The 287412-nt window shown below is 42.2% G+C and overlaps 9 protein-coding genes, 1 long non-coding RNA gene, 2 other non-coding genes and 1 pseudogene across 17 annotated transcripts; 5 read left to right on the top strand and 8 right to left on the bottom strand.

The window, feature by feature from the left end:
* The first annotated feature begins 6710 nt into the window (after nucleotides 1-6710).
* LOC136377211 (uncharacterized) lies at nucleotides 6711-19711 on the top strand. The gene is made up of 12 exons (XM_066343698.1): nucleotides 6711-6840; nucleotides 7020-7105; nucleotides 7379-7498; nucleotides 8487-8564; nucleotides 8825-8907; nucleotides 9420-9506; nucleotides 14050-14183; nucleotides 15110-15318; nucleotides 15391-15579; nucleotides 17450-17647; nucleotides 19211-19357; nucleotides 19436-19711. The coding sequence occupies exons 1-12, from the start codon at nucleotides 6711-6713 to the stop codon at nucleotides 19631-19633; spliced, it is 1659 nt and encodes a 552-aa protein (XP_066199795.1). The 3' UTR covers nucleotides 19634-19711.
* Nucleotides 19712-22325: 2614 nt separating this feature from the next.
* SLC35A4 (solute carrier family 35 member A4) lies at nucleotides 22326-24217 on the bottom strand. The gene has a single exon (XM_066388030.1). The coding sequence runs from the start codon at nucleotides 24208-24210 to the stop codon at nucleotides 23236-23238; it is 975 nt and encodes a 324-aa protein (XP_066244127.1). The 5' UTR covers nucleotides 24211-24217; the 3' UTR covers nucleotides 22326-23235.
* A 403-nt stretch (nucleotides 24218-24620) lies between these two features.
* LOC136407697 (SLC35A4 upstream open reading frame protein) lies at nucleotides 24621-26846 on the bottom strand. The gene is made up of 3 exons (XM_066388034.1): nucleotides 26760-26846; nucleotides 25424-25522; nucleotides 24621-24818 (listed from the first exon to the last, which is right to left on the bottom strand). Exons 1-3 carry the CDS (start codon nucleotides 26841-26843, stop codon nucleotides 24621-24623), a joined length of 381 nt encoding a protein of 126 aa, XP_066244131.1. The 5' UTR covers nucleotides 26844-26846.
* A 119-nt stretch (nucleotides 26847-26965) lies between these two features.
* Nucleotides 26966-33216, top strand: APBB3 (amyloid beta precursor protein binding family B member 3). The gene is made up of 12 exons (XM_066388029.1): nucleotides 26966-27423; nucleotides 27695-27858; nucleotides 27940-28016; nucleotides 28765-28825; nucleotides 29039-29185; nucleotides 29310-29437; nucleotides 29855-29969; nucleotides 30108-30192; nucleotides 30442-30525; nucleotides 30794-30909; nucleotides 31040-31231; nucleotides 32843-33216. Exons 1-12 carry the CDS (start codon nucleotides 27375-27377, stop codon nucleotides 33077-33079), a joined length of 1455 nt encoding a protein of 484 aa, XP_066244126.1. The 5' UTR covers nucleotides 26966-27374; the 3' UTR covers nucleotides 33080-33216.
* A 309-nt stretch (nucleotides 33217-33525) lies between these two features.
* Nucleotides 33526-41023, top strand: SRA1 (steroid receptor RNA activator 1). 2 transcript variants are annotated; one of them, XM_066388032.1, is made up of 6 exons: nucleotides 33526-34104; nucleotides 34230-34355; nucleotides 34647-34670; nucleotides 39439-39644; nucleotides 40373-40481; nucleotides 40612-41023. In XM_066388032.1, the coding sequence occupies exons 1-6, from the start codon at nucleotides 34080-34082 to the stop codon at nucleotides 40812-40814; spliced, it is 693 nt and encodes a 230-aa protein (XP_066244129.1). In that variant the 5' UTR covers nucleotides 33526-34079; the 3' UTR covers nucleotides 40815-41023. The 2 variants fall into 2 exon arrangements, with proteins under 2 accessions (XP_066244129.1, XP_066244130.1); XM_066388033.1 differs by lacking the exon at nucleotides 34647-34670.
* A 917-nt stretch (nucleotides 41024-41940) lies between these two features.
* EIF4EBP3 (eukaryotic translation initiation factor 4E binding protein 3) lies at nucleotides 41941-43831 on the bottom strand. Its single transcript, XM_066388035.1, has 3 exons — nucleotides 43619-43831; nucleotides 42441-42614; nucleotides 41941-42280 (listed from the first exon to the last, which is right to left on the bottom strand). The coding sequence occupies exons 1-3, from the start codon at nucleotides 43719-43721 to the stop codon at nucleotides 42252-42254; spliced, it is 306 nt and encodes a 101-aa protein (XP_066244132.1). The 5' UTR covers nucleotides 43722-43831; the 3' UTR covers nucleotides 41941-42251.
* Nucleotides 43832-49191: 5360 nt separating this feature from the next.
* On the bottom strand, nucleotides 49192-49314 carry LOC136377978 (small nucleolar RNA SNORA79; annotated as a pseudogene).
* Nucleotides 49315-50120: 806 nt separating this feature from the next.
* Nucleotides 50121-190139, bottom strand: ANKHD1 (ankyrin repeat and KH domain containing 1). 3 transcript variants are annotated; one of them, XM_066388026.1, is made up of 35 exons: nucleotides 189680-190139; nucleotides 160101-160254; nucleotides 154205-154361; nucleotides 152383-152530; nucleotides 151316-151463; nucleotides 149642-149875; nucleotides 146910-147004; nucleotides 137462-137699; nucleotides 137077-137268; nucleotides 130460-130569; nucleotides 118355-118411; nucleotides 107375-107462; nucleotides 104364-104491; nucleotides 103685-103828; nucleotides 102693-102795; nucleotides 92275-93030; nucleotides 86564-86709; nucleotides 86293-86404; nucleotides 85370-85515; nucleotides 84936-85078; nucleotides 83900-84113; nucleotides 81699-81874; nucleotides 81329-81491; nucleotides 72313-72408; nucleotides 71407-71523; nucleotides 68165-68339; nucleotides 65941-66397; nucleotides 65324-65470; nucleotides 62411-62560; nucleotides 60665-62268; nucleotides 54178-54354; nucleotides 52476-52727; nucleotides 51733-51908; nucleotides 50899-51063; nucleotides 50122-50632 (listed from the first exon to the last, which is right to left on the bottom strand). In XM_066388026.1, exons 1-35 carry the CDS (start codon nucleotides 189968-189970, stop codon nucleotides 50573-50575), a joined length of 7719 nt encoding a protein of 2572 aa, XP_066244123.1. In that variant the 5' UTR covers nucleotides 189971-190139; the 3' UTR covers nucleotides 50122-50572. The 3 variants fall into 3 exon arrangements, with proteins under 3 accessions (XP_066244124.1, XP_066244123.1, XP_066244125.1); XM_066388027.1 differs by lacking the exon at nucleotides 118355-118411 and having other exon boundaries at nucleotides 50121-50632; nucleotides 52476-52676; XM_066388028.1 differs by lacking the exons at nucleotides 50122-50632; nucleotides 50899-51063; nucleotides 51733-51908; ... (20 more) ...; nucleotides 107375-107462; nucleotides 130460-130569 and having other exon boundaries at nucleotides 118127-118411; nucleotides 189680-190133.
* LOC136377866 (U7 small nuclear RNA) lies at nucleotides 88313-88375 on the bottom strand. Its single transcript, XR_010746482.1, has one exon. It is a non-coding gene; the product is annotated as a U7 small nuclear RNA (small nuclear RNA).
* A 299-nt stretch (nucleotides 190140-190438) lies between the features above and the next one.
* Nucleotides 190439-206221, top strand: LOC136376731 (uncharacterized). 2 transcript variants are annotated; one of them, XR_010746239.1, is made up of 3 exons: nucleotides 190439-190814; nucleotides 191847-191979; nucleotides 206102-206221. It is a non-coding gene; the product is annotated as an uncharacterized lncRNA (long non-coding RNA). The 2 variants fall into 2 exon arrangements; XR_010746238.1 differs by lacking the exon at nucleotides 206102-206221 and adding an exon at nucleotides 196621-197434.
* Nucleotides 206222-219815: 13594 nt separating this feature from the next.
* SLC4A9 (solute carrier family 4 member 9) lies at nucleotides 219816-234419 on the bottom strand. The gene is made up of 22 exons (XM_066342982.1): nucleotides 234117-234419; nucleotides 233615-233775; nucleotides 233216-233329; nucleotides 232729-232784; nucleotides 232424-232581; nucleotides 232078-232165; nucleotides 231607-231761; nucleotides 230523-230639; nucleotides 230195-230369; nucleotides 229892-230025; nucleotides 229489-229751; nucleotides 228270-228328; nucleotides 227856-228044; nucleotides 227612-227725; nucleotides 226277-226438; nucleotides 226007-226233; nucleotides 225257-225329; nucleotides 223814-223882; nucleotides 223370-223543; nucleotides 222595-222750; nucleotides 222108-222207; nucleotides 219816-220718 (listed from the first exon to the last, which is right to left on the bottom strand). Exons 1-21 carry the CDS (start codon nucleotides 234332-234334, stop codon nucleotides 222154-222156), a joined length of 2916 nt encoding a protein of 971 aa, XP_066199079.1. The 5' UTR covers nucleotides 234335-234419; the 3' UTR covers nucleotides 219816-220718; nucleotides 222108-222153.
* Nucleotides 234420-236119: 1700 nt separating this feature from the next.
* Nucleotides 236120-236283, bottom strand: LOC136377666 (U1 spliceosomal RNA). The gene has a single exon (XR_010746345.1). It is a non-coding gene; the product is annotated as a U1 spliceosomal RNA (small nuclear RNA).
* Nucleotides 236284-249347: 13064 nt separating this feature from the next.
* On the top strand, nucleotides 249348-262010 carry HBEGF (heparin binding EGF like growth factor). 2 transcript variants are annotated; one of them, XM_066343374.1, is made up of 6 exons: nucleotides 249348-249684; nucleotides 249884-250057; nucleotides 253064-253241; nucleotides 259157-259312; nucleotides 260135-260225; nucleotides 260580-262010. In XM_066343374.1, the coding sequence occupies exons 1-5, from the start codon at nucleotides 249570-249572 to the stop codon at nucleotides 260205-260207; spliced, it is 696 nt and encodes a 231-aa protein (XP_066199471.1). In that variant the 5' UTR covers nucleotides 249348-249569; the 3' UTR covers nucleotides 260208-260225; nucleotides 260580-262010. The 2 variants fall into 2 exon arrangements, with proteins under 2 accessions (XP_066199471.1, XP_066199469.1); XM_066343372.1 differs by lacking the exon at nucleotides 260135-260225.
* Nucleotides 262011-287412: the final 25402 nt, after the last annotated feature.

Below are 287412 nucleotides of genomic sequence, written 5' to 3'. Positions count from 1 at the left end.
CATTACTATTAAGAAACCCCAAGACCCAAGTTGAAATACAAGGAAAACATGGGGCCTAAGATTATATGTCACGGGCTCAGATCCAGGAACCTTCCTCACCATCAAGAAGTTACCCCCCGAGACTCACAAGCCTCTCTTGAGGGGATTAACTCATACCTTACCTAAAGCCTTTAAGCCCCCTAAGGCCAACTCACCTAAAGTAGAATTAAATCCCAATTTTACTGTTTCACATAGTCCGGAAACTTATCACCCACTAAAGCTACCCCTATAGCTAACACCTTAGCACCTCCTGACCCCACATTAGAACAGAGTTCTTCTATCTTCACACATCTAGACTCTGTTTTTCCAGTCCTAAATAGCTCCCAACCCGAAGTTACTAAGAGTTGTTGGCTCTGCCTAGATCCTAAACCTCCCTACTATATTAGATTAGGAGCTAATGTTTCTTTTCAGGATGTCACTGTTAATTATTCAGACTCCCTTGTTGAGTGCGAACAGGAAGGACGCATCTCTCTGGCCGGATTCCAAGGAAAAGGACATTGCTTCACCTTAGGAGAACTGACGAACCCCATCACCGTTAGATATCAGAACTCTTGTCTCTCCATGACTCACATCAGTCCACCGGCAGCCGGAAGACTGTGAGTACTAAAAGCACCAGAAGGAACTTAGGTTTCTTGTTTATCTCGAGTCAGCAAATGTATCTTACCTAGCACCTCTGATGATTTTTGTATATCTACCTATATTGTACCTCAGGTTTACCTATACGGGGAAACTCTGAATTCCTTCTCCAACCTGACATCAGGTACAGAGCTAAAAGAGCTGTACCCCTACTTTTACCTATCATAGCAACCTTAGGGATCACTGGAGCCATAGCTACAGGAGCATCTGCTCACATCACCCTAGAAACTAGAATTAAACAATTATCTTCGACCTTTTCAAAGGATATAGCTATTTTACAAACTCAGATGTCATACCTTGAACATGCTGTAGATTCTTTAGCAGAGGTAGCTCTTCAAAACAGGAGAGGGCTAAATTTATTCTTCTTAAAACAAGGAGGATTATGTACTGCTCTAGGAGAAGCTTGTTGCTTTTATACTAACCATTCAGGAATAATTAGAGAAAGTATCCAAGTTTTAAGCAAAAGGCTCCAAAATAGGGAAAAGGAATTACAACAAGACAATAACTGGTATCAAAATCTTTTTAATTGGTCCCCTTGGTTAACAACCTTACTTACTTCATTAGCTGTGCCAGTCTTAATACTGCTACTCGTCCTCACCTGTAGACCAATCATTGTCAATTGTTTAGTAGCATTTGTTCGAGAAAGAATAGATACTATAAGACTTATGGTCTTAGCTCAGCCCTACCAGATTATACCCGGTTCGGATGAGCAATACCAAAGTTCAATGATTTGAACTAGTAAGAAGAAAACAGGAGAATGTGACATCTTAGGACAAGCGGTGCAGGCCACCAGCCATGAAAACTGAGTACATCCAGTACATGGCTGGAGGAAAAAAAGATAAACAACCATTAGAAATGTAGCAATATTTTTCACTGAACTCTATGTACCCAGCAGCAAGGAAGCCCTACCTTAGAGACTTAGCCAAGAACAAGGTCAGCTAATCTCACCTCTCCCGCCCTTGTAAACGTTGCTTGCTTGCTCAGCCTAGATAACCACCCTATAAAAAGGAGCCATTTTAGAGGCTCGGGGCTGCAGTGTTCCCTTGCGTGGGTTGCCTGCAGTCCCTGCACAGGTTTGCAATAAAACTTATAAAATTCACTTTAGGTTTGCTGTAGTCTGTCTCCTGAGATGTAACACACACAACTGGTAAATGGACTGCATTGACCCAATGCCAGTTGTCCTGAGGGCTATAAATGAGTCCTGACAACACCTAGAATTTTTATACCTGGTTGTAGTTGCCATTGTTCAAGATACTATTAGATGATCAGAACAAAAAATACTGTACCAATGTGGGCCACCAAGTTACCTTTCTTCGGATCAACAACCACTTGTTACAGCCCATTGTGTCCAACAGTGGGCCAAAAGATACCACATCGAAGGGACGTATTGTGTTGCATATCATCCTCAGAGTAATGGTTTAACAGAGAATTGGAATGAACAATTGAAACTTTTTTGTCTAAAATGTGCAAGAGGGGCTTCATTAAATGTTTTATTGGGAATATGCTTACACTCAACATGAGGGGGACAAGAGAGTCCTCACTGGATAAATCTGTCCACTTTTATGGGGGATCTGGGGAGTAGGGGATGAAGGAAAATGCTGGTATAGCTATAATATTCATCCCTTATCACCTCAACTTTTGTTTTTCCCATCTGATGCAGAAGTCTCTGGACCAGAAATGCATCTGCAGGTACCAGAAGCAGAATGATGCCTAAGCAAGAAACTGGAACCATGCTTTTAAACCTTTACGTCAGAATTCTTAAGGTAAACTGTACTTTCAACCCATCTGGCAAATTGGAGTTGACAGTGAATGCTGCTGTGTTGCCTAGTGGTCTAGATGGCCCATTGTTCTGTATTTCTGTAACCCTATTCTTTACAAGGGGAAATGACTGAGGGAGAAGCACTTACTAGACTAGTAATGTTGCCAGCAATCTGGACCAGCACAGTAGCCAAACCTTACATCCCTTCCAAAGGTGGAAACATTTGAGTGTAAATGGAGAAAAGGAAGAGTAGCTGAGGGCAAAGGGATGAAGTAGTGGGTTACACAATGAGGGAAATCCAATATTACATTAACATTTTGAAAGAGGCTCAGAACAAAAGATGACGTTGTTTCCTAGCTCAGTTATGCCAGACGTCTGAGATCTTGCAGCCATATATTGTTGAGAACACTCTTGCTTTTGGAACCTGACAAAATTGAACAGAAGACGTTTTGATCATAAAATATAATGATGGGGTGGGGGTAGGGTGTAAAGAGTGACAAATATGGGTATACAACCTAATCAACAGTTCAAGTGTTATAGAAATGTTTACATGAAACCTATGTACTCTTATTGATCAATGTTAAATTTAATTTTCTAAATAAAATTTAAAAAATAATTATGAACTGGACTAATTAATCTAATTTTTGCATTACATCTACACAATAAGATATACTATAACATTGGCATTTTGGTAAGATTATAATAGCAATATTGATGGTCACATGTATGGGGAAATTGAGCTAAACCCCTCCTATACCTACCTCACACTGATTCCTCCAAATGTTAGAAATATTTATGCTGTTACTATTGTTCTATTTCTTATATAGATGCTGTACCAAATGTAGGTGCTCAGATAGGTGTGATCCTTTCGCTATCAGAGATCCTGGTGAAAAGCCAGGGAGTAGCTTGTGATATATGTAATAAAGACTATATCTGGTCTTGGAATCCAGTTACTGGCATAGAGCTTCAGAAAACTTTGGAACTTCCTGAGTGACAGGAGTCTCTCTGTTCTGCTGGCAAGGGCCCTGGGTAGCTTCAGGATGAAGGAGGCTGCTGGCCAAAAAAATCAGCCGTGTTGGCCCTAGCTGGTTGGCTCAGTGATAGACCGTCGGCCTGGCATGCAGGAGTCCCGAGTTTGATTCCCGGCCAGGGCACACAGGAGAAGCACCTATCTGCTTCTCCACCCCTCCCCCTCTCCTTCCTCTCTGTCTCTCTTTTCCCCTCCCACAGCCAAGGCTCCTTTGGAGCAAAGTTGGCCCCGGGCGCTGAGGATGGCTCCATGGCCTCTGCCTCAGGCGCTAGAATGGCTCTGGTTGCAACAGAGCGATGCCCCAGATGGGCAGAGCATCACCCCCTGGTAGGCATGCCGGGTGGATCCCGGTTGGGCGCATGCGGGATTCTGTCTGACTGCCTCCCCGTTTCCAACTTCAGAAAAAAAAAAAAAAATCAGCCGTGTGATTACAGGAGCTGAGTTGAGCTCAATCATGTAGTCCTTGATTTAGTTAACCGTGCCTACATAATGAGATCTTAATTAGAAAAACTCTGGACAATAAGGCTCAGAGAGCTTTCTGGTTGGTGAACACATTGATGTATCAAAAAAGTGTCACATCCCCACCTATAGGGACAGGAGCTCCTGCGCTCAAGATAATTCTAGACCATGCTGTATGTACCTCTTCATCAGATTACTCATTTGTATCCTTCATAATAAAGAGGTAATAGTAGCCTGATCTGTGGTGGTGCTGTGGGTCAAGTGTTGACCTGGAATGCTGAGATCATTGGTTCAAAACTCCGGGCTTGCCCTGTCAAGGCACATACAAGAAGCAACTACGCGTTGATGCTTCCCACCCCTCTCCCTCCCCCTCGCACTCTCTCTCGCAAATCAATAAATAATAAAATCTTCTTTAAAAAATCTGTTTTTAGAAAAAGGTAATCATAAATAGAACACTTTCCTGAATTCTGTGAAACATTCTAGTGAAACTGAGGGGCCATCATGGGAACCCCAAATCTGTAGCTAAGTCAGACAATACTACAGGTAGCCAGGGACCCCACTCATAGCTGGCATTTAAAATAAGGGCAGTCTTGTTGAGGACCTTGCATTATAACCTGTGGGATCTGGCACTAACTCCAGGTAGTTAGTGTCAGAATTGGAGTGAAATGTAGGGCCTCCTATTGGTGTCAGACACAGTAAGCAGAGTGCTCTGCTGAGTTCTGTAAGTTGTTCTAGAATTATGGAAGCTGTAGGAGTAATAGGAATACCTGGAAGTGTATATAACTGGTCAAAGTGAGGGAGAACTGAGGGCCCCTGAGCTTGAGACCAATGTCTTGTGGAGGAGCACGCTGCAGAGGTGGCCAAACACTGAGTAGTTAGTGACAGAAGTCACATCATCCTTACATGGAGCATTACTCACCCATAGAAAGGAAAAAAAGCACAGACCATGATATAACATGGAGGAAACTCGAAAACCTTATGTCAAGTGGAAGAAGTCAGTCACAGAAAAATCACATACAGTGTGTCCGTAAAGTCATGGTGCACTTTTGACTGGTCACAGGAAAGCAACAAAAGATGATAGAAATGTGAAATCCGCACCAAATAAAAGGAAAACCCTCCCAGTTTCTGTAGGATGATGTGGTAGCATGTGTGCTTGTGCAGATGATGACGTAACACCATGTATACAGTGGAGCAGCCCACGGCCATGCCAGTGGAGATGTGGATGGTACAGAGGAAAGTTCAGTGTGTTCTGTGGCTCGCTAAATTCGAATCTGTGACCAAAGTGCAACGTGAATATTGGCGCGTTTATAACGAAGCGCCACCACATAGGAATAGCATTACTCGGTGGGATAAGCAGTTGAAGGAAACCGGCAGTTTGGTGGAGAAACCCCGTTCTGGTAGGCCATCAGTCAGTGACGAGTCTGTAGAGGCAATACGGGATAGCTACCTAAGGAGCCCTAAAAATCTGTGCGTGAGCCCACATCGAAATGCACTGAATAGGTATGAAAATGGGAGAGTTTTCCTTTTATTTGATGCAGATTTCACATTTCTATCATCTTTTGTTGCTTTCCTGTGACCGGTCAAAAGTGCACCATGACTTTACAGACACATTGTATTGTGTAATTCCATTTACATGAAATGTTCAGAATAGTCAAATCTATAGACAGAAGGATTAGTGATTGGGGGGGCAGAAGGGAGACTAAGGAGGTGATAGGAAAAGGAACCAAGTTTTTAAATAAAATGATGGAAATGTTCTAAAATTAACTGTGATAATAATTACATCTATCTGCAAACACTAAAAACCACTAAGCCCTGGCCAGGTTGCTCAGTTGGTTAGAGCATCATTCTGATTGCAGGATTGATTCCTGGTCAGGGCACATACAAGAATCAACCTGGAAGGTTGAGGTCATGAGTTCAAAACCCTAGGCTTGCCTGGTCAAGGCACATATGGGAGTTGATGCTTTCTGTTCCTCCCCCTTCTCTCTCTCTTTCTTTCTCTCTCTCTAAAAATGAATAAATAAATTTTAAAAATGAATCAATCAATGAAGCCCTGGCCAGGTAGCTCAATGGATGAGCACTGGCTGGCTACATGAGTTTGATCCCTGGTTAGGGCACATATGAGAAGCAATCAATGAGTGCACAACTAAATGGAACAATTAAGTGGAACAACGAGCTGATGTTTCTCTCTCTCTCTCTTTTTCTCTCTCTCTTCCCCTATCCTTCTTCCCTTCAAATCAATGGAATTTTTTTTAAAAAGAATCAACCAATAAATGAGTGGAAAAACAGATCGATGTTTCTTTTTCTCTCTCCCTTCCTCTCTCTAAGAAATCAATCAATAAATAAAATTTTCAAAAAGCCATTGAAACATACTTTAAATGGGTAAGTTGTATGATATATGAATTATGTCTCAATAAAGCTATTATATTTTTAAAGGAGTGGTTAACTTTTATAAATACATATTGGAATGCCTGTGGATAAGATATCTGAGATTTGCTTCAAAAGAATCCTTTGGGGTCAGGGAGGGGAATTAAAGGACTGAAAGTGGCCATAAGTTGATAATTGCTGAAGCTGAGGACTGGGAGTTTCATTTCATTATTCTCTGAACAGTTATATACATTGAATATTTTTTGTAAGAGGGAAAAAAGAAGAATCCTATGCAATGTTCTGACTAACTGAGAAAAGAGGGAACTATCACATCCTTTGAGAAGTTATTAGTTGGAGGCCCCGCCCAGAGATCCTGATATCAGGGAGATGAATTATTGAGGGGAATCTGAGAGGCATGAAGCCATGGAGGGTGGAGAGGTGGTGAGCGCAGGGGCTGGCTTGGGCCAGGTCGGTTCAGCCTTGGCGACCCTCACTGAGAACCCGCAGGCGATGCTCACTGTGGTGGTGGAAGTGGAGCAGGGCAGAGAATCGGGTAAGAAAGCCCACACACTCGTGATCGGAGGTAGTGCAGCATGGGAGAGCCTCTCGGGAGATGGAGAGGGCTCGGCCACCTCAGGGTAGGAAACTGAGGCCAAGGTTGAGGACCGGGCTCAGAAGTCCTGGGAGCTCAGTTTTCCTCATGAGAGTTGATACGAAGTCCACCTTTCTTAGGCCCTGGGGAAACCTGTCACCCCACACTCCTTCTGGAAGGGCCCAACAGCATCCGCTTGCTCCAGCCAGGGACTCTGGAGCCTCAGGTGGGGATGGGATGAAGTGTGGGTGGGGCAGGGGAAGATGGGACTGGCACTGCTGACCCCAGCCCTACCCACAGGAACAATGCATTGTCTTTGACAGAGTCCTGGGCTCTGATGCTGCTCAGGTAGGAAGGTCTGATGGAGTGATGGGAGGAGGATGGGAGCCCTCAGGCCTCTGGGGCCTGGGGTGCTAAGTGCTTCCAAGAGCCCTTTGGTCAGGCCAGGCTGGGTCAGGACACCTGAGTCAGGGGGCGGTTGGTCCGTGTCTTTCCACAGGAAGCAGAGCAGGAGCTGCTGGCACAAGTCCAGCCCAAACTGGGCTCTGTGGGCCGAGGATACAATGTGGCCTTGCTGCTTCAGGGTCGGGAAACAGAGGCACCCCGACTCGTGCCTCAGGTGAGTCCCAGAGAAGCCACCAGGTATAGGTGTCATGAGGTCAGGTGTTGCCTCCTCTAGGGGACCTTTGAGAATCTTCCTTTCCCCACTGTAGCTGGACTATGTACCCCTCCTTGGGGCCACTAGAGAGCCCTGTGATCCATACATGATGTTTGGTCAGAGTCAACTTATTTAGCTATTGACAAGTCAGAGAAAGTAGGAGGCTGGGGCTGATGAGGTGAGGGTCAGAGATAGGTAGTGTGCAAAGATCAAATGTCCAAGGAATTCTAACTTCCACAGTTCTTGATAATACTAATAATGATAATAAACTTGAAAGTTTTGTTTATTTGGACTTCCCTCCAGATGCCCCCAAATTAAAATAGCTGTCTCAGAGCCTTGTCGTGAGCCCCTGCCCCAGCAAACAACAGCTCCCATTGAAAACATCTGCCCGCAGCCTGACCAGGCGGTCGCTCAGTGGATAGAGCGTCGGACTGGGATGCTGAGGACCCAGGTTTGAGACTCCGAGGTTACCAGCTTGAGCGTGGGCTCATCTGGTTTGAGCAAAAAGCTCACCAGCTTGGACCCAAGGTCCCAAGGTTGCTGGCTTGAGCAAGGGGTTACTCGGTCTGCTGAAGGCCAGCGGTCAAGGCACATATGAGAAAGCAACCAATGAACAACTAAGGTGTTGCAATGCACAATGAAAAACTAATGATTGATGCTTCTCATCTCTTCGTTTCTGTCCATCTGTCCCTGTCTATCCCTCTCTCTGACTCTCTCTCTGTCTCTGTAAAAAAAAAAAAGAAAAAAGAAAAAGAAAACATCTGCCCACTTGTCGAGCTTGCTATGAACTGTGTGGCTTGGGATTATTCCTGTCCCGAACATCATGTCTCCAACACCAAACAGAGCACAGCAAAGCCTTCACCCTCGGGAAATGCTGAAAGATATTTCTTTGTCAGTCCCTTCTTCAATTCATTTCTCATCCATACTGAACCCCCTCTTTCCACTTTAGCTGCTGCAGGTGCTGTTTGAGGAAGCTCTGCCTCTTGGGGGCTCTGATCCCGTGCTTAGTACTCTCAGCCTGGTGCAGGTGAGATCCGGGAGGAGAGGGAGACCTGGAAGCCACCACCATGGTCACTGCAGAAAGAGCCTGAGGCTGGGGGGCAGCCGGAACAGCTAGGGTCTAGCTCCATTCTCCTGCTCACTAGTGCAGGCTTGCCTTTCTGGGGTCTCCTTTTTCCTGCCTGAAGTGCCTTGCTTGGCCCAGAGGGCTCCAGCATGAGGATCATGTGAACTACAGGCTGAGGAAAGGCTTGGTTTGTAACGGGTTTTGGGTTTCTGTCATTGCAGCTCAGCCACAGTGGGAGGACCCGGGACCTGCTCTCTCCAAGGGCAGAAAATCTGTCGGTGCTGGATGTGGCCCCTCTGGGCTTGTGAGTATCCAGGGCCCAACGGGGTGAAAGGATGCCTGTTTTAAGGCAGAGCTGACACTGCCGACCAGGCCCTTGGAGGTTTCTCCTCACTGCCACCCTAGAGGAGGGAAGCTTGGGGTCATGCCTACAGGGCTCAGGTTTGCTCCCGGACTCCTCACCCTCTTCCCTTCATCCCATATACCCCTTCCTCTCACTCTTCTCACCCATTCACTTATACCTCTTCAACTCAATCGTTATCATCCTGGGTGATTCAAGCATCTCATTGAGCAGAGCTTCAATTTCTCCACCTGAAAAATGGGACCAAGCCCAACTACCCTGTCTGCCTCACTAGGCAGCTGACCAGACAAAAAATAAGGTCATGAAGATGGGAGGCTTTTGGGGGGTATACTGAGCTTGGAGTGTTGGACATGATTCTTATAGCCTCTTGGGAGTCCAGTCTCATGGGCTCTCTAGGCAGAGGTTCTGGGGAACTCGGGTGCTTAAGAGCTGAACTCAACCTCCCCTTCCTCCAGGGTGGTGGAAGGTGCCAGTGAAGTGGAGGTGTCTGACTCAAGAGCTGCCTCAGAACTGTACTTGCGGGCCACAGCGGGTGAAGGCCGGTGAGGACAGGAGGGTACTGGTCACCTCCCACCTCTTAGGCCTTTGGCCTGATCATAGCGTCTCCTCCACAGGGCCTGCTCTCTGCTTACTGTCACTATGTCTCGCCCAGGCCCTGACCCTCCTCAGGGTCCTGGAACTCAGAGTGTATGGCGGGGGGCCTTGAGGATCCTGCAGCTCCCAGGAGCACTGTAAGTCTGACAGCTTTGAGGATGGGGTGGGGGGTGACAGAAATTTGGTTGTTGAGGTCCAGGGCAGCATCTGAGTCTTCTGCTTCCCTCACTTCATTCGGGCCAAAGGAATGGGGCGTCGCTCTGTTGCATCCAGAGCCATTCCAGCACCTGAGGCAGAGGCCACAGAGCCATCCTCAGCACCCGGGCCATCGTTGCTCCAATGGAGCCTCGGCGGCAGGAGGGGAAGAGGGAGACAGAGAGAAAGGAGAGGGGGAGGGGTGGAGAAGCAGATGGGCGCTTGTCCTGTGTGCCCTGGCTGGGAATCGAACCCAGGACTCTTGCATGCCATGCCAGGCCGACGCTCTACCACTGAGCAAACCAGCCAGGGCCAATCATTAGTTTTTCGTTTCATGTTGCGACTCCTTAGTTGTTCATTGATTGCTTTCTCATATGTGCCTTGACCGCAGGCCTTCAGCAGACTGAGTAACCCCTTGCTCGAGCCAGCGACCTTGGGTCCAAGCTGGTGAGCTTTTGCTCAAACCAGATCAGGCGTAAGATGACATATTTAAAGTGCTGATCCCGAGGTCGCCAGCTTGAGCGTGGGCTCATCTGGTTTGAGCAAAAGCTCACCAGCTTGGACCCAAGGTTGCTGGCTCCAGCAAGGGGTTACTCGGTCTGCTGAAGGCCCGCGGTCAAGGCACATATGAGAAAGCAATCAATGAACAACTAAGGAGTCGCAACGTGAAACGAAAAACTAATGATTGATGCTTCTCATCTCTCTCCATTCCTGTCTGTCTATCCCTCTCTCTGACTCTCTCTCTGTCTCTGTAAATAAAAATAAAAAAAAGCTTTAAAACAAACAAACAAACAAAAATGTCATCTTACTGCTGGCTCCATAGTTTTTTGTTGTTGTTTGTTTTTAATTGATTTATTGATTTTAGTAAGAAAGGAAGGGAAAGAGAGAGAGAGGAACATTGAGCTGTTCTTGTATGTGCCCTGACCGGCGATCAAACCGGCAACCTCTGCGCTTCCTGACCATGCTCTAACCAACAGAGCTATCCAGCCAGGGATCCATAGTTTTTGATGAGAAACTTGTTTTTAATCTTATTGAGGATCCCTTGTATATAAGTTACTTCTCTCTTGCTGTTTTTAAGACTCTTTTTCTGAAGAAAAAAGAAAAGAACTCTCTTGACTTTGATTTTGACAGTTTTATTATTAAGTGTCTTGGTGTGGATCTCTTGGAGTTTATCCTTCTAGGAACTTTTTTAGCTTTTTGAGTGTATAGATTCATCATGCCTTTCATAAAATTTGGGGAATTTTTGAGCAGTATTCTTTCAATATCCTTTCTGTCCCGCTCTCTCTTCTCCCTCTGGACTCCCATTATCCATGTTTGTATACTGATGGCAGCCCACAGGTCTCTTAAACTCAGTTTCCTTTATTCTTTTTTCTTTCTGTTTCTCAGCCTGGATAATTTTGTGTGACCTATCTTTAAGTTGGATGTGATTCTTTCTTGTGCTTGCTCAAATCTGTCCTCTGCTGGATTTTTTTTTTTTTTGTATTTTTCCGGAGCTGGAAACGGGGAGAGACAGTCAGACAGACTCCCGCATGCGCCCAACCGGGATCCACCCCGCACACCCACCAGGGGCGACGCTCTGCCCACCAGGGGGTGATGCTCTGCCCCTCCGGGGCCACTCTAGCGCCTGGGGCAGAGGCCAAGGAGCCATCCCCAGCGCCTGGGCCATCCTTGCTCCAATGGAGCCTTGGCTGCGGGAGGGGAAGAGAGAGACAGAGAGGAAGGAGGGGGGGGTGGAGAAGCAAATGGGCGCTTCTCCTATGTGCCCTGGCCGGGAATCGAACCCGGGTCCCCCACACGCCAGGCCGATGCTCTACCGCTGAGCCAACCGGCCAGGGTGGATTTTAAATTTCTGTTATCTTACTTTTCAGCTCTAGAATTTCTACTTTTCGCTTTTAAAAAATTTTTACTTTAAAAAATAATTTCTGTCCTTTTATTGATACTACCTATTCACTGAGACATCATTTTCTTTTGTTTCCTGAGCATATTTAAGATAGTTGAATTAAAGTTTTTGTCTAATGAATTCAATGTCTGTGCTTCCTCAGGACAATTCCTGTTTATTCTATTTTTTCTCAATGAATGAGTCATACTTTTTTGTTTCTTTGTACGTCTCATACCTTTTCTTTGTTGTTGGAAACTAGCCAGTCTGAGTATTGATTGTAAAGACTATTGTTCATAGTGTTGGTCTTTTGTATCTCCATCCTTTTCCCTTAGTGCTAACATTTTGAATATGGTGATGTGATAACTCTGAAAAACAGATTCATCCCCCTCTCCAGAATTTGTATTGTTATCTGTTGTGGGATGGAGTCATCTGTTTGCTTATTTCCCCAAACAACTTTGTGGTCACTGAATTCTATGATTTTAGTGGTTAGCCAGTGACCTGACATAGAATTTCTCAAACTCCTGGGATCAAAACAAAACAAACAAAAACTTAATAAAATTAGAAGAGATGGCCCTGGCCAGTTGGCTCAGTGGTAGAGTGTTGGCCTGGCGTGCAGGAGTCCTGGGTTCAATTCCCGGCCAGGGCACACAGGAGAAGCGCCCATCTGCTTCTCCACCCCTCCCCCTCTCCTTCCTCTCTGTCTCTCTCTTTCCCTCCCACAGCCAAGGCTCCATTGGAGCAAAGTTGGCCCAGGCGCTGAGGCACTAGAATGGCTCTGGTTGCAACAGAGCGACGCCCCAGATGGGCAGAGCATCGCCCCCTGGTGGGCGTGCCGGGTGAATCCCAGTTGGGCGCATGCGGGAGTCTGTCTGACTGCTTCCCTGTTTCCAACTTCAGAAAAATACACACACACAAAAAAAATTGGAAGAGATAAAGAAAAGAGAAAAAGAAGGAGGAAGTGGGGAGAAGGGTGGGAAGGAGAACAAGGAAAAGAAAAATATTTTTTCCAGGTTTCTACAGATTAGCTGTGGTTACTCCTTCTATGCTTAGCCAGGCCATTTATAACTCTGCCTTAGCCTCGCTTCCTGCTTTTTTTTTTTTTTTCCTGCATTTTTCTGAAGCTGGAAACAGGGAGAGACAGTCAGACAGACTCCCGCATGCGCCCGACCGGGATCCACCCGGCACGCCCACCATGGCGCGACGCTCTGCCCACCAGAGAGCGATGCTCTGCCCATCCTGGGCGTCGCCATGTTGCGACCAGAGCCACTCTAGCGCCTGAGGCAGAGGCCACAGAGCCATCCCCAGCGCCCGGGCCATCTTTGCTCCAACGGAGCCTTGGCTGCGGGAGGGGAAGAGAGAGACAGAGAGGAAGGCGCGGCGGAGGGGTGGAGAAGCAAATGGGCGCTTCTCCTGTGTGCCCTGGCCGGGAATCGAACCCGGGTCCTCCGCATGCTGGGCCGACGCTCTACCGCACTTCCTGCTTTTATTGAGCCTAAAAATTAGACAGAGGTGAGAGCTTATGTTCCTCTCAGGGCTTTTCTGAGGATGCACTCTGCCCTGGGCGTGCACATGGCTTTGTAGGTTCCCCAGTACATGTGAGAACTTTTCAAAGTTCTTATTTCTCCCAAATCTCACTCCCCAATGTTCATTTGAATTGTTCCATGTATCTATCACTTACCCTGTTATTTTTTCTTGTTCTTTCATCTTTCAATGTTTTGGAGGTTTATGTGTTTAAAACAATATTTGCAGTGTTTTATGTCCTCTGGCATAGCTGCTCTGCCCTGAAAGAGTTTCAAGAGAAGTGAAACAAAGGGAAGCCCCTATTTGTTGGTCCTTTGGGAATACCCAAACCAGTCAAAGCAGACAAACACAATTCCTTAGGAACAAGGTTTGCTGTTCTCCCTCCAGAACCAGGCCCCCTCACCAAAAATGTGGGCTGTTGGCTATAAGACCAAATCTATGCTGGGGAGTAGGTTGGGGATAGGGTAAATTGAAAGGTCACAAAGATCTCTTACCATAATTAGGTTGCTACAAACCTTTGACTATGTCCCAGAGGTCTAGTAAGGTTGATTCTGGCCATTTTTTGCCAGATGTTTCTGGGGAGAGACAGACCCCTGGAGTTCCTTACTCTGAGTTATTTGTCTTTTTCTTATTCTTATTGAGGTATAAAAACTCTTTACATATTTTGGATTCAAGTGCAGAGTCAGATAGACAATTGAAATTTTTTTACTATGAGAATATATCATTTGTGTAATTAAATACATAGTGTGATTTTAAAAATCTACACAAGGTTGCAGATTTGTCTGATGATGCACAGAAGTTACTGGAAATAGACGAACTCCCATCATAGTGTGATTTGGGAGAGTTTCCTGTTCAATCCACCAATGGACATCTTTCTTCCGTCTTCCCTCTGGCAGAGACTGCCCCCTGCTGCAGGTGTTGGCTGGTAAGGTTATTGGTGAGAAGGTGGAGGGCTCTCTGCCCTGGATCGTCTCATGGCTTCTGGAAGGAAACAACTACAGTGGCCTTCTTCTTCGCTTGGACCCTCAAGGTGGCTTTGGGGAGAGTGTGAGGTTCTTTGGGAAGCTCTGAGATCTGGCTTAGGCCTGCCCCCACCCTCTCACCCAACCAGCCAAAGCCCCAATCTCAGCCCAGAGAGAGCCTGACTCTCTTGGAGGGCTAGGTTCCAGGGTGACCAGCCTGCAGAATTCTGGAGAGGCAGGACCAATAGTAAAAGCAACCAACCCCTCACCCTCAGAGGTTTTCAACAGTTTACTAAGCATTTTTACATTGACCAATACACTGGTTCTTACTAAAATCCCATGAGGCAGAGCTAATTTACAGATGAGGAAAGAGAGGACCAGAGAAGAAAAGGTACTTGCCTATACTCATTCACCCACTAAAAAAAACAAACAACAAACGAAAAAAACACCCCAAAACAAATAAAGAACCCTTTGACCCTTTGACTGTCTTTAAAATCAACAGACACACATTCATGCGGCCAACACACTCCCAGACCTCTCCCTGTGCCAGGCCCCATGGAATGTGGAAGACAAGTTGGAGCAGTTCACACACTCAAGGATAAAGCAGTTAGGGACAAACACGTTTGCAGGCCAGTTTGGTCTCATGATTAAGGACATAGACTTCAGTGTCAGACAGACTTGGGCTTGGCTTTCAGCTCTGCCAGTCACCAGGAAGTTGCTTGACTCTTTGAACCTTAGTTGCCTCATCTGGAAACTGTAAGGGGAGGCAGGATAAACATTTTAGAGTTGTTGCCTCATTGGAATGTTATGTGGATAAAAGAGGTACCTTCAGAAAGCCTTAGCACAGGGACATCAAACATATGTCAAAAAGCCTGGTAGGTGTTAACTGTTTTTTTGAATAGCATAATTAATAAAAATTAAAAGTATTGTAGGCAGTAGGCTTTTGAGTCTGGAGGAAGGAGGGAGTGGTTCACTCTGAGTCTCCTCTTAATAGATAGCTCCCTAAACTTGCTGCGGGCTGCTCTTTTGGGGGCCACGAGGAGAAGGATGCAGGTAAAACAAGTGAAGCCCACCCTGTGGGATGCAGCAGAAGAGGCCCGAGCCCGCCGGGCTGGCCTGAAGAGCCTCCGTTCAGACCTCCTTCAGGATCCCCTGTCAGATGATGGGCTCAGCCAGCTGGGCAAGGAACTGCGACAGTTGCAGGTGAGCAAGGTGAGTTCTCAAGGTGCCTGGGCCAGCAGCAACCAGAGCCCACCTTGAACCACCTCTCCATAGGTGATAAAAGCCTGGATCCAGCGCCCAGAAAGCCGCATGTTCAAAGGGGTCAAAGCTGAGGCTGTGGTGCTCCCAGAACCACAGGTATGTCTTTTCATCCAACCTCTTGGGAGCCCCACTGATGTCTGCCTTCTTCTCCTCTGTTTACAGAGCACTGTGAGGGGGCCCTTCCTTTACTCATTAATTTACTGATTCCCAAACATTTACTGACCACTCACTATGTGTTGGGCACAGTGCCGTGTAGCCCCTGGGAAATCCTTGCCCTCTTGGAGTTTACAATCTGCTAGAGAGAAACATTTACTTCGTATCTAAATGGCTTATCAGCACAGGGTTCTATGGGGCTTCTAAGTAAGTCTTGGCAAGAAAGGGAAGGGAGACTTCATGGGAAGTTGAATCCTAGCGGAGGCGGCAAGCAGTGAGTGATGAACATTCTAGGCAGAGAAAATAACTAGAAAAGTCTCAGAGGTAAGCAAGTGCTTGATATATTTGGGGGACTGCAAGCAGCTCAATTTGTTGGAAAACAGAGTTTGAGGAAGACAGTCAGGCGAGTAGGATTGGAGAGGAAAGTAGGGGCCAGATCATGCAGGGCTTTGTAAATCTATTGAGATGTTTGGACTTTATCTTGAAAGTCAAAAAGAAGCCACAGAAGTATTTCAAGCAGGGAGGACATTCCACTGTACTTCCACTTTTCAGGTGAGCAAACGAAGGCTCATAAAAGGGAAGTGAGTGTCCCAGGGTCAGCAGCATAGGTGCAAAATACGCAAGTCCTTAAACTCAATATGGTACTTTCATCCTCTCAGGATGCATGCCCACTCTTGTGCAGAAGGGGGCGCTATTTTCCATGATTTGCACAAGGTGGCTGGAACACTGCCTTGGTTTTTACCATTTCATAATTATTTACAACTGCCTAATATTTATTTATTTGTTTGTTTGTTTATTTATTTATTTAAGACAGAGAAAGGGAGAAAGATGAGAAGCATCAACTCATAGTTGCAGCACTTTAGCTGTTCACTGATTGCTTCTCATACCTGCCTTGATAGGGAGGGCCTCAAGCCAGCGACCCTGGGCTTCAAGCCACGGGCCTTTTGGGCTCAAACCATTGGCCAGGGGATCATGTGGATCAGCGCTGGTGACCCCACGCTCAAGCTGGTGAGCCTGAGCTCAAGCTGGAGATCTTGGGGTTTTGAACCTGGGACCTCAGTATCCTACGTCAATGTTCTATCCACTGCGCCACCACCAGTCAGGTTACTTACAACTTCTTACTACAGCCCTGGGCCTTGGGAATGGATGAGGAAATATGGAGACTCAAAAATCTAAGGTCATACAGCTAAGAAAAGGAGGAGTTGGGACCCTGATCTGTTAACTGTCCTGGGAGGAAGCATGTGGACTTCCCACTCTTACCATCTTTCAGCAGGCGATGAATTCAGAAGCAAGCCACAGCCCAGGCCTCCAGAAAGAAGCCCAAGGTGTGTCTGAGGCTTGGGGGTGGAGCTGGGGGTCTCCAATTTTAATGTACTTAATTGCATTTTCATTAGCGGAAGGAAGAGCATCTCTAGGACCTAAGCTCCACCAAAAGCATCCTCTCAGGGACTCTGAAGAACAGGTAACCTCGTGTACCCCAGAAAGATGGGAAGCTGTGGGGGAATGAAGAGGTGCAGAGTTATAGAGAAAACTAATTGTCTCTGGCTTACCCTGCCGCAATATCAGGGAGAAATAGGGAACTACTGGCAAATCAAGGACCTGAAGGTTTACTGGACCCATATATATGTATTTTCCGATGGCTTTAGGCGACCCCTGTGTTTTGGTCGTTCGACCCCTGCCGGGGTTGCGACCCACAGGTTGAGAACCGCTGGATTAGGAGTATGTGATCCTTAGAGCCTCAAGGCACCTATTGGCAGAGCCAATACTTTTACTCTCTCCTCAGTGGCCTCTGAGTCTCTGCCTAGGCCAGTTAGGTCCAGGATGTAGTTCTGGGAATATCCCTGGTAATGGAATTCTGCCAGAAATGTTGTGCCCTCTGTCCAAAGCTTTTGGCTGAACCTAGATTGATGACACCTAGGCCCAGCAGGCCCCAGATGTGGCTCTGCAGTTCTTCCTGGCCCAGGCCCGGAGGCAGAGACTGCGAGAACAATACCAAATAGGGATCCAAGAGGAACTGAAGCATTTGGAACAGAAGGAGGTAGAGGAGGAGGAAGAGGAAGAGGAGGAGATAGGTGACCAGGTTAAAGGCCTAGTGGCTGGAGAAAAGGTAAGGAGGGTCATGTAAGACATCTGTGCTCCTTCTCATTGGGCCAGGCACTGTGCCGGGCCGCTGAGATCCAGTGCCAATCAAAACAGATTGGCCCTCTCAGTGTCTTGGGGATGGATGAGGCAATTCTTGGTGCTGAGTGCTGTCATGAGGGGAGCTAGGAGCTTGTGGGAACAAAGAGGTGTACCTGACCCAGGCTGGAGTGGATCAGAGAAGATGGCATCCAAGCTGAGAATTCAAGGACAAATAAATCAGCCAGAGAGATTCACTAGACTTGAGCTCCACAGGGGCACTCTGTGCTCATCACAAAGGCACTCAGTATATATAACTTGTTTGAACAGATTAAGAAACTAAACTTATATAAATGGGTTTTGGGAGATGGGGTGGAGAAACACATGTTCTAAAAGACGACAATACTGTGTGAACAAAGGTCAAGAGGGAAGCAATGGCAAAATGGGTTCTGGATATTGCAAATTATCTGTCTAGCTGGAGCCCAGCAGGTGCACGGTCAGAGGCAAGACTAAAGAGATCAGTGTGTACCAAGCCTCTGGATTTGGGCTTTCCCCTGATGATGGTGAACCGTTGAAAGCCATGTCATCTCAAACTCTATACCTTACTAGCCATGTGAATTTGGGCACATTAACTCACTCCTCTGACCCAGTTTCCAAATCTGTAAAATGACAACTACCTCATAGTGTTGTTGTTGGATAAAATGAAATCATACACATTTTTTTAAAAAATTCAGTTCCAGGAGGGGAGGCAGAGAGACAGACTCCTGCATGCCCCCCAACTGGGATCCACCCGGCAAGCCCACTAGGGAGCAATGCTCTTTTCATCCTGGAGTGTCACTCCGTTGCTCAGCAACTGAGCTCTTCTTAGTACTTGTGGTGGGAACCATGGAGCCATCCTCAGCATCCTGGTCCAACTCGCTCCAGTCAAGCCATGGCTGCAGGAGGGGAGAAGTAAGAGAGGAAAAGAGAGAGAGAGAGAGAAGTGAGAGGGGGAGGGGTGCAGCAGATGGGCGCTTCTCTTGTGTACCCTGATCAGGAATCGAACCCAGAACATCCACACGCAGGGCTGATGCTCTACCACTGAGATAACCGGCCAGGGCTGAAGTCATACACATTTAGTATGCAGAACAGAGTGAGCACAGATGGCATTCAAGAAAGAGTAAGTCGTTCTTTGGTATCCAGGGAAGACTGGTCCTAGGAGCCCCGTCGATACCAAAATTCAAAATTCATGAATGTTCAAGTCCCTTATATAAAATGGCAAACTATTTGCATATAATTTACATACATCCTCTTGTATATTTTGAATCATCTTTAGATGATTTATAATACCTAATACAATTAAATGTTATTTAAGTGGTTGTTATAATGTATTATAGGGCATAGTGACAAGGAAAAACGTTTGTGTATGTTCTGTTCAGACAGGCAGCCAGGGTGAGCTGAACTACATAGTACACATCAGCAGTACCATCAAAAAATATTTTCAGTCTGCAGTTGGTTGAATCTGCAAATGTGTTGTGGTTACGAAGAGCTGACTGTGTTATCACTTAAGGCCTTCAAGAAGAGACAGCGACGGGACCGGGAGCAGGCAGTGCTGAGACTCCAGCTGGAGGCTCTTCAGGCAGAACGGGACACTGTGGAGCAGGACCTGATAGCCCTCTATGACCTTCATGTGCAGGCCACGCGAGCTCAGACACGCCATGTGTTACAGGTCAGTAGGGACAGAGGACAGGCCCTGAGCTGGTTACAAGGCTGGCTACTTGACAGCCGTCTCTGAATCTGGGCACAGGTATTCCGAGCCTGGCAGGGGCAGTGGGAGGAACAGACCATGATCACAGAGCATCGCCACCGCAGCCTGCTGGCCGGCATCCTGCAAGACACCATCAACCTGGCTGGACGGAACCAGGAGCTCCAAGCCCAGAACCAGCAGCTTCAGCAGGCTGCAAAAGAGGCGGGATGCAGTTATGCTGGATCCCTGCCCTGGTGAGAAAGCTAATGATAGAGAATCTTTCAGAGGCAGTGTCCGCTCTCCTTATTCTTAAGGGTCTTAGAAGGAAGAGGAAGTTGGGACACAATAACCAAGCTAACCTTTATTATGGGCAATGAATACCATCACTAACCAGCTTATTGTACCAGTCCCTGCTAAGCAACTAATGTCCATGATTTCATTTAACTTCTTCTACTAATCAATATATACTGCTCACAAAAATTAGGGGATATCTCAAAAGGAATATGAAGCAATAAAATATCCCCTAATTCAGGGGTCGGGAAACTTTTTGTCTTTTTTTTTTTTTTTTTTTAATTTTTATTTTATTTATTCATTTTAGAGAGGAGAGAGAGGGAGAGAGAGAGAAAGAGAGAGAGAGACAGGGGGAGGAGCAGGAAGCATCAACTCCCATATGTGCCTTGACCAGGCAAGCCCAGGGTTTCGAACCGGCAACCTCAGCATTTCCAGGTCGACGCTTTATCCACTGTGCCACCACAGGTCAAATATGTAGCTTTTCTTTCTTTTTTTTAATTTTTATTTTATTTATTCATTTTAGAGAGGAGAGAGAGGGAGAGAGAGAGAAAGTCAGGAAACTTTTTGGCTGAGAGAGCCATGAACGTCACATACTTTAAAATGTAATTCCATGAGAGCCATACAACGACCCGTGTACATTACACATTATCCAATAAAAATTTGGTGTTGTCCCAGAGGACAGCTGTGATTGGCTCCAGCCACCCACAACCATGAACATGAGCGGTAGAAAATGGATTGTAATACATGAGAATGTTTTATATTTTTAACGTTATTTTTTTAATTTTTTTTTAAATTTATTTATTCTTTTTTTTTTTTTTAGAGAAGAGAGGGAGAGTCAGAGAGAGAGAGAGGAGAGACAGAGAGAGAGAAGGGGGGGAGGAACTAGAGGCATCAACTCCCATATGTGCCTTGACCAGGTAAGCCCAGGGTTTCGAACCGGCGACCTCAGCATTTCCAGGTTGACGCTTTGTCCACTGCGCCACCACAGGTCAGGCTATTTTTTAATTTTTTAAAAAATTTATTGATATAAGAGAGAGAGGAACATCAATCTGTCCTATATGTGCCCTGACTTTGGATTGAACCAGCAACCTCTGCATTTCAGGATGATGTAGTCAACTGAGCTATCCAGCTAGGGCCCCGTTATTATTATTTTTTTATTAAAGATTTGTCTGTGAGCCAGATGCAGCCACCAAAAGAGTCACATCTGGCTCGCGAGCCATAGGTTCCCAACCCCTGCCCTAATTTTTGTGAGCAGTGTAGTTGTAGGTACCACTGACTGCCATTTCAGAGCTAAAGCAACTAAAGCTAGGAGAGAGAGGTTAAGTATGTGCCTAAGGAGAGTCAGCTAATAAACAAGAGGTAGAATTCTAATTGAAGTCTAGTCGGCTACAGCTCTACATAACAAGTAGTAGCAGGTCACAATCTGCAGTGTGCATCAAAAACACATAGGGCCTGACCTGTGGTGGCGCAGTGGATAAAGTGTTGACCTGGAATGCTGAGGTCGCTGGTTCGAAATCTGCACTTGTCTGGTCATGGCACATATGGGAGTTGATGCTTCCTGCTCCTCCCTTCTCTCTCTCTCTAAAATGAATCAATAAAAAAAAAAAAAAAAAAAAAACCAAAACAAAACAAACAAACAAACAAAAAAAAAAACACATAGGGAGGCCCTGGCCGGTTGGCTCAGCGGTAGAGTGTCGGCCTGGCGTGCGGGGGACCTAGGTTTGATTACCGGCCAGGGCACATAGGAGAAGCGCCCATTTGCTTCTCCACCCCCACCCCTCCTTCCTCTCTGTCTCTCTCTTCCCCTCCTGCAGCCAAGGCTCCATTGGAGCAAAGATGGCCCGGGCGCTGGGGATGGCTCCTTGGCCTCTGCTCCAGGCGCTAGAGTGGCTCTGGTCGCGGCAAAGTGACGCCCCGGAGGGGCAGAGCGTCACCCCTGGTGGGCGTGCCGGGTGGATCCCGGTTGGGCGCATGCGGGAGTCTGTCTGTCTCTCCCCGTTTCCAGCTTCAGAAAACAAACAGACAAAAAACACATAGGGAGCTGCTTTAAAAAGAGATTCCCAAACCCCACTCCCTAAGATTCTGCTTCAGTAGGTCTGGGACTTTTAAGATTTATTGACTATTTTAGAGAGGGAAACATGGATTTGTTGTTCCACTTATGAATTCATTGCTGATTCTTGTGTGCGCCCTGACTGCGGGATAGAACCCGCAACCTCGGTATGTCGGGATGACATGGTAACCAACTGAGCTATCTGGCTAGGGCTCTGGGACTTTAAAAATTTTCTATTACCAGGTATTCTACCATGGGAGCAAGGCTTGACACTCCTCCAGCCATGACATCCAATGACAGGCAGCAATATCAGTGAGGAATCCAGAGCAAATGAGAATCTTTGGCCTCGTCTAGATGCCTCCAAATTCCCCAGGACCCAAGTTTTGTACTTCAGGAAAATTTCAAAAGCCCCATGACAGAGAACAGCCTTGGTCTCAAGGAGCCCTCAAAGGAAATTCTGCTGCTGGCACAGTGGGGAGAAAACAGCCTTTTCTCCTAGTCTACAAGTTAGCCCAGGATTAAGATACTAAGGGCGCCAAGGGAATGAAATTGGTCGAAAGAAGCTATGCAATACCGAAGACAGGACAATCAAGGCTGATTGTAGGAATCGCCTATACTTCAGAATGCTTTATTAAGATCTTATTGCTTATGTAGCTAGACACTGATTGAGCTATACAAGTTTCCCTGTGCCTGGTCCCAGGTCACTCTGTGTAGAGCTTCCGTGGCTGCTGGAAGCTGGGACACCCCTAGGCAGGGGCAGGACCTAGAGTGGGAAGGACAGTAACTTCTAGGAGTTGTAGAGGGGGCAGTGGGCTTCAAGAGGGTCTCTGGGTAAGAGGTCAGGAGTATAGGCTTAAGCCAGGTCCCAGGGGCAACATTTCCTGAGATGAGTCCAGTCCCAGCCCCTCTGGGGTTTCCAGAACTAAGGCTGGGTGTGGAGAGCAGTACTGTGGAGGGAGCAGGGAGCACTGTCTCCAGGCGCTGATGGAGCTAGGGTGAGCTTGCCAAAATGGTCAAGGTGATGGGTATGAAATCTGTGGCAACTAGGCTTTCCTGCAGGACAGTGGTGGCGGTGGGGCATCCTTTATTTGGGGAATCATGCACCACAGCTGGGCTGGGTAGCCAGCACCAGGCAGGTAGGCAGTGGGCCTGCTGGGGTGGCCACAGCAGGCAAAGAAAGCCAACTGTTGCCCACACCCCACTTTAAGCAACTGCATTCATGCAGGATGAGGCAGAGAACCTGCTGCATCAGGAATGGAGTCTTTTCTCAGGCTTAAGTATCGATGCTCCCTTAATTCCTTAGTCTGGAATAATTCGGGGATGCAGTTATTTAAGTGTCGTTTCCTTAACCAAACCAATTCTACAAGTCTCAGGTATTCCTTCACCCACTCATCTGGCTGGTCTCACTTCCTTAGCTTTTCTCACAAGGCACTTGTTACAGGTTACTAAGGGAGACAGGGACTGGGAGGTGGCTCTGGGCAATCTCTGGGGTCAGGAGTCATGGTGCAGGTGGCCATGGCTAGTGGCTGCCATAGTATAGGTGCACAGCCAGACCAATGAGAAGTGTGGCCAGGAAGAAGGCAGCTGTGAGCTGCAGCCGCAGCAGGGCTGCTGAGAGCACGGCGTTGACCACCAGGGAGCAGGACACCACAAAGAGACGCGTGATGCTGCTGCCGTGCTTCATGATGGCCGACATGAGCAGTCCGTTCACTGCCTGGCTCAGTACCACAAGCGCTGCCCAGCCTGAGAAGCCCTCCAAGAGGCCTGGGCCAGGGCCGCCACCTGCATGCAGACCTAGGTTCAGGAGCACACCAAAAGCGTAGAGGAAGAGGTTCTGAAGTGCCAGGGGCAGCCGCTGTCGCTTCATGAGCAGCTCTGTATATACAGACGACAAGCCTGAGATGAGGCAGTACAGGATGAGAAGCAGCAGTCCTAATGGAGTGATATGTAGGGGCATGGGGCCAGCCGCAGCTGCTGCAGGGGACCCAGGAAGAGTGTTCCTAGGGTCCTGGAGGCCCCCAGTTGCATAACAGGCCCCCGCTGCCATAAGCAGCAGCAGTGCTAAGCCCTGGCGTGCAGACAGGCGGTGCCGGAGGCAGACGCAGTAGAACAGGGCCGTGCTTCCAATCTTGAGATTGCTCAGCACCTGGTAGGTACTGGGGTCCATGTAACGTTGAAGATAAATCACCAGGTTATTGTTAGCACTGTAGAGCAAGGCTGATAATGCGAAGGGCGCAGCCTGGCGCCAGGGTGGGGCCCCCAGGGGCCATGCTTGCCAGCCCACCAGGAGAGAAAAGGCGCACAACAGCAGCTTGGTCAGCTCAGTCAGCAGCACAGCTGAAGAGGGTCGGAAGGGTACTTGGCCATCCACATGGCACAGTGCCAACAATGGGGCATGGGCACCATACATGGCAGTGGACAGGAGTAACATCAGGGTCCAGCGGGCCTTCCTGGGACGGCCTAGGCCTGGCACACCCCCGTTCTCTACACTCATGCCCACACCAGTAACTACCAACAAGCAGTGAGGATTGTAATATGTTTGGGAAGAATCAAGATATGGAGCCAGCTCCCAAGAGGGAAGAGCTGCGCAGTACCTCACCAGAAAAAATACTGAGGACTATAGTTAGCTGCAAATTCCATAGTCGGGGCGGAAAAGGGTCTGGTGGCCTTAGAAGCCATGGTCTTGGGATCAGTCCCCATGGGGTTAGGGAGGGAAGGAGTCCAGGGTGCTGGCTGATGAGCCACTGTACACCCTCTGCAGGAAGGGAAGCAAGGATGAAGGTGGCAGGAAAGTTGGAGATGGCAAATGGGTGACAGCCGGGGAAGCCAGAGTTGGTGTCTGTGGTCGAAAGGCCTCCACCTGCAGGCTCCAGCTGCTCATCCTGCTCCCCATGGCATCCAGAGCTAGCCAGGTCCCTTGCGCAGTGACCGCAAATAGTCCCTCAGTGTCTTCTCCACATTGGGCAAGGCATATACCTGAGCTGCGTAGATGCCAGTGCAGGTGCCCACGGCAAAGCCCAATACTGCTGATGCCCTCAGTTTGGCCACCACATAGCCAGCCAGGAAGCCCTTGAGGAATGGGGAGGACAAAAATGAACCATCCTGTGGAGGAAGATGCAGGAAGAAACTCAGTAGGTTCTCCTCTTCTATAACCAGGAATTACTCAAGCAGGGCTCACAGTGTCCCACCACCTGCTCCTCCTTACTCTGGAAAGCTGTAGTATTCTCTCCAAAGATTTTCTCAAGCAAGGTTCTGGAGGCAGAAACAGGACCTAGGAGTCCTCGTCACATAGTCTCAGAGCCCTGGGGTTAGAAGGCTCCAAACACAGAGCCCCTACTGCCACAAGGCCACAGAGATGTTCCTGAGCAATCCGACCCCTGCTTGCTTCTCATTTCCTAGCATGCTCTCCCACTACTGTAGCCAAACTGAACTGCTTTCACCCTCATGTTCACCTTACCACTTCCCACCACATTTGGGTGGAAGCTCTGCATACATTGTCCCATCTGCCTGGAACGTTCCCTCTTCCCCTTGTTAGTTAACTCCTATTTAAGAGCCCAGTTCAAGTGCTATTTGCTCAAAGAAACTTTCCTTTAAGTCACAGGGAATAGGCCCTCAATAACTATTTGCTGAATAAATCTCTATCGCCCATTCAAAAGCATATATTGGGCAATGAAGCCTAAGGGGGGCTGGGACAGATGCAGCCTTACCTGGCCCACACCACTGTTGACTTCGTCTTCCACACGCTGCTGCAGGCGCTCCAGCTGGTTCTTGAGAAACGCCAGGTCCTTAAGCTTGGGCAGGGAATCCTAGGACAAGGAAGAGACCGGCTCCAGCAGACTGACCTAGTTTTATCCCCTGCTCAAGTCTATCAGAGGCTGGGGAGGAAGTGGGGATGGCATGAGCCTGAGAAACCTCTTCATATAATACATTCCTGAGATGACAGTAATAAAAAAAAAAAAAGGCATTGAAAAAGACAAGAATTCACATTGGGGCGAGGGAGGGGGTGACAGATGGGGTATGCATCAGTTACCTACAGGAACTTTATATATACTGCTCACAAAAATTAGGGGATATTTCAAAATGAATATGAAGCAATAAAAAAAGCATTTGATTCTTTTTATTAAACAAGAACATCAAAAAAGCAAACAAGTCAAAGAAAGTTGTTCAGTTATGCAAATGAGATGCAAAACCAACTTTTATTTCATTGGCGAAAATACACTATACAAAAGGCTGATAGTACCGCGAGTATGTGCATGTTCCCCTAATTTTTGTGAGCAGTGTAGTAAGCAGTGTGTAGGGAAGGCGGGAGGGACAGCTAAGGGACCTTCAATTAGACCCACCGAGAAAGCACTAATGACTTAACTATAAACTACCTGGAGGTGTAGACCAATCTATCTTGTCTATGGAGTCCCAAGGCCTAATGTAGGGAACTAGCAAGTACTTAGTAAATGTGTGAGTGGCGCCGAACTTCAGACCAAAGATGAGTAATGGTCCCAAGAAGTTCCCTAGACAATTTGGGGGTAACTCTGGATTCTGCCGGCTTCTCCCCCTTCCCTCATCAAGGCCATCCCAAACTGAATGTGACTATGCACACGCGTGGGGCGGGGGATAAAAGCTGTCTGTAGGAGTATTAGTAAATGAACTGATTCTGATCGCATGTAAGTATGAAATTCAGTGTATGCTCAAGTGACTGAATGAGTGTGTGTTCGTGTGAACTGAAAACATGTCTTTGGGAGGGGAAATTTCGAAGGCTAGGAATGGAGCAAAGTGAGGAGTGCATCAGAGTGAAAGGGTTTGCGTGCGTGCAAGTAACCAGGGATCCTGATGGTCCCCCAGATGGGACAAATGGGGGATCCCCAATCCCGTTTGGCTCGCGTAGTGCTTCGCTATTCTGCCCGCCACTGTTGAGATCCTCCACAGGAACAAAAGTCCACTCCCAGGGAAAACAAAGGGTACTCCCACCCATGGACCTCTTCAGTCCCATCTTCCCCCAGGACTAAAAAGATATGAAGACCATCCCGACTGCACCACACGGTCACTCACCTTGTCATCCGCCATCTTCCCCCCTGTCGAACTTGTTGCGCAGGCGCAATCCCGCCTCCCACAGGCCAATGTTACGGCCATCATTGTTGAGGGCGGAGGCACTTCCGGGGCGTTTTTGGAAAGGGTGGAGGCGCTTTCTTTGCTACGGAGCCCAAACGGTCCCCTGCCCACAAACACTTCCACGTGACTCTGTCAATTCCCAGGCAGGGCGCGCGCATAGAATCTGGGCGTGATGATCTCACTCGTGCGCGTGTTAGCGTGGCGCACGTTCGCCTGGCCGGTCCTCCACCTCTTGATGCTTTCGTAGTTGCGCGGTGTTGTCGGTGGGTGTGCTGGCGACGGTGTGCTTCCCCAGACCCACGCACGGGAACGCGCACCCACACGGGGATCCTGACGCCTGCTTACTGCGCCACCCCTCGGCCGGCGGCGCTGGTCAGGCTCGTCTTATTTCAACACCGGGACCTGGTCTTTGCCCCGCCCCGTATTTGTGCGGCGTCCGCTGGCTCGGCGGACTCCGGCGCAGAGAGGCTGGACTTGTCGGCGCAGCAGCTCCGGAGGTCGAGCTGGGCTGAGAGTGCAGGCCAGGCGGAGGCCGGCGGGGACGCGGCCGGTGCCATGCTGGGCAAGGATTACATGCTGGCCATAATTCTGGTCAACTGCGATGGTGTGCACAGAGGGGCCCAATGGGAGTACCGGGAGTTAAAAGGGGACGGACGAGGGAGCTCGAAGGGCTCTCCCAAGGCTCAAAGATAGGGAGGGGATTATGTCCTGGGGTGAGAAGCAGGGAACAAGTGACCCTGATATTTTCACTGTAACAATATCCAAGGTTGGGAGCTTGGACCCTATTATAAGGGTTGACAAGGTGTTATTCTGAACCCACAAACATACTGTCCTCCAGTCCTGTGGTTCCGTTTCTGAATTCCGTGTTTCTGTAGATGACTTGTGGGGGGACCAGACTCTGGAGGGAGAGCCAGGCCTGCCCGCTGGCTGGAGGAAGATCCACGATGCTGCAGGTACTTACTATTGGCACGTACCCAGCGGTAGTACCCAGTGGCAGCGCCCAACCTGGGAGCCTGGAGATGCAGAGGACCCAAGCACGGTAGGTAGAGTGTGAGAAGGAGGCCTGAACCCTTTTGTGGACCTAGCCTGCTGCTACACTGACCTAGTCCCCTCTCTGCAGAGGACGGAAAGGATTTGGGGACTCCGGCCCCCCAAAGGGAGATCCTTCTCCAGCCTGGAGAGCTCACTGGACCGGAGGTAACAGAGATAGGCCAGGCCAAATGAAAGGCTTGGGGTTCCATGGCAGTCAGAGATGCAGCTGGATCCAGTCTGTTTTTCAGCCCAGGTTCTAGACTCTGGCCCATGTTTTGGGCTCTATCCATGTTCTTTAAATGAGTAATTTTTTTAAGTTTTTATTCATTTTAGAGAGGAGAGGGAGAGAGAGATACAGAGAGAGAGAGAGGAGAGAGAGACGGGGGAGGAGCTGGAAGCATCAACTCCCATATGTGCCTTGACCAGGCAAGCCCAGGGTTTCGAACCGGCGACCTTGGCATTTCCAGGTCGATGCTTTATCCACTGCGCCACCACAGGTCAGGCTATCCATGTTCTTGACTGTCAGTATTTTGAGTTTTGTCCTTGTTTCTAGCTCTGTCTTTCACCACATGTTCTTTTTCATATTCTGGACCCTGACATACCATGGTCTAGAACCTTGGCCAGTGTCCTGGGCTCTGTCCATGGGGGCTCCCATTCTGTGTTCTAGGGTCTCGTCCTGATTCGGGCTCTTGTCCACATTTTGAATTCTGTATCCTGTGTTCTGAATTTTTCCTCAGATTCTAAGTCACACACTTTATTTAATATGTCCTGGGTTTTGTCCTACACTGGTTTATATTTGGAACACTATATTCTGGGTCTTATCTCACATCTTTTGCCTATCCAGTAGCCTGTACCTCACCAGTTGTCCCTTCTGTAGGAAGTGTGGTCCCTTAACAGCTCTACTCTGTTTCAGTAACTCTCTGTTTTGGTATGGTGAGGAATCCTACATCCAGAGCATGGAACCAGGAGCTAAGGTAGTGACTTGGGCCTGAGGGTCAGCCCACAGCTTTGGGAGGGTCCGAAGGGAAAGGTCAGGGGTGGGATTGGGCTGAGCAGAGATGATCGGGGATTCAGGGATGAAGTGAGGGGTTATCAGAGGTTTTATATGTGTGGAGCCTGTGGCATCCCCTATCCTACTCCACCTGTACTCACTTGGGGCCCTTTTGTCCTTTCTCCCAACCTGTCAGTGCTTTGCAGTCCGCTCTCTGGGCTGGGTAGAGGTACCAGAAGAGGACCTGGTTCCAGGCAAGAGCAGTATTGCAGTTAATAACTGCATCCAGCAGCTGGCCCAGACCCGCAGCCAGAGCCAGCACCAAGATGGTGCCTGGGGCGAGGTGAGCTGGCCAGCCCTTCAAGGAGTTCATCCCAGGATCCAGCAGAAGTAGCTGTATCTGAATTGCCTGTTCTCCATGGCAACCACCTTCATCTGAGCTCTGGGCTGCCCTCTGTCCTTGGCAGGGCCAGAACATGCTAATGATCCTGAAGAAGGATGCCATGAGCTTGGTGAATCCCTTGGATCATAGTTTGATCCACTGCCAGCCTCTGGTGCACATCCGTGTATGGGGTGTGGGCAGCTCCAAGGGCCGGTGAGGACCCCAACATCCCCCCAAGTGAAAGTTGCTCCTCCCACCCCCCCACTCCCCTTTGCAGGCTGTGCTCCCCAGTGATGCTGATCCCTTGTACTTGAACCCTCTGGACACAGATCCTCTGACATGGACCCCAGCTCTGCCTCCCCTGCCTGGTGCAGCCCTGGTTGGGGAGGGTGGGCCCAGCTCAGCAGGGACAGATGGGGGAGAGCCTGAGAGGCTGAGCTGATTCTCTCCTGTGCTCCCACATGCTTCCGGAACAGTGACAGGTGAGTGACTGCCAGGTGCCTTGAGCCCAGCCCTGACTTCCCTGTCCCTCCTTTCCATTTCCCTCACCTGACTTTCTAGCCTCCTGTAGGCACTACAGGCTCCTGCCCCTACCCAGGCTCTGCCCAAGCCCCATCTCTGACCTGCTAGGGACTTCGCCTTTGTGGCGGGTGACAAAGACAGCTGTATGCTCAAGTGTCATGTGTTTTGCTGTGACGTCCCTGCCAAGGTCATTGCCAGTGCCCTGCATGGACTCTGTGCCCAGGTAAGGACCAGGAGTGGAGTGGAGAATGTGAGTGGGGCTGGGTCTGAAGATGCCAGGGTGGTTGGGGTGGGGTGGTGTTGCCTCCTTTTCCTCAGTTTCCCTCTCTCTGGGCCTCAAGCTAGCTGCATTGTGTTTCAGATCTTGTCAGAGCGAGTAGGGGTCAGTGGCGATTCCTCCTGCTGTTCCCTAGACCCCATCTCCCCCGAAGATCTGCCAAGGCAAGGTATGGGGAGGGAGGTCCTGCATTGCAGCAACAGGCTATTTTAGTGAAGGATGGGGAGGGGGTCCTGGTTACTTAGTACTTCCCTAGAGATCTGGGACTTCTGAGGAGTCCTAGTTTTAGGACTCCCAAGTCCTGAATTAGAGGCATGTCCATGGTCTTTTCTTCTGTCTTCTGCTAGCTCCAGCTCAGAAGGGTGGGGAAAGGGGTTGTGTTGAGAGTACTCAGGCCAACGTGCTATGTACATTTCAGCGGAACTGCTGGATGCAGTGAGCCAGGCTGCTCAGAAGTACGAGGCACTGTACGTGGGGACCCTGCCAGTCACCAAAGCCATGGGTGAGGACTGAGTGGGCTGGAGTGGGTGGTGGGCTGTATAAGGCCGGGGAAGAGGTTAAGGTAGGACCTACCTCTATCCTCAGCATGCTTTCATGTCCCTGTGCAGCCTAGGATGTACCATCCTTCCCAGCTCTGAATTCTAAGCCCAACCCCAGGTATTCTTTTCTCATCTCTCTGAATTCCAAGTCAGTGAGAGGGGCCTAGACACTCCCTGCAGATTCTTTCCTTCTTTATGTCCGAGAGACATCATGGTGGGCATTTCCCCCAGGAATGGATGTGCTGAACGAAGCCATTGGTATCCTCACCACCCGGGGAAACCGGGATGCCTGGATCCCCGCCATGCTTAGTGTGTCTGACTCTCTCATGACTGCATGTCCCATTCAGGTACCAGAAGGTGAAGTTGGGAGCTGTGGAGGGGGTGGACAGGGGTGCTAGGGTCATTACTTGCTGCCGGAAGAACTCAGTGGGTCCAGCCTGTGCCTGACCCTCTAGTGACGAGGCCTGGTGTGGGCAGGCAGAGGCTGATGCAGAGGAGGAGCCACTGTGGCAGTGCCCTGTGCGCCTTGTGACGTTTATTGGTGTTGGCCGCGACCCACACACCTTTGGCCTCATTGCTGACCTGGGCCGTCAGAGCTTCCAGTGTGCGGCCTTTTGGTGCCAGCCCCATGCAGGGGGACTCTCCGAAGCTGTGCAGGCTGCTTGTATGGTGAGTTAGGGGTGGGATAGTGGGTGGGCTTGCCTTATAGCTGCTTTGTACAGTGACTGGGGCTCAGGATTGGCAGTCTCTCTAGAAATCAAAAACCGGTGTTACCAGGGCTGACTATGATTCATAGTGTTTTATTTGACCCTCATGCTGTTTTTAGTAAGTTTTTTTTTTAATTTTATTTATTTTTTACAGAGACAGTGAGTCAGAGAGAGGGATAGACAGACAGGAACGGAGAGAGATGAGAAGCATCAATCATTAGTTTTTCATTGCGCGTTGCAACACCTTAGTTGTTCATTGATTGCTTTCTCATATGTGCCTTGACCGCGGGCCTTCAGCAGATCGAGTAACCCTTTGCTGGAGCCAGCGATCTTGGGTTCAAGCTGGTGGGCTTTTTGCTCAAACCAGATGAGCCCGCGCTCAAGCTGGCGACCTCGGGGTCTCGAACCCGGGTCCTCTGCATCCCAGTTCGACGCTTTATCCACTGTGCCACCACCTGGTCAGGCTGTTTTTAGTAAGTTTTAATGAGTTGCCAATATTTAAAGGCCAGGACACTTCACACAATAATTGTTACTCCTGCTTTTCTTAAAATATCAAAAGCTCTGACTCTGGGTCCACATGCATAAGTTTCAATATTCAGCTGCAATTGTGGAGGGACTGTGCCCTGTAGAGTGAGCATTGTCTTTCCTTTTTGTCTCATTTAGGTTATTTCCTGGTATCTGTGGGCATCTGAATGTGGAATGCTGTCATTCTTCAGTTTATTCATTCACTCAACAAATATCAGTGCCTGAGGGATACCCAGCAGGCTACTTGACACTGGGAATTCAGAAAGATGTTAGTGGGTTACTGAAAGAGTCTAGTGTATCTGGAGTGCTGGGGGGGTGGAGTGAGAGACGGGGGCAGAAAGAATGGCAGAAATCAGGTCATTATAGGTCAGGGTGATGAATTTATTTTATCTTGAGGCACTCTGAGTCATTAAAATGTTTTGAGCAGGACAATGAAGTCTGGTTTGTGGATTAGGAAGACCACTCAAGCTATAGTGTAGGTAAAAGATATGTAAAACACAAGAAGTAGGAAGCCCATGTAGGACCCTGCTGAGTTCAAATGAGAGAAGATTGGGGCAACTGCATTGGGTATGGAGTTTGAGTTGAAGACCCTCTCCTTGACTAGGGAATCCACTTTGCTAGGGGCCAGTCCACTCCAGTAAGAGATGGAGGAGAGTCAGTGCAGTGGTAAGGTATGGTTAAGAGCTCAGACTCTGCTGTCAGAACTAGGTTTGAATCCCAATTGTACCATTTTCTAGCAAGTTGACCCTGGGCAAGTCATATATTTTCTCTAAATCTCAACTTCATTTGTTAAATGGGGATAGTAACACCTGAAAAATAACTGGATTGTCACATGATACAAAGCATTTAGCACAGTGTCCTTAATTTAAATGCTTAATAAGTGTCAGGATTTACGTTTTTGTTCTTGAGCTACCTGGGAATGCTTCTGGGGTTCCAGATGTGCTGGACTACAAGCCTCACATGAGACTTGGTTGGTCCCCTGTCCTGCAGAAGCTCAGGGAGTATGAGGCAGAAGGGAGCTGGATCCTCACATACCCCTTCTCCCTAGGTTCAGTACCAGAAGTGTCTTGTGGCCTCTGCAGCTCGAGGCAAGGCCTGGGGTGCCCAGGCCCGTGCCCGCCTGCGGCTCAAGCGGACCAGCTCCATGGACTCCCCAGGAGGTTCCCTCCCTCTCCCCCTGCTCAAAGGAGGGGTTGGGGGTGCAGGGGCAGCTCCTCGAAAGCGGGGCATCTTCTCTTTTCTTGATGCCTTCAGGCTGAAACCCTCTCTGCTCCATATGCCCTAGATTGGTCTGGGAGGACTGGGGAAGGAGGCTCTGAGTCCATGCCCTACTCTGTATCCTTTAATTCCCCAGGGGCCTGCCTCTCACCCTTTGCAGCCTTCTCTGCCTGTCTCTCTGACCTTGCACACCCTCTATTTATTGCCAATTTATGAATTGTTTATATGGATGACTGAGAAGCCCTGCACCACAACCTAGGACCCTGGCTCTGCTTTCCCTGGGTCCCTATGTTCCTTGTCCCTGTCCGGCCCTGGACAATTGGCTCTACCTCAGCAACACTTTATAGCAAAATCACTATGAATAAAAATCCCTCAGTGACCTCACTGGATGTGAGTATATTGGCCCTGGGACAGGGTTGGGGGTGTTAACCTGTGTGATGTGAATGGCTGTGTCTGTGCTGGTGTTAGTGGCTGCCTGCAGTCACATGAGAGCATGGGTGTGATGGAAATCTGACTTCATTCATTCAATAAATATATTTTCTAAGGTCTTCCCTGTGGCGGGCACTAAGCTAGGCGTCGGGGACGTAATAAAATAGGGTTTCTACTTTCTGAGACCGTCAAAAAAGGAGAGGAGCAAGAGTCAAGATAGGAAATAGTACATAGTACAACTAAGAAATCTTAGAGGGTTTTTGTACTAGTAATCAAGCCTAGAGAGTAGACATGAAGAGGCAGTGGTCAGAGGTGAGGTTCTAGAATTCTACCAGGCTAGGGCACAAAGGTGCACGTGCGTGCAGGAGAGGCGCTTCTGGTGGTTTCAGCTTGCTCCTGGGCGCAACAGAGACGAGGAGAGATTGAGGGTACTAGGGCTGCTAGGCTGCGGCCTCCTGGAATCCTGGAAGACAGCTCCATTTGATGCCTTGTGATCAGGGCCCGCCCCTTAGAGAGGGTGCCGGGTCCCCGCAGCAGCCCCCGAGGGTTTCTGACCCGCAGTTAAACAAGGACCACGGCTAGAGCGTGCGGCCGCCCCGGAAGTGACGTGTCGCCGCGTTGGCTGTGCGGAAGTGGCGATGGCGGAGCTGTACGTTAAGCCGGGTGAGCTTGATGGCGGGCTGGGGTCGCTGGTCCCTCCTCTCTGCCCAGGGCGGGGCAGTGACGGCGCGGGCTGCGGACCCTCCGGCTCCCATGGGCTCGCGTCACACTTGCACTATCCTCCGCAGGCAACAAGGAGCGCGGCTGGAACGACCCGCCGCAGTTCTCCTACGGGCTGCAGACCCAGGCCGGCGGATCCAAGCGCACCCCGCTGACCAAGAGGGTCGCCGCTCCCCAGGATGGAGCCCTCAGAGGTGCGTGGGGACTCTGGGCGCGGAGACCAGCCGAGAACGGGCGGTGCCAGGGATGAACCTGTCCCGAGGGTCCTTTGTGCTATTCTGCCTATTCCTTGAGAGGTTGGAGCCCTAGAAAGGGCCTCAGGGCAGGTCCTTTTCTGAGCCCCTTCTCCACTTCCCAGGTCAATAAATGGTACGTTGGTTTCAAAGCAATCTCTCTATGCTTTCATCCAAGGTGATCTCATCCAGACTTAATGGTTTGAATTTCGTTTTTACTCTCAAATTGTTCTCATTTTATTTCCAACCTAGATCTCTTCCCAGAACTCCATAGTGGTATATCCATTTGTCTGTTCTACATCTCCACTTGACTGTATAATAAGCATCTCAGACTTAACGTGCTACTCCTTCATTCAGTTATTATCATCGACTGAAGAGCCAGACACTGGAGCTTTGGAAATACACAAATGACATAGTAATAAGGGCTCTGCAGAGAAATGAAACAGTGATGTGAGAATGACCACATAACTAAGGTGTGTGAGGGGCTGACATTCACACTGAAATCTGAATGATAATTAAAAGCTATTTACACAAAGATCAGGTGCCAGAGCATTCCAGGCATTGGAAACAGCTAGGGCAAAAGCCTGGGAAACAAGTTTGACAAATTCAGAAGACTGAAGGAATACCTAGTGGCTAGAGCACAAGCAAGCAGGGATCAGATCATGTAAGTTTTGTAAGCCAGGATAAGAAGTTTGTACTTTAATTTGTGTAAAGTTGGAAGCCATTGGAAAGTTTAAAGTGGAGGGCTGTCTTTCTTTTCCCGTGCCAATAGGTAGGGCTGTGGCCTGGGAAAGAAGCTCAGAATCAGCTCTTTCAACCTCTGTTCTCCACACCATAGCACTGCAGAGGAACAATGGAAGCGAGGATTTCTTAACCTTGTGACTGACATTTTGGGCCATATAATATTTTCTGGTGAGGGAATGTCCTGAACAGTGCAGGATGTTTGCAGCATCCCTGGCCTGGACCCACTAGATGCCAGTAGTGCTGATCTATATGAGATAACTAAAGTTGTCTTAAGACATTTGCCCTGGGGGTAAAATCTTCCCAGACTGAGAAACATTGGATGATTCACATTTTTTTTAAAATTGCTGTATCTGATGTAAGATTTAGGAAAGAAGTGGAAAATTGAGAGGCTGTTATGGGCCCAGGCCACTTTGCTCAGTGGGTAGAGCATCCATTGAGCCCAGCATGCGCGCAGCATGCAGACATCCCAGTTCAATCCCCAGTCAGAGCACATGAGAAGCAAGAAGCAACCATCTACTCTTCCCCTCGCCCTCCGGAAGCCATTGAGTGGATTGATTGGTTTGAGCATCAGCCCCGGCCATTGGGCATGAGGATAGCTCAGTTGATTTGAGCATCGGCCCCAGATGGGGGTTGCTGGGTAGATCCCGGTAAGGGCAAATGTGGGAGTCTATCTCCCCTCCTCTCACTTAAAAAAAAAAAAAAAAAAAAAAGTTTATTGTAACAGACAAGACTTAATGATGATGGTTTGGACAAGAGTGGGAGTATGAGGTGGTAGGAACTAGATGGATATGGGACATGTTATGGAGAAAGTCAGTAGGAATGAGTACATGAGGGAAAGAAGAATCAATGTAATTTGCATTTCAGGGTTCAGTTGAGAAGGAATTAGCAAAGGAGATTGAGGAATAATGAAAGAAGCAAGTATAAGTTTACTCTGGGAAAGAGTAAAACCTTGACTCAGGTATGATGAATGATGAGAGGTTAAGTAAGAAAAAAGGGAACGCTAGTTTTGACATACACAGTGATCACTCATGACCTCAAGAGCAGTCTGTGGAGTGATGAGAGCAAAAACCCAGCTGGAATGGGCTGAGGAGAGAATATGTAAAGAGAACTAAAGGCCGCTCATTCAGGAAATTCTGCTGTGAAGCAGAGATGAAAAAGGGGGTGGGCTATCTGAAGATGGATTGTGAAGTAAGGGAGGGTTTTTGCTTTTAAAATAGTTACACTAGGCCCTGGCCGGTTGGCTCAGTGGTAGAGCGTCGGCTTGGCATGCAGAAGTCCTGGGTTCGATTCCCGGCCAGGGCACACAGGAGAAGCGCCCATCTGCTTTTCCACCCCTCCCCCTCTTCTTCCTCTCTCTCTCTCTCTCTCTCTTCCCCTCCCGCAGCCGAGGCTCCATTGGAGCGAAGATGGCCCGGGCGCTGGGGATGGCTCCTTGGCTTCTGCCCCAGGCGCTGGAGTGGCTCTGGTCGCAACAGAGCGACGCCCCGAGGGGCAGAGCGTCGCCCCTGGTGGGCGTGCTGGGTGGATCCTGGTCGGGCCCATGCAGGAGTCTGTCTGACTGTCTCTCTCCGTTTCCAGCTTCAGAAAAATACAAAAAAAAAAGAAAAAGTTACACTAGAGCAGTGGTAGTCAACCTGGTCCCTACCGCCCACTAGTGGGCATTCCAGCTTTCATGGCGGGCGGTAGTGGAGCAACCAAAGTATAAATAAAAAGATTTAACTATAGTAAGTTGTTTTATAAAGATTTATTCTGCCAAACTTAGCGAAAATACGACATAAAGTACCTGGTAAGTAATTATTATATGCTTTAACTTGCTGTAACTCTGCTTTATAAATTTTATAAAGTAAAGTTACTTCACTACTTTATAAATCACCATTACTGTGGAACCGGTGGGTGGCTTGAAAATTTTACTACTAACAGAGATACAAAAGTGGGCGGTAGGTATAAAAAGGTTGACTACCCCTGCACTAGAGTGGGTTTGTATGCAGATGGGATGGTTCAGTAGAGTGGGAGAACTGATTGTGAAGGAGAAAGGGGATATTTGCAGGATGGAAGCTTAGAGAATGCAAGAATGTTCAGAGTTCAGCTGATGAGATAGCCTCTGATAGGGGCTGGGAGCTTTCATCCTTTGAATTAGGAGGAAAGTGGTCACTGGTGGTGAGAATGTAAAGTTCCTGTTTAATGACTTCTGCTTTTTCAGTGAAATATAAGGCAGGGCCAGAAGTAGAGAGACAGCAGGGAAAGGTAGAGAATGGAGGGGGGTAGAAAGTTTAGAGGAGATGTGAAAATAGTTGTTCCTAAGAGTAGAAAAATGAGGCAAAGTGTAGGATTCCCAAGCAGCGTTGGGTGCTTTTTAAAATCTAGCCATGGATTTAAAGTGTAACTCAGAGCGGTTTTATTTTTCCTCCCAGTAAGTGCAGGTGAGTTGGGTTTACCTAAGTGGGACAGTGGGAGGGGATAAGTGAGGTAAGAGTGTTTATAAGGGTGTGATTTGAACGCATGGTTAAATCTGACTAGCTGAGCTGGAAGGGTAAGAGGTTGGTCAGATTTTGTAGATGCTTCAGTGTTAAGAACTCAGCAGAGGGGAATGAGAGGCGGAGCCAGGGTGGATAAAACCATCACTGGAGGTGAGGTCAACAACCCAAGCCAGATTATATGAATTATCCATATGGGTGGTGATGCCTAAGAGTAAATTCTTGATTTTTCTTCTTTAGTCTTCGCTTTTTCTGTAGTAGTTTCACCATCCCATTACTAAAGTCAGAAACCAAGAATCATCCTTGACTCCTCTCCCTCACCCCAGTCCACCAAGTCCTGTTGCTACACCCTCCTAAATAAATCTGACCACTCCATTTCCCCTCATCTGTAGTCTTTCGAGACCATGCCAGCATCTTCTGTTCCCAAGATTAGTATTCCATTAACCTCCCAACTGCTGTCCCTGCTTCCATTCTTGACCTCTTCTCATTAGTTTTTCAGAGCACACAGAATTAACTTCTTGACTTTTCCTGCCTTTTGGGTGCTGCCCTTCTTTCTAGTGCTTGCTTCCTTCATCTTTTCATGACTGCATCCATCTCATCCATCAGTTCTTAACTTTGTAAGCACTTTTTGCTACACACTACTAGCAACTGTACCTATATTCTTAATCACCATTGTAACCGTAAAATAAATGTTATTATACTGTAATATCCCTGTTTTATAGAAGAGGAACTCAAGCTCAGAGGTTAAAAGTAATTTGCCAAATGTCACATAGTAGGGGTGGGCTAGGATAAAATTAGATGGCCTTCTAGGTAGGTCTCTCTGTTCCTCTTTTATTACTTAATCCATTTTATTTCTCTGTAGCATAAAACAAATCAAATTTGGTGATTTTCTTTTGTGTCCATTCTCCCCCTCCCCAGCTCTGCCACTGCGCTCCTTCTAGAATTTAAGTTCTCTGAGGTCAGGAACCTTGCACATTGTCTGGCATAGTAGACTTCATGGCACACTTTTTAATTTTTTTTTAGTGAGACGAGAGACAGAAAGACAGAGATGAGAAGCATCAACTCGTAGTTGCAACACTTTAATTGATTGCTTTCCCATGTCTTGACTGGGAGGGGGCTACAGCTGAGCCAGTGACCCCTTGCTCAAGCCAGTGACCATGGGGTCATGTTTATGATCCCACACTCAAGCTGGTGAACCCATACTCAGCCGAATGAGCCAGCACTCAAGCCAGCGACCTTGGGGTTTTGACTGTGGGTCCTCAGCGTCCTAGGTCAACGCTCTATCCACTGTGCCACTGCCTGGTCTGGCTTAATAAATATACAATTTAAAAAAATTTTTTTTGTATTTTTCTGAAGTGAGAAGTGGGGAGACAGAGACACAGACTCCCGCACGCACCCAACTGGGATCCACCTGGCAAGCCCACTAGGGGGCGATGCTCTGCCCATCTGGGGCATTGCTCTGCTGCAATGGAAGCCATTCTAGCGCCTGAGGCAGAGGCCATGGAGCCATCCTCAGTGCCTGGGCCAACTTTGCTCCAGTGGAGCCTTGGCTGCAGGAGAGGAAGAGAGAGAGAGAAAGGAGAGGGGGATGGGTAGAAAAGCAGATGGGTGCTTCTCCTGTGTGCCCTAGCTGAGAATCGAACCTGGGACTTCCACATGCTGGGCCAATGCTCTACCACTGAGCCAACCCGCCAGGTCCAATATACATTTTTGAATGGAAGACTTATCCCAGAGAGTAACCCTCTTTATAAGGGATGGATTTAGAGTTGAGCATCTTACCTATTTCAGTAGCTGTACCTTTGTTTGATCCTGCTTTACCTTTTCAGTCCCTACCTCAGAGACTTCTCCTGGGACCCCCCCAATGGGGCCTCCACCTTCTTCCAGTAAGGCTTACAGGCCCCCGGCTGTGGGGAATTGTCCTGCCTCCACTGTGAAGCCCACAGATTCCCCAGTTGTTGAGTGTGAGACTCTGCTGGAAGATGTGCTGAGACCTTTGGAACAGGCATTGGATGATTGCCGTGGACACACCAAGGTAAGCCCTGGCATTCTGGTGAGGCGATGGGAAGGGTTCCTATCAACAGCCAGAAGCAGGTTTGTGTCTGAAAGGTAGACCCTCTGATCCTATGGGCAGTGGCTCTTAACCCATTTCTGAGTTATGGACCCTTTTGGAATCTGCTAAGGACTTCTCAGAAAAATTAACACAGGGTTTCAGGAGATTTTGAAGGACTTCTGAAGACCAGTCAGTAGAAGAGGCTTGTTGGTACAAGAGTTGAATTCAACTCCTATTAATGATAAACAGCCTGATTTTTATACCTCTAGGAACTCTAGGCCATTCAGAGCAGACCCGCTGATAACTGTGTTTTGGGAGGTGGGGGAATCCCTTTTTTTTTATATATTTTTTTTTTATAGTGTTCTCTGGAGGCAGGGGATCCGAAGTCTTAAAGAAAAGTAGCACAGTAATTTTCACCTCTTTGGCCCTTAGTTTTTTTATTTGTAAAATAGCATTTTAAAGTGAGTTTTTTGGGGGGTCTGAGAACCTCTGGAAATTTTAAAATTTAGCCTTATTTGTATTTTTCTTGGAAGGAGATCCATAGGTTTCATCAGATTCTAATGGGGCCTCTAACCTTTGGGTAGAGAACCAGAATGCTAAGGTTCAGTGTAAAGTGCCTGGGACAGAAAGGAGGTGCTTCCTACGTGGTGCTAGGTTTCCCCTGCCTGTTGGGCTGGCAGCACTGACTTGGAGGGGTTTCTGTCTCTTAGAAGCAGGTATGTGGTGACATCAGCCGGCGCCTGGCTCTGCTGCAGGAACAGTGGGCTGGAGGGAAGCTGTCAACACCTGTGAAGAAGAGGATGGCCTTGCTGGTGCAAGGTATGGGTGAGTCCCTTGGTATAGCCAAAGTCCCTCATCCTGCCGTGTTTGGCTAAGCTGGAATTGGTTGGGAGCGGGGAGGTGGGAGCTGTCTTTTGCCCCAGACTGCTTACTTGGCTTCTCTCCTCAGAGCTTTCAAGCCACAGGTGGGATGCAGCAGATGACATCCACCGCTCACTCATGGTCGACCATGTGACTGAGGTCAGTCAGTGGATGGTGGGAGTTAAAAGATTAATTGCAGAAAAGAGGAGTCTGTCTTCAGAGGAAGAGGCTAATGAAGAGAAATCTACAGCCACAGATGAGGAGAACCAGACTGTCCAACAGGATCCATAATCCTGTGGGTTCCCAGACTCACCTCATACCATCTCCCCTGCTTTGGCATGGGAGGCCTTGTCTCACTTAGCTCTCTTAGCTCTTGGGAAACTATGCCCCTTTGGGGTCCTTGGCCACAGGGCAGTCACTTGTTACCCCTAACATGCATTTCAATAAAAACATTATGATGGTGGGCCCTGGGTAGGAGATAAACCCCTCCTATACCAAAATGGTCACTTCTGGTGTCCTTGACTACCCTCCTCCCTCCACACCCTACAAACCTCTGTTCTTCCTCCATTCATCATGAATACCCTTACTAGGCATGACCAGATTACTGCCTGCCACTTTCCTCCAAATTAGAACTAAATGACATCCCTTGCTGGGTTGAATAACCCTATCTGTGTAGGATTTAATTTCAGCACAAGAACAAGGTTCAAATAACATGGGGAGAATTTCCCTCCAGAAAAAGAGACTGCATTGTTTGCACTTTATCACCCTTGACCTATGCAAGTGCTGTGGAGATTAGAATCAGATATTAGAACATAGCTGAATAAATTGGAGGGGGGAAAAACCAGATAGCTAAGATATAGGATCATAACCTTTTTTCCTTGGGGAGGGGAAGGGGATATGATTATGGCTCTATCTGACTTACCAAATAATCTGCTGCCTCATTTTAAGCCTCAATTTGTGCTCTAAGGCCTCTGCTGACCCTTTGCAGACAACAGAATCAGGTTTAAGGGGCCTGCAAGAAGGGCCAGTATAGGCTTCAGTGTTGGAATAAAGGGACTGGTACTTAAGGGTAGGAGGCAGAAAAGGCATGAGGCTAAAAGAAGGCTAAAAGGTTGGGGCAGTGCCTCTTTTCCTGCTTCGGTGGAAATAGGGATTACTGGAGAGGCCTGCCTCCAGGAAGGCTGCTTCATGGAAAGGCTGGAATAGCTCTTGGCAGGGGTCAGGCTAGTGCTGTTTATGGTTTGGTGGCTTCTGTTTCTTGCCCCCATAGGCTGCCACGGGTTCTAACTGCTACTGGGAATGGGCCCAATCTGAGCGGGAAGGGACCTGGGACCACTAATCCTAGGCAGGTCTGCTGGGCCCCATTGCTGTGTGGCTAAGATGAAAAGATAGTATTGAGAACACTGGAGCCAAGGCATGTCTTTGAATGTTTACTAAGTAGTCAGACAGTGACATACTCTATTCCCCAGTTCCCACCTCAGCCCCTGAGGGTGGGAGACTAGGGGTTGAGGAGTGCCTACAGACCAGTCAGAAAGTAGAGCTAAGGGCTTATTAGCAAGGTGCCCACTCCTGTCCTTGGTCTAGCTGCCTCAGAACTAAGGCCCAGAACCAAGTCACTCTCTTCCAGATTAGATGAGGCCAGCTGGCCTTTGGATACCCCAAAAGAGGTGGTGGCAGCAGTGGCATGAGGGATTCCTGTTATTCCACACACGGGTCATCTGCACTGGATCAGATGTCCATTTCAAACTGTGCGTCATCTGGAGAGAGAAAAGGCAGGAGGACTGGTTGCTGGGTTGAGGGTCTGCGGGCTCAGCTTCAGTGCAGAAACCTCTTGGAATTAAACCCCCCCTCTGCTTAACTAGTACTTCTGGACTCAAAGGCATTTCTTAATTTTAGGTCAGGTCCTGCTTTTCTTACCGGGTATCTCTTCCTCTGTCTCCTTCCGCTCCTTCAGCTCTTCCAGCTTGGAGGGTGGTGCTGTTGGAGGAGTTGTGACCCCGGGAATCTGAGGGAGGCAGCAGGGGGGTGTCCGGGCAATGGGTGAGTTCTTGCACCCCAGCAGGAACTTTCGGTCGTAGATGATCCTGGTGCCTGTCAAAGGGTAGGGGCTATGTAAGAGGCTGGAGCTTGGGTACAAAGCTGTCTGGGGCCCAAGAAAGGCCTTTTAGGAACCTAGCGGGTCTCACTTCCATGTCACAAAGTGCTACTACTGCTTTGTAGCCCAGCCAGGATCTCAGCTGACTAGCCTTCACAGCACTTAAAGACTTCCAGGCCTAACCAACATACAGCTAAGTGGCACATCCCAGCTGACCCAGGCAGGAACTTCTGGTTTAGGGGAGCTTCATGTCCTGGCTCCAGGAGAAGCACCAATCTTGGAGCTCAGGTACTTCAAGCTGCTTTTCTCTGGCTCTGGAACTGCCTTGGTTTACAAGATGGGGCCTAGACCCCCAGTGTTAGCTAGATCAGGACGGATGTGAAGGTAGTTCACCCAGTACTGCTACCTGGGCTCTGATACGCTGCAGGGAGGAGCTGTGTTCCCCATGAATCAGGGACATACTGTTCTTATCCTGACCCCTCCCAAGTCCTATCATGCTCAGCCCGGCCTAGAGGAACTTGGCTTGGAATCCTGTCCTCAAAGGGCCCTGCCCTTGTTAGCAGCCCTCCCCTCAGCCTCCACGTGGTAGGAACCCCTGGGTGGAAAGCCCAGTAGCTCTTGATGCCAGGCTGCTTGCCCAATCAAACAGCCGCCAGCCAGCCAGCTACCTGAAGCCCATGCCCCCAACTGCCCAAAGGGCTGTAGCAATTCTGCAAGACCTAGTGATTCCTACCTACTGAGGCCAAGCTCAGTTGGGGACTAGCCCTCCTAGGCGGCAAAGTCGGAACGGGAAGGTGAACAAGGTGCCCAGAACCCAGGCCAGTGAGGATTTTAGCCCCAGTCACCCGGAAACAAGGCTTGGGCTCCACCCGCCCTCGGCGCTTTCCCCAAGCAAAGGGGCCTGCGGACAAGTCCGAGGACCGCACCCTCCCACCCTGCCGGCCACAGCACACAGGCGCTGTCCTGCCCACTTCCTCCGACCCCAGCCCGGCCCGCTGACCTCCCGGGGTAGTGGCGTATAGCGTGCCCCCCGGCGTGGTGCTGTAGTAGTCGGGCAGCCGGCCTCTGCCACCGGGTATCGGGCAGCTCGTGGATGTAGACATAGTGAGCAGGACAAGCAGGAAGGCAAGCGGCTGGTACCGAGGACGTGGAGCGGAGGAAAGTCTGAGGCTGACTCTGTTGGCCACGTGCGGCCACAGCAACAACACCAGGACGACGTCACGCCCGGGGAGGGCCACCCTCTGTCACTCAACCCGAAGGTCCCGCCCTACCCGCCAGGGAGCAAGGCCCCGGCTACGCAAAAGTTGAAAGGAAGAAGTCCTGGATTGCACCAGCCTGGAGTTACTCTTGGACCAACTTTGGCAAGCGGCCTCTGAGTATGGCAGCCGCTCAGCTATTTCCTATCACTGTGTACAGCTGGCGCTGGGGACAAATGAGGTACCGCACATGTTACTACCATATATTAATTTACCCATTCTTTTCAACAGTTTAAGGCAGTAAATCACTATTATTTGTCACATTTTACAGGTGAGGAAACTAAAATCCAGAGAGGTTAAGTCACAGGCTCAAAGTCACTTATCTTCTAGGAGTTTGGGGAGGCTGGGATTCAGACCTGAGTGAATCTGATTCCAGAGCCCTGCCTTCAGCAAAGCTGTGTACTTCCTCCCATCATTCAGCTCCAATACAGGGTGAAAGTGCCTTGAAGGCCTGGTGCACAGCACGAAGGGAAAGGGCAGGAATGGAGGGTGGGTTTTCTGGAAGGAGCGATACCTGGACTGACTGAAGGATGAATAAAAGTTGGGGAATAGGTGAGGCCTGCTCTTTGATCTCTCAGCCACAGATTACCTAACCTCAGGGAAGTAAGGAAGAGCAGGGCGCCAGTAAAGAGGCCCTCTGGAAAGGAAGGTCAGAGAATATGGCCTTAGAAGATTTTTTGATGCATATAGTGATATGAAAGGAGGCAAGAGAGGTGATGGGAGAATAAGTCTAGTAAGCATATACACTAAAAATCACCCATCCAGTTGTCCTCTGGCTTTCTCAAAATCAACATACCTCCCTTCCCCCTCCCCAAATAAAGTAGACCACCTGACTTCAAGCATTTTTCAAAATTACTTGAGCTCTGACTTCATCAGATTTTCCGTTAGTTCTGATTTCTTCACTTATTAAGAAAAAAAGTCAGTGCTCCTCAAACTTCAATGTGTACATAAAAAACCTGGAAAGTTTGTTAAAATGAGGATTTTGATATAGGTCCAGGGAGGGACCTGAAATCCTGGTTTTTTGGTAAGCTCCTGGGTGATGCAGACCCTTTGATCAGGAGGTCCTTAGAATCACACTTCAGGGAGCAAGGATCTGTGTATTTTATGTTCTAAGAAGGTTTTTGAGCCTCTTACGAAGTGGCTTATACCTAAATACAGTGTCTTAGCAGTACTGGAGGGTAAGGCTTGGGAAGCTATCTATGACAACTCAGCTTTTAAGCCAGTGACTAGTCTGGTGGGGGAAATGGCAGATAGGATGAAGACATTGAGACTGAAGGTGAACACTCCAGCCTAGTGAAATGGGGTGGGCAAAAGGGCAGTGACTATGAGAATGAAGAGAAGTGAAGGGGTTCAGATACAAAGAGGAAGCAGGATAAGGTGACTGATTAAGGGTGTGGTGAAGGGGAAGGAGATAAACTATGATAATTCTCTCAATCTCCTGACTTGAGAGTCTTGGTGCTAGTAATACCACCTAATACAATAAGGAAAACAAGGGGAGGGGCTTATCTCATTGCAGGTGTATGATGTGTGTGTGGAATGCTCAGATGGAGAAGCACAGTAAGGAGCTAGATATACTGGTCTGAGCTCAGAGAACTTAGATTTAGTAATAATGCAAATCTGAGTAGAATGAAATCCAAGAGCAAGGGATACGATATCATTTGGCAGAAAGATACAACAAAAGAAGAGGCCTGGCCACATCAACATTTAAAGGGTAGTAAAGGAAGAGGATTCACCAAAAGACGAAAAGATCAGCCAGAACAGAACGAGAGAAGTGTCAAAGGTCTCCAAGAAGGATCAGTGTGGAAATGAGGTCTCCCTTCTGTTAATCTCTACTACAAAACAACAGCAGCAGCAGGTACTACTACTATAAAACTTCTGGTAGAAGCTTACTTTTCTTGAGATACTATGTGCTGTAAGGGCAGGGGAACTAGAGAATAGATAGTTTGCTTTAGAGAGAAAGCCAAGTCATCATCCATGCAACCTGGATGAAGGACCAAGAGTTTAAATCAGAGGAGCAATGCTGATTATCCATTAGAGTCTAGGAGCTTTAAAAAAAGAAACCTATGCCCATGCCCCAGCTGCAGAGATCTGCCTAAACCTACAAGGGAATATCATCCGGTCTCTGCCACCAGGCAAATTACAGTTGACACTTGAACAACACGGGTTTTACTGTGTGGGTCCATTCATATGCAGTTTGCTGGGGTTTAGAATCCACAGGGCTGACTGTATGAATTATTCTATGCTATTTTATAGATATAAGGGACTTAAGCATCTCAAATTTTGGTGTCCGCAGGGGACCCTGGAACCAATATCCTATTCATATACCAAGGGACAGCTGTACTTTGGACTCACACCAATACCATCAAGATAAAATAGGAGTTGAAAAATAATCACAAAATAGGTTTGCAATCTGATCATTAGATTCATGATCTTGTTTTCCAAATTAGTTTTTGAATCCCAGGCTCCTGCCCTTTTTTGGTGGTGGTTTTTAATACACTTAAGTTGAGGATATTTAAAAACATCTTTCACCCATTTCCTAACAAGAAAGTGTGAAGGTACAGGAACCTGCCTGTTGGCAAATGACAAATCTCTGAAAATGAATAGAAAATGCAGCATTATCAGAGTCCCTCACCCCAAGGTAGGGTCCACTGGAAGACGTCACAACCAACCACACTTCTTGGTAGGAGACATATAGGGCTAGTTAGAGAACAAGGTGTTCAGGAGCTGTTTTCCTACTGGCTTGTTTGCCTCTTCCTGGGATTACAATGTAGTCCAAAGGTCTTACTTAAACAGTGTGACAGAACCATGTAAACAAAGTACTCCTTTCTGTTTGGCTTGAAACTATATGACCAGCCTTTCCCCTCTACAAGCTACCTCAAAGACAGGATGATCCCCTACTGCTCTAATTTTGAGGATTGGAGGAGGATCTGACCAGAATCTATAAGAACAGAGAGAAACTGTAGTTCCAAGTCCTGAGATTTCTTACCTCTGGTTAGGAGAGGCCACCATTGGCTGTCCAACTCTCTTCTTCGCTCTTGTTAGCTGAAGTGGTGGGATTTCCCCTTTGAGAGCAGGGACTGAAGGAAGCAGACTGGCCTAAAAAGGGCAAGTCAGCACACTGTAGCCACAACAAGTTTAAAGGGTCTTAAAACATCAATCATTTTATTGATAGTGGAATTTGTTTTTTACATTGAACACTACTTAAGTGGGTCCAGAAACCTTGATGATAGTTTTATTCCTTGAAAAAGGTGTTAATTCTCATAGGGTTTGATCTATGCTTCAGCAGGATGTTTCTTAATGACTTGAAGGCTCACTATTGATGTGCAAGGTTTTCTTCTTCCTCCACTAAAATCTCAAAATCAATACTGGACCCCACAACAGCAGTCTTTCATTCCAGGTAAGACTCAATGGTGGGGGCTCTCAAACCTCAGCAATGTAAAACATTCTATTGGCTTCCAGTATTCTCATACTGTATACTGTCATGCACAAGAAAAAGAAGAGAATCTGTGTTAGAACTAGGGGACTCTTTTGAGTTCACTAATGTTTAATTTCATTTTTAGGTAAGGAAAGTGAAGCCCAGAAATGAGAAATTACTTATGTCAGGTCATATAGCTTCAAGTGGCAGAAATGAAAATAATTTAAACTTCTAACTCTTGTTTCACTGTACCCATGCTACCTCCCCCCAAGTCCCTTGTATATTTTGAAAGTAATTAAGTTCTTACCTGAGCTAGGTTTAATCCAAGGTTCAGGTTGGTAAAATAGCAGTAAAGTAATGCCAGGAAGAGGCAAGACAGAGGAAGAAGAGATTATAGCAGGCAAAATGGGATGGGGAGTAGGCTACTGGATTCCAAACAGAAAGAAAAGAAGGCAATACTGGAAAGAGGGCAGGGGGAGGTTAGTCTAAGGAACTACTACCAACTGGACAGCTCCTGTTTCTTCCTAATCCTTCTAGGGGGTTTCTCATAATTGCTGCTTCTTCTCATGGGTTCTAGCTCTTAAGCTGAGATACTATTTTTCATTTTGTTGTCCTCAAGGTGCAGAAGACAGCGTAAAGCGCTCTTCCAGGTAATTCAAATGTATTGTAGATAGTTAAGATAGAAGAAAACTCACCTTTTTGTCCCACTGAATAATTTACTTAATATCACCTCTCACACTAGTGTGTGTTTCATCACGTATAGTTTCATTCATTTCATTAATTTTTAGGTATTTTTTTTTTGTTAGTGCTAAATGGAAACAGAAGGATATGTAGGTGAACCAAGGGGTCTTTTATTCCCCTCAAGGTAAAGGAGGTCTCTCAAGAACACTTGATTTGGTTTTATCAAGCACTACAGAGGCAACAGCTTCAACACCAGTGATATGTTCCAAATCCACTCAAAATAGAAAATGAGTTTAAAGAAGTTCTCATATGTAAGATGATATGGAAGACAAAAGAACCAGGTATGTCCAATACAGAACAAACATGGTGTGTGTCTTCTAGTGGTGGCTCTAGGAGCCAGGCAGAGATTAAGAACTCCTGTTGGTATAAGAGTAGAAAGTGCTAGTTGTATGGTTCTGCCCCTAATGACTCTTTTTCTATGCATCCTTCTTTGCCTTGATATGTGCTTTGACTTTTCTATCAGTCTCAAATATTTTTTCTTTTTCTTTTTTATTAAAAATAAAATATTTTTTCTTTTTTCTTTTTCACAATCTATTTTTTAGATTGTGAATACATATGACCAGGAAATTCAGTGATATTAAAACATAAACAAGTTGATGACTGTTCTTTTCAGTGGGATAGTTTTTCCTTTTCTATTGCATCAGATTCTTGGCATAGCCTATGGTTTGGCCAAAGCAATCTGTTCCAGTGTTCCTGAGTTAAACTTGTTAAACACATTGGCTCTTCATACTTGGGGCCATGGAACTAAGCCAGGAATTAGTCACATATTTATTAGAATTACTCAGGTGATTAAATAATACAACAGAATTACAAGAGCTGTCCCCACCCCCTCCTGTGTCCCAACCCAAACAAAACTTTAAACACATAAAATCAAAATATTTAGATAGAAAGTCAGGAAGCACAAAAGGAACCTGAAGTTGATGATTTGGGTGTTCCTAAATTGTTCAGTATCATCTGATTGTAATCCTATTGTTCTTAATGCCATATTCATGATCCATAGAGGTAAACCTATTAATGGTCTATTAATCTGCTAACATCTGAAAAGACACACTGCAGGGGCTTAAAACTTTCTCACTTATAAAATGATATGGAAGAGAAAGAGAGCAAGGAATGTTTAACGCAGAATAAGTAAATAACTGGTCTTTTTATCCTTTTTTCTCTAAGAGTTTGATTCTGTAAATTTCAGAGATTATACAGGTAATTCCATTATCCTAGTGTTCTCTGAGTGAAGAAAATACAATTTGCATTTATGATGACCTAAAATTCTAAGTAGATAATTCTTCAAAGTGCTTTTTTATGCCCTGGCCGGTTGGCTCAGCTGTAGAGCGTCGGCCTGGCGTGCGGAAGTCCCGGGTTCAATTCCCGGCCCGGGCACACAGGAGACATGCCCATCTGCTTCTCCAACCCTCCCCCTCTCCTTCCTCTCTGTCTCTCTCTTCCCCTCCCGCAGCCAAGGCTCCATTGGAGCAAAGATGGCCCCGGGCGCTGGGGATGGCTCCATGGCCTCTGCCTCAGGCGCTAGAATGGCTCTGGTCGCAACAGAGCGATGCCCCGGATGGGCAGAGCATTGCCCCCTAGTGGGCGTGCCGGGTGGATCTTGATTGGGCGCATGCGGGGTTTCCAGCTTCAGAAAAATACAAAAAAAAAAAAGTGCTTTTTTTAGCCTGACCAGGTGGTGGCGCAGTGGATAGAGCGTTGGACTGGGATGCAGAGGACCCGGGTTCGAGACCCCGAGGTTGCCAGCTTGGGTGCGGGCTCATCTGGTTTGAGGAAAAGCCCACCAGCTTGAACTCAAGGTCGTTGGCTCCAGCAAGGGGTTACTCAGTCTGCTGAAGGCCCGTGGTCAAGGCACATATGAGAAAGCAATCAATGAACAACTAAGGTGTTGCAACGTGCAATGAAAAACTAATGATTGATGCATCTCATCTCTCTCCGTTCCTGTCTGTCTGTCCCTGTCTATCCCTCTCTCTGACTCACTCTCTATCTCTGTAAAAAAAAAAAATAAATAAATAAAAATTTAAAAGAAAAAAGTGCTTATTTAAGGTAGTCTAAGTACAAAGTGTGAGAACCTGGTTCAATAGTATCGTGGATTAGGTGGTGCCTGCATGCCCACTGAAAGGATCACACCCCACTTCTAAACACTGTTCATCTTTTTATTGAATATTCTGGTAAATATTTCACATTAATACAGGCTACATTAAGTAGAGCCACTATATGACAAGAAATTTACTCAACTTTTTCCTTTTAAGTATGTAAACAACTGTACATGTATTTACCACCCTAAAAGGTAATAATCATCTAATTCTCTTCTGCATACAAGTAGCATTCAGTTTGTTTAGCCAAAGCACTAAGTTCAAAATGGCTAAACTAACCACAGAACATAATCAGGTGGATAGGAAATCACTTCGTTCTTATACAATGGGCAATCAAATTTCCATTGCTAAAGCCTCAGAGGAAATTTCTTAGGCACATTAAAAAAAAAATCCCCAGGGTTCTTCCAAGGTCATAGGTTTCTCAAGGCTAAAGAATAAGACCTTCTAACTTAGTTGACATATTTGAGGTGCATGTTTCCAATATGAGGTGCCCACGTGCCAGGCCAAATCTGAAAAGGGGGAGGAAAAATTGGAATTTCTAATTAGGAATCTAGACATTGACAAAATGAATATATAAATGCAAAGGCAATTCACTGTTTCTGCCTAGGAAGAATACACATACATGAAATAAAATGTTTAGTAGCATCATCTTGATATCAAAAAACTTAATTCAGATCAAGGTGATCAGATGTCATGACTTTTGATATTCAGAACCTGCACTACCCAAAGAGTAACATCAAAATCTGAAAAATAAAAAAGCATTAAATCCATTTACCTGCTGAGCATCAGTGCATTCAGTTGAATTTTGAATTACTTTTATCATAGGGTTCCAAGCAGGATCTGGGTTGTGAAGTCCATTAAACAGAGGGCCTCCTGGGACATCAGCAAGCTGAGGATGAGAGGGTATTATGGTGCCTCCATACATGGAAATTGGAAGACCCTAAAACAGCAGAAAAAAAGGTTTAACCATCCTGCAATTATAAATGATGATTCCATAATACCAATTTAGATCTCTAGTTTTCCTTCATTCAAAGAATTCGAGAAGATTCTGTAAGTTCAGCATTGTACAGTGGTGAGAAACCAAAAGTGGTTATCTGTATCAGCAATACTTTTCAACAGAGAGAAAAAAACAACTAAATACTACTTCAAATCATCAGGAAATTTTCCATATTTGATAAACACATGTAATATCTCAATTTCCCCATATATTAGTTTCACTAATAAGCTGTGCTAAGAAGGAAGGGGGACTGTATATGATTGCTTGCAGCCACAATCTGGCTTTACGGCAGCCAGGAGGGTCTCTGAGCAGACCAGATGGCATTAGAGAGCTGGCAGCCAGTTTTTTGAGGGGCAGAGGCCACTCTAAAGCTGTGGCAGCAAAACTCAAATCTCTCAGGCTTTCTGGAAAGATGGAGGCATCCTCAGGATAGTTTGAACTACTGGAGACAACATAATCCACTCTTGAAATTAGGTAAAAGATCTGGCAAAGTCATGGAAACAAATTAGTTCCACGAAAGGGAGAATTATTTCAATACAAACTATTCCTTAACATGTGACTACATTGGCTGGCAAAGTGTTAAACAAGTTACAATGATGTTTGTCAACTCACTTTAGAAAAATCCACAAAACTGCTTGCCATAGGCTGATGAAAAATATTAGAGGGGGCTACCATTCCAGAATCATCTCTTTCCATTGGCTGATGCTGGGAGAATGTGCTTGGATCTGATAATTGTTGATGCATTGGATGGTTCCCTATCACAGACTGTGACCAACCTGATAAACCTTCTGGAAAGAAGAATTGAGAACAGGGTTTGATATTTATTTGGATAAAATAACAAAACATTACCACTTGATCTTTTTCCATACTAAAGTTTATCAAAATCATTCCCCTAAAGAACTCAGGGCATATTTATGACAATCTCTGTAAAAAACAAAAACAAAAACAAAAAGTTCCTGGAAAACTGGGCAAAGTCCTCTGTGAACCCCAAACACTCTACCTTGTCTTTCAAAAGATTAGGTGCTTTCTGAAAGAACTCAAATGATTGTCCCATTTTACATAGAAAAACTTACTTAATAAAAGAAATATGCTTTGAATCTTTTACTTCTAATTAACTATATTTATTATGTTATAGATACCATATATTATTACTTTATATATTAAATATATACTATATAACATTCCACACCCTGAGACTGGGTTGAATTCTTCAAAAATTTAAACAATCCTACTGATTGTTAAGTATAGGAAAAAATTTTTTTGTTTTGTTTTATTTTTAAGAAACTAAGTTTTAATGGCAAAATGCCACAAGTTACTTGAGCTATCCCTCCAGACAGAGGGCAAGGTAACTGTACCTGACATGGCGTTGACACCAAATGACCAGATTCCACTGTGTCCAACAGGAGCGACAAAACTGGTCCCCACAGGGGCTTGTGCGACTGACCCTCCTTGCCGAATCCGGGCTAGTCTCTCTGTTCCAATGGGGGGTGGTATCTTCCGATCCTGACTGACAGTGCCTCCTTTTGGTTGGCCCAATGTTGGTGGGGCAGAAGTGGCTGAAAGAGGTGAAGATGATCCCGAAGAAACAGATGGAATAGGAGAGTCACCTGGTGGCAAAATATTTCTCTATTGTTTTATTACATATAAAAACTAATGATAAGACTATGAGAAACCTTGTTGGAAAAATCTATTCCACGACATAGGTTCTGTAAAAAATTTTTTATAATTTATAAGATCATTCAAATGAGAGTATGTAAGTTCTATAAACATTATCTACAATACTTCTGATTACAGAAATATAAACAAATAGTCTAAAATTTTTTTCACATTGAACTGAACCAGGCTAGAAAAGAAGGCTATATTTATTTTTATTCTAGTTCTATCTTATCAAAATATATATTGTCATATTTTAAATTAACTTAAATCTGGCACATTACCTAGCATATTGTCTAGAAAACAGTTGGTGGCCCTCTACACTCATTAGTGTATTTTTTTTCCCTCTTTCTACAGCCCATTTTTTCCATAAGGAAGGAAGGTTAAATATTAGCAGAGTATCATAGGATTCCATTTGTGGCTTTGTTTCTTAATGGGACTGTCAAATAATATGGTAGTTTTCTTTGTCAAAAAGGCCAGTACTCACTATATCATGGTGCTCATTAAAAAAAAAATCAGCCCTGGCCGGTTGGCTCAGCGGTAGAGCGTCGGCCTAGCGTGCGGAGGACCCGGGTTCGATTCCCGGCCAGGGCACATAGGAGAAGCGCCCATTTGCTTCTCCACCCCTCCGCCACGCTTTCCTCTCTGTCTCTCTCTTCCCCTCCCGCAGCCAAGGCTCCATTGGAGCAAAGATGGCCCGGGCGCTGGGCATGGCTCTGTGGCCTCTGCCTCAGGCGCTAGAGTGGCTCTGGTTGCAATATGGCGACGCCCAGGATGGGCAGAGCATCGACCCCTGGTGGGCAGAGCACCGCCCCTGGTGGGCGTGCCGGGTGGATCCCGGTCGGGCGCATGCGGGAGTCTGTCTGACTGTCTCTCCCTGTTTCCAGCTTCAGAAAAATGGAAAAAAAAAAAAAAAAAAAAAAAAAAAAAAATCAAATCCTATTGGTTTTGAAGTACTGTTAGAACTTCATCTATTCAAAATAATGAAGTAAGTCAGAATAGAGGAATACTATTACTTATAAATGGCAATAATGCAGTTGCCTAAAATGTAAAAAATAAATGAGAAATCATACCAAACTGACCAAATATATAAATTTAACATTTTCATACTTAAAATGATTATTTTACAATACTGTCCCTGAATGGTCCTTTTATAAAATTATTTGTAGTACCTCTTTTCTTGACCCAAGTCCCAATATAAGCATTTTAGACTTGGAGGAAGAACTCAACCCTTCCAGTTTTCTGTTCTACAAATGACTGACAATTTTTGACATGACTGCAATACAAACCTTGGGTATCTGCATACAGTTTAGAACACTAAAGTTACAATATAGTACTCCCTGAAACAAATGGTTTAATAACTTATTCAAGACTCTTGAGGAAGTGTTCCTCCAGGATCCCTACATGAATTTGAGGCGCTTGTCCAAGGATGGGGAGAAAAATGTTGTCTGTTGAAACTAGGAGTCCCAACAGGAGCTGGCCCTTGCAGGAAAACACGTGTTCCTGGTATGCCGGAAAAACTTGTCAGAGGAGCAGAAGAGGAAGATGGGGAGCTGCCTGATGGGTCAATGGATGGTAACCCTGAAATAAAACAGGTCCAAGACATCCAAATTAGCCAAGGCTTTTAAATGGAAAGTCCAAGGTTCACTTACGGTAATTCCTTTTCAAAAAGAAAGCATGTTAATTTTGTAGATCACAGCAAAAAGAATCCATTTATATGCTGTATGGCACAAACCCATTTTTTTTCTTGCAGTCCAAAAGTATATCACCAAACACCACTAGCTATAGGAAAGTGAGCCCAATCTTTAAGAATGATAGCCACCAGGAGTATATTCTAAATCAAAGGTCCCCAAACTACGGCCCGCGTGCTGCATGCGGCCCCCTGAAGCCATTTATCCGGCCCCCGCTGCACTTCCGGAAGGGGCACCTCTTTCATTGGTGGTCAGTGAAAGGGGCATGGTTCCCATTGAAATACTGGTCAGTTTGTTGATTTAAATTTACTTGTTCTTTATTTTAAATATTGTATTTGTTCCCGTTTTGTTTTTTTACTTTAAAATAAGATATGTGCAGTGTGCATAGGAATTTGTTCATAGTTTTTTTTATAGTCTGGCCCTCCAACGGTCTGAGGGACAGTGAACTGGCCCCCTGTGTAAAAAGTTTGGGGACCCCTGTTCTAGATAAATCTCAAGGCTTTCATTGGAGGGGACATGAAATGAGAGCATGCTGTGACTAAGTGGTACCCATCAAAAACTTCTGCTTTCACTTTTGTGGAAAATCTCAAAGTGTATTACTATAGTCATTTTCTGTGGAAGTTGAATAACAAAACCTACTAATGCTCCTTCCTAACAAGGGGAAAAGCATACTATTAAACTAAAGATAATTTCAGTATGCTATCTGAAAAAAAAAATCAACAGGTAACAAACTTACCAAATTTTTATCTAGTTTTTTGTTTTTTTATTTTTCTGAAGCTGGAAACGGGGAGAGACAGTCAGACAGACTCCCGCATGCGCCCAACCAGGATCCACCCGGCACGCCCACCAGGGGGCGAGGCTCTGCCCACCAGGGGCGAGGCTCTGCCCACCAGGGGGCAATGCTCTGCCCCTCCGGGGCGTCGCTCTGCCGAGACCAGAGCCACTCTAGCGCCTGGGGCAGAGGCCAAGGAGCCATCCCCAGCGTCCGGGCCATCCCCGCTCCAATGGAGCCTTGGCTGCCGGAGGGGAAGAGAGAGACAGAGAGGAAGGAGGGGGGTGGGGGTGGAGAAGCAAATGGGCGCTTCTCCTATGTGCCCTGGCCGGGAATCGAACCCGGGTCCCCCGCACGCCAGGCCGATGCTCTACCGCTGACCCAACCGGCCAGGGCCAATCTAGTTTGCTTAAGTCTAAATTTAGCAATCTTCTCGAATTCCACTGCTTTTTCTGGAGAAAGTATTTGGGAAAGGAGACAAGGGTCTAGAAAAGGACTGTATTTTTGTTTCAGAAAAAAGTAGTTAATATATATAAAAAAAAACCTGTCAAACTTTTTTCAAGCAGGTCTTATTTATCTATTTACAGTATATATTCAAAGGCTTTTAGTATATTCACAGGTTTGTACAACCATCACAATTTTTTGTCTACCCTAAAGAAACTGTATGCATTCCCTACAGTCTCCATTGTCCTTTACCTCATATCCCCACCTCTAAGGAATCACTAACTCTTGCCTCTATAGATTGGTCTGCCTATCCTGGAAATGTTATATGATTGAAATCATACAATATGTGGTCTTTTGTGACTAGCTTCTTTCACTTAGCATACTGTTTTCAAAGTTCATCCATGTTGTAGCATAAATCAGTACCTTCTTTCTATTATATCTGATTATATAGAAATTATAATAATATATTAATACACTATGATTATAGCTATTATATATTACAATTAAAAATAGTATCTTATTATATTATGAATAATGCTGTTATTAACATTTATGTACCAGTTTTCGTGAAGACATGTTTTCTCTTAGGTATATTTAGTAGTAGAATTACTAGAACATACGGTAACTCTTTAACTTTTTGAGGAACTGACAAACTTTTTCCAAAGTGGCTGTACTATTTTAAATTTTCACCAGCAGTGTTTGAAGGTTTCAGTTTTTTCATAACTGTTCTCATCTTCTTAAGTATTACTATTTCTCATCTGTAAACCAGGAGAGTAAATATTATCCAGGAGAGAAGAGCACCAACAAAAGAAACCACAGAGGCAGTTAAGAAATAAGGCCAAGCTTAATCAGTCCTTGGACCCCAGAAGAAAGGTCAAGGATTAATTCTTGCTTTTTTATTATTATTATAATTCATAATATTTTGATGTTATGGATCTGAATAATCAAAGTCCCAAAACCAAACAAGAGGGATGATTTCCTTGACTTTTTTCCCCTAGACATTAATAATCTGTAGATTTTCTGGGACGTAGTTAGTATGTGAAGAGTAAAGGGCTCAAACATGGCCCTGGCTGGCTGACTCAGTGTTAGAGCGCTTGCCCAGCGTGTGGATGTCCCGGATTCGAGTCCCAGCCAGGGCACACAGGAGAAGCGCCCATCTGCTTCTCCACCCTTCCCCTTCTCCTTCCTCTCTATCTCTCTCTTCCACTCCCACAGCCAAGGCTCCACTGGAGCAAAGTTGGCCTGGGCGCTGAGGATGGCTCCATGGCCTCCAACTCAGGTGCTAGAATGGCTCTGGTTGCAATGGAGGAACACCCCAGATGGGCAGAGCATCGCCTCCTAATGGTGGATCCGGTCTCTCTGCTGTGGGAGTCTCTCTGCTTCCCCACTCTCATTTCAGAAAAATAAATAATAATAATAAAAATAAAAAATAAAGGGCTCAAACACTGGAAATGAGAGCTCTAAACTCCAACTCATGGTAAGCAACTCTAAATTCACATATTAGTTGGTGCCAATCAAGTCAAGAATTAATTAATGTCTTCTATCCCAGCCTGAGCACTGGCAATGAGCTCTTTTCTTATGATGGGGTATCTGAAAACCTCTATTAGTCTCCCCCAATGAAAAGTTAAAATAGATATCTATTTATAAAAAAAGAAAAAAATCCTAGAGAAAATTTTGGACTGTAGATGGTCTCATGTAAACTTGTAGAGCTACATTTTCCTGAAAAGACAAGTAAATGGAAACATATCAGAAATGATAGCTAAGGCTCTACCATATCCATAAACTCAAATTTTAAACAACAGAGATTAATTTATAATTAGCAATAAAGGAAGGTGGAGTATGGGACAGTTTTCCAACTGGAAGAAAATGCTAAGTGGCAATAATTCTTAACCCCATTCTAGGCCTGCCACCACAATTTCTAATTTGTTTTTCAGAATAGTGCAGACTTGAGTGAAATTTGGTTCTTAGACTATGGAAAATAGATTTTGGTTTTCCAAATATCTCCAAGCCAACTTGGCTTCTTATCTTTCTATATATTTCTTACAATGTCTCAGCAGCTAATTTCTGATTTTAAGAAATGAATAGTTAAATCTAAACTGGTCTTTTTAAAATAAGGAGCTCACAGGTGGCTGGATCTCTTCAACCAGCTCCATCTATTGTAAATAACAGAGTACTACACTGCTCCAAAAATGAAGGGATCAGGGAACGTGCAGATACTCTAGTACTTTCAGCCTTTTGCATAGTGCATTTTCACCAATGAAATAAAAGTTGGTTTTACATTTCACTGCATAATAAAACAACTTTCTTTGACTTGTTTGCTTTTCTGATGTTCTTGTTTAATAAAAAAAATAAAATGCTTCTTTTTTTATCGCTATTTTTATTTTGAAATAGCCTCTAAATTTTGTGAGCAGTATATTAAATATCATCATTTAATATTTGGTCTAAACATCCAAGAATGAAAACAAAAAATAAAGATTAATGAGCCTAAACACCCCTGTAACTCAAAATTTTTAAATCTGAGAAAATAAGCAATCACTATGATTTTATTTTATTTACTAATTTAAATTTCTTTATTTATTGAAATTTAGAGAGAGAAGGAAGGGAGATCAAGCAAGAGAGAAACACTGATCCATTGTTCCACTTATTTATGCATTCATTGGTTGACTCTTGCATGTGCCGTGACTGGTTATCAAACTCACAACCATGGCACACTGGGTCAATGCTTAACCAACTGAGCTATCTGGCCAGGGCAATCACTGTGATTTTTTTTTTTAACAGAGACAGAGAGAGAGTCAGAGAGAGGAACAGATACGGACAGACAGGCAGGAAGGGAGAGAGGAGAAACATCAATTCTTTGTTGTGGCACCTTAGATGTGCATTGATTGCTTTCTCATATGTGCCTTGACTGGGGGCTACAACAGAGTGAGGAACCTGTTGCTCAAGCCAGTGACCTTGTGCTCAAGCCAGCGACCTCAGGGTTTCAAACCTGTCCTCTGCATCCCAGTCTGATGCTCTATCCACCACCTGGTCAGACAATCACTGTTATTATTATTTTTTTTTGTATTTTTCCGAAGTTGGAAACAGGGAGGCAGTCAGACAGACTCCCGCATGCGCCCGACCAGGATCCACCCAGCATGCCCACCAGGGGGCGATGCTCTGCCCATCTTGGGGCGATGCTCTGCCCATCTTGGGGCGTCGCTCTGCCGCAACCAGAGCCATTCTAGCGCCTGAGGCAGAGGCCACAGAGCCATCCCTAGCGCCCTGGCAAACTTTGCTCCAATGGAGCCTTGGCTGCGGGAGGGGAAGAGAAAGACAGAGAGGAAGTAGAGGGGGAGGGGTGGAGAAGCAGATGGGCGCTTCTCCTGTGTGCCCTGGCCAGGAATCGATCCCGGGACTCCTGCACTCCAGGCCGACGCTCTACCACTGAGCCAACCGGCCAGGGCCTATTTATTCATTTTAGAGAGGAGAGACAGAGAGAGAGAGAAGGGGGGTAGGAGCTGGAAGCATCAACTCCCATATGTGCCTTGACCAGGCAAGCCCAGGGTTTCAAACTGGTGACCTCAGCGTTCCAGGTCGACGCTTTATCCACTGCGCCACCACAGGTCAGGCTCACTGTGATTTTTTTTAAAGTCTATAAATTTGGAGTCTTTGAAGCACTTTATAAATCTTGTTTTATTAATATCATGTTATACCAATTCTAAGAAAATGGACTGATACAAGGTCATTTCTATGAGGAACAGAGAGGTCATATAGAGTACAGCAGCTCAATATATGTGAGGGACTTACTTACAGCTACTCTTTTTGCCCAATCAGAAATCATTAAAGGGTCTTTACTATTTATGGCATACTCTCATTCCTTTAAGATTATGCAATAATATGTACAAAATAAACACTTTATATTATCTTAGAATATTAGATTACGCGGTTAGAGCCCCAAATGGAGCTGCAGTGATAGTTATACAGTAAGTCACAACTTGTACTTACAAACAGAGCACCATTAAGGGATTTTGATAATTGACCGCAGCTGAGCATCAGTGAATACGACATCATAGAGTTACTCGACTACCATGGCGAAGAACTAACCCAGGGGTAGTCAACCTTTTTATACCTACAGCCCACTTTTGTATCTATGTTAGTAGTAAAATTTTCTAACCACCCACCGGTTCCAAAGTAATGGTGATTTATAAAGTAGGGAAGTAACTTTACTTTATAAAATTTATAAAGCAGAGTTACAGCAAGTTAAAGCATATAATAATTACTTACTAAGTACTTTATGTCGGATTTTTGCTAAGTTTGGCAAAATAAATCTTTATAAAACAACTTACTATAGTTAAATCTATCTTTTTATTTATATGAAAGCTGGAACGCCCACTAGTGGGCAGTAGGGACCAGGTTGACTACCAGTGAACTAACCAATGGAACTCTCTAACCAATGAAGACCTTATGGAACTAGAGCAGCAGATGACAGCACTTAGGGAAAAAATCAGGGACTTAGAAACTCCAGAACCGAAAAAATTTTCTATAAGAGAGTTAGCTGATGCTTTTCATCTCATTGAAGCAGGAATAGCAAAGTTAAAGGAGCAGATCCTGAATACAGAGAGGTTCGCCATAGTTTACCACACAGTCACCAAAGGCTTGAGATGCTACAGGGCCATTTATGATGAGAAAAAGAAAAGCTCTGTACAAACCTCCCTTGATGCCTACTTCAAAAACTGACTCCAGCATTAGAATCAAATTGACTCTCTAACACCACTCCCATCCTCTCCAACAAGTCCATCATTTTCTGCATCATGTTTAAGGTTATATTTGAAAACGGTCAAGTATTTATATGCACAAAAAGGTAAAAATACTATGTTTAGACAAACATCGGAGTTGCACTTAACAGGTAAATGCACCTGTTAAAACTTACATACAAATTCAACTTAAGAACAAATCTACAGAACCTGTCTCATTTGTAACCAACAGACTGCCTGTAATAACTTACCAACTGGACTAGTAGAAACTCGCTGGGAAGGTGGTCTAAAGCCAGGCGCCTTGGAGTTGTCAGGGTGCACATTTTCCAAGTGTCCAACAACAGAGTTATTCAGGAACGCTGACTGAACAGTGAAAGAGGCGTCTGCAGCAACTCGTGAAGATAGGGGACCATCTCCCCAACCCTGGTTAGCTGGCACCTGACTGCTATCAAAAAGACTACTGAAGTGATTGAAAAGTGTGGTTGGGCCAAATGTCGGTGGCAACGATTTGTTTGCCGGGTTAATGTGCATCTGAGAACCATTCATAATGTTCATGGCTGAAGAAAGCTGCACTGCAGTTGGTGGGCCTTGAGGTGGTGTTAAAGGAACTGGGTTTGTAACAAAAATAGACTGGGGATCCTGGTGTATAGTTGCATTTGGTACCACTGAGTAAAAAGAACCTCTGGGCTGCATTCGATGAGAAACTCGAGGTGCTGGTACAGCTAACTGAGGTAAATTATTGGTATCCTGATTATCAGCTGCAACCAGTCTCGGTGGTGCCAAAGTCAATGGAGCAGGTTCTGAATTAGACACAAAAGGCAATGACATAGGACTTAGATCAGACACACTGGATGGCTGGGCCTCCTCCTGAGTGTTGTTGGAGGGAGGAGTAGGACTATTAGATGGGAGAGTTTCTGGAGCTCCTGGGGTATTACTGGCGGAGCTATTTGCAGTTGAAGATGGGGTACACAGGTTTGCCATGGGTTGATCCTGTGTGGATACTTTCTCTTTGGGGGGTGGCATGGCAGAGAAAGGCTCCATCTTCTGTGAAGAAAGCTGGGCTTGAGGAGTACTTGCAGGTAGAAGTGTGGTGGGAACTTGCCCACTAGTGACAGGTGCAGAGGACACTGAAGGCAGGGAAGTACAAGAGCTTGTCACAGAAGAAATCCCTGTTGCTGGAGGACTTGTCTTAGGTACACAGGCAAACAACTGCTTTCTGACTGATGAAGGAGTCCGGGTGTTAGTCACACACAGTTGCTGACTGGCCGCAACTACAGAAGAGACAGTGATAGGACAACTGGCAGTAGCTAGTCCAGTAGACTCGGAGGGCAAAACAGCTCCATTCTGGTTAGGTAGACGGCCGGTAGGATTATGCTTTGGAGAGCTATTTGCGTTGCCAGGATTCACAGGTCTCACTGGGAATGGTCCCCAAGTGTTAGGAGAGGGTGAAAAGGTTCCTCCGAACTGGGCCATGGGTAGGCGAGGGTGCCGAATCTGCTGCATAGTCTGAGCAGCCAGCAGGGCAAAATGAGGGTGGGGATAAGCTAATGGTAGAGAGACAGGGAAAGAAGATCGTACATTTGTTGGGACGTTCTTATTAAGTTTATTAGTGGGCTGGAACGTAGATAATGTTGTGGCCTGTGAGGTTACAAGATTTGGAGCACCCAAGGGAAATGCGTTCTTACTGGAAGCTGCTGAGGTGCCTGCTCCAGAGGGGAAGTTTGCGTAGACGGACTTGCTGCTGGTGGGTGTTCTGATATGATTTTTAGGAATCAAGTCTTCCAGTTCCTTAGCAGGATCTTGAATAAGTGCATTGATAAGTTGAACTGCATATCTTGTTGATTCAGTACCACCCCTGGTAGAAAACAAACAAAAACAATATCAAAAACATAAAAAACCAGGTAATTTTTACCATGAAAGAAAATCCTTGATTCTATCATACCTACCAGAAATATGCTTCTAACAAAATTTAAGTTCCACAAAGAAGTAGCAATTACCTTATTGTGATCATTCTCTCGCCGTTCTTATCTTTCTGTTTATCCACATCAATATGAGCACCAGTTACATCTTGTATTGCGGTGATGTTGCACCCTCCTCTCCCCATTATCCTGGAAACCACTGAGGCTGGAACAGACAATTTCTTTGACCTAAAAAATTAAGACTACACATGAGTTTATGAAATGAAATGTCTTTGAATAGTAAATTTATAAATAAAAAGGCTATCTCAATGTTTCTTCATGGACATTTGTAGAATATTTCTTAAATCTTAAAGAGGAAATTGTTAGAATTTTTTATTTTAAAAACTGACGTCACATATGTAATTTAGTAAAGGTAAAAATTACACTGCCATTAAAATAAAAATTATATTTAAATCATTCATAATCTTTTTTTTTTTTTTCCTTCTGAAGCTGGAAATGGGGAAGCAGTCAGACAGACTCCCGCATGCGCCCGACCGGGATCCACCTGGCACGCCCACCAGGGGGCGATGCTCTGCCCATCCGGGGCGTCGCTTTGTCGCCTGGAGCAGACAAAGGAGCCATCCCCAGCAAGGAGCCATCCCCAGCGCCCGGGCCATCTTTGCTCCAATGGAGCCTTGGCTGTGGGAGGGGAAGAGAGAGACAGAGAGGAAGGAGGGGGAGGGGTGGAGAAGCAGATGGGCACCTCTCCTGTGTGCCCTGGCCAGGAATTGAACCCGGGACTTCCGCACGCCAGGCCGACGCTCTACCACTGAGCCAATCGGCCAGGGCCAAATCATTCATAATCTAAAGCAGTGGTAGTCAACCTGATCCCCACCGCCCACTAGTGGGCGTTCCAGCTTTCATGGTGGGCGGTAGCGGAGCAACCAAAGTATAAATAAAAAGATAGATTTAACTATAGTAAGTTGTTTTATAAAGATTTATTCTGTCAAACAGCGAAAATCCGACATAAAGTACTTGGTAAGTAATTATTATTATATGCTTTAACTTGCTGTAACTCTGCTTTATAAATTTTATAAAGTAAAATTACTTCCCTACTTTATAAATCACCATTACTGTGGAACTGGTGGGCAGTTAGAAAATTTTACTACTAACAGAGATACAAAAGTGGGCAGTAGGTATAAAATGGTTGACTGCTCCTGATCTAAAGCATTCAAATTTGCCCCAAATATCATGTCAACTAAACTGCAGTGAATACAGTATTGACTCTCTCTAAATTAAAATAATGTATATCCTATTGTTAAATTTCACAGTGAGTATCAGAAGCTAGCTTATCGGTACCAACAAACTTATAATTAGCAATAAAGAATAAAGTCTTGGATTTGAACTACATGAAAAGCAACTCACAAGCAGAACCTGGGTCTTCCACTTGTGTGTGAGGTGAGTGGAGACAGAGAGAAGACTAGAGGCTGATACTAGCATTTGACAAGATGGGCCAACAGCCCTGCAGGACTATCAAAGAAACCTTGTATTTGCTGGCACAAAAAAATGAGAAGAGCACCCATTATTTTCATGTGGTCATTGGTAGTCTGTAGGATTCCCCCTTTGAGGCAGGGACCTTTAAACTTAGACTACTCCTTCTAGAAGACTACTCAATGGCAGCCCCTAAAGTATATTTCATAATCAAGATTTATCATCTTAATTTAGACAAGTTGAGAAGAATATATTTAGGTATTTTGAAAACCAGAGCATGGAGTAAGCAATATGCCATAAATAATACTAAGTCAATATGATTATTAAGTGTGCATCACATCTCCTATTCTTCCAAGATTTCTTCCTTTTTAGTTTGCATTTATAAACACAAAGTCATGGGAACATTATATAATAAAAGCCCAGATACCTCCATCCTTTGGTGATTAAATGCACATTAGCAAATTTATGTCCTGTCCTGATTCCATGTTGTAAAGTGTGAACAGAGACTAAAAGTATCACCTGGATTGTGTGTAACATTTAAAAGCAATGGCCTTTATCTGCTTTTATTTATTTCCTCCACCATGACTTAAGGATAAGGCAGTGTGAATAAAGGTAGTTGCTAGGGTTAGCTGCAGGGGTATAGGTGTTTCTTTCTTTTTCTGAGGATGAAGGTAGTTTTAATTTTAATGATTTAACTGCAGTAAAAGCAGCTAACCAGTTTCCAGAATATGCTCTCTAGCCAGGTCTAACTTATTTTAAACACTATAAATAGATATGTCTGAACTAATATGGAACTACTAAATAAACATCATAGCCCTCACTAATAACACTGTGACTTTGCTGTCAAGTGTAGAATCTTCCCTTGAAAAAGAAGCTTGTGAACATTTTGTATGGTTTATAAACTTCTGTAAATCTTATTTTAATAAAATGATTTTTTTAATTCTAAAGCCAACATTAGCTGTTTCATTTAAAATACACATGCAAATTTATACATTGCTTCTAATTTTGTATTAGGCTACTTTGGATTTAGCATGACCCTATAGTTTAAAAGAATAACAATAACGTTTAGCCTGACTGGTGGGTAGCACAGTGTATAGAGAGCATCAACCTGGGACACTGAGGTCCCAGGTTAAAAACCATGAGGTCACTGGCTTGAGCGCGGGGCCACTGGCTTGAGCATAGGATCATAGACATGACCCCACGGTTGCTGGCTTGAGCCCAAAAAGTCACTGGCTTGAAGCCAAAGGTCACTGGCTTGAGCAAGGGGTCACTGGCTTGGTTGAAGGCCCTGGTCAAGGCACGTATGAGAAGCAATCAATGAACAACTAAAGTGCTGCAACTATGAGTTGATGCTTCTCATCTTTTTCCTTTCCTGTTCCTGTCTCTGTCTCTCTCACTAAAAAAATAAATAAATAAAAATAACTATTTTCAAATTATTCATTAATTAAGTGGGTAACCATCTGGCAGAGGAGAATCTGTATGGTCTATGAAAGTTAAAAAGATAAGATTAATTCTACTTACCTTCGTACAACTTCTTTCCACCCTTCTTCTCTTTTCTGCCCCCTTTTGGGGCTAGTCAGATTTAGCTTTATGTTTGGAGAGCTTACTGGCAATGACACTGACTTGTAGCTTGTTGATAAGGAATTAGGATTCACTTCGCCTTCAAGTCTGAGAAGAGAGAAATATCAAGTCCAATAAAAGGTAAATTTTAAGTTAGAAACTCAAGAGAATACTTTATGGACAAAGTTACACTGAAATATTTGAATTAAAATTTGGCACATCAAATTATCAACAATCCAGAAAAACAGAAATAGGACAGAGTCCAACATCTATTTTAGTATAAAAATGGATTCAGCAGCCAAAAGTTGTATTACAATCAATAAAAATGACAGTGAAAATCAAGGTATGCTAATATTTTCAACTTCAAAATGGAATCATAAACATTTTTAATAATCTCATTTCATAACTAGCACATGATTAGAACATTGATGAATTTCACTTTTGAATACTGAAGAAAGATAATGAGGTAGACTTAAACTGTTTAAAACAAGTTGTGCTTGAAGAAGAAACTTCAAATTATTGTGGTAGACATTAAGAAGTACAGCTGGATGTCGAGTTTACAAATCAGAAAAATTTACCGTGTTTGAGTTTTAGAAGCAGCAGTACTCGTTTTTTCTTCTTGGGAATGGAGCAGCAGCGAGGGGTATCTCCGGTCACCAGAGGCATTCACATCCACAGTGAAATTTAACTCTTGGCTCTTACCACCACTGCTACTCTCACTGTTGCAATCTGTGCTGTCCACGTTATCTGAATCACTATTTCCACCTGTACCGCCACCTCTGGGTTCTCCATTTATTTTATTTTTGTCTGCTTTTTGCTGTGCTAAGGATATATGTTGTTCTGGTAATATTAAAGGTGCAGTGGGAGGGGTCTCTTTTGTTTTGTTCTTCTTATTTTTCCGATTGGTGCTGGGGGTTGTCACAACATTGGCCCTTTTTTTCCCAAAAGCATTTGTGAATGTTGCAGATGTTGCAGAGATTCCAATTGTGGTGGTGGTGGTTGCACTGGGAGGCTCAATGGGAACTTCTTGCTCCACTGAAATTATTAAAAAGGATAAAAATTACATTGAGAGCTACCGATCTTATAAAGCGTCGACCTAGAAATGCTGAGGTCGCCGGTTTGAAACCCTGGGCTTGCCTGGTCAAGGCACATATGGGAGTTGATGCTTCCTGCTCCTCCCCCTTCTCTCTCTCTCCCTCTCTGTCTCCTCTCTAAAAATAAATAAATTAAATTAAATTAAAAAAAACAAAACAAAACTGGGAGAGCTACTGATCTCAAAACAAATTACAGTGTTTCATAATTTAGTCCCTCACATCATATTTTTCTTTGACCAGTATTTACTAGTAAATAAAGAAATCTTTACTGTTGTTAGAACAGATATATCATTTAAAAAAAATTTTTTTTATTTATTCATTTTTAGGGAGGAGAGAGAGAGGGAGAGAGAGAAACAGAGAGAGAGAAGGGGGGAGGAGCCGGAAGCATCAACTCTATATGTGCCTTGACCAGGCAAGCCCAGGGTTTCAAACTGGCGACCTCAGCATTTCCAGGTCGACGCTTTATCCACTGCGCCACTACAGGTCAGGCCTATATCATATTTTGATGTCTAAATTGGTATAAAATATTTATACTGTTAACATTCTTTTTTTTTTTTTTTTTGTATTTTTTTTTTTTTCTGAAGCTGGAAACGGGGAGAGACAGACAGACTCCCACATGCGCCGACCGGGATCCACCCGGCACACCCACCGGGGGCGACGCTCTGCCCACCAGGGGGCAATGCTCTGCCCCCTCCGGGGCGTCGTTCTGCCGCGACCAGAGCCACTCTAGCGCCTGGGGCAGAGGCCAAGGAGCCATCCCCAGCGCCTGGGCCATCCCCGCTCCAATGGAGCCTTGGCTGCGGGAGGGGAAGAGAGAGACAGAGAGGAAGGAGGGGGGGGGGGGGTGGAGAAGCAGATGGGCGCTTCTCCTATGTGCCCTGGCCGGGGAATCGAACCCGGGTCCCCCGCACGCCAGGCTGACGCTCTACCGCTGAGCCAACCGGCCAGGACCTATACTGTTAACATTCTTAAGCTCTGAAATGCCAGTCTCACGAACTAACCAAAAATCACAATATAGTTTGAATTTAGGAGATTTTTCAAATAGGATTTTAGAATTAGAATTCAAACACAGCAAGATTATTTGCCTACTACAAACACTGTCAGTACTGTCAGTACAATAAACAACTCTTTGAGAGTAATAAACCCGAGGCTATAGAGCTTTGAGCCTGAACCTTAGCTAAAAATTTATTGAGGAAACGGACCTCTCCCAGTTTCCCACTGGGGGAGGGGAGAGTAGAGAAGAGCCTGGCAAACCTCTCTCCCTATACTACTTTTAGGACATATTTGGTGTTTTATAGGGTGACTTAAATTACAACTGGACTTCCTCAAATTACTTTCGTCTTCCCTATTCTGTTTCTCTGTATCACTTTACAATGTAAAATATTACTTAAAAATATTTACTGTAAGAGTCAATTGTCAATTTCAGATTAAGGTAACTGAATAATTAACTAGAATTTATTCATTTGAGAGAGAGAGAGAGAGAGAGAGAGAGAGAAGGGAGGGAGGAGCAGAAAGCATCAACTCCCATATGTGCCTTGACCAGGGAAGCCCAGGGTTTTTTTTGAACCGGCGACCACAGTGTTCCAGGTCAATGCTTTTACCCACTGCGCCACCGCAGGTCAGGCTCTAACTAGAATTAATTAAAGCAAAAAGCACTCAAAATGAAGTTGATCAATACAGGAGAATTTTATCACAGGTAATTTCTCACCATCTTCATCATTCTCCTCTTCATCTTCATCCTCTGGTAGTTCGGAATTCTCCTTAGGTTTGTTCTCTTCATCTTCCTCCTGCTTCCTTTTCTGCTCCTCTTTTTTCTTTTTTCTCTTTTCTTTCCTTTTCTCTCTTTTAGCTGCAAGCGCCTGCTTTCTACTCTCCTCTCTTGACTGCAAATAAAGTAGGTATATCATATATTATCAACAAAGCAATAATTTAAAATAAAGAATGAAGTATTTTTTGTTTATATATCATGTCAGTCTCAAAACACATTTATAAAAGCAACAAAAGGAATAAATAAACTGGACATCCTGAGAAATAAAAGTTTTTATACTTCAAAGGAACCATCAAGAAAATACAGACAACCCATAAAAAGGAGGGAAAATTTACAAATCATACATCTGGCAAGGGTCTTGTTTCAAGTATACAGCAGTCACTCTTTATCCAGTTTTATTTTCTGCAGTTTCAGTTACCCACAGTCAGACCACATGGCCTGGCCTGCAAAGCCTAAACTATTTACTATTTGGCATTTTATAGAAAAAATTTGCAAATCCCCCATGTTAATGAGAAAGGGGCTAAGGACTGAAAGAAGAGACTGTATATTCAATTAAAAATCATTTCAGCCCTGGCCGGTTGGCTCAGTGGTAGAGCGTCGGCCTAGCGTGCGGAGGACCCGGATTCGATTACCGGCCAGGGCACACAGGAGAAGCGCCCATTTGCTTCTCCACCCCTCCGCCGCGCCTTCCTCTCTGTCTCTCTCTTCCCCTCCCGCAGCCAAGGCTCCGTTGGAGCAAAGATGGCCCGGGCGCTGGGGATGGCTCTGTGGCCTCTGCCTCAGGCGCTAGAGTGGCTCTGGTCGCAACATGGCGACGCCCAGGATGGGCAGAGCATCGCCCCCTGGTGGGCAGAGCGTCGCCCCATGGTGGGCGTGCCGGGTGGATCCCGGTCGGGCGCATGCGGGAGTCTGTCTGACTGTCTCTCCCTGTTTCCAGCTTCAGAAAAATGCAAAAAAAAAAAAAAAAAAAAAATCATTTCATCACTCTGTTGGCATAAGTCCAAATGCTATTTAGGGAATTGCTGACCATGTCCCTGGGCAGTTACACAAAAATAAAACTATAGATGTGAATGGGGCCCTAGCTGTGATCTAACTTCAAATTTCACTTTATTTAAAAATGAAGGTAACTTTTTTCCTTCTAATTTTAACTGTAATTAAGTTTATCATGAAGATACTAAAACTTATAAATTCCCTAATTAATAAGATTAAGGTTTATAATTTCCCCCTCATTATAAGCAATACAACGAGTGATCTTATTACATTCACATCTTTGAGAGTTTGTCTACCTACCTTAGGTAAAATTTCTGTGAGCGGAATGGCTGGAGTAAGGGTATTCACTTTTCTAATTGATTCATTTGTCAAGCACTTCTATTAATGGTTATACTCATTTACACCATACTTTAAAAAATCATACTAGAGTGCTAATTTCTCCATACTCTTTCCATTAATAGCTATTACCAGACCTTTAAATTTTATGCTTTGATAGTATGGTGAAAAAAAATTTAATGTCAAAAAATTTAAATCACTACTATACTGTATATTTCTTTATTTATGAAGTTGAACACTCTCCATCTATTTGGTGAACATTTGTATTTCTGCATATCAGGATGCTCTAACCAAACTATCTGGCCAGGGCAAACATTTCTATTTCTTTTTCTGTGAATTGCCCATCCGTGTGATCATTTTTTATTTTGAGCAAGTTCTCTTTTTCTCATTGATTTGTAAGCAGTCTTTCCTTCTGTTCTTAGCTTATAAGTTTTGTTTTGTATTTTTTAAACTAAGAATTAGTGTCTAATTTTAACATTTCTCAAAATGATCAAATCTCTTTTCTTCCTTTAATCAACAAAATATCTTCATGTGAAGATATCTCTTGCTTTCCTAGAATGACTATTTGGTCATGGAGTTGATTCTTTTAATATAAATTCTAAATTCAATAACAACACCCTGATTTTCCTGGTAAGCAGACTGAGCCTCAGAAATGTTATTTTGTTTTTTTAACTTTTTCCATTTTACCATACATGCTAGGATACTTGACACTTAAGTGTTTGATTTTTATTTTTACTTTTTAAAGAGTTTATTCATTTTTAGAGAAAAGAGAGAGAGAGAGAGAAGGGAGGGCTGAGCAAGAAGCATCAACTACCATATGTGCCTTGACCAGGCAAGCCAAGGCTTTGAACCAGTGACCTCAGTGATCCAGGTTGACGCTTTATCCACTATGCCACCACAGGTCAGGCTTGACACTTAAGTCATTTTTTTTTTTTTTTTTACAGGGACAGATGGACAGAGTCAGAGAGAGGGATAGATAGGGACAGACAGGAACGGAGAGAGATGAGAAGCATCAATAATCAGTTTTTTGTTATGACACCTTAGTTGCACATTAATTGCTTTCTCATATGTGCCTTGACCGTGGGCCTTCAGCAGACCGAGTAACCTCTTGTTTGAGCCAGCGACCTTGGGTCCAAGCTGGTGAGCTTTTTGCTCAAACCAGATGAGCCCACGCTCAAGCTGGAGACCTTGGGGTCTCGAACCTGGGTCCTCCACATCCCAGTCCGACGCTCTATCCACTGCGCCACCGCCTGGTCAGGCATACACTTAAGACTTTAATTGAGGATCTAATACACCGTTTATAGCCCAGATCTTATAATAAATAAATGATTTCCAACATTTTACTAAATTTCTTCTCAGATAGATGTTAAAACCACTAAGGTAGTTATATCATTTGGTAAACTGTGATCTAAATGAAAACTAGTCCCTCACTTAAATGGTTTAAAATATTTTATGAATGATACATCAGAATAAAAAAATTATGGTAGTTTGATATCTATTAATCATTTCCTTTGAAAAGATATTTTGTTAAGAATATTGGTCAGGAGTCATTTTTTAAAAATAAAATGTTCAGACTTAAAAAAAAAAAAAAAAAAAATATTGGTCATGCCCTGACCAGAAAGCTGGTTGGTTAGAGCATTGTTCCCAATCTCCAGAGGTTACTAGTCGATCCCCAGTCAGAACACATATAGGAACAGATCCGTGTTCCTGTCTCTCTCTCACTTCCTCCCATTCCCTCTCTAAAATCAATGAAATAAACATAAAAAAAAAAAAAAGAAAGCATTAGTCATATAGGTGGCAAATTTATCCTAGATTTTCAACAATTTCTAGTAAGGAAAATTATTTTTCCCACTCACCTTTTCCAGATCAAGTTCCTTTAAAAGAATACTTGCATTCTTGTTTGCTTCTGCAGCCTGTTGGTCTTTAGCCTTCACAATTGTCTCAACACACTGGTGACATTTTTTCAACAGTTCCTATGGTGGAAAATGGAATTACGTCAATATAGAAACACATAACATAAACAGATCAAATCAAATGAGCTAATTAGCATACCAAAATAATTTAAAATTCACTAAACCATGGTATCCGTAGAGTCTAGTCATGAATAAAACTTTTACTAAAATAAGGAGCCATTTCCACTTGACCAGGCAGTGATGCAGTGGATAGAGTGTCAGCCTAGGATGCAGAGGACCCAGGTTCAAAACCTCTAAATTGCCGGCTTGAGCATGGCTCACCAGCTTGAGCGTGGGGTTACTGGCTTGAGCGTGGAATCATTACCATGACCCCACGGTTCCTGGCTTGAGCAAGGGGTCACTGGCGGCTGGTGCCCCCCTCCCCAAGGCACACATGAGAAAGCAATCAATGAACAACTTAGGTGCCACAATGAAGAACTGATGCTTTTTGTCTCTCTCCCTTCCTGTTTGTCCCCTGCCCTCTAAAAAAAAAAAAAAAAAAAAAGAAAGAAAGAAAGAACCATTTCCTAAAAACTTTATACATTCTCTTAGAAAACTTTCTAAATCAGGCTAGTGGTCTAGTAATACACTTTTGCTGCAGTCACTGTAATTATGGTTCACAAGAACAAGAAAATTTATAATTTAACAAAAGTATTATACCCATCCTCAATTTACAAATGGAGAAACGAAAGCAGAGAAAGATCAGGTGATCAGTCACACAGAGGAAAAAAAGAACAGGTTGGTAACTGCACATTTTGGCACTATTTCTACAAAGAACAAAAATGTGCTTCAATAGCATATTAAACTTACCTTATCTGTAATTGTTGCTATGTATCTCATGCATTCTATATCAGAAGGGAACTGATTGACTTCCTTCACCAAATATTGAACAACTTTTACATGACCCTGTAAAGAGTACAACAAAGAATACACAAAAGAATTCCTTTAAATTTTACGCATATGCTTAAAAGCTTAAGAGTAAAAGGTATAGTAACACTTGCAGATGGTTTACTAAACTACAAATTATAATTATAAAAATAAAAAATGTTGAGTTTATAAATAGAAAAAGAGAAGTACATGCTCAGAAATAAATGGTGGACTAAAAAAATTTTCCTAAATTTAATATGCCCATTTCCCATTAAAAGTTGAAAAAATTTAGTAGAAAAAAGGTATCTCTTTGAATAACTGTATTAAAATTAAATCGGTGATGTAAAATAAACCTCAGTTTAAAACATAAATTAGTCCTAAAAACAAAAAGGATGCTCTAGATGCCAAAGCACTACTTTCATTCTCATGCTACTAAACAAAGCATTTGAGTCTTATGACTTGAATCTCGGTAAAACACTTTCTAAACGTCATTATCAGAGGCTGAATAATCACTGTGGAACAAATTTTTTTTTTTCATTTTCTGTTGCATAAGGTTTTAGAACTGTTTCTATATACTTCTGAATCGCTGATTCCAAATCTGAAATCCATTTTTTGGTGCATGCTCTAGTTTTTATGAAATTTTAATTTCTTTTTGTTACAGTTAATGGCATGCATTGGTTTTTAAATTGGAGTTAAAGGGCAACGACTTTTGGATTGAACATAACCACAAGGCAATTAATGTTTTACAAACATCACTTTTACATAATTGTAGTTATTTTTAAATGTAAAAAATTATTATCTGATAAAAACACCCTCTTATTTTGTTTTATGATTGAATCATGGCTTCTTCGAGTAGGTATAAATGTAAGAATAGTCCTGACACCTTCTGTTATATATGTGGCTGTTACACACTTCAACGTCAAAGGCGCAATATTTCATCATTTGTGACACGTGCATATATCGCCTATTTTCAGCGGTTTCAATTGGTTATTCAACTCATCTGCGAGAAGATTATAATGACAAAAATTGTCCTCGACTTTCTGAAGTATGAGGAGCATAACTGGATCATTTGTGTGGATCTTAAAATGGTAAATTTCCTGCTAGGACAACAGAGAGGTTTCACAAAGTATCCTTGCTTTCTGTGTTTGTGGGACAGCAGAGCTCGGGAGAAACACTGGACACAGAAAGAGTGGCCGAAATGTGAAGCTCTGGAAGTAGGGATGCAAAATATTGTGAATGAACCTGTAGTTAATCAAGGCAGGATCATTTTTCCCCCACTTCACATCAAACTTGGCTTAATGAAGCAGTTTGTTCAGTCTTTCAATAGAGCAAGTGAATGTTTTCAACATATTATTTCTGCTTTTCCTGCCTTGACTATTGAGAAGATAAAAGCAGGTATATTCGCCAGACCAGGTGGTGGCACAGTGGATAGAGCGTCGGACTGGGATGCAGAGGACCCAGGTTTGAGATCCCGAGGTTGCCAGCTTGAGCACGGGCTCATCTGGTTTGAGCAAAAAGCTCACCAGCTTGGACCCAAGGTCGCTGGCTCCAGCAAGGAGTTACTCAGTCTGCTGAAGGCCCGCAGTCAAGGCACACATGAGAAAGCAATCAATGAACAACTAAGGTGTTGTAACACGCAATGAAAAACTAATGATTGATGCTTCTCATCTCTCTGTTCCTGTCTGTCTGTCCCTGTCTATCCTTCTCTCTGACTCTCTCTCTGTCTCTGAAAAAAAAAAAAAAAAGAAAAAAAAGCAGGTACATTTGATGGACCTCAAATTCGAACCCTCATACGTGACAAAGAATTTGCCAGGAAGATAAATAAGGAGGAGAAAGCAGCATGGCAGTCTTTTGTGGCAGTTACAAAGAACTTCCTTGGCAACAAAAAAGCAGGAAACTATGAACTACTGGTTCAAAGAATGCTGTTGGCTTTCCATGACATTGGATGTAACATGAGCATTAACATTCACTTCCTATATACCAACCCAAGAAGACCTAGAAATAACACAACTGAAAACTGGAGGCAGACAACACCAAGCCTAGACTCAACCAACTCTACAAATAAAACACCCAAAAACAGATGATGAGAAGACAAAGAAGTGCAATCCAAATGAAACCACAAGACACACCTTCAAGAGATGAACTGAGTGATATGGAAATAATCAAACTTCCAGATGAGGAGTTCAAAATAATGATTGTAAGGATGCTTAGGGATCTTAGAACAACAATGGACGGTCATTATGAACACCTAAATAAAGAAATAGCAAGTATAAAAAAGAGTCAGTCGGAGATGACAAATACAATATCAGAAATAAAGACCACAATGGAAGGAATTAAAAACAGGATAGAGCAGAGGATCGAATCAGCAAGTTAGAGGACAACTGGAATGAAGGCATGAAAGCAGAGGAGAAAAGAGAAAAGAGACTCAAAAAGTCAGAGGAAACTCTTAGAGAGCTCTGTGACAACATGAAGAGAAATAACATCCGCATCATAGGGGTTCCTGAAGAAGAAGAAAAGGAACAAGGGATAGAGACTTTGTTCAATCATATCATAGCTGAAAACTTCCCTAAATTAATGCAAGAGAAACTCTCACAAGTCCAAGAAGCACAGAGGACTCCATTAAAGAGAAACCCAAAGAAACCTACACCAAGACATATCATAATTAAAATACCAAAGCTAAGTGATAAAGAGAAAATATTAAAAGCTGCAAGAGAAAAAAAAGTTATCACCTACAAAGGAACCCCCATAAAGATGACATCCGACTTCTCAACAGAAACACTTGAGGCCAGAAGGGAATGGCAAGAAATATTCAAAGTAATGCAGAACAAGAACCTACAACCAAGACTACTTTATCCAGCAAAGCTATCGTTTAAAATCGAAGGAGAGGCAACTTCTCTGGCCTCCATCTTTCCTCGAGGCCAGGGAACCTTGCTGGGCGGGGTGTGCGCTCTGTACTCAATAAAGCCGTTTATTATTTCACACACACACAAAAAAAAAAAACGAAGGAGAAATAAAAAGCTTCCCAGACAAAAACAACTCAAGGAATTCATTACAACCAAACCAATGCTGCAGGAAATGTTAAGGGGCCTGTTGTAAACAGATCAAAGTGGGAAAAGAATATAGCAAAAAAGGAATACACCTTTAAAGAAGAAAATGGCAATAAACAACTACATATCAATAATAACCTTAAATGTAAATGGATTAAATGATCCAATCAAAAGACATAGGGTAGCTGCGTGGATAAGAAAACAGGACCCATACATATGTTGTCTACAAGAGACACACCTTAGAACAAAAGACACACATAGATTGAAGGTAAAAGGATGGAAAAAAACATTTTATGCAAACGGAAATGAAAAAAGAGCTGGGGTAGCAATACTTATATCAGACAAATTGGACTTTAAAACAAAGGATATAGTAAGAGATAAAGAAGGCCACTACATAATGATAAAGGGGGTAATCCAACAGGAAGATATAACTATTATAAATATCTATGCACCTAATATAGGAGCACCCAAATATATAAAGCAGACTTTGATGGATTTAAAGGGCGAGATCAACAGCAATACTATAATAGTAGGGGATTTCAATACCCCACTAACATCACTAGATAGATCCTCAAGAAAGAAAATTAACAAAGAAACAGCAGACTTATTGGAAACACTAGGTCATCAGAACCTTTCACCCTAAAGCAGCAGAATATACATTCTTTTCAAGTGCTCATGGTACATTCTCTAGGATAGACCACATGTTAGGGCACAAAAGTGCTCTCAACAAATTTAAGAAGACTGAAATCATATCAAGCACTTTCTCCGATCACAATGGCATGAAACTAGAAATGAATCACAACAGAAAAGCTCAAAAATTCTCAAACACATGGAAACTAAATAGCAGGTTGTTAAATAATGAATGAATTAAGAATGAGATCAAAGAAGAAATAAAAAAATTCCTAGAAACGAATGACAATGAGCATACAACAACTCAAAATTTATGGGACACAGCGAAAGCAGTGCTGAGAGGGAAGTTCATAGCACTATAGGCACACTTTCAGAAGCTAGAAAAAGCTCAAATAAACAACTTAACCCTGCATCTAAAAGAATTAGAAAAAGAACAGCAAGTAAAGCCCAAATGTAGTAGAAGGAAGGAAATAATAAAGATCAGAGCAGAAATAAATGACATAGAGGCTAAAGAAACAATACAGAGGATCAATAAAACTAGGAGCTGGTTCTTTGAAAAGGTAAACAAGATTGATGAACCTTTAACTAGACTCACCAAGAAAAAGAGAGAGAGGACTCAAATAAATAAAATTAGAAATGAGAGAGGAGAAATAACAACTGACACAACAGAAATACAAAATATTGTAAGAAAATACTATGAAGAACTGTATGCCAAAAAACTAGACAACCTAGATGAAATGGACAAATTCCTTGAAACATACAATCTTCCAAAAATCAATCTCGAAGAATCAGAAAACCTAAACAGACCGATTACAACAAATGAGATCGAAACAGTTATCAAAAAACTCCCAACAAAGAAAAGTCCGGGGCCCGATGGCTTCACAATGGAATTCTACCAAATATTCAAAGAAGAACTAACTCCTATCTTTCTCAAACTATTTCAAAAAATTCAAGAGGAAGGAAGACTTCCAAGCTCCTTTTATGAGGTGAGCATAATTCTGATTCCAAAACCAGGCAAAGACAACACAAAGAAAGAAAATTATAGGCCAATATCTCTGATGAATATAGATGCTAAAATCCTCAACAAAATATTAGCAAACTGGATCCAACAATATATGGAAAAAATCATACACCATCATCAAGTGGGATTTATTCTGGGGAGGCAAGGCTGGTACAATATTCATAAATCAATCAATGTGATTCATCACATAAACAAAAAGAAGGAGAAAAACCATATGATAATTTCAATAGATGCAGAAAAAGCACTTGATATAATCCAGCACCCATTCATGATCAAAACTCTCAGCAAAGCGGGAATACAGGGAACATACCTCAACATGATAAAAGCCATCTATGAGAAACCCACAGCCAACATCATACTCAATGGGCAAAAATTAAAAGCAATACCCTTAAGATCAGGAACAAGGTAGGGGTGCCCCCTTTCACCACTCTTATTTAACATGGTCCTGGAAGTCCTAGCCACAGCAATCAGACAAGAAGAAGAAATAAAAAGCATTCAAGTTGGAAAAGAAGAAGTAAAACTATCATTATTTGCAGATGATATCATATTGTATATAGAAAACCCTAAAGTCTCAGTCAAGAAGCTACTGGACCTGGTAAATGAATTCAGCAAAGTGGCAGGATATAAAATCAATACTCAGAAATCAGAGGCATTTTTATACACCAACAATGAACAGTCAGAAAGAGAAATTAAGGAAACAATCCCCTTCACAATTACAACCAAAAAAATAAAGTACCTAGGAATAAACTTAACCAAGGAGACTAAAGACTTGTACTCGGAAAATTACAAACCATTGATAAAAGAAATCAAGGAAGATACAAACAAGTGGAAGCATATACCATGCTCATGGTTAGGAAGAATAAACATCATTAAAATGTCTATATTACCCAAAGCAATCTATAAATTCCATGCAATACCAATTAAAATACTAAATGACATACTTCAAAGATATAGACCACATATTCCAAAAATTTATATGGAACCAAAAGAGAACACGAATAGCCTCAGCAATCTTAAGAAAGAAGAATAAAGTTGGAGGTATCACACTTCCTGATATCAAGTTATACTACAAGGCCATTGTACTCAAAACAGCCTGGTACTGGCATAAGAACAGGCATATAGATCAATGGAACAGAACAGAGAACCCAGAAATAAACCCACAGTTCTATGGACAACTGATATTTGACAAAGGAGGTAAGGAAATACAATGGAGTAAAGACAGCCTCTTTAACAAATGGTTTTGGGAAAATTGGACAGCTACCTGCAAAAAAATGAAACTAGATCACCAGCTTACACCACTCACAAAAATAAACTCAAAATGGATAAAAGACTTAAATGTAGCCCGTGAAACCATAAGCATCTTAGAAGAAAACATAGGCAGTAAGCTCTCGGACATCTCTCAGAGCAATATATTTGCTGATTTATCTCCACGGGGAAGTGAAATAAAAGACAGGATAAACAAATGGGACTATATCAAATTAAAAAGCTTTTGCACAGCTAAAGACAAGAAGAACAGAATAAAAAGACAAACTACACAATGGGAGAACATATTTGACAATACGTCTGATAAGGGGTTAATAACCAAAATTTATAAAGAACTTGTAAATCTCAACACTAGGAAGACAAACAATCCAATCCAAAAATGGGCAAAAGAGATGAATAGACACTTCTCCAAAGAGAACACACAGATGGCCAATAGGCATATGAAAAAATGCTCAACATCACTAATCATCAGAGAAATGCAAATTAAAACCACAATGAGATATCACCTCACACCAGTCAGAATGGCGCTCATCAACAAAACAACACAGAATAAGTGCTGGCGAGGATGTGGAGAAAAGGGAACCCTCCTGCACTGCTGGTGGGAATGCAGACTGGTGCAGCCACTGTGGAAAACAGTATGGAGATTCCTCAAAAAACTGAAAATCGAACTGCCTTTTGACCCAGCTATCCCACTTTTAGGAATATACCCCAAGGACACCATAGAACAGCTCCAAAAGGAGAAATGCGCCCCCATGTTTATGGCAGCATTGTTCACAATAGCGAAGATCTGGAAACAGCCCAAGTGTCCGTCAGAGGACGAGTGGATTAAAAAGCTTTGGTACATATATACTATGGAATACTACTCAGCCATAAGAAATGATGACATCGGATCATTTACAATAACATGGACCTTGATAACATTATACGGAGTGAAATAAATCAGAAAAAAAACTAAGAACTAAATGAATCCATACATAGAAGGGACATAAAAATGAGACTCAGAGACATGAACAAGAATGTGATGGCAACAGGGGTGGGGGGAGGGGAGATGGGGTGAAGAAGGAGAGAGGGGTTGGGGGAGGGGAGGGGCACAAAGAAAACCAGATAGAAGGTGACAGAAGACAATTTAGCTTTGGGGTAGGGGTATATAGCACAATCAAATGTCAAAATAATCTAGAGATGTTTTCTCTCAACATATGTACCCCGATTTATCAATGTCACTGCATTAAATTTAATAAATAAATTAAAAAAAAAAAAAGATTCACTTCCTGAACAGTCACCTTGATAAGTTTCCCGAAAATCTTGGAGCTGTTAGTGATGAGCAGACTACTGCTGGAGCATCAAACGAGATTGTCTTCAACAAGTACACAAACGCAAGAGCTACAAACGCAAATTTTTGCCTGAATAGAATTTAAATAATTTTCACGCAAATTTTATGATTAAAGTAAGTGTTTTAATATGTCCTATTTCGAAATTGTAGACAAATTCTGATGCAATCATATCTTTTAGTGTATTAGTGGATTTACTGCATTATATAAATTATATTTTCACAAAGATGATGCCCAAGAAGACATTCTACTTCCTTAAACTAAATGTTGAAAATTTTACAATAAAATGAAAACCTAAAATCTTGAATTGCAAAAAAACTGCAGCTTACAGAGAAAGACTAATGTCAGATTTGAGATCAGCACACTCGATTTAGGTAAGAACAAGTGTTTTTGTGGATGCAACAAAAATTTTGTTCCCCAGTGAATCTATAATCAATTCCAAGTACATCTATTATAACCAAACTTGCAGTTTCCCCTCCTATCAAGGCTCTAAAATATCCTCATAAATTAGTCTGCTGGTGACAAGAAAACAAGAAAGTAGTTGCCTCCAAGGCAGGGAACTAACTGAGAACAGGCATCATGAAATTTCTAAAATTATGAAAGTATTTTATATCTTTATCGGTATGGTTTACATGGGCATATGAATTTACCAAAACTCTTTAAACTATGAATCTTAAGATTAGTGCATTTCACTGTATGTAAATTATCTCAATTAGAAGGAAAGAAAAAAATATTTTTTAAAAGTATTAAGTCTAGAAAATATTTTAAGATTTTTTTCTAAGACACAAAACTTACACGGCTCTCATTCAATAGCTATTTAGTTACCAGCTATTATGAGTTGGGCACTGCGCTAAACAACTGGGTCTAAACAGTGGTGAAAAAGTCATGACTCTTGGTCTTCATGGATCTTCCAGCCTAGTTGAGGAGATAGGCATTAAAAAAGTAAACATGGGTTTGAATGTATAATTACAAATTGGGATAAGAAAAATAATAGTGTTCTATAAAAGAGAAGAGGAGGAACTTTTTTCAGATTGGATGTTAGAGAAGGAGTCACTAAGAAGTGACATTTAAAATGGGAGCTAAAGGGTAAGCAGAAGTGAACCAGGTGATAAACAACAGAAAGAACATTTTGGGAAAAGAAAACCAGTGAGGAAAAGCCTAGAGGGAGTTAAAAATTAAGTGCATTCCAGACCAGTGGCTGAAGTGTAGTGAGCAAAGGGGAGGGCAGCATAACAGATTGGTCTGGGGAGGCTGGCAGGAGCCATATCTTGCAGGGTTTGTAAGCCAGTTAACTAGTTTATAGTTTATCATCATTGCACTGATAAATATATATGAGGTATAATTTTTTATGAAAGAGTCCACACATTTAAGTTGTTCCTTAGATAGGGAAGACATCCATTTATATATAATATCTGACCTTAAATCAGATGTTATGTATCACAGCACAACAAAACTAGTCTAGATACTAACTGCTCTAAAAATATAGGTGCTTATAGTAAACTCCCATATAGCTGTTAGATTTGGCCACAAAAAGAGTGAAAATATAGCAGTGATTTGTGTATAGATATATAGTCAATTATCCAAACTCAATATATCTTTCTTATATGATTTTAACTTAGAATTGATTTAGAATTATTAAATTGTATCTTCCCTGCCCCACCTCAAATTACCTTGCGAAATGCTGACATAAGAGGTGTGATTTTCCGGTTATCTGCTGCATCCACATCAGCACCTGCTTGCACTAGCAACTGCACCACATCAAAATGGCCACCATTGGATGCCAACCAAAGTGGTGTGTTTCCCTTCTTGTTATGAACATCAATATGGGCTCCTCTATAAAATCAAAAGATGTTAATATAATTTGTTTCCTATGAGAAGAGGCAGACTTTTTGTATTTTTCTGTCTTTTTATCTTTTATAGAATATCATGCAAATAATCTGTTCTTTTAAGTGTCAGTAAAGTAGAACAATTTTAGTTAATGGCTCTGAAAAGTGAAAGGGATGGTAGAAAGTTCTATATATAAATATAAATTTTACCCACCTACTAATCAGGAGCTCACAAAATTTGTAATGCCCTTTGTCCGCTGCTATTGTTAAAGCAGTGTCTCTTGAGGAAGGCACAGGGGGGGCATTGACATCTGCTCCTTTATCAAGGAGAACTCTTCCAACCTCTGCATAGCCTCCAGAAGCAGCTTCCATCAAGGGGGTAAGACCAGTCTGTTTAAACCAAGTGTTATTTAAGTAAATTAATATAATTTCTTTAAAAGACTGAAACAATTGATTGTGGGTTTTTTTTTGACTTGTGTTTTCTATTTGCGGTTTTTCTCTCATAAAGGAGCTAAGCAATATTCAGTCTTAAATTTCCCTAAATAGCAAGTAAAAATTGTTAGATTCAATTAGACAAGCTAGAATGAACTTACACTACCACATGCTAAAGTATAAAAAAAAGTGTATATATACACACACACACACACACATAACTTCTATACTGTTATAAATTTACACATTTGAGACCATAACTTATCTGCACAATAAATAAAGATATATCAAAAACAAATAAAAAGAAAATCAAGTAAGGCACAATGTTCAATTGAAAAACTTTTTTTTTTTAATATACTTTATCTGAGAATGCACTTTGCTAAATAACTCAGGGTAAATTCTTTCAATCCTATTCAAACTTGGGTAAAATAGATTAAAATATTACTTCATAAATTTTATTCATGTCTTTTGTTCATTAGTTTCTGGCATTTTTGCCAAAAGATATTTACTGGTTTCATTTCCAAAATAATATTTCTCTAGAACTTCTAATAATCACACTGAATATTTGTAATACACAAAGATAAACTGGATAGCAGATATCGCTCATTTTTCTTTGTGCAATGGAAAGTCTGAGGGAAGACTACACTTATTCATTAAATTTTAGGAAATATAACTAATGAAGTTCAGGGAGAAAATATAAGATTTTCATCAAAACCCTTCCAATTTTCAATGACTAACAGATTGGCCATTGCCTGATTATTAATAATTCTACATACGCTACATTTTTTCTAGGGGTCTAAGTACCTAATAATTCTAAGAAGAAAAAAATCACAACACTGACATATTCTGAAAGCTGAATAGTCATAAAATGATCAGAATTTGTCATAGATTAGATTTTTAGCTGTCTCAAGTTTAAAATTTATGCAGTAATTTTTTGATTGGGTTTTTACCAAGGGTAAGCCCATGCCTCATTAAAAGAGTTCTTTAAAAATCCACATTAGCCTGACCAGGTGGTGGTGCAGTGGATAGAACGTCGGACTGGGATGCAGAAGACCCAGGTTCGAGACCCCGAGGTCACCAGCTTGAGCACGGGCTCATCTGGTTTAAGCAAAAGCTCACCAGCTTAGACCCAAGGTCGCTGGCTCCAGCAAGGGGTTACTCAGTCTGCTGAAGGCCCATGGTCAGGGCACATATAAGAAAGCAATGAACAACTATGGTGTCGCAACGAAAAACTAATGATTGATATTTCTCATCTCTCTCCATTCCTGTCTGTCTGTCCTCTGTCCCTATCTATCCCTCTCTCTGGCTCTGTCTCTGGAAAAAAAGAAAAAAAAAACTACATTAAAGGACTCTACCAAATAATGTTACTATTCAAAACTATCTTACTACAGAATAATCTTACTACATTCAAAAATTGCAAACTGGCCTGAGCAGTGGTGGTGCACTGGATAGAGCATCAGTGTGAGAGGCTGAGGTCCCAGGTTCGAACCCCAAGGTCGCTGGCTTGAGCGCAGGCTCATCAGCTTGAGGCCACTGGCTTGAAGCCCAAGGTTGCTGGCTTGAGACCCAAGGTCACCGGCTTGAGCAAGGGGTCACTGGCTCAGCTGGAGCCCCCTGGTCAATGCATGTATGAGAAAGCAATCAATGAACCAAAGTGCCGCAACTATGAGTTGATGCTTTTCATCTCTCTCCCTTCATTCCTCTCTCTTTCAAAAAAAAAGTTGCAAGCTGGAGAATTAAGAGAACACACTCAAGCCTGAGGTTTGAAAAAATACTGATTGTATTTCTTTCACTGTCCTTAATAAGTCATGAATAGTGCTAGTGTGTCACTGACCACCATACAGCACAATTCCCCAATCCTGCATTGGGGCATCGGCTTTACCTTATGAAAATTTAAAATTGCACATTCAATTTGGGTTGAAATACCATTATCTTTCTACTAGAAATATACCTGAGGCAGTTGACAAGTTATAAAATGCTTACCTTTGCTCTATGTTCAACATTGGCTTTTCGGTCTAGAAGCAAACTCACTACTTCTGCTCGGCCTTGAAAACAGGCCAAGGTGAGAGCTGTATTCCGATTGGTCTCTATTTGGGCATTAATGTCTGAACCCATATCAAGCAACAATTTTACTGCAGGGACGTGTCCATTCATTGCAGCCAACATCAGGGGAGAAATACCTAGTTTGCTCCCAGTCCTAAAGGGGGAAAATGTGCTTAGAAAATTAAAATGTTACCTATTGCTTTTAGAAAGCACAGGGGGGAAAAAAAAGACAGAAAGCATAGGAAACATAAAAAATGAAAATGTGGTTCTGGCTGGCTAGCTCAGCAGTAGAGCGTCAGCCCTGTGTGTGGAAGTCCCGGGTTCGATTCCTGGTCAGGGCACACAGGAGAGGCAACCATCTGCTTCTCTACCACTTCCTCTCCCTCTTCGCTCTTTCTCCCCATCCCACAGCCATGGCTCAAATGGTTTAAGAAAGTTGGCCCTGGGCAATCAGGATGGCACCATGGCCTTGCCTCAGATGCCAAAATGGCTTGGTTGCTAAGCAACAGAGAAGCAGCCCCTGATAGGCAGAGCATTGCCCCATAGGGGGCTTATTGGGTGAATCCAGTCAGGGCACATGCAGGAGTCTGTCACTCTGCCTCCCTGCTTCTCACTTAAAAAAAAAAAGATGAAAATCTTTCAGTGAAAAACCAATGATTTAGTTGTTTATACTAATACTCAGAAATAGGAAAATCTCACAATTTAAAATATAATCCCTAATTTTTATAAGTTATACAATTCTAACTACACATAACAAAGTACTTTTTGAAGGAGACCTCTTTAAACATAGCCACCTGAGCTAATAAAGCCACTTTATAATGTGATTATAAGTACATTACAGAAAAAACTGTTGACCCTTGCAACTTTAGTGTTACCTTAATTAAAAATGGTATCTGTCCAAATATTTAGGGGAAGACACTTATTCTACGCAGCAACTTATTAACCATGAGTACTAAAAGAAACAGGTGATAGATACCTTGAATTAATTTCTGCTCCAGCATTAAGCAGAATCTTAATGATATTAACATATCCTCCAGATGCAGCTAGACTCAGTGGTGTATAATCAGATACATTCCTATGTTCTTTATTTGCACCTCGAGCCAACAGCAAGTCTACCACCTACAAAGTAAAATATGAACAGAGAAATCCACTTTACACCAACGGTTCAACTTATAATTAATTAGGCTGTATGTATTAAAAAATCAGCATTAGAGAAATGGATTCAATTTCACATCAAGGAATTCAGAGATCTGAAATCCTGATTGTTTTGAAATAAGATGTTACTTTTTCTATTCATTAACTGAGTTATAAATTTGCACTTCATATGTATCAGGACTGTGGTTCATTCATCATACACATTTTTAAAATATAAGCAAAATATTTACAAAATGAAAATTAACATTAACACACCTCCTGACGTCCACCAGAACATGCCAATGAAAGTGGAGTATCCTTTGTTCGTTCAGATTGTGCTTCTATATCTCCACCTTTATCCAAAAGGATTTCCACAACTCCAACATGCCCTGCTGTTGCCGCCAGGATCAGTGGTGTAAAACCTAAACCAGAAAAACAAACAAACAAACTTGTAGGGTTTTTGAGGGATAGATAGGGAGAAACAGACAGGAACGGAGAGAGATGAGAAGCATCAATCATCAGTTTTTCGTTGCGACACCGTAGTTGTTCATTGATTGCTTTCTCATATGTGCCATGACTGCGGGACTTCAGCAGACTGAGCAACCCCCTGCTCAAGCCAGTGACCTTGGGTCCATGCTAGTGAGCTTTTTGCTCAAGCCAGATGAGCCTGCACTCAAGCTGGCAACCCCAGGGTCTCGAACGTGGGTCCTTCCGCATCCCAGTCCAACGCTCTATCCACTGCGCCACTGCCTGGTCAGGACAAACTTGTAGTTTTTATTTACTAAGCCATTGCCTTCATTTCTTTATTGTTTTAGTAGGAAAAAGTCTTTAGGGCAGATAGTTATAACTATTTAACATAAAACAGCTTTAAACCCTGATTTCTTGGTGACAAAAATCCATGAACATCTGATAAAAAGGAAATGCTAAGTCAAAGAAAACTATTAAAGTTTATACTTGTAATGAATTTTTATATCTCTGCATGCTCAACTTCTGGGTTAAGGAGAAAGGCAACCACACTTGCTGTACTCCACTGATGATTTCTCTAATTTTTGGAGAATAATTTGGCTCTATAGATGAATAAATCTGGAATTCCTAACTGAAATATGCTTATTCAGCTTTTCAGAGATAGTCTAGGAACTACTAATTGAGAGTGAAAACACTGTCTCTTTCTGACTTTATTTTTGACTGACATTCCTTACCTTTTTTGTCTCTGTGCTCAATTTTAGCATCTCGTGCAATGAGTACAGATACAAGCTCTTCATGACCACCCGCACAAGCTAGTGTTAATGCTGTGTCATGATTGCTCTCAGTCTAGAAGGGGGAAAAAAAAGTTAATCTTTTTCTTTTTACACAGGTTATTACTTGAAGAGCAAGTAATATTTTTACAATGAATATACAATAATAATTTTCCTTTCCAAACAAAGAAAATCCAAATGTGCAAAGTAACTTTAGATAAAGTGATATACTCACATGTGCATCAATGTCAACTGAGGGATACACAGGGGGCAATGACTGGGGAGCCACACTGCTTGGAGACTGTGAACAAGGTTCAGGTGTAAGACATTCTGTGGTCTGAGAGGAATTGTTTGAACCAGTGGGCACTCTGCTACTCACAGCTGAAAAACAATAGTCATATTGCTGAATTCTACTAAAAAGAGTAAAGTCATTTATATACGAAAAATAAGAAAACATAAAATTCTGTATCAGTAATATAATGTAGTAGTTAAATCCAAAGTTTGGAGTCGGATGGACCTATGCTTGAGTTTCAGTTCCTTTACTGACTTTCTCATCTTGGACAAGCAATTAAACCTCTCAGAGCCTCAATTTTCCTTACATGTAAAATGGGGATGATAATAATAGTACCTGCCTTGTAAGGCTGTTGGAAATACTACTTAGAACAATGCAGGTAAAATACTTAAATACAGTGCCTGGTATTGCGTGCAGATATAAAAAAATGTAGCCTTTTACACTGTTGTCAATAGAGAGAAAATAGTTTCAAATTAAAATTTTTTTCAATTTATATCTTAATTTGTAAAAGGCAATTAGATTGAAATATCCTGAGAAAAATGCAAAGAAAGGAGAGAACAAGTTAAAATATTTCTCACATAAATAGCAGACAACATGTGTTTTTTCTTTAATTCAGTATTTACTTTGAAAAACTGCCACAATGAATCAGTGTCTGAAAAGCAAACACTGGAACTTTTTTTTTACGGTGATCAATAAACATTGGAACTTTTATTTGGGATTACAATATCTGGCATTTGAAAACTTGGTTAACTGAAATTATATCTTTATGTCTCTGTATATTTCCTACATTTCATAAGAGATGAAGTTTGCCTCAGAGTGGGAAAAATGACTGATCTCAGATGGATGCTGTGAATTGTCTGAGATAATTTATAAAAATATTTAATACAGTATTTGGCACATAGCAAGTACTCAAGAGAGGTAATTATCACGTAGTTTATTGGGCTTTCAGTATTGTTATTCACTGTATTAAAAAGAAAAACAATACTATACTACTCACTCAAGAAGAAAAAATTAAAAAAACAAAACATACAATCATTAATAATACAGAAAAAGACAACAAAGATTTGGTGATGGTAATAAACAAATTTCTATCACCCAGACTAAAAGTCAGTCAAAAACACACAGGTCTTAAAGAGAAATCTAAGCATTTCAAATGTTAGAGAATGTTTTCTCTAGAATTTTGATAAGCATGGACCTCAATGAGGATAATGTTTATAAATGTGAACGATTCAGTTTAGTATACTACTTCTTTAAGATGTTCAAATATGTAACCAATGCCACCCCTATAAATCCATTTAAAAATTAATTTAAAAGAAGATATTCACATTTTTCTGCATGAGCTGTCCTTCCCACACCCCACCAATATATATAAAATTATCTTGACAATATAAATTTCTACAGCTTTTTACTACATAAACATACATAATTTAACTATCCATTTACTAGAAATGATTATTATATATATTTGTTTCACCTGTAAGAACATACACATGGAGAAAAAAGCTTAAAATATATTTTCATTTAATGAATTAAAAGCAAATATTAATTTGTTACACCTCCTCAAAATAGCAGATACATTTGGAAAATAGCTCCAGTAAACAAGATAAAAAGATTGATATATAGCACCTTTATAATAAGATTTTACAGTGATGTCATAATTATTCATATATACCTTTTTTTTTTTTTTTTTTTAGGGGCCTTCCGGCAAACACCGGAAGACCTACTAGACAAATTCAAAATGAGCTGTAAGCACTACCTTCTTAAAGAACTACTTTCCTATCATTATTAATTTTATTCATGTTATCTTTGTTATATAAAAAGATATAAGAAATTTTTAAACAGCTGATCAGAGGGTTATGCCAGAATGTGATGTTATAAAAAATGTTTTTACAGAGTTATTTAAAATATACTTTTTGTGCCTTTAAAAACTCTATAACCAATAATGTGTTGTTACATCAATTATTGCACATTTTCTACAATATTATCCTAGACACATTTTTTCCTCCTTGCAATAATGACAATTGGAAACATTCTATAGAAGTGACTTTAATAGGATTAACTATGTACAAACAGTTATGAAGATAAAACTAGACAGGAGCAAAGATTTAAAGACACATGTGGAATAAAGGTTTTATTAAGATAAAATTATACCAGACTATGAGATTTTCATAAATCCTAAATTGTTTCCTATCTCTGAACAAAATGTCACTGAAAATGACTAAGATCACTATCACAAAGTCACTGTATAACTCAAATTAAATTTATGCACTATCCTGAATAGGAATGCTAAAAGAAGTAATTGAAATATTCTACATAATTCTGTAGGAAATTTAGGATAGTTTTGTAGGCAATATGGAAGATAATGATAAACCTTACTATAAAAAAATTGGATACTAGGTTGTACTTACACTATGCTGTAAGGTTTTAATAAGTTAAATCACTATAATGTTTTATATAACACATATAGTAACTATTAGTTTTGTGTAAATAAAAAAATCTATAAATAAAATACTAACATCTACTAAAGGAAATTATTAAAGGTATTTTATTGTAAATGCCCTAAAAAAGAAAAGTATGTCCTAATTACTCATTTATTGTTAAGTCACACTGACTACGACAGGATTATTTAAAACAAAATACTTTTGAACTGGAATTTGTTGTGAGAGAGCCTATTAAGGTGCCAATAGCTGTAACAATGTACTAGTCACAAAACTATATTAAAACTTACATGCACATCAAATCTTAATATAAAAGAAAAATTTTAATAGAATCTAGAAGTTTAAGGAAATATCTTTAAGATAAATTTAGTACTTCAAGTTGACTCAGATGCATGCATATTACATCTAAGGTTCTTAAACCTGGCTGAAATGACTTTTACTCGTTACTTACTAGCAACTTAATTTCCATAAGGCTCACTTTTTTAACAGAAAAACAGGTTGGAAAATTACATATTTTATATGATTATTATAAATAGCACACAAGATAATGCACATAAGCATTTAGCACAGAGTTTGGTGCATGGTAAGTGCTTAAGAAATGTGAATAAATTTATATTAGTTGACTTTTAACCAATGTTCTTTATATATTAATAAAATTTTTACTAAATGTTTCTAGAACTATTCAATGGTCAAAACTATTTTGAATTTATTTAAATTGCTTTTAATTTCCAGACCTCAGTTCTAGACATTTGAACTGAGAATCACTTGCTATTATGCTAAACTCTAAAAGCCCAACACTTTCAAAAGAAAAAGACTTGAAAAACCATGCTCCCAATCAAGAACTATGTACATTCTGTCTGGGTGTTTATCAAGTATGACACAAATAATATACTAATATACACTAAAAGACTAGGTTAGACAGCTAATCAAGTCACTACATTAATAAATTATGTATCTATGAACTCATGACAAATTTTGAAAATAGAGCAGCAATAAAGGAAAAATACTCCTATATTTAAAGAGTAAATTTATTGCTATTATAAATGAATATTCTCTAAAGTATAATTGTAAGATATACAGTATTCTTTCCTTTATTAATTACAAGGCATAAGAATTAGATTTAATTTAGGTAAAATTAATTACATATTCAGTCTCACATATAATCCTACCAATTTCAACACACCATACAATTGTATAATTAGGTATTCACCAAATTCATCCTAGTCTAATTTCTTTCATCTTCACTTAAGAAAATTAAGAGAAACTTGGACTTAATGGAAATTTTTATATGAACATAATTTTTCTACTTATTGGCTGATTTACAAGTTAAGGTTTATTAATAAAACAATATGGTACAATATTGTAGGCCAACTATCCCTAGACATGATTGTCTAACAGAAATTAAATGTTATTAGTTTATACTAACATTATATACGATTGAAAGATGTTTTCTAAATCAACTTTTTAAAGTTTCCTGTTAACTTTGTAAAAGTCCATTTCAACTTAACAAATACTTCAGCGAAACAAAATTTGGCCTCTCCTACAAGAACCATCCAACCATCCATTAATATCACCATAAAGTTCTTATCTACATTCTTTAAAAAAAAAAACCAAAACAGATCCTAAATTACAACCAAATTAGATCGATCAGTAATGTGGGTGTGAGTTTCACAGCTGCAAATCGATTATTTACTTAGAAGCATTGTAATGCTATTTATAGAAACCTATGTCTTAAGAATATTACTCCCAGTCCAGATCACCAGTTTCATTATTATTCATAATCATACTTCATATTCCAATATCTACTTTTACCCAGATTAGAAATTAGAACTATAAATGAACAAAAAGAATTTATTCATAATTTATAACAACTCTCAGTGTTAATCACACAAAGTTAATTTGAGATAAGTGGCTGTGGACTGAAGATATAAAAACCGAAATTAAAGAATCTAACTCCTTAATGTACTCCCAGCATTTTTATTTTCCTTATAAAAATTAAGATATTTCTCCTCTGCACCACGTACCTATTACATATCAGAGGAGCCCCACACACTGTAATAAAGAATATTATCATTCTTTAACCACTGGAAGTCATACACATGCCCAAAAAATTTGTCGTTTAAGTAATCTTATTCCACATTTTTAAAGATTCAGTAAAGATTAGGAAGACTAAAGGCTCACATAAAAAGAAAGGGAACTGGGACAGCATAATTGGGACGGGAGGAGGGGAAGAGAATATCACAAGAGGAAACAGACAACAGTAAAGGAAAAAAAAGTTGCAATCAAGAGACAGAGGACTGGCCTGCCTTTGAATATCACTCCAGCTACATCTTAGTTCTTTGTCTTCATCCACTGTTAACAGCCATTCTGGCTACATTTCTGAACTGGGCTCTCATGGAGGTGATACATTCACCAGCCATCTTTAGGAAGGTAAATGATTAATTGCATGTTTTCCCACTGCTGCAAGGACAATGAAACGGAAAGTAAACTTGTGCACCTTTTTTCATATCTAGTTATAATTTCCACCAAAAAAAGAAAATAAACAGAAACATATACTTTAAGGTTACCAGGCCCTTCTTGTGTGTGTGTGTGTGTGTGTGTGTGTGTGTGTGTGTGTGTGTGTAGTATGTCTGTGTGCTTTCATCAAGACAGTTAATATAAAAATCCCAATCTCCAAATGATCATTAAGTTGAGAATAATTTCTAATTTGAAATATTCTAACCACAAATACTACAGCAACGTGGAATGCTTAGTTTTCTCTGAACATCCCTTTTAATTAGAAATATTCAAATTGATGTCATAAAATTATAAAGAAAAAGCAATGTGATTTAGAATTTCAAACATTAAAATCACTAGCAGAAAAGTTTTATGTATACTCTTATATGAATATCTCGAAAGCCTACAAAGAAATTCTACTTTGAGATCTCCTAACCAAGACACAATACAGGGTGGTTTTGATTCCAAACATCTAAAATAAAGGATCATGGCAACTCTATTTCTTTGCCTTTGCAAATAACAAAAAAGAAGAGGGGCAAACACACTTTTGTGTGTTAGTGCTGTTAAGCTTAGTTAAATTCACTTCCAAAACACCTCAAGAAATAAGTGATTTTACAAAAATAGTTCCAAAATAGAAAAGTACAAAGTTGGTGTTTTTGGAGGGTCGTGTAAAGAAGTTGAGCACACAGATTACAGAGAAATTATTACAGATTAACCCACCTGCTATAAGGTCATCAAGAGTGTCGGTAAGCGTCTGGGCTGGAGTTGCAACCATTAGTCCATCTGGTTCTTGAACTAACAGCCCCTGATCATGTCCAGTAATAGCAATCTGAGGCTGTCCTATAATCTGATGATTACCTGATACTTTCTGAAGTTCAAGAGAATTTGTCCCATTAGAACCTAAGTCACTGGAAAAGTTACACTGCGGAGATGATAAAGACTGGACTGGGACAAAATCAATTTGTTCTGCCGATGGTGAAGACTGTTGCTCATCATCAACATTATCTTTAAATAAGATTGTGTCAACCTGAGGTAACTCTGAAAAGTGATCCTCTAGGAGACTACCATCTCCTTCCCCTTCTGGGAAGACTCCTTTATGAGAGCACTGCTGGTGTAGAGATACTGTGTCTTTCTGACCTTTGGTTTCCAAGTATTCTTTGGTAAATTGCTGCTGTGTTTTCATCTGCAACTGCCTTTCCACTTTCTGCAGCTCTTTCAGTATTTTCTTCTTCTTTTGGACTTGCTCTTCTCTGTTCTTTTTAAGTTCTTCTATCTTATCTTTGTTCAGAGGTTCACCTTGAATTAACTCCAATGACTTAAGCTGTGCTTTTTCAATAGCACTAATTCTTTGTCCCAGTTCATTCAGCTTGCCTTCAGTCTCCTCTACTATGCACTCCAAAGGCTGGTATGGGTGAAAAGGTGGCAGTACGTCCTGATCTGCTACCTGCAGGGAACTGGACTTCTGCTTGGATGTACCTAAGCACATGAAAAATGTTTGAAAAAGTGCCATGCTAAAAAAAAAAATCATCTTCCCCCTCCCACACACATGGACCTCCCACCTCAAACCCGTATAACTAATGCTATAGAATGAATGTTCAAAGATTCACACAGTGGTAGATAGATTAAAGACTATACTCATCTATTTAACAGCACAAACTGGGATGTTGCCAATGCAAAAAATGTGAATTTTAATAAAAAAATTTAATCCTTAGAATAGGAGAATTATGGAAGACAGGACAGAGAGAAAAGAAAGTCAAAGAAGAAACTCAAAATTCTGCTTATTTGACTACACTTTTTATTTTATTATTTTATTTTTTTGTATTTTTCCGAAGTTAGAAGTGGGGAGGCAGTCAGACAGACTCCCTCATGTGCCTGACCAGGATCCACCCAGCATACCCACCATGGGGCAATGCTCTGCCCCTCTGGGGCGCTGTTCCGTAGCAGCCAGAGCCATTCTAGCACCTGAGGCAAAGGCCATGAAGCCATCCTCAGCAACCAGGCCAACTTTGCTCCAATGGAGCCTTGGCTGCGAGAGGGAGAGAGAGACAGAGAGGAAGGAGAGGGGGAGGGGTGGAGAAGCAGATGGGCGCTTCTCCTGTGTGCCCCAACCAGGAATCGAACCCATGACTTCCACATGCTGGGCCAATGCTCTACCACTGAGCCAACCAGCCAGGGCCTTGACTACATTTTTTAAAGAATATCAAATCTAAAACAATATCAAAATAGTGTTATGATACCATTAATGTTAGCTTAACTGCCCAATTGTTCTTTGCACAATATTAATTGTGCAAGTAAATATCACCTCAAGAAACTATAACTTGCAGATGAAAGAAAAGTGTTTTTCAAGATACCAAAATGCTTCTCTTAATATATCAATGTATAATGTGAAATCAGTTTTTTCAAGACATATCCTTATAAAATTTTCCATTAAGTCTTTAACACTTCTGTATCTGAACGCAAATATTAAAGTGGACAATTTTTCTGAGTTTAAGTAAACTCTTTATGTGAAAGTCTATCAAGGAAAAAAAAATGAATGTTACCTAGAAAAAAATCAGATTTCTTATCTAAGATTACTCATATTGACAATGTATGTTAAAAATAAAGTAAATCAATATTATTTTAAGGTTTTGAATCACATTTACATTTAAATTAAGTTACTCCCCTCATGACAAAATATCAATATTAACAATTCTAACATCTAGACACAGAATGGAGGATATATATAACTACTTTAATTCAAGGCTTAATCTTCTTGTTTAGGAAGAACTGGGACTATTCAGCTATATAAAGGAATAAACTACTGATACATCCTACAACATGAATTAACTTTGTAAACATTATGCTAAGTCAGGTGCTGCAAGACCTTTTAAAACATGCAGCACCTGACTATTTAGTCAGGGGCACTGACCTCTTTTCCCTTAGATTGTCAAATAAAAAATGACAATTGCTAACACAATAGCCATCCAGTGTAAATGAATTGAAATTATTTTTTGTCAGATTCGCAAAAAAAGATTTTTTTGGTCAGATTTGCATATCTTTTGGTATGCCAAATTTTAGTAATTAATTTATGTTACCATGAGAGGAAAAAATAAACTTTATGGTATGTAAATTGAACAATAATAAAGGCTTTTTTTTTTTTTTTAAAGAACTGGGTAAAAGAAAAAATAGTTGTCTATGCTTTTGGATTGTAGTTGACATATATGAGTAACAGTCAACTTTAAAATATTTAGATAGATTATCCAATGCTTTCAAAATGCTTCTCAAATTCAAAGGGAAAATGTCACCCATTAGATGTTAAAATATACTTTATTACAAGAGAATGACAAGACCAATGAAGAAAAAAATCAAGAGATTCAACTGTTTTTTTGCTAGAATAGGAGATCTCAGGACTGCAGGTAGCTCAAATATCTGCAACATGTTTTATTACTGAAAAAGTCTAACAGTTTTCCCACAGGATACTGTCTTTAACAGGTCAGAAGACCAAGGTTCCAAAATCACTGCCATCACTTTAAGAAACTTAGTTATTCTCCCCTGACCTGGGGTGGTGCAGTGGATAAAGCATCGACCTGGAAAGCTAAGGTTTCCGGTTCGAAGCCCCAGGCTTGCCTAGTCAAGGCACATATGGGAGTTGATACTTCCTGCTCCTCCCCCTGTTCTATCTCTTTCCTCTCTCTCTCCTCTCTTTCTAATAAAAATGAATTTTTAAAAATCTAAAAAAACAAAAAACAAAACAACTTAGTTATTCTTTGAAAGCAAACTTCAGCAAAATGCATTGTATATATATTCAATTCTATATTTCGATCTAAGCAAAGTGGTACAGAAAGACTATTCTTTCAGAGCAAAAAAGCCTTTAGATTTGTGGGATAATTTAATAAATATTTCCATAAGCTTATATAGGAATCCATGGTTTGATTTACTTATTCAAAGTGCCTAATGACAATCAACAGATAAGGGAGGTTAACTAGCATAAATAGCAATATATAAAGCAATATATAAATCTGTTAGCCCAGCAAGAAAAATTTTAGTTGTATGATAAATTCAATGACATTGGCAGACTTCTTTAAACATTGATTAATTTCAAAACACCATTATATAGTTGCTAGGTAATTTTCTATATGTAAGATTAAGGAAAATCCATGTAAGAGTAATACTAACCAGACTGGTAATTATATAAACATATTGGATGGTCAAAAATTAAAAATCTTATAAAAAATAAGATGATCCAAAATAAGACTAGAATTTTGAGGACACTAACAAATAATAAATTGCCCTTAATAATCTTGTTAAGAAATAAGATGCAAGAAGCTTAGAGTACAAGGTTAGTAAAAATAACTTACTTAACAAAATACAGAAACTATAAGCCCAGAATATACATAGTAGTAAAAACAAAGAATGGTGAAAGTAATGAACAAAAAGCAGTTCTTCCCCAAAGAGTCAATAGCTGAGTATCTGTAAGAATGGAATTAGTGGGATTGCCTACATACACATCAAAGCATTAACACGACTCTAAAAACATCAAGAGTAAACCAGGCTGGTGAAAAATAATGTAACCTAATTATTCCTAGAAGCTGAAGCAACACCTTCAAATCTGGAGAAAAGTAGGCCCTGGCCGGTTTGCTCAGCGGTGGAGCGTTGGCCTGGCATGCGGGGGACTAGGGTTCGATTCCCGGCTAGGGCACATAGGAGAAGCGCCCATTTGCTTCTCCACCTCCCCCCCTCCTTCCTCTCTGTCTCTCTCTTCCCCTCCAGCAGCCAAGGCTCCATTGGAGCAGGGATGGCCCGGCGCTGGGGATGGCTCCTTGGCCTCTGCCCCAGGCGCTGGAGTGGCTCTGGTCGGGCAGAGCATCGCCCCCCGGTGGGCAGAGCGTCGCCCCTGGTGGGCGTGCCGGGTGGATCCCGGTCGGGCGCATGCGGAAGTCTGTCTGACTGTCTCTCCCCGTTTCCAGCTTCAGAAAAATACAAAAAAAAAAAAAAAAATTGGAGAAAAGTAAAGAATGTGACAAGTGTCCTTTTAGCAACATATCCTCAGTAGGAAGCTAGTAGTATAGAAGATGCCAGAAAATAAAGAGTTTCACCTAACCTTTCAACATCTTCCACTGTCACAGATAGATAAATAAATCTATCCATTGGTAACACTGAATGACATTATAATGTATTTTCTAGGAATTCAGGAAAAGTCACCATCTCATCTTTTTGGTTTGCTTTCTAACCTACTTTTGGGCCTTTCATTTTTTCTCCACTAATAAAAGTAGGGAAAGTTTGTAATAGGAAACCATGATATAAAGAAAGCTTAGATATGGCCTTTATTTTTTTTATGGGCAGTGAGGGAATGAGGTGGACATATATTTGCCAAATATTTAGTCTACTATTGAAATGAGTTAATTCTACCAATCGTTTTTGTGTCTAAAATAATAAGCATACTGTGCAATAGAAAAATAATGGAGCCCTGGCCGGTTGGCTCAGTGGTAGAGCGTCGGCCTGGCGTGCAGAAGTCCCGGGTTCGATTCCCGGCCAGGGCACACAGGAGAAGCGCCCATCTGCTTCTCCACCCCTCCCCCTCTCCTTCCTCTCTGTCTCTCTCTTCCCCTCCTGCAGCCAAGACTCCACTGGAGCAAAGTTTGCCCGTGCACTGAGGATGGCTCTGTGGCCTCTGCCTCAGGTACTTGAATGGCTCTGATTGCAGCAGAGCAACGCCTCAGATGGGCAGAGCATCGCCCCCTGGTGGGCATGTTGGTTGGATCCTGGTTGGGCGCATGCGGGAGTCTGTCGGAATGCCTCCCTGTTGTTTCCAGCTTCGGAAAAATACAAAAAAAAAAAAAAAAAAAGAAAAAAGAAAAGAAAAATAATGGCTAAAGGATAAAATTTATGACATACAGATGGATCTAGATTTGGTTTCACATTTTCTTGGTTTTGTCTAATCAAATATAAACTTTGTTTTGTGATTCCTTTGCTTTTTTATTTTTAATTTTCCTATTGATTTGAGAGACAGAGAGGAAGGGAAAGAGAGGAGGAACGGGGAGAAAAAGAAAGAGAAACATCAACTCCTTGTTTCACTTAGTTGTGTACTCATTGATTGCTTCTCCTACATGCCCTGATGGGAGTTTGAACCCATGACCTCACTGCACAAGGACAACGCTTTATCTGCTGAACCACCTGGCCAGGGCCTCCTTTGCTTTCTTATATCTCTACATAGCACCTTACTAGAATGTTTTTTTGTTTTTTTTACAGAGACAGAGAAAGAGTCAGAGAGAGGGATAGATAGGGACAGACAGACAGGAACAGAGAGAGATAGATGAGAAGCATCAATCATCAGTTTTTCGTTGAGACACCTTAGTTGTTCATTGATTGCTTTCTCATATGTGCCTTGACCGTGGGCCTTCAGCAGACCGAGTAACCCCTTGCTCGAGCCAGCGACCTTGGGTCCAAGCTGGTGAGCTTTGCTCAAACCAGATGAGCCCGCGCTCAAGCTGGCGACCTCGGGGTCTTGAACCTGGGTCCTCTACATCCCAGTCCGACGCTCTATCCACTGCACCACCGCCTGGTCAGGCCTGGTTTTTAAACAGCATTCCCAACCAGATCTTAAATAGAAATAGAGAAAAAGGTTGATGGAGTAGTATAGAAAATAACACAGTATCACATTAAGAGTATATATTATGTAATGGAATTTGTGTTTGGACAAGTAGATGTATATTGTGTCCTGGGTTTCAGTATTCTTATTGTGGTCATAGTAAAAAATGAAAGCCATTGGCCTAAAATGGACCCATTTTTTTCTTTATGTCTGTATATCTGTCTCAAAATTTCCCAAAAAAACAGGACATACTATATACATCTTTAACTCAGTAAGGACAACCAAGAGTGTACAAAGACACAGGATCTGTGTTACATGCTAAGAGATTAATTCAACCTTCTGCTTTTTACTATAAGCAGTTATATGTTAAAAGACATTATTAAATTTGAGCATATGTAATCCATGTAAGCATGATTACATAATGAAAATCTAAACTAGAGAGTATCAGTAGTAAAATTTCAATAAAAATGATTTCATTCACTGTACATATATTTTTCTATGCACTTTAATAATTTGAAATAAAAAAATGAGAACTTTTCATGTTACCTATTTCGATAAACAACTCTGGGATATAAAGTGTGTGTTAATTTAATTCTTACTTTATATTTTATATTTCTTTTTCAATCTTTTCCCTGCCACCCTAGAATACTACTTCTTGATTAATTTTTAAAAACATCCTCTAATCACAATGTCTACCCTTCTTAAACATTCTTAATAATTTTCTTTTACCTTCAGAATAATCTACATTCTTAGCCCAGCATTCATTAGTTTGTTCTACAAATATTGGAACATCTAGTCCAAGCAAGGCATAGTGGACCATACAAAGATAAACAACATAAACCTGCCCTTAAGGAGCTTACAGTCTAAAAGAGGAGATAAAGATGTACAAGTCCAAATATAAGGATAAATCCAAGGGTTGGCAGGCATGGAAATAAGGGGTATGATATAGGAAACTTTATGTATTGCTGGTGGGAATATAAACTGCTTTAGCGCTTTAGAGAGCGAATTTGTAGTACTGTCAGATAAACATTATGCATTCCAGTAACAGGCAATTCTGCTCCTAAGTTTATCCCAAAGAAATTCTCACAGAGATCCACAGGGGAGTGTACCAGGATTTTTATCATAGCATTGTCTGTGGTGGTGTGAAATGAGAGGCAACTGAGTACCCAGCCCTGGGAGAAAGGACAGGTAACACATAGAGGATACACAGAGTGACGTAATGTGCTACAGGCAAAAAACAATCAAGAGGTAGACATATAAACATCTTAAAAACAGTATTGAGCAAAAAATGTAAAAACACAAAATGAGATTACAGTACAAAACAACTTATGTCATTTAAAAATACCCATAAAGTAGTAAACACTATAAAAATTTGTAAGAAAATAATTGGCACATCAAACAAAACAGAATGATTGCCCATAGGGCAAGTAGGGAATGGGAAAAGGGATAAAATGGAATAAGTAAAACAAGAGAGCAGCCACAATGTCAAAGCACCAGGAATTATGATTAACTCAACCTTCCACACTTGAGGCCCAAAGAGGAAGGACAAGGGTAGAAATGATCAGTCTAAAGGAAGATCCAATAAAGTGCTGTAGGAGTCCAGAGCAAAGAAATTACTCTAAAGAGGGCTTGAGGTGTACACAGATGTAGGTTTTGTTTTATCCAGACATCATTTAAATGCTTTGTAACAAATTAATGCTAAGCTATAAGCCTGCATAGGATAATCAAGTCCTCTCTTTTAGAATCTCTATAGAACCAGTTATCATAAATAAGATTCAACAAATGGCTTCAATTAACAAATTTATTTTAAAAATTGATTTGGAAAGTCAAAGAGTTGATATTACTTATATATCTTGTCTCATTTGAACATTCACACTATACGTAGTAAAGATAAATAATGCTGGAAAACAGCATATCACTCTCACCTAGTTTTACATTTTGTTTATAGAGGTGATTCTAAGGTCTGAAAGATGCCACCTAGAATTGCAAATCCTTAAAAACCAACAATAGATAAGTGAGATTAGTTGCCTAAATCAGGAGAATATAGGGCAAGATGGATGGAGCCTAGAATAATGGTGCACATGGCTCATGAAAGAAAAGAATGTGTGGGTAGAATATATATAAAACACCTGGGTAAGATCTAAGGGCACGAATATATTTTAAAAAGATGCAGGTAAGAATAATAAAAAGATTTATTTAAAATAGGAGTAAAATGTTATATGAACTTGAAAAGATGTTTGCTAGAAGAGGAAAACAAGAGTCTTCGAGAAGAAAAACCTTTCCTTTATCCCTAATCACATAAGCAACACAGACATAATATAGTACATGGCCTTAGGAGAAACAAAAGGGTCAATCGTCAGTTTCATCACTCAGTGGAACTTCCTATGGACATAAATGAGAAGTTTTAAAGGGAAAAAGCCACCTTGAGGAGAAAAATATAATAATGTATCTTTAATAACTTAGGATAGGTTTTGCTATCCTATCAATCAGTGTGCACTTTTATATCAACCAATTTTTCCTAATTGATTTAACATTCTATGATGCACATGATTTATCCTAACATTACATCTTAACACAATGCATTATCACAGTTTGATCCTGCAATAGTAAATTATTAGGTTGGTATGTCACTTGGCAGTTGGCAACAGCAAGTGCCCAAGTGTCTAGAAGTGTTAACTTTTTTCCTTCCCTAATAATTTTAAAAATGACAGATTCTGCCCCTGGCCGGTTGGCTCAGTGGTAGAGTTTCGGCCTGGTGTATAGATGTCCTAGGTTCAATTCCCAGTCAGGACACATAGCAATAGTGACCATCTGCTTCTACCCTGCCCCTCTTCCCCTCCTGCAGCCATTGCTGGATTGATTAGAGTGCATCAGCCTAATCAATCAGGCTCTGAGGATGGCTCTGTGGAGCCTCTGCTTCCCCCTCCTGCAACCATTGCTGGATTGATTAGAGTGCATTGACCCAGGCTCTGAGGATGGCTCTGTGGAACCTCACCTCAGGCGTCAAAACCAGCTCAGTTGCGAGCATGGCCCCAGATGGGCAGAGCATCAGCCCCAGACAGGGTTGCTGTGTGGATGGATCTCAGTCAGGGCTTATGTGGGAGTCTGTCTCTCTAGCTCCCCTTCTCTCATTTGGAAAAGGAGAAAAAAAATGAAGATTTATTAAAAGGTTAGTTCATTTTTATACTATTCAGTAAGTAATAAAACATCAAAGTGAAGATAATAAGTAGATACTCTATATAAGAAAGTATTTCAGTAAGCAAAATATAGATTACTCAGTTAAGTATCAATTTTAAAAAATCATTACCTAAATGTTTCAGTTAACTTACATATGCCCTTCCTTGCTTATTTCTTGGTTATTTTGTGATCTGTGTTAATAACATATTTTTTAAAAGATTCTTATTTAGTACTGAATTTCCCTAGCCAGTTGGTACAGTCTTCTATAGGGTTTCGCCAAACTAGAAACAACAAAAACAGGCATTTAGGTTTCACTGTTTTACTAAAGGTTTTCAGTTAGTTATGATGCTCAGATTCCTTAACAAGTATATGCTTAATCTGCTTTTTATTTAAGCTTAAAAACAGCAGTTTGTTTTCTGAAGTCTAAATAGTTCTGTTTAATGGAAAGCTTCTAGAATTAGCATAAGTCAGAAAGACTATAGACATTTTACCTCTGAGATTAACAGTTTAGAAATAAAGTAATTCTTGGTGAAGACCTTAAGAACTCTAAATTACTAAAATTGACATAATTTGAAAGAAGTTTGTTTGCTGCTATAATAACCCCCAACTTTCCTTAAATCACAGTATTAAAAATACTACTACATATAAACACACTTCATTGTAATTTCAAAAATCTAGAACTTGATTATCATATACTGAAAGAAATACACTCATAAATTTGTTTTTATGTAGTTTTAAATACCTTACAAAGTACCTATTTTCTTATTTCAGGGAACTCAGATATGACAACTATAATGATTAACAGGTGAAGGTACTTTTTATACCTATAAATGAAAAGACAGCAGAAAATATCAGAGCTCACAAACTGCAGTCCTTTAAATAGTGTATACTCCTTCTTAATATTCACTTGGATATTGTTTATATACTTTTTGATAATTATTTGTTCAAGTCCACATGTTGACAGATGTTAACCCACTCTATTCTATATTATGTGAAAGAAACTAAATTTAGTAATTCTTAAACTTCACACTCACTAAATTGAATCAATGTTACAGAGACTTAACTAGACAACAAATACATTATTTTCATTCCTCATGTTATACTACTGTTTAAAGTAAAGAATCGTTATATGAGAAATGCCTGATATATTTTTGCTACTTTAATTAAGAACTTGGTTTGCTTCTGTGCCAGATAAAAACTACACCTAGCAGTATATTAAAAGGAAAATAAAAAGTCATTTTCCTAGTACCGATGTCTTTTCTATTTTAAATAGTCTGTAAGACTACTTGCATTTTCAAAATTACCTACCTCAATTAATCATGGGTTACACATTTATGAATTCATTACTAGATAATAAAATACTCATTTTTAAAAAAATAATTCAAAAACTAACCTTTTTGTACTCCTAAAAGGGCAGGGGAGTTCTCCTGTGAAGTTCTGTCAGGCTCTTGGGGAGGTACAACCATGGCGAGTGTATGCATTGGTACACGTGGAACCTAAAAAGTCAACTCAGAAAAATAATCTCAGACCAAAGAATCAAAGCTCCACAAACTAAACAGTGATCCTGTTTTAGATTTTCTTCATACTACCAAATTCACTTTTTGGTTTTTAAAAAATTAAAAACAAAAGTCAACAAACCTCCACTAAGGAATAATTTCTAAGAATATTGACTAGACAAACTCAGGCAATTTACAAGTAGTGAATGATTTAAGCTAAATAGGATTAATATTACTCTCTTGCTAAGGAGAAAGCCTTGTGGGTTTCATTTATAGCTAGGAATACAAGTTACATATTCACTGGCCAATTTATCCTTGTTCAAATTCCACATGGGTCAAAAGAAAGAAAAATTCCACATATTTCCTGAATTGGGGCATTTTCACAGTTTTCAGGATAATTTGTAGAAAAGAATTTAAGATTTCACTGAATTCTACATGCTTAGTATTCTCTATATCCTCTCCATATTTTTAGGTAGGCTTAAAAATTACCTTAATGGTGCATATATTCTGGTTAACTGTACTCTGCTGGTTGACAAAGTAGTTACTTCTAGGATAAATAATAGTGTCTTGGGAAGTATTAAGGAAAAAGCTTTTCTCGGTTCAAAATTATGCTTAATACATTAAAAAACAAGCAACCTTAAAAACCTAGTTCTTGTAGTGACAACTTGGAATATTTATATTTGGTATTTTAAAAAACACTATTTTTAGTAAATAAGATTTAAAAATTTCCATGTACTTTTGAAGAAAATAAACTTTAAGAAAATTGAGGATCATGTTTATTTCAATATGTAATAGAAAAGAGAAACAAATTTTTCTTAAAACAAATTTTAAACAAAAACTCCCAATTTGTGAAAATAGTTATATTTACAAATAAGTTATTTTACTTTACCTGAGACTGATCTTGAGAAGGTGGAGTGAGCAGTGACACATCTGTAGTAGGAACTGACAGAACGTTGTTTGGATAATCCAATAGATAAGAAACAACATTAGTATGGCCACCTTTTGCAGCTTCAATAAGCATTGTTGAGCCATCCTGAGAAAAATTGACACCATAATTAATTACCTATAAATTTCTTCTTATTTGATTACTATACACATTTAGTTTCTTAGCAACTCATATAAAATCAAACTCATTTAAACAGTAATAAATATTAAGCACTAAGAGATAAAACAAACTTTTTTTTTAAGGTCATAGGAGGGGAGATAATAAGGCAGACTCCTCCTGCATGCACCCAGACTGGGATCCACCTGGCAACCCCATCTGGAGCCAATGCTCAAGCACTCAGATATTTTAAGTGCCTGAGGCTGACATGCTAGGATCAACCAAGCTATCCTCAGCACCTGGGGCCACACTCAAACCAATTAAGCCACACTGGCTGTGGGAGAAGATGAGGGAGAGAAGCAGATGGTCGCTTCTCCTGTGTACCCTTGACCAGGAAATGAACCCAGGATGTCCATATACCAGGTAGACGCTCTATCCACTGAGCTAACGGCCTGGGCCCAGACAGACATATTTTAATAATGATGTTTATATTATTTACTTATTCACTTATTTTTAAGTAGAATACCTTGAGTCGATGAGTAGGGTCAGCCCCATGAGCCAAGAGTAGTTCAACAACTGCCAGGTGACCTCCTGCACATGCCAGCGAGACCACTGTATGATCATTATTGGCTGTAGCCCTATTCACATTGGCACCTTCAAAGAGAAATAAACAGCAATCTTAGCAAAAGCCAGTTAACAGTGTCATCTTAAAGATTTTTTTGAACTCTAGTATGGATACAAAAAAACTCCCATGTAAATCGTTATTGTATAGTTTAAAAAACTGTCACAAAATGAAACACACTGTGTCACCAGCACCCAGGATAAAGAAACAGAACATTATCCACATACCAGCAGTCCTACATTGTGTCCCCTTTTAGTCAGTACCGCCCCCAAAGGTATCTACTATCCTTTCAAACTGGTTTTAGTTTTTGAACTTTATATGAACTTTATACAGTATATTCTTTTGTTTGTGTCTGGCTTCTTTTGCTCAATATAATATTTGTGAGATTCATCCACACTGTTGCACATAGTTGTAGTTCATTCATTCAATATCACTTTTTTCTTTTTTTTTTGGTATTTTTCTGAAGCTGGAAACAGGGAGAGACAGTCAGACAGACTCCCGCATGCGCCCGACCGGGATCCACCCGGCACGCCCACCAGGGGGCGAAGCTCTGCCCACCAGGGGGCGATGCTCTGCCCCTCCGGGGCATCGCTCTGCTGAGACCAGAGCCACTCTAGCGCCTGCGGCAGAGGCCAAGGAGCCATCCCCAGCGCCCGGGCCATCTTTGCTCCAATAGAGCTTCGGCTGCGGGAGGGGAAGAGAGAGACAGAGATGAAGGAGAGGGGGAGGGGTGGAGAAGCAGATGGGCGCTTCTCCTGTGTGCCCTGGCCGGGAATCGAACCCGGGACTTCTGCACGCCAGGCCGATGCTCTACCACTGAGCCAACCGGCCAGGGCCCATTCAATATCACTTTTAAAATGGAAAATCTAGAAGACTAAGATTAATAAATATATATAGGTTAACATAAGCATCAAATAATACCATAGTATGTAACTTTCAAAATGTTTCAAAGACAGTTTTAATTTATTTCTAGTATGTGGTAATATAGGAAGGTCTCAAAGTAGAGAAAACAGGGTTTTTTTACCCATATTTTTTTTAATTCTTTTTCTTTTTAGAATTTTACTTATTTTAGAGAGGTGAGAAAGAGAAGGGGGAGGAGCAGGAAGCATCAACTCCCATATGTGCCTTGACCAGGTAAGCCCAGGGTTTTGAACCGGTGACCTTAGCATTCCAGGTTGACACTTTATCCACTGCACCACCACAGGTCAGGCTTTTAACCCATATTTAAGAGAAAAATAATTCTTCATATTGTGCATGTTATGAGTCAAAGGGATCTAGATATAAAGAGAAGACAAGATTATCTAAATATGTTATCTGAAAGACTAATATTTAGTAAGTTGCTCAATAGCTTTGTACAATATGACCTAAAGCAAAAACAAACACAAAATCTTTCCTTAGTCTCTTCTTGAAAAGTTGTTTTTAACCCCTGGAAAAAAAGACTGATTTTTTAGTTCAACTAAGGAGTCGTAACGAATTGATGTTTCTCATCTCTCTCCCTTCCTGTCTATCCCTCTCTCTGACTCTCTCTGTCTCTGCCACAAAAAAAGAAAAGGAACATGAGAACACTTCAAAGGTTAGCCATCTGTTTATTACTTCTGTGTGGTTGCGGTAAATAATTTTACAGAGTATGTTATAACATTATATAAAGATAAGCCTCATTTGGTAGCAAAAATGTAGTATAAAGAAAAGAAACCTCAAAAAAAGAAAAGAAAAGAAACCTCATTTTATCCAATTAAAGAAGAAATACTTTATTTATAAATTGATAAAATATTACACTGCATTCTTAATGGCTCAAAATGTCAGACTTTTATTGGAACAGAGATAAAAAATTTTTATTTTATTATGTAACATCATCCAAGTGGACGGACCTTCCTTGCATTTTACCATTCTATCCTAGGATTTTTCATTAGATGCCAGAGTACCTCTAACACTATAGTACATAGAGTTAGACTGAACCAAATGAAACTGCTGATATTATACACCATTTGTGTGTGTGTGTGTATTTTTCTGAAGCTGGAAACGGGGAGAGACCGTCAGACAGACTCCCGCATGCGCCCGACCAGGATCCACCCGGCACGCCCACCAGGGGCGACGCTCTGCCCACCAGGGGCGACGCTCTGCCCACCAGGGCGTCGCTCTGCCACGACCAGAGCCACTCTAGCGCCTGGGGCAGAGGCCAAGGAGCCATCCCCAGCGCCCGGGCCATCTTTGCTCCAATGGAGCCTTGGCTGTGGGAGGGGAAGAGAGAGACAGAGAGGAAGGGGGGGGGGGGGAGCAAATGGCGCTTCTCCTATGTGCCCTAGCCGGGAATCGAACGGGGGTCCCCCGCACGCCAGGCCGACGCTCTACTGCTGAGCCAACCGGCCAGGGCCTATTCACCATTTTTGATGTATAAAATGGCAATTTTATAAGCTTCAACTTAACATGGGTTCAGTAGCCTTTCATTTTTCTATAGTAAACAGTATTGAACTACTACTCTTCATCATTTGAACTTCTTTACCTAAATATAATCAGTTTATATAACATCCTTGTAAACTAGATTAATTCAACTGTCCTATAAACAACATAACAGACTTTCTCCCTTCTACCCCTCCCCCCACCACCATTTCCAGCAGAACTGCCTTATTAAGTCCTGAGCAATAAATACTATCTACTAAATATAGCTGGATATTTACATTTGGCTTTTCCAACTTCTGGGAGTAACCATATGCTGTTTGGTTGATAAAAACTTAAATAAAGAAAGGTCCCAGTAAGTACCTCATGAGCTCTATGATTACTGAATAAAATACAGCAATAAGACTAGAATATAGCACTAATGCTGTAGGCAAAGTAGCTTTAACATAAATTACAAGAGTTTAGAACTTTTCTTCCAGAAATTGTAGCCTCTTGGAAGCAATCACTTGTGCTTTCTTTACCTTTGCTGATAAGGAACTGCACAGTGCACAAATGACCAGCTCTTGCAGCTTTCATCAAAGGTGTTCTTCCACCTTCAGATTCATGTTCCTAATAAAGAAACAAAAATCCATCAGCAACATTTCATTAAGCATCTATTTTAAATACTTAGTACCAGTGACACAGATATATAATGAAGATTTAGTACTTACTCCATGTAGTTACTTATACAACCTACCTCAATTCCTTCGAAACATAGGATTAATTTCAGTTCGCACTAGATGGTGTAACCTTTTAAAGTTAAATTTAGTTTTGCATACCAAACAATAACAATGAAAGATAGTACTTATATTTAGTTTGATGCCCAAAGAGAAATTGCTGCATTTTCCTATTCCTAAGACTAAAAAGATGTTTTTCTAACTATTCACTTAACTATGAAAAAGAAGCCTTTGTATTGCAAGGTGATTGGGAGGATCCTGACCTTATATCAAAAGCCAATGAGCCTGACCAGGCGGTGGCGCAGTGGATAGAGCGTTGGACTGGGATGCAGAGGACCCAGGTTCGAGACCCCCGAGGTCGCCAGCTTGAGCGCGGGCTCATCTGGTTTGAGCAAAATTCCACCAGCTTGAGCCCAAGGTCGCTGTCTCCAGCAAGGGGTTACTCGGTCTGCTGGAGACCCACGGTCAAGGCACATATGAGAAAGCAATCAATGAACAACTAAGGAGTTGCAACGCACAATGAAAAACTAATGATTGGTGCTTCTCATCTCTCCGTTCCTGTCTGTCTGTCCCTGTCTATCCCTCTGACTCACTCTCTGTCTCTGTAAAAAAAAAAAAAATAATAATAAATAAAATTAAAAAAAAAAAAAAAAGCCAATGAGGCCTGACCTGTGGAGGCACAGTGGATAAAGCCTTGACCTGGAATGCTTAGGTCACCAGTTTGAAACCCTGGGCTTGCCCAGTCAAGGCACATTTGGGAGTTGATGCTTCCTGCTCCTCCCTACCTTCTCTCTCTCTCTCTCTCTCTCTCTGCTCTCTCCTCTTCAAAATGAATAAAAAACTCTATCATAGGACAGAAACCAATCCCTGAAGAAAAACACTATGTTATTTCAGTAGTAAAGCGGGTGGAGGGGGGATGAGCAGATTATTTCTTAGAGCAGAAATTAAATATTTGAATATAAAAGGCAAAAGAAACAATTTTAGAAAAACATAAAGACTGTTATTCTTTCTAAGAAGTTTGCCAGCGAGTGAAATGAATGATTAAACAGCTTCCAACCATCCTAATATCAAATGCCACTACAAGGAGTATACTTGTATGATAAGTAGCACAGGATGTTGGGAGAACTGTGAGCTCTTGTGCAACCATCTAAGTATTAAAATGGGGCTGATAATAAAAAGTTCTTTCACCTATCCACTCTTTCTCAATGTATGCAAACAGTAATTTCTGTTGTTCTAGTTCTCTTTTGTAACTAAGTACTTGATAAAGAACAGTGATTAAGTCAGACTTTATTTCAGCTCTGTTCTTATTAACTGAGAATCCTTTAGCTACCACACAATCAATTTAAAAATTGTGTTCTACTTGAATTCATGTTAATACAATAAAGTAAAATAAAAAATAAAAATATTAATATTTAAAAAAAAATGTTTGTTCTGCCAAAAGGATATTTAGTCTATTTACACAACTATATCTGATCTACAGCTCAGGCAAACTAACAATAAGAAAGTAGATTGTCAACACAATAGAAATGTTACACTGGCCTGCAGTGACTGGAGTTGCACTCTAAAGATATTTTTTTTAAAAATCTTGACCCTAGCCAAGTAGCTCAGGTGGTTAGAGCATCATCCCCATACACCAAGATTGTGGGTTCAATCTCCAGTCAGGGCACATACGAGAATCAATAAATGTGTTCTTATGAACCATGTCACCACATTAAATTTAATTTTTAAATAAAAAAGAATGAATCAAGGAATGCATAAAGTAGAACAAATTGATTTTTTTTTCTCTCTTCTTATAAAAAAAAATCTTGATAGTATAGAATCTCAATCTCCTATAAAAATCAATTAATATTTTGACTTTTAATTGTTATATATAGGGTGGGGCAAAAGTAGGAATACAAGGAATACGCAAAAGTTTATTCTTGTATTCCTGCTCACAAAAATTAGGGGATCAGGGAATGTGCAGATACTCCAGTACTTTCAGCCTTTTGTATAGTACATTTTCACCAATGAAATAAAAGTTGGTTTTGCATCTCATTTGCATAATCAAACATCCTTCTTTGACTTGTCAACTGCTTTTCTTTTTTTTATTTTATTTTTTAATTCATTTTAGAGAGGAGAGGGAGAGACAGAGAGAGAGAGAGAGGAGAGACAGAGAGAGAGAAGGGGGGGAAGAGCTGGAAGCATCAACTCCCGTATGTGCCTTGACCAGGCAAGCCCAGGGTTTCGAACCAGCGACCTCAGTATTTCCAGGTCGACGCTTTATCCACTGCACCACCACAGGTCAGGCTCAACTGCTTTTCTGATGTTCTTGTTTAATAAAAAAATGCTTTTTGTTATCACTTTGTATTCATTTTGAAATATCCCCTAATTTTTGTGAGCATTGTATTTTCCATGTGAAGAACTGTAAACCTACTTTTATCCCACCTTGTATACTATTAAGACAACAACCTTTATTAACTCCAAGGTATGAAAGAATGAGTAACTATAGATAATGCCACATAATTTGGCTTTAGAATGGATTTTAAACTTACAGTCAAATGTAGGTAAATCTAAGATTCTGGCAATTTATCTCAAAAACAGAAGATACACCATCAAGATCTTACTCAGAAAGACCTATAAAGTTGTTCATCCAGTTTTACCTCTTGCCTCAAGGCACTTGCTAAATTGTTCTCCCTCCCCTGTTATACTTGTCTGTTCTTTTTCATCCTTCACATCAAGTGTTATTTCCTCAAGGAAGACCTCCTAAACTTCTTGAATAGATCACTCTTTTTATTATTGACTTATAGTTCTATGAACTGCCTGGGTAGCTCAGTTGGTTAGAGTATCGTCCCAATACACCAAGGTTGAGGGTTTGATTCCCCATCAGGGCACATGTAAGAATCAACAAATGAATGTATAAATGGAACAACAAATCAATGTTTATTTTTCCTTCTGCTCTCCAAAACCCAATTTAAAAAACAGTTCCAATCATATATTAGTTTGTGTAACTACTTGGCTAACATGTCTCCGCCACTAAAATGTAGGCTTCACAAGAACAGCAATCTCACTCGTTTTTGCTTACCATTATAAACCTAACATCTAAAATGAAGAGCCTGAATACTGTTTATCAAGAAGAAACTACGCATAACTGACCTCTTAAATGTTAGTAAGCTTTAAAGTTGTAATTTTCTACTAAGTAAATAAGAGAAAGAATAGTTAATTTAGCTTGAACAGTGTTGGCACAGAGCATCAACATGAGACACCGAGGTCCCAGGTTTGAAACCCTGAAGTTGCCAGCTTGAGCATGGGATCATCGACATGATCCCATGGTCGCTGGTTTGAGCCCAGATGTCACTGGCTCAGCTGGAGCTGGCCCCCACCCCCTGTAAAGGCACCTTTAAGAAGCAATCAACGAACAACTAAAGTGCTTCTCATCTCTCTCCCTTCCTGCCTGTCTCTCTCACAGAAACAAAACAAAACAAAACAAAACAAAACAGGAAATTAAGAGTAGTAGCTAAACTTAAAAGTAACACATTGATTATTTGCATTATTTACATTATTACTAAAGCATGGGTGGGCAATATTAATGTCACTTTTCCTTTTTTCTTTCTTTCTTATCTCACCTATCAAACACAACTAGATTCCAAATACAAAAGATTTTAAAAGCTTTACTTTAGAATAAACTTTTAAAGTAACTGTTAGTTCTGTATATTTAAAATATTACCATATCAGTGGTCGGCAAACCGGGACTTGAGAGCCACATGCGGCTCTTTGGCCCCTTGAGTGTAGCTCTTTGGCCCACTTAAGAGTACCCTAATTAAGTTAATAACAATGTACCTACCTATATAGTTTAAGTTTAAAAAATTTGGCTCTCAGCCCTGGCCAGTTGGCTCAGTGGTAGAGCGTTGGCCTGGTGTGCAGGAGTCCCGGGTTCGATTCCTGGCCAGGGCACACAGGAGAAGCGCCCATCTGCTTCTCCACCCCTCCCCCTCTCCTTCCTCTCTGTCTCTCTCTTCCCCTCCCACAGCTGAGGCTCCATTGGAGCAAAGATGGCCTGGGCGCTGAGGATGGCTCTGTGGCCTCTGCCTCAGGCGCTAGAATGGCTCTGGATGCAACAGAGCCACGCCCCAGAGGGGCAGAGCATCGCCCCCTGGGGGGCATGCCAGGTGGACCCCGGTCGGCGCATGCGGGAGTCTGTCTGACAGCCTCCCTGTTTCCAGCTTCGGAAAAATGCAAAAAAAAAAAAAAAAGGCTCTCAAAAGAAATTTCAATTATTGTACTGTTAATATTTGGCTCTGTTGACAAATGAGTATGCCGACCACTGCCATAGCTGATAAAAAATAAGAAAGTACTATCCCAAGGTCAAATCAAATTTCAAAATCCAACAAACTAATAAAATTTCTGAAATAAATGATATAAAAAATGCCTATTTATTTTCCTCCCTATTAATTAATATACATTCATGCCTTTGGATTTGAGCAACATAATTATGTTCCAAGGCTATAACCCATGAATTATGTAAAAGTATTTTTCATTTCCTAAATGCATGGAATTTTTTAAAAAAGATTTTATTATTGATTTGTAATTTTAAAGCAATAGAGATCAGATAACGTAGTTCATATGATTAAGGAGTCTGTTTTAAGGACTCTGGCCTAAAACATAACCTCCCCCCACACACACCTTTTTCTTTAAAAAACTCCCTTTAAGTGTCTATGATGCCTTTGGATTTGAACAATATAATTATGTTTGAGAAAATGGCTGGTAAAACAATGTTATAACTTATCATGTATTTACAATATTTCATGTCCTAAAATTAATAATATATATCCCACAACATGTATCATTTGTACCAAAATATCTGACCACTATATCCTTTTAAAATAGGAATCAAATTTGTATTTATTACTTACAAATGTTGGGTTTATTAGTAGAGGCAATATTTGTTCCAGGTCAATAAAATTTCAAGATATACATTATGATTTTCCTTCATAAACACAGAAGATTATTTTTCAAGGCTATAAACTTAGATATTGTGCAGTTTAACAATTTTTCTCTGTTCTTGGGAACAGCTAGCATAACATAAGGATTATCTATTCCTTAAACACTTACTAAAACTCACCTATAAATCCACCTGAGCCTCTTTCCTTCACTGGATGGCTGATTTTAAACTACTGATTCAATTTGCAATATGCTTATTATTCTACTGAGGACTCCTTGAGTCAATTTTGATCATTTGTATATTTACAGAAAAAAATCAGTATTAATTTTATCTAAGTATTTATAACTTATTTATTTATTCATTTTAGAGAGGGAAGAGAGCAAGAGAGAGAGAGAAGGGAGGGAGGAGCAAGAAGCATCAACTCCCATATGTGCCTTGACTGGGCAAGCCCAGAGTTTTGAACTGGCGATCTCTCAGCATTACAGGTCGATGCTTTATCCATTGCGCCACACCAGGTCAGGCTAATTTCATCTAAGTATTTAAATTTGATTGTTCATGATTACTTTGGAAATTTTAAAGCTCTCTACTATAACAAAGTTATAAACCCCCCGACACACCTTTTTCTTTAAATAACTCCTTTTAAGTGTCTATGATTTACCTATGCCTTTCCCTTTTTTGAAAAAATGGCTGGCATATTTTATCTATTTCAGTAGATTTTTAAAATCAGCTTTTAATTTTGCTTTTCACACCTGTTTTTTCTCCTTTTTCTCCTTATCTTTACATTATTTTCTTGTCTGTTAGCATTCGCTTTTATCTATTTCCTTCTTTGCTTTTGTTTTTAAATTAGCTTGATTTACTCACATCTATACACATATAAAATTTTTCTTCTACAGACCATTTAAGTTGTATCCTCTTACTCAAGTTTTGATGTGTAGTTTTTAAGATAATTTCTACTTTGTAATTTTTACTAGGATTGCCTCTTTAACCCATGAATTATGTAAAAGTATTTTTCATTTTCTAAATGAGATTTAAAAAAAAGGTTTTATTACTGATTTGTAATTTTAAAGCATTAGAGATCAGATAATGTTGTCCAATGATTAAGGTGTCTGTTTTAAATACTCTGGCCTAAAACATGGACAATTCCTATCCATGTCCCATGTACTGGAAAAGATCACATAGCCTATTTATTTAAAAAGAGCAAACCTGATTTTTTTATTCTTTGCAATAGTTTCATCGAAGTGTGAAAAGATGTTATCCCTATAAAATTTTCTTGTAATTTCATAATTTTCTACTTTATTTGAAACGTAGATTGTTATCTATTGATTAGTGATTGTTATCAGTTGGAGCATTTATCTATCTCTAAAAATGCTTTTGGTCTAAAACTCCATTTTGTCTGATATTAATATTGTAATATGCCTTACAAAATGTTTCTATCACTGATTACTAATATATTTTTCTTAAAATATTTAGTTATTTAGTGTCTGATTCTTCTCTCAACAACACAAAGCCTTTAAAATGGCTTTTAACCTTCTAATATATCCTTCTGAATTTCATGTTATTGCTGTCTAAAATTTTAGCACTACTTTGGTTTTAAGCATAAAATCTAGAGTTTATACTAAAAAATGTGTATTTACAATATTTTTTACCAATTTATTAGCTTACCGTAGTTTCTTGCATCCCAGGCCTTCCTCCAAAGTTCACTTTTCTCCTTATTGGTGTATACATCTTTTAGTAGTTCTTTTAGCAAGGGCCTTACGTGGTAAGCTTTTATTCTTTGTAGACCTGAGAATATGCTTATTTTTCCTTCTTTGGAATAATCGTTGTTTACAAAATTCTATGTTTTGTTATTTTCTCTTGATACTTTGAGGGTATTAACCCCCACTATCTTCTGTGTCATTATTACTTTAGACATCAATCACTGCTTTACTAAGGCTCGGCACAGTCCACCAGAGTTCACTTTGGGGATCACCCTGAAGGAAAGGGGAGACTGTACGAGAATCTGAGCCACAGTCTATTGTGCTCCATGGATACCCACCCTGCAAGGACAGAGATGATGTACGCAGATAACTTGGGAAACCTCAGCAGGGCAGGGCAGTTCTGGCTCTCACAGGCCCTGCACTCTTTCTGACAGGGTGGGTGGCAGGGTGTGAATATTACTGTTGATGAGAATCTGCTGTCAAAATTTTGATTATTGTTCCTTTGTAAGTAATGCCTTTTTTCTTCCAGTAGCTTTAGACATTTTTCTTTATCCTTAAAATTCTGTTTCATTTGCTCTGCTTAGTTATTAATTTTTCAAACAAGGATTCATATCTGAATTAAGTTCTAGAAAACTCTACATCATTATTTCTTCAAACATTGCCTCTGCTTTCTATTTCTAACCTCTCCTTCAGGAACTTCAAATAGATATATGATGGAGCTTCTCAATCTGTTTTTTCTCTCAATTTCTCTTCATATCTGTGCTGTATTGTGTTATTTCTTGTCTTCTCACCCAATTCATTAATTCTTTATTCAACTATTCAATATACTGTTTCTCCTACACAGAGTTCTTACTTTCACAATTTCTCCCCCCCTATTTCATATCCACCTTTGTTAAATTCATAATTATCATTTTTTGTTTTATTGTCTCACATTGTTTTACAGCTATTGGCCACAGTTTAAAAGAAGCATGCTTAAAATATTCAAGGTTAAAGTCTTTTATTTCAATTTCCTTGGACATGAAGTCTCCTGTTTTGCTGCTTTTTGTTTGTGTCCTTATATTTGGACTACCTCTCTTGACAATTTGCATTTGAGCTTTATAAACCTTTTTATTTGAATAAGCTCATGTGCATGAGAGTTGTTTTTTTCTTTTATTTCCATCGAACTTATCCCTTATCAGATGATTTGACAGTTGCTTCAGTCTGGCCTTCAAGTCAGAAGATCTTTTACCAATATTGTTTCTGGTACTCGTGGAAATATTTCAGTTCTGCTCACTAAATCAAACAATGTGCTCTCGAAGTTTTAGTTACTGCGGTCTTTGCTTCTCCTCTCTACCAAGAACAATTAAGCTAAATTCCAATTGCAACTATGGGAAGCTGCTTGGAGCTTTATTTTTTTTATCTTGGTTCACAGATAGGATAACACCTGGTCTCAGTTCCTTGCTTCATTCAAGTAGACTAGATCTATTTGGCCTGCTCCATGTGAGACGTATTCAGTCTCACTTCTTTACCCAAAGAGGTTGAAACCCCAGTCTCACTGCCCATGGTTTTTAAGCCTTAATTCTTCTTGGGCATATAGCTTCAACTGTGGATCCATGACCCATTTCTAGTCCACAGTGTTCTTTAATCTTGTTCCTGGGTACAGCTACATATTTTTTAGTTTAGTTTGTTTTTCTTCCATATTTTATTTATGTCTATGTGTTTAAAATGAGAGAGAGCAGAGAGGTTCAAAAAAGTAAATAGGCATTACCTTCACAACTGAAAACCATTTGTACTGTGTTTAAACAATCGAGATAGCCGAAAAGAACTCACTCAACATACAATAACCTAGAAAAAAAGAACTTGGCCTTTAAAAAAAATACATTAGGAATTTTGTGTATTTCACAGTTTTAGGTCAAGAAAAAATTGGTAAGTATTCCAGTAATAAAACTAAACAATATGTATATATGATACTTTAATAAAAAGTTAGCATTTAAAAAGTTGGAGGCCAGCTCTAGCTGGTTAGCTCACTAGTAGAGCATTGGCCCAGTATGTGGAAGTCCTGGATTCGATTCCCGGCCAGGGCACACAGGAGAAATGCCCATCTGCTTCTCTACCCTTCCCCCTCTCCTTCTTCTCTATGTCTCTCTTCCCCTCCCACAGCCAAGGCTCCACTGGAGCAAAGTTGGCCTGGTCACTGAGGATGGCTCCATGGCCTCTGCCTCAGGCACTAGAATGGTTCCGGTTGCAACAGAAGAACACCCTAGATGGGCAAAGCATCGCCCCGTAGTGGGCTTGCCGGGTAGATCCCAGCAGGGCGCATGCCTGAGTCTGTCTCTGCCTCCCTGCTTCTCACTTCATTAAAATACAAATACAAAAAAAAGTCAGAAGTCATATTTAAAGTGACCACTTAATAAAGTAAGCTTATCGCTAACAATTGAAATATACTGGTAAGTAGATAATTAGAGCTCATAAATCCCCTAAAAGCTTATCCCTGTAAAATACACTACAAAGTTGTATTTCTGATAAATAAGCGCTATGAGAAAAAAGGTGCAGTTTTTTTCTATTTGATTTCAGATTACAAAATTCATTTTTACATTGTTTATTTTCTTCAAAATCAGTTGATTTCCTTTAAAATCATAGTCATGGGCACCCTAGGCATATACTATATACATACATAAGGATTTTAACTATATCACAGAGGTAGTGTTTTCTTGGAGCTGGAGAACATTGTCTGGGGGAAGGACTAGAATCCCAGGAGAGGGGAGGTAGACTGTTTTATACTACGTATCTACTAGAGTACTCTGATAATCTCCCCTGCAGGACATGTTCTTCCAGCCCACCACTTATGATTCCATTACCTTAATGATCTACTGTTACTGATGAGATTCATATCCCTTGGGAGAACTGAGATGGAAAAGAGATTAAGAGGCACTAATCTATGGATTTTTATTAGCTTAGTTTCTAAAAGTCACAAGTAACAAAGAAAAATTAAACTTACTCAGTTTGGATGAAGGAAGAATTATTAATTATAAAGCAAAGATGAAAAAAGAACAGAACTCTACAATGACACAAAATAATCTGTACAGACTCTAGCAAAGTCTCAAAGTGTGGACTATGGAGGACTTGTCATCAGAATCTCCTGGAATATTAGTTAAAATGCAGACTCCTATTTCAAATCTGCTGAATCTGAACCTCTTCAAAAGTTTTGAGACTTACAACTAGAGAAAGAGATTTATAATCACATTTAACTAATCTAGGGAAAAAGAAATCCCTTATATGAAAATACACTAAGCTTTATATTCTAGTAAGAGACTGCGATATTACAGAAACTGAGTAAAGTTCACATTTTTACATATTTTGTGAAATAAATGGATTTAATTTATTCAAATCACAATATAACAACTTCTTATTCAACAAGTCATTAATGAAGAAATTTAATAAGTATTATAATTAAGAATGGCTTGATACTAAAAAATTTATTTTAGATGGCCTAAGTTAATCGTGATCCAATCACAATTATTCATAATTTATAAATTAAGCACTGCTCCTGAATCTAAACAAATCTCTCTGGGTTAAATGGATATTAACTTTGCTTGACTTTTAAAAAAACCATCAGGCACAAGTTCCATACACAAAAAAGAAATGTTTGCCTATGAACAAGTATTCACTTTCTTAAAAACCAATTTCAAAATGAGGTAACAGGAGACAATTTTAAGAAGAAAATTTTAACATACATAAATGCAGGCATGAATAATATAATAAATAATGTAATTAATCTTTTTGTTTATCTCAGGGTTATATAAAAATAATCTACTAAATCACCTAAATCTAAGTTTCAGATTTTTGATGAACAAAGTTGAATGCAAAGGACATTATAATTGAGACTTTTTCTCTGGGGTATCAACTCTCCCAATAAGAGAGGATACAAAAGATCTGAGTAAGAAAATTTATATTCACCTACGAGATTTTTAAAGGAATACCACATAAAAAGAATACTAAGGAAGCAAATTAACAGTAATGTAATTTTCTTTTTATTTAAACTTTATAATCTTTTTCAGTTGATGAGGATTTCCTTTGCCACCCACCAGGGTGCTGGAACTTCTTGGCTGGAATTCAGATATCCAGAGTTCTGGTTACCTACAACATCTATTGTTTATGTAGTAGCTTACAAGCATCAAAGGCCACCCTCACCTGATGCTTGGCCGGATCTATGCCCTCCAAAATAGTCTTCATGTCCTCCTGCTTGTCCTGTGAAAGGAAAAAGAAGAACTCACGGATCTTATTCCAAAAATAAAAATCACATTTGGCCATGAAGACCTTGTGACTGGTACTTTAGATGTTGGGCTCTTAAATTCAGGATCTTAAGCTAAAAAGATTATCATCTGTAGAGACCATAATCTCAGGAGCATAGCATGATTTTTTTGTAGGGTGTGATAATATGGTTCTCTACCAATATAACTTCAATATGAAGCTTAGCATATGCAGATATAATTCTGTTGAATTATTTGAATTCATGCCTTTGTCTCCAAACAAAACTAAAGCCACAGAATAAAAAATAATAAATTTTAACATCTAACCAAAGAAAATAAAAGTGTGGGGATATCACAAGTTGGGATAAAAAGAAAAATACTGTAAGACAATTACATAGTTATATAGTTCCCCATTATAAATACTCAGTGCTCACACTTTTCAACTAAAACAGGTTCCTACAAAGAACTTGAGAGATAGAATATCTGTGTTTTCTCTAGATTTAGACTCCTGACAGAGGGAAAGAACTTGAAGTGAGACAGGGATATTATCTAGGAAACTAATAAGCTTTGCTAACTGACCAGAGTCAACAAAGTTTCCAAATAAAGAAAAATGTAGCCTAGAGAAGACTTCACTCTAAGTCGCTTCTACCTCCTACCTGGGAGATGTGCTTACTTTAAAGGGATGCATGCACCTATGGTACAGATTTGGTGAGAAAGTATTGTGAAACAACTACATGTTTGAAAAAGCTAACTGTTAAGACTCACTTCCTCGCCCTGTCCCGCTCCTACATGATTTTCAACAAATGACAAGATCCTTCAAATATGAAAAATAATCAAAGTATCCAACTTGGAACTTATTAAGAGTTCCTACAAAAATGGAAACAAAATTTAAGTCAAATATTGCCCTGCTCTTTCAAATAAACTAAAGAGAACTCTTTAAATAGCTAAACAAAGTGATATAACAGAAAGAGGAGATTTGGAAGAGCAGACAAAACTAAGTAATAATAAAACCATACTAGAAGCAACAAGTATACAGAAAAAATAATGACCTGAAAGATGAGCTTAAGAGAAAAACAATGCAGAGGAAAAGAAGACAAATGAAAAGAATTAAGATAATACAAATAAGAAAGGTCTAAAATATGAATAATAAATATCCCAGATAAAAACAGAATAGAAAAAGAAGTATTTGAGGATGTAATAAAAGAAAACAGAAGAAGGAAGAACAGCAGCATTGAATTAAAAAATATTCATTGTTTTCCAGGAAAAATTAATATAGACTAATAAATGCCAAGACACATCTGGTGAAATCAGAGGTTGAAGTATAATGAAAGAACCTTATGATAATCCAGGACGAAAAAGATAATTACTTATATGTAATGGGGAATATTCTAGCAGGCTTAGGCAATATTCAGTACCACAAGACAGTAGAATAGAGGGCTTAGAAATTTTTTTTTTTTTGAGAGAGAGGGGCAGACAGGAATGGAGAGAGATAAGAAGCATCAAATCGCAGTTGTGACACTTTAGTTGTTCACTGATTGCTTCTCATACATGCCTTGACTGGGGGGCTCCAGCCAAGCCAGTGACCCCTTGCTCAAGCCAGTGGTGACCATAGGCTCAAGCCAGTGACCTTGGGGTTTTGAACCTGGGTCCTCAGCATCCCAGGTCGATGTTCTATCCACTACGCCAACACCTGTCAGGCTATAGGGCATAGAATTTTGAAGGGAAAAACAAGTGATTCAGTTTTATATGTGGCAAAATTTATTTATAAATTTATAAATACAATAGTCTCCAAAAAAAACCCAAGTATCGGCCCTGGCCGGCTGGCTCAGTGATAGAGCATCAACAGGCACATGGAAGTCCTGAGTTCGATTCCCGCCCAAGACACACAAGAGAAGTGCCCATCTGCTTCTCTACCCTTTCCCCTCTCCTTCCTCTCTCTTCCCCTCCTGCAGCCAAGGTTCCATTGGAGCGAAGTTGGCCCAGGTGCTAAGAATGGCTTCATAGTCTCCACCTTAGGCGCTAGAATGACTCCGGATGCAACAGAGCAACAACACCCCCTGTTATCTGTGAACTCCTTTTTTATTTTTTTCAGAGATTGGCAGTGAATTCAAATCAAAATACCGCTGTCAGCCAGCCAAACAGTGAGTCAAGTTAAGGCTCTCAGGATTTAAGACACTACATAATATAAAAGGCTAGTAAACACTCAATCCACCTAAATACACAAAGTTAAACAACTTTGAGAAATAGGATCATAAAACAGTATAAATGTTATAAAACCACTGTAATGTAAAAATAACTACGGAAAATCTTATAGTGAAAGATACATTTAGCCTGACCAGGTGGTGGTGCAGTGGATAGAGTCAGACTGGGATGCTGAGGACCCAGGTTCTAAACCTCAAGGTCGCCAGCTTGATCGCAGACTCATCTGGTTTGAGCAAGGGGTCACTCGGTCTGCTGTAGCCCCTCAGTCAAGGCACATATGACAAAGCAATCAATGAACAACTAAGGTGTCACAATGAAGAATTGATGCTTCTCATCTCTCTCCCTTCCTGTCTGTCCCTATCTGTCCCTCTATCTCTGTCACATTTAATCTCTTTTTTCAGAACAAAGTCTATAGATATTGTCTAAATATATTTTAAAAATAAATTTGTTCTTGCCTGACCCATGGGGGCACAGTGGATAAAGCATTAACCTGGAATGCTGAGGTTGCCGGTTCAAAACCCTGGCCTGTCCTGGTCAAGGCACATATGAGAAGCAACTACTATGAGTTGATGCTCCTCCGCCTCCCCCCTCCTCCCTAAAATCAATAAATAAAATCTTAAAATAAAAAAATAATTTGTTCTTTAAAGAAATTAACAAAATATTTCAAAATTTACATTTGTAAATATCTGAATATTCTTCCAGAAAGTTAACTTTATACCTATGTTTTATATAGTTCATCAAAGCTTTGGGAGCAATTAATGAGCAGCTCATAGGGCTACTTGGAACACAGAAAGATTTTTTAGTTAAAAAAAACATGAAGCCCTGGCCGGTTGGCTCAGTGGTAGAGCATCGGCCTGGCGTGTAGGAGTCCCGGGTTCGATTCCTGGCCAGGGCACACAGGAGAAGCACCCATCTGCTTCTCCACCCCTCCCCCTCTCCTTCCTCTCTGTTTCTCTCTTCCCCTCCTGCAGCCAAGGCTCCACTGGAGCAAAGTTGGCCTGGGCGCTGAGGATGGCCCATGGCCTCTGCCTCAGGCACTAGAATGGCTCTGGTTGCAACAGAGCAACGCCCCAGATGGGCAGAGCATCGCCCCCTGGTGGGCATGCCGGGTGGATCCCAGTCGGGCACATGCGGGAGTCTGTCTGACTGCCTCCCTGTTTCCAACTTCAGAAAAATATAAAAAACAAACAAACAAACATGAGGACTATAATGATAGATTAGAAAATTAAACCATTAAGAAAGAAAGAAAGGAAAGAAAGGAGGGAGGGAGGGAGGGGGGAGGAAGGAAGGAAGGAAATAAATCAACTTATGTTAATGAGAATGTGGGGAATCAGGAAGTCACAATTGTTAAAAGTACTGTATATAACCTGGTTCAGCATTTTTGACTAATTTGGCAGCAACCATCAAATTTTTACATGTGAACTCTTTGACAACCAAAATTTTACTTCTAGGAATTTATCCTTTTACAAAAGTAGAAAAGATATAATGTGTTTAGCAATATTTAATGTAGCACCATTTGTAATATTTAAACATATTTATAAATAAATAACCAGTTAAGAAATAAATAACTGAAATGGAATGAGAACTCCCTAGGAACTGACATAGAAAAATATTAATAATGAAAAGGTTGCAGTATATGTAGTAACAAATCCACTCATATAAGACATGTAGCCCACATACATAGAATATACATATATTTGGGTATATAGAAATGTCCAGAAGGACACACAACATATTGTTTAAATTAATAAAACAATCTTATAAAAGAGGACCTGGTCTACATTTCTATTTCATAAGATTCAATATAGGTAAAAAAACTAATCCTTCAATTTTTTTCTTTCTTTAAGGAAAGTCCATATCAAATCTCATTTAAAAAAACATAAATTCCAGAACAAGAACCAAATGGTGCTAGTATTTCCATTAGCTCCATTATTCTAAGAAAATATCCCCAAAAAGTTTATTTGCTGGTAGAATACAGTTCAAGGAAAGCAAAAAGAGTCAGAGAGCTTACTTTATAGTTAGGGAAGAAAATCAGTGATAGACACTGTGACATAGTCAAAGGGCTCTATTTTTTCATCAGTGCAAAAGTGTTTCAATTTTTATTAAAATGTTAAAAATACTAGCGTGCGGAGGACCCGGGTTCGATTCCCGGCCAGGGCACATAGGAGAAGCGCCCATTTGCTTCTCCACCCCTCCGCCGCGCTTTCCTCTCTGTCTCTCTCTTCCCCTCCTGCAGCCAAGGCTCCATTGGAGCAAAGATGGCCCGGGCGCTGGGCATGGCTCTGTGGCCTCTGCCTCAGGCGCTAGAGTGGCTCTGGTCGCAATATGGCGACGCCCAGGATGGGCAGAGCATCGCCCCCTGGGGGGCAGAGCACTGCCCCTGGTGGGCGTGCCGGGTGGATCCCGGTCGGGCGCATGCGGGAGTCTGTCTGACTGTCTATCCCCGTTTCCAGCTTCAGAAAAATGAAAAAAAAAAAAAAAAAAAATGTTAAAAATAATAAACCCTTAAAATCTATGTTCAACACTACAGAGAAAATGAAGATAATAAAAATCAAAATTCTATTTTAATAAGAATTTATATGAAAAATTAAACATTGGTAAGTATGTTTCTTTCAATATCTGTCACTTTTCATCATACATACATAAAATGTCTCTTGGAAGGATCATAAAATTTCTTGGAAGGATCCAAGAAATGAACCAATTGCCAACAAAGATGGAAACTGAGGGCCCATGGAACATTCTTAAAAATACTTTTTTAAGAGACACACACACAGAGAAGGACAGAAAGGGACAGACAGGAACGGAGAGAGATGAGAAGCATCAATCACCAGTTTTTCGTTGCGACACCTTAGTTGTTCATTGATTGCTTTCTCATATGTGCCTTGATGGGGCAGGGGCGCTACAGCCAAGCCAGGACCCTGTGCTAAAGTCAGATGAGCCCATGCTCAAGCCAGCGACCTTGAGGTTTTGAACCTGGGTCCTCTCCATCCCAGTCCAAGGCTCTATCCACTGCACCACCACGTGGTCATGTTAAAATACTTTTTTTATTGATTTATTTTATTTAAATCAGGGGGCATACTGACCTGTTGTTCCACCCATCCATGCATTTACTGGTTGGTTACTACATGTCTCCTGACCGGAGACCGAACTGCAACCTTGGCACATTGGAATGACACTCCTACCAACTAAACTACCTGGCCAGAGCCTATGGAACATTTTTATACTCTGTGAATTTGAACCTGGTAAAGGTATTACCTACTTAAAATTTTTAAAATATATTTTTCAAGTAATTTTAAGATTTTGTTAATAAACAAAAATTTAGCCACAATAATAAGGAAAATAAATTCACATAGGACCAACTATTATTCAATATAGTAAAGATTCTAAAATTAGCAACACAGTATGCCTACCATACGTCCTTAAGTGGGTCCCATTTATTTTCTCTGATCCATTTCATCTACAGCAGATTCTTTATGAGTACAGAGAAACAAACTGTGTTCTTATGTCCTTGGGTACCTCTCCCTCTACTATCTTTAAGGTGACAAACATTTTAAAGTAAAATGATATTCTAACTTCCTTGTTTTTCAGTTATTATGTATACTTAAAAGCTGAAAAAGCAATCCTAAACAAAGGAAATTTTGAAAAGTTTTAAGACATAAAACATGAAAGGAAGATGATATAACACGTTTATTCTGCTACTTGAAATAAACTTTACTTTCCAAAAAAATTAATTTGAGACTATTCTTGACTAACTTTAGTAGTTCACAAGGGAAGAGGAATAGTCTACTTAAAACAAAAACCTATGTTGAGAAAACTTTTCCTATATATACATATTTTAAATTTTTATTTATTGATTTTAGCAAGAAAGGAATGCAGAGAGAGAAGACAGGAACATCAATCTCTTCCTGTATGTGCTCTGACTGGGAATCGAACCTGCAACCTCTGCACTTCGGGACGATGTTCTAATCCACTGAGCTCTTCAGCCAGAGCCAATTTGTAAATGGTGTTCACTGGTTGTTTCTAGTAAAACAGTTCAGTAACAAATTTGTAAGGATGCTGATAATATGAAAACTCCATTTCAGAGAAATATGATTGAGCAGTTTTCAAAGACAATCTGTTTTTTCCTATTTCTTTTTAAGAGATTTATTTTATTTATTCCTTTTTAGACAGGAGAGAGAGAAAGAAAAGAGGGATAGGAGCAGGAAACATCAACTCCCACATGTGCCCCGACCGGGCAAACTCGGCGCTGCAGGTTGACGCCCCATCCACAGGTCAGGCCCTAACTATTTATTTTAAATTTTAAATACCAGAGAATGCTAACATGTTTTAATACAAACTTCCTTACAATGAGTTTACTTCGTATAATACATGTAATCATAGCAAATACTAAAAACCAAAAAACAATACAGAGCTGGACCCAATAAACAAAGATGTTATTCAAAGGAAAAAAAACACGAACAAGGAATAATATTTCAATACACTGATTCCCATTAGAGGGGTAACAAGAGATGCATACAGCAAAAGATATGAATTAGGTGATTTGTTCAGGGCTCTCTGATTGTAGAGTAAGCTCAGTGCTGATAGACTCGTTAAAATGATTCTGAATGCTAAACGAGGAACTTTTTAAAAAAACTCTGGAATTAATGGACAACTTTAAATTTTTGATTTTCAAAAAGGACATTTTTTTTTTTTTTTTTACAGGTACAGAGAGAGGAATAGATAGGGACAGACAGACAGGTACAGAGAGAGACGAGAAGCATCAATCATCAGTATTTCGTTGCAACACCTTAGTTGTTCATTGATTGCTTTCTCATATGTGCCTTGACTGCAAGCCTTCAGCAGACCAAGTAACCCCTTGCTCGAGCCAGCGACCTTGGGTCCAAGCTGGTGAACTTTGCTCAAACCAGATAAGCCCACGCTCAAGCTGGTGACCTCGGGGTCTCGAACCTGGGTCCTCTGCATCCCGCATCCCAGTCTGATGCTCTATCCCAGGGGTCCCCAAACTACAGCCAGCAGGCCGCATGCAACCCCGAGGCCATTTATCCGGCCCCCGCCACACTTCTGGAAAGGGCACCTCTTTCATTGGTGGTCAATGAGAGGAGCACATTGACCATCTCATTAGCTAAAAGCAGGCCCATAGTTTCCATAGAAATACTGGTCAGTTTGTTGATTTAAATTTACTTGTTCTCTATTTTAAATACTGTATTTGTTCCCATTTTGTTTTTTTACTTTAAAATAAGATATGTGCAGTGTGCACAGGGATTTGTTCATAGTTTTGTTTGTTTGTTTGTTTGTGTTTTTTTTACAGGGACACAGAGAGAGTCAGATAGAGGGATAGATAGGGACAGACAGGAAGGGAGAGAGATGAGAAGCATCAATCATCAGTTTTTCGTTGCGACACCTTAGTTGTTCATTAATTGCTTTCTCATATGTGCCATGACCGCGGGCCTTCAGCAGACTGAGTAACCCCTTGCTCAAGCCAGTGACCTTGGGTCCAAGCTGGTGAGTTGGGTTTTTTTTTTGGTTTTTTTTTTTTTTTTGCTCAAGCCAGATGAGCCCGTGCTCAAGCTGGCAACCTTGGGGTCTCGAACCTGGGTCCTTCCGCATCCCAGTCCGACGCTCAATCCACTGCACCACCGCCTGGTCAGGCCCATAGTTTTTTTGTTTTGTTTTTTTTTAAATATTTTTTATTTATTCATTTTAGAGAAGAGAGAGAGAGAGAGAGAGAGAGAGAGAGAGAGAGAGAGAGAAAGAAGGGGGAGGAGCAGAAAGCATCAACTCCCCATATGTGCCTTGACCAGGCAAGCTCAGGGCTTTGAACTGGCAACCTCAGTGTTTCTAGGTCGATGCTTTATCCACTGCGCCACCACAGGTCGGGCCATAGTATTTTTTATAGTCCGGCCCTCCAACGGTCTGAAGGACAGTGAACTGGCCCCCTGTGTAAAAAGTTTGGCAACCCCTGCTCTATCCACTGCACTATCGCCTGGTCAGGCCAAAAAGAACATTTTAAGTGGCCTATTTAAGACTACTAAACTAGCCCAAAGGTTTAATAATGGATTACTCAAACTTATACAATTATAAAAAGTTATATATCAATTCATAATCTCTAAATAAGGTAGATAGTCAGTGTGCTGTTAACTGGAAATATCTATAAATATTTTTCTTAAGTTATTGGGGTGACACTGGTTAACCTAATTATATAGGTTTCAGGTACTCAATTCTACAACACATCTCTGTACATCTATAAATATTTTTGTTTCTTTTTCTTTTTTTTAATTTAGAAATTAAAGTGAATGGGGTGACATTGATCAATAAGAATACATAGGTTTCAGGTAAACATCTCTATAGCATTTGAACTGCTGACTGTGTTGTGTGCCCATCACCCAAAGTCAAATCATTTTTTGTCACCATGTATTTGTCCCTCTACTCCCCACCTGCCCTGTACATCTATAATACTTTTAATTTAAAATATTTTAAAACTAGAAAAAAAGAATTTCAAATAAGTTTCAAATTAGAAGATGCACATATTTTGAAGATCTACCTGACAGTGCTCCAGTCTGCCTTCAGTTCTGGCTATGAATTTTTAAAAAGCAATAAATAAGAATTTTCCAGATTTCCTTTAACACTAAATTCTCAATTACACCTACCACACATTTAGAATATAAAGTCCTAAATCTTCTGAGTTTCATCTCAGTAAACAATACAAGAAAACCAAATTGTCGCATTAAGTTTTTTAAAACCATAACTAATAATATTAACTGATTCTGGTGCAGAATATTTTAAGGAATGGGAAACAATAGTTTTTAAGCTCCTTTTAAAAAAATGTAATATCAAAACCCAGAATTATGACAAAAATTAAACTCCACAATCTAATTAAGATTTCAGGGTTGATCCAGATGTGTTCCAAAGGTTTACCTATATATACATCCTTATTTAAAACTGAGAGTAAAAATAGTTCCTAAAATGAAGGTTCTCAGCCAGTCCACAAGATCATCTATTTAACTTAAAGAATGAGCAAACCCAGATACCAAGAACACATCCATGGAATGCCAGGAATGGACTATATCTCCACCTCATGCACTGGGAGAGGACAGCCTTCCATCTGCAAACCAGTGGAGGAAATTCCTATAGTCCAAAACAGATACTAGGAGGTGGAAGAAAAGAATAAAGGATAAGAAAGATGCCACTGCCTTGTTAGGTCCATCTAGTAAGAATTATCAACCACTTTTCTCAGGACTCAGACTGATATGCCTGCTTTACTCACTTCTTGTGTCTGACTAGGTCTTTTTTCCCTCTCTCTGGCTTATAGTAAAGCCTGAAATTACAAAGATTATTCATAGGTTTTAAATATCAAACTTACTATACCTTCCCATACTTTTCACATATTCTATAAAGAATATATAATTAGGAAAATAACTAATATTAAAATTAAAATGTTTCTCCACAGAGTGCAAAAGGATGGAATAGGCAATATATTTTTAAGTTAAAATCAATATAAAACAAAATTCAAAAGGAGAATAAAAAGTTATGCATACGAAGTTACTAAATCTATCAGTATAATAGTGAAAAATGAAAAATGAGAAGTTTAATAAGTGAATGACTATGGTCCATTAATTTGATGGAATATTATGCAAGAGTTATAAACATAGAGACTATGAAACAATATGAAGTTTATGAAAAATCACATAGTAGAAAAAATTAAAAACAACTATATTATAATTATACCTAAATATAAATGCAAAGATCAATTGCAAATTAGAAAAATGAAAATTATGTTAAAATAACAGTATTATCTTTGTATTTAATTAAGGTTTATTTATCTAACCCAATTTTTAAATCTTATATTTGAAGGTAAAACAGTATGGCAAATTTAAATCTTTCTATCTATTCATGTAATGTTCTTCTAAAGAACTCAAATCACAAACACTAATTCCAGAAGACTATACAAATAAAACATTTGAAAATATTTCATAACAGATTTCTAACTCAGTCAAATCAGTAATATTTTGCTATACAACATAATATATTAAACAGTTCCTCTTTTTCCTATTTAATATTTTCAGAAAAACAAACAGGTTAAGAAAGCGACTTTGCTATAGAAAAATGGAAGAGAAAATCTGGGTAAGAATTTGAATAATAAGAGTATTACATTTGTTAATAGTATCTAAGCTTTTATGCTCTACCCTATTTCTTTATTTCAAGTGATGAAATACTCCAATTCTTAATTTTTATAGATGACCCAAAGCAACTCTAAAAAAGGAAAACGATATAGTAAGAAGGCAGAAGATTGAGATCTACTTAACAAATCTGTCATAGTTCTCAAATTAAAAAGTATACCTCAAAAAATCTAACTGAGCCCAGCCAGATGGCTCAGTGGTAGAGCGTCGGCCTGGCTTGCAGGAGTCCTGGGTTCAATTCCCGGCCAGGGCACACAGGAGAAGCGCCCATCTGCTTCTCCAACCCTCCCCCTCTCCTTCCTCTCTGTCTCTCTCTTCCCCTCTCACAGCCAAGGCTCCACTGGAGCAAAGTTGGCCCGGGCGCTGAGGATGGCTCTATGGCCTCTGCCTCAGGTGCTAGAATGGCTCTGGTTATAACAGAGCAACGCCCCAGATGGGCAGAGCATCGCCCCCCTGGTGGGCATGCTGGGTGGATCCCGGCCGGGCGCATGCTGGAGTCTGTCTGACTGCCTCCCCATTTCCAACTTCAGAAAAATACCAAAAAAAAAAAAAAAAAATCTAACTGATGGGGAAAATCTAATTAACGAGAATGAATGCTAGTGTCAGTATAATATTATTAGTAGAAATAATAATAAGTGGCATAATTATACTATACATTTACTTTAGTCAATAACTATTTTCCAACAATCTCAGATATCTATTTGGGAATGTGTGCTATTGGAAATGGTTTAAAAGGCAATACTTGCACATTTTTTTCCAAATAACTGAAGACTAATGAACTTTTGGTTCATTATAATATTTCATAAATTTTTATGAAATATATAAAGAAATTCTGTGAAAATCTCTAAAAAGCAGTTCAGAAAATAAAAATGAATCGAAGTACACATTTCAGCGAGAAGCATGAACCTGTAAGTAGGATACGATTTATAATTTCCATAATTGTAAGAAATACTACACATACGAATCTATCATCTAATTTGAAACTTTGAAAAGTCAAAGTAGGAAGAAAATACCAAAAGAACAGAACAATAATAGAGTGCTTTAATAATGTTGTTAGGAAAGATGATAGTATCTTTGTTTTTAATTTTTTTTTTTTATATTTTATTTATTCATTTTTTTAGATAGAGGAGACACAGAGAGAGAAAGAGACAGAGAGAGAAAAGAGATGGAAAGAACAGAGGGAGGAGCAGGAAGCATCAACTCCCCATATGTGTCTTGACCAGGCAAGCCTGGGGTTTTGAACCAGTGACCTCAGCGTTCCAGGTCGATGCTTTTACCCACTGCGCCACCACAGGTCAGGCAGTATCTTTGTTTTTAAAGCCCAATAAGATAAAAGAAATCACTCAAAAAGATTTGACAAGTTATTCTAGTCTGTGAACATATCCTTGAATTGATAATATGTCTAATAAAGTTTAGAAATGTCGATTGGGATTGGAGAGAGGAAAAAACTACAGTTTTACCTAGAAAATTAAATAGTATACCTCATTAAAAAACTAAGTATTTTTAAATACAATTAATAAATGCAACAAAACTAGAATAGCCAAACTTTTTAAAGTTACTTTATACAAAGCATGCAAACTATAGGTCTTTTTTACTAGTTTTTTTTAATGTTAAAAATAAATGAATGAGAATTAATACACAAATATTTGAAATTAAGAATATCTTACTAAATCGGCCCCTGCTTGAAGTAAAACATCTGCAACATCTGTGTGTCCATTTTCACAAGCATAAGTTAAGGCTGTGTCTCCTGTTGCTGTTGTAGCATGAACATTAGCACCTAGCAAATAAAAAAAAAAAACAACCATATATTTACTTTGTAAATTATAAATTGTATTAGATAATTCAACTTTGCAATTTGGAAATTGATAAACTTGAAGTATGAAAATACCAGTATATATTTTAAATAGCCTAATTTTCCTTTAAATATGTTTTGTAAAAATGCTTTTAACTATAAAGGAAGTACAATAAATGATTTTAAACCACATAGAAAGGAAGTACACTAAATGATTTTAAAACATAGTAAAATCTGCCTATACATCCTCAGTAAGATATACCCTAAGAAATAAAAGAATTACAAAAACAAAAAGTATCAGTTTTCAGAAATCATATTGGTGGTAGTTTTGGATTGTATTCTGAGACAGTTATACAGATGTTGTGGTACAAATCAAATGAGTAATTCTTTGGTAAAAAGTAAAATTCTGACATGGTTGAGAGAAAACAGAGATATGAGATTGTTGAGGTTAAGTAAAAAGCCTATGGTTCTGAACTGGAAGTACTGACATGAACTCATAATATATTTTACCTCTAAGAAAAATAAATATTTCTTAATTCTAACTAAAAAAGACCCACAGACAATGACAGACCAAGCAGAAATAGTACATCTAGCTTAGATTGTGGTCTCTAAGTACTATTTCCTACTAAGCGGAATGAGGGCTTCTTTGAAAAATTATTGGTTCCAAGACCAGGGCAGAAACTGTATAAATGAGCATGAAATACCTTGCCATATCATGAAAGCAAAGAAACCTCAAAGACTATAATGAGATCACATCAAAAGGATTGAGAAGATAATTTTATTGACCAAAGAGAGTCATACTGCCCCATCTTCTAAAAATTTTTGCATCCCCCCCCAAAAAAAGAGGACTATGATGAAGTAAAAACCATCATATATGTTTAAATCCAAAAGTTCAAAATAATGTCCATATGAAAAAATAAAAACACTTTATTGGTCACTACTATAAATGCTAAGAGAGCACCTTATTATTTTAGAATTGTAAATAAGGAGTGAAAAAAAATCAAACATTTATATGCTATTCTTATATGATTTATACCTAAAAGTAATCAAATAGTTTGAGAGGACGTTTCTCTTTATCAACATATCCCAACTATGTAATAAACAAGGAAGGAATAATACTAGACTATCATCACCCCTAATGAATTAATTCTAATCAATAATCATCAATGGCTAATAATTTAACAAAAAGAAATACAATCAGATGTGTATTATTTCCTGAAGATAATAAATACTATAAATAACAATTACTACCTATAAAGAAATCTAGTTATATATCACACACACACACACACTACCACCACCTAATTCAGTCAAGTCTCTAGATCCAACTACTACTGAATAGGAAGTCCAAGGGACAGAAAAACAAGTTAAATGAAATCATGGAGATAGTATAGCAAAATCTATACTATAGAAAGCTTAAAATATACACATTCCATTTCTTCAACTAACACTTGCAAGAAATAAGAAAAATAGAAGAAAAGTCTACAGATTAAAAGAGACTTAAGAAACATATTGACTATCAAGAAAATATGAAAACTGCTCAGATATTTAATAACAATCATTATTATTTTAATTATTTAGGTAGGAAATAGTATTGTTACTTTTTGTTTTTAATTTTTAGATTTTTTTTTTTCAGTTTTAGAGAGAGGAGAGAAGAGAAAGAGAGAGAGAGAGAAGGGGGAGGAGCAAAAAGCATCAACTCCCATATGTGCCTTGACCAGGCAAGCCCAGGGTTTCGAAACGGTGACCTCAGCATTCTAGGTCGACTCTATCCACCATACCACCACAGGTCAGACAGTATTGTTACTTTTTAAAGATTACTTTTAGAGAAATATTTATTGATAATTTATACAAATAAATTTATATTTTAAATAATTTATTTTCAATGTTAAACAATCAGAATTTTAATTTAAAAGTTTTTATAAATATGTATGGTAACATATAACTAGACTTACTGCGGTAAGCAATTCACAACATAATTTTATCTCAGTAAAATTTTTTTTTTTTTTTTTTAAATTTCTTCAGCATGCCTAGTTAGATGTTTCTTTCTTTTTTTTTTTTTTTTAAATTTTTATTTATTTATTTTAGAGAGGAGAGGGAGAGACAGATAGAGAGAGAGAGAGAAGGGGGGGAGGAGCTGGAAGCATCAACTCCCATATGTGCCTTGACCAGGCAAGCCCAGGGTTTTGAACCGGCGACCTCAGCATTTCCAGGTCGACGCTTTATCCACTGCGCCACCACAGGTCAGGCTCAGTAAAATTTTTAAATAAAAATAATTGTAGCCTGACCTGGCAGTGGCGCAGTGATAGAGCGTCACACTGGGATGCGGAGGACCCAGGTTCGAGACCCCGAGGTCGACAGCTTGAGCACAGGCTCATCTGGTTTGAGCAAAGCTCACCAGCTTGGACCCAAGGTCGCTGGCTTGAGCAAGGGGTTACTTGCTCGGTCTGCTGTAGCCCCACAGTCAAGGCACATATGAGAAAGCGATCAATGAACAACTAAGGTGTCACAACGAAAAACTAATGATTGATGCTTCTCAGCTCTCTCCATTCCTGTCTGTCTGTCTCTATCTATCCCTCTCTCAGACTCTCTCTCTGTCTCTGTAAAAAATAATAATAATTTTATAAAACAATGGGAGTAAAGGATCTATAGATGAAATGAGATTGGCCGTAAAAGTTAATGCTGGCGATACACTCTTAGGGCTTATAAACTATAGTTTCCACATGTTGGGAAAACTGCCATAACAAGAGGTTTTTCAGTGACCCAGGTTCAAAATCCCGAGGTCGCTGGCTTGAGCGGGGAATCATAGACATGACCCCATGGTCACGGGCTTGAGCCCAAAGGTCACTGGCTTAAAACCCAAGGTCGCAGGCTTGAGCAGAAGGTCAATGGCTTGAGCAAGGGGTCACTCACTCTGCCGTAGCCCTCCATCAAAGGCACATATGAGAAAGCAATCAATGAACAACTAAGGTGCTACAACAAAGAATTGATGCTTCTCATCTCTCTTTCTTCCAGTCTGTCTGTCCCTATCTGTCCCTCTCTGTCTCTGTCACAAAAGAAAAAAAATCGTATAGGCAATGTATTAAAAGATCTATTTGACTTTTCTTTAGTCCTATACTAAAAGAACTTTATGTAAATGAATCACACTCTAATACATTAAAAAAAATGCTTAGGTAGTAACCCTTTGAGTAGTACGAATGTTCATGTACATCCTCGTGCCTCCTGACCATCTAGAGCAGTGGTCCCCAAACTTTTTTGGGCCACGGACCGGTTTAATGTCAGAAAATATTTTCATGGACCGGCCTTTAGGGTGAGACAGATAAATGTATCACATGACCGAGACAAGCATCAAGAGTGAGTCTCAGATGGATGTAACAGATGGAATCTGGTCATTTTTTAAAAATAAAACATAGTTCAGACTTATATATAAATAAAACGGAAATAATATAAGTTATTTATTCTTTCTCTGTGGACCGGTACCAAATGGCCCACGGACTGGTACTGGTCCACGGCCTGGGGGTTGGGGACCACTGATCTAGAGTACGACTGTAACAAAAACTTTTATTTTAAAAATGTGTAAGGCAACATTAAAAAAAGGCATATGTATGTTCTTCTTGTTTCCATATATTGGTTATCCAACAAACATGATTTTTTTTAAAGACTTTATTTATTTATTCATTTTAGAGAGGAGAGAGAGAGAGAGAGAGAGAGAGAGAAAGAGAGAGAGAGAAGGGAGGAGCAGGAAGCATCAACTCCCATATGTGCCTTGACCAGGCAAGCCCAGGGTTTTGAACCAGCGACCTCAGCGTTCCAGGTCAATGCTTTATCCACTGCGCCACCACAGGTCAGGCCCAACAAACATGATTTTAAGTTAATAAAATTATAACTGGAACTAACTTCATTTTTTGAAAAAAACAAAGACCTCACTCCCGGAGGTCAGCAAGCATGAAAAAAACGCACTACTCAAAGGGGTAATCAGCCCTGGCCGGTTGGCTCAGTGGTAGAGCGTCGGCCTGGCGTGCAGAAGTCCGGGTTTGATTCCCGGCCAGGGCACACAGGAGAGGCGCCCATCTGCTTCTCCACCCTTCCCCCTCTCCTTCCTCTCTGTCTCTCTCTTCCCCTCCCACAGTCGAGGCTCCATTGGAGCAAAGATGGCCCGGGCGCTGGGGATGGCTCTGTGGCCTCTGCCTCAGGCGCTAGAGTGGCTCTGGTCGCAACATAGCGACGCCCAGGATGGGCAGAGCATCGCCCCTGGTGGGCAGAGCATCGCCCCTGGTGGGCGTGCCGGGTGGATCCTGGTCAGGCGCATGAGGGAGTCTGTCTGACTGTCTCTCCCGTTTCCAGCTTCAGAAAATTACAAAAAAAAAAGGGGGGGGGGGTAATCATATAAAAAATGATTCTCAAACCACTAAGTTCTGGAAACTACATGCTTCAAATTAGTAAAAGTAGCTCAATATGAGAATCAATGGTGACGAAATAGAATAAACAATGTTAGGAGTTCTAAGTGTGAATATTGGCTCCATCATTATCAGTTTGATTACATTAGAGAAATTCTCTAATGTGATTGTGCATCAGTTTAAACATCTATAATAATGTGTTTAATAATTTACTATAAAGGGACCAGTGGTAATTAATAGAGATAATTAGCAGAATGTCTAGTATTCAATAATTTCTTACCCCTTCTTTTAAAAGCCTCTTATAATAATAGCATGGGCTTACTTGAAAAAGGAGTAAAAAAAAGTATTAGGAATGTAGAAAGACAACCACTGATAGAAAAAGATTCTTTTTTAATTGAGGTATAACTGACATGAGAAAGACTTTCGGCCTGACCAGGCGGTGGTGCAGTGGATAGAGCGTCGGACTGAGATGCGGAGGACCCAGGTTCAAGACCCCGAGGTCGCCAGCTTGAGCACAGGCTCATCTGGTTTGAGCAAAACTCACCAGCTTGGACCCAAGGTCACTGGCTTGAGCAAGGGGTTACTAGGTCTGCTGAAGGCCCACGGCCAAGGCACATATGAGAAAGTAATCAATGAACAACTAAGGTGTCGCAACGAAAAACTAATGATTGATGCTTCTCATCTCTCTCCGTTCCTGTCTGTCTGTCCCTATCTATCCCTCTCTCTGTCTCTGTAAAAAAAAATAAAAAATAACGGAAGACTTTTGAAGGGGACACAGTTACTGACAGTGATAAAGGAATAAGGACTGAATAAGGCATATACTACAGTGATTAATAGCATTTGAGTTAAGGAAGAAGAGGTCAACCTGTATGGCTGGTTTGTGCATTAATTCAAAATCTAAATAACCATCTGAAATATTAATCATCTAATAATTCAAAAGAAAAATTGAAACTGGTCAATATTCAAATTAATGTTAATGGTGAAAGCCCAAAAAACATCAATGAAGTTTTGCTAAACATTGTATTTGCTTTTACAGATTTTTAAACAATATATCAGATATGGATAAAAAGAAAAAAAAATTTTTTTAATCACATTAAAACTCGCTTTTATTCAAAGTTTTGTTTCTTTTTTTTTATTTCTTGTTTTTCCTCTGTGCCTTTAGCAATCTGTGTATTCTTTTTTTCTTAAAGAAAAATTTTATACTATTTCTAAAGGATATATAAAGAATTTTATCTATCTGAGTCAATTTGTTTGGAATATTCTTACTTTGCTCTATTACTGTTGCTTAACAATGTATAAATCACAAATTATTTTAAAAGTACTTTTGGCAAAAAAATAAAACTCCCACATGTTCGTGTGTGTGTGTGTGTGAGAGAGAGAGAGAGAGAGAGAAACAGAGAGAGAAAGAGAGAGAGAGAGAAGACTCAGAAATGTCAAGAAATAAACAGGTTTAGTATAACCAGGTAGTGGTACAGTGAAGAAGAGTGTCGGCCTGGAACTCTAAGAACCCAGGTTCAAAACCCCGAGTTTGCCAGCTTGAGTGCTGGCTCACCAGCTTAAGTGTAGGGTCACTGGCCTAAGCAAGGGGTCAAAGACTCTGCTGGAGCCCACCAGTCAAGGCACATATGAGAAAGAAATCAATGAACAACTAAAGTGCCATAACTATGAGTTGATGCTTCTCAGCTCTCTCCCTTCATGTCTGTCTGTCCCTGTCTGTGCTCACCTCTCTAAAAAAGAAAAAGAAAAAAAAGAGAGAAATGAACAGTTTTAAAGGTATCAAATTATGATCTCTGTAAGTCATCTCCACCTCCTCTTATTAGCAGAGAGACTAGAAGTTAGTGTCTCTCCCCTCCAGAAGCCACAGACCATTCAATGGGGAGAGAAGGTCAATGTGAAGCCTATGGTCACTAAGCAAACATAATAAGAAACTTTTTTTAAAATGACATTTTTGGAGATCTAGGAGTCTGAAGAGCAGTTAAACTGTAGCACAGCTGTCCTTCAACTTCTGCAGAAATAAAAATTCAAGGTTAACTGTTAAAAGTTATGAAAGCAATATAAAAGCCTTTTTCTAACAGGCATTTTAAAAGCCACATACCGGCAGCCAGTAAATATTTAACCAATTCCAGGTGTCCCTCCTGAGAAGCCTCCATCAGAGGTGTGGAGCAGCCAAGTTCTATATCAGCCCCCGCCTTAATCAGGAAGTCTGCAACTTCAGAAAAACCTCCACAGCAAGCCAAGGTCAAAGCAGTTTCTTGGGTTTCTTCTGTCTGGGCATTTATATTTGCTCCTGGAGACAGCATAAAAATAGATAAAACTAATTATAAAAGACGTATGATAAAGATATTAGTTATTCTGAATTCTGATAATCATCTCTATCTTCTCTGCTTCTGGGGTTTCTTCTGGGTGTTGATAATTCACCATTGATGGAAAAAAATTTTTAGTTGTAGTAAACTTCACTGACATCCAAAAGAAATTCATACCTTGTGCTAAAAGTAGTACCACCATCTCCTCATGTCCTTCCCGAGCAGCTTCCATCAAGGGTGTGTAACCTTCATCATTAACTTCTTCAAGATTTGCTCCCCTTTCAATAAGTAGAGCTGCCAATTCAACATGTCCCCCACAGGCAGCTAGTGTTAAGGGAGACTCGAATGAATCTGCAGGCATGTTCACTTGAGCACCACTATCCAAAAGCAAACGGGCTACTTCTACATGTCCATCCTGCAGATTTTCAGAAATAAAACAAGAGGAAAGAAATTTTTTGGAGATTTTTAAAGTGGGAAAAGAGAAGCAAGAGATTGAAGAAATAAAAGATACAGCTTAGATGCATATACATTATCACACCCATCTGAGCAATTTGAGATCTATCTTAACAAAAATGCATTAAATTATTTCTTACTTTTGAGCAAGCCCAAAATTTTCCAAAAGGATCATACTTGTTACATACAGTTAGGATCTATCTTCGAGGTTCAAAATATCTGTTAAATCGGTAGTCGATAGTACCTCAAAATAATGTTTATACTACTGCCAGGTCAAATCTAGCTAAACCCTCAAACTCAGATGTCATGTTTAAGTGTAGAAATTGTGTTAGATCTATTAAGAAAGAAACACTTGGCAAAAAATAACATCAATTCTGTGATTTCATTACCACTTGGGATTTATGCCACCAAGGTAAATCCATACGGACTGATACTACCCTATATTTTTCTTCATCACTAGCTTGTTGCAATGAGGGAAAAATTTTTACAAAGATGTAAAAATAAATATCTTAGTAAGGCAATTAACTATAACGTTCTCCTCGAGGGTATCCATTCTATGCCTTTATCATCATAAATATCCCTTAACAGTTTAAATTTTTTAGTTAAAAATTTTATGTAGGGCTTTTTGTGACATATAAAATCAGATGCTGTGTTGTTCAATATTTTTTAAATGACTAAAATATTGCTAATGAAAAGTTAAGACTGAGCACAAAAATAAAGTTTTATAAGATTGAGCAATACTTTTATTAAAGAACCTGACCAGGCAGTGACGCATTGGACTAAAGATAAAGCATTGGACTAAAATGCAGAGGACCCAGGTTCAAATCCCCAAGGTAGCTCGCTCAAGCGCGGGGGCCATCTGGCTTGAGGGAAGGCTCACCAGCTTGAGTGCAGGGACGCTGGCTTGAGCATGGGATCATAGACATGACCCCATGGTTGCTGGCTTGAGCCCAAAGGTCGCTGGCATAAAGCCCAAGGTTGCTGGCTTGAGCTCAAGGTTGTTGGCTTAAACAAGGCATCACTAGCTCTGCTGTAGCCCCTGAGTCAAGGCACATATGAGAAATCAATCAATGAACAACTAAGGTGCTGCAATAAAGAACTCTCTCCCTTCCTGTCTGTCTGTCCCTAACTGTCCCTCTGTCTCTGTCACCACAAAAAAAAAAATTAAAGAAATCTCAATTAAATGTCAGATTTCAGCATCCATCAAGAGTTTCATTATACTTAACTAAACAACTAGCTTAGCTTTAATCATTGTGGACATTGATGCCAAAGACAAAATTTGAGTTTTACTAATTCTTCAAATATATGTAAAATGAAATATATTTAAACCAAATTACTGTATTGAGTTATTTTGTGTTTGAAATACACTTAAAATTGAAAAGGAAATAAGGATTTTTATAAGTGTTCACAGATCAGGGAACAACTGTTATGCTGAGCTCCTGGAGGCTTTCAAATAAATTATTTTGCTTGAATTTAATTTTTGAAGATTCTTTATGGATTTTACTAATATATCTTGAATACAAACATTAAGAGAAAAACTGTACTAAGTACGTCTTTTTTAAGTGATTGGAGGGGAGGATAGACACAGATTCCTGCATGTACCTGACTGGGACTCACTCGGCAATACCCCTCTGGGGCCGATGCTGGAATCAATAAAGCTATCCTCACTGTCCCGGACTAACACTTGAACCAATCGAGCCACTGGCTACAAGGGAAAGAGGGAGGCAAAGAGAAGCAGATGGTCGCTTCTCATGTGTGCCTTGACCAGGGACCAAACATAGGATGTCTGCATGCTGGGCCAGCACTCTTTGATATTAATGAACAATATTAATTTTGCCAAAAGGAAAAATTTAAATCTACTCTTAAATGTCTAATATTATTGGAATTTTTTAAATTCTAAGATTTTAGTCTTAGCCATAGAATAGTAGGTGATACTGGACTTATTCTTCTATCATAAATAACAATAAAAAATAGAAAAAAGATAAAGCATTGGGAGGCACTGGACAGCAACCAAGCTAGGAGCTAGGGTTATGATCACTGAAAGAAGGGAGCAATGAAGTGAACCCTACATTCACCCAGCTTTATCAGCATCTTTCAAACCATGGCTAAAGGAAAGAGAGCCTAAACAAAGAATGAACATCTCTTTGGGCAAAGGAGATAAAATCAGAACACAGATATCCAAAATATTTAGGACCTGGGGAGTGTGGGCAGCATACCCAAGGAAAATAAAAAGACACAAAGAAGGAGTCCCAAAAATCTATATAAAATCATCCTCATATACTTGGGCAACTCCTGAGTTGAACACATCAAGGATGACAGTCCAGGATAACTAACAGAAAATGGCTCCTGGAAGGTGGGAGATTTTGGGAGTTCAGACTCAGCCACAATGAAAAGACTTTGGTGAATATCCCACACTATCAGGTGAAATGATAGATAGCCATACTGAAGAAGTAGGACATGGAGTTCCATACTCTAGGACCACAGAGTAAGGACTTAGGAGTATGAATAAAACTGGAATTAAGCTTCAATAGGATCAGAGTGATGCATTGGTAATTTAACTGCCTGTTAGAACAAAACAGTCTTAAAAAGAGGACAAGATAATCTAAAGCATCAAAAAGGTATCATCCATATTGAGTAGGACACTTGAATCCAAAATTTTTAAAAATTAATAAAAAAAAATTTTTTAAAGGTATCCACAGCCTGACCAGACAGTGGCACAGTGGATAGAGCGTCGGACTGGGATGCAGAGGATCCAGGTTCGAGACCCTGAGGTCACCAGCTTGAATGCGGGCTCATCTGGCTTGACCAAAAAGCTCACCAGCTCGGACCCAAGGTCGCTGGCTTGAGCAAAGGGTTACTCTCGGTCTGCTGAGGGCCCACTGTCAAGGCATATATGAGAAAACAATCAATGAACAACTAAGGTGTCGCAACGAAAAACTAATGATTGATGCTTCTCATCTCTCTCTCCTGTTCCTGTCTGTCCCTATCTATCCATCTCTCTCTCTCTCTCTCTGTCCCTGTAAAAAAAAAAAAAAAAAGTTTAAAAAAACAAAAAATGAAAAGGTATCCACCGCATGTAGTTTACAATAAAAAAAATTACTAAATATTAAGAGGCAGGAAAAAGTGACTAATCATCAAGATATAAAATAAGCAATAAAAGTAGACCCAGACCGAATCAAGGACAGGAGTTAGCAGAAAAGGACTTTAAAATAACTATTAATGATAAATTAAAGAAAATAAATGAAAATAAAAAGAAAGTAGATAAAAAATAAAATGAAACATAGAACCAGAATATAAAAGCACAATGTCAATATTTATATTTATGAGTTCATGTGAACACAATAAATTAAAAAATAAAATAAAAAATAAAATTTGTATTTAAATAAAAATGGTTTAAATAAACCAACTAGAAACTCACATCAGAGTAATGCTAAAAGCCTATCAAACACATCAACGTTTGAAAAAAATGTGAGGGTAAACATTAAATGAAGGGAAGCAGGGGTAGCTATTAATATCAGATAAAGGAGAACCTCAGAACAAAGAAAATTACCAGAGATAGAGACAAACTTTATAAAATAATAAAAGGGTCAAAGAACAATTCTTAAAATGTGTATACACCAAACAACAAAGTTCCAAAATGTAAAAAAAGCTTTTTTAAAAAGGTGAAGCATCTGACCAGGCGGTGGCGCAGTGGATAGAGCGTCATACTGGGATGCGGAGGACCCAGGTTCAGGACCCCGAGGTTGCCAGCTTGAGCGCAGGCTCATCTGGTTTGAGCAAAGCTCACCAGCTTGGATTCAAGGTCGCTGGCTTGAGCAAGGGGTTACTCAGTCTGCTGAAGGTCCATGGTTAAGACAGATATGAGAAAACAATAAATGAACAACTAAGGCTTTTAGCAACAAAAAACTAATGATTGATGCTTCTCATCTCTCTCCATTCCTGTCTGTCTCTATCTATCCCTCTCTCTGACTCTCTTTGTCTCTGTAAAAAAAATTAAATAAATAAAAAGTGAAGCAACTAGGCCCTGGCCAGTTAGCTCAGTGGGCGAGAGTCAGCCCGACATGTGGATGTGCCGGGTTTGATTTCTGGCCAGGGCACACAGGAGAAGTCCCATCTGTTTCTCTACCCTTCCCCTTCTCCTTCCTCTCTTTCTCTTCCCCTCCCACAGCCAAGGCTCCATTGGAGCAAAGTTAGCCTGTGCGCTCAGATGGCTCCATGGCCTCTGCCTCGGGCGCTAGAATGGCTCTGGTTGCAACAGAGCAAGGCCCCAGATGGGCAGAGCATCGCCCCCTGGTGCGCATGCTGATGGATCCTGGTCGGGCACATGTGGGAGTCTGTCTCTCTGCCTCCCTGCTTCGCACTTCCAGAAAAATACAAAAAAAAAAAAAAAAAAAAAAAAAAAAAAGGTGAAGCAATAAAAGAATATACAAAAACACAAGTACAGTTGGAGCTTTTAACACTCCTCTCTCAACAACTGTTAGACCTAAGCAGAAAATCAGAAAGGATATAGAAGAACTCTACCATCGATTAACAGAATATAAATGACATTTAAAGAAGACTCCACTCACCAACAGAATATACATTCTTTTCAAATGTTCATGGAATACATGTCCATATTTTGACTAAAAATTAAACCTCAAACATTTTTAAGAAGTGAAATCATATAGATTGATTACAATGGAATCAAACTAGAAATCATTAACATAAAAGATAAAAGGAAAATCTTCAAACATTTGAATATTTGGAAACTAAAAAAATGTACATCAAAACAATCCAGTCGGCCTAGCGTGCGGAGGAACCGGGTTCGATTCCTGGCCAGGGCACACAGGAGAAGCGCCCATTTGCTTCTCCACCCCTCCGCCGCACCTTCCTCTCTGTCTCTCTCTTCCCCTCCCACAGCCAAGGCTCCATTGGAGCAAAGATGGCCCGGGCGCTGGGGATGGCTCTGTGGCCTCTGCCTCAGGCGCTAGAGTGGCTCTGGTCGCAACATGGCGACGCCCAGGATGGGCAGAGCATCGCCCCCTGGTGGGCAGAGCGTCGCCCCATGGTGGGCGTGCCGGGTGGATCCCGGTCGGGCGCATGCAGGAGTCTGTCTGACTGTTTCTCCCTGTTTCCAGCTTCAGAAAAAAACAAAAAACAATCCACAATCCATAGGTCAACGAGGAAGTTTCAAGTGAAATTTAAAAAATACTTTGAGCTAGCCTGACCAGGTGCTAGTGCAGTGAATAGAGCATTGGTTTGGAACGCTGAGGACCCAGGTTTGAAACTCCAAGGTCACCAGCTTGAGCACGGGGGTGCTGGCTTGACCATGGAATCATAGACATGACCCCATGGTCACTGGTTTGAGCCCAAAGGTCTCTGGCTTGAACCCAAGGTCTCTGGCTTAAACAAGGGGTCACTGGCTCAGCTAGAGTCCTCCAGTCAAGGCACATATATGAAAGCAATCAATGAACTAAGGTGCCACAACTATGACTGCTTCTCATCTCTCTCCCTTCCTATCTGTTTGTCTCTCACTCACTTAAAAAAAAACAACTTTGAGCTGCTCTGTGGAGTAGCCACTTTGTCTCACTGCTTCATTAATAAACTATTTCACTTTAACTTCTAAAAAGTAAGGTACACCGAGCCCTGGCAGGTTGGCTCAGTGGTAGAGTGTCAGCCTGGTGTGTGGAAGTCCCAGGTTTGATTCCTGGTCAGGGCACACAGGAGAAGCAACCATCTGCTTCTCCACCCCTCCTCCCCCACCTCTCTCTCTCTCTCTTCCCCTCCCACAGCCATTACTCGAATGGTTCCAGCAAAGCTGGCCCTGGTCTTGGGTCAGCTGCTAAAATAATAGCTCAGTTGCCGAGCAACACAGAAGCAGTCCAGATGTGCAGAACATCGCCTGGTAGGGGGCTTGCCGGGTGGATCCCAGTAGGGGCACACCCAGGAATCTGTCTCTGCCTCCCTTCCTCTCACTGATAAAAAAAAAAATTGTCACAGGAATATAAAGCAGTGGTCCCCAACCCACGGTCCGCAGAGAAAGAATAAATAACTTATATTATTTCCGTTTTATTTATATTTAAGTCTGAACGATGTTTTATTTTTTTAAAATGACCAGATTCCCTCTGTTACATCCGTCTAAGACTCACTCTTGACGCTTGTCTTGGTCACGTGATACATTTATCCGTCCCACCCTAAAGCCCTGTCCGTGAAAATATTTTCTGACATTATACCGGTCCGTGGCCCAAAAAAGGTTGGGAACCACTGATATAAAGGACAGCATAGGGAATATAGTCAATACTGTAATAACTATGTCTGGTGTCGGATGGGTACTACATTTGTTAGGGTGATAACTTAGTAAGCTATGTAATGTCTAATCACTGCATTGTACACCTAAAACGAATATAATACTGTGTACCAGCTGTAATTGAAAAATTAAAAATTTAAAGTAAAAAAAAAATTAAAAACTTTGGTATGTGCATGAAAGTACCCTCACAGAGTAAAGGCAACCAACACAACAGGAGAAAATAGTTGCACATTATATATCTGATAAGGGATTAGTATGTAAAATACAGATTCTTAAAACTCAACAATAAAAAAAGTGATTCAAAGGCCCTGGCCGGTTGGCTCAGTGGTAGAGCATCGGCCTGGCGTGCAGAAGTCCCGGGTTCGATTCCCGGCCAGGGCACACAGGAGAAGCGCCCATCTGCTTCTCCACCCCTCCCCCTCTCCTTCCTCTCTGTCTCTCTCTTCCCCTCCCACAGCGAGGCTCCATTGGAGCAAAGATGGCCCGGGGGCTGGGGATGGCTCCTTGGCCTCTGCCCCAGGCTTTAGAGTGGCTCTGGTCGCAACAGAGCGACGCCCCCGGAGGGGCAGAGCATCGCCCCCTGGTGGGCAGAGCATCGCCCCCTGGTGGACGTGCCGGGTGGATCCCAGTCGGGCGCATGCGGGAGTCTGTCTGACTGTCTCTCCCCATTTCCAGCTTCAGAAAAATACCAAAAAAAAAAAAAAAAGTGATTCAAGAATGGGCAAATGATTTGAACAGACATCTCTCCAAAGATATACAAATGACCAATAAGCACAGGAAAAGATATTCAATTTCACTAATCATTAGGGAAATGCAAATCAAAACTATGAGATACCATATTACAATCATTAGCATGGCTACTTTTAAAAAATCAAAAACAAAAACAGAAAATAGAAAGTGCTACTGAGAATGTGGAGAAACTGGAACCCTTGTGCAGTGGTGGTGGGAAAGTAAATTGGTACAACTACTGTGGAAAACAGTATGGTGTTGATGTCTCAAAAATTAAAAATAAAATTCGTTTTCCCCATGTATAAGATACACCTTAATTTTGTGGTCCAAATTTTGAAGAAAAAAAAAAATTACATAAGGTTATTGAACTCGTTTTATTCATCATAAAATTCATACAACTCCTCATTACTGTCAAAACTCCCATCCATTAACTTGTCCTCATCTGTGTCTGATGATGAATCAATCACTATCTTCATATATTGCCTCATCCTCAGTTCATTCCATCTATTGCATTTGAAATGCCACAACCACTGTATAAGACGCACCCAGTTTTTACACCCCAAATTTTTCAGAAAGGAATACATCTTATACGTGGGGAAATATGATCCGTATGATCTAGTAATCCTGCTCCTAGGTATACCCAAAAGAACCAAAAACAGAAACTTGGACAGATATTTGTACATCTATATTCATAGCAGCATTATTCAGAACACCTAAAGTGTAGAAGTAACACAAGCATCATCAATAAATGAATGTATAAGCAAAATGTGGTGCATATATATATTCAATGAAATATTATGCAGCCTTAAAAAGGGAAAGAAATTCTGGCACATGCTTCAGCATGGGTGAACTATGAGGACATTATGCTGAGTGAAATAAATTTGTCACAAAATGACAAATAATGTATGATTCCACTTACATGAGGTACTTAGAGGAGTCAAAATCACAGACAAAAAGTAAAATGGTGATTGCTAAGGGCTGGGGGTAGCAGGGAATGAAAAATTGTTATTCAATAAGTATAGAGTTTGTTTTACAAAATGAAAATAGTTTATGGAGATGGATGGTAGTGATGGTTGCAAACATTATGAATGTATTTGATACCACTAAACTATACACTTAAAAATAGTTAAAATGGTAAATTTTATATCTATTTTACCAAATTTTTAAAAATTCGGAAAACAATATGCCTGACCAGGTGGTGGTGCAGTGGATAGAGCATCGGACTGGGATGCGGAGAACCCAGGTTCGAGACCCTGAGGTTGCCGGCTTGAGCGCGGGCTCATCTGGTTTGAGCAAAGTTCACCAGCTTGGACCCAAGGTTGCTGGCTCAAGCAAGGGGTTATTCGGTCTGCTGAAGGCCCCCGGTCAAGGCACATATGAGAAAGCAATCAATGAACAACTAAGGTGTCGCAATGCGCAACGAAAAACTAATGATTGGCCCTGGCCGGTTGGCTCAGTGGTAGAGCGTCGGCCTGGCGTGCGGAAGTCCTGGGTTCGATTCCCGGCCAGGGCACACAGGAGAAGCGCCCATCTGCTTCTACATCCCTCCCCCTCTCCTTCCTCTCTCTCTCTTCCTCTCCCGCAGCCAAGGCTCCATTGGAGCAAAAGATGGCCCGGGCGCTGGGGATGGCTCCTTGGCCTCTGCCCCAGGCGCTAGAGTGGCTCTCGTCTGGACACAGCGACGCCCCGGATGGGCAGAGCATCCCCCCCTGGTGGGTGTGCCGGGTGGATCCCGGTCGGGTGCATGCGGGAGTCTGACTGCCTCCCCGTTTCCAGCTTCAGAAAAATACAAAAAAAAAAAAAACCAAAAAAAGAAAAACTAATGATTAATGCTTCTCATCTTTTTGTTCCTGTCTGTCTGTCCCTGTCTATCCCTCTCTCTGACTCTCTGTCTCTGTAAAAAAACAAAACTGAAAAAATAAGTGTATAAGTGAGTTAAAAATGATTGTATCCAATTCTACCTTTTTTACTGTTTCCTATATTGACAGATTTACTCTCAAAAGTTAAAAAAAAATGTTATATACTTCCCCATCCCTCTCCAGTAGTGTGTAGAATTTTCAAATCTACTGATGACATAATTATTTTTCCAAAAAAATAATATTAATCCTTATAGACTTACAGATTCTCAAAAAAATCTCAAGTGCAATTTAAAATTACCATGCAAGCCTCCATTAAGGCAGTGTGCATCTCATCTGTTTTGTGCTCTTGATCTGCTCCAGCGTCAAGTAGAAAGCGAACCATATCCAAATGGCCTTCAAAAAAAGAACACAAATTTTAAAACTATATTTCTAAATAATAGAGTATCAATTTAATACAAAGTATTAAAATAGGGAATCTTTTTCTTTAAGATGTCTATACAAAAATTTTAAGAATTTATTTTGCATTCAATAAATAAATTAATGACAGCTTTACAAAGCCAATCCAAAATAATAAACAGGCTCAGCAAGGTATCTAGGTTGTAAAGATTAAATTACTCCAAAGCACATAATTCAAGTTAAGTAAAGTGATAATACTCATTCTTTATTTAATCTATATAAACTATCAAATCAAAATACTGAAATCAAATAGAATGCCAGGTAAAGTATGTTTGGATCATTTTTCAGAAAAACATCTTTAAAATAATAACCATAAACTCACTGTGGCAATAAACAGGCACAGAAAACTCCACCAAAACAATTTCAACCCTCTTGATACATTTAATACATAAAAAGCCTTAATAGTCAATAAGAAAAAGACAAACATTCCAGTAGAAAAATGGATGAAAGACATAAAATGATAATTTAAAAAAGAAATGCAAGTGAATATTAATGAAAAAATATTAAACCTTCCTATTAAACAAATGCAAAGTAAAATGACACACCATTTTTTACTATCAAAATGGCAAATATTAAAAAGAATAATACCCAGTGTTGGTGAGGGTGTAAGGTGGGGTAAAGGGCACTCTCAAACACTGCTGGTGGGAGTGTAAATTGGTTCAACCTTTCTAGAAGGCAATTTGGCAATATGTATCAAAAGCCTTAAAAATGTCCATACTCTTTGACCCAGCAATTCCACTTCCAGGAATTTATCCTAAGGAAATAATCAGAGATTAGGCAAAGATGTCTGCACAAGGATGTTATCACAGTGTTTTTAAAAATAGTGAAAAACTGGGAACAATTCATGTGTCCAATTATGATACAATTACATTATGTGGCAATTATGGTACATCAATTGATGTATTTGGCAAAGACTACTAGTTCCCTACTCAGTATCCTTTCTCAATGTTCCTTAATAACAGAACTCTGATTTTATTTGAGTGGCAACTTGCTTGACTAAAAGACTACATTTCTCAGCCTCCCTTGTTGTTATGTGTAGCCAATGAGATGTAAGTGGGAGCTAGCTATAAGGCAAAAAAGTTCTAGGAAGACTCCTGAAAGGTAGCTTACTAAATTGGAAAGCACTCCCTATATCGCCCTTACCCTCTTCCTCCTTTCTAGAATATGTATTGCTGGGGCCATAGTTACCATCTTGGTAACCTTGAGGATAGAAACCACATACTAGGATGGTGAAGCAGAAAAACAGAATGCTGAGATCTAGGTAACAGTAGAACTGCCATACTAGACTGTCCTAGACAGTCTACCCCTGCATTTGTTTTAAATAAAAGAGAAAAAGTTTTCCTTTTGTTCAGACCATTATTAATTTAGGTTTTGTAGCCAAATCCACTATCAAATGCAATAGTAAAATACTATGTAACCATCAAAAGTTGTATTACAAAAATATTGAGATGACAAAATGTTTATTATGTACCACTAAATAAAATAAGCAGACTTATATAAAATAGTGTTAGAATATGACTGTATAATTTAAAAATACAGGCAGAACTCATTTTATTGCATTCCAAAAATGTTGCATATTTTTGCCTGACCAGGCGGTGGCACAGTGGATAGAGCGTCGGACTGGGATGAGGAGGACCCAGGTTCGAGACCCTGAAGTCACCAGCTTGAGCGCAGGCTCATCTGGTTTAAGCAAAGCTCACCAGCTTGGATCCAAGGTCGCTAGCTTGAGCAAGGGGTTACTCGGTCTGCTGTAGCCCCACAGTCGAGGCACATATGAGAGGGTAATCAATGAACAACTAAGGTGTTGCAACGAAAAACTGATGGTTGATGCTTCTCATCTCTCTCCGTTCCTGTCTGTCCCTATCTATCTCTGTCTCTGAAAAAAAAAAAGTTGCATATTTTTTTTATAAATTAAAGGCAAGACCTTTCACCCGCAAAATGATTATAGCTTGCTTTATTGAGGTTGTCTGAAATTGAACCTGCAATATCTCCAAGGTATGCCTGTATGTACATATATATTTGCTCATATATATATATATATATATATATATATATATATATACACACACACACACACACACACACACACACTTTAAAAGCACACTGGAAGTAAATACACTACAATATTGTTGACATGCTTTTTATATCTTTAGATGATAGGATTACATGTCATCATACAATTTCTTTTCTTTATGCTACTGTTTTTCAGGTTTTCTGTATCAGAATGATTATTATTTGAATGTGTATTCTTTTATAAATAAAAGCTAGAAAAATCATATAAAGTGAAAGCCATTAAAGAACGTAAACCCTCTAAATCTGTGTGCTAAGAGTTTTGGTTGACTTTATAGCTAACTGAATAAATCTGAATTAAAATAATAAAAAAAAATATATTGTGAGGCTATAGTTTAAGAAATACAGTCTTACGTGGACTTTTTACATAATCTCTTATAAGCTAATTTTATAGCACAGGGAAAACATAAGCAATATAAAATTAACTCAAATACTCAATACTTAAATATTCAAAGTTGTCATTTTTAAAACCCCTAAATAACCATACATATATAGAGTAAGTACCTTTGTAGCATGCAAGTGTGAGAGCACTTTCTTTGAATTCATTAGAATGAGTGTTGATGCCTGCCCCATGATCTAGAAGAACTCTTGCAACCTCCACATGACCTGCACTGGCCGCTTCCATTAAGGGGGTATGTCCATTTTCATTATGATCTTCTATATTTGCACCTTCATTAAGTAGCACTTTCACAATGTCAACAAATCCTCCAGCACAGGCATAAGTTAATGCAGTGTTTCCTAACAAAGAACAAAAGAAATACAAAATTATGATAGAATGTATACAATTATGATTATGCTACTGTTCTAGTTCTACTTCTATTTTCTTACATAAACAATCATCTCAGTTTTGTTGTATTGTTTAGAAGCATCATCTTAATTTTCTTACTAATTAAAAGGTTTATTATAAACAGGCCAATTTACCTCTCTTCATATTTCCTTAGTTCAATATTAAGTACAACCCTGAAAAATCACTTTCAACATATTTTTATATAAAATATTCTCATATATTATTTAAAATTATTCCTTTGTTCTTTCAACACTGTACATCTCACAAACACTTAATTTTCTATGTATATTCATTTTTTCATTTTCTTTTACCTCTCCTTTATCTTACAGATTTACTCATAAGACAATTCATTGTTTTAGGTACATTTTCCTTCTGAAACATATCTTCTTTCTAGTTCACATATTTATGTTCGCATGTTTATGTGAACTAGAGAGACAGATATAAATTCTCCTCAGCATAACTCCTTCAAAGGAAAATTTCTTTACAAGGTCCTTGGTTTGTCATTTATTTCTTTCCTGATTTTGTTTTGAGGATTTTTATTTATTATTAAAGGGGGGGTGGGAAAATGGTTTAACCATGCAACAGGATGAGATTAGAGAAGAATGTTTTAAAGGTTCATCAAGAAAACTATCATTTCAGAACTCAATCTGTTCAGAATTCAAACATTTAACCATCTCAAAGATTATGCATATTAATATTATTACCATTAAGACATTTTGGTCAGTAAAATGACCTAGAATCCTTTTTAATAAGTCTTCCTCATTTTAAAAATAAATTAGGCTACATTTATCATTTACTTAATGGTATGGAATACTAATAGACTTTCATTATTTAAATTTCCTTTTAAACCATTTGGTTGCCTCACTAAATCCAAGGACTCTCACTATTAAAACTATACCTATAACTCAGGACACACAACCAAGGGCTCTTCCTGTTTATGAGTGTGAGAAGCATAAATAAATAAAAGAGTAGTCTTTTCTAGAGTAGCTTCATGCTGCCATAAGAGTATCTTATTAGTAAATGCATTCAGTATACCTGACATGAAAAACCCTATAGGTTAAATATTCTCAGGTTAGTCCATAAAGACAAGGGACTTGTGTTTAAATAAAATAAAAAATTTTAAGAGATACAGTTCATAATTTTGCTTCTTTATACACTGCATATCATTGTGGTAGAAAAAACTGTCCTCTATAGAAAAATTATCATTCTCATCAAACAGAATCGAAATATGTTTTAAAACTTTTAAAGATAGTAATCTGTATTTTACTCCTAAACAAGGGCTAAAATTTTTCTGTAGGTTTGGAACTGGCTTTCCCTAGAAACCAAATTTTTCTTAGGTAATAATTATATCAATTTATTTTCCTCAAGTTCATACATCATTTTCTACATACCTGTTGCAGACTGGGAATTGACATTTGCATCATGAAGAAGTAATAATTTCACAATATCTAAATAACCTCCACTGGATGCTGCCATTAGGGGAGTTATGTCTCCTTTAGTCCCTCGATCTTCAACATCAGCATGCATAGCAAGTAATACCTTTAAAACACACACACAAGGAAATTAATTCATTTTTTAAAAATGTATTGATTTAGAGAGAAAAAGGGAGAGGGAGGGAGGGAAGAAGGGAGAGCAAGCAACAAACAGAACCATCAATTTATTGTTACATTTATTTATGAATTCACTGGTAGATTCATATGTGTGTCCTGTCTAAGGGTTGAACCCACAACCTTGCATACTGAGACCATGCTCTAACCAACTGAACTACCTGGTCAGGGTAGAAATTATCAATTGCTGCTATTAACAGTATTTCTAGAGAATATACTAAATCTGGGAAAATATTCTTTTATTTAGTGGGGGGTAAGAGGGTTGAAGAAAAATAATAAATAATCACCTTTAGAAAAATACACTAATGTTCACTGCTCAAAACACCAAGTTAGATGGTGTTTCCCATACCATTACATATTAATCTTTAAGTATATAATCACATTAGCCATCCTATTATAAAATAGGACTGCTCTTGTCAAAGAACTTGTGTTACGCTTGGGATCATCTAGTAGAGAATAGCAAAAATACACTTGCAAGATAGAAACTAATAAACACATGGTTATTTCCTAATATTGCTCTAATAGAAGGAAAAAAATTAAAAGATTTAGGGAAATATGACAAAATGAAAATAAATCACTACTTGCTATTATAGCTTTGTATTATTTCCAAACACAAGTTTAAAATAAAATATTATTTGTGTGTTTACTGATTAGGACTAGTTTTGAATAAGTGGCAGAAAAATGGACCATGCCTTGTTGCATGTATAGGCAATAAATTATGTATTAGTTTCTATTTTACCTACTGCCAAAAAGGAAAGACCTTGGCCCATAATTATAATTTTTTATTTATAATAAAAATAAAACATCAATACCCTTCCATAATTTTAAGCACTAAAGATATTTCTCCTTACTTGCGCTAATTCATAATATCCTGCTGAACAAGCCAAACACAGCAGGCTCTCTCCTTCTTCTGTATGTTCATTTACACTTCTGCCTTCATCTAGCAATTTACGAACAGCATTTACATCCCCATCTGAACAGGCTTCTGCCAGACTGCGACTGAAAACAAAATCAATAATTAACCAACACAGAAAGACTCAGGCTCCCATGGTAACAAATTACATTAAATATAAATAGTCATACATAGAAAAATATTGATATAGTTAAAAAAAATTTGTATGAACATCCTGTTTAGTTGAGATCTTGTTTGCAATACTATTCATGTATGTCAACTAAGCCAGAATGTCATTTTTAGTTTTCAACATGTCCTAACATATTGTCATATTAAATTTTAAATAAACTTTTTAAAAGCATTAGATGCACAAGTTTTTAAACTATACTATACTAATGTAATAACTGCCAAAGACATTTGGGATATAATCCTATAGATTAAAATTTCATTTGGTAACAGTAGAAGATGAAAATCAAAGTAAAACTTTTATTGTAGAATGAGTAACAAAACAGGGAATCTCAAACTTATTGTACATACAGATCACCCATGTTTCTTATTAAAATGCAGATTCTGATTCAGAAGACTCAAGATGGGGATCAGGAATTCTGCATTTGTAATAAGCTCTGAGGTGATGCTGATACTGCTAGCACATCAACCGTATTTAGGCAGTAAGCACCTAGATTATTGAATTAGAAACCCATTTCATTTATTATTTTTCCCCAGTTTTATAATTGGTATACAGCACTATACAAGTGTACAGTGACTTGACTTACATGTATGATATAAAATAATTACAGTAAGTTTAATTAACATCCATCACTTCATATAGATACAAAAAAGGTGGGGTTTTTTTGTTGTGATGAGAACTCTTAAAATTTACTCTTTTAGCAACTTTCAACTTTTCATATATTATTATTCAAGTAGTCAGTTTAGAGTTTACTCCTATAACTAACTGTTAGGAAAAGTAACTTCCTGCCTGACGAGGCAGTGGCGCAGTGGACAGAGCTTCGGCCTGGGACGCAGAGGACTCAGGTTTGAAACCTCAAGGTAGCCGGCATGAGTGCAGGTTCATCCAGCTTGAGCATGGCATCACTGGCTTGAGCCTAGGATCATAGACATAACTCCATGGTCACTAGCTTGAGCCCAAAAATCGCTGGCTTGAAGCCCAAGGTCATTGGCTTGAGCAGCGGGTCACTCGCTCTGCCGAAGCCCCTCAGTCAAGGCACATATGAGAAAGCAATCAATGAACAACTAAGGAGCCGCAACAAAGAACTGATGCTTCTCATCTCTCTCCCTTCCTGTCTATCTGTCCCTATCTGTCCCTCTCTCTGTCCTTCTTCTGTCTCTGTCACAAAAAAAAAGAAAACTTACTTAGAAATGGAAAACAGATCTTATTCAGTTTGATTACATATAGTATTTTCCACAAGGATGCTCAATGTATATAAGTAGAATGTCAGAATAAAAATAATATCCATTTTTATACCCATAATTACATATACATTCATATATCAACTTAAAATAAAAGAGTGGGAAAAAGCAGGTTTACAGTTGCCCATATAGAAAAAGACATGCAGGTTATAATTATTGTAATAGCTTTATTAACTCAAAAAACTGTCACAATGGCAGAGTAAACCTACTTTTGCCCACACCATATACTATAATATCCATTTGGCTAAAGTTTGTAAGCCCCTCCAAAAGATATATTAACCAAATTTTGCTACTTCCCCAAAATCCACTCAAGGAAATATCTAATAATCTAGCAGAGGGCCTTAGATACATACGTGTCTATCTGTCCTGCATTGTGGCCATTTTCTGCTTTCATCCGCGTCAAAGCAGCAGCAGCTTCATCCAGCGCACAACTTACTGAGGATGTCAGTCTCCGGAGTACCTCAGGATCTGCAAAAGCTTTACCATCAGCAGTTGACAATTTGCCAATTCCTTCAGTGTGCGTCAATCAATCAGAAGTGCAAGGGAAAAAAAAGCATAAAAGTGAAAATTGTAATTACATTTCTAAACATTATTTATCTAGGGCAAAAATGATATAGTTTTCACAGATAAGGCTCAGAGAATATTAGGCTGATAATTTCAATTCTGCCATTAATGTCAAAAGGCCAATGCAGCCTGACCGGTGGTGGCGTAGTGGATATAGCGCCAACCTGGGGTACTGAGGTCCCAGGTTCAAAATTCCAAGAAGCCAGCTTGAGTGCAGGGTCACTGGCTTGCACATGGGATCATCGATGTTCCTGTTTCTCTCTTGCAAGTTAATAAAATAAACATTAAATAAAAACACCTAGGCCCTGGCTGCTTGGCTCAGTGGTAGAGCGTCGACCCCACACATGGATGTCCCAGGTTCACTTCCCAGTCAGGGCACACAGGAGAAGTGACCATCTGTTTCTCTACCCCTCCCCCTTCTTACTCTTTCTCTTCTCCTCCAGCAGCCATGGCTCGATTGGTTTGAGTGCATTGTCTCACCATTGAGGATGGCTCCATGGAGCCCACCTGTCTCAGGCACTAAAAACAGCTTAGTTGGGAACATGGTCCCATTGGCCCCAGATGGATGGATCCCAGTTGGGGCACATGTGGGAATCTATCTCCCTGCTCCTACTCTCATGTGGAAAAGGAAAAAAATCTAAATGTTAAAAAAAACGAAACCCTGAAAAGTACTATTATACTACCTAGTATATATTTTTCTAATGTTGATGGGGAAGAGGGGATAACTTTTCTAAGCATAAGACCAAATCCTAAAAGCCATGAAGTAAAAGATTAGTAAAAGTGACATTAATCATTTTTAATTTCGTAAAAATTTCTATATAATTAATGACACCATGTCCTGGCTGGATAGGTCAGTTGGTTAGAGCATCATCCAGAAGCTCAGAAGTTGCCGGTTCAATCCCCGGTCAGGACACATACAGGATCAGATTGATATTCCTGTCTCTCTCCCTCTCTCCTTCTCTCTCACTCTCTCTCTTCCTCCCTCCCATTTTCTCCTCCAATACCAACAAATTTTTTTAAAAGCACCATAAATAAAGTTAAAAATCAAAACTGGAAAATTAATACCCAATGTATTTAACGTATATCATTTAGAAAGAGCTGCCATATAATTTACTGATAATATTAAATAAATGCAAACAATAAAATTGACAAAAATATTTGACTGAGGTCTGAAGCCCTCTCAAAAACTATTGATAGGAATATATACTGGTAAAAACTTAGGGGACAAATTTGACAACAGTTATCAAAATTTTAAATGCAAATATCCTTTGACCAAGTGATACCACTTTTTAGGAATTCTTCCCATAAAGATATTTGCACAAGAGAAGTTATAGATATATGTAAACTACAGCATTAATTATGATATGAAAAAATAGGAAATAAATTAAGTATCACTTAACAAATTGGTAAAATAAATTATGGTGTATCCAAGCAACAGAGTATTATCATCTTACCCCTTAAAACAGTGGTCCCCAACCTTTTTTGGGCCACGGACCGGTTTAATGTCAGAAAATATTTTCACGGACCGGCCTTTAGGGTGGGACGAATAAATGTATCACGTGACTGAGACAAGCGTCAAGAGTGAGTCTTGCCTGACCTGTGGTGGCACAGTGGATAAAGCGTAGACCTGGAAGTGCTGAGGTCGCCGGTTCGAAACCCTGGGCTTGCCTGCTCAAGGCACATATGGGAGTTGATGCTTCCAGCTCCTCCCCCCTTCTCTCTCTGTCTCTCCCTCTCCTTTCTAAAATGAATAAATAAAAAATTAAAAAAAAAAAGACTACACTATTAAAAAAAAAAAAAAAGAGTGAGTCTTAGACGAATGTAACAGAGGGAATCTGGTCATTTTTAAAAAATAAAACATCGTTCAGACTTAAATATAAATAAAATGGAAATAATGTAAGTTATTTACTCTTTCTCTGCGGTCCGGTACCAAATGGCCCTCGGACCGGTATCGGTCTGTGGCCCAGGGTTGGGGACCACTGCCTTAAAAGAAGTTAAAAGAGCCTGACCAGGTGGTGGCACAATGGATAGAGTGTTGGACTGGGATGCGGAAGGACCCAGGTTCGAGACCCCCAGGTCGCCAGCTTGAGCGCGGGCTCATCTGGTGTGAGCAAAAAGCTCACCAGCTTGGACCCAAGGTCGCGAGCAAGGGGTTACTCAGTCTGCTGAAGGCCCATGGTCAAGGCACATATGAGAGAGCAGTCAATGAACAACTAAGGTGTTGCAACAAAAAACTGATGATTGATGCTTCTCATCTCTTTCCGTTCCTGTCTGTCCCTATCTATCCCTCTCTGACTCTCCCTCTGTCTCTGAAATTAAAAAAAAAAAAAAAAGTTAAAAGATCAACATACATGTTATGAAAAGATGCCCACAATAAATTAAGTGAATAAAAAAATAAAATTATACTTGACAGGTGGTGGTGCAGTGGATAGAACATCGACCTGGGACACTGAGGTTCCAGGTTCAAAACCCCAAGGTCACCGGCTTAAGCACGGGTTCATCCAGCTTGAGCGCAGGCTCACCAGCTTGAGCACGGGGTCACTGGCTTAAGTGTGGGATCATCAACGTGATCCCATGGTCACTGGCTTGAGCCCAAAGATAGCTGGCTTGAAGCCCAAAGTCACTTACTTATACGAGGGGTCATTGGCTCAGCTTCAGTCATCTCACTCCACCCCATTACCATCAAGACACATATGAGAAGCAATCAATGAACTACAGTGATACAACTACAAGTTGATGCTTCTCATTCTTCTCCATTCCTGTCTGTCTCTCTTTCTCTCTCAAAAAAAAATTATATTTCATATAGTATGGTCCTACTCCATTTTTTCTTTTTCTTTTTTTTTAATTTATTTACTGATTTTAGAGAGAGGAAGGTAGAGAGAGACAGAAACTTTGATCTGTTTCTGTATGTGCCCTGACTGGGGATCAAACCCACAACCTCTTGCATATGGGAGCAATGCCCTAACCAACCAAGCTTTCCAGTTAGGACTGATCCTACTTCATTTTTCAAAGAAATTATGTATATTCAAACATATACATGTATTTATATAACCACAAGGGAAAAAAATCAACAAATATATGAAAACTTCAACAATGGAAAGGCTTTATAGTCTATTTAATACATTTCATATTGCTTTAGCTATTTCATAATATGCATTACATTTACAATGTAAAAATAAAATTTTTAATTCTTCTTGAAATGACCTTAATTCTTAATTTTCTCCATAAATCTGAATTTAAAAGGAAAAAATGTATCTTCAACTTCAATTTTTCAGTTAAAATAGTGTCAAGTATCCTATCTTCCTTAAGAAGCCTAGTAATGTCTAACACATTCTCATAATTAAAAACACAAACATATGTCTAAAAATTCCTCTTAAATGTTATAGGCACAATACAAAGTCCAAAAGCACAGGAAAATACTGAACTGCTAAAAGAAACTATTTATTAAACTGACTTGCATAGGGCTTAGGAAGGAGTATATCACCTTAAAATACATCTGATGATTTGTTTGGACAATATATTATACTCAACAATGAATCTGAATCCCTTAATTAGAGGTCTGAAGTAGTACTCACAACATTAGTGAAGTGTCAGCCTAAACCAAAAGGTATTACCACCACTAAAAAAATCTTGGTCTGGAAAAGGAAAGTGAATTAGTCCAGAGAATATTTTAGGGAAGAGAAATGCTCCTGTTTTTCTTCCTGTTTGAAGTAAAATATAAGTATCCAAAGCACAAGAAAAAAAAATAGAGGGTGGCCACAGAATTGTCATTTCAGAAATCTTGTACAGTATATCTCTCAATCAAATCTAGGACACTCATAAATCAGACTAAAAAGGAAGGAGACCAATATAACTATTAATATGATCTTCATACCTTTTCTTTCGTAATTACCAGTCCTGCCCTAAATTATTAAATAGTTTTCTGCTGGATACTTGCATATTTTGTCCAATCTAGTTTTTAAGTTTCTATCAATTCCAGATAGAGACATTAGATAGACTGAAAGTCAATCTGCTATAAGTCTTACCTAAGCTTTTTAATAACAGAATAAAGTTAAAGGAACAACAAAGATGATATCAAGAAAATACATTCCTAACACACTATGTTTTTCCAAGAATAATACAGAAATACTCAATTTCTTTTATCCTAGTTTTCCCCTAGTCATTACTTGGTCAAATGTAATGTTGTTTATTTCCTTCAAAATGAAATGTGTTAAAAAGCTGCTATGGTTTTTCTGAATATCTTTAATATATTGCTTCTTAAAGTACACTGACTCTTAACATGGGTTTAAATTGTATAGGTCCACGGGTTTTTTTCAATAAATCTACAGTTGGCTTTCCATATCACTGGGGTTTGCATCCACGAATGTTGGAGGTCCAACACTGTGCACTGTTCTACACCACAGATTTGGAATCCCCAGGGGTTCCTGGAATCAAATTCCACCAATACTGAGAAACAACTGAGTTTGGAGAAAGTCAAAAGTTAAAAGTAGATTTTTTACTGCATGGCGGCTGGCACCCCTAACCTCCTGCATTGTTCTACAATCAACTGTACTCAGAAACTGAATGCAATTTTCTATACTTTTTAAAATGTTTTATTTTGCATTTTCCATATTTAATAACTTTAACATGGCATAAGGTATATTATATGTTCTAGCCACTATAAAAATAACCTAAAAATTCTTCCAAATTAAGTTCTTTGTGTGTATAATATGCACAAATATTTATAATAAGTAGGTGAATAAAGGAAGTGCCATATAATGTGAACATCTCAAAAAGCAATATATAAATAACAGAAAAAATTAACTTCCTTCTTAAATACAATTTTAGGAGATGTAAGGTTTTTATTACAGTGTAATAGAAACATTATGTAAAAATTATCAAGCAGATCAATTTTCCTTTTCTGCTACTTCAGAACAAGAGGTTGATATAGCTTGGTATATCTGACTAGAGTTAGTCCAATTTTTTGCTCAATTTTTATTTAAAATCTTCTAAGTAAAAAATAGCAATGTATATTTTAGATACATACATATAAACTAAAAAAAGTAAGTAAATAATCATACAATTCCCTAAATTAGTTAAAAGAGTCATAATTGCATAAACTAAGTTTATCTTTCACATTTTTATTTTATAATATAATTAGTAGTTAAGTTTTCCTTGGTAATTAGCTTATCTAATACCTTAAAAATGTTAGTGTAGAGCCCAGAAATCACTCACAGAAAACTTTCAACCAAGAATTTTAAAATACGTGACCATTTTCTTTAACAACATATATATAATTTATTTTTAATTTTTTTTTTTTATTCATTTTAGAGAGGAGAGGGAGAGAGAGAGAGAGAGAGAGAGAGAGGAGAGACAGAGAGAGAGAAGGGGGGTTGGAGCTGGAAGCATCAACTCCCATATGTGCCTTGACCAGGCAAGCCCAGGGTTTCGAACTGGCGACCTCAGCATTTCCAGGCCGACGCTTTATCCACTGCGCCACCACAGGTCAGGCTATAATTTTTTTTAAGATTTCAAATTTCATTCAATGTTATATAATTTGGAAGTAATCTTGTATAACTTTGTATAAGCTAGACCAGTGGTTCTCAACCTGTGGGTCGCGACCCCGCCGGGGTCACGACCCACAGGTTGAGAACCCGCTGAGCTAGACATTTAAAGAGATGAAAGAGTAAACAAAAAAGAATGTACCTGCTGCTTCTAGCAATGCTTCCAGTCGTGCCTGTGTCTCTGGATCCACAGTGCGTAAGTCTGCTCCTTCTGCAGTACTGGATAAGAATATCTCTGACGTTGTTTTAAGCACTGGGTTATCCAGATCTTCTTGGTCCAAAATAAATGATTCAACCTGTTTATGAATTAAATATGCAATATCCATAAAAATGATCTCAATATTGTTAGAATCACTGCAATTAACCAGATAAATTACGGTAAAAATTGGGGCTATGGGAAGGGACTTTGAGGGAACCTCCCAACTATCTGCTTATCTTTAGATCTGACTATAGGTATAACATAGACACAACAAATTCAAATTTTCTAGAGAGCACTGTATCTTCCATGCCTGAGCCTGAAAAGTAGCATTCTTTTCAATGAAACAAGTATATGAACATAGTCCCCCAGATGATGTATGTAGGACTACATAATAAAAAAAAAAAAATAAGATAGCAGGCCCTGGCTGGTTGGCTCAGTGGTAGAGCGTTGGCCTGGCGTGCAGAAGTCCCGGGTTCGATTCCCGGCCAGGGCACACAGGAGAAGCGCCCATCTGCTTCTCCATCCCCTCTCCTTCCTCTCTGTCTCTCTCTATCCCTCCCGCAGCCGAGGCTCCATTGGAGCAAAGATGGCCTGGACGCTGGGGATGGCTCCTTGGCCTTTGCCCCAGGCACTGGAGTGGCTCTGGTCGCAACAGAGCGACGCCCCAGAGGGGCAGAGCATCGCCCCCTGGTGGGCAGAGCATCACCCGTGGTGGGCGTGCCGGTGGATCCCGGTCGGGCGCATGCGGGAGTCTGTCTGACTGTCTCCCCCAGGTTCCAGCTTCAGAAAAATACAAAAAAAAAAAAAAAAATTGATAGCATTAATAAGTCATTCAAGCACAGCTTTTCCTTGCTTCTAATTAATTTATTCAATTCTAATTCTTTTAAAAAAATTTAATCCACTGCCAAATATCTTGAGTCCTACAGACAAGAAAGCTACATGAGATTAGGAAATCATACCTGTTTATTCACTGCTCTATTCTCTGGACCTAAAACTACCTTGTACTTTGCAAAGAGTTGGTATTCAATACATATTCATTAAAATGAATAAATGGTGTAAGCAAAACCAACTTATGAAAATAAACGCAACCCTCTAATTTCAAATCAAGTTTATTCTAAACAAATTCTCTTTTTTCTTTTTTGTGACAGAAACCTTAAAGAGTCAGAGAGAGGGACAGATAGGGACAGACAGACAGGAAGCGAGAGAGATGAGAAGCATCAATTTTCGTTGCAGCAACTTAGTTGTTCATTGATTGATTTCTCATATGTGCCTTGACCGGGGAGCTACAGCAGAGTGAGTGACCCCTTGCTCAAGCCAGCGACAGTGGGCTTCAAGCCAGTGACCTTTGGGCTCAAGCCAGCAACCATGGGGTCATGTCTATGATCCCACGCTCAAGCCAGCCACCCCACGGCTCAAGCTGGTGAGCCCACACTCAAGCCGGATGAGCCCGCAGCTCAAGCCGGTTACCTTGGGGTTTCGAACCTGGGTCCTCCGTGTCCCGGTCCGACACTCTATCCACTGCGCCACTGTCTGGTCAGGCCTAAATACATTCTCTTAAAGTATGTACAACTCTTCCAGAAAGCAATTTAGAAATGTGTGTCAAAATGCTTTAAAAAGCTCATGCCCTTTGTCCTAGTAATTCCATTTTAAGAACTCTGTCCTTATAAAAAAAATTATCTTAAAGTCAGACAAAATTATGCAAGGATGTTCACTACAGCATTAATTAAAATACCAAAAATAAGAGGAAGCAAACTACCATTGGGAATTTGGTAAATAACTTTGGACATTCAAAGGATGGACTACTATATAGTCATTACACAGTGTTTTGAACCATACTGAATGGCAATGAGAAAGCATTCATAAAACTAAGCAAAAACCAGAAAATTGAAAACAGTAGCCTTTTTTTCCTAAAAGTATATATGTACATGTAAGTAAACATGAACATCTATATTCATGTATATAATCATGAGTACAGATTTACAAATCTATATACATTTGTAATATATAATTATGTATACCAGAGAAAGTTAATATATTTTTATAGATATATAGATAGAAAAACAGGAATAGAAAGGTTAGGTACTTCTTCAAAGTCATACAGCTAATAAATGGCAAAGCTAGGTTTCAAACCCAGGCCATTAAGCTACAGAATCTGTGCTCTTAACCACTAGATAATACTATGTCACAAATTTATAAACAAAAGATGTCAGTATTTGGACGAGACTATTTGGCATATTTAGCTAGTTGATCATGTTTCTACAATGGGTACCAAATAAAGATATCCTAATAAAGACAGTAAAGTTAGAATAATTTGGATATAATTATCTAGTATATTATAATTTTACAAAATAAATCTTTAACTTTAGATCTAATAACATTGAGCTGTGTACTATGTATGTACTTAGTACTATGCAACACAGCTTCTTTAATATGTAATTGAAAACATGGCATTCTAGATTTGTGCCAATAGATAAATGTAGACAATTAGTTGTCAAATGATAGTGAAAGGTGACTATACAACAAAAAGCTTGCTGCAAGCTCAGAACATTAGGTATTTGCAGATACATATACATGCCAGTTGTGAAAATTGATAAAACCATCAATTCAAATTCTGAAATTTACTGAAGATGGTATTTAAATATTAGTATTTCTATTTTATAGAAAGCACTGGTTGGCATGATCTGTAGTGGTGCAGTGGATAAAGCGTTGACCTGGAATGCTGAGGTCACCAATTCAAAACTCCAGACTTGCCCAGTCAAGGCATATACAAAAAAGCAACTACAAGTTGATGCTTGTCACTCCTCCCTCCACCTTTCTCTCTCTCTCTCTTTTTCTCTCTCCTCTCTCTAAAATCAATACATAAAAATATAAATAAAAATAAAGCACTGATCTGGCAGTTTGCTTCTAGAGCCTGCCTATCCTCTGCTTCCAAGGATGTATTAATTCTCTTCATTCCAATAAAATTTTAATCACTATGTTTAAATGTCAAAAAATAATTAATTTTAAAAAAGCATTGGTCTAATGTAGTACTACACATTATTATAGAGACAAATACAGATTATATGTAGCATGCAACGTTTATAAAATCCAAGTTAAGGATTTCCAATTCTCTCCCATTTGCTTTACCAGTATTACTGAAGTCCTGTTTTATATAAAGCACCATGAGAGCACAAACATGTGGTAGAAAAAATAAGGACTCCAACAACTATTACAAAAGAACTAGAGAGAAATAAATGGTACAACTATATACATTAGAGAGAAGTCACTTCCAGCCCCAGGAATCAAAGATTTTGCACAAGTAGTATTTGAGATACGCTTTTAAGGATGTATAGAGTTTCAGTAGGTGGTCAGATATAGGGGTAGAGGTGGAAGGGAATAAAATAAATAGACTTGAAGATGCATTTGGAAAATGATGAATGGTCTACTCGCAAAAAACATAAGGTCCCCTTCAGATATTGCTAGTGTGAATATAAATGGTGCCGTCATTGTGAAAGAGTTTGACAGTTCTTCAAATATTAAACACAGAATTACCATATGACCTAGCAATTCAACTTCTATGCATATATATATTATATATGTGAGGATTTAAAACTTATATACATGTTCACACAAAAACTTGCGCCCAGAAGTTCATGGTTGCATTATGCATAATAGACAAAAAATGGAAACAATCTAAATGTCCATCAACTGTTAAATGGATAAACAATGAAATGTTCAGCCATAAAAAGGAATAAATACTGACAAACACCAGAATAAAAATTTACAAGAAAGGTCCAGCATAGGCAAATCCATAGAGACAGAAAGATCAGTGGTTGCCTAAAGCAGTGGTCCCCAACCTTTTTTGGGCCACGGACCAGTTTAATGTCAGAAAATATTTTCACGGACCGGCCTTTAGGGTGGGACGGGTGTCACGTGACCGAGACAAGCGTCAAGAGTGAGTCTTAGACAGATTTAACAGAGGGAATCTGGTCATTTAAAAAAAATAAAACATCGTTCAGACTTAAATATAAATAAAACGGAAATAATGTAAGTTATTTATTCTTTCTCTGTGGACCGGTACCAAATGGCCCACAGACTGGTACCAGTCTGCGGCCCGGGAGTTGGGGACCACTGGCCTAAAGAGTCAAGGAGGGAGAAATGGGTGTGAATGCTAACAGATCTGAGATTTCTTTTTGGAATGATGACAATACCTGGAATTAGATAATGGTGAAAGCTGTATAACCTTGTGAATGTACTAAATAAACCACTGAGTTGTACATTTTAACATGCTGAATTTTATGGTATGTGAATTATATCTCAATTTTTACAAAACTGTAAAGTACTTATTATAGTAAACTAGGGCTTTAGGCTAGGAAGAACTGGGAACAGATTTGAGTAAGATCATGTAAAAAAGTGATAGACTGCTCATTGCCTACCTGGTCACTACCAGCAGGAAGACAGATAACCAGTAGCAATGTCATTTGGGTGTCAGTAATGTCAGTATCACATACACAAGACGGTGCATTCCTAAGTACTTGGGAAGAAGCAAGTTCAAAAGAAAAATGCACAAGTTATGTGCTGCTTACTTTCAGAGAGCTTGTAACCTCTCTTTGAAAATTACAATTCATAAGACCATCCACTGAGTTTTAACTCCAGTGTCTAAGAGTGCATATAAATTTGTTTCAATCAGATAACAAGGTTTAATGGAATAAATATTGCACTAGAGATCAGGAGAATTAAGTTCAAGTGCTAGATCCATTAGGCTTATCACTCAACCTTTCTGACATTCCATTTCTTTCGCCATAAGCAAAGACAATACCTGACTCACCTATCTTCCAGTGCTGTTAAAATGATGAAACAGATAAAACATTTAGAATAAAACATTATATAAATATAGTTTTTAGAATATAATTCTGTGTAATTACCACCTTTTTGTTCTGTTCCTCACCAAAGTGTCTATCTTTTTTACACCTTTCAAACTGGAAGAATGATACTTATTGAGAATCTAGCATGATGAATTTTTAATCAACATTCATTTGGATTTTTTCCAGTTTATTTTTTTCCAGTTTTATTGATATCATTAAAATTACATAAATTTAAGGTATACAACATAATTTCATATTATGTCTATATTGCAGAATGATTACCAAAGTAAGTTTAGTTAACATCCATCGCCTCACAGTTACCATTTTTTTCTTGTGATGATCACTTAAATTATCAAATGTAGTTTTTAGTCATTTTACTTTTTTTTTTTTTTTTTTTTTTTTTTTTTATTTTTCTGAAGTTGGAAATGGGGAGGCAGTCAGACAGACTCCCGCATGCTCCCAACCGGGATCCGCCAGCATGCCCACCAGGGGGCAACGGCTCTGCTCATCTGGGGCGTTGCTCTGTTGCTACCAGAGCCATTCTAGCACCTGAGGCAGAGGCCATGGGGCCATCCTCAGCGCCCAGGCCATCTTTGCTCCAATGGAACCTTGGCTGCGGGAGGGGAAGAGAGAGACAGAGAGGAAGGAGAGGGGGAGGGGTGGAGAAGCAGATGGGCGCTTCTCCTGTGTGCCCTGGCCGGGAATCGAACCCAGGACAGTTTTTAGCCATTTTATACTTAAGTTCTGACCCACAAGATCAAAAGATTTCAAATATTCACAACATTTGTGGTAAAAAGTCTTAAGTTCCCCAGACTCTTCTCTGGGAGTTTAGCCTCCAGATATACCATGTGACAATGATTCATTAAACTAGAACAAATCAAACAGTCCAATGGCAAAGCCTGTTTTAGCACAAGCCAGTTCAGTGGTGTGATGTTCCCAGGCCTGACTATAAGAAACTTCAAGGGAATTTACTCCCTGCCTTTAACTGTAGTCATATATAACTAAACACATAAATTTGTGTCAATCTGATGAGCCAAAAAGCACTCAATTCTTTTACGCATTTTGTCCTAACTCCTCTAAAATTTTAAACGCCTATTTCAATGTGGAATCAATAAAAAAGAAAAATCCAGTTATATGTATTACTTTGGGAATATTTGGGATTGCCTGTAGCAGTTCATAAATATCTCTTCCTTTTTTAATTGTCCTACTGATTTGAGAGCGAGAGAGAGAAAGAAGTATCAACTCATTGTTTCACTTAGTTGTTCCATTTAGTTATACACTCATTGGTTGCTTCTTGTATGTGTCCTGACTGGGATGGAACCAGCAACCTCAGTGTGCTGGGATGATGCTATATCCACTGAGCAACCTGGCTAGGGCCTCATAAATATCTTATTGATAAACCCACTGAAACACATACTCTTGCAATTCATATCACAATCGCATTCCTCAAAATATATGTGGCCAGCCAAAATGGAAACCTTTTATAACTACATGAAAATATTAAACAAGACCAATTCTGGTCAGTTGGTTGGAGCATCATTCCCAAACGCCAGGGTTGCAGGTTCCATACCTAATCAGGGCACATACAGAAATCAACCAATGAATGAATAATGGGTGGAACAACAAGTGGATGCTTCTCTCTCTCTCCCTTCTCTCTAAAATCAATCAATAAAATTTGAAATAAATAAGACCAATTCTGTAATTGTAAATTTAATACAGGTTTGGTAATACATTACCAAAAAAAGTCTATATAATGGATAAGTCCAAATTAATTACATATCTAGTGAAATTAGTCTTCATTATGCAACAGAATATAAAATCCTCACAATTTTTTACATATTGCTGAAGGATCGCAGAAATTTCCCTTATTGCCTGATGATAGTTGTATAGCTCATCTCTATCTGGCAGTTTCAATCAGCAGCAAACAAAACATTCACCTAGAATGGTACCTGCTTTTGCCAATGGCAAAAAAAGTTTATTTCAAGTCTTTTATCTCTGATTAGGTACAAAAATAAAAGGTGGAACAAATAGGACAAAAGGGAATCTGGCCCAGAAAACAAACAAATAAACCCGATCTTTCTCTTATAGGTAATCTCTTCTAAAATGCTAAATGCTAAAACTTTATCTTCCTTCTCAAAAATCATTTTTTTGCTCTATCTCCCTTTTTTAAAACATGAGTGTTTTTTAGCTTCAACTAGAATTTAAACAAAGGGGTAGATAAAAACGGGGAAAAAGCATTTTTGTCCCATTTTTTATCCCACTTGACATTTCAGAAATGAACCACTGGATGGCAACAGTTACTAAGGAGATTAACCATAGAATCAGATATTACCACCTAAAAAAGGAAAAAAAGAAAAAAAATTCACCCTGGCCAAAATCTAGTTAGCAAAATCATTTATTAATCCAGTTAATACTGGTCAAAACATGCTTCCATTAAAAAATCAATTTATATCAAGTATAAGAAGTGCTATAATTAAAAATTTCAATAATATTAATGTTTTATCATATAATAGTAAAAATCTCACCTATACATTTGTCAACAACCAATTTTACCCTCTCTAAGATTCTATTTCTGAAATAGCATTGCTAATTAAAAGAGAACTTAGTAAAAATGAACATTCTATCACAAAACATATATACAGTGTGTCCGTACAGTCATATGCACTTTTGACCAGACACAGGAAAGCAACAAAAGACTATAGAAATGTGAAATCTGCACCAAATAAAAGGAAAACCCTCCCAGTTTCTGTAGGATGATGTGTCAGCATGTGCACACGCGCAGATGGTGACATAACACTGGAGTATACAGCGGAGCAGCCCACGGCCATGCCAGTCGAGATGTGGACGATACAGAGGAAAGTTCAGTGTGTTCTGTGGCTTGCTAAATTTGAATCCGTGACCAAAGTGCAACGTGAATATCGGCACGTTTATAAGGAAGCGCTACCACATAGGAATAACATTACTCGGTGGGATAAGCAGTTGAAGGAAACCGGCAGTTTGGTGGAGAAACCCTGTTCTGGTAGGCCATCAGTCAGTGACGAGTCTGTAGAGGATATACGGGATAGCTACCTAAGGAGCCCTAAAAAATCTGTGCGTGAGCCTAACCTGTGATGGCGCAGTGGATAAACCATCGACCTGGAAATGCTGAGGTCGCCGGTTCGAAACCCTGGGCTTGCCTGGTCAAGGCACATATGGGGAGTTGATGCTTCCAGCTCCTCTCCCCCTTCTCTCTCTCTGTCTCTCCTCTCTAGAAAATGAATAAATAAAAGTTAAAAAAAAAAAATCTGTGCGTGAGCCCACATCGAACTACACTGAATAGGTATGAAACTGGGAGAGTTTTCCTTTTATTTGGTGCAGATTTCACATTTCTATCATCTTTTGTTGCTTTCCTGTGACCGGTCAAAAGTGCACCATGACTTGATGGACACACTGTATTGTATGTTTGTTTATATAATTTTCTAGTCATGTTGTCAAATCATGTAACAGCATGATAAACACCACCAAGCTCTCAACTATAAGTAGAGAATACACTTTCACAAAGAATGACTTTTAATAAGACAACTGGATTATGAAACATTTATTTTATTTTTATTCAGTGAGAGGAGGAGAGGGAGAGAGACAGACTCCCCACACTCCCCCACTCCCCACATTCGCTGGGACCAGGATCCACCAGGACAGTCCACTAGGGATTGAGGCTGTGCCCATCTGGGGCCCTTGCTCCATTGCACAGCAAATGAGCTCTTCTTAGTGCCTAAGAGGGAGGCCACGGAGTCATCCTCAATGCCGGGGGCCAACTTGCTCCAATCGAGCAATGGCTGCGGGGGGGGGGGGGGGAGGGGGAGGATGGGGAGCAAGAGGGGGAAGGGTGGAGAAGCAGATGGGCGCTTCTCCTGTGTGCACTGACCAGGAATCAAACCTGGGACATCCACACGCCAAGCTGATGCTCTACCACTGAGCCAACTGGCCAGGGCTGAAATTTTTATTTTTAACATGTTAATTTGTATGCTGAGTTAGGAACTAAAATATTAGTAGTTACAAATTTTGTTTCTGCTAACTTTTAAGAATAATCATCACTCCCATGAATATAACCTAGAGCTATGAGAAAGCTTAAGGAAAGACAATCTTTATTTTACACTACCTCTCCTCACAAACCTTCAAAAATGAAGCTCCCTTAAGAAATTCAGATTTGGGCCCTGGCTGGTTGGCTCAGTGGGAGAGCGTCAGCCTGGTGTGCAGGAGTCCCGGGTTCGATTCCCAGCCAGGGCATACAGAAGCGCCCATCTGCTTCTCCACTCCTCCCCCTCTCCTTCCTCTCTGTCTCTCTCTTCTCCTCCCGCAGCCAAGGCTCCATTTGAGCAAAGTTGGCCCGGGTGCTGAGGATGGTTCCGTGGCCTCTGCCCCAGGCGCTAGAATAGCTCTGGTTGCAACAGAGCAACACCCAGATGGGCAGAGCTTCACCCCCTGGTGGGCATGCTGGGTGGATCCCAGTTGGGCGCATGCGGGAGTCTGTCTGACTGCCTCCCCATTTCCAACTTCAGAAAAATACAAAAAAAAAAAGAAATTCAGATTTGAAAAATAAGCTAAATAAAACATTTTAAACTACTAAAATATGCCCTAACTAGATAGCTCAGCTGGTTAGAGCACTGCCCCAAAGCACAGAGGTTTGCCAGTTCAATCCCTAGAGAGATAGAGAGAGAGGAGAGAAGCGGGAAGCATTAACTCCTAGTAGTTGCTTCCTTGACCGAACATGCCCAGGGCTTTGAACTGGTGACCTCAGTGTTCCAGGTCAACGTTTTATCCACTGTGTCACCACAGGTCAGGCTCTGGCTCTCTTTCTCTCCCTTACTCTCTTTCTAAAAAAAAACCTTCTAAAATATACATTTTCAAAAATGGACTTGCTATTTCTCCTCTTCTCTCTTATTTAGCCTACCAGATAGACCAACATGTTTTGCCTTTCCCCACCTAAATTAAGCCCCCTACTTTTAACTCAGAAGCGTCACCTACACCAATTTTAGAATGCAAGGCTTACTACTAACTTCTAGTTGGTGCAGCAAAACGTATGGGTCAATGTTCAAGAGATAATTACTGAAGGACATAGCAATTCATTTTGGAAAAAAACACAGTACTCCAAAAGTTTCTACAGTAGCATCCACCGCAAACATTCTCCAAGAACCACTCAAAGGGAAAAAGTAAACACAGCTGCAATTCAGTACCAAATAAAATTTTGGAAAGAGTTTTGCTGATACTGTAACTAACGCCCAATATAATCAGCAGCAATATCCTGAAATACTGGAATGAAAAGGCTATATTCCTTAATAAAAACTTCTCAAATTTCTTTCTAGAAGGAAAACTGTACTCCCAATTTCAGACCCAAAATTTTCTCACAGAATGTAAATGGTATTTTGGGATTTCTTTAGATTCACACAGCACCGGAGAGAACCATTATACTCTACCTAATTCTAAGTTAAAATCGGAAAAAGTTAACTACTTTGCTCAACTACAAAAACTTCATTTCTAATCTATAGTTTTAATGTAAAATCTATTTTCTAAGTCTCTAATTAAAGATGGGAGAAAGGAAGGTCTTTTTACAAATAATATTACCATTAAGTACTTAGGTCACCACCGCCTGACCACTGTAGTGGTGCAGTGGATAAAGTGTTGACCTGGAATGGTGAGGTTGCTGTTTCAAAACCCCAGGCTTGCCCGGTCAAAGCACATATGAGAAGCAACTACCACCTATGGGCTATGCTTTCCACTCTTCCCCCTCTTCTTTTTCTCTCCTCTCTCTAAAACCAATACATAAAATCTTTTAAAAAAAAATGTCTCAAATGTATGTATCAACATTATTATTATTCTATTTAGTCATCTTACCTATTCAATGATCTTCATGTTAAGTAACAAACTCAGAAAAGCTAAGTGGCTTGCCCAAGATCACAAAACTATGCAGGGATCTAAAGCCATGTACTTCACACTCCAAAGCTCACACCCTTTCACCACATCAAATTGAATTAGGTCAACCTGCTAAACAAGGCAGTATAACTAAAATAAATACTAAGCAATGAAATAAGCAGAGATCTACAAATATTGCAATGTCATGGCTAACAGTAATAGTAATGTCAGGAAAAAAACTTCTTTAAATTAAATTAAGTGTAACAGATTATCAAGCCCACTAATTCCTCTCTGCCAGAGTTCAACAGGCAAATCATGCTTTCCTTTAGTAATTTCCGGCAGCTACTTCTATATAATGTCTAACTATCACATGTATAACAACATAGGTGCCACAACAGGTTTCTAAGAAAGAAGGCAGCTTACATATTCATTAGAAAAACCACAGGAATAAAGTTTCTGGCAATTGAAGTAAGAAATGTTACTCTATATTTTCCCTATCATAATAAATGGGTAAGGTTGAAGTTAGAAGGAAGTCTTGGCTTCTGCTCGTTATACCAAACAGAAAATAAACATTGAACACTCCAAAGGAATATTCTATTTTAGTAAGTTAAAAGAGCTCAAACACTCATAAACCTCCAATTAATACCAATAAGGGGAGGACAGCATAATGACTAAAAGCATGGACTCCTAGAATACTAAAGCTCAGAGTGTGATCTTAGCTAACTTGTTTCACTTCTCTTAGCCTCATTTTCCTCAGCTAGAAAACAAGGGTAGCAGTAACCATAATCAGAGTTACTGATGATTAAGTAAGACAATATATCTAAACTTGTACACCAGGGCTTAACACATGGTAATTGCTCAACAAATATTGTTATTACTACTATTAATATTACCACTACTACTATTATTAAGGTCAGTTTGCCTAAGAACCTTGTCTTCCTATACTCTTACTCTCTACTCCACAAAAATAATAAAAAACCCATTATACTTGTCTTAAACTAACAAGTAACCTGAGCATATTAAGTACTACATATACATTCATTCAACATTTATTAAGCATCTACTATGTGCCAAACATTCTAGTATATACTGGGAACACAAAAATAAATAAGACATGATCCCTGCTTATTAAGACAGATAAAGAAAAAGATAATCAAATAAATGCAATAACGTATTACAGACACTTTAACAGTTAGATACATAACATGGGAACACAGAAGAATTCGATTCCAATTGGGATACTAATAAAGGAAATCAGAGATTACAACTCTGAAACATGAAGGTATCCAATAGGATGAAAAAGAGGGACAACAGTGACAGCAGCAGTATATAGTGGTAGTTACAAACATCAGCTTTACAATCCAGGAAGATACCTGGATTCAAATCCTGCCTCCGTGCATGACCTCGTGTGTATTACATAATTTCTCTAAGCTCCAGTTTCCTTACCTATAAATCGGGGATAATATCACTTTCCTCATATGGTAGTTGTAAAATTTATTTGAGGATATATAAGTAAGCATTTAGCCCAGTACACAATAAGCACTCAGCATGTAGCAGTTATTACTTTGATTCTAGAAGCAGTGGAAGCAAATATATCAGGGCATATTACAGATTCAGAGGTTCATAGAACTACAGCAATTCGGTATAGATGGAATATAAAAAGCAAAAAAAAAAGTAGGGTACAGCAAGAATAGGGTTGATAAAATAGAAGCAAAATCCTAAATAACTTTGGAATTTAGACTTACCTTTTATCTAAGGAACGTGAAGGCTTCTTGCCAAAGGAGTGAAATGATTAAACTGGCAGTAGAGAATTTACTCTGATAACGCATTAGAGAAAGAATTAGAGAGGTATAATCTTAGAGGTAGATAAAACCAAGGATTAATGCAATAAGTGCAGGTGAAAGATGATGGTTTGATTTACAGCAGAAGCAGTGAGGATATAGTGAAAGGGACATGTAAACAAGACGTTAAGAACAAACCTACAGGACTTAGTGCCTGCCTGCTTAGATGTATGTGGTGAGAAGAAACAGCAGATGTGAGCTCCGAGGTTTCTGAGGTCAGTGACTAGCTTCTAGGGCAATGTAATTAACCCTGGGGGGGGGGGGGGGGGATAAGCGGTGGAAGGAGGAAAAGGATAAGTGGTGGAGGGGGAAATGAAAAGTTAGTTTCAGAACTGGTGAGGCTTAGATGTTTATGAAACATGTATACATTGGGCAGTTGGAAGGCCTCTTAGCAGACGGCTAAAAGAAGGGAGACAGGGAAGCAATTGGGTATCTTAAGAGAAGACTGCTGAGCCTGACCTGTCGTGGCGCAGTGGATAAAGCGTCGACCTGGAATGCCGAGGTCGCCGGTTCACCTGGGCTTGCCGGGTCAAGGCACATATGGGAGTTGATGCTTCCTGTTCCTCCCCCTTCTCTCTCTCTCTCTCTTTCTCTCCCCCCTCTAAAAAAAATGAATAAATAAAAATAATTAAAAAAAAAAAAAGACTGCTGAAAGTGCAAATGCCAAAGGTCCTGAACTAGGACATGCTTGGAGAGTTTATAGAATGTAATGAAGCAATTGTGGTTTTGCTCAAGTATGAGCAACAGTCTTATGCTGATGGATTCTGTGGCCTTTCATGTAAAATCATGGCTCCTTTAAACCTTCCACTTAAACCCCATTAAACTACTGAAGACACCCAAACATCAAACTTTACAGTGACCATCCACTAACATAGGGCAATGACTCATACATTAATTAGTTTAGGATCTTGGACTGTCACAAGACCATGGGAAAATTAAATGAGGTAATGCAATTAAAGTGCACAATGCCTACAACACTCAAATATAACTTGTTAATATCTGAAAGGAGTTTAAAAAGGTAAACATAATTTGAATAAATAATTTACATTGTTTTTATATTCCTTCAAATGTTTAGTTCCTGCAAAGATTGATGTCTTTAATGAACAGGGATATTTTTTTCATCTTTGTAATTCCAAAGCCTAGCACCAAGCTTATCAAATAGTAAACTTTAGGTAAATTATTGTACTATGGAATAAATAAATCCACTCTACAATACCAATCAGAATTCTCAAACTGACAACGACTCTAATCTCTGAAAGACAATTTAATTATGCAAGATGTGACTTCATAAAATTGCAGCCCTACTCCAAACTACAGTCTTATTTTCTTCTGAAAAGAATGAGTGAATAATAATTGTAACAGATAAGAAACAAGGAGATCATACACAATAGTAAGTATCTTTTTTTTTTTGAAGTTGTGTTTTTTTTCTGTATTTCTTTTTTTTTTTTTTTAATTTTTTTTTATTCTTTTTTTTTTTAGAGAGGAGAGAGAGACACACAGAGAGAGAGAAGGGGGGAGGAGCAGGAAGCATCAACTCCCATATGTGCCTTGACCAGGCAAGCCCAGGGTTTTGAACCGGCGACCTCAGCATTTCCAGGTCGACGCTTTATCCACTACGCCACCACAGGTCAATAGTAAGTATCTTGGATAATGTATTATCATATTATTCTAAATTTTGGGGGGGGGGGGTTATAGCTCAAACTCGTACTTGATTTAAGTAGTCTTAAATAATAGTCTCTTCAAATTAAAAGAATATAAACTTTCCTTTCTTAACCTGTCACTCAAATCCTAAGTGAAACGGGTACTAAACTATAGTACGGAACCTTACTGTTCATAGAATTAAAATAACTAGTAATTTAATGTAATTGAAACCACTGAACAGAGACATCCAAGATCTGTTACTATTGCTGGACACTGTTTCGGGTGTTCAGCAAATAGTATGCTACTTAAAAATTGAATTCATACCTCACCTCTTAAGCAGTTGTTAGAAGACACTAGATGCAAAACTAATTGCTATGTTTTATATGTTATTCTACTTATCCAATTGTTTATTATCCTGGCAAAAGAATTCTGCTATATTCTTCTTAGAGACTATATTCCATCCACATCAGATGCTCTCAGACTACACCTACACAAACCAACCATCTCCTCCACTTCAGTTTTGTCTCCTCTCAAACATTTTTCCAGGCTTTGTCAGGGAGAAGATACATGGAGAAAAAAAAAAAGTAAACACTAATACTATGACCAATTGCTCTTCTGGTAGTATGGCAAACACAGATTTAAAGCACATGAGCTCCCCTCATCCCCTATCCACCTTCAGCATACACAAGAGGGGCAGAAACTTCAAGAAATAGAATACTGCCTGACCAGGCAGTGGTGCAGTGGATAGAGCATCCGACTGGGATGCGGAGGACCCAGGAAGACCCTGAGGTCGCCAGCTTGAGCGTGGGCTCATCTGGCTTGAGCAAAAAGCTAACCAGCTTGGACCCAAGGTCGCTGGCTCAAGCAAGGGGTTGCTCGGTCTGCTGAAGGCCCGCGGTCAAGGCACATATGAGAAAGCAATCAATGAACAACTAAGGTGTCGCAACGAAAAACTGATGATTGATGATTCTCATCTCTCTCCATTCCTGTCTGTCTGTCCCTATCTATCCCTCTCTCTGACTCTCTCTCTCTGTCCCTGTAAAAGAAAAAAAAAAGAATAAAGCTAAACCTCTATCTGAAATCTTATATAAAAATTAACTCTAGGCCCTGGCCGGTTGGCTCAGTGGTAGAGCATTGGCCCAACATGTGGATGTCCTGGGTTTGATTTTCAGTCAGGGCACACAGAAGAAGCACCTGTCTGCTTCTCCACCCCTCCCCCTCTCACTTCTCTCTCTTTCTCTCTTCCCCTCCTGTAGCCACAGCTCAATGGAAGTGAGTTGGTCCCAGGCACTGAGGATGGCTCCATGTCCTCTGCCTCAGGCGCTAAAAAATGGCTCAGGTTGCAACTGAGCAAGGACCCCAGATGGGCAGAGCACTGCCTCCTAGTGGGCTTACTGGGTGGAACCCAGTGGGGTGCATGTGGGAGTCTGTCTCTGCCTCCCCTCCTCTCACTAAATTAAAAAAAAAATTAACTCTAAATAGATCAAAGACCTAAATATAAAAGCTAAAACTATAAAACTCTTAGAAGAAAAGTCATAAAAAATCGACACCGAATTATGCAGTTTCTTAAACATGACACCAAAGCATAAGCCACAAAAGGAATAAATATAAAAATTGGGCTACGCCAAAATTTGAAAATGTCAATGACACAAACAAGTGAACAGACAACCCACGGAATGGGAGAAAATATTTGTGAATCACACATCTAAGGGACTAGTATACAGAATATATAATTTTTTTTCTAAAAACAAAACAAAACACACACAATGCAACAGTAAAAACACAAATAACCCAATCAAGACATGGAAAAAATATTTGAATAGACATTTTTCCAAAGATATACAAATGGCCAACAAGCACACGAAATGAAGCTTCATTAGGCACTGAGGAAATGCAAATCAAAACCACAATGAGCCTGACCAGGCGGTGGCGCAGTAGATAGAGCGTCGGACTGGGATGCGGAAGGACCCAGGTTCGAGACCCCAAGGTCGCCAACTTGAGCGCAGGCTCATCTGGTTTGAGCAAAAAGCTCACCGGCTTGGACCCAAGGTCGCTGGGCTCCAGCAAGGGGTTACTCGGTCTGCTGAAGGCCCACGGTCAAGGCACATGTGAGAAAGCAATCAATGAACAACTAAGAAGTTGCAATGCGCAATGAGAAACTAATTAATGATTGATGCTTCTCATCTCTCTCCGTTCCTGTCTGTCCCTGTCTATCTCTGCCTCTGTTAAAAAAAAAAAAAAAAAAAAAAAGCCCACAATGAGATACCACTCTATATCCACCAGAATGGCATATTCAAAAACAATATAAAATAACAATTTTAGCAAGGATGTGGAGAAATTGGGACACTCATACATTGCTGGTGGAATGTAAAATGTTCCAGCTGCTGTAGAAAACACATTGGTAATTTCTCAGAAAGTTAAACATAGAGTTATCATATGACCAACCAATTCCACTCCTGGGTCTATACACAAGAGAACTAAAAGATATGTTCACACAAAACTTGTACACAAATATAGCATCACTATTTATAAAAGCCAAAACATGGAAATAACCTAACAATCAATTGTCTTCAAACAATCAACAAAATGTGGTTTATCCACAGAACATTCCAATGACACATGTGGAAACCTTGAAAACAATATGCTAAGTGAAAGAAGCAAGGCACAAGACTATTGTATGATTCCATTTAAATAAAATGCTCAGACAAGGCAAATCCAGAGAAAGTAGATAAGTGATTACCAGAGCCTGCAGGGAGAGGGAAACGAGAAATGACTGCTAATAATAAAAATATCTTAAAATAGTGGTGATGGTTGCTCAACTTTGTGAATCGATTAAAAACCACTGAATAGTACACTTTAAAGAGTGAATTCTATGATGTGTGGATTATATTTAAATTTTTAAAAATTGGGAATTGGAATTTGAAAAATACTTCAGAAATTTGTTAAATTTCTTATTTGGTTAAATATACTCTAGTTTTGTAAGAAAATGTCTTTGTTGTTAGGGAATGTACACTGAAGAATTTAAAAGTAAAGAGCATTATGTATATACAACCTACTTACTTTCAAATGGTTCCAATAAATTATTTATTTATAGAGATAAAGAGAATGAGACAAAATGAATATAATTGGTGAATCTAGGTAAAGGGTATATGAGAGCTCCCTGTACTATTTGTGCAACTTTCCAGTAAGTGTAAAATTATATCAAAATAAAAATTAACAGCCCTCACTGGATAGCTGGATTGGTTAAAACTTCGTCCCAAAGTGCAGAGGTTGTTGGTTCAATCCTTTGTCAGGGAATACAGTGTGTCCGTAAAGTCATGGTGCACTTTTGCCTGGTCACAGGAAAGCAACAAAAGACGATAGAAATGTGAAACCTGCACCAAATAAAAGGAAAACCCTCCCAGTTTCTGTAGGATGATGTGGCAGCATGTGCGCATGCGCAGATGATGACATAACACTGTGTATACAGCACAGCAGCCCAGGGCCATGCCAGTCGAGATAGATATGGACGGTACAGAGGAAAGGTCAGTGTGTTCTGTGGCTCGCTAAATTCGAATCTGTGACCAAAGTGCAACGTGAATATCAGCGCGTTTATGACGAAGCGCCATCACATTAGGAATAACATTACTCGGTGGGATAAGCAGTTGAAGGAAAATGGCAGTTTGGTAGAGAAACCCCGTCTGGTAGGTCATCAGTCAGTGACGAGTCTGTAGAGGCTATACGGGATAGCTAACTATGGAGCCCTAAAAAATCTGTGCATGAGCCCACATTGAACTGCACTGAATAGGTATGAAACTGGGAGAGTTTTCCTTTTATTTGGTGCAGATTTCACATTTCTTTTGTCTTTTGTTGCTTTCCTGTGACCGGTCAAAAGTGCACCATGACTTTACGGACACACTGTATAAAGGAACAGGTCTATGTTCCTGTTTCTCTCTATCCCTTCCGCTCTCTCTAAAATCAATAAGAGAATTTATTCAATATAATTTAACTATTACCCCTTTTGGGATTTGCTCTTTGATGGTAGTTTGTTTCACATGTTACTAAATTTAGCAATAGTTCAATTTTCAAAAGATAATAAAGTGTAGAGATTTAGCAGAAAATAAGTAAACATGAGAAAAAAATCAATTAGAAGTTGACAGGAGCCTGATCAGTCAGTGGTGCAGTGGATAGAGCGTCAGAATGGGACGCTGAAGTCCCAGGTTCGAAACCCCAGGGTCTCCAGCTTGAGCGCGGGCTCATCTGGTTTGAACAAGGCTCACCAGCTTGAGCCTAAGGTCACTGGCTCAAGCAAGATGTCACTCAGTCTGCTGTAGCCCCCTGGTCAAAGCACATGAGAAATCATCAATGAACTAAGGTGCTGCAATGAAGAGTTGATGTTTCTCATCTCTCTCCCTTCCTGTCTGCTTGTCCCTATCTGTCCTTCTTTCTGACTCTCTCTGTCTCTGTCACACACACACACACAAAAAAGAATGAAAGAAACTGATAGGAGCTCAAAGTCCTGTCAAAGTATAGCACCCAAGGTACCAACTGACATGGTCAAAATTTTATTTGACTAAGATTTCATAAAATGCCTCTAAAAACTTTTTAAATTTGCCTGATCAGGCGGTGGCGCAGTGGATAGAGCGTCAGACTGGGATGCAGAGGACCCAGGTTCAAGACTCCAAGGTTGCCAGCTTGAGCGCGGGCTCATCTGGTTTGAGCAAAAGCTCACCAGCTTGGACCCAAGGTCGCTGGCTTGAGCAAGGGGTTACTTGGTCTGCTGAAGGCCTGTGGTCAAGGCACATATGAGAAAGCAATCAATGAACAACTAAGGTCTCACAACGAAAAACTGGTGATTGATGCTTCTCATCTCTCTTTGTTCCTGTCTGCCTGTCCCTGTCTATCCCTCTCTCTGACTCTCTCTCTCTGTCCTTGTAAAAAAAAAAAAAAAAAAAAAAAAAAAACTTTTTAAATTCATTATTACAGAAAACACTATAGGTTTAATTATCTAGGTTTAATACAATATTGAGATAATTTTTCCAAAACTCAACTCATCACATAAAGGATAAAAAGTTATTCTTCCTGGAATTTAATCAATATATGAAGCATTGTCATCAATCACAAATAGTGTGAGGTCAAATCAGAAAAAAAATAAGGGTTCTATTACAGAAACATCTACTCAGAGTCCAGTATTCTGTGTTAACTGTGTTCAGTGGCTTCAGGGAGAATATCAGTAAGTGCTCAGTCTCTCCCTGTAATAGATGCTTTTTAATCTTCAGTCGATATTTTGATTTGCTAATATCTATGATGAAATGCGATGCCAATATCTGTGATGAAATTACATAAGGATTGTTATAAAACTTGTTCTCACTCATAGCCATTCACAGATTCAAAGCAGTCCCTCTTAAAAGCTCAACAGCATTTTTTGTAGAAAGACCCATCCTAAAATTTATGCGGAATCTCATGGGATCCTGAACAGCCAAAACAATCTTGGGGGAAAAAAAATGGCCAAAGATGGAAGACTAACACTTTCTGATTTCAAAACTTACTACAAAAGCTACAGTAATCAAAACAGTGTGGGCCTGACTTGTGGTGGCACAGTGGACAGAGTTGAGGTCGCCAGTTTGAAACCCTAGGCTTGTCCGGTCAAGGCACATATGAGAAACAACTATTACAAGTTGCTGCTCCCTGCTCCCCCCTTTCTCTATCTCTCCTCTAAAATAAATAAATAAAATCTTAAAAGAAAAAAGAAAAACAGTGTGGTACTGGTGTTAAGAAAGACATATAGACCAGTGGAATTGAACAAAGAACCCAGAAATAAATCCTCCCATATGCGGTCAATCGATTTTCAATGAGGATGCTTAGACCACTCAATGGCAGAAAAGGCAGTCTTTTCAACAGTGCTAGAAAAACTGGATATTTACATGCAAAAGAATGAAGTTATACCCTTACCTTACATCATACACAAAAATGAACTCACAATGGATTAAAGACCCAAATAGGAGCTAAAACTATAAAATTCTTAGAAGAACGCATTGGAAAAAATATTAAAAATGGATTTGGCAATGACTTCATGGATATGACACAAAGTACACACAATAAAAGAAAAAAATAGATCAAAAGAACTTCATCAAATTAAAAACTTGTGCATGAAAAGACACTTTCAAGAGTGAAAAGGCAACCCATGGAATGGGAGAAAACATATACAAATTATATAAAATATATCTGATAAGGGATTAATAATATACAGAATAAAGAACTCCTACAATTAAACAATGAAAAAACAACCCAATTAAAAATGGGCAAAGGAAAGCCCTGGCCAGTTGGCTCAGTGTAGAACATCAACCCACATGTGGAAGTCCTAGGTTCGATTCCTGGCCAGGGCACACAGGAGAAGCACCCATCTGCTTCTTCACCCTCCCCCCTCTCCTTTCTCTTTATCTCTCTCTTCCCCTCCTGCAGCCAAGGCTCCACTGGAGCAAACTTGGCCCAGGCACTGAGGATGGCTCCATGGCCTCTACCTCAGGTGCTAAAAGGGCTCTGGTTGCAACGGAGCAACATCCCAGATGGGCAGAATCTCACCCCCTAGCGGGTAGGCCGGGTGGATCCCTGTCGGGTGCGTGCGAGAGTCTGTCTCTCTGCCTCCCACTTCGCACTTCAGGGGGAAAAAAAAATAAGCAAAGGATTTAAATAGACATTTCACCAACGAAGGTATACAATGGCCAGTAAGCACATGAAAAGATGCTCAACATCACTGTTAGGAAAATTCCAATCCAAACCCCAATGAGATACTACTTGACACCATCAGAGTGGCTATTATTTAAAACAGGCAACCTAAACTGTTCTCCTGCTCAATTTGTTAGTTTTTAGGGCTAATACCTGGGGGTACACTTGGTTTTTCTCTTTTCAAAATTGCACGCTAATGCAGGTGAATCAAACCACTAGGATACAGTGGGATATCCACTTTTTTTAAATTTTTTTTATTTTTTATTTATTCATTTTTAGAGAGGGAGAGAGACACAGAGAGAGAGAGAGAGAGAGAGAGAGAAAGAGGGGGGGGGAGAAGCTGGAAGCATCAACTCCCATATGTGCCTTGACCAGGCAAGCCCAGGGTTTTGAACCGGCGACCTCAGCATTTCCAGGTCGATGCTTTATCCACTGCGCCACCACAGGTCAGGCCAGGATATCCACTTTTTTAAAACACACTTTCTACTACTGAAAACAGCATCCATTAAGGGAAAAACAAGAACTAAAGTATGTATAAAGGAAAAAGAACATGTTGCTAAATTTCAGCCTAACAAATAAAAAAGAACTTTATAAACAACTTTACTTTCTTCCTGGTTTAGGTAAAGTTTACCAGAAAAAAGGTAAAATAATCATAAAGGCAAATGTTCTTCTTTCACAGGAACCATACACTGTAACTATCAATACTTAGTATACAGATTTTAGTTTTTACAATTAATTACAGTTTAACAATATTACAGAACAAGTGTTTCCCATATTGGCAAAGTTGCAAACATTAGTGCAAAGTTGGGTATACATGCCTTTCTCTATCAATGTTTTAATATTTCTAATTCTTTAAAAATGATTAATGACAAGGCCTGAACTTCTCAAGTTCAATTACAAAAGTACCTTAGAATAGTATTCCTTCTATGTTCAATGATACAGTGATTTCCTTAATACACTGATCAACATGGTAGTCACCAATGTCATTAAATAATGAAAGACTTTCCCCATAAGGTCAACCATGAATTATATGATAGTTTGAGAAAGACATTTTTTTTTTCTTGTGGGAGTTACAGAGAGAGTCAGAGAGAGGGACAGATAGAAACAAGCAGACAGGAAGGAAGAGAGATAAGAAACATCAATTCTTCATTGAGGTTCCTTAGTTGTTCATTGATTGATTTCTCATTCATGCCTTGACCAGGGGGCTACAGCAGACAGAGTGACAACTTGCTCGAGCCAGTGACCTTAGGCTCAAGCTGGTGAGCCTTGCTCAAACTAGATGAGCTCGTGCTCAAACTGACAACCTCAGGGTCTCAAACCTGGGTCCTCCACATCCCAGTCCGATGCTCTATCCACTGTGCCACCGCCTGGTCAAGCTGAGAGAGACATTTCTTAAGCAACTAATTAATTCATTAGTACAATGCATCAAACGAGAAACAATAAGCAGAACAATCTAGCAGGTAGGATTAACTAGAATGAGAAGCAGATGACCTGTTTTCTACTACAAATTAGATGTGTGATCCTGACTAAGTCACTTAGCTCAATGGTTCCCAAACTTCTAGGGCTTCAGCCAGAGTCCTGATGTAAAGTTTCCATTTGATATTTTCTCAAATGTGAATATTTTAAAAATTCATTTTGAGCCCTAAGCCAAACAGCTTGGTTGGTTAGAGCAGTGGTCCCCAACCATTTTTAAGCCACAGACCGGTTTATTTATTTATTTTTTTTTTTATTTTTTTTTTTTACAGAGACAGAGAGTGAATCAGAGAGAGGGATAGACAGGGACAGACAGTCAGGAACGGAGAGAGATGAGAAGCATCAATCATTAGTTTTCCATTGCACGTTGCAACACCTTAGTTGTTCATTGATTGCTTTCTCATATGTGCCTTGACCACGGGCCTTCAGCAGACTGAGTAACCCCTTGTTGGACCCAGTGACCTTTGGTTCAAGCTGGTAGGCTTTTGCTCAAACTAGATGAGCTCGTGCTGAAGCTGGCGACCTTGGGGTCTCGAACCTGGGTCCTCTGCATCCCAGTCCGACGCTCTATCCACTGCGCCACCGCCTGGTCAGGCCACAGACCGGTTTAATATCAGAAAATATTTTCACGAACCGGCCTTTAGGGTGGGACGGATAAATGTATCACGTGACCAAGACAAGCATCAAGAGTGAGTCTTAGACGGATGTAACAGAGGGAATCTGGTCATTTTTTAAAAATAAAACATCGTTCAGACTTAAATATAAATAAAACGGAAATAATGTAAGTTATTTATTCTTTCTCTGCGGATTGGTACCAGATGGCCGCCGACGGTACTAGTCCGCGGCCTGGGGGTTGGGACTACTGGGTTAGAGCACTGTCCGAAGTGTAAAAGTTGCTGGTTTGATTCCCAGTCAGGGCATAACAGGAACAGCTCAATGTTACTCTCTCTTTCTCTCTCTCCATCCCCTCCTCGCTAAAATCAATAAATAAAAATTAAAATAAAAAATAATGAATAAGGCTCTGGCCGGTTGGCTCAGTGGTAGAGCGTCAGCCTGGTGTGCACAAGTCCCGGGTTTGATTCCCGGCCAGGGCACACAGGAGAAGCACACATCTGCTTCTCCACCCCTCCCCCTCTCCTTCCTCTCTGTCTCTCTCTTCCCCTCCCGCAGCCAAGGCTTCACTGGAGCAAAGTTGGCCCGGGCGCTGAGGATGGCTCTATGGCAGCAGTTCTCAACCTGTGGATCGCAACCCCTGTGTTTTGGTCGTTCGACCCCCGCAGGGATCGCGACCCACAGCTTGAGAACCGCTGCTCTATGGCCTCTGTCTCAGGTGCTAGAATGGCTCTGGATGCAACAGAGCAACGCCCCCTGGTGGGTGTGCCGGGTGGATCCCTGTTGGGCGCATGGGGGAGTCTGTCTGACTGCCTCCCCGTTTCCAACTTCAGAAAAATACAAAATAAATAAATAAAATAATGAATAAATTCATTTTGTAACAGTAGGAAGGGCATGATCTCAAAACAGAAAACAAGTGAAAAAAATAGCTTTATGAGAAATTCACTACATTGTCCTTACTTTTCTTATTTCACTTTAGATCTAGGAAACCTCAACAGGGAATAAGCAAGCATGTACTGGAAAAACAGCATTTCATAACCAAAAACATGGCCAATTTCTTAATCTGAGGAAGCAAAATAGTAGCATGGGTTCTGAATGCAGTAATGAATTTAAATCCTAGTTTTACCACTTACTAGCTGTGTAACATATTAACTATGTTTTTGTTTTTTGGATTCACCATTTCTCTGAGCCTACATTTATTTGTCTATAAAAATTTAGATAATATACCTACCTCAAAGGGATGTTGAAACGATTAAATAAAATAACGTAAGTATCTAGTATGGTACAGGCATATAATAAGCATTCAATAAATTGTAGCAGTTACCTAAAAATGAGATGAGATAGGATTATCACCATGAGTCTATGACTTTATAAACAAGTAACAGGAGAAGAAAATTGTAAATAATAAGGTCCAAGAAGACTGATATATTGAAATAGTTCGCTTATAGTGGGTTACAAAAAAAGAAGTGAGCTTACAACTTTGGTTCTATAGAAAGATAAATTTGGGGGAAAAAAATGTGGTAGACTCATTTCCTTTCTTTATACTTGCCAACTCAAAACCAATACTTTTTTAAAAACTGCTTTGCTTGCTTTAGAGCAACATAGTTTATCTTATCTCCATCACTGAATCAGAAGGCCAGAATTGATTTTCAGAGGGCATCTGGTACATCATCGCTTTACACCAGATAGGCTCAGAAAGGAATGTCCTTAAACTCATCCCCAATGCTTTATTCTTAACATGTTTTAATCACTTTCTTCAGATAAAAAGTCTAAATCCTTCTCAAATTTACCATTTAAAAATCTCTAATGAATAGTATGTTATCTTTTGTGTAACAATGGGGAAAATAAAAATTCTGAAAGAATATACAGAACAGTAAAGGTGTGGAGGGCATAATAGTTGGGAGCAGGAGTAAGATCAAGACTTTTAACTGTATTTGTCTTTATATTACTTTGACTTATGAACTATATGAATGTAATCACTTATGAATATGTACTAAATAAAAACCAAAAGAAAACCCCTACATGCTTCAAGTTTCACAATAAGGTTTTTCTCCACCCATACCAACCATTTTGACCCACCATTCATGTAACCATACTCATCAACACATCATTTTACATGTAAAGTCTTCAGGCTTTATAGAATGTAACTGTGCAAGGTTGATACTCACATTATATAACAAATCATTCCTTAGTAACATGCAACTTTTCCTTCAATAAACATCTCCAATGTCTCCAAAATTTGCTCACTAGAATACAAAGTTCCATTTCCTATTTGTCACTTCTGATGATAGTTTATGGAATAAAGCCCTTTCTTCCTTGAACAAAGTCTCCACAAAGGTTTTTTAGAAATCCACTTTCCTGGACAATAAATGGATTTTTCAAAAATAATATAGTAGTTTGCCTGACCTGTGGTGGCGCAGTGGATAAAGCATCAACCTGGAACGCTGAGGTTGTCGGTTCGAAGCCCTGGGCTTGCCTGGTCAAGGCACATATGGGAGTTGATGCTTCCTGCTCCTCCCCCCTTCTCTCTCTCTCTCCTCTCTAAAATGAATAAATAAAGTCTTAAAAATGAATAAATTAATTAATTAAAAATAATAATAATATAGTAGTTTAAGTGAAAGTTTCCCAAAATGATAAATTTTCCATAGAAAATTTACAGTATTAAACCTTTCAGTACACTCTTTCAATTTCTTTCTTGTTCAGGTTATGAGCTAAAGCCCTGAGATGCTATTAAAAGCAGTGACTCACCTTGTTTACCTGAAGTTTGAATACAGAGTATTCATGACAAAATTGCCATCCCTGACAATAAGAGTGGCCTCTAGACTGGTGGTTCTCAACCAGGGGTGATTATGCCCAAAGGAGGCATTTCTGGCTGTCACAAATGAGTGGGTTTTACTGGCATCTAGGGGGTAAAGGCTAGGGATGCTGCTAATGCATAGGAGAATCCCTGAGAACAAAGAATTATCTCACCCAAAATGTCAATATGTTGCTCTAGAGAAACCTTGCTCTACCTTATAGATGACAAATAACCCTAAAGGAAATGATCCGTCTCCTCTCCCACTATAGCAAAGTAAAATGAAACTTCCGTACGGGCCTGTGTCTTTGACTCTAAAAGTACTTTTCAGAAAAAAAAAAAAAATCCCTACAAAGCTTTTGTTATAATTTGCTATAAATTGTTATATACAATATCTATGTGCTTTTATTTCATTGTAAATATGCCATCTGCCTCAAGAGAAAGGAGAATAACACCTCACTGTGATATAAAGCTATGCTTTCTAAATAGATCCTGACATTTTACACCATGAGATTATTATTATAATTTTAAAAGGAGGATGTCACACACATATACACAGTATATACATTCTTATGGCAGAAAAATTAAGTCATAAACCTCACCAAAGCCCTTTCTTTAGGAATTTTATTTTTCTTTTAACTTGCTAAAAAGAAAGACTACTAATCTAAAATTAACATTTAAAAATTGTTTTTTAAAGGAATTTTCATCCTGATCTCTACTCTGAACAATAGGCATATTTCAATAGAATCCATGCAAGTTCTGACTTCTAATAGAGGCCTTTGACAACTATGGAACATTCTCATTATGTGTGAAGAAATATATGACACATATTTATCCCAATATTTAAAACAAAAACCAAAGATCCTGCCTGACCTGTGGTGGCACAGTGGATAAGGTGTTGACCTGAATGCCAAGGTCGCTGGTTCAAAATCCTGGGCTTGCCAGACAAAGCACATACAACAAGCAAGTAATGAACTAAAGAGAAGCAATTATGAGTTGATATTTCTCGCTCTCTCTTTCCTGTAAAATCAATAAAATCTTTAAAAACATTTAAAAAAATTTTCCCTAAAGGACCCAAGTACATTTTTCCAACTAAAAGGTCCTTTGGTTTAACCAGGAAGAAAAAGCAACTTGTTTTTTCTCAGCTATAGGCTCTGACAATGAAAAGAGGTCCTTAAAGTATCTACATCTCTGTACAACAAATGTATAACTTCAACTAATTCTACAGCAAATACACTAGGTCTCTATGTTTCTTACTCCCTTCTCACCTAGTCTATCTGGAGAATAAAACAAACATCACTCTCAAACTACAAACAACTCATTTCTCTACAATGTCTACATTTTAAATACTTCATTCCAAAACACCTATGCAAGATGAAAATAAAGATGCTGTATTTATTCATCAAATGACAGTTTGGTATTTTTGAAGAACATTACTTATGGTCTTCACACTGAAAACTCAAAGGCAATAATATGGGAGAAGACAGCTCATCTTAGGCAGAAAAAAGGCAAGAAATTTGCTTGCGCAATATAGGTCATTTCACTCACAAAGGCACAGACTATACCTACTATCATGTACTATACAGCAAACACTAGCTATTCCAGGAATTTCTTCTCTATATGCTATGGGAGAAACAGGACATAAAAACAAAATTTCCTTCCTCCACATGTAACAAAAGAATGTACATACACAATGAGCATCATTTTAGACCAGTCTCTAAGTATTTTAGAAATCTCCACTCCAAAAATAAGGTCTATATATATGCTTAATACCTAAATCCTTTATAAGCACAGAAAACATAAGTAAACAGGAGACTAAGTAAGGGATTCTTCTACCATTAGCCTAAATGGGTACGGGAATCATGAATAAATAACTTCTATGATAAACATCAAAACAAGACAAAAGGTATGGATTTTGCTCAGAGATTTAACCACATGATATGTGGACTCCAAATGAAATGCTGTGTGTGTGTGTGTGTGTGTGTGTGTGTGTGCAAGCCTCACAGAAATGGTTACTTCAAAAGCTTATTTCAACACACAATACAGTGTAAAAATGATGTATTTTGGAATTGTGTGCCTGAAGCCTGCATAATTTTGTTAACCAGTGTCATCCCAATAAATTCAGTAAAAAGGAACAAAAATAAGCAGCTCATTTCCCAGATATAACACATGAGCCCAAAGATTTAGAAATTTATGACTTTGGAGGCTCACTAGCACTCCACCTCCAAAGAAATTTAATACCACTTATTATGTAAAAACAAATGAGTTTTTATCTCACCTATGACAATTATGTAAAAATAGTCCAGAAAATCAAGGACATCATCTATTACTTAGACCAAAGCAAACCTGTTTGATCTCTTCTACAAGTTTCAAAGAAAAACAGACTCTAGAATCTAAATATGTTTCCGTTTTATTTTCTAAGTAAATAGTGTATGGGTTCTAGGCTCATCTCCCATCAGTTTTCATCAAAGATACAAAGAATAGCTCCTTTACAGCCCACACACTGTTTTTTCCAAAGCAAAATGTTGGAGGGTCTGAATGTATGAACGTTTTAAATCTAAAGGAACCCCTGTTCAGACCTAGAATGTGGAGCAGTGCATTAACTATATTCTGTAACCCAAAAACAGTTTTGTCTATTCCTCTCAAATACAACAGCCAAGATAGTTGTACACACAGAGAAATTCTTGTACTTTAACACCAAGATCAGAAGTTAAAATACATAATTGGACCCAGGCACCTTAGAACCCAAACATACTGCTCACAAAAGTTAGGGGATATTTCATAGAGATACTCTGAGCACTTACAACAGTAGTCATCACAGTACAATAGTACTATAACCAAGTCACAGTCAAGAGGCAAAAAGTAAATGTATATAAAATACTTCCTGTTTCCCTAGAACCCAAAAGATGGTGCCTACCATCCTAGGTTGCTCAGACCTAAAAAGGCCCAGTTTATACATAAAAGAAAGACCTTATTACTAATTTCTCTCACTTCAAAAGATCTCCATAGTGTGCCTCACCTTCTTCAAGCCTAAAAATCTACAGAGTTCAGCTATTCAGCTACTCGGTAGTTGTACGGGAACTTCCTTTTCCTGTCTAACGTCACAAATGGTCCCAGGTGCAAGGCTCACGTGATTTATCAGGGTAAAGGCAGGGAGCTCCTTAACATTCACCTGTCTCAAACTAAAGAAGGGAATTAGAACCCGACTTAAACACACAGGTAAGGCATAAGAAAAATAAGTGTCCAACCCCTCAACTTTGGGGAAAGACATATAATGGAAATGCTCTATGAGCTAGTTAGCGTTACCCCCCGCCCCCCCCCCCCCCCCCCCCCCCCCGCCCCTGTTTCAGTCTCTCCTTCTCCGTCTCGCTCTCTCAGTACCAAGGGCAGGGACTCGGGCAAGACCCCGCCCTCCCCCATCGCCAAAGCGGGGTGGGCGGGAGGTAGTCTGGCGAGTCCTTGTTCCCGCGCGAAGCTCACAGACCAAAGGACTCCCCATTGTGGGTCTACGGATGATGACGGGAACCGGTCCGGCTCCAGCCGCGAGCTGAAGAGTAAGCTGCCAGAGCACTAGGCCCGCACCGCTGCCACTGCCGCCTTGGAGCCGATCGCTGTCAGAGAACGACTCCGCCCGGGCAGCGGGAGGGTGGCCCCCGCCCTGTACCGAACCGTAGAGCTTTCATGCTCCACGCTGTGTGAGAGGTGGGGGTCCTGAAACCGTACCTCGGACACTTCGTCCTCGTCGCTGCCAGAGGCACCACCTCCACCCCCGGTCCTCAGCACAGCAGCCGCCAACTTGAAATCCAGCGCCGCGTCCCCTCCGCCTGCACCGCTGCTACCGCCACCGACTCCCGGCGCAGTCCCGGCCTCCCCAAAGAGTCTCACGGTGCGGATCCCCAGCCCGACCCCTCCCGGCGGAGGTGGCTCCGAGGCCCCAGCTGGGGCGGATCGCGGAGCTACAGAGTCCAAGTCCTCCTCAAAGGAGGTGCCGCCGCCTCCGCCGTCGGTCAGCATGGTTCACACGCGGAGCCGGAGACACTGCAGTCACTCGCGGCCACCGCCGCCGCTGATCCCAGGAACGAGGGAAGCAGCAGGAGGAAGAAGCGTCTCCTTCCCCCCTGTCCCAGCAGCGCCACTAACTTCTCACTGCCTAACCTGCTGCCTCCCGCCCCCCACACTCGCCACTGGCTACAGCTCCAAAGCGACTGAAGATCATTGGCCAAGATGACCCGTCGCTCAGGCTCTTCGTCACGCGCCACTCTCTGGCTCTGGGCCCCCAAGATGCGTTGACCCGCGCAGGCCTAGGCGGTTGCGAACACCCGCCCCCTATTCCCCGCGCGCGGACTTCCGGTCTTTTTCTATGTCTATTGGTCAAATTCTCTGACTATCACGTCACGACCTTAAAGTGGATTAGTTGGCCTTGTGGTCAGTCACAATGACCCCTGACGATAGGAGACTTCATTGGTGTCATAAAGTGTCGGTCACTTTGTCACGGGACGTCGCGTGGTACAATTGGTCAGTAAGTATACCGTTCATCCCGCCCCCATCTGAGGTGACGGGAAAGAATTGGGGAATTTCCACTTCTGATAAAAATGACGGCTGCAGGGATGACCCGCAAGAATTGGTGAGTAGAATTCACCATGTGCTTGGGACGCTTCTACGTCAAATATGCAAAAGGCGCGGACGTAACGCAGCTCCCACCTGTCGCTCACTGCCAGGCGCAGAGACTCCGGACGGCGGTGTGCTGCACCGGCATTGGAGAAATAAGCAATCATTCTCAGCAGGCTCCACCTTCCCGCCAGGTTCTGATTGGAAGAGCGGAGCGTCAGTCACTAGAGGTCTCGCCTCTCTGGTACAGGTGAGGCTGCCTCAACTATTTGCTTCAGGTTCATTGGGCGGGAGTACGGAGGCTGCGAGAGGCGAGGTGCAGCGCCGGTCCAGCTGCGCGCCTCCGGCCTTTCCGAGCAGAGCCCAGCGCGAGGATTTCAGTAGACCGTGGGGGCTGCTTGGGATGGCCGACGGGAGGCGATTCGGCCCGCCCGCGTGCCGAGACGTGGCTGGGCGCGGCAGTTCTACAGCCTGCGGGCGGGATCACCCCGCGGTGCCGCGTTCTCTTGCTGGCGGAAGGCGGCAGGCCTGAGGGCTGGACAGCGCCATGCCTCAGTACTGGGAACTGTCCCACGAAGGAACAGGGGAGGGCCGCACTGAGCGCGCGCAACCAGACCGCGCGGCTGGACGCCGTGGTCAGGAGTGTGTTCGAGAGCAATTGCGAGTTCTGGTCCCGCCACCTGTTTGCTGTGTGACCTCCGGGCGTTTGTTGTTCATCTAAAATGTGACTGATATTAGTACCCCATTGAGTTGCCGTTATGAATAACTTCGATAACATAAGGCGCTTAGCAAAGTGCCAAACTTACAGCAAAAACTCATCTTTGTTAGCTACTCTTAATTCTCCCCCTACTCCTGGGTCCTGCCAACTGATTCTTGTCAAATCTGTGATGCAATAGCTGGGGCTGGGGTGGGAGGCTGTTCTTTTCTTGTCTAAGGAACTCTACTTGTTATCTCTGTCTCCTTTGTCATAAAGAGGGGTTTTTAAATGCTCATACTCCCAACAAATCTTATCATCAAAGATGACTAGAAAGGCGCTTGGTGAAGTTTGTGTAGTAAATGTCCTTTGGCTCAGTGAATGTCCTTATGATTTTTAGCCAACAGAGGCTGGCTAAAAGCAAACAATTTGGCATTGTCTCCTCTTTTGCAACTTTAACAAAGGACTTTGTATATCTTGATTATGCAATATTTAATATTTTACCTCCCTTGAACTGGAATCTTAAAATTCTGTAAAAAATATAATGATTTTTTAAAGATTTTTAAAAATTATTTTATTTCTTTTTAGAGAGAGAAGGAGGGGGGAGGAGCGAGGAGGATCAACTCATAGCAGCTGCTTCTGCTATGTGCCTTGATGGGGCAAGCCTGGGCTGCCGACCCCGAGACCTCAGGTCTACACTCCATCCACTGCACCACCACAGGTCAGGCAAGAATATGATTTTTAAAATGAATAATGCCAAACGTTTATTTAAAGAACATTTTGAAGATTGTGAAAATTTCTTTGGTTAGGTAATGCTCATTTTGGCATTCACATACAGAAAAAAAAAGGATAGTGTTTTTCATCTGAGCAGAACATGTTAAATGTGCTCTCTAGATAATAAGTTGTAGAAAACGGAGGAAAGTCTTGTACATTTTCTAGAAAACTATTTTGATGTAAATGCCAGGTACACACTGGCTGTAGTTAGAATTTATGGTGCTTAATTAGCCTGTGTCTTCAGTGCTGTTTAAGTTTTCAAGGCATGTATGACTAGGTCACAACCCAAGCTAATAGCACCAACAAAAGAAACTCAACACTGCCCAACCCACTTCAAAGCTATCCAGATTGTCCAGAATTGGTATGGATACATCCTTAGACAAAAACAGGTATTGACTGGTGCAACATTACAAAGGAACAACTTGTCATTCCTACCACTATTACAAAAATAATTTCTGATGCAATTGCCTGAATAACCTCATTAAATTCTTTAAACAAATATAATGAATCTCAAGGACAGGAAATTTGAGTATGTACATTTTTTTCCAGGATATATGACACACAAAAATATTTTTTTCCTATATAAAAAATAATCCTCTACTCAGTGCCTACCAGACAACCCTGAGGCTAGCCAGGAAGATATGATTGAGCAATCACCTTTTTTTATCCTGGACCTTTACCAAAGACACTTACTGTCAGTATTTTGACATTAAATATGGGAGTTAGGAACTCCCATTCTCCTACACTTGATGACTGCTATATAAGGTCTGGATTTTTTAAATGACTTAATATTTCCATATATAATGCAGTCGTGGTTTTACAAATGTGAAAATTAGTGGACATATAAAATAACACTCAATGCATTCAATGTAAAATATCAATATGTTTTAGTGTAATTGGTGGGTAACCTTAGGTTTACCTAAGATATGTTGTATCTTAAGATGAGACTTACTAATAAAAGAAGAGTAATACACTGATTTTTCGAATGCTGAGTAAGTTGTAGAGAGCGAAATTTCTCTTAAAAGTATATTTATTAGAAATGTTTTCCCATAGAATATTTATTAGGGTATAGTTGAATGTGTTTCAAAGCACTCTCTTCCTTCTGGCCGTCTATCAGACAGGGAAGGAAAAGGAAAATGAGGACACTATATAGGCCAAGGATTTTTAAAACTTCTGAGGTAATAAAAGCTTCATGCCTCATAAGAAATACGAGATTGACAAACTAAATTGTACATACGGGGACTTTAGCTACAGGTCAATCTTTCACTGCACTCTATATTTCCTCAAAACATTTCATTTCTGGGCCCTGGCCGGTTGGCTCAGCAGTAGAGCGTCAGCCTGGCGTGCATAAGTCCCAGGTTCGATTCCCAGCCAGGGCACACAGGAGAGGCGCCTATTTGCTTCTCCACCCCTCCCCCTCTCCTTCCTCTCTGTCTCTCTCTTCCCCTCCTGCAGCCGAGGCTCCATTGGAGCAAAGATGGCCCGGGCGCTGGGGATGGCTCTGTGGCCTCTGCCTCAGCCACTAGACTGGCTCTGGTCGTGACAGAGCAACGCCCCGGATGGGCAGAGCATCACCCTCTGGTGGGCATGCCGGGTGGATCCCGGTCGGGTGCATGCGGGAGTCTGTCTGACTGCCTCCCCATTTCCAGCTTTGGAAAAATGAAAAAAAATGAAAAAAAAAAAAAAACACATTTCATTTCTGTGTATCAGTCCATCTCAGCTCGTCAATTTATATAAGAAAAGGGGTTAAGTAAACCAACAAATTTGTTGCACTTGGATATTATATAATTTAACCTTTATAATAATCCTAACAAGATTTCATTCATTTTAGCCCTGGCTGGATAGCTCGGTTAGTTACAGCATCGTCCCTAAGTGCAAAGGTTGATGGTTTAATCCCAGGTCAGGGCACATACAGGAACAGATTGATCTTCCTGTCTCTCTCTCTCCCTTCATCTCTCTAAGATCAATAAAATACACATTAAAAAAAAAAGACTTTAAAAAATCTGACTAAAAAAAAAGTTTCACCTATTTTATAGATGAGGAAATTGAAACTCCAGAAAGGTTAAATAACTTACCCAAGTTTGTAAAACCACTGTATGGAATAGCTAGGATTTGAATTTATTTCTGCCTCATCTCAAAACGCATGCTCTTCCCACTATATCACATTGATTTCATACTACCAGCCGTAGAAAAGGAACTTCATCAGTCAGATAATCTGATATAATACTCCAAACATTATATACCTGCTAATTGACACTGTATGTGGAGTTATCTGTAACTACCACCAAATTTGCTATCTTCCTCATTTGTAACCGTTTGAAGCATTTAATTTAAAATTTATCTTCTTGCCCTGGCTGGATAGCTCAGTTGGTTAAAGCATCATCCTGAAGCACTGAGGTTGCCCGTTCAATCCCCGGTCAGGGCACATACAGGAACAGATTGATCTTCCTCTCTCTCCCTCTCCCTTCCTCTCTCTATATAAGCAATGAAATAAACATTAAACAAAATTTTAAATAAGTAAAACCTCATTTCTCCAACTATATTGTTAGTTTCTTAGACCATATAATTTTATGTTTAAAAACTGGAGTTAAGCCTGACCAGGTGGTGACAGAGTGAATAGAGCGTTGAACTGGGACACAGAGGATCCAGGTTTGAAATCCCAAGGTCGCCAGCTTGAGCGCAGGCGCATCTGGTATGAGCAAGGCTCACCAGCTTGAGCCCAAGGTTGCTGGCTCGGGCAAGGAGTCAGTCGGTGTGCTGTAGCCCCCCAGTCAAGGTACATATGAGAAATCAATCAATGAACAACTAAGGTGCTGCAACAAAGAACTGGTGCTTCTCATCTATCTCTCTCCCTTCCTGTCTGTCTGTCCCTCTCTCTGACTCTGTCACCAAAAAAGAAAAACAAAAAAATACCTGAGTTAATATTTTCACATGGTTCAAATTTTAAAAAGAATGTGAAAAATACAATGAAAGGCCTTAGCTGGGTAGCTAAGTCTCGGTCAGGGCATATACAAGAATCAGTGAGTACATGGTTGGCTAGAACTACAGATTGATCTTCCTTGCTCGCTCTCGCTCTCTGCCCCTCCCTCCCTTCCTCTCTCTCAAAAATCAATTTAAAAAAAATATTTTTTAATACAATGAAAGGAGGCTTTTACTTTTGTCCACTAAGCACCCAGATGCCCTCTCACAAGCAAACTATATTATTAGGTTATTAAATATTCTTCTAGAGATACTTATACATATATAAGCAATTCCATGCATGTCAATTTGTTTTTATTTTTTATTTTTTATTTTTTTATTTTTATTTTTTTTCATTTTTCTGAAGCTGGAAACGGGGAGAGACAGTCAGACAGACTCCCGCATGCGCCCGACCGGATCCACCCGGCACGCCCACCATGGGGCAATGCTCTGCCCACCAGGGGGCGATGCTCTGCCCATCCTGGGCGTCGCCATATTGCGACCAGAGCCACTCTAGCGCCTGAGGCAGAGGCCACAGAGCCATCCCCAGCGCCCGAGCCATCTTTGCTCCAATGGAGCCTTGGCTGCGGGAGGGGAAGAGAGAGACAGAGAGGAAAGTGCGGCGGAGGGGTGGAGAAGCAAATGGACGCTTCTCCTGTGTGCCCTGGCCGGGAATCGAACCCGGGTCCTCCGCACGCTAGGCTGACGCTCTACCGCTGAGCCAACCGGCCAGGGCTGTTTTTATTTTTTTAACACAAACAACAAAATACTATACACACTTCTGTATCTTGCTTTTTGTCACCTAATTTATTCTAAAAATATTCCATGTCAGTACCTAAAGAGCTCTCTGTCTGTCATTCTTGTTCACTACCTCATAGTATTCTGTTGACTGATTCTATCATTTATTTGTCCAGTTCTGTAATGATAGACATTTAGATTGTTTCCCTTTATAGGGGGAGGTTAACAAACTGCTACAGATGTCTAATTTTCTAACCTGTTCTCTATCCTCCAGGAAGCTCTGAGCACATATTAGTTTAGTTAAAAAGTCATAAAATTGCTACCCTGGCCAGATAGCTGGGTTGGAAGTGTAGAGGTTGCTGATTTGGTTCCTGGTTAAAACACACACAGGAACAGAGTGATGTTCCTGTCTCTCTCTCCCTTTCTCTCTTGCTAAAATTTAAATAAATAAATAAATGAAAATTGCAGCTAGTCTGAAGGTTAATGCTTATTTGAAGGTTAACGCTTAGTTGAATACACCTGCAAACTGTCTAGCCCAGGGGTCCCCAAACTATGGGCCCGTGAGCCACATGCAGCCCCGAGGCCATTTATCTGCCCCCGCCGCACTTCCAGAAGGGGCACCTCTTTCATTGGTGGTCAGTGAGATGCATCCTGTGCTCCTGAAGTACTGTTTGTGGCGGCGCCTCTAAGCGCTGCGTTGCTCACATACAGTACTACTTCCAGTGACGCGGGACGCACGCGTCACGGCTCTGGAAGCGCGTCATGTCACTTGTTACGGCTAGCAGTGACAAATATGGAACTGGACATTGACCATCTCATTAGCCAAAAGTAGGCCCATAGTTTCCATTGAAATACTGGTCAGTTTGTTGATTTAAATTTACTTGTTCTGAAGACAAGATGGTGCTGGAGTAGGCGGACGTACCAACATCCACTTCCCAGAACCAAAGTGGATTACAAACTAATTTTAAGAACTATCATCTGGAAAAACCAACTTTGGACTAAACTAAGAGTACTGTTCAACCAAGGAACACTGAAGAAGCCACACCGAGACTGCTTAGTGTATCCCAAGGTTCTCTTTTCCAAGCCACAGTCTCAGAGCTCCAGGGAAAAGCAACCTGGTCTCATCTCTCCAGGCAGAGGAGAACAGAAGCTCCATCTCCACACATGCTGCAGATGGCTTTTCCAATCTACCTGAATCATTAACCAGCTAGAAGCAGTGGTCATTGGGACTTGGACGTGAGCTGCAAAGTATAGAATTGTGACAACAATTCCAGTGCCATGTGGACTTTGCCTGGATGTGGACTTTTTCTGGACTCCTGCTCCTTGTGACAGCTCCTAACGGACTGAACTGGGGTTGGGTTGCATTTGCAGGGATCTGGAATGGTGTTGGTGCCAATTTGGACTTGGTGAACATGTTAAGGACACTACTCTTTTATGGATTCTTGCTGTATTGGCCAAGAGTTTGCTTAAAGGCTTTAATCACTGTAAAAAAAAAAATAGAAGACTGGGTAAAGAAGATGTGGCACATATACACTATGGTATACTACTCAGCCATAAGAAATGATGACATCGGATCACTTACAACAAAATGGTGGGATCTTGATAACATTATATGGAGTGAAATAAGTAAATCAGAAAAAACCAAGAACTGCATGATCCCATACATTGGTGGAACATAAAAATGAGACTAAGAGACATGGACAAGAGTGTGGTGGTTACAGGCAGAGGGGGGGAGGGAAAGAGGGGGGGAGGGGCACAAAGAAAACTAGATAGAAGGTGACGGAGGACAATCTGACTTTGGGTGATGGGTATGCAACATATTTGAATGACAAGATAACCTGGACATGTTTTCTTTGAATATATGTACCCTGATTTATTGATGTCACCCCATTAAAATTAATAAAAATTTATTTATATATAAAAAAAAGAAGAGCGTTGGCCTGGCGTGCAGGAGTCCCGGGTTCGATTCCCAGCCAGGGCACACAGGAGAAGCACCCATCTGCTTCTCCACCCCTCCCCCTCTCCTTCCTCTCTGTCTCTCTCTTCCCCTCCCGCAGCCAAGGCTCCATTGGAGCAAAGTTGGCCCGGGCACTGAGGATGGCTCTGGTTGCAACAGAGCGACACCCCAGATGGGCAGAGCATCGCACCCTGGTGGGCATGCCGGGTGGATCCTGGTCAGGTACATGTGGGAGTCTGTCTGACTGCCTCCTCATTTCCAACAAAAGAAAAATACAAAAAAAAATTTTAAAAAAATAAATAAATTTACTTGTTCTTTATTTTAAAAATTGTATTTGTTCCCATTTTGGTTTTTTACTTTAAAATAAGATGTGCAGTGTGCATAGGGATTTATTCATAGTTTTTCTTATAGTCCAGCCCTCCAATGATCTGAGGGACAGTGAGCTGGCCCCCTGTGTAAAAAGTTTGGGGACCCCTGGTCTAGCCATATCTAGGAAGTATGCAAATTTTTTAAATCTTTTTTTTTTTTAAGATTTTATTTATCCATTTTAGAGAGGAGAGACAGAGAGAAAGAGAAGGGGGGAGGAGCAAGAAGCACCAACTCCCATATGTGCCTTGACCAGGCAAACCCAGGATTTGAAACCTGCGACCTCAGCATTCCAGGTTGATGCTTTATCCACTGTGCAACCACAGGTCAGGCAAGTATGCACATTTTTAAAAAATAAGAGGCTATGCCTGCAGCTGGACTACCCCCACCATAAAGCCCAAGACAATCATAGCATATTATTTAGAAAGTTTTCTAGAGTTTATGCTGTTACTAAGCCTACCCTCTTGAAGAGGGCAAAAATATGGATACACAAAAAACGCCACTTTGCCCACCAGAAGTTCTGTCCTTGCTGCCTGCCCAACAGGAATGTGGCAAGTATATGATGTTGCACCTTTTATTTATACATCTTTACTGCCAGTAATAGGTTATTTTTTCAAACTAATATTAATGAGTATATAACTGTATCTTATGGTGGAAATCACAGGTCTTCAACAAAGGGAACAAGAGGGAGCAATTAATATTCACCCTCTTCCTTGGGACTCTATCATGATTCTCTAATTCTTGAATGTTGGATAAAGGACAGCATGGAGAATATGCATTGGGATTATTGAGAGGAAGTAGGATTTGTTGGGAGAGTCGCTGTGCTGGAAATCAGAAATACCAAGTCTACTTTAGGTGTTTGGTATACTTCTGTGTATGACACTCTTAGATCTAGGAAGTTTGTCTCTTTGTCCCTTAGAGGTGTATACATTAAAGGTACATAACTTCAGACGCATTTCATATCGCAAAATATAGTCAGCACTTCAAATCACATACCATCCACGCATAGAGAAAAGTATAGCAGATTACACATAAAACCAAGATGTTAATAGTACTAATTTCTGGGTAATGGAATTATACAGAGATTTATAAAATCTTTTTCTCTATTTTGAATATTTGTGTCTAATAGGCTTTTATTTTTCCTATAGTCAACACATACATTTTTATATAATAAAATATTAAAATAGTTCAAATAGTTTTGCAATTTTTATTTTTTTGTTTTTATTTTTTTATTTTTTATTTTTTAGAAAGGAGAGAGAAGAGGGGAGGAGTAGGGGAGCAGGAAGCATCAACTCCCATATGTGCCTTGACCAGGCAAACCCAGGGTTTCAAACCAGCAACCTCAGTGTTCCAGGTCAATTCTTTATCCCACTGCGCCAACACAGGTCAGGCTCAGTTTTGCAATTTTTAAAAAAAGTTTATTGATTTTAGAGAGAAAGAAAGGGAGAGAGAAAGAGAGAGAGAGAGACAAGAACATCGATCTGTTCCTATATGTGCCCTGACTAGGGATCAAACTGGCCATCTCTACGCTTTAGAATGATGTTCTAACCAACTGAGCTATTCAGTCAGGGCAAGTTTTACAATTTTTTAATCTGTTCATTCAACCAGCATTTATTTAATTCCTGCTATGTGTATGGCACTGTGGCAAGAGCTTTAGAGGAAGTATAAAAGAAGTAGAATGTTTCATGTATTTCCTTTCAATTATTGATAAATGTGTTTACTGACTAATGATTAGATAGAAAGAATATACATGAAATAGTAGAGAACAGCCTTAAACAACAGAAAATCAAAACAGTATAACTAGCCCTGGCCGGGCAGCTCAGGTGGTTAGGGTGTCATTAGTTTGCAGGTTCAGTCCCAGGTCAGACACAGACAAGAATCAACCAATGAGCCTGACTGGTGGTAGCGCAGTAGATACAGCATCAATCTGGGACACTGAGGTCCCAGGTTTGAAACCCCAAGGTCCTAGCTTGAGCACAGGCTCAACAGCTTGAGTATGGGATGGGATCATCAACATGATCCCATGGTCACTGGCGTGAGCCCAAAGATCCCTGGCTTGAAGCCCAAGGTTGCTCGCTTGAGCAAGGGGTCACTGGCTCAGCTGGAGCCCCCAGTCAAGGCACATATGAGAAAGCAATCAATGAACAACTAAAGTGCTACAACTATGAGTTGATGCTTCTCATCTCCTTTTCTGTCTCTCTCTCTTGTAAAAAAAAAGAATCAACGAATGAATGCATAAATAAATGGAACAACAAATTAATGTTTCTCCCCCCTTCCTCCCTCTAAAATCAATCAAATTAAAAAAAAATTTTTAAAGACAGTGTGACTATTTTATATTATTGATTAAATGAGAACTAAAAGAGAAATCAAAATGGAGTGAGTGTGTTTAGGAAAAAGCTTTGATTATGATCATTTTGAGCTGGGGCACTGACTGAGGGAAATAGAAGAGATAAAGCATTCCAAATAGAAAGGAATGTTAGGAACGATGACAAGGAATTGAAAGTCTTCAAATTGCATGTCAGGATGGTAAAAAGACTCACTTAGTACAGAGAGCTCAGAAAGCGGTTTAAAGAGAAATTTAGTTACATGAATGTTGAATACTGGACTGAAGGCTTTCAGTTTGGTTCAATAGGCCACCCGCCATAGATCTTTTTTTTTTTAAATAATGTTGAGGAACAACCACTGAGTGGTCTTCCACAAACTCTTTATTTGTTCATTTCCGAGGAGAGAGAGAGAGAGAGAGAGAGAGAAAATGGGGGGAGGAACAGGAAGTATCCATTTCCATATGTACCTTGACCAAGCCCAGCGTTCCAGGTCGATGCTTTATCCACTGTGCCACCACAGGTCAGGCTCGCCATAGACCTTGAAAAGCAAAGTTACCAAGATAAAAATTGTTCGAAGAAGATTACAATTTGTTGTTGTTTTGACTGCGTTGTGTGAGTTTGGTTGGAACAAGGAAACTTCTTGTGTCTTCTGTGTATGACACTCTTAAGACTAGAAAGCTTGTCCATTTGACCTTTAGAGGTATACTTAAGGTACATAACTTCAGAAGCATTTCATATTAGAAAATATAGTTACAAAATATAAACAGAAACAAGTAGTCTTTCTATAGTGCTTCATCCAGGTTTGAGGTAATGAAAGTTTGGATCAGAAGAGTGGCTATCAGAATGCAGAAAAAGGGGCCTGGCCCTTGGCTAGGTGGATAGAGCGTCAGCCCTGTGTGTGGACATCTGGGGTTCAATCCTCGATCAGGACACACAGGAGAAACAACCATCTGCTTCTCTTCCCCTCCCCTCCCCCTTCTCTGTCTCTTCCCCTGTCACATCTAGTGGCTCGGTTGGTTTGAGTGATAGCCCCAAGCACTGAGGGTAGCTTGGTTGGTCCAAGCATCAGCCCCAGCTGAGCACCGGCGGGAATTTGTCTCTCTATCTCCCCTCCTCTCACTTAAAAAAGTTAAATGAAATTAAAAAATAAAAATGAGTGCAGAAAAAGGAACTGTCAGCAAGCATAAAGAATCAGCATGACTTGGTGTCTGGTTAATGTGGGAAACAAAAGAGTATAAGAACAAGTTACTCCAGAGAAATGAACACAAACTTTTTAAAGAGAAATGTGGCTTTGTATATCAAGATTGTTTCCTTAAATTTTTATTTCCACCTAGGATGCTGAGGACCCAGGTTCAAAACCCCCAGGTTGCCTGACCAGGCAGTGGCGCAGTGGATAGAGCGCCCGATTGGGATGCAGAGGACACAGGTTCGAGACCCCGAGCTCACCAGTTTGAGCGTGGGCTCATTTGGTTTGAGTAAAGCTCACCAGCTTGGACCCAAGGTCCCTGGCTTGAGCAAGGGGTTACTCAGTCTGCTGTAGCTCCATGGTCAAGGCACATATGAGAAAGCAATCAATGAACAACTAAGGTGTCGCAACGAAAAACTAATGATTGATGCTTCTCATCTCTCTCCATTCCTGTCTGTCTGTCCCTATCCATCCCTCTCTCTGACTCTCTCTGTCTCTGTAAAAAAACAAAAAACAAACAAATAAAAAAACAAAACCCCCAGGTTACCGGCTTGAGTACAGGGTCACCAGCTTGAGCATGGGATCATAGACATGACCCCATGGCCACTAACTTGAGCCTAGAGGTCACTGGCTTGAAGCCCAAGGTCGCTGTCTTGAGCAAGGGGTCACTATCTCAACTGGAGCCCCCCATCCCTGGTCAAGGCACGTATGAGAAAGCAATCAATGAACAACTAAGATGCTGCAATGAAGAATTGATGCTTCTCATCTCTCTCTCTCTCTCTCTCTCTCTCTCTCTCTCTGTCCTTGTCTGTCCCTCTCTCTCTCTCTCTCACTAAAAAAAATATATTTTCACCTATTGGCTTGGTTAAAATCCAAGTTAAAAACAAGACCAATTGCTGGCAGGGATGTAAAGCAACAGGAGCTCTCTCATTGGTGAGAATGCAAAATGCAGCCACTTTGGAAGAGAGTGGAAATTTCTTATGAAGCTAAACATAGTCTTACTATACAATCCACAATTGCACTCCTAGGTATTTAGCCACTGATTTGAAAACTTATATCCACATAAAATAGTGGGTGTGAATGTTTGTAGCCACTCTGTTCTTAATCACCAAAACCTGGAAGCAACCAAGATGTTCTTCAATAAATGATTGGATAAACAAATTGTGTTATAGACTTACAATGGAATACTATTTGGTAATAAAAAGGAATGAATTATCAAGCCGTACAAAGGCATTGATGAATTTTATTTTTAATTAAATTTATTGGAGTGACATTGGTTAATAACGCTATGTGTTTCAAGTGTATACTTTTATGACACATCATCTGTATATTGCATTGTGTGCTTACTACCTGTAGTCTAGTCTCCCTTCATTACCGTATATTTGACCCTTTTGCCTTTTCATCTTCCTTCTACCTGTTCCATTTTTTAAGCTTCATGCTGTTGTGGCATAGATAAAATTTTTAGATGAATTTTAAATGCATATTGCTAAGTGGAAGAAGCCAGTCTGAAAAGGCTACATATTGAATGCTTCTATTTATATGACATTCTGAGAAAGGCATAACCATGGAGCTAATAAACAGATCAGTGACTGCCAGGGGTTGGGATGGAGGAAGAGTTTAATAGGTGAAGCACAGGGAATTTTTCAGGGTGATAAAATTCCATATGATACTGTATTTTCATGATAAGGTAATGGTGAATACATGATACTATGTATTTGTCAAAACCCATAGAACTTTGCCTGACCAGGCAGTGGCACAGAGTGAATGTTAATGTATGAAAAGTTTTAAAAGTTATTTAGTAAATTAGGGAATTGCAGAATGGAATGCAGACTACGACAAAGGAATCTAATTGTATTATAAATGTATGAATAAACTTCATTGAAGGGAATGAAGTTGACTCAGCCAGCCAGATAGCTCAGTTGGTTGGAGTGTTGTACTAGAGCATAGAGGTTGCTGGTTAGATTCCCTGGTCAGAGCACATACAGGAGCAGCTCAATGTTCTATCTTTCTCTCTTTGACTCTCTCAAAAAAAAAAAAAAAAAAAGGCCCTGGGGCGCAGTGGCTAGAGCGTCGGACTGGGACTCGGAGGACCCAGGTTCAAGACACCAAGGTCGTTAGCTTGAGTGTGGGCTCATCTGGTTTGAGCAAGGCTCACCAGCTTGAGCCCAAGCTCACTGGCTTGAGCAAGGGGTCACTCAGTCTGCTGGAGCTGCCCAGTCAAGTCATATGTGAGAAAGCAATCAATGAACAACTAAGGTGCTGCAACAAAGAATTGATGCTTCTCATCTCTCTTCCTTCCTGTCTGTCCCTATCTGGTCTCTCTCTCTCTCTCTGTCACTGTCACCAAAAAACAAACAAACAAACAAACAAAAAACACCCTGGCTGTTGTCTCAGTGTTAGAGCGTCAGCCTGGCGTGTGGATGTCCTGGGTTTGATTTTCGGTCAGAGCACACAGGAGAAGCTACCATCTGCTTCTCAACCCCTTCCCCTCCCCTTTCTCTCTTTTTCTATTTCTTTCTTTCTCTCTCTCTCTCTTTCTTTCTCTGTTTCCCCCTGCCGCAGCCATGGCTCATTTGGTTCGAGCACATCAGCCTGGATGCTGTGGATGGCTCCATGGAGACTCTGCCTCAGGCACTAAAAATAGTTAGGTTGCTAGCATAGCCCCAGATGGGCAGAGCATCAGCCCCAGATGGGGGTTGCTGGGTGAATCCCAGTCAGGGTGCATGTAGAAATCTGTCTCTCTATCTCCCCTCTTCTCACTTGGAAAAAGAAGAAAAAAACTGGGATGAGGGAGTGAAGGAAAAAGGTACTGACCTACATAACTTTGGAAATGAGTGGTGGCTGTAAGACCAAAGGCAAAAGGAGAAGCACATAAGAACTGTACTGCAGTTGATAAAGTTGTTTCCTATGGGGATATACATTAACAGTTCAGGAACCACTGTGTATGGAATTGAACAGTTATGTAAATGGATGTCAGATGGTAACTTAATTTCTGACTGTTGAAGTGGGAAATTACAGGTAAGCAAGCAGAGGAGGCTAGAATGATCCCTGTGGTAATGGATTAGAGTTGGAGGCATCAGTATGAACTCATATTTAGTTTAATATAGTTACAAGTGGAGCTGCCTGACCAATGGTAGGTAGCACAGTGGATAGAGCATTGACCTAAGATGCTGAGGTCCCAAGTTCCAACCCGAGGTTGCCAGCTTGAGCACAGAGCTCACCCAGCTTGAGGGCAGGCTCCCCAGATTGAGCACAGAGTCACCAGCTTGAGCCTGGGATCATAGACATGATCCCATGGTCATTGGCTTGAGCCCAAAGGTTACTGGCTTGAAGCACAAGGTTGCTGGCCTGAGTAAAGGGTAACAAGCTTAGCTGGAGCCCCCCAGTCAAGGCACTTATGAGAAGCAATCAATGAACAACTAAAGTGACACAACTATGAGTTGATATTTCTCATCTCTCTACCTTCCTATCTGCCTGTCTCTCTAGCTTAAAAAAAATTATATAAATTATATGTATGTATATATAGTTACAAGTGGATACATGTAAAACATGTATAGGTATATGTATATACACAGATACTATACACATATTTTTCCTGGCTCTGTCAGTTGAGCAGATCTGGAAACAATGACACTCCAGAAGCAGGCATGCACACATTTCACTCAGATCTTGGTTTTTAATATCATTCTTCAATAAAAGGAACCATGGCTTCTTGGAGAAGTGGCTGATTCTAGGACTGGGGCAGGAAATATACAAGCTGAGCCTGGAGCATCTTATGATGCCAAAGAGTAAGATACTAATGCACACATGCACTAATGAGGATATATCAAAGAGATACAGGATCTAACTGAAAGAGCCCCCAGTGACCAAAGCTGAATCATTTAAGTAAATAAATAGTATTAGATTATAACCCAAAGTATAACATAAATATTTATGAGTCCATATGGATATAAATAAATGATTGAATAAATAAATAAATAAATGGGGAGAATAGATAAATCTATTCAGAAGCATTCCACATTTATATAGAAACTCTGCATTCAAGAAGGTGAAGCATTAACTCTCCTCTCCTAAGTGTGGGCTGTTCAAAGTGACATTCTTCCAGAGAGTACAGTATGAAAGTTGGGGGTGAAATAACTTTATAGTGGAGAAGCCTGACAAACACTATGTCAGCCAGATGATCAACAATAGTGATGTCATATTGTTGATAGTATGTACCCTTAATACTGTGTGCAAGAAAAGTGTGAGAAACTGTTATAGTCAAGAGAGAACTAAAGAGGCATGATGACTAAATGTAATGTGGTTTCCTGGATGGGTTCCTGAAACAGAAAAAGGGCATAAGGTAAACAGGAAGGAAATCTGAATAAAGTATGGATCTTAGTTAATAACACAGCTAATAATGTATTATTTTTGGTAAATTTATTGAGACAAGTGTACTATTCCAATTTAATATCTTGGCAATAGAGGAAACTGGGTTTGGGAACTCTGTGCCATCCACAGCTTTTTTTACATCTAAAATCTTCTAAAATTGTTTTTTCAGGCCTGACCTGTGGTGGCGCAGTGGATAATGCGTCAACCTGGAAATGCTGAGGTCGCCGGTTCGAAACCCTCGGCTTGCTCAGTCAAGGCACATATGGGAGTTGATGCTTCCTGCTCCTCCCCTCCCTCTCTCCCCCCTTCTCTAAAATGAATAAATAAAACCTTTAAAAAAATTGTTTTTTCAGCAAGAGACAGAGAGAGTTTGGAACCTCATGGTCTGAGCACTTCCCTGATGAGAGAACAGATACACAGTAACCCCCACAGCAAGATCAGCTTCTTTTCCAGGTCACGGTGGTCTGGCATGTAGTGAATCAGTACTTTTGACTCAGAAGAATCCTTGAGGAATCACGTAGTCTTCACATTCCTCTTTTTAATAAAGGGAGAACTAGAAAACTGGGGATTAGGGTATCTTCCAAGAAAATCTCTGCGGTTACCTATGTGACCCCATCCATTAGCCTCTGATCTTTTGTATTAGAATCAGAAATACATCATTGCTTACCAATGTGAGGAGAGGGCACTCCCTGGATTCCAAATTGGGGAGTAATTTTGGCTTATAAGTGACAACTGAGTCACTCTGAAGGTTGATCTTTGAGACTCCTGTGGAGTGTTTGAACTCAATTTAGTTTACCACACCTCTTGCTCATCGAGGCAGGCCCATAAATCAGGGGATGCAGCATGGCGTTCACCTGCAGGACAGGTAACACTGCTACCTCCCAGATGTTCTTCCCCAAGGAAATGGAATGGTGTCTGTTATGGCCCCAAAAGAACACCTATAGGAAGCCTAGTTGAGATATGAGTCTGAACAAGATCACAGAAGCTATAAGAAAAATTGTGGTCATGCCTGACCAGGCGGTGGCGCAGTGGATAAGAGCATCAGACTGGGACTCAGAGGACCCAGGTTCAAAAACCTGACATCGCCAGCTTAAGCGCTGGCTCATCTGATTTGAACAAGGCTCATCAGCTTGAGCCCAAGATCTCTGGCTTAAGCAAGGGGTCACTTGGTCTGCTATAGCCCCGGTCAAGCACATATGAGAAAGCAATCAGTGAACAACTGGGGTGCCGCAGCAAAGAATTAATGCTTCTTATCTCTCTCCCTTCCTGTCTGTCTGTCCCTATCTGTCCCTTTTTCTGTCTCTCTGTCACACACACACACAAAAAGTTGTGGTCAGACCCTGAAACTTTTCACCTAGAGGGTCCTCTTAAACCTGGCATGGGCACTTTGCAGATAAAACCTTGGGAATTATATTTAATTCAGAGAAATGTGAATGTAGAGGAGAAATATTTTACATGTATTTCAATGTATACACACATACACATATTGCCAGAGTTCTCAAAGTATGGTCTATAGGCTTCTGGAGGCCCCAGGCACTTTTATTGAGTCCATGAAATCAAAACTGTTTTCATTATAATTCTAAGATACTATTTGCACTGTGTTGACTTTTGCACTGATAGTTAAAAAGCAATGGTGGTAAAAATTGCTGGTGTAGGCCCTGGCCGGTTGGCTTAGTAGATAAAGTGTTGGCCTGGCATAAGGACATCCTATGTTTGATTCCCAGTCAGGGCACAGAAGAGAAGCAATTATTTACTTCTCTCCCCCTTCACTCCTTCTTCCCCTTCCACAGGCAAAGGCTCAATTGGTTCAAGTGTCAGCCTGGGCACTGAGGATAGCTGGTTGGTCCGAGCGAGTCAGACTCAGGTGCTAGAAATAGCTCATTTCATTTGAGCATCGGCCCCCAGACAGGGTTGCCAGGTGGACCCCAGTCAGGACACATGTGGGAGTCTATCTCACTATCTCCCCTTCTCTCACTTAAAAAAAAAATTAAATTAAAAAAATTTAAATTGCTGGTATAGTCTTCCCCACTGAGGACTCAAAGGGGAAAAAGCCAATTTTACTAAAGATGTCCTTAATGAAGCAGGAAAAATTTATTTTATTAAAGCTCAACCCTGAGTACATATATTTCTAAAATTCAATATGAGGAAATGGGAAGTATACTTAGAGCACTTCTGCTGTACATTGGTTGTTTCAAGTACATTGATTGATTGTCTCAGGAAAACCACTTGTGAAACTATTCCAGTTGCAAGCTGAACTATTTTTTCATGGAACACTATTTTTACTTGACAGTATGACTAACATGAATTTTGGTAAGTCAGACTTGTGTATTTGGCCAACATTTTCTGGAGCCTGCCACCTGAAGGAAAATAGCTGACAATATATTTTATAATTGGAAAATATATTTGTTTCCAATTATAAAATTTAAGCTTTGGGGCAAAAATGAAGATTTTGGAAAATTGTATTGACTGCCATTGGCTGACAGTTTCCCAAAATGTAAAGATTGAGATTGGGGATGTTATTTAAAATTTTGTTTTTATATTATATAATAAAATATGTCAATATTTGCAAGATCCGATTGACTCGGTGAACCAAGATTTCCCAGATGACCAATGCATGATTTTACAAAACCATGCATGAGTAAAAGAATCATCCGAGATAGACCAATGAATTTTAATGTAATAGAGTATGAAAAGTTTATAGTATGGCTTCAACCTTTACAAAACTAATAATTGTTTAATTTTGGTGTAGTGTTGAAGGGAATAACCACAATTCTCTGAAAAAGCCATTAAAACATTCCTCCTGCCCTGGCTGGTTGGCTCAGTGGTAGAGCATCGGCCTGGCATGCAGGAGTCCTGGGTTCAATTCCTGGCCAGGGCACACAAGAGAAGCGCCCATCTGCTTCTCCACCCCTCCCCCTCTCCTTCCTCTCTGTCTCTCTCTTCCCCTCCCGCAGCCAAGGCTCCATTGAAGCAAAGTTGGCCCGGGCGCTGAGGATGGCTCTAGGGCCTCTGCCTCAGGCGCTAGAATGGCTCTGGTTGCAACAGAGCAACGTCCCAGATGGGCAGAGCATCACCTCCTGGTGGGCATGCCGGGTGGATCCCGGTCGGGTGCATGCGGGAGTCTGTCTGACTGTTTCCAACTTCAGAAAAATACAAAAAAAAAACCCAAAAAAACATTCCTCCTTTTTCCAACTATGTATCTGTATGAACCCAGCTTTTTTTCCTATTCTACAACCAAAACACTATATTACAGTTAACTAAATACTAAAGCAGATATAAGAATCCATCTGTCTTTTATCAAGCCAGTCATTAAAAATTCCACTCTTTTCATTAAATATCTTTGTTTTGAAAAATATATTTTTCATAAAAATGTTACTTATGTTGCCTGACCAGGCGGTGGCGCAGTGGATAGAGCCTCGGACTGGGATGTGGAAGGACCCAGGTTCGAGACCCCAAGGTCGCTAGCTTGAGCACGGGCTCATCTGGTTTGAGCAAAGTTCACCAGCTTGAGCCCAAAGTCGCTGGCTCCAGCAAGGGGTTACTGGGTCTGCTGAAGGCCTGCGGTCAAGGCACCTATGAGAAAGCAATCAATGAACAACTAAGGAGTCGCAACAAAAAACTAATGATTGGTGCTTCTCATCTCTCTGTTCCTGTCTGTCCCTGTCTATCCCTCTCTCTGACTCTCTCTCTGTCTCTGTAAAAAAAAAAAAAAAATGTTACTTATGTTCATATTTATTAAATGAACTTAAAGATTTTTTAAAGTTTCTCAGTTTTCATTTATGATACAGTAACTATTGATAGATAAAGCCCACATATATAAAAAGTAGCTCTTTGATTCTCAAATAAAAGCCCTTTGGGGGTTTTTTTGTTTTGTTTTATTTTTTTGTGGCAGAGACAGAGAAAGTATCAGAGAAAGGGACAGATAGTGACAGACAGACAGGAAGGGAGAGAGATGAGAAACATCAATTCCTCATTGCAGTTCCTTAGTTGTTCATTGATTGATTTCTCATATGTGCCTTGACCAGGGGCTACAGCAGAGCAAGTAACCCCTTGCTTGAGCCAGCGACCTTGGGCTCAAACTGGTGAGCCTTGCTCAAACCAGATGAGCCCGTGCTCAAGCTGGGAACCTCAGGGTCTCGAACCTGGGTCCTCCATGTCCTAGTCCAGTGCTCTCTCCACTGCACCCTGCCTGGTCAGGCAGTTTTGGGTCTTTAATAATAATTAAGAGTGTCAAGGGGTTCTGAGAACAAAAGGTTTCAGAACTATTGCAGCTCTGTGGAACAGTTCCAATGAAGGCAGAAGAATAGAGGAGATGACCTATGGAAACTGATGGGTTTTCTATCTTTTCCCACTCAGCCAACTCTCATCTTTAGCCCAGTAGTCAAAGCTTGGGAGCAAGAGCTCTGATCTGTGCTCTGGATGTCTCTGGTGAATCTATGAAAGGGGAAAAGCACTCCTTTTCCTCCTCCTCCTTCTCTAAGTCACCAGACAAGACTTGGGGGCACTGGTGTGCAGGGTGAAGAGAGAGACTAGGGAAGGGCAGGTGAGAGTGAAGGAACTTCCCAATCATTAAGGAGTTCTTTTTAATATTTATTTATTTATTTATCTATCTATCTATTTATTTATTTATTTATTTATTTATTTATTTACAGAGACAGAGAGTAAGTCAGAGAGAGGGATAGACCGGGACAGACAGACAGGAACAGAGAGAGATGAGAAGCATCAATCATTAGTTTTTCATTGCGTGTTGCAACACCTTAGTTGTTCATTGATTGCTTTCTCATATGTGCCTTGACCGTGGGCCTTCAGCAGACCGAGTAACCCCTTGGTGGAGCCAGCGACCTTGGGTTCAAGCTGGTGAGCTTTTGCTCAAAGGAGATGAGCCCGCACTCAAGCTGGCGACATCGGGGTCTCGAACCTGGGTCCTCTGCATCCCAGTCCAATGCTCTATCCATTGCGCCACCGCCTGGTCAGGCAAGGAGTTCTTTTTAAAAACGTGAAATTAGATAGTAAGGACAAACTGTCAGGATTCCTCAGCAAGTCCGCTCCAGCAGAGGAGCCAGGGACATTCCCTAAACAGCAATACTCATTGCCTTCCTTCTGCTGTGGCCCATTTCTTAAAATGGACTAAACCCTAAACCCTTCAATGACCTTTAAGAACCAACAATTCTTCTAGGCCACAGAACCACATGGTTAACTAGAAAAAGCCAAAATGGAAAGAAATCAAACTTAAAGAGAAAAAAATGTAAATCAAAATAGTAACAACTCCTACTTTACCACACACTTCCCTTTCTCCTTCCACTTCCACCTACCCTCTCCCTTTCCCTCCTGTCATCCATCCCTTCCCACTGGCCTGGGCCCTGTCCTTTTTTAGACTATTACTGATTCATTCAGGATGTAGTCACTAGCATGGGGAACTTCCAGGAATGATTTGAGTCCCCTCTATTACTGCTTATGTGATTAAACAGGTAACCCTCCTGCTCTGGACCTTAGTTTCTACATCAGAAGTCCCCAAACTACGGCCCACAGGCCACATGTGGCCCCCTGAGGCCATTTACCCGGCCCCCGCCACACTTCCGGAAGGGGCACCTCTTTCATTGGTGGTCATTGAGAGGAGCACATTGACCATCTCATTAGCCAAAAGCAGGCCCATAGTTCCCATTGAAATACTGGTCAGTTTGTTGATTTAAATTTACTTGTTCTTTATTTTAAATATTGTATTTGTTCCCATTTTGTTTTTTTACTTTAAAATAAGATATGTGCAGTGTGCATAGGGATTTGTTCATAGTTTTTTTTATAGTCCGGCCCTCCAACAGTCTGAGGGACAGTGAGCTGGCCCCCTGTGTAAAAAGTTTGGGGACCCCTGTTCTACATCTTACAGATGAGGTGATCTTCCAGCTCCGTGAGCCAATGGTTATTAATAAACAGGAAATATGTCCACACCAGAGCTAAGACTTTGACATGAACGTACTGTCATTGAAAATTGCAGAGAATCAAAAGAGTTTGTGTCACTACACATTATCCCCTTTGGACATTGATGTATTCATGGGAGATGAACAAACACAGGTTTCTGAAAACAACCTTGAAAAACTTCCCAAGGCCATGGCTTTTCCCTTGGGTCCACTTAGCTAGCAGGTTCCTGTAATTGGTATTAGAGAATTCCCCAGTTCTTGCCCAGCAGTGGTAATTCCTTTGGTCTTGGAGACCCTAGAGATTTTCAACCTCTTTGTCATGCCCTACTAATTAAGTAACAGGCTTATCCTCCTACCTTAAAAAAAATTTTTTTAGTAGCTTTAATGAAGTTTAATTCACCTACCATACAATTTAACTAAAGTATACAATTCAATGGCTTTTGTTAGATTCACAGAGTTGTACAACTGTCGCATCTGTTTTAGGACATTTTCATCACTCCTAAAAAGGAATCCTTTACCCCTTAACTATTATCTCTAAATCCCCCAGGTCCCCAGACCTAGGCAACAACCACTGGTCTACTTTCTGTCATTATAGATTTACCTGTTCTGAATATTTCATATAAATGGAATAATATAACATGTGGTCCTTTGTGACTAGTTTATTTTGCTCAGAATAAAGTTTTCAAGTTTCATCCATATTGTACATTGAACCAATGCCTCATTCCATTTTATGGCTGAATAATATTTCACTGTATAGATATATTTTGTTTATTCATCAGATTGGGTTGTTGGGTCACTTGGATTGCTTCTACCTTTTAGCTATCTTGAATAATGCTTCTTGGTTGTTCAAGTATCTGTTTCCTGCCTTCAGTTCTTTTGGACATATACCTAGGAGTGGAATTACTGGATCATATGGTAATTTTATGTGTAACTTTTTGAGGAACAAAAACTTTTTTCCAGGGCTGCTGCACCATTTTACATTCCCAGTAGTGCTGTATAACAGTTCCAATTTCTCCACATCCTCACCAATACTTATTATGTATAGCCATCCTAGCGGGTGTGAATTTGATCTCATTGTGGTTTTGATTTATGTTTCCCTGGTGGTTAATGTCGTTGAGCATTTCTTTATGTGCTCATTGGCCATATATAGAACTACTTTAGATCAATGTCTGTTGTCGATTTTTAAATTGGGTTATTTGCCTTTTTTTTAAGTTTTTTTTTTTTTATGGGAGACAGAGAAAGGGACAGACAGACAGGAAGGGAGAGAGATGAGAAGCATCAATTCTTCGTTGTGGCACTTGAGTTGTTTATTGATTGCTTTCTCATATGTGCCTTGACCAGGGAGCTCCAGCTAATCCAGTGACCCCTTGCTCAAGCCAGCGACCTTGGACTTCATGCCAGTGACCTTTAGGCTCAAGCCAGTGACCCTGCACTCAAGCTGGTGAGCCCATGCTCAAACCGGATGAGCCCACACTCCAGCCAGTGACCTCAGGGTTTTGAACCTGGGTCCTCTGCATCCCAGGCCAATGCTCTATCCACTGCACCACCACCTGGTCAGACTGCCTTTTTATTGAGTTGTGTTTTTATATATTTAGATACAAGTTCCTTATCAGATATATGATTGCAAATATTTTCTCCTATTATGTGGGTTGTCTTTTCACTTTCTAGATAGTGTCATTAGAGCACTGAAGTTTTAAATTTTGATGATGTCCAATTTCTTTTTATTTTGTTGCTTGTGCTTTTGGTATCATATCTAAGAAACCATTGCCAAATCTAAGATCATGAAAACTTATGCCTATGTTTTCTTCCAAGAACTGGTGTAGCCCTTACATTTATATTTCTGATCCATTTTGAGTTAATTTTCACATATGGTATGAGATAGGGGTCCACCTTCATTCTTTTGCATGTAGCTATCCAATTTTTCCAGCACCATTTGTAGATAAGACTATTCTTTTATCATTGAATTGTCTCAGAACTCTCATCAAAACTTAATTGACCATAAGTGTGAGAGTTTGTTTCTGGACTGTCAATTATATATGTCTTTCCTATGCCAGTACCACTGTCTTGATTACTGTAGCTTTGAAATAAACTGTGAGTATTCCAAATTGGTTCTTCATTTTTAAGATTGTTTTGACTATTCTGGGTTGGACTCTACTGTTCTAATCCCAAGGGACAAGGCCTCACCCACAATGCCTCTTCCAGTGTCTCCTTTATGGTAGCCTACAACCCTGATCCTCATCCTCTCCAACCTCATCTTGCAATGTTCTCTCCCTCATACCTCCATACACTTCCACTCGAGTTACATGGCCCTTCTCTCAGTTTCTTAAACATTGTGGAATCCTCCCTGCCTGAGACCCTTTGAACTGGTATTCCCTTTGCCAAAATGCTTCCATTCCACTCCTTCTCCTCTTTCCCAAAACTTCTTGTCATTCAGGTCTCTGCTAAAGTATAATTTCTCAGAGAAGCCCTCACTAGCCCCTGTCTAAAGTATTTACTGACAAAACTCTTTTTTTTTTTTTTTTTCATTTTTCCGAAGCTGGAAATGGGGAGGCAGTCAGACTCCCGCATGCGCCTGACCAGGATCCACCCGGCATGCCCACCAGGGGGCGATGCTTTGCCCCTCTGGGGTGTCGCTCTGTTGCGTCCAGAGCCATTCTAGCGCCTGAGGCAGAGGCCACAGAGCCATCCCCAGCGCCCGGGCCATCCATGCTCCAATGGAGCCTCGCTGCAGGAGGGGAAGAGAGAGACAGAGAGGAAGGAGAGGGGGAGGGGTGGAGAAGCAAATGGGCGCCTCTCCTATGTGCCCTGGCCGGGAATCGAACCCGGGACTCCTGCACGCCAGGCTGACGCTCTACCGCTGAGCCAACCGGCCAGGGCCTACTGACAAAACTCTTTATCACATTATAGCCTTTAATATTACATTCTATTATCATTATATCATTATCTAAGATAATCTTGTATATATATAGTATATTTATTTATTTTCTGTCTCCCCCTACTAGAATGGAAACTCCGGGAGAGCAGAGATCTTGTCTCACTTTACACTGAATTCCTCCACATAGAACAGTACCTGGCATATAACAAATATTTAATACATATTTGTTAAATGAATGAGTGAATCAACCAGTCAATCAATCAATCACTTGTTCAAGCCCTAGACAACCCCTATAGGAGGGATTCAGCCCCAGGAAGAGAGGAAAGAACAGTGAACTGGCCCTCAAACCAGGATTACTTTCCTTGTACTCACCTCGTGTTTTTCACCACTCAGTAATTCCTCTCCCCTTTCATTCAAAACTTCCCCCAAACCCTCCTTCTAACATCTGTCTACATTTGAAAAGTAGATACAGACATACTTCTGCCTCCTCCAGTTTTTGATCTGATTGTTCTTGGGGAAAATGACCAAAGATGTCTCTGACCATAGTATATATACACAAGTGCACACTCAGGTCCATTGGCAAAGGCAAAAATCTAGAGTGTTGGGAAGCATGAGGCACTGGATAAGGGGACAGAAGAACAGAACTAAGAGGATAAGAACCCAGGATCTCAGACGAAGAGCCTAAGAATTTCTATTATAACAACCTTTGCTTCTAATGCCCACAAAAGTTTGAGAACCATTGCCCAATAGCTGCGGAGTGGAAGGGAGAGGGCGTAGGTTACTAATATGGAGAGATTTCCCCTGGAGTTTGGGAGGCTCTAATAACCCTCTATAGAGCCCTGAGTCTTTCAAATAAAGATCTTAAAGAATGTTACAGGCATCAGTTAACCCTGGCAGTCCCCTAGAATCTAGGCTTCTGGCCCTGTGTTACTGACAGAAAACTGAAGCCTGTGGGTTAGAGCCAGGAAAGGAATATCTCAGGCTCATATGGCCTGGACAGAGCAAGCTAAGGGCTAAGTTTGAAGCTGGTACTGACCTCAGAATCTTTCCCTGATGACAAAGGTTCCCAACCCAGGAACAGTAGAGCTCTTAAATTCATGTATATATTTACCACAACTTGACTGCTGGCAGATGATAATTTGTCTGGTTCATTGCCACTCAGATCACAACCTAAAGATCACCTCCCCAGATAGGCCTTCACTGAATATCCATCTTAAGTAATGTCTTCCCCGAGTTCCTATAATCTTACCCTGTTTTATTTTCTTTAGAGTACTTGCCATTATCTGAGATTATCTTATTTTTTGCTTATTACTTCTCTCCTACACTATAATGTAAATTCCATGAAATCAGAAACCTTATCTGACAGGACATTGTTGATGTTCAATAAGTATTTGAAGATTGTTTAGATAAGTAAATCTAAAAGAAGATGCTATCAACAATATGTAAATACTGTTGAAATAAGTGAATATACAATTATCTAAATTTAAATAATAATTTTAGCCTGACCTGTGGTGGTGCAGTGGATAAAGCGTCGACCTGGAACACTGTGCCAGTTTGAAATCCTGGGCTTGCCTGGTCAAGGCACATACAGGAAACAACTACTATGAGTTGATGCTTCCTGATTCTCCCTCCCCCTTTTTTCTCTCTCTTTTCTCTCTCTCTCTAAATCAATAAATAAAATTTGAAAAATGAAATAAATGATCATTTCAGTATGTATTTCTCTGTGAGTAGATACTAAGACTATCATGTTAGGATCCTTCTTTATAACATCAGAAAGGGCCATCAGAATTTTTCTTTTTGGTATTGTATAGATTTAAATTTCTGAACACCTCCTAACTAAAAATTTTAAACTGCTAGGTTAAATATAATTTTTATCTTTAAAATTCTTTTATTTTTTTTTCTTAAGTGTGAAGCAGGGAGGCAGAGAGACAGACTCCCCACATGCACCCCGACTGGGATCCACCCAGTAAGCCCCCTACCCAGTGATGCTCTGCCCATCTGGGGCTGCTGTTCTGTTGTTCAGCAATTGAGCTATTTTTAGCACCTGAGGCAAGGCCATGGAGCCATCCTCAGCACCCGGGGCCAACTTTCTCAAACCATTTGAGCCATGGCTATGGGAAGGGAAGAAAGAGAGATAGAGAAGGGAGAGGGGAAGGGGTGGAAAAACAGATAGTCGCTTCTCCTGTGTGCCTTGACTGGGAATTGAACCTGGGACATCAACACACCGGCCAACACTCTAAAACCGAGCCAACCAGCCAGGGCCTACTATTTGATATTTTAGCAGATCAAAAAAAGTCATGACATATATAGAACATTTTGAACAGCACAATTTGTAAGCTAGCTTAAAAGAAAGAGATTGAAAATTGCTTCAAAAATTGGAGAGTAAACATTTTCTTTTTTTTCTTTTCTTCTTTTTAAGTGAGAGGAGGTGAGCTAGACAGACTCCCACATATACCCTGACTGGGATCTACCTGGCAACCCCCGTCTGGGGCTGATGCTGGAATCATCCGAGCTATACTCAGTGCCTATGGCCGACGCTTGGACCAACTGAGTCATCCTCAGCGCCAGGGGCTGACTCTTGAACCAGTTGAGCCACTGGCTGTGAGTGGGGAAGAGAGAGAGAAAGGGGAGAAGAGAAGCAGATGGTCATTTCTCATGTGTGCCCTGACTGGGAATCAAACCCGGGATGTCTGCACACTGGCTGATGCTCTACCTACTGAGTCAACCGGCCAGGGCCAAGAATAAACATTCTCAAACACACATGGAACTTTACAAAAATGACCACATGCCAGACAATAAAGTTAGTCCCATAAATCTCTAAATGCAATTAAATTAGAAATTAGTTACATGAAGATAATTAGGGGGAAAACATATATTTGGAATTTTTAAAAATGCATTTAACTTTCAAAGAGGAAATCATTTAAAAATTAGAAAATACTTAGAAATGGTAATGAGAATACTGTATCAAAACTGTGGGATGCAGTAAAGGAGTACTTCAAAGGAACTCTATAGCAGTACTGCTTACTGCTGTAGTTTAGGAAACAACTAAGGCTCAAAATAATGAGCTAAGATGTTAGAAAAACAATAGAATAAACCTAAAGAAAATGAAAAAATAATAAAGAGCAGAAATTAATGAAGTAGAAAAATATTCAGTAGAGAGGATCAACAAAGCCTGACTGGGTGGTGGTGCAGTGGATAGAGCGTTGGACTGGGATGCAGAGGACCCAGATTCGAAACCTCAAAGTCACCAGCGTGAGCACAGGCTCACCAGCTTGAGCACGGGGTTGCTGGCTTGAGCATGGGATCATAGACATGACCCCAAGGCGCTGGCTTGAGCCCAAGGTCGCTGGCTTGAACAAAGGGTCACTTGCTCTGCTGGAGCCCCCCAGTCAAGGCACTTATGAAAAAGCAATCAATGAACAACTAAGGTGCTGCAACAAAGAATTGATGCTTCTCATCTCTCTCCCTTCCTGTCTGTCTGTCCCTCTCTCTGTCACAAAAAAAAAGAAAGCCAGAAGTTAGCTATTTGAAAATACTAGTAAAATAGACTAACTTCTGGCAAAAGTAACCAAGAACAAAAATAAGGATGTGTAATATTTAAAATGACAGGGGTACCATATCTCAATAGCTAAATATGCTACATAGATTAAGAAGATATAGAATATAATAACTTTATGCCAATAAATATGAAAAACAAAATGGAACTAATAGATTCCTAGAAAAATACAATTTACTAAAACTGGCTAAAGAAGAAATAAGAGCCTGAGAATCTTATAACTTATCATCTAAAACTGCTCAAAAAAGAAAAAATCTTTAATTTCTGTTTAAAATCCTATAACCATCAAAGGATTTGAATCAGCTCAAACTTTCCGCAAAGCAAGTACCAGGTTCAGATGTCACCAGGTTCAGTTAGTCAACAGAAAAATGGGTAGTTGAACTGTGGTAGAGTCATACAATGGAGTGCAACACAGCAATGGAAATGAACACTCTACAGCTGCCTACATCCTCACGTTTGGTTTGCAAAACAATGTTGAGTGAAAGAAGCAGTCACAAGAGAATTCATATACTACAATGGTCACTCGTGTATCGCAGGGATTAGGTTCCAGAACCCCCTGCAATCGGCAAAAATCCACGAAGTAGTGACCTTATATTTATTTTATTATTTACATATACTTTAAGGCTTTATAAACCCTCCCTACACTTATAAACCTTTCCCACACTGTTACTAACCTTTCCCACACTTATTTTGCTTATTTTACTGCAAAAATAATTAAAATAATATACAAAAACACCTATGTACTGCAAAATCGTGGGATATAGCGAAAAATCTGCGATACAAAATTAGATATATACAATTTTAAAATCCACAATACAGAGAGACTGTGAAAAGTGAACTGTAATATGGTAAGCGACAACTGTACTATGATTCCATTTTATATAACATTAAAAAATAAGGCCAAATAATAAATACATAAAAATATATAAATTGATGTGTAACTATAAAGAAAAGTAAGAAAATAATTACTATCAAATTTAGTGTTATCCTGGCCGATTGGCTCAGTGGTAGATTCCCAGTGGTTGGTTCTGGGTTTGATTCCCAGTCAGGGCACACAGGACCATTTGCTTCTCTCTTTCTCTCTCTCTCTCTTCTCCTGCAGCCATGGCTCAATTGGAGCAAGTTGGCCCCAGGCACTGAGGATGGCTCCAGTGGCCTCTGCCTCAAGTGTTAAGAAGAGCTTAGTTGCTGAGAAACAGAGCAACACCCCAGATGGGTAGAGGATTGCCCTGTGGTGGGCTTGCCAGGTGGTTCCTGGTCAGGGCACTAGCAGGAGTCTGTCTCTGCCTCCCCTCCTCACTTAATTTAAAAAAAAAATTTTAGTGGTTACCTGGAATTGGGGATGGAATCTGGAAGGAACATACAGAGGGGCTTCTAAAAGGACCAGATATATGCTATTTTATAACACGTGGATACACAAGTGTTCTTTCTATTGTTACTCTTTAGTTTCACACCTTGGTATATATTTTGGAGAAATTCTTGCATTTGCCAAAGACATTTATATACTCCTTTGTATAGATGATGTCTTTTTTAATTTAAAGGTTATTTATTCTATGCAGATGACAAAAAAGAATAAGGTAGATAGGTATATACTGATATAGAGGAAATATCCAATGCATATTCAGTGACAAGCATGTTCTAGAACTCAACAGTGTAATCTCATTTTTTTAAATTTATTTATTCATTTTAGAGAGGAGAGGGAGAGACAGAGAGAGAGAAGGGGGGGAGGAGCTGGAAGCATCAACTCCCATAAGTGCCTTGACCAGGCAAGCCCAGGGTTTCGAACCGGCGACCTCAGCATTTCCAGGTCTACTCTTTATCCACTGCGCCACCACAGGTCAGGCCTGTAATCTCATTTTAATAAAAATATTATTGTGTTGATTGAAATAAATCTGAACTAAAGTACAAACACTGGTTATATCCAGGATGGTTTCCATTTCAAAATTAAACAGGTCTGTGGTATTTCAGTGTTTTGCAGTTATCTGATTTACTTGAGGTAAGAAAAACAGAAACAAAAACATTATTTTTATATTAATATGTGGGGTGGGGGGAACTGTTTCACCAGATAGAGGAATACTTATTTTAGAAAGAAAGACTTTGTCTCACTTTTGCAAGCTGACCAGAGTTCTCTGATAACCTGCCGATTCTGTAGAAGAGAGTTTGTGAGGACAGAAAGTTCAAAATGGGAAGGGCTTCTGGACTTGGGTCCCTTTAATGGGGTAGAGCATGAATGGGGCCTGGTCAGTTCCCCCAGCTTCCCAGCCTTTCCTAACCACAAAGCAAACCTGCTGGCTCCCCGCTACTCTCCACCCCAGATCAGGAGGGTGACTGAGGTCTTGGCCAGCTGCCTTCCAGTCTTGACCCATTGTTCCAGGTTCCCAGCTGACTGAGCATCTGGTAGTTAAGCCAAAGGCCAACAATGTCCTGAGTAAACACCTGTGAACTGAGAGGAGACATGGTGTGGTCAGAGCAAGTGCTTGGGGGCACAGTAAAGCAAAGCTTTGACAGGGAATAAGGAAAGCCAGGAGGTCTTGTTCTGGGCCAGCCACTGAATCTCCCTGTAGCCCCAGAACTTTCTATTGCAAGTGGCGGGTTCCTGGGCCCCAAGAGGCATGGAAAGGATGGTGTTCTGAAAAGAATTCAGCTTATGGAAGTGTGGGGGGGATTCCATGCTTTGCACATGTGCCCTCAGTTTGTCCTGGCTAGCTTCTATTCATTGTTCAGATTTCAAATTATACATAGACCACTTCCTTTTGGAAGCCTTCCCCAACTCCCAGCACCCCACCTTTACCACCCTCCAAGAAGGGCTTCAGCCCTCTGCTCACATAGCCTGTGCTTCCCCTTAGCAAGCACTGTCCCACTCTCACAGTTGCTATTTGTCTTTTTTTTTTTTTTTTGTATTTTTCTGAAGTTGGAAACGGGGATGCAGTCAGACAGACTCCCGCATGCGCCCGACCGGGATCCACCTGGCATGCCCACCAGGGGGTGATGCTCTGCCCATCTGGGGCATTGCTCTGCTGCAACCAGAGCCATTCTAGCGCCTGAGGCAGAGGCCACGGAGCCATCCTCAGCGCCCAGGCCAACTTTGCTCCAATGGAGCCTTGGCTGCGGGAGGGGAAGAGAGAGACAGAGAGGAAGGAGAGAGGGAGGGGTGGAGAAGCAGATGGGTGCTTCTCCTGTGTGCCCTGGCTGGGAATTGAACCCGGGACTCCTGCACGCCAGGCCAACGCTCTACCACTGAGCCAACCAGCCAGGGCCGCTATTTGTCTTTCCCAGTGGAATTTTAACTTCTCAAGGTCAGGGACAATGATGTCTTAATTACTGCATCTCTAGTACCTAGATACTCCATAAGTACTAAGAAAATGTTTTGATAAATGGGTGAGTATAATGAAGAAATGGCAGAGAGGGCAAATGACAGAGAATCCCTCCACTTTGTCTGGAGTGTGGTTCTCAGCAGACTAGGGAGGAGCCTCCAAAGGCAAAGGAAAATAGCAGGGAGATTGATCCTTCCTTTTCTCCTCCCCTCTCTTTCTCATTCTTTTGTCATTGCACCCCTCCCTCCCTTCCCTGACTCCTGACTCTACATCCAGTTTGGTGTGAGTTTGAGCTCCCTCTACTGGCCAGATTTGAGTGCCTCAGGGAGCCAAGCCTAGATAGCCTCATTTGTTTCTTCCCTCTGGAGGGGTTGTTCTACCCACTTCTGTTCTCTGGTTCATGAGGGACTGGAGCATAAACAGAAAACAGGGCTGGTCAACACACTGGAGGTCTCCTAGGTCTGAGTTCCCATCCCCCCTCCCCCTCGAGAACAAGGGGACTTACTTCACACCCTCACCTCATGTTTATTTCCTGGAATCTCCACTCTCAGATTCCCACTCCAGCTAATTCACAGAGATGTTGATTTCTGGAGCCTTTGGCTGATACATCAGCTCTGACTGTAGAACAGAGATCTCAAGAAGAGTTGGGAATATAGACAAAAACAAAAAACAAGAGACAGCAGAGAGAAAGGGACCGAGGGAGTGAAAGGCTATAAACCCACATTGAGATAAAAACAAAGGTCAGGGTTGAGAAAGACGGCTCACTAACTCTGTGTCCCCAGCCCTTCCCCGACCATGGGCTCATAAACCAGGGCCCCTGCCCGAAGAAGAAATATTTCCCTCACCCTTTCAGTGTGCCTTTGTCAATACAGAGCTAAGGGGAATAACTGTATTGATCAGATCTTCAGGCTTAATAGAGATATTAGACTTTAGGGACAACTCCTGTATGACAGCGCCCCCCCCCCACACTGCCCCCTTCTCCTCACAGCCCATCCTGGAGCTCACATCTTTCCTGTCACTCCCACTGAATGAGTACTCTGGCTCCTGCCCCTTCTCAGGGATGCTCCTTTCCTTCTCTGGCATCAGTTCGTCAAGCCAGAGGAGTTCCTGTGGTGAAAAGACCCACTCCAGTGCCTTTCGGACTCCCACCAGACCCAGCAACTGCAGGGACAGAAACAAAGCCCAGGGCTGTCAGCAACAGCAGCAGGAACATTAACAGTGGTAACATTTATTCAACACAACACTTCCAACATGCTAGGCATTGTATCATTGTATATTATTTCACTAACGCTAACACACTCCTACTGGTGGATATAATTATTGCCATTATACAGAGAAGGAAATTGAGGCCCTGAAAGTTTAGGAACTTCTTAGCGGTCACACAGCTGTGATGTGGTAACCAGATTGGTCCTACTGCAAAGTCCGTGGCTCTTGCCTCCCTCAGTAAGAACAAAGTCAGAAGCCACCTACATTATCACCTCACTAAGTAACAAAAGTGGCAGCACTGCCTTTCCCAGGGCCTCAGGGTTTTTCTGGGCTTTATATCCCTACCTGTGGTTGATCAGCCCAAAGAGATTGGGAAAGGAGTTGAATCAGGTACCCTAGGACTAGCCCACCTGTAGGCACCTCTCGGCCATCTTTCTTTGTCCTAGGACTCCTAACCAGGCAGAGCGGGGGCAAGTGAGTGAGGAAAGAGTCTTCCTCTTACGGAGGCCTTGGCCACCCTCCCAGGCTTAGAGTCTCCCAGGAACCCCCAGGATACCACCCCACCCTGAGTCACCATGATGGGGAAGATGATGGCTGCAGGTGTAGACTTGACTATCCAAAGCAGACCCAGGCAGGCCAGCTGGATGGCTGTGAAGAGGTGGACCCTGCTCAGGGGCACGTGCCTCAAGAGCAGGAGGTCTGGCTGGTGTTTTGCTGGCATCAATAATAGCTGCACCCTCTTCGTGAACTGAGGGAACAAAGGAGGAGAGAAGCAGGGTATTAAGGTAACCTGGAGCGTGTCACTGTTAGCCATTAAAGCTCAGCACTGGGGCAGTCAGATGACTCCCTCGGCCCCCTCTTCACCCAGAGCATGACAGCAGAGTCCCTGTGCCCAGAAAAGGGAAAAAAAAAAACAAAACAAAACTAAACAAAAAAACAGGAAGAGGACAGGAGGGGAATTGGCAAGAAGTGCCAACAAGAAAGGAAAGGGGTTTCATGGCGATTTTAATGGGCTCACCTGGATGCTGCTAATGGCTGCCACCCCCATGTACAGGAAGATGCCATAGAGCACAGGCATTGGGATGAACTGGTAGAAAGAAGTAGGGAGCTAGCAAAGTAGTTTACCTGTGCCAGATGTCCTGCTGCCCTTCCACCTGCCTCCAACCCCAGCCTCCAGCCTCCCACATTTAAGCCTGCTCAAGTCTCCCTTTCTTTCCCACCTGCCATGCCTGATCTCACTGATTCTTCACATCAGTCAGATGAGGCGAATCCTGTAACTGTCTCCATTTTACCAATGGAAAAATTGGGTTTCAGAGAAACTTAGTAACTTGCCCATTACCTCATTGATTCTCCAGTGTTATCTATCACTTTCCTCTCTGCTTTCTCTGTTCCAGCTATACTCACCTCCTTTCCTTCCCTCTGCATGCCCAAATTTATGTCTACCCCTTGCAAGGCCTTTTACTTTGCTATTTTCCTCCACATAAAATGCCCTGACTTCCTTCTCGCTACTCATCCCATGACCCCCTCCCAGAAAGGCCTCCCCCGATCATCTAAAGTAGACCCCGACACTCTAATCACCTTACCCTTTTACTTCTCATGGAAGTGATCACTATCTGAAATTATCATATTTTTATTTCATTTTTTTAATCTGTCTCCTCTCACCAGACTATGAAGAATGATGATCTCTTTTGATCACCATTATATCCCTTGGGACAGTGTTTGGCATATGGTTTGTGCTCAGTAAATATCTGCTGAATGAGAGTCACCTAGTTAGTAAGCCACTGATCCGGTTCATCAGGCTCTTTCAACTACTCCACTCTCACCCAGACTCCCTGGGACCTTTCCCTCCCTAACCTCTTGTGCTCCTGCCAGGGACTCTTGTGTGCTGTTCTCCACACCCTCCTTTGCTGTCTTGGCTTGGTGAACCTTTCTGCTATTACTTGTTACTTTATTTGTTTGTGTGTATTACTGACAGGGGCTTGATTCTATATCCCATTTCAGTACACCCCCCCCCCCAGGTGCCTAGCAGAGCCCTGTACACAGCAGGTGTTCTATAAACATCCGGTGAGGGAGAAGTGAAGGGCTTTTGTGTCAAAATTTTTCTGAGGTGTGATGGTCACACTCTGAGTCTAAGACTTGTTGAGAGGCTGGGGCAAGGGCGGCATTTGGCCCCTGGGTGGGGTGAGGCATGCCTACACCCTGTCCACTGGGTAGAAAGCCCACTGGGTAGGAGTTTCAGTTCTCAGATCTGAGAAGCTAGCTCTCTTAGTGATCTCTGTGAGCGCTTCTGAACCTTCAGTCTCCTCATTTGTAAAGGACACATGCATCTCAGGGTTAATGTGAGGACTGAATGAAGCCAGGTATGGAGAAACTGAACACACAGTGAGTGTTTAGCCAGTGTCGGTGCTTGTGTTTATTATTACTACCCTGCTCCTGACGCCGGCCTGCCTAACAAAGGTACCTTGAGTATAGGTGCCAGGAAGATGGAGATTCCTGTAAGGATGAACACCACCAGGCCTGTCAGCCTCTGCTCCCTGTGGGGAAAGGGAAGTCAGCCAGGGTCTGGGTGTGCCCCTGAGGTGCCCAGACTGGAGACCCAAGCCAGGCCTCACTATAGGCCCTGGCAGGAGGGAAGTGGAGGGATCCTCCAACAGCCGTGTAGCAAGGAGGGGGCCTTAGCTGGGTGCGGAAAACTGGAGGGGAGGAAGGGACAGGGCCCTGCAGGATAGGGGTCCAGGCCTCTCCATCAGTTCAAGCTCATAGGTGCTCATTGTTTTTATTCTTTTTTAAATTTTGCTGGAAAATTAGCAATTTTACACTGTCATAAAGATTTTCATTTCAGTTTACAAAATTGATTTCACATACTTTGGATAGATTTTGTTCCCAGCAGTTACAACATTGTTTTGGTGATGGTGATTGTGTAACATCAATAAGGTGCTCCTCCAATGAACGGGGCTTGGTAGGTGGCACCCCACCCTTGCTCAGCCCTGGCTGCCTCCACCTTCACTTCAGTGATGCTCCTCTGAGGGCCCTCCCTGTCCCATGGCTGGAGGAGGAGGGGGAAGATCTGACGCACCCACCTCGGAGACCAGAACCCACCCTCTCTCCCCACTGCAGTGATCACAGGGCTGCCCTAACAACTCTGCCTTGTCCCCTGCCCCCCCACCTTGCTGCCCACCTCTCATTCCAGCCTGCCAAGCTCTGGCCTCACCTGATGCCCTGGAAGCTGGGGGGCTCCCCTGGAGCACAGGCTCTGCTCTCTCTCCGAAGACTGTCCATGTGGGCCAAGGAGATTACAGTGGCTGAGACATACCAGGGCAGCCCGAGCGCTGATGTGAGCAGCATCAGCACAGCCACACAGAAGAGGTCCAGGTGAAAGCCAGCTCCCTTCTGCAGGTAGTGGTGGGGCAATGAGGATGAAGCTAGCCCAGGCCAACCCTCCCTAGGGCTCTGTCCCTTGGGTGTTACCGGTAGGCCTTACCTGCAGTCTGTATTCAGCACGGTTGAGAATGACCGCTGTGATCTGCTGGTCCATGAAGATGAGGATAGACAGCAGCAGGGCAGGCAGGGCGGCCGCCACACTCAGCCACCAAGGGTTGGTTCCAAAAGGTGACACCAGCCAGTCACGCCCAGGTAGTGTGGGCTGTGGGAGGACATTCCATGGACAGATTGGAGAGGGTCTCCCAAGAGGACCTCACCTGCACACCCCAGCTTGGCATTCTTTCACAACCCCCCTTACCACAACCCTGTCCCCCAAGACCCTGGATGTTAGATGGAAGCAGTGTGTGTGTGTGTCCATAGCTGGTCACAGCATTCTAATGCTGTAAAGGAGTGCAGAAGGAGGGGGACCAGCCTGTGTGTTGGGCTGGAGCTAGGGGCTCTGGACTTTGGTTCTCCGGGGCCTTCCTTCCCTGCAGGAGGAGGTGGTAAATGAAGCCTGCCCATACTTCTTGGTGTGCGGAGCTCTCTTCCCTAGGCACCCCCATCAAAATCCAGGGTGGGGCAACTCAGGCTCAGACCTGCCTTGATCCGGGACAAGGGCAGGACTGGGTGTGTCTGCGTCTGCTCTGATTATAAGCGTCTGTGTAGGGGATGTGGCCCTAGCTGTTGCCTTAGGTTGAAGCCCTGAGTCTGCCTCAGTTGGAGTCCCCCTGCTGTCCTGTCCTGGGGGAAGCTGGAAGGGAGGTCTCCAAGTGCACGCGCAAAGTCTAAGTGCCAAGTCAGTGCTAAGCTTTGTTCTGCACACTGTCATGCCCAGGGAGGGAGCTCTGGCTTCACTTGACCCAAGCAGGCAACCAAGGGTCAAAGAAGGGAGTGGGAGTAGCAGAGTGGGTAGGGCCATGCCAGGGGTAGGGAGAACCAATTGTTAACATTTAGTGAGGTCTTGGTATGTGCCAGTCCCACACTGTGATAAGTGCTTTATAATAGTATTTGTAAACCTCAAAACATCTATGGGGTAGGAACTATTATTTTCATTTTATAAATGAATAAATTGAGGCTCAGAAATGTGGGTTAACTTGCCTAAGGTCACACAGCTAGGAAGTGGCAGAACTGGAACTCAAACCAAGGGCTTGCTGGCCGGAGCCCATCCTCTTAACTCCATACATATAATAATAGCTCCTGAGCATTCTGTGCTCACTGTGTATCTGGAGCAGTGGCTCATTCATCCTCACAACAACTGTGTGAGGCCATTATCACTATTTCTATTTTACAAGTGAGCAAACAGAAGCGTAGAGGAGACGAAGTGTGGGATCTAGGCAGCTCCCTCCTCCAGGGTGCTGTCTGCAGGCCCTGCTCTCCCTCTCCCAGCTCTCACCTTGAACTCTCTGGGCACCGTGAGCTTCGGCGTGGCTAGGCCCAGGAAGGCATCCAGGCCACAGCCCAGCAGGATGGCCAGGACTGAGGAGAAGTCGCTGAGTACTTTGCGCACCTGGCCACACAGTGGACAATCGGTCAGTTTCAGGCCCGCCATCACCTTTCTTCTGTACCCTTTCCCATTCACAGGCAGGGCCCAGGGCCAAGAGCTAGTCCTCTCCCATGGAAAGAGAGGTGACACTCACCACAGATGGGAAGAAGCGGCTTATCTTTACATGCCTGAAGGCCATGGCAACGAGGAAGGAGGTAAAGAAGAGGAGGAGGGAGAAGAAGGCAATGTCTGGGATTGTATGACAGCCAGGGCCACGAGGGTGGCCTCCCCGCCGGACACACTCAGGTGGGGGCAGCAAGGATGCATTGACCAGGCCTAGGTCCTGTTTGGAGTGGTGGTCAGGCATGAGGCTCTGGGTGGCAGCACAGACATCCACTGACACCCACTGAGACACCGAAGGCCCAGGACAGGAGGTTCCCAACCATAGCCAATGGCTGGGCCTCAGTGACCTAGGAGGGTTTCTCTACCCTGTGGGATGGAAAGAGGCAGGGACCACTGATTTCTCTGGCCTGCACCCTTTCTTTACCCGGCCCTCCCAGGCTCTCACCATGCTTAAGATGTCATCTCTATCTTTTGGCTTTGTCCTTGTCCACTGAGAATCATTTCCTGGGGAGCAGAGAAGAATTGGGTGTGTGCCCCTCTCCTGGGAACCTTCTCCATCCTGACAAGAGCCTAATCTCATGGTCCAGCTGAACCAGAAAGTTCTTAGTTGTGACTGTCTGCTGACCTGTCTACTCATCAGGCCACTGCCTCAGGCCCTGGCCCCTTCCAGTTCTCTCCCTCTCTGTATCCCTGGTGCCCGGCACAGGGCTGCCCAGAGCACATGCCCAACAAATGTTTGCTCAGTGGGTGAGCATACAAATCTACCAGGGCCAGGACTTATTTTTAATTACTGAATTTATTGAGGTGACACTTGTTAACAAAATTATACAGGTTTCTGGCGCACAATTCTACAACACACCATCTGTACACTGTATTGTGTGTTCACCCCCAAGTCAAGTCTCCATCCATCACCATTTAGCCCTCCTATGCCCTCCTCCACCCTCCCCGTCCTTCCTCTCCCTGGCAGTCACCACACCATTGTTCAGGAGTGTTTTCTCTTTTATTCTTTTTTGTTCCATCCTTCCACCACCACCCCAACTCCCCCACCTCGGCAGCTGTCAGCCTGCTCTCTGTGAGTCCAGAACTGGTCTTGTTCATGCCTAGCACACAGTCTGGCATTTTTGAAAAGACACCTCTTCCCCAGTCAGGACTTGCCCAGTATTTCCTTCCATGTGGAGTGTTATGCACGTGCAAGTGTAATACTCTGAGCTCTCCCCACACGCTCAGTCACTCAAACCAGGGGAAGAGCAGCAACTCACTGGATTGGTGAGTTTGGGAGAAGAAGCTGGGCATGCCTGGCCCTGCCCAATTCTCCCCTGCTTGGGGAGTAAGCTGCATGAGCATGTTCATCTAACTGCTCTTCTGAAGCGACACAGTCCCTGTCCAGTGTGGCCATGACTGGGTGGGTAAGTCTACCTAATTTTGGTTTCATCGTTAGGAAGCCCATTCATCCATAATACAACCATGTTCTATCCACATTGTCAGAAATAAAGATGATATTGGGCCTGCTCTGTTGACTCATTTTCAACTGACTCAGAATCAGAGTGCTGCTGGGTAAGTACTCAGAATTTTGCTGAACTTAAACCAGCGGGGACAGCAAGAAGACTCTCCTCTCCCTCCTTATCTTCCCTCATCTTGCCAAGCTCCCTGTTTCCCTCACCTACCTCCAGGGTGTGGGTACTGGCAGAAGCAGCCATAGGCGGGAGAGCTGGACCACTGGATGGGATAGGCACGGGTCAAGCTCAGCATTTTGCCCAAAGCATCATAGATGAAGATGAGGCTGATGAGGGCACAGAAGCCTTCCTCGGTGAATCGAGTAAAGTAGCGCACCAGCACACTGGCCTCTGTGGCCACCAGCACCAGGCAAAAGGTGGCCACCCAGATGCCCACCCAGAGGCGGAAGGGCAAGTAGTCCAGGCTGTAATCTCTGGAGGGTGAGAGAAAGGCAGGTTTTGGCAGGGCTGTTCGGCCCCTCACTTAACCCAGGTCAGGTGCCCCTAGAGCCAGACAGTTCCACCCTCCGCTGTTAATAGCCAGGACCAGGCTAATGAGGTGAGGGAGTCCCACCTGCTGAAGGAGAAGAGCAGACGTTCAAAAACCAGGACTGGCCCCGTGCTGCTGAGGATGGTGAGGGGCTGGCCCGCCATGAGGCAGAAGGCCACTCCAGCCACTGCCGTGCCCAGGAAACTTTCCAGCACCCCCTAGAAGCCAACAGGGGACCCAGTTAGCACAGGATCCTGGAGTTCTCAGCACAGGAACCCAAGCTTCCAGGGAGCCTCCTCGGCCCACCCACAGTCCCAAGGAGGAGCGAAGGCATGACTGGAGGAACACCATGGCTTGGGCCTGCCCCCCTTCCACATCCTCACCCACCTGAGCACCCTCAGTCGCTTCTCCCAGCAGCCCCCCAAAAGTGATGGCATTAGTGATGGTGGCCAGGTAAATGTAGAGCACAGTCGAGAAGCACTGGGGGTGCAGGGCATCCAGGAAGTCGCTGGGGTACCACGGGGCCTTCCGGCGCACATCCTGGGCAAGGCCCCCGAACAACCTCCCGCCCATTGGTCGTCAGTGATACAGGTTTCCACAATCCCACGCCCCTAGCTCCACAACTGTCCCTGAGCCCCCTTCACAGTGTCTATGTTCCTGGGACTCCACCCCCTCCCAGCACCCTGACCTTTACTCCCACCCCACCTCACCTCACCTGCCCGTCCGCTGCAACTCCATGCTGAGCGCTTGCGCTGGGTGGCCGTGGCTATCCTCAGCCGGGGCCCCACTCGCTGCAGTGGGGTCCTTGACCTCCTGCATTTGCAACAGGAGCCTGAGGTAAATGGGAACCTTGGTTGACGAAAGAAGGATCTCCAACCAGTTGCCCATTGAGCACCGACTTTATGGTACCCTGCCCCCTGGTGCTTGCTGGTGTCTCTGCTAGCAGACTCCAAATTCAACGGTAGTTCCCCATGTATACGAAACACACCCTTTTTCGAAAAATTTGGGGTCTAAAAATTGGGTGCGTCTTATACAGTGATTGTAGCTTTTTTACTTGCATTTACCGCTTTTTCGCGCTTGTTTTTGCGCTCATTGTTGACGACAGTGATTCGTCATCAGACACAGATGAGGACAAGCTAATGGACGGGAGTTTTGATAGTGATGAGGAGTTGTATGAATTTTATGATGAATAAAATTTGAGTTTAGTAACTTTATGTAATATTGTTTTTCAAATTCCGGGCCCCGCCCTGGCCGGTTGGCTCAGCGGTAAAGCGTCGGCCTGGCGTGCAGGGGACCCGGGTTCGATTCCCGGCCAAGGCACATAGGATAAGCGCCCATTTGCTTCTCCACCCCCACCCCCTCCTTCCTCTCTGTCTCTCGCTTCCCCTCCCACAGCCAAGGCTCCATTGGAGCAAAGATGGCCCAGGTGCTGGGGATGGCTCCTTGGCCTCTGCCCCAGGCGCTAGAGTGGCTCTGGTCTCCGCAGAGCGACGCCCCGGAGGGGCAGAGCATTGCCCCCTGGTGGGCAGAGTGTCTCCCCTGGTGGGCGTGCCGGGTGGATCCCAGTCGGGCGCATGCGGGAGTCTGTCTGTCTCTCCCCGTTTCCAGCTTCAGAAAAGAGAAAAAAAAAATTCTGGGCCCCAAAATTAAGGTGTGTCTTGTACATGGGAGCGTCTTGTACATGGGAAATATGCTAAGTCCCTGTTCCTTTTCTGGGACACCCTCCTCTCCTCAACAGTGGAATTGGACCCAAGACTATGGGGAAAGAAGGATCTATACGGAAAGATGACCCCAGATACCTTTTGTACTGAGAGGGCAGACATTTAGGCGGGGGAATCCGGGCTGTCGGGTCCCACCGACCTGGAGGGAGCACTGTCACCTCCTCTAGGAAGGCATCCAGGGCTGCCAGAAGGTCATGAAGGTTGTTGGCCCGACGAACTGACCACTGGAATTGCTGGGGATGGCACAACGTGGCAGTAAATGCATACCTGGGTTTTTCATGCATTTTCAGTGTCAAAACTAGGCACACAAATCACATAGGCAGACTAGTTAGTTGTTCAAGCATTCATTCAGTGATGCATGCATTCAGTGAGTATCGCCTGGATGCCTACTGTCCGCCAGCACTGTTCTGGGTAAGGGAGCTTCAGTGGCAACCAAGGAAACTTCAGTCCTCATGCTCACAGACACAAAGCACACCACCTCATTGCTGTCCTCAAACACACAGACAGAGTCCACAGACACACACATGCACACACGCCTGCCCAGCTTACCGGGTCACTGAGGAGGACAGCCACCGCCCGGCCCATCTCGTGGTAGCTCCTTCCCAGTGTGGGCGGACCAAGGAGGAGGCAGAAAAATCTGAGGAAGGAACCAAGCCCCAGAGAGGGTCAGAGGCTGCTATCCCATAGGGCAGCCCTGACTCCTGACTCCCACCAGCTCCTATACATACACTCGTGCAAACCTACTTTGCAGTCTTGACCACTAACCCCTCCCTAGACCCCTGAGCGCCATCCCCCACACACCCTAAGAGAACTGGACCAGAGAGCTCTCAATCCCCTCCCCAGTAAAGACCTTCTCTGGGCTCCAAGATCACTCACTCCCACTCAGAGGCTTCACCTGCTGGGGAGGGGCACCTCGGTAAGGGGGCCCAGCACCACTGGATCCCGCAGCCGCACAAAGGCCCCCACTGGCTGTGCCAGGAAGCCCAGCTCTCCTGCCAGCACAGCCCCCGCCTCAGCTCCTGGAGGCAGCTTCTGTCTCAGGGCATTCTGACGCTGGATGGGGGTTCAAGGAGAGAGGATGAGAGGTTACTTGTGGAGGGGGATGCTGGCAGGATATCAACTGATGATGAGTCCAGTGGAGGGTGTCCGCTGTTAATCCGTGACCCCTCTCCCAGCCCTACCCAAGGAAGGGCTGCAAACCTGTTCTTTCAGGGGGGCTTCCTCATCAAGAGATGCCCCTCTTGGATGGGCAGACCCTTTAAAACAGGATTTTGTAGTGATGAAGAGCACGGGCTTTGGGAATGGTTCCGCCAGGGCTCCCTGACCAGCTTTGCCATTGACGAGCTGTGAAAACCAGCACACCCTTCCCTCTGAGCCTCTGTTTTCTCATCACTAAAACGAGCATAATTGTGGTATTGCTGCACAAGGTGCTTGTACAGATTAAATGAGACACACATATAAGACTCCCAGCGCAGTGCTAACCAAGAACACCCCTTCACAGAGCTCTGGCTGTTGTGATTCTAGCACTCCATTCTTCCCTTACCGTTCCCCGCTTCCTTTCAATGGTGAGTCCTGGGTTGAGTCTAAGGCAAGGTGAGACCTCTTCTGGTTCAAGAAGGTGCAGGAGGGATCTGGGACCCTTGTACCCCATGATTTTTGGTCTTGGGCCCCAGGAGGGGTCTCTTACCCCAACAGGGCCTGGTGCCTGTGGTCTGGATGAGGTGCTGGGGTCTCTGCAGCAACAAGGACTGCAGCTGCCCTCTCAGTTCTGGGCTCAGCGACTCCACTCGGGTCACCTGCTCTGGAGCACAGAGGTGGGGCTCCAACCCTTTCCTGAGAGTTCCCTGCCCCCCAGCTCTTCCCACTGCCCCTCTATCCAGGTCATTTTCCCACTGGCAGTCTCAGGAAATGGAGGAGCTTGTACCTCACTCTGCTTTTCCATCTCCCCTGTGACAGGGATGGAAATCCATACGGTGGGTGTGGTGGGCTCTGGAAAATTCCAAGACTTTGGGGGGAAATCATAGGGAAATGGTGGCATGGCTACACGCCCCCCCCCCACACACACACACAAAGGCTGCCAGCATACCCACAAGCTCCAGGAGGCTCTGAGCTGGGCAGTCCAGCAGGACAAGGCCCTCGGTCAGTAGGCTGCGGAGCTTCTGCAGGCTGGGCAGCGCCAAGGTGGGCACGTGGGGCGCACTCCACCGGCCCCCGCCCACCTCCAGCTTCTCTTCAAACAGCACCCACCTGTGGTGGAGAGGGGCAGACAGGACCATCGAGGGCATATTCCCGGGTCCAGGGGTGGGAACACAGGAGAGCCAGGAAGGTAAATGAATGAGGGAGATGTGGGCCCAGTTGTGCAGAGTGTGCCCCTCCCCAGGCAGTCACCCCTCATCTTGGGTCTGGGGGACTCAAAACTAGACTACAGAGAAGGCTGAGCATCATAGAGGGCATGGGCCTGATATGTGGACACAGCAGGAACTCCTGGCTGGGGGTAAGAATACCCCCCTGCAGGAAGAGCTGGGGTCATGGAGGAGACCCCAGCTGAGGAGGGAAAGGACCCCATAAAATGCCTGCATTTCACTCACCTGCCTGTCTCTTTCCACTCCAGCGCCTGGGGCCAGCCCAGCAGTTCATTCAGCTGAATGAAGAGCAGAGGGTCCTTGGGTACCCCCAGTTCCCGGCTGTCCGTGTCCAAGGAGCCGCCAGGGCTGGGGCCAGAGCCAGGGCCACTGTCCAGCTCTCCTGTGGGCACACTTTCATATGTGCTGTCAACACTGCACCCCTCCTGGCCTGGCAGCTTCATGTCGCTGAGGCTGGCACAGCCCTTCTGGACTAGTGCAGTCCTAGGGCCTGAGACCAGGGCCCGGCTGGCTGCATTTATAATGGAGCCCCATGCAGCACAGCACAAACAGGACAAGGCCTGCTGACTCCAGAGCCAGCTGGGTCACCACCTCCCCTCTTGCTTTCCCCATCCCCCACTGGCCTGGGAATGTTTGCAAGGCTAGCCTGAACTCTCCCAGGCTCTCCAGAAATGCCCTAGCTGAGGCCAGAGTGTTGTGTGCGTTTTCTGTGAGATCAGGTCTGACCTCACTGTGTTTTGTGTAAATAAACAAGAGTAAGTTGTTGGCCTGGGACTGAGGATTGACACTACCAGATTATGTTGTCCCCTACTCTGTATCAAATTAAAACACCAAACACTCAGGACTGTTTTGGGTGTCACCATCACACCCTGAGGGCACCTATTTGGACAAACAGAGACCTAACAAATAGCTGAGTCCACAGAAGCCGGCAGGGTAAGGGACATAGCAGGCAGAGGCCCTGCCCATTAAATGGGCTAATGATGGAAAGTGGAAACAGTTCATGGAGAACACAATGGCCAAGTCTGACATTCCTCTGTCAAACAATACCCGGGAGCTCTCCAATTTAACTGTGTCCCTGGGGTGGTCTGCCCCTCTAACTCAACCCCCAGTAATGGAGGAGCCAGCTAGGGTGTGTGTGTGTGTGTGTGTGTGTGTGTGTGTGTGAAGGAGTTCCTGGCTAGGGTGTGTGTGTGTGTGTGTGTGTGTGTGTGTGTGTGTGTGTGTGTGAAGGAGTTCCTGGAGCTGAATGAGCAAAGAATGAGAATAAGGAGAACCTGGTCTATTAGCAAGTCCTGTTGTCTCTACCTTCAGGCTATGCCTAGCATCCAACCATTGCTATCCTGATCCAAGCTGCCATAATTATTTCAATAGTTGTTCTTTTAATTCTTTTTTTTTTTTTTTTTTTTTTGTGGCAGAGACAGAGAGTCAGAGAGAGGGAAAGATAGGGACAGACAGACAGAAAGGAGAGAGATGAGAAACATCAATTCTTCATTTTGGCTCCTTAGTTGTTCATTGATTGATTTCTCATATGTGCCTTGACTGGTGGGCTACAGCAGGCTGAGTGACCCCTTGCTCAAGCCAGCGACCTTGGGTTCAAGCTGGTGAGTCTTGCTCAAACCAGATGAGCCTGCGCTCAAGCTGGTGACCTCGGGGTCTCGAACCTGGGTCCTCCACGTCCCAGTCCAACGCTCTATCCACTGCGCCACTGCCTGGTCAGGCATTCTTTTAATTCTTTAAAAAAATTTTTTTATTTTTGTTGATTTTAGAGAAAGAGTGTCCGAAACATCAATCCATTTTGGTGTATGCCCTGACCGGGGATCTGTCAGCCTCTGCTTATCGGGAAATGCTCTAACCAACCAAGCTCTCTGGCCAGAGCTCCAATAGCTTTCTAATCTCTTCCAATAATCTCCATGGTTCCACTCTTCCTTCCTTGGCCAAAGTCCATTCTTCACATAGCGTCTACAGGGGTCCTTTAAAAGGCAATAGAGCCACATTACTCTTATGCTCAAAACTCACCCAGTTTTACATTCCTGTTACCCATAGAAGAAAAATTAAACTTCATCATGTCCTACAAGACCTATAGTCTAGCCCCAGCCCATCCTCCTGACCGCACGTCAGACCATTCTCCCCTTGCCCTCTGCTTTCCACCCATACTGGCCTTTGTTTTTGCAAAACTTGCTCCTGCCTGAGGGTCTTTGCAGTAGCTCTTTTTTTTTTTTTCTTTCTTACAGGGGAGAGCGCGAACGCAGTCCCCCACTACCACAAATTATGCGGTCGAGTTTCCCACATTTGGGGAAATCGCAGGGGTCAGCACATCCGGAGTGCAATGGATAAGCCTCGCCCTGGGAAAACCACCTTCGTGATCATGGTATCTCCCCTGCCAGGTAAGTATAGTAGCTCTTTTCTCTGCAAGGAAAACTTAACTCCTAGATCCTCACATGACTGGATCCCCATCATCTGAGTCTCCTCTCAGATAGTATTTATTGCAGGAAATCTTCCATTTCCATCCTGTCCTGAGTTTTCCTTTTGGGTCATTTCATCACATTTTTCTTTTCTTCTTAGCAGTTACCACTATTAGTAACTACTTCTGTTATTTTTTTTGTTTATCCTTTACTGCCTGTTCCTCCACACACACGCACACACTGGAACGTACCGTCCACAGAGCAGGTACTTTATCTATCATCGTCATCGCTACCCCTGGAGCATCTAGTGGTTGGCGCTCAATTATTAATACTTCTGTTCAATGAGCGCGCCGAAGTGGAGGGGCTGGGAAATGAGACGTGCTTCTCCTGGAGGCCACACGAGGGCGCTAGGCCCCGCGGACTGGATTGGTGGGGTCGCTCCAGTGGGCGGAGTGGCGCGGTGAGCCGCGGCGTGGACATGGCAAGAAGGCAAAGGAGAGCTCCTCGATCCTCCGCTTTGCCCTGGCTGGCTGGCCTGATGGGATGGGGTGTTGGGGAGCACGACAGGGATGGAGAGAAAGGGCCAAGCAGACTCATCGGAACGTCGGTCAAAATCCTCACTAGACACCTGAGACCCTTCTCTCCTCCCTGGGAAATGGGACTCACGCTAGCCACTCCCACCAACCCTAGCCTGGACTTGGAGAGATTTGCCCCTAGTCTAAGAAGCTCGCAGAGCAAGAATTAGAGGACTCAGTCACTATATCATTACCAGTTGGGGACAGGGTGCTGAGTTTGAGGGGGGAGTTGGTTTCAGTCCCAGGAGGAATAGGAACTGGCTTAGGGCCTGAAAGGGCCTGGAATCCTGTGCCCACCCACTTAAAGAATGTACCCCAAGCTCAGGGACAAGTGACTCAAAGGAATCTGAGAGAGACAGAAGCATGGGCTTGGCATGAATATCCCCTCTCTCTCTCTCTCTCTCTCTCTCTCTCACACACACACACACACACACACACACATACACACACACACACACACCATCCCTTCTTGTCCCTACTCCTGCCAGAGTTTAAATGGTCTGCATGGGCTTGGCATGAATATCCCCTCTCTCTCTCTCTCTCTCTCTCTCTCTCTCTCTCTCTCACACACACACACACACACACACACACACACACACACACACACACCATCCCTTCTTGTCCCTACTCCTGCCAGAGTTTAAATGGTCTGCCCTGCCCTCTGTATGGCCCCAAATACCCTGGCTCCCAAGACTGCCTCTAGTAGAGGGCCATCATGCTGTCAAGGGCCACCATGCTGTCACTTTTTACAGGTTTTACTTCCACCTCTTGGGCCCTGAGTGCCCTGAGCTGGGCAGGTTGGTGAGGGATGAGAGAAGGACCCCAAATGCCTGCCTGTGGGCACCAGCAGTCTGCCACAGGGAAGGTGTGTTGTGTGGGTGAGGAGCCCTGGGCGTGAGCACTGGAAGAAACACTGGCCCAGGAGTTCTCCAACTGGGGTCTCTCCCTGGCTCAGTCACAGACTTATTGGGTGTCCTTGAGCAAAGCCCTTCCTGAGTTTTCTTACCGGCAAAAGAGGAATAATAAAAGTCCTTACTTCATAGGCTTTATTGAATAAAATAATGCATTGAAAATAGACATGGTCCATAGTTAACACAATAGAGGGAGGGCTGTAATTATTATATAACTATGAAAATAGTCACTCCCAGGGTGGGGAAGAAAGAAAATATCATACACTGAAATGCCAGTTGTATCCAATCATTGTGCTAGGCATATTTTCTTATGTAATTCTTAGGACCAGCTTTTTAAAAACTTTTAATTTTTAATACTTGTTTTATAAACTGTTTATTTATGTGAGTCTAATAGTAGAAGAAAGAATATAGAAGTTGCAAAAAAAATAAGTACAGAGAGGTCTCCAGCTGGTACTTTTCATCCAGCCTTCCCCAATGGTAACATCTTATGTAAGGATGGTACAATAACAAAACCAGGAAAATGACATTGGTACAATAATGTTAACTAGACTACAGGTCTTCTTCAGATTTCGCCAGTTCCTATATGCACTCATTTGTGTGTGAGTGTGTGTAGTTTTTTTGAAATTTTATCACATGTATATAGATTCACTTACAGAAAACTGGGCAAATTGCTCAATCTTCTTCAGCCTTGATTTTCTCATCTATAAAATGGGGGGATAATACAGTCCTTCTCAGAGGACTGTTGTGGGAATTAAATGAAATAGTATGTGACTGACCAGGCAGTGGCACAGTAGATAGAGCACTGACCTGGGATGCTAAAGACTCAGGTTTCAAACCCCGAGGTTGTCAGCTTGAGTGTGGTGGGCTCACCAGCTTGAGCACAGGGTCACCAGCTTGAGCATGGTGACTCCATGGTTGCTGGCTTGAGCCTAAAAGTCACTGGCTTTAAGCCCAAGGTCGCTGACTTGAACAAGGGGTCGTCACTGTTTTAGTTGGACCCCCACCCCAGTCAAGGCACATATGAGAAAGCAATCAATGAACAAGTAAGGTGCCACAACTATGAGTTGATGCTTCTCATCTCTCTTCCTTCCTGTCTGTTTCTCTCTCTCGTGCGCGCATGCATACACGCATGCAAAAAAAAAAAAAAAGAGAGAGAGAGAGAAAGAGAGAGAGAGAGAGAGAGAGATAGTATGTAAAGTGCTCCGAATAATACCTAAAATGTAATGAGAGCACTCAATAAATTTATTTATTTATTTAGAAAAAGCTTGTTTTGGCCCTGGCCAGTTGACTCAGCAGTAGAGCATCAGCCTGGGCTGTGGAAGTCCTGGGTTCAATTCCCAGTCAGGGCACACAGGAGAAGTGACCATCTGCTTCTCCACCCTTCCCCTTCCCCTTCTCCCTCTCTCTCTCTTTTTTCTCTCATCCCCTCCTGCAGCCATGGCTTGAATGAGCAAGGTGGCCCCAGGCACTGAGGATGGCTCCAAGGTCTTGCCTCAGGCACTAAAATAGCTTAGTTGTGAGCAACAGAGCAGGGGCCACAGATGGGCATAGCATCAGCCCTAGACAGGGGTGCTGGATGGATCCCAATCAGAGCACGTGCAGGAGTCTGTCTGTCTGCCTCCTTGCCTCTCATTTCATAAAATAAAATAAAATAATTATTTTTAAAAGAAAAAGCATATTTTGAAAAGTGACTTAAAATCCATCAATCACTCATACTTGTTATAGAAAAACACAGAAAATTACCATAAGAGTAAAAATAACATAAAATAAAAATTTCACGATGTCCTTACCCCGAAAATAACCAGTGTTAAGAATTTTACACCACAAATTTGAGGTATATTTTGTTATTCCCACTTTGTTGTACAAATACTGAGAGGTTCAGAGGGGCTGGTTAAGCAATTTGCAATAGGCACTGAGCTTATGAAGAATTGAGATTTATTATTTCTCATTTTTAAACAACTTTTTAAAGGAATAATTGTGCCTATTATACGTCACCCATTTAGCATATAACATACAATGTTTTAAAATATATATTAACAGAGTTGCGCAACCATAACTGCAATCTAATTTTAGAACATTTTTATCATACCCAAGAGAGACCCCATACTCATTAGCAGTAATTTTTCATTGCCTTCCATGACACCGTTCACCTGCCCTTTTTTTTTTTTTTTTTTTGTATTTTTCTGAAGCCAGAAATGGGGAGGCAGTCAGACAGACTCCTGCATGCGCCCGACCGGGATCCACCCGGCACGCCCACCAGGGGGTGATGCTCTGCCCATCCGGGGCGTCGCTCTGTTGTGACCAGAGCCACTCTAGCACCTGAGGCAGAGGCCACAGAGCCACCCTCAGCACCCAGGCCAACTTTGCTCCAATGGAGCCTTGGCTGCGGGAGGGGAAGAGAGAGACAGAGAGGAAGGAGAGGGGGAGGGGTGGAGAAGCAGATGGGCGCTTCTCCTGTGTGCCCTGGCCAGGAATCAAACCCGGGACTCGTGCATGCCAGGCCAACGCTCTACCGCTGAGCCAACTGGCCAGGGCTTTTTTTTTTTTTTTTTTTTTTTTTTAAGAAAAATTTTTTTTTTTGCTCTGACCAGGTGGCTTGGTTGGCTAGAGCATTGTGCTGAAGCGCAGAGGTTGTCACTTCGATCCCCAGTTAGGGCACATACAGGAACAGATCAATGTTCCTGTCATCTCTGTCTCTCTCTCTCTCTCTCCTTTCCTCTCTAAAATCAATAAAATAAACATTAAAAATAATTTTAAAAAATATTTTATTGATTGATTTTAGAGAGAGAGGAAGGGAGGGAAAGAGACAGAACCATCAGTCCATTCCTTTATGTGTCCTGATCAGGGATCGAACCAGCAACTTCCATACTTCAGGATGATGCTCCAACCAACTGAGCTATCCAGCCTGGGCTCCTGCTTTCTTTACCTATAGATTTTCCAATCTGGGATATTTCATGTGAATGAAATAATAAAATATGTGGTCGTTTATTACTGGCTTCTTTTCCTTAGCATAATGTTTTCAAGGTTTATCTACATAGCATGTGTGAGTACTTTGTTCTTTTTTTATTGCTAAACAACATTCCTTTGTATGTATGGACCACATTTTATTTATCCAGTAGAGATTTTCTCATTAATTTGTTTTTGAGGAGCTCAGATTTAATGCACACTCTTGCCTCCACATGCTCACCGCTGGGGGGCAGCAGACAGGCCTATGAGTAACAGTCTCGGCAGACCCGGTGAGCAGCTTCTGCCGGCTTTGAGAGCTTGCTATGTTCTAAACGCGCTGCCTTAGCACCTCGTGGTTATCTCAGTGAGTTCTCACGACAGCCCTTTGAGGTGGGTATCATTTCCATTTCTGGAAACTAAGGCTCAGAGAAGACTCTTGCCCAAAATCAGAGCTAGGGGCCAGTGGACCCAGGGTTGAGAAAGAGGTCAGTCTCATACCTCCACAGAAACTTCAAAGCTTCTGCTCTGAGGGAGTCAGACAAGATGCTAGAGGAGTGTGCATGGAGAGTGAGTCTCTCCAGCTGGAGCTGGAGTGCCCTTCCCTGATCCCACTCTGACCCCTCCCTGATCACCAAGATCCAGCCAAGACTTGGAGTGGGCCCCACCAGCTGGACCCTGATTCCATTCTTTTTTTTTTTTTTTGACAGAGACAGAGAGAGTCAGAGGGATAGACAGGGACAGACAGACAGGAATGGAGAAATGAGAAGCAGTCAGTCATCAGTTTCTCATTGCACATTGCGACACCTTAGTTGTTCATTGATTGCTTTTTCATATGTGCCTAGACCACGGGCCTTCAGCAGACCGAGTAACCCCTTGCTGGAGCCAGCGACCTTGGGTCCAAGCTGGTGAGCTTTTTGCTCAAACCAGATGAGCCCGCGCTCAAGCTGGCGACCTTGAGATCTTGAACCTGAGTCCTCGGCATCCCAGTCAGATGCTCTATCCACTGCGCCACCGCCTGGTCTGGCCCTGATTCCATTCTTGACAATGCCCACACCCCTTTAAAGGGGGAAGAGGCAGAGGTGTCAGAGAGATCGGGGCTGCAGAGGAAAGCCACCTGAGCTTGCCTCAGGCTTCTCAGGTACCTCTGACCTGGACTTTCAGACTCAGGAAATACTCAGAAGGCAACTGCAGCTAAACAGACGGCTTTTGAATTTCACACCAATTATGCTCTCCTTACTTCCAGAAAAGATTCAAAGCTCACAAGAGACATAGATACCAGTAAATATGTAAAGAATGAGTAAAGAGTCTCATAATGAAATCAAACTAGAGAAGAAAGAAACAATGGCACTCAAAATGCTGGGCTAGGGATAATCACTGCAAATGAGCACTGGAACTCACCTGTGATCTTCCTGCAAGGAGGGAACACACGAATTCCGTACCTGTCATTAGCTAATAAAAGGAGGTATCTATAGCAGACAGCCATGAGCCAAACTTCTTAACACTGAACTACAAGAAGAATGCATTACACTTTATTCAGACACTGGTCAGGGACCTTATGTGTGATAGCATCTAGCACAGCATTTTAACAAAGGATACAAAAAGGATTTGCATTTGAATATCTCTTGTGTAAATGGTTCTTCATCCTTTCAAAATCAATGTTTTCTTTTTATAAATCTTGTTAATACTTGTCTACTATCCTGAAATAAAGTTTACAAGTAATATTCTAACTGTACATTTATTTTTACTTAATGTTTTTATGTATTGATTTTAGAAAGAGAGATCCATCTGTTGTTTCACTATTCATGCATTCATTAATTGATTCTTGTGTGTGCCCTGAACGGGGATCAAACTTACAACCTTGGTGTATGGGGACAACGCTCTAACCAACTGAGCTACCTGGACAGGGCCTGCACATTTTCTCTTTAAAGAAAGTCAGTACCCTAATTAATGTGAAAGGGAAAATGATTTAAAATCTTTGAATATGCAAATGCTTGGTCACAAGTGCTCTAGTAATCTCAAATAAGTAGCCCATTAGTTGCACAGACTTATTTTGAATGTGACAGCTACAAATACTGACTAGTACAGCTATAATGTTTGGCCATTGAAATAGCACCAAAATGAACAATTCACTCTAATTTTATTCCTGGAAAACTCAAGTGTTTTGTGTAAATTAAAGATCATTCTCAGCTCAAGTAATTATAATCACATTCTTAACCCATATGAATGGCTGAGGGGACACTTAAAAGCAGTGTGGATTGTGGAGGCAATTCTTAATTGTGTGGGCCTGACAACTTTTCCCCGTCAATGGCCTGAGAACTCCCCTGTAAGTGACAAAAACTCCCCCAGAGATTCCTAGAATGTCCTCTAGAGGTCAGTGTTTCTTCCTTTGTGAACCTCTGTCATAGATCAACCCTCAGTTATTAAGAAGGGCAAATAGATAATGTTCAACTGTTAAACTGCAGCTCTGTGACAGCATTCCTAAGAGGAACTGAACTTATACGGTCCTGGTTTAGGATGTGCCGTGACCTCATTCCAAGGTTGAGCCCTGGAGAAGTTAGTAACAGTACTGACGTATTTATATAGAGCTCTCCATTTGCCAAGCACTTTCTCCTTTAATTGTTACAAGAACCTTTTGGGTGACTGCTATTCTCCCCTCTTATAGATGACAATCCAAGGCACAGAGAGAAAGGTTATCACGCCATGTAGATCAGGCACTATGGGTTGTCAAGAATTGCTTCAGCAAGCTTTTTGACAGGGCATGACTACAAACAACTCATGATGGATGGCATGGCCAGTGCCTGAAATAGAACAATTGTTTCAACCCTCATTTTATATATGAGGAACCTGCGGCTTGAAGAGGGAGGTGGGATGTGTGATAGGTGAGTGAGGAATCATTTGCCCCCTTGCTGCTAACAAAGAGCCATCTGTGCTAGGGAAAGGGGCAGAGTCCTGGGACTGGACTTCCTCAAAGCCACAGAAATGGGCCCCCAAATGGAGGAGGGTAGCTGGGAATCCAAGCCTAAGCAAAGTACGTTATTATAAATGTCCTTTCTTCAAAATCTTCTGAGGATAGCAGAATTCCTGTCCCTCTCACTCTTCCCACCTCATCTATTCTTATTCTTCATCCTATTCAAATGGTGCCTGAACCAGGTAATGGGACTTGAGAGCCTGTCCACCCCTGAGTGAAACATTATCTGGTACCATGTGTCTGATCAGCTGGTTCAGCTGGGATAGAGAGCAGGGTTAAGGGAAGCCTGCCTGGGGCAAAGGAACAATGCCTTACCCTGAGCTTCCAAATTTGTTAACTCTGGGCTCATGCTACCTGTTAGTAGACATATCCTCAATGGAGGCTCTCTTCTTTTACCCCTCTTCCCAGCTAGCAGAGCTCGGGGTCTGTTAGGATTCACTTCCTAGTCAGAGTGGAAGAAGGCAGCTGAATCCCCTTCCCCAGGGAGCCCATGCTTCTCTCTGAGCTCTGAGCCAGGGTTGTTTTTGGGACGGAGGTTTCCAAAACTCTGAGTGGCCTTGCAGATCCCCATCTCATCAAGAAACATGGCCATTTAATCGGCAGAGAAGGACCACTTCAGCCCTGAAGATGGCTGACCCAGGGTAAAACAGCATGTTATTTAAGTTCTTACAGGAAGGAAGCAAAGAAGGAAGGAAAGAGGGAGGAAGGAAGGGAGGAAGGAAGGAAGGAAGGAAGGAAGGAAGGAAGGAAGGAAGGAAAAAGAAAGGGAAAGAAAGAAAAAAAGAGAAAGGAGAAAGAAGGAAAGAAAGAAAAAAGAATGAATGAAAGAAAGAAAGAAAGAAAGAAAAAAAAGAAACACTTATTCTTGTTAACAGCTGTCACCAATAAACACCTACTATGGGTTAGGCATCATATTCTGCTTTATACACATGGTCTGATTTAATCATCACAAGGGTCCTATAATAATAGCTACTATTATTATCTTCATTTTGCAAATGAGCAAACTGTAGGTCAGAGAAGTTGAATAACAGTCCAAAGTTAGAAAGCTAAAAAAATAGCAGAAACAAAATTTGAACCCATGGCTGCCTGACTCCCAAGAGTGTACCCATTTCACTAGCTGCCCTGATGCTCTTACCTAATCCTCCTTCCAGCCTGTGAGGCAGAGATTCTTATCCTCACCCCCAGGCCAGATGGAGCACTGAGCCTCAGTAAAACTGATGATGTTACTGTTGCTAGAAGGAGAGAGAAAGCCACTGTCGCCTCACCCATTTATTCAGGGTAATGTTGAGCTGAAGAGCACAAGCCCAGGAAAAATTGAAGCTGAGATTCTTACAAGTAGGGTGACTTTGGGTTGGTACTAACCTCTTTGAAACTACAGCCTTTTAAGATAGAGAGGATTGCCTTGTCGTATAAGGCAGTTGGAAGGTTCACTTGAGATAATGCATGTGGCATGTTGAGTACGTGGGAAGTATCTTTACTTAAAGCTCTTTTGCCTCTGCCATAGAGGCTCAGAATTTGCTCAGATGCTTGACACATTATCCTGGTTAATTACACAGACAAGTGCTTCTGAACCTACTTTTACTTGCCAAAAGTATAAATGCTTGGACCCCAGCCTAGGGGATTTTGAATTAGAAGGAGTAGGCAGGACCTTTTTATCTTTAATAAATTCCCAGGGGATTCTAATGTATAACCACATCTGAGGAAACCAATCTGCTACTGTAGACATCTCAGCCACAGGTAAAGAGACTCAGATTAGTTCCTCTCTAAGTCCTCTTCTCCCCTTTCTTGTCACTGCCAGCACCCTTTTTGCCGAGCTCCCCCCACTGGCTTGTGAGTGCTCTACCCAAATCAAAGTCTACCCTGGTTAGCAGTGAGTCAGTGGCACTCGGAGTATCATGGGCCTGCCTCCACAGCCACCTGGGAACCCAGCACAGGATTGGGAAGCAGAATGCCAGGGTTTTAACCCACCCTGACTCGTGGGTGTCCCAGGGCCAATAAGTCTCCAAGCCTCAGTTTTCTCATGGTCAATACATAGGGAAAGTGAAGTGGCCCATTTGGACTCTGCTTCCTTAGAAGTGTGTCTCTGGCACCTGACAACCAGAAATCAAGTAGGGGAAGATGTGAAAGTATCCTGCATAACTGTAATTTCCCATTCATATCTCATAAGGAATAATATCCAGCATCTACAGTGGCCTATAACATCCTCTGGTACTTAACCCTAGCCTTTACTCCAATGTTATGTCGTATCCCTCCTACCTTTCTGGCCTTCTTGCTATTCTTTGAATGTTCCACACTTGTTCTCACCTCAGAGTTTTTGCATTTATTGGCATAGCTTGGATTGCTTTTGCCACGGATGGCCGCGTTTGGTTCCTTACTTTTCTCCTTCTCCTTCTCCTTCTCCTTCTCCTCCTCCTCCTCCTCCTCCTCCTCCTCCTCCTCCTCCTTCTCCTTCTCCTTCTTCTTTTTGTGTGACAGAGACAGGGAGACAGACAGATAGAGACAGATAGACAGGAAGGGAGAGAGATGAGAAGCACCAATTCTTCGTGGTGGCATCTTAATTGTTCATTGATTGCTTTCTCATATGTGCCTTGACCAGGGGGCTACAGCAGAGCAAGTGACCCCTTGCTCAAGCAAGCAACCTTTGGGCTCAAGCCAGCGACCCACGCTCAAGCCGGTGATGTCAGGGTTTCGAACCTGGGTCCTCTGCAGCCCAGTCCGACGCTCTATCCACTGTTCTACCGCCTGGTCAGGCTGGTTCCTCCTTCTTATTCATGCCTTGGCATACATGTCTTAGACCTTTGCTAATCAGTCATTGAATCAAAATTGCCACCCCAGGCACTGGGACACATCATTTTATAGTACATCATTGCACTTTAACTTCCATCTTGGCGCTTGTAGTCATAGCATCCCTTTTTTCCTTCTTTATTGACTCTGTCCTGCTTGTCTCCACCTATGACAGAGTATAAGCTCCACAAAAGCACGTCCTTGGCTGTCTGATTTACTGCTGTGCCCCTACTGCCTGAAAAGCATTCAGAGAATGTTCATGGAATAGATGAGTTAATGAGGTTACCACAGCATTCACTGCAATTTCTTTTTCTTTTTTTTTTAATTTTTTAATTTTTAATTTTTTTCTGAAGCTGGAAACGGGGAGAGACAGTCAGACAGACTCCCGTATGCGCTCGACCGGGATCCACCCGGCATGCCCACCAGGGGCAATGCTCTGCCCACCAGGGGGCGATGCTCTGCCCCTCCGGGGCGTCGCTCTGCTGTGACCAGAGCCACTCTAGCGCCTGGGGCAGAGGCCAAGGAGCCATCCCCAGCGCCCAGGCCATCTTTGCTCCAATGGAGCCTTGGCTGCGAGAGGGGAAGAGAGAGACAGAGAGGAAGGAGGGGGTGGGGGTGGAGAAGCAAATGGGCACGTCTCCTATGTGCCCTGGCCGGGAATCGAACCCGGGTCCCCCGCACGCCAGGCCGACACTCTACCGCTGAGCCAACCGGCCAGGGCCGCAATTTCTTTTTTGGTCAGGGGACACACAGTGTTCTGAGAGGGGAAATGACTGTCCCAAGTACATTCCAGGTCTTCTGTTTTCCAGGCCCTTCCCGTAAACCTGGCTGACACACAAACCTAGCTGGGGTGAGGCTTCCAGGTGTGATGAAAGCTTGGTGTTGCCCCATGAATGGGACTAAGGCTGATGTGGGGGTGAAAAGACGGAAGAGCATGAGAAGGGAGAGGCAGGCTGGGACAGAACAGCAGGGCGTGAACCCGACCTTGGGTCTGGGGAAGGGGGGTGACTTGGCTGTGTGTCCAGAAGTGTTTTCCTCCATCCTCCCCTGTGTGACTCCAAGGTGGCTTTGTTTTGGGGAAGCAGCTGCTGAGGGAGAACAAAGGTGTGGCCTGCGTGGCAACCATCTGCTGAGGTCCTAGGCCCGGTACCAATCACCCAGAGGAGTAATTCCACAGTGGCACTTGGCCAGATAGGTGACAGGTAAGTTTCTGCCTGAAACAAGCCCAACCCAAGCAGAGAACCTCAAACCTGTGTGGAAAAGGGAGAAAAGAGGCCTCTAAGGGAAGGGAGTGGTCAAGGTGGAATGCTTACTGATAATGAGGAGGAGGAGGAGGATGTTGCATTTATTGAGGATTTATAATATGCCTTGCACTGTACTACCTGCTTCATATGTGTTCCCTTGTTCAATCTTCAAAATCCTCTCTTCAAAGTAGGCATTAATAGTGTTACTGTTATTCTCATTTCAGAGATGTGGAAACTAAGGCTCAGTGAGATAAAATATCTCGTCTAAATTCTCACAGTAAGTGGGAAAGGCAGGATTCCAATTTAGGGCTGTAGTGATTTCAGTGCACCTTAGAATCGAGGCCAGGGGAGGGCCTCTGGGGGCTGGTTAAGAGGGCAGGGCCTGATTGACCCCTGCAAAAGTGGGGATTGGGAGGAACAGAGGGATAGATGTGTATAGCAGGCCTGTTTTTATCCCTACACACGGGCTGAATCAGGCAAGCAGCTCTATCTTTCACAATTTGAGGGCTCTGCATGCCAACCTAGCCCTGTGTCATACAAATACCTCCCTAGCACGTCCCTCAGAGTGAAATACTGAGAGTAATTTCTTTGGGTCAGGACATTGATCCAGAAGACCCATGTTGGAAGAGAAACAAATCAATCTCCTGGCACCTGTTGGACAAAGCAACATGAGGCTACTAGCTGTATCCTGCGGGAGTTGGGCTCAGCTTACTTATTTATTTAAATTTATCCATTGATGTTAGAGAGGGACAGGGAGAGAGAGTGAAAGAAACATCGATTCGTTCCATGTGCCCTGACTGGGAATCAAATACGCAACCTCAGAGCTCTGGGAGATGCTCCAACCAATGGAGCTATCCAGCCAGGGCAGTGGGGCTTAGTTTATATGTTGAAGAAGAAGGTGGTACTCAAAGGCAGGTCAAAGTATGAGGCTTGTTTCACAACTTGTGTCTCTCCAATCCCAGAAATCTAGCAATTATAATCCATAGTCCAAATATCCTCTGGGGAAAAAATGAGGGAAGCCACTCCCTGGCTGGAAGAATCCTAACCTCCTTTGCTTTTTGTTCATTTGATACCAACCCTGCAACTGCAACTCTGGTTATCCCGGGTTCATGAGACCTGCTGGCATTCTTGTGTCTGATTCTTAAATGTACAGTATTATTATTTACTAATTGCGGTATCGCTAGGCAAAGAAGCGTGTTTCCGAAACTCAGAAGCTGAAATGGTGGAGAGCACTGGTTTGGAGCAGGGATGGCCTTAGCAATCGGGCCTGGAAGAAGGTAAGGAACGAAGGTTGTCCAAGGGCAGAGCTCAGCTCAACAGTCACAAAGGTTGCAGCGCGACAAGGGATTGAAGAAAGGTAGAAACTGGTCCCTGCCACCTCCTGGTCACCAGTCTTGCAAACAGCCAGACCGTGGAGGCCCTGGCCTGGTCACAAAAAATGTGAGCACCTCCCCTGCTCCCGCCCCCTTCCCAGCCGCGCCTTCCGGGTCGGGGGCTCTGCTGCAGGCGCCGGGAGCCGGACGAATGTCCCAGCGCGGGAGGGGGAAGGGGCGGCGCGCGGCGGCGCGGGGCGGGGCGGAGCGGAGCGTCGGCGCCTCCCGGAGCCTTATTCCCGGCCGCGCGCCGGGAGCGCTCAGTCGACCCAGGGAGCTGTGCGCATCACGCGCCTGGCCAACCTGATCCAGGCACGGGGATTCGGGCGGGCGGACGCACGCACCGACCGACGGAGTGAGCCGACAGACGTCCAGTGGCCGCTAGCTCCGCGCAGGTCCCGGCAAGGCTTGCACCCAGAGGCCAGCTGCAGACTGTGCCCAGCGAATCTCCTGCGCTCCTCCCGCCCCGGCTCCCATGCCAGCGCCCCGTGGCCGCCGCCTCCAAAGTGATTGCTGCCTCCTCGCCTCCGCCGGGTCCGGGACCATGAAGCTGCTGCCGTCGGTGGTGCTGAAGCTCTTTTTGGCTGCAGGTAAGAGGGCTGCCGGCGTCCCCAGAGGTCGGGGGGATGGGGACGCTCTGCTGGGGGTACCGGGGAAGGTCGCTGCAGCGCCCCCGGCATGGGCCACTTGGTGGGGCCCGTGCTCCCTAGCAGGCGGGCGCAGGCATGGTGTGTGGTGACCGGGGGTCTGGGCGGAGGGTCTGACGCGGCCTCTTCCCCTGACACGTAGTGCTCTCGGCGTTGGTGACCGGAGAGAGCCTGGAGCGGCTTCGGAGAGGGCTGGCGGGTGGAACCAGCAATCTGGGATCACCTACTGAATCTACGGCCCAGCTGCTGCCCCCGGGAGGCGGCCGGGGCCGGGAAGTCCTGGACTTGGAAGAGGCCGACCTGGACCTTCTCAGAGGTGGGTATGGGGGCCACCTATCCCTAGACACTGGTGGGCCGGTGAAGAATAAGTATATCCGGGATTCATGTTGTTTGGGCACACCTCTGGGTTTGGGCTATTCATGAAGGACTTCAAGGAAAAGCTGCTTGGCCTGAGGGATCCTGGAATATGGGTCCCGCTCTTTCTTGCCCTTGGTTTCCATCTGCAAAGTTGCTGCTCTTTTGGGTACCTTGGAGCAAATTAAGACAGGCAAGGTGTCTGGTGTCTACAACTTGTAAGGTAAGCTAAGTGGTAGGAACAAGGAATGATTGAGATGCTTTCCCTAGAGTTTCTATGTATAAATGGGCACAAGTCCTAATTCTTACATCACATAACTATTATGTAGAAAGTAACAGATGTGGAGATACTAGGCACAAAGTAAGTATGCGGTGTTAGTCTTCTCCATCCACTTGTCTTCTGGTTGGGAAAACAGAGGGGGATGAGAAACTCTTGGTCTCCCCAAGTGGAGCCAGCACCTTCCTGGAGAGGCTATGAATGATGAACACAGGGTCCCTAGGGAGCTGTATTGAAATGCTGGGTGTCTACAAATCTTACTCAAAGCATGGAGACTTCCTGACCACCTTGAGTCCCTGAAAGAAACTCCGAGGGAGGAAGCGCCCAGTAGGATCCTCCAACCAGCAGATGTGGCTGTGCTGAGTATAGGCACAGAGAGGGCAGAGTCCAGAGCTCTGGCATTGCCCGATTCCCTGGCCCCAGCCACCTGCAGCAATTCTTGAGAGTGAAGCTGGAGCTGAGCCCTGGAGGACCGGAATGACTATATTTGGTTGGAAAGAGATCCACCTGTTCTAGTCCCGCCCCCAGTTACCCATCTCCCTTCTTACCCAGGGCTTATCTTAGGAGCTGTCTCTGCTTTTTACAAATCAAAGGTCTGCTGCAAAGCTGAACCAGGACTCCAACCTCTCATCCTCTCATAGTGGACCTTTGGGGTCACCCCGAATGCTGCTGCCCCTCTCATTCTAGGCTGCACAGAGCAGGGTGTGTGACTCACCCTCCACCCACACGACTGCTCCTCATACCTCTGTAGACCTGACTCATTGCTCTCTCTCCCTGGCAGGAGACTGGCTGTCACCCTCTCCCTCGTTTCCTCCCCTCTCTGATTGGCTTGGGCTCTCTGCCTCAGTTTTACCACAGCTCTGGTCACTGAGTTCCTTTGAGCATCTGCCTCACCTTCAGAGCTCTGAAGGGGCCTGGGTCGGCACTGGAGGAAACTGGGGGCTGGGGGACTACTGGCACCTGTCTCTCTTCCCTTCTCTGGGTAAAGACTATTTTTCAGGTCTAGGTAGCCTATCACTTAAAATAAATGTTACTATTTCTTTCTTTTTTTATACAGAGATAGAGAGTCAGAGAGAGGGATAGATAGGGGCAGACAGACAAGAATGGAGAGAGATGAGAAGCATCAATCATCAGTTTTTCGTTGCGACACCTTATATTTGTTCATTGATTGCTTTCTCATATGTGCCTTGACCGCGGGCCTTCAGCAGACTGAGTAACCCCTTGCTCGAGCCAGCGACCTTGGGTCTCAAACCTGGGTCCTCCTCATCCCAGTCCAACGTTCCATCCGCTGTGCCACCGCCTGGTCAGGCAAATGTTACTATTTTTTTTTTTTTTTTTACTATTTCTTTATTAAGTGCCTACTATATTCTAGATGCTCCACTTGTTATTGTGGATTAATTAATTCCTATAGTAATCCTCTGAGATGGGAACTCTGTCCACTTTTTACCAAGAACTCCAAGATTAAGAGAGATTAAGCAAAATCTAGATTTGTCTGAGGGAGGGGCAGGGGAGTGCAAGGCAGCCTGGTATATGGGGAAAAAACACTGGATATGGAGTTCAGAGATTATATTTCTGATCCGAACCCTGTATGACTTTGGGCAAGTCACTACCTTTTGGGATCTCAAGTTTTTCATTTGAAATGGGAAGCTATGATAGTCTTTGAAGTCACTTCCAGCTTGAGAATCCTAGGTCTCCAGTCTGATGTTTGATGTTTACCCATCTACCAGACATGTGGCTACAGCCATGGACAATGGGCAACTATTTTTCTGCTGGGTCAGGGAAGGGGGCTAGTATCAGACCCATGGGCCGATGGACATAGCCCATGGTCGGTTCTAGTTGGCTGTCTGTGTGAGGTGGTTTTTCCTCTTTGAATGGGAAGTCATTGTTGTTCCAGTTCCTCTGGATAGTTCCTTACTTTTCATCTAAATACTGTTTGTGCACACTGTACTTCCCATCCTAGAGTGCTATAAACAGGACATTTGAAAATAAATGTAAATGGACCTTTGAGAGAAGTACTAAGCTGCAAAGGGCACAGAGCAAGGTAAATATTTTGCTTGAAGTCTGAAACACAAGGCCCTGACCAAGCATGGCTTTCTTGTTGTCCATGAGCCTGGCTCTGCGCTGGGCTCATGGTACCCTGGTGCTAATGAATACCCCAGAGGAGGCCACGTGAGCCTGGGAATTGTTCTTATTTTGGAGACCCCCCCCCCCAAATAAAACCCCCTCTAGGAACCTTCTCCAGCAGCAATTTTTAACTCTGACACAGTCTTCCTGCAAGTGGGTCACTGAGTGCAGCATCAGGAAATGAGGTTGATTTAAGGCCAAAATAGAACCAGTGGGCGTGGGGGAATAGGAGATGGGGATGGACAGTGGGGTGGGGGTGAGGTTGGCACAATTGCTCCATCAGCTGCAGTTACTCAACAGAAGCTAGCATTCTTGGAATGAGGTTCTTAAACTGAATTTGGGAAATGCTTTTCTTGGGACCCCCCACTAGTCTCTAATTCCTCCACCACTTTCAGGTGGTTCTGCCCAGTCTTCCTTCAGCCCTTGGGAGGCACTGAGCCAACAAGCCTTCCCAGGCCTGTGACTTCAGGTGTGATCAAAGTGTATATCCTCCTTCCAGAAGCTGTGCTGTTCTAATTCTTTCTCTCCGGAGAGTCAAAGACTTAACAGAGTGCTTTTCTCCTGCAGCTGCTTTCTCCTCCAAGCCGCAAGCTCTGGCCACACCCAGCAAGGAGGAGCGTGGGAAAAGAAAGAAGAAAGGCAAGGGGTTAGGAAAAAAAAGGGACCCCTGTCTTCGGAAATACAAGGACTTCTGCATCCACGGGGAATGCAAATACGTGAAGGAGCTCCGGGCTCCATCCTGCATGTAAGTGTTCCTGCCCCCAGGCTGACTCTCAGCACACACTTTGTCAACCACGTGACTGTTCCTAGTTTTCACTGTTCCTTGAATTCATAATTCCACCCAGTTTCTTCTTAACCTCTGGGCGGAAGTTGAGAGGAAGGGAAATATTTTTAGTCAGAGGAAGGGGCTTCCCCCCGCATAGGATGCAATTTCCTGTGGTGTGGGTCTGTGACGTTCTTTCATCCTTGGGAACATTTCCTGCCTGCTTGCTCAGAAATAGTATGTGGCCAGGAGATCTGACACCTGAAGACAGGTCCTTCATTCCTGCCTCATGCCTACTCCAGATGGAAATACAGCAGAGTATTTCTTGGTGGGGCAGAGCTCCCGTGGCCTCCTTTCCCAAGCCCTGCAGGCAGGTATGGGGTGCACTTGGGCACATACTGTGCAGGTGTGTGTGCATACTTGAACATGCTTGCACAGGAATGAGTAATGTGGATTGAGTTTGCACAGAGAGTGATCACCATGGGAGTGGGGAGGAGCCCCTCCTCCTTCCTTCCCCTTCCCCTCCAGCCTGGGCCTGGAGGTGGGGGACAGGGTGGGTATTGGCCTTTGGCCATGGGGTAGGAGAACACTTCCTTTGTGCAAGATTAACAGGAAATGGAACCTGACCCAGTAGGCATCAGCCCCCAGTCATGTAGCACCACCCTTCCCTAGGCAGGGGTGTGGGTGGAGGGGCCATGGGTTCCCCAGCTGATCTGTTAGGCCAAGCCCAGTAAACGGCTGTCTTGGCAACCCCTCAGGGATGACGGCACTGCCATGCTCTCTGGCAGGCATAATGTCATCAGTGTGCCTGAGGCCAACACCTGCATCAGGCTGTAAACATCCACTCTTTGCTGCTGGGCATGAGGCCCTATGGGAGGCAGGCTCTGTGACCTGGGGGACTTTGGACAGAGCTAGGGGACTATTGGGTGCAGACCACCTCCAAACCTGTCAGGAAGGCTGGCTGCCTGGCCTCCCTTCTACTGTGATGGTGCAGATCCCTTGGCTTTTTTTTTTTTTTTTTTTTTTTTTGCATTTTTCAGAAGCTGGAAACAGGGAGAGACAGTCAGACAGACTCCCGCATGCGCCCGACCGGGATCCACCCGGCACGCCCACCATGGGGCGATGCTCTGCCCACCAGGGGGCGATGCTCTGCCCATCCTGGGCGTCGCCATGTTGCGACCAGAGCCACTCTAGCGCCTGGGGCAGAGGCCAAGGAGCCATCCCCAGCGCCCGGGCCATCTTTGCTCCAATGGAGCCCCGGCTGCGGGAGGGGAAGAGAGAGACAGAGAGGAAGGCGCGGCGGAGGGGTGGAGAAGCAAATGGGCGCTTCTCCTGTGTGCCCTGGCCGGGAATCGAACCCGGGTCCTCCGCACGCTAGGCCGATGCTCTACCGCTGAGCCAACCGGCCAGGGCTCCCTTGGCTTTTTAAAGCTTCCTTGTCCCACCTGCTGTCATGTAGCAGAACTGCCTTGTACTTAGCAAGTGGCACAGGCTCATTACTCCCTACCGTGTTCCTGTCACTTGTGTGTTGTCTCCTATAACATCCTCGTAGGAGCTTAGTATTGGAGGGGCTGCTTAAGAGTGACATAGACAATCTCCATATTGTACTTCCCAAGGTCTTGGGACAGGGCAGGAAATGTTTGTCTTAAATTTATAAAATGGCATCATTAGCACAGGGTGGAAGCAGTGACTCTGAGGGTAGTCAAGAGGAATTGAGGCCAGGAATCTGTCTGGGCCAAACTGGTTCAGGGCGTTGGTGGATGGACTTCCACTCCTCAATGAAGAATCCTTGTAAGACTGCTCCCCTGGAGGGCTGGGCTTAACCAGCCATCTAAGCCCAGAGAACCAAGATTAGGGGGCCCAGGGCCCAGGGGGCCCTTAAGGTGGTGATGATAATCATGACCGTGCTTCTCTCCTTTGCCCTGAAGCTTCACAGTTTACATTTGACTTGAGTTCAGCTCAACAGGTGTATGTTGAGCACCTACTGATGCCAGCCAACTTTTGAGAATCCCATGACACCCCTGTCATGGGATTCTCAAAAGCCCTCTGCTGGGTAGGCAGTGCTTGCCATCTCTACTTGAAAGATGAAGAAATTGGAGCCAGGAAGTAGGAAGTGATTTGCCTGAGATCAACAGCTAAATAAGTGGATGGAAACAGGACAGGAACTCAGGTGCCTGACTTCCAGTCCAACATACTTTTTATGTCCCCGGGCTGCCCTGGGTGTTGGCTTGCATCCTTCTTCCTTGTCTGTCCTTACAGAGTTTGAGCAGGATTTTTTAGAAGGCAGCTGTCAGCCCAAGTCTGTGAAGTCTTTTACTAGCTGAAAGGAACGGCAGTGATACGAAGACTTTGTGTCTGCTTCCTAGGCATAGTTTTAAGGGGCTGGGTTCTGTGCCCGGTGTGGCTGCCTCCTGCCTCCAGCCCTTGGTATTCAGGGCAGAGGCAGCAAGAAAATGCAGAGCTCCTGGCTTGGGGGAATGTGACATCTGGGCACCTACATCTGGGGCCCTTTGTGGCTCCTCTTTGCCTCCAGACCCAGGAAGCGCCAGAGGGTGTGTCTGGGCTGCTGTGGTGAGCTTGAGGCCAGCTGACTTCCTAAAGCAGCCCTGTGCAGCCACCATCCACAGGAAAACTCTTCTGTGTCACCAGCCAAAGTTGCCCTCAAAGAGCAGTTTCCCGGGGCTCTGGACTGGCTATTGACCCAGATATTGCTGCAGAGTTTCCTGTGGCTGAAGGAAACCTACCGTCAGCTGGGCTGAGGAGGACTCAGAGCTGGCGTTGGGACAGGCTTGGGGGCTCTACTTGCCTCACTGCTGGGTGCCGAGAAGGAATGGCAAGCCCCTTCTCTTTGGCTCTTTCTGACTTTGGTGCCCCATTTCTCAGGCGTGGGTCGTAGTACCCTCTGGAGTCTGATTATATATAAATAATAATGCACACATGCATGGGACTTAGACTCTTTATTACTCTTCTATCTATCTATATTTGACCTTCATGACACTCTAGGGAGGTAGGCGTTTATTCCTGTGTTTTACATGAGAAAACCAAAGCTTGGAAAGGTAAAAGTAACCTGGTGAAGATTGCCTGGGTAGGAATAGCAGCAGAACTAGTCCGGAACTCATATATTCTGAGAACCCTGCATGAAATGGTGCCCCCTCCAGCGCCTGGAGTAGAGGTGGAGAAACCCAGTTTGGAAGATGTCTCTGGAACTACAGGATTCTTACTTCTGTTGTTATACAAGTTCTGAAATGGGTCACAGACATGGGTAGGAGGGACATGTCCCAGTTTGATGGGTCACTCATTCTCTGGCTCTGGGGAAGACACGTGCTCTTGCCCCCCACCCTGGGGTGTTTGGAATGCACTCGTCCTCCCTCCTTCCCTGGGGAAGCCAGGAGGGGGAGGTGGGTAATATTAAGATGTTTACATGATTATCCTTTTGACTCAGGGTGGGAGTGGTGGGATTATGTAACTGAATTGCAGGACTCTGAGGCCAGGCTTTATTTCTATCATCTGAGTAACTACCTGTGAGGTTTGAATGATGGGCTGGAAGTGAAAAACAGGCTCAGTTCCAGCCTTCCTTCCCCCAGGAGAGCATAATCTCTGAAGGCATCCAGACTGCTGGGTGGAATCCTCGCTCCACTACTCACTAGCTGTGTAACCTTGAGCAAGCTAAGCAGTTAAGCCTCAGTCTCTTCATCTTTTAAATGGGGATAGTAATTCCTATTTCATAGACGTTAAGATTAAAAGAAATGAGCCCTGGCCAGGTAGCTCAGTTGGTTAGGGCATTGTCCCGATACACAAAGGTTGCAGGTTTGATCCCTGGTCAGGGCACATACAATGAATGCAAATGGAACAACAAATCGATGTCTGTCTGTCTGTCTGTCTCTCTCTCTCTCCCTCCCCCTTTGCCCCCTTCCTCTTTCTTTAAAATCAGTTTTTTAAAAAAAATGTTAAATGAAATGTTCCTTGTAAAGAAACTAGCACAGAGTACTTTGCTCACTTATTAAAGTTAACAATAACAACAACAACAATAATAATAGTAGCAGAGAGCAGGGTCTAACAGCACTAGGAACCCATCAACCCATCAGATGTCTATTTTCTGGAGATAACCTACGCTGTTCATGAATTTGGACTCTACCAAGACTGGTTTCCAGTCTAAGCTCTGCTGCTTTCTAGTTGTTTGAATTTTGGCAAATCAGTTTCTCTGACCCTCAATCTTAGTCCTTCAATCTGTAAAATTGATCTGTCACCTGCCTACCAAGGTGTTATGGGTCTCAGTTGAGCTTGTAGATAAGGATCGTGTGTTATAAACTGTTAATTTTGTACACAAGTGATTTTCCCTGGGCATTCCTGAGAGCTTCCTCCACATCCTGGCAGGTGGGGTCGTGGTTTTTCCTACCTGAGCCAATGAGCCAGATGCATGGAGTGTGCTGTGCTGCGTGTATAGAGAGCTTGATATATATTTATCTTGCAGGGAGGGGTTACCCAAAGCACCCAGGAGGATCTAGGGCCAGGAGAGGTGCTGGCAGAAGGCAGGGGCAGCCTGGCCCCTCTGCCGCTGCCAGAACGGAACAGGTCCGCTTCCCGGGTGCCTCTCAGGAGGAAGAAGGGACTCCTTGTTCTGAGGCATCAAGCTCCCAGAGGGAGGCTGAGCTCAAATAGAGGCCCTAGGTTCCCTTCCTTCAGTAGCTAGTGCCTGGCAGACTGCACTGCTCCCCGTGGTTGTGGTGGGCAACTATGCCACACTGAGCTCAGAGTCAGACAGTCCAGTCCATACCTCTGACCTGCTGCATGCCCGTGGGGCAAATCGCTCTGCCTTGCTGCACGCCCATGGCATTCCTCCCTACATCAAAGAGTCTCCTGGAGCTCAGAGAAAGGAAGGGACAGAAATGTGCTTGTTCAATTGTAAGCGCTTACGAGTCTTCCTAAGAGCTTCCAGGAAATGCTTTGTGTTAGGAGAGGCCGTTGCCATCTGATTTATTTCTAGAGTGAGAAGAGCCAAGCGGTTGTTTCTGACATTCTTCCATGCTCTGGCAGGACTGCTGGGCAAGATGTTACCTTGGTTTGTTTGCTTTGTCCTGTGATGAAAAACACAGCTCAGCGTTCAGAGGCCAGGGGCCAAAGTTGAACACTCAAGTTGAGCTAGGAGTTAAATAAAAGGAACTTGAGAAAAGTGACTCCTGGCAAAGGCACAGGACCTATTAATAGGCTGGGCAGTGGCAGAGAGGGACTGGACTCGGGAAGCATTGATGGGGAAGGAGGGTTTATTTCTGGGTCAGAGTGTTGAGGGGCCTCACTAGAGGGAGCGATACTGAATCTCCTCAGCTCAACCCCCCAGCTCTTGTGACCAAGTCCTCTTGTCCGGCTGGAATAGACCATCTCCACACACATGCAACAAATCAGCCACATGTGGAACATATCTAGCTGGGACCTTGAAGTCCTCCCTCCATTTTTCCCTGCCTGGAGCAGTAATCTCAGGCCAGAAAATCAGAGTGAGTGGGGAAGGGAGGTGAGGAGTGAGGGAGGAAGGCTACAGAGCCCTCAGAGGGGCCTTTAGAGAATCCCTGCTGGGGTCTGACCTGTGGTGGTGCAGTGGATAAAGTGTTGACCTAGAACGCTGAGGTTGCTAGTTTGAAACCCTGGGCTTACCCAGTCAAGGCACACACGAGAAGCAACTACTATGAGTTGATGCTCCCCACCACCACCACTTTTCTCTCTTTCTCTCTCTCTCAAATCAATAAATAAAATCTTAAAAAAAAAGTCCCTACTGGGGAAGGATAAAATGCAGGGTCATGATAGGCTGAGGGTGTGAGGAGTGGGTTGGCTCATGTAGGGGAGCCGATGACAAGAGTGAGCAGCAGCCCACTAACCTCATCTCTCCTTTGTTCTGTCTGGAATAGCTGCCACCCAGGTTACCATGGAGAGCGGTGCCACGGGCTGAGCCTCCCGGTGGAAAATCGCTTATCTACTTATGACCACACAACCATCCTGGCTGTGGTGGCCGTGGTGCTGTCGTCTGTCTGTCTGCTCGTCATTGTGGGGCTTCTCATGTTTAGGTGAGTGTTGGGGGCGCCTGCAGGCTGTTTCTGCAAATCACTTTAATTTCTCTTCCTCCTTCTGGGTCTTCTATCTGGTGACCACATGACCTCCAACCTCCCCAAATTCTGGGCGAGGTTCTGATTGCATTCCTGAGGACAGGTTCTCCAAGGACCTGACTTCTCTGGCATGACATGAGTCCAGTGTCTAGAGCCCAGGGTAAAACTCGCCAGGCCACAGCAGACCCTGCTACTCACAGCAGGCCCGGAACCCACCTGTGGAGCCACCTGTCCACACAGTTCTTTTTGCTGGCTCTGTTCTTTGATGGCATTAGCATGTGGTTTGGTTGTCAAGGCATGAGTAGTGCTACTGGTGTATCCTTCCAGTTCTGAGGCATTGGGATCTCAGGCCATTCTTCTGATGCAGGTTATGTTCTAGGTTGGGGGAGACCTACCAAGTACTCTGTGCTCATTTTTCAAGTAGCACAACTCATTTTTTTTTTTTTGAGACCTGGACCAAGTTACCTGTCTTTCTGAGGGTTGTAATCTTTCAGTAATTGTAATTGCTGTCCATCTACCTCACAAGGATGCTGGGAGGATTGTGTAAATGAGATATAAATCTCTTAGTAAATTGTAGCCTGCTGGTAGAGACCATGTTAGAGACCATTTGGGTCCCTTGGGATAGTGAGGCCTTTGACTAGAGGTTTGTTGGGCTGCCATCCCCAGGCCTGTTCCAAGTAGTGAATGGAACCATCATGGCAGCATCCATTAGAAGGCCCCTCTCTGGGACCAGCGCTCTGTTGTAGTAGGCAGAGCTTGCTGACAAAACTTAACCTTCCTCAGGTACCATAGGAGAGGAGGTTATGATGTGGAAAATGAAGAGAAAGTGAAGTTGGGCATGACTACTTCCCACTGAGAGAGACCTGTGCTCAAGGTAATGGTCCATTCTTTGCCCCATGGCACCATCACCACCTTTCCTGGGTCTGTTTCAAAGCATGCTGAATTCTTCTCTTGAGCCAGGGGTTGGCTTGCCCTGGAAGGGCAGGCTACTATAGAGACAGGGTCCCATTGTTTTCCAGCTGATGTCAGTACTCCATCTCCACTCAGGGTCAGAGTTGCTAGAGAGATACCCAAGAGTGATGCCTGAGAGGACAGCTTCTTCTGTTCTCATCCCCTCTCTGTCACCTCCCCCCAGATGCTATTTCCACTTATTAAGACTGGACCTGGGAAACTCTTAAGACCTCTTAAGACTGGATCTAGCTTTCAAATTCTTCCTCTTGTGCTTTAGGAATCAGCTGGGGACTGCTACCTCCAAGAAGACACAAGCTGATCACAGACCCTGCAGAGGGGAAGGACTTCACGACCAGCCATGAAGACTTCATTCCCAGTTGTCATCTAGATTGGGCCTCCCATAATTGCTTTCCAAGAGCCTTCAAGTGCCAAACAGAATATGTCCAATGGGATCTGGGTCAGCAGGAAGCAAAAGTGAGGGACCTTCATGCCCTGCTGGTTTCCCTCCACCAAACCCACTTAACCCCGTAAAGTTTGTTTAAACATTGTCTTCTGGATTAAGATGCCAGTTAAATTCCATATGCTCCAGGATCTTTGACTGAAAAAGAAAAAAGAAGGAGAGGGAGAAGGAAAGATTTGGGGACTGGAAGAAAGTAACAAAGATTGAAAAGCCACGGACTCAGATAGTCACCAAGGGATCTGCCATTTGGACCCTCCAGCGCTGGATTTGATGAGCTAACTGTGAAATACCACAAGCCTGAGAACTCTGAATTTTGGGACTTCTACCCAAATGGAAAAATAACAACTATTTTTTGTTTGTTTGTTTGTAAAATGCCTTTAAATTATATATTTATTTTATTCTATGTATGTTAATTTATTTAGTTTTTAACACTCTAACAATAATATTTCAAGTGCCTAGACTGTTACAATGGCAATTTCCTGGCCTTCCACCCCGCATTCCCCCACCACCTGGCTCATTATCACCCTCTTCTGCTGCAAATCTGAGATGGCTCTGTTACCCATCTGCAGTAATGTATTGTCTGTCCACATTTCTGAAGATCTTCCATGATCAGAGTGCCACAGGGGGCGGTCTGTATGGTCAGGACATAGGAGTTAACTTTGTCACATCCGCTCTATGAGTTGGACTGCAGTCTTACCTAGGCAGTTTTGTCTACCATTTGTGTTTTGAAAGCCCAAGGTGCTGATGTCAAAGTATAATGGATATTGGTGTTTCCCTGTGTCCTCTCCCTGCCAAATCTCAGAAGAGGTTGGGCTTCTAGGCCTGCACTTTCCTTGCCCCTTCCCCCCATAGCCTCAGGCCCACAGAGTGGGAACTCACTCTTCCTTGTGTCAAGACATTTCTCTTACTCCTGCCATTTTTCTGGTGCTACTCTATGCAGGGGTCAGTGCAGCAGAGGATAATAGAGAGAAGGTATTAGCAAAAAAAAAAAAAAAAAAAAAAGGCTAAGGAGGAACAGGAAACATTGGAGCTGACTGTTCTTGGTAATTAATAACCGATCAGTTGCAACAGAGAAAGTTGGAGGTGAGGACGGCTTTTGTGTAAACCTACCCACCTCACCAAAACTATGAAAGTATGCTGTCATGGTCCCTTCTGGAAGTTTCTGGTGCCATTTTTGAACTGTTACAACCTGTATTTCCAAAACTGGTTCATATTTATACTTCGAAATTCAAATAAAGATAACCCTTACTCCGTAGCCTTCTGTCTGCTTGTTTTAACAGGGAACTGGTTTGATATAGTATTTTCTAAGCTCCGGTTTGATATAAGAATTATGCCAGGCCTGTTTATATACACTACCTCAGTATCCCCAACAATCCTGTAATGGATCTGCTATTGTTGTCCCACTTTTGCAAAAAAGGAAACTGAGGCTCACAGAAGTTATGTCACTTGCCTAAGGATACATAGGAGGTAAGCGACAGCTAGGATTGGGTAGTCTGACTCTAATTATTTAACTACAGTGTGTCCGTAAAGTCATGGTGCACTTTTTTTTTTTTTTCCAGAGAGAGAGGGATAGACAGGGACAGACAGACAGGAACGAAGAGAGATGAGAAACATCAATCATTAGTTTTTCATTGCACGTTGCAATGCCTTAGTAGTTGTTCATTGATAGCTTTCTCATATATGCCTTGACCGCGGGCCTTCAGCAGACCGAGTAACTCCTTGCTGGAGCCAGCGACCTTGGGTTCAAGCTGGTGGGCTTTTTGCTCAAACCAGATGAGCCCGCGCTCAATCTGGCGACCTCGGGGTCTCAAACCTGGGTCGTCTGCATCCCAGTCCAATGCTCTATCTACTGCGTCACCGCCTGGTCAGGCCATGGTGCACTTTTGACAGGTCAAAGGAAAGCAGCAAAAGACGATAGAAATGTGAAATCTGCACCAAATAAAAGGAAAACTCTCCCAGTTTCATACCTATTCAATGAAGTTCGATGTGGGCTCATGCACAGATTTTTTAGGGCTCCTTAGGTAGCTATCCCGTATAGCCTCTACAGACTCGTCACTGACTGATGGCCTACCAGAACGGGGTTTCTCCACCAAACTGCCGGTTTCCTTCAACTGCTTATCCCACCGAGTAATGTTATTCCTATGTGGTGGCGCTTCATTATAAACACGCCAATATTCACATTGCACTTTGTTCACGGATTCGAATTTAGCGAGCCACAGAACACACTGACCTTTCCTCTGTACCATCCACATCTCGACTGGCATGGCCGTGGGCTGCTCCACTGTATACACGGTGTTGTGTCATCATCTGCGCATACGCACATGCTGCCACATCATCTTACAGAAACTGGGAGGGTTTTCCTTTTATTTGGTGCAGATTTCACATTTCTATCACCTTTGTTGCTTTCCTGTGACCCGTCAAAAGTACACCATGACTTTATGGACACACTGTAAATACTTGCATTGCACTACCTCTGAGACAAAAGAAAATAGACCTTTTACATCAGAAGTTTGGCTGGCTGTAACCAGGAAAATCACCTACCCATTCAATCAATCAACAGGCCCTGATCCTTGGCTCTGTGCGCAAGCAGGCATTGCCCTTGGGGGAACAAAGCACCATTGACTTCCCTCTCCTGCTCCAGAGCCAATCCATCTGTGAGTCTTATCAGCCCTACCTTTAGAATAGATGCCAAATGCAGCCACTTCTCATCACTGCCATGGCCATTGCTCTAGTCTAATTCACCATTATTTCTTGTCTAGACTCTTGCATGGCCTCCTTTCTCTTCTTTCACCTTGCTCCCACATAGCCCATTTCCAATGTCATAGCCAGAGTGACCATTTAAAACAATGTCTGCCTTACAGATCTCTCCTGAGCACTCAATTATATATCATATAATAGCACATTCCCCCCATCATGTTCTTCTTTTCCTTGTATTGTTTATTTCTCCCTAGAGCCTTTATTACCACTAACATACTATTTTTTTTTTTTGGTTTTGTTTTGTTTTGGTCTTTTTGGTGACAGAGACAGAGAAAGAGACAGATAGGGACAGACAGGAAGAGAGAAATGAGAAGCATCAATTCTTTGTTGCCACGCCTTAGTTGATCATTGTTTGCTTTCTCATATGTGCCATGACCGTGGGGCTGTAGCAGACCGAGTGACCTCTTGCTCAAGCCAGCAACCTTGGGTTCAAGCTGGTGAGCTGTGCTCAAACCAGATGAGCCAGACCTCAGGGTTTCAAACCTGGGTCCGCTGTGTCCCAGTCCAACGCTCTATCCACTGCGCCACCGCCTGGTCAGGACATACTATTTGTTTATTGTCTTTCTCTTCCTACTAGGATGTTAGTTCCATCAGGGTAGGGGTACATTTCTCCAACCTCAGGTCTAAGACAATATAATTGAGTTGTAGGCTCTGAATATTTGTTGCATGGATGAATGAACATAAGAAATGATGAAAATCTACTCCAAGGCCAGCAAGTGAACAGGTATGTGATCCAGTGCTGCCCTGGATGTATGGTTAGGTTTAAAGAAGGGTCTTTGTTGGGGAGAATGGATGGGAATGACAAGATGAAAGTGGAATTTGGGGCAGGTCATGTGGCTATGGTGTCCTGGAATGGAAACAGAGACTTATTGGGAGGTCATTGCACAAGTGCCACTGGACTGCTCCCTCCTCATTCTCTTCTCTTAGTGAGCTGTCACACTCTGAAATTTCTCTGAGAGCCCACACAGAGATTTTGTAGATACTTTGAATATTCTTTCAAAACTTTGGGCAGCAATAACTACCAAAGCTGAACATACACATGCTATAATCCAGCAATTCCACTCCTAGGGATATAGACGAGAAAGAGTACGTATGTTCACAAAAGATATATATGTACAAGAGTGACTTTAGCATTATTTACAATTACTGGAAACTACCCAAATACTCATTAGTGTTTGACAATGAAATGAATAAATAAATTGTGATATAGTTAGGCCTGACCTGTGGTGGTGCAGTGGATAAAGCGTCGACCTGGAAATGCTGAGGTCGCTGGTTTGAAACCCTGGGCTTGCCTGGTCAAGGCACATATGGGAGTTGATGCTTCCAGCTCCCCCCCTTCTCTCTCTCTGTCTCTCCTCTCTCTCTCTCTGTCTCTCCCTTTCCTCTCTAAAATGAATAAATAAATAAATAAAAATTTAAAAAAAATTGTGATAAGTTATATGATGAAATACTACAGAGTAATAATATAAATGAATCTCAAAGCATAATGGTGAGTGAAAAAAGCCAGACACAAAAGGGTACATTCTATGCCATTTCAATTATTTAAAAATTAACAACCGGCAAAACTTATCTAAGGGGAAAGAAATCAGGAAAGGGATTCCTGTTGGGATTAGTAATGACCAGAGGGGGCAGATAGGGGAGCTCTGGTGTTCTGATAACATTATGTTCCATAATCTGGTTGCAGGCCAACTGAGGGTATTCTCTTTGAGAAAATTCATTGAGTATGACTTGTGCATTTTTGTATCTGTTTTAAACATAAGTAAACATTTTTTAAAAACCTGATTAGGAAGCCCTGTTGCTACTTGCATTATATAAAGCTTGGTAAAGTACCAATGTATTACTTTGGTAATCAGAGAAAATAGCACAGATGTCAAAAATAACAGTGGAGCAGTGAGTTACTTTGAACTCTTCATGGGGCAAGCCTTCAGCCTCACATGGGGCTGGGCTTCTCTGAACACACTTTGTTTCTCCAGCTAATGTTTCCTGTGGGCTCTAGGCTTCCTGCCTCTCAGCTACTCTCTCCTCCCACCCTGCTGATGATGGGAGTTCTCCTTGGCATTGTTCGAGCTACCCTGGGCATCTTCTTGGCTGATATGCTGACTCTTGGAGCCTCTGAACCTACAGCCGCTTCTCAGAATTGGCCAGTTCACTGAGCATTGGCCACTGGGCTGCACACTTTACGGGCATCATTTCAGCTATGCCTCATCACAACATGGGAGGTAGGTATAGGTAGGTATCTGATTCTACTCGTGTTATAGATGCTGAAAGTGTGTGGTACAGGCAGGATGTGAACTCAGGAAGCCTACCTCCTAAGTCTTCACTCTAACCACTAAGCTATATTCCCAAATGAGTTAGTTCTCAGTGCCAGACTTACTTTCTGTTCTTCCTCTATCCAGAAATGGTCTAGTAAAGAAATCTTATGAAAGGAACCTTAGAGAGCAACTCCTTAGAGCCCAAGAGCTTCTTCTTCTGCATCAGTTAACAGATTCACAGAAGAAGGCCTGAGGTATTGTATCAGGGTGCAGGGGAAGGAACGAAATCCAGGCTGTCAAAGCCTTGAGTCTGAGTCCTGGCTTCATGTGCATTAGGGAGTACCTCATGCATGATACCTGACCTCTCTGAACCAGTCTCCCTATTTATGAAATATAGATAATAAAAATATCCACCTGGAAGAGTTGCAAAACTGATATGTGTGAGTAAAGTGCCTAGTTCAGAGCCAGGCACATGATAGATCCTCAGTAAATGTTGGTTATCTTCAGCAACCTGTCCAAGGACCTAATTAGTGGCACACTTCCAGGATTAAAACCCAGCCCTCTGATTCCCCATCCACAGTTCTTTCCTTAGAAACAAACAATGCTTTAAAATCACCATTTTACATTTTAATGTCAGCTTTCATTTCTAAGGAGCCCCAAAGGGTATTAAATATTTGTGGACTTAAGAAGCCATGGAACAGCAACTATGTCCAAATATATCACTTCAACTCTGGCTGGGCTGAAATTCTTCTCTTTGTCAACAATGCCTGAAATTCAAGCTTCCTGTTTGAGAATGCTAATACTCCTGGGAATAGCCAAGTGTTAAGATGCTGACATTCTTTGTTGGTGTAATTCATTTTAGCTTCATTCATTCAGCAAATATTTGTGGAGGCCTCCCTGACACCTTCCACGTGAGATTCATGCTCTGAAAGAGAGGGCATTTTGAATGCTGTTTGTCAAGTTAGGAAAGAAAAGGAAGTTCAGAAGGGCTATGGAAATCAATCAATAAGAGTAATTTTGGAGCCAAGGCATTCATTTATTCATTCAAAACAAACAAACAAACATAAATTGGGTGCTTATAAGGTGCCATGTATTATTCTTGTTGGAGAATAGGAACAAGACTCACACAGGGACCAACAATATGTGTATAAATAAAGAAGTAGTATAATTTCATAAATAAGTAACACACAAAAAAGTGATGTGCTCAAGAGTCAGCAGGATAGAATTAATTTATATAGGCAGCTCAAGGAAGGTCACTCTGAGACAGTAACTTCTGAACTGGGATAAGATAGCGTCAGGCATGTGAAGGTCTGGGACAAAATAAGCTTAATATACATGAGGGGCAGAAAGGGACCCCTGAGCTGCAGCACAGTAATTGGAGGTTGAAGAGGAAGGCAAGACCATATCACACGAGGCCTTGTAGATCACAGTTTGGAAGCCAATGAAATGTTTTGAGCAAAATCTGACTTGATTTATGTCTTAAAAATATGACTGCTGGCCCTGGCCGGTTGGCTCAGCGGTAGTGCATCGGCCTGGCGTGCGGGGGACCCGGGTACGATTCCCGACCAGGGCACATAGGAGAAGCTCCCACTTGCTTCTCCACCCCCCCCCTTCCTCTCTGTCTCTCGCTTCCCCTCTCGCAGCCAAGGCTCCATTGGAGCAAAGATGGCCTGGGCGCTGGGGATGGCTCCTTGGCCACTGCCCCAGGCGCTAGAGTGGCTCTGGTCGCAGCAGAGCAACGCCCCGGAGGGGCAGAGCATTGCCCCCTGGTGGGCAGAGCTTCGCCCCTGGTGGGCATGCCGGGTGGATCCTGGTCGGGCACATTCGGGCGTCTGACTGTCTCTCCCCGTTTCCAGCTTCAGAAAAATACAAAAAAAAAAAAAAAAAAAAATATGACTGCTGGCCCTGGCCCGTTATTTCAGTCAGTTAGAGCAGTGGTCCCAAACCTTTTTTGGGCCACAGACCGGTTTATTTTCATTTTATTTTTATTTTTTATACCTTTTATTCCTTTTTTAAAGAGAGGAGACAGAGAGAGAGAGAGAGACAGAGAGACAGAGAGACAGAGAGAAGGGGGAGGAGCAGAAAGCATCAACTCCCATATGTGCCTTGACAGGCAAACCCAGGGTTTCAAACCGGAGATCTCAGCGTTCCAGGTCGATGCTTTTACCCACTGCGCCACCGCAGGTCAGGCGCAGACCAGTTTAATGTCCGAAAATATTTTCACAGACTGGCCTTTAGGGTGGGACGGATAAATGTATCATGTGACCGAGACAAGCGTCAAGAGTGAGTCTTAGACGGATGTAATAGAGAGAATCTGGTCATTTTTCAAGAATAAAACATCGTTCAGACTTAAATATAAATAAAATGGAAATAATGTAAGTTATTTATCCTTTCTCTGCAGACCAGTACCAAATGGCCCACGGACCAGTATCAGTCCGCGGCCCAGGGGTTGGGGACCACTGACCTATAAGACATGTTGATGGATTGAACGTAGGTGTTATGGGAAAGAGAAAAATTAATCAATGATGACTTTTTGGATTTTAGCCTGAGAAACTAAGTAAATGCTGTTCATCAAGTTAGGAAAGAAAAGGAAGTTCAGAAGGGCTGTAGAAATCAAGAATTCTTTTGTGAACATATTAAGCCTATATGGGGTGAAGGAAGGCAGTTGGAGAAAGAGGAATGCAAGGAGGAGGGGAAAAAGAGGCAAAAGACTTCTAAATAAGAAGGACCTGCAGACAGGAAAAAACAATATGGACTCCTGCCTGACCCATAGTGGAGCAGTGGATAAAGTGCCGACCTGGAACGCTGAGGTCTTCGGTTTGAAACCCTGGGCACATATGAGAAGCAACTACAAAGCAACTAGGACTTGATGCTCCCCACTCCTACCCCCTTTTCTCTCTCCCTCTAAAATCAATAAATAAAATCTTTAAAAAAAGAAAAAATATGGACACCTGATTAAATGGTGCTTCACAGCTGTAAAGTACACTTCTCTTACAGAATCTTATTTAATCCTCACAGTGCCTCAGGGAGGTGGGTAGTATTATTACCAGTTTAATGAGTGAGGGTCCTGTAACTCAGAGGAGTGAAGCACCTCGCGCAAGGCTATTACTAAGTAATGCAATTTTGCCTTTTTCTTTTAAAGATTTTATGGCCCTGGCCGGTTGGCTCAGTGGTGAGCCTGGTGTATGGATGTCCTGGGTTCAATTCCCAGCCAGGGCACACAGGAGAAGTGAGCGACCATCTGCTTCTCCAACTCCCTCCCTTCTCTCTCTGTCTCTCTTTTTCTTGCTCTCTTTTTCCTTCTCTGGCAGCCATGGCTCGAATGAACAAGTTGGCCCCAGGCGCTAAGGATGGCTCCATGGCCTCCACCTCAGGTGCTAAAAAGTGGCTTCAGTTACAACGGAGCAACGCCCCAGATGGGCAGAGCATCGCCCCCTAGTGGGTTTGCCGGGTAGATCCCAGTTGGGAGCATACGGGAGTCTGTCTCTCTGCCTCCTCTCCTCTCACTAAATTAAAAAAAAAAAGATTTTATATATTGATTTTTTTAGAGAAAGGAGGGTGGGGAAGCAAGAAGCATCAACTTGTAGTAGTAGTTGCTTCTGGTATGTGCCTTGACTGGGCAAACCCGGGGATTTGTTTGTTTTTTTATTTTATTTTATTTATTGATTTTTAGAGAGAGAGGAGTGAGAGAGAAAGAGAGAGAGAGAGAGAGAGGAGCAGGAAGCATCAACTCCCATATGTGCCTTGACCAGGTAAGCCCAAGGTTTCGAACTGGCAACCTCAGTGTTCCAGGTCGACACTTTATCCCACTGCGCCACCACAGGTCAGGCAAGCCCGGGGTTTTGAACCAGCAACCTCAGGATTCCAGGTGGATGCCTATCCACTGCGCCACCTCAAGTCAGGCTGCAACTTGGCTTGATGCTAACATTTTCCAGGAGGGCCCAGGCTCCTCATTGACCATGAGGAAGACTCTTGGCCACCATTCTCCAAAGAGGAGACCTCTCTGTGTTTTCCTTCTTGCTATGGTGAGGTGCCCAAGCCAGGCCAGGCTTCCAGGGAACAGGGCACTAGGCAGTGTCTGTCATTCTATGGAGACCAACCCCCAAAAGAGAAAAAAAGTCTAACCTTGTCTGAGAGCAGGAGGAGAAATTTAAGAATTATCCCTTTCTGTGACTGATTTCCACAATGTCAGGCCACCATCAAATGAAAATGATTTAGAAGTTGTTGTGGTTTGGATTTTCTTTTTGAACTTTTAAAATTGCACATTTTTTCTTGATTGCCCCCTTGATTGATGGAGAAGAGAACAGGGGCCTCTTAGCTCACTGCCACCCACACAGCTGTGAAGGAAGCCAGCTGCCCTCTTGCTCTATAGAAGACATCCCTCCCTCCCTCCATGTCCCCTCCCTGCATCTTGGCCATTACTAACCAGCAGGGCATCTAAGGAAAAGGGCCCCTTTCAGGACTGGAGCGCTGCAGTTAGTGGATCATAGCCTGTGTGGGAGGCTTCTCCAAAGACATCTGATGTGGGTATAGGAACCAGACAGACGGGAGGAATTAAGTCACCCTTTTCTCCAACCCTTATTTCCTTACCTAATCTAGAAATCATTGGGTTGGGTTGGTCTCCCTATAATAAGGGACTAGATTTATTGCTGTTGTCCCCCAGCTTTGACAGCAGCAGTCAATGGGAATGTGAAATAAGGAAGAAGCTCTGGCTTGTTCTTCCTTCACACCACTAGTGTTTACATCAGGCAGGCTGTGTAAACCATGCCACACCCAGGGCTCTCTAGGAAGGCTTACCTTCTTTCTGTTTCTCTGGTGGTACTGATTGGGTTGGGTGGCTCTGTGTTTGGTAAGAAGGGGCTGACCAGGTACATTTGGGAGTAAATGTTCTCTCCTGCCCAGTGGATGCAACTCCAGATCCTGAGGCTCCAGATCTGAGAAATTTGACCCAAGTTCAAGTTCAACCCTGCAAGTACAGACATCCTGTTCCAGGTGTATGTCTGGACACCCTTTGGAGAAAGTCTGTCACCCACCCCCAGTCCCAGATGGGTTAGTCGCTCCTTGTCCGTGCCTCCACAGCCCTGGGCCCTGAACAATGCAGGGAAATTGGTCCTCCTCCCAGAGCAGCTTTGGTGTCCCTCTCCCATGGCTTTCATCGTTGTTTGCTCATCTGTTTCTCCCACTGTGAAGTCTTAGAGTTCATGGGGTGTGTCTTTTTGCAGCCCTGTGTGCCTGCGCCCCGAGCAGTTCCTAGCACAGCAAAGGCTCTCGTTTAGGCCTTGAAGCATACATGCATGACTGGACAGTTGGACAAATGAATGAATGAAAACAAGGTGGAGGTTAGAGTCTTGGCTCTGGATCAGACAATCTGGGTTCAAATCCTGCCCATTCTGTATTCTGCTTGTATAATAATCATGAATAAGTTATAATATTTAAATTCTTGGAGCCTCAGTTTTCTTTTCTTTCCTTTTTTTTTTTTTTTAGATTTTATTTATTGATTTCTAAAGAGGGGAGAGAGAGAGAGAGAGAGAGAGAGAGAGAGAGAGAGAGAGAGAGAGAGGAGAAGTGGGAAGCATCAATTCGTAATAGTTGCTTCCTGTATGTGCCTTGACCTGGCAAGCCCGGGGTTTCAAACCAGCAACCTCAGCGTTCCAGGTTAATGCTTTATCCACTGCACCACCACAGGTCAGAGATTCGATTTCCTTATTAGGATTTTTGTGAGGATAATAGTGCATGTAAATCCTTTATAACAATGTCTGGCATGGAGTAAGGACTCAATATGTGATAGCTATTATCAAGCTCTGACTTCTAGTTATGTTGGCACCTCCTTTTCTAGATTCTTGGCACAGCGAAGTCCTTGTCAGACTCAGGGCTTGGCTCGCAAGACTGTCCCAGTGGGTATAAGTTGGGGTCAGGTTGTGTAAGTGGGTACAGCACTGGGTTTTGCTGAGAAAGAGAAACTATGACAGGGTCTTACAGCTGCACAAACAGGTCAGCTGTCACCCCATTGTCTTAGGCCTTTTTGCTGGCGGGCGCCCTCAGGAAAACAAGAACAGAGCTGCATTTAAGGTGTCCAGATGACCGCCACATCAAATATGTGACCTTTTCCTAGGGAGCCTGTTTCCTTGGTGCGTAGGGCCTCATGCTTTTTCTCAAGCCACCCTCTGTAGCTCATGGCCAGCTCTAGAATGTGGTGGCAGTGGCACTAGTAGCTGGGTGGGATCGTCTGCCCAGAGTCTGCCCCTCCAAGATCTCTAGGGTGGGGGAGAGGCTGAGTTGCTGAGTTGGCCCCCTGGGATATCAGATGCCCACACCAGCCTTTGGACCTGAAAGGATTTGCACTGAGGTCCTGATACTATGCCCCTACCCCCACCCCATACACACACACATTTAATGGCTCATGGCCAACTGGCTGCCAGGCTGGGCAGAAAGAAGGGGACCCTTTCTATGATTCTTCCATCTTAGGCAGAGGCCCTGAGCCCCTCCACCTCATCTTGGCAGCCTGGGCTGGGAGGGAGCCTGCCTCCCGGCCTTGGCAGAGCATGTGCTCGGCCCTGCCTCTGCAGCTGCCAGAACAGGAGCTGAATGCCCAGTGCGTCTGCCAAAGCTCTCTGACTTCTTTCTTCTTTCTCAGAGCTATGCAAACGGAGGCCGCTGAGGAATGCCACGGCTAACCTCCCCAACACCCGCCTCCCTCCTCCCGTGGCCTGTGTTCCCCCAACCCCCCAGGCTGGAGTCACATCAGAAAAATGCAGGGGAAGAAAGAAATCCCCCAATGTGTCATGACATTACATTTCCGCCCCATGCTCAGAAACAAGAAAAACAGGAGGGGGAGGTGGACTTAGTGTGGTCATAGTCAAGCCCTGTGACTGTCTCATCTCGCTCCCTCCCTGGGGCAGAGCACCTGCTGCCTTGGGGTTGTTTCCTCATTAATAAGTGGAGGGTGAATCCGCCTGATTTAGATGGTGGAGAAACACTCGGAATTAACTGTTTGCTATCACAAATGAGCACTGATATTTCTAAGAGGCTGCTGAGAGATGTCATATTGCAACTTTAAGTTGCAACTAGTTTACTGCTCATATGTATTCACTGGACAGATGTACAGTGATTTCTACTTTGTTCTAGAAGCTAAGAACAAAGGCGTGAACTCTAGGAGCTTGCACTCTAACAGGAAAGATAGACAATTAAACAAGTCACAACAGTCAAGAGAGTTATCATAGGCAGTAGTAGGTGCCAGGGACTGAGCCTGCTCCAGGGTTCAGGGAGGCCACTTCTGGGAGGAAGTTAAATTCAAGCTAAGGCCAAAAGCATGAACAGATATTGTCTAAGGGAAAGGGTCTGGGCAGAAGCAACAGAGCGGAGTGGGAAGATGCGGTGAATGAAGAAGTGACATGAGTTTAGTGTGACAGGAATAGGGACAGCTGGGTTGGGGTCTGCAGAAGCGGTGAAGAGGCTGCAGAGGAAGACTGCGACAGATCATACAGAGCTTTTAATGGGTTTGAACTGGATCCTCAGGACGAGGTGGAGCCAGCTGAGTGTTTCAAACTGAGTGCGGCATGTTGGGATCTACTTTGGGTAGATGACTCAAGCTGTAATGTGGAGAATTTGGGCTAGAGGGGTAGCTATAGTAGAGTACAGAGAATGATTAGTTGGTGGCTGTTACAGTGTCTAGGTAGTCTGACGGTAGTAGCATTGGGGAAGGAGTATATGAATTGAAGAAAAATGTAAGAGCTATGTGGGCCTGACCAAGCAGTGGCACAGTGGATAGAGCGTTGGACTGGGATGCAGAAGACCCAGGTTTGAGACCCTGAGGTCGCCAGCTTGAGCGCGGGCTCATCTGGCTTGAGCAAAAAGCTCACCAGCTTGGACCCAAGGTCGCTGCCTCGAGCAAGGGGTTACTCGGTCTGCTGTAGCCCCACGATCAAGGCACATATGGAGAAAGCCATCAATGAACAACTAAGGTGTCGCAACGAAAAACTGATAATTGATGCTTCTCATCTCTCTCTGTTCCTGTCTGTCTGTCCCTATCTGTCCCTCTCTCTGACTCTCTCTCTGTCCCTGTAAAAAAGAAAAAAAGAAAAAAGATCTATGTGGGAGGTAAGAGAAAGGGAGAAGGAGTCAAGGGCAACATTGAAATTTAGACTTGCATGCCTGGGGGGGAAGCAGTGCTATCCACTGAGATGGGCTGCACTGGAGAAGGAGCAGCTGGTTGGGGGTGAAAATATCAAACCTAGTTTTGGTCACATTAAGTCTGAAGTGGTGCCTACCATGTCAGTAGGGATGCCCAATGCACAGTTGTAGAGCCAAGTCTGAAGCCCAGGGAAGGGCTCTGGGTCAGAGAGCTGTCATAGTCCTGGAGAGAATAAGGAACTGTATAGTTAAGATAATGCTAGCTACTCTAACACAGTGGTTCTCAAACTTTTTGAAGTCGGGATGCATTTAAAATCCTACAAATAATTGTAGGCGCACTATATACAAATTTCTGAGAAATGTTATAATAATTAAGTCAAATAGTAAAGAAAAAATATAAAGACCAAGCATGCTTTTATGGTAATTAAACAAAATAAATACAACAAAATTAAATTTATTCGGACATTAAAAAACTTTTTATGTTATATTTTTTGAGTTATGCTTTTTAGAATTCTTAAAGAACTGGGGTTGAAAAATAAAAGAAACGACAAAAAAGTTATCTTTTTATACAGTGTGTCCGTAAAGTCATGGTGCACTTTTGACCGGTCACAGGAAAGCAACAAAAGATGATAGAAATGTGAAATTCTGCACCAAATAAAAGGAAAACCCTCCCAGTTTCTGTAGGATGATATGGCAGCATGTGCACATGCGCAGATGATGACACAACACCGTGTATACAGTGGAGCAGCCCACGGCCAAGCCAGTCGCGATGTGGACGGTACAGAGGAAAGTTCAGTGTATTCTGTGGCTCGCTAAATTCAAATCTGTGACCAAAGTGCAACGTGAATATCGGTGCGTTTATAAGGAAGCGCCACCACATAGGAATAATATTACTCGGTGGGATAAGCAGTTGAAGGAAACCGGCAGTTTGGTGGAGAAACCCCGTTCTGGTAGGCCATCAGTCAGTGACGAGTCTGTAGAGGCTATACGGGATAGCTACCTAAGGAGCCCTAAAAAATCTGTGCATGAGCCCACATCGAACTTCATTGAATAGGTATGAAACTGGGAGAGTTTTCCTTTTATTTGGTGCAGATTTCACATTTCTATCGCCTTTTGTTGCTTTCTTGTGACTGGTCAAAAGTGCATCATGACTTTACGAACACACTGTATATCTAGATACATTCTTAGTAAGATTTAGTAAATTCGGCAGGTCCCGGCACGAATGTGTTAATTTTTTTCATTCTTGTGTTTATGAGAAACATAAGCCTGATGTGTCCTAGTGATTTCTTCAATGTTTGGGCACATATTTGAAAACCAAACTCCGTCTACGGCCATACCACCCTGAACGCGCCCGATCTCGTCTGAAAACCAAACTCCCATTTCCTTGTCAATACATTGAAGAATCTCTCTCTTTTTACTCTTAATTGTGTTGAGTGCAGAAAACCCCCACCATACATATCCTCTTAACTTTACATCAAACGAAGGTAGAAGAAACTTGCCTCCAGTCTTTCCAGGGAACAGGGGGAGTAGTGTAAACAATCCAGCACCACAGCTTAACAGACTTTTGCAACCCCATCAGGCAAATGAGGTGTGTGTGTGTGTGGGGGGGGCAAACTGTCAGTTTACAGCCAATTCCCCACACCTCTGTCCTCCAAAAGCCTAAACTCCAAAAACCCTGTTGGTTTTTTGGTCCCCAACAGGCACATATTTCTCTGGAATATCATAGGGTGCACCTGGAAATCTTCTAGGGTGCACCAGTGCACTTTGAGAACCACTGCTCTAACAGGTAAATTCCCAGCCTCAGGGACCTATCACAGTAGTTGATTCCTCGCTCAGGTTAAGTCCAAAATGAGTGCTCTTAATAAATGGGAGACTCTTCCCCAACTAGTAGTTCAGGGACTCATGTCCTTCCATCTTGTGTCTCTCTGCCATCTTCAGTACATGGCTTCCAAGATCACTGTGATGGGCAAAGTGCATGAATGGTCATGCATTGGAGATTTATCATTGGCAACAACATTCCACTGATGAAAGCTTATCACACGGTCACACCAACTGCAAGAGAAATGGAGAAAGGCAGTCCAAGTGGGTGCCCATGACAAAGAGGAAATGGGTTTAGCAACTAGCTAGCCTGCCACTGGCACAAAAAGGCTCAGGAGTAGATAAGATCACTTTGCAAATCTGGGACTTGCACTCATTCACATGTCCCCATTTTTACATGCCAACACAGGCACAGGAGTGAAGAGAAGCCACATTTTCCACTCCTCAGATTCATATTCTTGGATACCAATAGGAGAGAGTAGGCTCCAACCCATTTTGGTCCCTTGTATAAATTGGGCAGACCTTTTGGGTACAATGATCCTCTACTAGTTAGTTATATTAGCTCTGACATTGGCCTCCACTGAGGCCATTGATCCTCACTTCTCTTTCCTTCACCTCAACAAGCATTTATTGTGTGTCTGCTATGTATTGGGTACAATGTCCACTTCTATGAATGTAGCAATGAACAAAGCAGAGGTCCCTATGTTAATTTGCTTATTTGTTTACTGTCTGTCTCTTTCACTAGAATGTAAGTATCATCAGTGGGGTCTGCTGTTTATCTTGCCTACAGATGTATCCCTAGCCTCCAGAACAGTTCCTGGTACAAAGCAAGAATCCTGGAAATAATTGTCAAATAACTAGATAGTTGATTAAAGGTCCCTTTGGGAGCTCATATCTGTAATGAGTGCTATGAAAGGGGAAGAATGGTGTTCTATGGGGGTGGCTCACAGCACAATGATGACATCTAGTTCAGGAGGTCAAGAGAGGTGTTCCTGGGGAAGACATTTTTAAGTTCAGAATTATAGGCTGAGTGACAGACAGGGGGAAAGAGCATGTGCAAAGGCCAGAAAGGTGCAGGAGGAACAAAGGAAGTTCAGAGTGGCTGGAGCCTAGAGGGAAGGGGGGAATGCTGCAAGATGGGACAGAAGGCGCAGGCAGGGTCCAGACTGCATGTGACCCTGAGGGACTTTCTAGGTCTCTGTGTTTTGTTCTGAGGATGCATCACTCAGCAGCTTCTTTGACACGCAAACATTAAACTTCAAGTCATTGTTTAAAGAGGGCAATTTTTGCCTCTGTTAGTGATTCTCATATCATTATCTTACCGATGTTTGAATTGAGGTTGCAATGAATGTTTCTGTCTGCCTGACCATACTTTCCATGCAGAGACCTCGTCTCCTTTTTAGCACAACAGGCACTGAGACTCTTCTTTTTGCTGAAGGGGGTGGGGGAAATGAACAACTGCCTTGATGTGCTTGATGCTTACACAAGACCTTGTTCAATTATCACAATAACCCTGGAAGGTTGGCATAATTTTTCCCATTTTATAGATGAGAAAACAGTCCTAAAAGAAACGAGAATCTGGCCCTGGCTGGTTGGCTCAGTGGTAGAGCGTCGGCCTGGCGTGCAGAAGTCCCGGGTTCGATTCCCGGCCAGGGCACACAGGAGAAGCGCCCATCTGCTTCTCCACCCCTCCCCTTCTCCTTCCTCTCTGTCTCTCTCTTCCCCTCCCGCAGCAGAGGCTCCATTGGAGCAAAGATGGCCCGGGCGCTGGGGATGGCTCCTTGGGCTCTGCCCCAGGCGCTAGAGTGGCTCTGGTCTCAGCAGAGCGACGCCCCGGAGGGGCAGAGCGTCGCCCCCTGGTGGGCAGAGCGTCGCCCCCTGGTGGGCGTGCCGGGTGGATCCCGGTCGGGCGCATGCGGGAGTCTGTCTGACTGTCTCTCCCTGTTTCCAGCTTCAGAAAAATACAAAAAAAAAACAAAAAAAAACCCCGAGAATCTTCAGTAAGGCACAAGGGAAGTCCATCTCTCTAAATTAGAGATTTTGAAGAAAACACTAGTCTTTATCAGAAAAATAACAGTTCTGAGCTGCTCTCACAGGCTGCAAATGGGCAGAGCTTGAGAGCAGAGTGACAAAGGGCCCAACAGTCTGATGAGTAAGGTTAGATCAGCAGCCAGTCAGAAAGTATTCATTGACTTCCGGGAGGCTTAGCACGGCATTCCAGAGGAGTAAAACGTGGTCCTTGCCCTCAAGGAACTCACAGTCTCCTGGTGGAGACAGGCAGGCAAGTGGACTATAGTTTCAGCACCATGTGAGAAGTTGCTCCCACAGAGGTATAAAACGAGAGTTAGGGTAACTGAGGAACATCAATGAAGTTGACTGTGTGCTCAGTACTGAGTGGGGGCAGGAATGATGTACAAGAGTTGGCCGTTTAGATAAACGTAGACCCAATCTCTCTGTTATTTTCATACCTGTTCATTCATCTCACCAAAACCTCTAAAGTGCTGATTATGTGACAAGTCAAGAATAATGCAACAAACCAATAGACACAGTACCCACCCTCAGCCTAGTAGAGGAGATAACCACTTAATAAATGATGACATGGACCCACAAAACTAGATCGAATATCTATAGAATGTAAGTGATAATAGCATTTGCCTATGGGGAAAAAAACCCTAAGAATCAGGGGTCAGGAGCAGGGAGCTAATTTTCTTTTCATGGTATTTGGCATACTGTTTTCACTTAATATGTGGTTATTATATGAATCACTTCTCAGAAGGTAAGTGGCTACAAAAAGGACCTCCATATTCCTGAGACAAATGGAGCCTCTTGACTCCCAATTCTTCTGTGTGGGACTAAGTACTGGAATCCACCAAGAGAGGCCACAGAGTTAAATGGAAGGAACTCTGGAAGGAAATCCAAGATGCTTGGGCTCTACTCTTAGCTTGGACACCAATTTGCTGTGTCTTTGGTTAATCGCTTCTCCTTGTGAACCTCATTTTTCTCAACTATAAAGTGAGGGGGTAGGCTAGAAGAACTCAAATATGCCTTCCAGCCCTTTGAATCTTGGATTCTTTTCTGAAATTTTTATACAGGACCTTGTATTTCAGATGGCAGAACACAGTGAAGATATGTGACAAATGGATAGACTAGTAGGGTTTCCTGGGACAGTTTTCCCCATGATTCTATATGGCCTTCTGCCCTCAGATTCTGCTGTTCCAGGATAAGTATTCTTCCTAGTGACCTCTTATGCAATCTACAGAGCACTGTGGTTAGAAGGAAAGAACTGTGAGGTCATAGAGGCTACTCATCCACAGCCAGCCACGCTGTGCCATCTTCCTAAACACAGGCTGAGGCATCTGACCTTAGCTGAGGGGACAAAAGGAAGTGGTAACTTCCACAATCCTATCAACACTGGCTGCTACAATTTGTCTTTAATGAAACAGAGACAGCACTTAGTATGAGCTAGAAAAGCCAAACAACATTAAGTCTTAGATTTAGTCCCCTTGGGTGGGGACTGTTACCTTGAGGTCTCTGAGCAGTGCTATCTGGGTAAGAATGGGGGTTCACCATCATGAAGTTCAAATAACCATTGAAATGAAATTGGCTTTTCATTAGAAGAGAGGATTGAAAAAGTTGAAATTTTAGCTGATAAGATATAGTGGACATTTCTGTGTGTGTGTGTGTATGTGTGTGATATCCATCATCTCTTCTTTTTTTGGAGAGAGACAGGAACATTGAGCTGCTCCTATATGTGCCCTGACCAGGGGACTGAACTTTGCACCGGGATGACACTCCAATCAATTGAGCTATCTGGCCATTATTAATTGATTTTTAGAGAGACCAAGAGAGGAAGGGAGAGAGGGGAGGGGGAAGGGAAGCATTCATTTGTTGTTTCACTCAGTCATGCATTCATTGGTTGCTTCCCGTGTGTGCCCCGACTGAGGATTGAACCCACAACCTTGTTGTTTCAGGATGATGCTCTTAACCGACTGAGCAAACCAGCCAGGGCCCATCACCTATTCTTTTGATAGTTACACTTGACTCTTTTGTAAAGAGGACATTTTTCCCAGCTTGAGCTCAGTCCTTGTGTTTTGTGGGTGGAGCTGATACTCCTAGCCTTCCTGCAATGGCTAGATGACCTGCACCTGGTCAATCTGAGCATTCCAAGTCTCTGGCTATTGTGATTGTTTCAATGATGGGCACATGACCCAAGGTAGGCCAGAGAAATCCAATCCTGGTGCTCTCTCTGGAATTGTAAAGGAAAGAGGCATTGTCTCTTTCACCCTGGAGGCTAAATTGGAGTTGCTTATGTCTATATATGAGAGTAGCAAGGTAGACTATGTGGGGCTTCCTATTTTAACTAAATTTCTTGCTTACTAGGTGCTACAATCACTCATGTTCTTCTAATTTACAGTAGGAAAAATATTAAAGTTTTTAGCTCTCACAATGAAAAATAAATTTAAAAACTTTTGGAGGCACTAAATGTTGGTGCTTTGGGGAAAAGCTTAAGTCACCTTGTCCTAGGTACAGCTCTAAGGGTTGAAAAACATTCCTTTTCACTGGTAATTTTCGGTGCCTATTTATAAAATGCATGGTGAGTTTTGCCCAGATTACAACTCAAGGCCATTGTATTCCTCTTCCTGTTCTAAAGGACTGTGGATGTTTTCTGCTTGGAGTGAGCTGGTGGATTCTACAGTAGGTCTTTGATTTCCCTGATTTTATTCCTTTCCTATTCTTAGGCAGAGTCTCCTGTTCTTGGCTTTCACCCTTGGTAGGCCTGACACCTTTACTTTCTCTGGTGAGCAATGGCATAAATAGCCCAGCCTTTGTTATTCTGTGTTACCCCGCTTCATCTCTTACAAAAGTTTAAATCATCCAATTGATTTATATTCACTTTCTTTGGACTTGTCATAAACAGACTGAGTCAGATGTGGCAAGGTGCCTGGGAAAAGCCACCACCGGCTCCTGCCTACGACTCACTTCCTCTCCTTGCAGAGTTTCCAATGACTATTTCATTTGGTAGTCACAGCTAAGCCCCCTTTCCCTCCTAGGAAGGTCCCAGCCCCAAACCTTACTTTGTCAACTAGAAGAGCTACCTCAGAGTTTCTTGGCAAATGTGTCACTTTGGGAGGCTCAGTTTCCATCCCTTTCTCTGAGTCCCTCAAAGAACTATCATACAAGCCTTACAAATGCCTCACCCCAATCCATGCTTCTCCTAGGCAGACAGTTGTACAGAATTTATTTTCAAAGGAAACAGGTACAGATGTCCCTGTTATCAGGAGTCTGCCCACTGGAAAGAAAGTCTTAAAAAGCTTTAATTCTGTTTAATTCAACTTAATACCCTCCAAGGCTACCCACAGACCAGAGAGTTTCCTTGGTACAGACATTTTCCTCGCCTTGGATGGGATGAGTGAGTGCTTGGAGTGAAGGGTTTGGAGATATCCAAGAAAAGATGACAGAGCAAGGACATGCATGGGACAGAAGTAAAATAAGCCAGAAGGCAGTCGGTTTATAACAGCTATCATTTCAAAATGCTCATTGCTAACACGATGTTCCAGGCACCATTCTAAACACCTAGTTACCGTATTTCCTCATGTATAAGATGCACCTTTTTTTGAAAAATTTGGGGTCTAAAAACTGGGTGCATCTTATACAGTGGTTGTGATATTTCAAATGCCATAGATGAAACTGAGGATGAGGCAATATATGAGGACAGTGATTCATCCTCAGACACAGATGAAGACAAGCTAATGGATGGGGGTTTTGACAGTGATGAGGAGTTGTATGAATTTTATGATGAATAAAACTTGAGTTCAATAACCTTATGTAATACATTTATTTTCAAATTTCGGGCCCCAAAATTAAGGTGCATCTTATACATGGGGAAATATGGTAATTAATTTAATCTTCACAGGGCCCTGTGAGGTAATTACTACAATACATCATCCCCATTTTTCATGTGGGGAAACTCAACTACAGAGAAGTAAAGTCACTTGCTTAAGGTCCTATATTTGATATATGAAGGTTTCCAGACACTAAACTGCCCTCCATAAGGTTCTAAAGGTTAGGTGACCAACTATCCCAGCCTGCTCAAGACTGAGACCAACTATCCCAGCCTGCTCAAGTCCCAGAACCCAGGACTTTCAGTGCAAAAACTGGTATAGTCTTGAATGAACAAGGACCGTTGGTCAACTTTTATAGAAATATTATCAACAAAGATGTTTCTCTAGTAATTTAAGTGATGCAAAAGCAGCCAAGAAAAGGCAGAGTTAAGAGAAAACAGGGAAAATATTAAAGTTTTTAGCTCTCACAATGAAAAATAAATTTAAAAACTTTTGGAGGCACTAAAGACAGGACAGGAATTTTGAAGAGCAGACACACTCTGGGACTCTCCTCTTCTTTTACTACTTTAGGTCAAGCCCCACAGTGTCTGGATGGCTGCTCTAATTCTGATTTCTCTTCTGCCTTCTGGGAATCACTACATATGAAACAGCTGTGGAAATCTTCTGGAGGGTAAGTGTGACCAGTTCTGCATAGAACACCCATTGTACTTAGTGACCACAGGATAAAACCCCAGTTCTTGACCTTGACTTGGCAGGCCCTCTACCATTGGTCCTCATCTATCTCTGTCTCTTTCTCTTAGTGGTTAACATGCTTCTGTGCTTCAGCTATACCAAACAACTTGTACTTTCCTGAGGAAGCCAGGCTCTTGCCTTGGTGTTTTGTCTCTCTTCTAGGGGTATCCTTTCTCTCTTCCTTGCCACAAACTCCCATTTTTCCTATAACACTCCAGGTTTAGAAGCCTGTTCTCTGTGTTCTTCTAGCTCCTGGGGTCACTTCCTCTACAGCAGAATAGTCATATTCTTCGATAACTCTCTGTTTATTTATGTCCTCCCCTGTACTGTGAACTGTTCTTATATTTAGCTATAGGTTCGTCATACTTGAAACATAGTAATAACTAATGTTGATTGGATGAAACTATATCAGGCACTTTGCATGCATTACCACATTTAATCCTTCTAACAACCTAGGAGATAGGTACTGTTATTATGTCTATTTTACAGTTGAAGAGACAGAAGCTCTGAGAGGTTAAATAATTTTCCTTGGAGTCTGACATCCTTGGCAGAAAACAGGATTTAAGTGGGATGTCAGATTCCAAAGCTTATATTCTTTTTTTTTTCTTTTCCAATTGAGAAGAGGAAAGATAGGAAGACTCCGCATGTGCCCTGACTAGGATCCACATGGTGACCCTGTCTGGGGCTGATGCTCTGCCCATCTGGGGCTGTTTGCAACCTGGCTATTTTTAGCGCCTGAAGAGAGGCTCCACTGAGCCATCCTCAGCACAGCATCCCAGGCAATGTCCTTAAACCAACCGAGCCATGGCTGCAGGAGGGAAAAAAAAGAGAGAGAGAAGGGGGAGGGGGAAGGGGTGGAGGAGCAAATGGTCATTTCTCCTGTGTGGCCTGACTGGGAATTGAACCTGGGACATCCACACACCAGGCTGACACTCTACCACTGAGCCAATTGGCCAGGGCCCAAAGCTTATCCTCTTAACCACTCTCTAAACTTCCTCTCAAACTGAATTAACCCCCTGGAGTTTATCTATCTTACAAAGTTGTGAAAATCAAATGATGAAGATAAACGGCTTTATAAGAAGAAAAGCTCTGATGTCAGAAACTGCTCATTTCCCCCAATAGCTGTTTTCTATTTCCCTTTCATAATAATTGAATTCCTGGTGTTTAACTAGGCATACAGTTGTCCACAATAATAACTACATTTCTCAGCCTTTCTTGCAGCTAGGAATGGCCATGTGATTCTTTAAGGGCCAATGTCATATGAATAGAACCACATCTACAATGTCTAGGAGGACATGCCTTTAAAGAGAAGGAGTGAGCCTACCCTTACTTTCCCCTTTCCTTTTAGCTAGGCTGTAGACATGGTGGTGATGAGTCATCTTGGATCATAGGGATAAGACAGAAGGGGGCTGGGAACTCTGGCATTGTGGAACTCACATACTATAAAGAGTTTATTACTCTTTGTCACAACACTGCTATGCCTGGATGGTTGTGACAAAGAGTAATAAACTTCTATCTTGTTTCAGTTGTTGCTATTTTGGATGTCTGTTACAGCAGCTGAACCTATACTCTTAACTAATATAGTCTATTCAGCGGGAAATGGATTATTATTATTATTCCTACAGAGTGGCTTTGAAACTGCATGTAGGCTATAGCATAAGAATTAACTTTCTCTTCTCAGTAAAAGACATTACCATTCAACTAGTTTGCTCAGGTCAAAAAACCTAGGGGTCTTTGCTTTCCTTTTATTTATTTTATTTTAAAAGACTTTCTTTTTTTAAAAAAAAATTATTTGTTGGTTTTAGAGAGAGAGGAAAGGAGAGAGAGAGACAGAAATATTGATCTATTTCTGTATGTGCGCTGACCATGATCAAACTGGCAACCTTTGTGTACTACATCGATGCTCTAACCTACTGAGCTATCTGGCAGGGCTGTTTTCCATTTATTTATTTATTTATTTATTTATTTATTTATTTATTTTTGGCTGTTTTCCTTTTAAAACAACTTGATTGAGCCTGACCTGTGGTGGCGCAGTGGATAAAGTGTCGACCTGGAACGCTGAGGTCGCCGGTTTAAAACCCTGGGCTTGTCTGGTCAAGGCACATATGGAAGTTGATGCTTCCTGCTCCTCCCCCCTTCTCTCTCTCTCTCTCTCTCTCTCTCTCTCTCTCTCTCTCTCCTCTCTAAAATGAATAAAGTCTTTAAAACAACTTGATTGAGGTATAATTGACATAAAATACACTGAATACATTAAAGTATACAATTTGATAAGTTCGCACCCAAGAAACCATCGTCACAATCAAGTTTATAAACATACCAATCACCACAAATGCTATCTAACATTCCTTTGTAATCCTTTCCTTCTGCCTCCTCCCTACACCCCCTCACTGCCAACCCTATCTGGCAACCAATGAACTTTCTACTTTCTGTCACTTTAGATTTGTTTGTATTTTCTAGAAAATTTATTTTTTATATTTTCTAGAACTTTATATACAGAGAATTATATAATATGTTATTCTTTTATTGTGGCTTCTTTCACTCAGTGTAATTATTTGGAGATTAGGAATGATCTTTGATTTCTTTTATTTTGTTTTCAACAAAGACAGAGCAAGAGTCAGAGAGAGGGACAGATAGGGACAGACAGACAGACAGGAAGGGAGAGAGATGAGAAGCATCAATTCTTTGTTGCAGCTCCTTAGTTGTTCAGTGATTGTTTTCTCATATGTGCCTTGACAGGGGGGGGGGTGTCCAGCAGAATGAGTGACCCCTTGTTCAAGCCAGTGACCCTGGGCTCAAGCCAGCGACCTTGGGCTTCAAGGCAGTGACCTTTGGGCTCAAGCCAGTGACTATGGGGTCATGTCTGTGATCCCATGCTCAAGCCAGTAACCTGTCGCTCAAGCTGGTGAACCTCTGTTCAAGCTAGATGAGCCCGTGCTCAAGCTGGTGACTTGGTGTTTCGAACCTGGGTCCTCTGGGTCCCAGTCCAATGCTCTATTCACTGCACAACCGCCTGGTCAGGCTTATTTCTTTTCTTTCATTGCCACCCCCCTTCTCCAAATCGATTCCTTTGTCAAGCTCAGTAACCTCTCTCTGAATTCATCTACTCTTCTCTATCTCCATTGATATCATCTTTTCCTAGACCACCATCGTCTCTTTCCTTTAACTGGTCTCTTTGCTCCCCCTTGTCCATTCTCCACCTAGAACCCACACTGATCATATCAATCTCTTCAGATCATTTCAATCCCCTTCTTGAAATCATTCAATGGCTTCAGATCACACTCAAAATAACATTCTAACCCCTGACCATAGCTTACAAGGCCTTTCACAGTCTGGGCCTCTGTCCAACTCTCTGATGTCACCATTCTCCCTGTCTAGCTTCTTCCTTTTGTTCTTCAAATATGCCAAGCCTGTTCCCATCCTAAACCCTTTGCTCTTGCTATTCATTCTGTCTGGGGTGCTGTCTCCACAGCTCTTTGCATAGCTGGCTCATTCTCAATTTTCTCATCTCCTTCCAGAGAGCTTCCGAAACCTAAGTGGCCTTTACCCATTCAATCTCTAACTACACTACTATTTTCTTCCTTAATAACATTTAAAAATAATTGTTTTTAAGTATCAATTTTCAGAGAGGAGAGAGAGAGAGAGAGAGAGAGAAAGAGAAAGAGAGAGAGAAGGGAAGGGGAAGGGTCAGGAAGCATCAACTCCCACATGTGCCCTGACCAGGCAAGCCCAGGGTTTTGAACCAGCGACCTCAGTGTTCCAGGTCGACGCTTTATCCCACTGCGCCACCACAGGTCAGGCTTAATAACATTTTTTAATTTATAAAATTATCTGTGTGCATGTTTATTGCTCATTATTTCCCACTGGAATATGTGCTCTATGAGGTCAGGGAGTTTGTCTCTTGCTACTGTTATATCCAAAGTGCCTACATCAATGCCTAAGCAATGTTCAAAAAAGATTTGTTGAAGGAATAAATAAGTGTATTAAGCACGGGGAAAGAGGAGCTGAGGGATAATAGGTGATCACCTTTCTAATTCCACCACTGATTAAACCTCGGGAGTAGTATATTCCTGTACTAGTGAAGCCTTCAGTGTGAAGTCTGTTTTTTTCTATGAAAGTAATAGAAGCAAGCACATTTTGGTTATTCTCTAGCCAAGTGTCCAAGCACTGCAAAGTCTTCGGGGCTTTTATAGGTTAGTCTTTTCTTGCCATTTTGGAAGCTTGAGAGAGAGAAAGGAAATAATTTTATTTTGAAGACCCCAGTGAACATGAGATATGAAAAAACAATACAGTGACTTCCAGTTCATAAATGTATATCATATTCTGCCAACTTTACATTCTGAGAAAATTTTATATTTCCCTGGATTTGCTTCACCCATGTGGTTTCAAGAATTCACATAAGAACTGGTCTGGCCTGACCAGGTGGTGGCGCCGTGGATGGAGCGTTGAACTGGGATGCGGAAGGACCCAGGTTCGAGACCCCGAGGTCGCCAGCTTGAGCGCGGGCTCATCTGGCTTGAGCAAAGAGCTCACCAGCTTGGACCCAAGGTCGCTGGCTCCAGCAGGGGGTTACTCGGTCTACTGAAGGCCCACGGTCAAGGCACATGTGAGAAAGCAATCAATGAACAACTAAGAAGTCGCAACGCGCAACGAGAAACTGATGATTGATGCTTCTCATCTCTCTCCGTTCCTGTCTGTCTGTCCCTGTCTATCTCTGCCTCTGTAAAAAAAAAAAAAAAAAAAAAAAAAGAACTGGTCTGGAGCCATGAATCTCATAGGTCTTTGGTAGAAATGAACATGATGCTATCATTAGGGATGTTTCCACAGCCCAGGACATATTAGACACTGAAGATAGGTTCTTTGTCAAAAAACTTATGAGTCATATGAGAAAATCAACTGTCATAAGAAAGACCAGCAGATACTCCCAGTGGAAGAATTCACACACCCCAAAAACTCAAGTTTTAAGACGTTTAAAGCATTTTTATTTTATTTTACTTAATTTTTGTTTTAACAAATGAAAGTTTATTTGGAAAGCCACAGAGTAGAAGAAGCAAGCCAGCTGGGCTGCATGGATTCAGGAAACAAGTGACAGAGACAAAAGAAAGTTGTTAGAGCTCAGGA

The sequence above is a fragment of the Saccopteryx leptura genome, chromosome 6 (genome assembly GCF_036850995.1).
Source record: "Saccopteryx leptura isolate mSacLep1 chromosome 6, mSacLep1_pri_phased_curated, whole genome shotgun sequence".
Lineage (NCBI taxonomy): Eukaryota > Metazoa > Chordata > Mammalia > Chiroptera > Emballonuridae > Saccopteryx > Saccopteryx leptura.
Note: the sequence above shows the minus strand (reverse complement) of the source record. Positions and strands in the feature narration are given on the sequence as shown.

Bases quoted from the DNA above. Each gene is read 5' to 3' on its own strand.
- SLC35A4 (XM_066388030.1), bottom strand. From the start codon at position 24,210: ATGAGTGTAGAGAACGGGGGTGTGCCAGGCCTAGGCCGTCCCAGGAAG.
- LOC136377211 (XM_066343698.1), top strand. From the start codon at position 6,711: ATGGAGGGTGGAGAGGTGGTGAGCGCAGGGGCTGGCTTGGGCCAGGTC. The intron at 7,106-7,378 runs GTGGGGATGGGA...GTCTTTCCACAG, and splicing joins CAGGGACTCTGGAGCCTCAG to GAAGCAGAGCAGGAGCTGCT. The intron at 17,648-19,210 runs GTCATGTAAGAC...GCCTTCAAGAAG, and splicing joins CTGGAGAAAAGGTAAGGAGG to AGACAGCGACGGGACCGGGA.
- APBB3 (XM_066388029.1), top strand. From the start codon at position 27,375: ATGCTGGGCAAGGATTACATGCTGGCCATAATTCTGGTCAACTGCGAT. The intron at 27,424-27,694 runs GTGTGCACAGAG...GTGTTTCTGTAG, and splicing joins AATTCTGGTCAACTGCGATG to ATGACTTGTGGGGGGACCAG. The intron at 29,438-29,854 runs GTGAGGACCCCA...CTGACCTGCTAG, and splicing joins GTGGGCAGCTCCAAGGGCCG to GGACTTCGCCTTTGTGGCGG.
- HBEGF (XM_066343372.1), top strand. From the start codon at position 249,570: ATGCCAGCGCCCCGTGGCCGCCGCCTCCAAAGTGATTGCTGCCTCCTC. The intron at 250,058-253,063 runs GTGGGTATGGGG...TTTCTCCTGCAG, and splicing joins CGACCTGGACCTTCTCAGAG to CTGCTTTCTCCTCCAAGCCG. The intron at 253,242-259,156 runs GTAAGTGTTCCT...TGTCTGGAATAG, and splicing joins CTCCGGGCTCCATCCTGCAT to CTGCCACCCAGGTTACCATG.
- EIF4EBP3 (XM_066388035.1), bottom strand. From the start codon at position 43,721: ATGTCTACATCCACGAGCTGCCCGATACCCGGTGGCAGAGGCCGGCTG. The intron at 42,615-43,618 runs GTCAGCGGGCCG...ACCCTTTGACAG, and splicing joins ATACGCCACTACCCCGGGAG to GCACCAGGATCATCTACGAC. The intron at 42,281-42,440 runs GTAAGAAAAGCA...TTCTCTCTCCAG, and splicing joins GACAGAGGAAGAGATACCCG to ATGACGCACAGTTTGAAATG.
- SLC4A9 (XM_066342982.1), bottom strand. From the start codon at position 234,334: ATGAAGCTGCCAGGCCAGGAGGGGTGCAGTGTTGACAGCACATATGAA. The intron at 227,726-227,855 runs GTGAGTGTCACC...CTGTGTGGCCAG, and splicing joins GCCGCTTCTTCCCATCTGTG to GTGCGCAAAGTACTCAGCGA. The intron at 222,208-222,594 runs GTGAGCTCCAGG...TCTGTTCTACAG, and splicing joins GTGGGAGTGACAGGAAAGAT to TCAGAGCTGATGTATCAGCC.
- ANKHD1 (XM_066388026.1), bottom strand. From the start codon at position 189,970: ATGCTGACCGACGGCGGAGGCGGCGGCACCTCCTTTGAGGAGGACTTG. The intron at 147,005-149,641 runs GTACTTACTCTA...CTTTTTTTGAAG, and splicing joins CACACTTGCATGCTACAAAG to GCCATTTGGATATGGTTCGC. The intron at 66,398-68,164 runs GTGAGAAATTAC...TAATAATTTCAG, and splicing joins AGAGGAGAATGATGAAGATG to TGGAGCAAGAAGTTCCCATT.
- LOC136407697 (XM_066388034.1), bottom strand. From the start codon at position 26,843: ATGATGGCCGTAACATTGGCCTGTGGGAGGCGGGATTGCGCCTGCGCA. The intron at 25,523-26,759 runs GTGAGTGACCGT...TCCTTGTCCTAG, and splicing joins GGAAGATGGCGGATGACAAG to GATTCCCTGCCCAAGCTTAA. The intron at 24,819-25,423 runs GTAAGGCTGCAT...CTTCCTCCACAG, and splicing joins TCAACAGTGGTGTGGGCCAG to GATGGTTCATTTTTGTCCTC.
- SRA1 (XM_066388032.1), top strand. From the start codon at position 34,080: ATGGCGGAGCTGTACGTTAAGCCGG. The intron at 34,105-34,229 runs GTGAGCTTGATG...TATCCTCCGCAG, and splicing joins GGAGCTGTACGTTAAGCCGG to GCAACAAGGAGCGCGGCTGG. The intron at 40,482-40,611 runs GTATGGGTGAGT...TTCTCTCCTCAG, and splicing joins GATGGCCTTGCTGGTGCAAG to AGCTTTCAAGCCACAGGTGG.